At 48.2% G+C, this 286,885-nt stretch overlaps 2 protein-coding genes and 1 long non-coding RNA gene across 6 annotated transcripts; 2 read left to right on the top strand and 1 right to left on the bottom strand.

Annotated features, from left to right (window-relative positions):
- Positions 1-2,556: 2,556 nt before the first annotated feature.
- Positions 2,557-47,006, top strand: CDC42 (cell division cycle 42). Of its 2 annotated transcripts, none has more exons than XM_006188307.2 (6): positions 2,557-2,680; positions 27,626-27,780; positions 30,253-30,325; positions 40,015-40,124; positions 40,249-40,446; positions 43,999-44,183. In XM_006188307.2, the coding sequence occupies exons 2-6, from the start codon at positions 27,676-27,678 to the stop codon at positions 44,086-44,088; spliced, it is 576 nt and encodes a 191-aa protein (XP_006188369.1). In that variant the 5' UTR covers positions 2,557-2,680; positions 27,626-27,675; the 3' UTR covers positions 44,089-44,183. The 2 variants fall into 2 exon arrangements, with proteins under 2 accessions (XP_006188369.1, XP_006188368.1); XM_006188306.3 differs by lacking the exon at positions 43,999-44,183 and adding an exon at positions 45,488-47,006 and having other exon boundaries at positions 2,560-2,680.
- An 18,669-nt stretch (positions 47,007-65,675) lies between these two features.
- Positions 65,676-93,275, bottom strand: WNT4 (Wnt family member 4). Of its 3 annotated transcripts, none has more exons than XM_032495403.1 (5): positions 92,549-93,275; positions 78,286-78,521; positions 69,430-69,561; positions 69,192-69,334; positions 65,676-68,395 (listed from the first exon to the last, which is right to left on the bottom strand). In XM_032495403.1, the coding sequence occupies exons 1-5, from the start codon at positions 92,623-92,625 to the stop codon at positions 68,027-68,029; spliced, it is 957 nt and encodes a 318-aa protein (XP_032351294.1). In that variant the 5' UTR covers positions 92,626-93,275; the 3' UTR covers positions 65,676-68,026. The 3 variants fall into 3 exon arrangements, with proteins under 3 accessions (XP_032351294.1, XP_032351293.1, XP_032351292.1); XM_032495402.1 differs by having other exon boundaries at positions 65,676-68,494; positions 69,430-69,519; positions 92,549-93,267; XM_032495401.1 differs by having other exon boundaries at positions 65,676-68,494; positions 92,549-93,261.
- A 20,981-nt stretch (positions 93,276-114,256) lies between these two features.
- Positions 114,257-203,875, top strand: LOC116668160. The gene is made up of 4 exons (XR_004325228.1): positions 114,257-114,586; positions 116,451-116,633; positions 202,951-203,126; positions 203,576-203,875. It is a non-coding gene; the product is annotated as an uncharacterized LOC116668160 (long non-coding RNA).
- The last annotated feature ends 83,010 nt before the right edge of the window (positions 203,876-286,885 follow it).

Genomic DNA, 286,885 nt, shown 5'->3' on the forward strand with positions numbered 1-286,885 from the left:
CTGAAAATTGAGGCAAGACTGGATCCAAGGGCTCAAACAATGCCATTGGGACTTGGTTTCACGGTCCCATCTCTCAGCTCTGTTCTCCCTCTCTGTTTTGGTCTCATTCTCAGGTGGTCTCTCTCCTTACAGCAGGAAGATGGCTGCCAGCAATGCCGTGATCACATCCTGCCCTCAGCAGATTGATTCATTCAACCAGACAGTTCTGACCAAAAGCCTTGAATTGAATCTTACTGGTTCTCATTGCGTCATATGCCCATTGCTGGGATGCTGTGGCAAGAGTGCTCTCTAAAATGATCTGATTGGCCAAGCATAGGTCATGTGGCTATTCCTGCCAGTGTTGGTAGAGTCATCTCCTCCAGAACCACATGGATTGAGAACTGGGAGACGGGCTGCTCCCGGAGAAATGGAAGTGTTGTTACTAGAGGAAGAAGGAATGGACACTGGGCTGGTCACCACAGGGGAAGGAGACCTGGAGACTCACAGGCTGCCTCTTCTGCCAATATGAAGCAGCTGCAGCCAGTGATGCAGTGGGGAGGGGGCACCAGGGGGCCAGGGTCTGGCAGGCTGCAAGAAAAGGGGTAGAATGGGGTCAGATAGTAACACTGTCGCCTTTGGAACTGTGAAAAGGTTGGAGAGGGTCCTTCTGACAAAAAACATGACAGTATAATAGACAAAGTGCTGAGTGAGTCCTTGTCCTCAGAATAAAGGCAGGAAAAGCCAAGTGGTTGGGTGACACCCCATCAAGATTTTGCTGCTGATGAAAAGGGCAGACACTGTCTGGGGACGTTGTGAGATGGGATGATGGAAAGGTCACTGCCAACCAGTCTTGCAGGGGAAGAAAACAACCAGTTTTCCCTCAAGTTTAAGATACTAAGCTCATGCATTTTTACAGTAGTCCAAAATTTATGGTAGTGCAAAATAACCTAAATTCCAATAGGAGATAGATTGGAGAAATATTGTAATGCCCATTTAGTAAAATGCAGCCTTTAAAAATGGTGCTTTATTTGACATGAAAATATGTTCATGACATAGCTTTGAGAGAGAAAAGTAGACAGTCTGCTTTTGTGCAATAAATGTGTATACATATATGTACATATATCTGGAAATGTATACACCCAAGTGATAATGGTTGGTGTCATTGGGGGTAGGACTACAGCTGAAGCTTAATCTTCTTTTCTTTTTTGGTGTGTGTTCTTTTTTTTTTTTAATTGAAGTATGGTCAGTTTATAATGTGTCAATTTCTGGTGTACAGTGTAATGTTTCAGTCGTACATATACATACATGTATTCCTTTTCATATTCTTTTTTCATTTTAGGTTATGACAATATATTGGCTATAGTTCCCTATGCTATACAGCAGAAACTTGTTTGAAGCTTATCTTCTGATTTCACTGTATAAACTTGCTGGGTAGTATGTTGGTTAACTAGAACCAGCCTCTTGGGTCTAAGTCCCACTTCTGCCACTGGCTGGCTTGGTGATCTTGGGCAAGTCCCTTAGCACCTCTGAGCCTCAGTTCATGCATCGATAAGTGGGGTAATAGTTCTTAATTCATAAGGTGGTTGTGAATTTTACATTAGCTACTATTTTATGCAAATCTGTTAGCACCATACCTATAGTAAACAGTCAAAAATGCAGTTATTCTTCTCATGTAATTAAAAATGGAGAGAGGAAACTCAGCTGCTGCCCTTTTCTATCCTTCTCAACTCAGTGGTGTGTTTGTAAAGACTTTTATGTATTTTTTTCCAACTATTTCACTGTCTGAAAACATCCCAATGAAAGATTCATTTGGCTTAAAAAAAGTCCAAAAGAAAATATGACTATTAAATCATATACATTGGAAATAGGTGTCTTTCTTGGCCAAATAACTGTGGTAGTCATCAATAAATGAACTATTATTAAGATGAGTTTTTTCCTCTAACCCTGGGAAACATCTGAGAAAAGGCAGAGGAGGTTCCTACTCCCTCCAAGTTTGCACACTAGCAGGGAAGACAGATAATAAACAGGTGCTGTGAGGACAGGATGATCAGGAAGGCAGTGACTTTGAGGGCTGAGAGCCAACGGAAGGGCTGGTGAAGAGGAAGCAGCCAGGGGAAACAGCGAGTGCGAGGCCTTGTGGTGGGGAGGAAGTCTCTAAACCAAATGGTGACCAACGTGGCTGGAGAGAGGGACAGTGGGGTGTAGGTAGAGATGAGAAGTGAGCACTAGCTCTCATGCCAAGGCAGGCTAAATACAGGCCGGGGGAGTCAGGAGGCCATCCACTACGCCGTGTGGCAAGCCACTGCCCCTCTTTGAGTAGCCACTGTCTTCTCTGCAAAATCGGGATGATAATACTTTGCAAAGTTGCAAAGATCAAAAGAGATGTTAGTGGAGGCGCTTTGTAAGCGACCGTTTATAGCCTTATTACAAATACAGTACAGCCTTAGGAGAAAGAGGTGCAGAGCCCCAGCGGAGCTAGTCGTGCTGGCAGGCGCATGCGCGTTAGGCGGTCGGAGCCAGAGCAGGGGATGAATTCAGGCCCCTCCCGGAACCTCTCGTCCCCTTTTCGCTTCTCGGTCCCTCCCACTTCCGCGGGCACCCAACTGTGCGTTGCCTGCGTGGTGACGTCAGGCGCGTGCCCCTGTCCGGCAGCCGAGGAGACCCCGTGCAGTGCTGCCAACGCCCCGGCGGAGGAGCTGAGGTGAGTGCGGGGCCCGAGGCTCCCTGCGGGAGTGGATCCCGCACAGTCCCGTCCCCCTTGTGACGCCCCCCGCCCCCCTCATCCGCGGGGACACTCCGTCTCTGGGATCTCGGGAAGCCTGGGAGCGCGGGGCGCGGCGGGGAAGCGCCCGGCTCGCGCGGCGCCGTCCGGGCGAGCGCGGGTCCGGGTTCTGTCGGGGGACGGCGGGGAGGGGGTCTCGGCGGGCAAGGCGGGGGCGCACGTCTGGCGAGAGGTGCGCGGCCGGGGAGCGGGGTGCCGGGCCGAGGGCGCGGCCGGAGCTGGGCTGTCACCGGGCAGCGGCGGAAGGAAGGGGTCACACCCATCCCGCCGCCCGGCTTCCCTTCCCCCCGGCCCCGCGGACCCCTAAGGACAGGCGGCGGGCCGGGGCGCCGTGGGCCGCGGAGTCACTCGCGGGCGCCTGGGGTTTGCGGGGGTGCTGGTGGCCTGGGCTCCCATGCCGGGTCTGGCCTCCGCGTCCCGTCTTCGACTTCCTGCTTCGCCCGGCGCCGCCGCGGACATTTTGCGGCGGACGGGGGGAGGGGAGCGGATTGCGAGCGCGGCGGGGAAGTGGTGGCCGGGGAGTCGGCAGCTTGCAGACCGCTCCGGCCTTTGCCTGCGACGCGCCTTCCTCCGCGGCCCCCTGCCGGACGCCTCGTCCGGCGATGTGGGCCTGGTCCCGGCTTCTCCGGTCTCCTTTATTCCTGCCTTAGGTCGAGTTCCTAATACCATTTCCGTTTGCTTCTCCAGCTCTCTCCCTGCCTATTCAGCTGAAGCTTCCCTTTCAGGGAGTTACCTAACCACCTCCCGAAATCATCCCTCTGCCGTTTGCCTAATTCCTCTCCTTAGGAGGAGATTTTCTTTGTTCGTTTGTTTTTTTCCTCCCCTTTAAGTCCAAGAGAAAAGCAGTGTAGAAGATTACGTCATCGCAGTATAAGGGGTGAGAGTTTTTAACTCCTACAAGTCAGGGACTCACCAAATTAAGATAGTATTTTGTAGCCTTGGTTGGGTCATCCAGTGCCATATCCTGCCTGTTCCCAACGTTTCGTATTCAGAGAGGATCTTTTGAAATCCTGGCCATCTTGTATGCCGCTAAAAGCCAGGAAGGTTTAAAATCTCAAGATCAGCTTGTGCCAGGGAATAAAGCGTAAGACAACACCTTCTACAGCCACTTGCGTAGGCAGTAACTTTAAAGATCCCTTTGACTGTACTCGAATGAAACGAATTTATTTGTGGAAGCATTTCTTTGGTCCAAAATGACATTCCCAGGCTGTTTAATTTCTCCCTTGACTTACTGATTTAGAGTACGTACCTAAGTCGACTAACGTGCACTTTTTGTGGCAAGGGTTTGGTGAAAAAAGAGAATCAGTTCATTTTACACCTAACCTTTGCTTACTAGCCACTTCTACTTTTTGTAATTAAAAATGAGTTTTGGATTTTTAACCAAAAAGACTTAAGTGAGTAACATTTTCAGATTGTGGGGATGACAGTATTCATTTTCCAAAATGTTAGGTACATCCTAGATTGTGTATCCTTCATTGACTACAGGGTACAGTAGCACAGAAAAATGTTAGCATTGTAAAGCAAATGAGCTCCAATTGTGTAATGCATTGTTACTAGGATAGTTCATGTTGGAACAAGTACATTCCTATTGTTTTTCATTTGTATAGAGAGAACTGATTGCTTGTTAAGAAACACTTAAACGAAGTGTTAGGTTTAAATCAGCTTTCTGTAGCGTGTAGGTGTTGGTAGATGATTGGATAGGGATGGAGCTTGGATCTTCTGAAATACTGTTGTTTGCCATAATGCACCTCTTTTTAAGAATATAAAAATGGAGCACTTAACCCTGCTGCCATATTTCTTGAATCTTCTGTACTTAAGAAGTTTAAATATACATGTATCAATTTTCATCTTCCCTTTTAAAGTATGGCAGAATAGTTTGAATTTACAGTTTTTAGTTTTAGACTGAGGCAAGGAGATAAGAGATTGGTAATTAACGGAGTATTAAAAATGAGCTCTTTCCCAGTAATTTCTTCAAGACCCAAAAGGTAGCACATTCTCTTAAAAATGTTTTCACTTAATAACCCAATACTTGTACTCAGTTAAACTTAATTTTTTGGGAATCTGAGGCAGATGTTACAGCCTAGGGTAGTCAGGGGCTTAAATGTCAGTGAGATTCATAAAGCCCACCAAAGCCTAAATCTTGATTTTTTTTATAACTTTAAGATTTGTTTTATTTGGATACTTTCCCCACTTACAATTTTATAGTTTATTAAAGAAGCATTTCTAGTTATTTTTAAAATGTTTACATTAATAAAATGTTTTGATCCGAGAGGTGTTGCATTAGGAAAACTTCGAAGTATAGTTTACTGTGCGTGTCTGGGAGTAGTATTTATAGCTATTCTTGGAAGTAGAAGTCAAATTGTACTTTTGTAGATACACTTTAAATGCATTTATTGTTTTGGGGTCTTTTTTGAGAGGACAAGGACTGCTTGATGAGGAACGCTTCAGGCTACAGGGCTTCCTCTGCAGGGGAAGAAGGGGTTAATATTTTGTTACTTTATGTCCCATAAATAGATCTATATATTCTGTATTAAAGGGCTTCATTCCAGGCTTTCGGTATTCCGTATTCTCTTCCAGTATTTCAGTATTCAGTTTCCCCCACTAGAATGTAAATCTATGAAGGCAGGGTTTTTGACCTGGTGTGGTTACCCCTGTATCCCTAAGCACCTAGAAGAGTGCCAAACCCATGGTGTGTCTTGAGAAATGTTTGTCAAATAAATGAATGTGATGATGTCTGAGGGTTAACAGTGTCTCTTTCTGTATATTCTGTAGGCTTGTGTACTGTGTTTCCTGAGACTTTTGTGCTTGGTCAGGTATATTCACATTTGGGCTCATTGAAGTGATGATTGCTAACTCACTTTTGCTTGATCATATCCATCTGTTTAGTCCTGTATCTTCTGCAGCTGTGCTATCTGGACAATTAACCATTGCTTAGAAAATCTTTTCTGATGACCAGTTCTTAGACTTTCCTAAAAATTATTTAGGGTTTAATGTTTGTTTGCTTCCTCTATTTCTTTGTTTGAAGTAGCAGCTTAATTTTGCTACTACTTCCCCTCAACAGTATCAAATTACTGGTCATGTTATGCTTTGTCCCTTACATTTCTACCTTTAGTTACTCATCCTTTCAGTCCAAAATATTTTTGCTACAGCAATTTTCATTCCTTGTCATTTCAGCTATGTCTGCCACTGCTGCTATTATATGTCCTGGATGTCAAAACTCTTCACTAGTCGCCCCAGGGACATTGATCTCAAACTGCTTATTCCATGAAGTGAAACCCCGTTTTTGCCACCAGAATGGTGTTCCATGAAAACAAATTGAGACTTTTTTTTTCCTTCAAATATTTAGCTATTTTGCTGAAGTCCAAAACAGTTTCTAAGATAGCAAAAAACTACATATTGTTAAGTAATGGTATTCACTAAGACTTGGTGGTCAGTCACCTGAAAAGAACTCTGTTGCTCATTGTGCTCTTTTTAATGCTTTACACTTTAACACTTGCATCATTTTCTCCAAGAGTAGGCCATTTCTATTTGCTATTTTAATTCTGTTGCTGTGTGTTCTTGAGAGAGACACTGCTAGTGTACTGATCAAAAGTGTAGACTCTGGAACCAGACTGCTTGGATTCAAATCATGGCTCTGGCATTTATTAGCTCTATGCAATCTGAGAAATGTCTTTGTGACTCCATTTATCTTCTGTAGAGTAGCGCTAGTGATAGTCTCAGCCGCACATTGTTGTTAGGAGAATCAGTTAATCTATGTGAAGTACTTAAGACAATTCACTGGCACATAAGTGCTCTGTAGGTGTTTGCTTTTATCATTACAACCTCTCTTATATCCTTACCTTTGAGAAGTTACCTGCATTTGTCTCAAACATCAACATTTTAATAACCATCCCTCTCCCAGATTAATCTCATGAAACCATGAAAATTAAAGTGGGATTGTTGTCTTCTTTAAATTTTTATACATTATCTTATCCAGTATCATAGAAGTAAGGGTGCAAGTTCTCAAGTATGCAGTATGTGGTCTGTGGACGAGCAGTATAAACAGTACCTTGGAGCTCATTAGAAATCTCAGGCTCCATCCCAGTCCTACTGTATCTGAATCTGCATTTTAACAGGATCTCTGAGTGATTTTTATGCATGTTAAAGTTTGAAGCACCCTCTTTAGGACTGCTAGATTTCAGAAAAAGTATTGAGTGCTTTATTTTTATTTTTCCCCCCTATTTAAGTATAACTTGGTCTCTTTTAGGCAGTGTATCAGACTTTACTGCAGGGGTTGTAACCTGAAAGTGAATTTGAAACCATATGGCATTCAAAGGAATGAGTTATAGTTTCTTGCCTATTGTCAAGAATTGCCTCTTGTCTGTGCTCATTATCAGGAACTAATGTGTTGTTTAGTTGCTATAAAGAGTCATTGCCCACTTAGTAGTAACTAAATAATCTTAAATTCTAGTTTAGAACCGCTTGAACTTGAGTTCAGTGACACATTTGAACTCAGTGACATTTTATGGAAAAGTAATTGTTATGAAGAGCATATGATTAGGATTATTCACGTAATTGTTGGTTATGAAAACAGATGAAATACAAAGTTGGCATTTGGCTGGTCGAATGTAAAAAATATTTTCTTTTTTTTTTTTTTACTAAAATAAACCATATTTCCAATTTCAAGGGAAATGTTAATTACTAAACTCTAGTCTTATGTAGCTACCATCCTGAAAAAATTATTGCTATTTTAAAAACGATTGAATTTCTTTAATTTTTCTTTTGTCTTATACTGTTTGATGTAGGAGAGATTAACCAGCAATATCCCTGTGTGATGTATGCTCTAGGGCAGTTTCCTAACCCTTTTCAAATCAAGGGAAACAGAAGAATATTGTATGCTACAGTGGAGTAAATGGATAAGGCAGCTCTTGGCTGGCTGGAGGTGCTGTAGCCCCAGGAGAGCTGGGGGATCAATGTCTTAGGCACGTCTGTGTCTCTGTGTCCCAAGTGGCAATATGAAGCCATCTACTGTCAAATGTTAAGCCACAGCCTTCGTTTTCAGCTAAAAAGATGATCACTTTTTGTTACTACTTGTGAAAACAGAAGAGATTGAGAATAACAGCAAATGAAGAGCAGATGAAACCAGAGGGAGAGATGAGGTAGAATAAAAGAATACTGTGTTGATTAGTGTTAAGGAGTATGAGAAGACGATAAATTTTGTAGAAGAAAGTATAAAAAGATTTCAGCTACAGTCCATTTGCTTTGATGGTAGACAATTTAAGGATTTTTGTTTGTTTGCTTTTAAATCTTTAAAAGTAGATGAAGAGGAGAGTAGGAAGTGAAAGAATAAATCTTCTTAAAGAATCATTGTGTGGTTTCAAGGATTTTCATTCTAATGCAACTTCACTATATTTATGTCAGCAGCTGAATGCTGTTTGAGAGGAGCTTAATTTTAGAATCTTCTGAAGTTGAATTAAACCATCTATATCACTTTATTACTTTTCCAGAAAACCATATTTTTATTGTGAAGTTTAACAGTAAGATTTAAAAATAATCTTAGATTTTAAAATGTAATTTTTCATTTATCAGATAACTAGGAAAGAATGGATAGTTCCTGTGAATGTTAGGGTGTTAGGGGTCTAAATCAATGCCTAATACCCTTATTTGTTTCGGAAAGTATGCAAATAGTGTACATACTACAAATACAAGCTATGAGAACGTTTGAATTATTTTAGGTCTTATTATTTATTTGTTCTGCTCATCATAGAGCCAAAGGGAATGTTAGTTCATCCTAAGAGTTTATAAACCAGTGAAAATGGGAATAAGAGGTAATTTAAATTTTACGAGTAATGCATGTGTTGTTTCTTTAGTGTGTTTTAGAATACCTGGAAGATGATTTCATAGGGGTGGATGTCAGATAAATTGTAAACCCTACTTAATATTTCCCCATCTTGGAAATTCATAATGTATAAGTTTATTAAATTTTTTAAGAGTCTGTGATAGTAATCTGTAAGTTCTTTGTAATTTATAATTTGACATATTTCTTTTGCCTTTTCCTGTCATACTTACTGCTGAATCCAATCTTCTCTCCTCATCAAAACCAAAACAAAAACCCACCTCAGGTCCCATCTTTTAGGTTAATTTTTTTTCCTGGTTGCGTGGAAATGATGGTATATTCTCCTAAAAACTTGTCCTTGGTTCTAGTTAAATCAGAGCCAGGAACAGAAAATTTATTTCACTTATCTGTGTTACCAGTTATCTGAGAGAGGTGGGAGAGTGAGGAAAGGCATCATAATGTGTATCAGGATTGGGGTTAGTGGCTTAGGTTGGGCTGTCTTGGTTCTTTTAAAAAAATTACTATTTTTTGGTAATTGAATAACTTTTCTTTAGGATCAAGATTAATTCATATCTTGGATGTGACATGTTAAAGATACAAAAGTTTGTTTTCTGTTGACACCAAATTCTTTACCTCTGCCTCTTTCAATTGGAGAAATTGATATCATTTCTGTTCTTGTAAAACATAAATCTGTCTCTCTTGCTTTCAGTCTCTCTTTAATATATGAAGATGAGGTGATTCTTTACAAATATTAAAACATTAAAAAAAGGAAAAGGCGTAGAAGCAGCTTTTAAAATAGAGCTAATCAGTGGCAAAGATTTTTGTGAAGACCTAAATTCTGGAGCCAATTCTTTGACAATGATGTGATTCCTCAAGTTTATTATACACTATTTTATTTTGGGGGGGGCATAACTAGGTTTATTTGTTTATTTATTTTAATGGAGGTACTGGGGATTTAACTTATGATCTTATGCATGCTAAGCATGCAACCACTTGAGCTATACCCTCCCCGCTAGAAGGGTATTTTAATTGTAAAACGACTGAGTGTAAGATTGGTTATGTTAACTATTTCACTCTGATACAGTTGAGTACACAATGGGATACACTTTGTAGGGATCCTGCTTTTTCTGGGAAGATACCTTTTTGTGTGTTAGTTTAAAAGTCTTTAGAATTGTGCTTTCCCAGAACAGAATAAAGTTGCTCATGATGATACAAAGTATTTATTCCTGCAAATGATACTGTGTGGCCTTTAAACTTGGTGTTAACTACTTTAGCTAGTTCAGGCTGTGGACTTACTTAGGTGTTAGGAATTGGATTCTTACATTACAGAGGGTATCAAAAAAAATTTTTTTTTAATCCAAATAGTAGTAGATGAGGGTTTAGGTGCTTCAAGGACCCACTAAAGCATATATTTTGAGTCCAAAGCACACTTTTTTTTTTCCTTCTGACTTACTGCATTTCCAACCAGTACTATCTTGTCAATTCAACAACTCTTTGAGTGTGTGCCCTGTGACAGTCACTGGGTATATAGCAGTGAATACAATAGACCAAAACAAATCTCTCCCCATGAAACTGACATACTAGTGTGTGAGTTGGAGATAAATGTTTGGCTAAAAATGAAGAAGAGGAGGCAAGGTACAGTGGAGTGCTTCAGGGTTTGGTAGAACTTTAGTTCCAATTTAAATAAGTAGTGGGGAGGAGGGTATGGCTCAAGTGGTAGAGTGCATGGTTAGCATGCACAAGGTCCTGGGTTCGTACCTCCTCTAAAAGTAAATAAATAATTTACCCCCCCCCCCAAAAAAAAAGGGTAGTCAGAGGAGTTCTCACAGCAGAATGACATTTGAGCAAAGATTTTTAGGGGATGAGACTGAATGAGTCATCCAGGCAAGAGCATTCTAGGTAGGGGGAACAACTGTGGTCAGCCATAATCAGTGACAAGTACTGTTACGCTTAATTTTTTATGATGTCTTTAAAAATAGACATTAAATAAATTACACTGCAATGCCTCTGGAGCTTAGCTCTCCAAAATATGTTGTATATATATAATTTCCATGGAAACAATTGATAGTCAAAGTAGAAGTTTGTGCTTTGATGGTGTGGCCCTTGATGTCAAAGTGCTTTAAAAGGCAGATTTGTTGCCAGCACATACTGGTTGTTTTGTTTTCCAGAGTCTTTGCAACTCTTACCTTTATTATTTCTGATTCTTTTCTATCTGTTTTAGTGAATAGAAATATGCTGTTACTCTGCTGTGCGGCCAAGCTGAAACATCAGCAGTCATGCCAGCTGTACTGCATTGACATAGAATTTGGTGCAAATGTTATAGCATCTCTTATTCTTTATCAAATTATTCAAGCGCACAGTTGAATGCTTCTGTAGAAATTCACCTCATTAACAATAGATTTTACATCAAAATTGGTAGACTGCTTTGATTCAGAATCTTGGAATCTTTACAAAATAGGTTGTATGAGAATCTCAATGTAGGTACCTCTGCTTCATTAGTTATAACCAAAGTCTAAATGGTCATAGTTTTGTAGTTGACATCTCAACTGGTTCAAAGAAAGATTCTCAGTTTGTCACTCATTTTACAGTGTATGTGCTGTCTAGGTAAGTATAGTAACTTACTTTTTTGCTGCAAATGTATGCTTTTATGTAGGATTTCTGATACAGGCTGGCACATGATTTCATCCTTGACGTACCAAATTATTATGTACTGATTCTGAAAAGTCTGTTCTTTTCCATGTTTTCTTACATGAGTGCTTTAAGAACATAATAGCTTAACCTTAAGCTTTCTTCTTCCAACTTCTCCATTTTATCTGTGGTACAAACCTATCCTGTAATTTTCCAAACTAAAAAAAAACTTCTTCATAATTTACCACCTCCTTAAACAAAACCACCTTCCACCCCCAAACTAGTCGGCTGTTACTTCTCTATTGCCATGTTAACTACTACCTAGTGCAAGTCCTTCATTTAAATCTTGGATTTTTTTTTTAACATTTTTTATTGATTTATAATCATTTTACAATGTTGTGTCAAGTTCCAGTGTTCAGCACAATTTTTCAGTCATACGTGGACATATACACACTCATTGTCACATTTTTTTCTCTGTGAGCTACCATAACGTTTTGTGTATATTTCCCTGTGCTATACAGTATAATCTTGTTTATCTATTCTACAGTTTTGAAATCCCAGTCTATCCCTTCCCACCCTCCGCCCCCCTGGCAACCGCAAGTCTGTATTCTCTATGAGTCTATTTCTGTCCTGTATTTACGCTTTGTTTTTGTTTGTTTGTTTGTTTTTTAGATTCCACATATGAGTGATCTCATATGGTATTTTTCTTTCTCTTTCTGGCTTACTTTGCTTAGAATGACATTCTCCAGGAGCATCCATGTTGCTGCAAATGGCGTTACGTTGTCGGTTTTTATGGCTGATTAGTATTCCATTGTATAAATATACCACATCTTCTTTATCCAGTCACCTGTTGATGGACATTTAGGCTGTTTCCATGTTTTGGCTATTGTAAATAGTGCTGCTATGAACATTGGGGTGCAGGTGTCATCCTGAAGTAGGGTTCCTTCTGGATACAAGCCCAGGAGTGGGATTCCTGGGTCATACGGTAAGTCTATTCCTAGTCTTTTGAGGAATCTCCACACTGTTTTCCATAGTGGCTGCACCAAACTGCATTCCCACCAGCAGTGTAGGAAATCTTGGATTATTAAAGTAGTTTCTTAGCTGAGTTCTTTTACTTTATCTGGTTACCTTTGATAGTTCACCTTGGAATATAGGTGCAAGAGTGATAAACACAAAAAGCAAAGCTGTTCATGGATCAGAAAGAAATGATAGCCTCCTGTTCCCACACCTATGTTAAATGAAAGTTCCTTGCTTTCAGAGTCTGTGGCTTGGTCCTTTGTGTGTGTGTGTGTGTGTGTGTGTTGTGTTTCACTTCGCAGGCTGGTACTACTAGTGCCCTTTCTCCTGGTGTTCCATCTAACTGGAGGCTTGTTCTCATTTTTCTAGACCATAGCCGTATTTTATTACTTTTTGAAAATCTATGGCACTTGTAGTTTATAATGTAATTTTGTAACAATCAGACTACTACAACTGTGTTAGTGTCTTCTGCTTATAATCAGTGAAATATACTAGGTGACGTATGTCAAGCTGTCTAGCATGGTGTTTGACATAGAGTAGGCATTCAGTAAATTGTTGAAATGTTTCACAGTCAGGGTTTCTGCCTTACCCAATGTAATGCTGTAATAGGCACTTAAATATCTTGCTGACTTTTATAATACATGTAGTTGTTTCTTGGAAGAACAGAAGCCTATTGTAACACATTCTAGGTTCTAACTTGTGTTCTGATGCAGTGAAGATTGGATAAGATCTGTTAGGCACTTGGTTCTTTCTCTTTAACTGACACACACCCACTCACCCTTTCACTCCAGCCCAGCAGTTATTCTTTCTGCATTTGTTTTTAACATTGTTTACTATGTAGGTAGTCTTCACAACTGTTTTTAATATGTAACATTTCATCCTCTGGTGTATTGTTACTTAATCACTTTCTATTGTAATGTTATAACATTTTATTGTTTGATAAAGTATCTTCATTTTGGATAAATTATTTGAAGTGGAATTGTTTTTTAAAGAGGAATAAAAATGTTTTAATTGTTGAAAGACGTTGGTTACTTATATTATGAAGAATTGGAATTATTGAGATAAATAATGTGTGAATATTATGGCTTTTAGAATACAAGTGCAGGGTATTAAAAAAAAACAAACTACCCATGCACATGAACTAGATCAAGGATTTTGGTGAGTTTTGTTTATTAGGACTTGATAACTTTTAGACGAGTTTAGCTGATGGTGTTTTTCTTAATTATTGAATATGTCTTGGTGTTCTTTTCATTTTAGTAGATAAGTTTTAAAATTAAGTACTACATGCATATGGTGAGAACTTAAATACAAAAGAGAATATGGTGAAAAATAAGTCTGCCCATCCCAGACACACCCATATCCTCTTCCCAGAAGCGTCACTGTTGTCTAGCAGATATGTTTTTGTAGATAGTGTCTGTACCTGTAAGTGTCTTTGCAGATAGTCTCTGCACCAGTGAGTATATTTAAAAAACCTCATATGTTGGCATGTTATACACACTGTTCTGCACTTTGCTTTTTAAAAACTCAGTATATCTTGGAGATCTTCCATGTTGGCACTGTATTGGCACTGTTTTCTTGGGCTGCCATAATAAAGTACCATAGACTAGGTGACTTTTAACAACAGAAATTTATTTCCTTACAGTTTTGAAGGCTGGAAGTTTAAAGCTGGAAGTTCAAAGTCAAGGTGTTGGCAGGGTTAGTTTCTTCTGGGAGCCTTTCTCCTTGGTTTATGGATAGTCAACTTCTGGTGTCTTCAGTTGGTCTTCTCTCTTTCTGTGCTAGTCTTCTGATAAAAACCAAGTTATACTGGATTTAGGGCCCACCAATATGATCTCATTTTACCTTAATTACTTCTTTAAAAACCCTGTTTCTAAATACAGTCAGTTATATTCTGAGGTACTGGGGGTTAGGACTGCAACACATCAATTTGGTGGGGGTGGTGGAGGGACACAGCTTAGTCCTTAACAGGCATTGTAGCACATTCTTTTTAGTAGTTGCATGATATTACTTTATATTATAATCTATTACCATTCCCTTGTTGGTGTGCATGTTAAGTAGTCTTCTGTCTTTTGCTCCTGCAAACAAGGCACAAGTAAATATCCTTGCACCTACCTCTTTACATACTTGGAGATAATCTTATAAATGGAATTGCCAGGTCAAAGAAAGTACATGTTAAATTTTGGTAGGTAGTGGCCTAGACATGGAAGCCTTATTTCTTATTATTTCTTATATTTTTTGAAAGCAAAAATTTGCCTTGAGTATTATGTCCTAAACTAAAACCACATTTTGCTTTCAGGGGTACATGATTGACTTTTACTTTATACCTAGTATAAATACAACCCCCTATAGAAGGTTGCTTAGATAATCAGATTCTGAATTGGCTGCTTATCTGGGTCTCTTTACAATGATAAAAAGCTCATATTTGAGTGTTAGTGCTGTACAGAGGAATGACTCTGTTAATTCTTACAACCTGTGGTGTTAATACTATTTCTGTTTTACAAATGGAGAATCAAAGTCTTGGAAAGAGGTTATTTAAGTAGCTTGCCCAGAGTCAGACAAGAATGGGGATATGAGCTTAGGGCTACTAACTTGAGAGATTCTGTCTGTGCTTGACTACCACTCTATATTGTCTTCTTTGGACATGTTAGAGCCTTGATAAGTATTTGTTGTATGATTAATGTTATTTTATCTCTTAAAGATGGATTACAACCCTTTCTGTAACATTCTGAATCCTCTTGCTACAAATAAGACATTTAAACTGTTCTTTGAGATTAAAGTGAGGGGATTTCAGAAAGGATTGATCAAGTTAGCAAATAACCAAGTCAAGTGGAAGCAAAGATTTTTCTCAGTTTTCTCTGGTTTATAGTATTTAGATGCTTTCATTTAACAATGGTGGTTCCAGTCTGTCATAGGGCTGTTTTGTTTTTTTTGCAAATTTTAGTTGGGGATAAGAATAAGGTGCCAAATTAGGTGTTTACTCTGTGTCAGGTGATGTATTAGTTGTTTTATATATATTATCTCGTTTCTCTTTATAGCAGTTATGTGAGTTAGGTGTTACTGTGTAGGTGAGAAAATTAAGACATAGAAGTGAAATAACTTACTAGGATCACATACATTGATGTGGAGCTAAGATTGGAACCCATATTTGCCTTTTTAAAAATTTATTTAAAAATTTTATTTTTTGGAAGGTGAGGTAATTCATGTTTGCTTATCTTTAAAAATTCCAAGGGTTTTTCATGTTATTACTTCAGTCAACAAGGTATTTAAAAAAGTAAAAAATGTTTTTTTCTCACCCTTAATATATACTCAATAGTGTATTAAGTGCCTTGAGAGGGAGATAAAAAGTAGAAGCCTAGTTTTTCTCCCAAAGAGCTTAAAATCTGTTGAAATGAACACAAGCCTACATGAATAAGAACAACATGATTAAGTACTCAGCTGTGTTTTTCATTTGTTCAGTAAGCACCTACTGTGTCCAGTATTGATCTATGTTCTGGGAATACAGCAGAGTCCCTGCCTTAACAAAGATTTCCTTTTTTTTTCTGTTTTCCTTTACTGTAATATAACATAAACAGGATAATTACAGATTATGATCATACTATAAAGGAAATTAACAGAGTGATATGATAGAAGTAAGGAGGGTGGGGGCTGGATGGTACTCTGGATATTGTGCTTAGGGGAGGGTTTTCTGAGGAGGTGATGATTTGAGGTGAGATCTGAAGGATGAGAAGTCAGCAGCTTTAAGAGCAGAGGAATGATACTTGTCAACTGTAAAGACCTGCAGGTAGGACAGCACCTGGCATGTTTGAGGAATATAATGAGATTGTGTAGCTAAAGCATGGGGAGTAAAGGGGATAAGAGTATGAAAAATGAGATTTAAGAGCTGAAGGCCTTCTCATGGGAGTTCAGAGAATTTGGGCAGTTTTTGATAGCTGAAATAATTAGGGAAGGTGTCTTGGATTTTGGGGTAGAATGTTAGAATAGAAATTGGATGAGTTGTAAGGCTAGACATGCAAGGTTTGGAGAGATGTGAATAAAGGCATAGACATTGAAATTAGCACCAAACCATATTGAATGATTTAAATAGTATCAGGCAATTTGCAATTGATTAGATGGGCAGAGTAAGATGCATAGAAATTGGCTGAGACTTTTCCCCAGGTTGTGTAGACCTCAGAGCTGTGGCCAATTCAGATTTGAGATTTGGGATAAGTGAAATGCTCTGTCTGTTGTTTTTGGTCTTTTGCGTGATGCTAAGGGGAGGTGTGAGTGTTTTAATATCTTCTTGCCCTTTCTTAATTAAGAGAACAGAATTGTGTTGCCCTTAATTAAGAGATCAGAATGGGAAAATTACATATGAGGATATCAGTATCAGTAATGTTATGAATATGGGAAACTGGGGGGAATTTTGCTTATTTGCTTATTTGCTTATTTTCCGTATATGCCATTTAGGATTGTTGCCCCAAGAGGACACGAACTTTGTTCCAGGCATGGAGGGATATGACTATGTATAGGACAGTGCTTGACACATATTAGGTGCTTAATAAAGGTTTGAATGAATGAGTAAATCTACAAGTCTTGAATATTTTGAGGGAAATTCTTATTATAATTTCCATTGTCTTCCAATCAAATACTTAATACTCATACATTATTGCATACTCTTCAATTTTTCCAAATTACTTTGAAATGTTACATTTAAAAATTATAAAGTTTTTGTGTTTACTAACTGGATTAAAAATTTTTTTTTGATCACAAATATAGTATAAAATGATGGCTTTGGCTAGCGTCCCTTAGTTTTTGCCAGTTTGAGGAAGGAAAATTCAACATGGTAGCAAAAATAAGGACTTGTTTTCTCATTGGATCAGACATTTTGGAATGAAGTCATTTTCAGAAATGAAGCTGACATAACAAACTTGTAGCACTACTGAAAACATCTTTTACCACATGGAATCATACTCTTTGATTTTGAGTGCTGCTGTCAGCACTTTTTCCCCTGACAGTTGCTTCATTTTTGTCATCTCAAGGACCAGTAGAACCTTTATTTGACACCCACTTCTCTATTTTTCTCATGGAGGTTGTAATTTCACAGTGTCTTACCAATTTCTTTCACAAGTGGCAGAAAATGGAGGAATTGAGTATTTGTGTTAATGAATGCCTGTTTGCCACCCACCACTTTGCGTATATTAATGTATTTAATTGGCAGCTGGAGATTTTAGGGGTTTTGCAACCATTTTGTGGGAGAGAGATACATGAAGAATTTGAGATGTCAAAAACCCAAAGATACTTTTGTTTTATGCAACATCTGGAAAGTACATTTAAGGGAGGGGGAAAAACCCCAGTATCTTTTCCAACAATCAAAAGCTGTAGTAGTATTATCATTTAGATTTTGCCCAAGTCTACTTCTCTGATTTCTTTGACTAGTATTTGGTGAAACATCTACCAGTTTTGCATCTATTCACCAGTCTCACATCAGAAATCAACAAGAGAAAAACACCAACAGGGCTCTCAGACATGTACCATGGAGACTTTGTCCTGTAGCTCTCTATGATGACCTAATTCTAGATGTGAATAAGTGGAACTTAAGAGAAAATAAGGTTACTCACAGCTGTTTAAGGATAGGAGAGAACAAAATAAGGTTTGTTTTTAATTTTTTTTTTAAATTGGCATACAGTCAGTTACAGTGTGTCAGTTTTGGTATACAGTACAGTGTCCCAGTCATGCATATACATACATATATTCGTTTTCGTATCCTTTTTCAGGTTGTTTATTTTTTGAAAAATTAAAAATTTTATTAGCTTTATTGAAAGCAAGTTCATACATTTCTCCCATTTTTATTTTACCACCTTTCTTAATGATAGGATTCTTGCCTTTGCTAATTTCTTCCTGTTAGAATAGACACTTAGAAGATGGAACATAAACAGTTGAAACAACCAGTCAGCTCCAAGGGAACATGTGCTGGTTGGTTTGGGTGAGGAGGAGAAGATGGAAAAAATGTCAGTTATATCAGGAGGATTTTCTTTTTTCTTCTTTAAATGAAAAAAATTTTTGAGGTTCTTTTTTCAATGCACTTTTTTTGAAGGGGCTGGGGAGGTAATTAGGTTTGTTTGTTTGTTTGTTTATTTATTTTTTATTTATATTTTTTAAGAAAGGTACTGGGAATTGAACCCAGGACCTTGTGCATGCTAAGCACTTAACTCTACCACTGAACTATACCTTCCCCCTCAGAAGGATTTTCTATAAAGAAAAAATTTGGATAATGAATAAAATATTTAAGACCTGGTGTTCCTACCTGACCTCTACTCTAATAATTATTCTAAAAAACTGTTTAATTGACACGACTTAAGTTCACAACAAAATCATTCTCTCACAAAGCTCAATCAATTAAGTAAGCAGGGTTGGAGATTTTATTTTACTCTCCTTACAAGCTAACATGTTGTATTGTTTTATGGAAGCCAGCAGAAGACATGAGACTCCTGGGTCATAGGCAAAGAATTTGATTACTTAAACCACAGTCAGCAGCATTAGATCAGTGCGTTGTGTGGTTCTTTCCCTTACCTCTAAGACTGCCATGTGGGCGATGCAGTGAGTTTGTCTCACAGCTGAGGAACACTGAGCTTGGGGAACGTACTGTTTAATAGCAAGCAGGAGGCAAGCCTGTTCTTTGTCCCAGAGGGAGACATTACCGTATCCTTCAAGGTTGTTTGCTGCAAACACTACCGTATGGCATGGCCTGGGTAGAGTGGCCAGGGCCTTGGATTCTTAGCATACTTAGCAAGCTTTGTAGGAGCACGAGAGACCCATGGGGGACTGTCTCTCCCAACACAGGGTTGTCTTCTTTTTACTAACTGAAAATCATTTTATAGAATTCCAATTTTATTTTAAAATTATTTTAAAATTGGAATGCATAAATTTATTATTGAAAACTGAGGTAAACGGCTGATCATACTGACTTGATTTTTTATTAGGGCAAGTAAGGTTGAGCAGTAGCTGAATTGCTTTGACTTTCTGAGTGAGTGTCAAAGTTTTCTAAGATTATTTCCTGTTTACTGAGGACTCTGAAGGCAAATTATAAAGTTCAAAAAGAACTGTCTTTATGTGGCTTGTTTTGTATTTGCCTCAAGTCTGAAGAGTTGGGAAAGAATGTCAGGATACATAGGTGTTAACTGTCTGGCATTGGGACAAGTCCTTTGCATTTAGGAAATGATGGGGTTCAGTTAATGCATTAAGAGGTATTCTAATTCTGAAAAAAATTTCTTATTCTTTATTTTGGTTCTTTTAAGCAATATTGGGTAAACTTAAGTTCTCTTAAATTTTGTTTGAAGCTAAATGTTTATTTCAGGGTTTAAAAACATTCGTTTTAAAATGTTTGTTTAGGGGGAGGAAGATAACATGGAGGATTTTTGGTAGGACTACAAACAGTTATATAAATCATTCTTGCTAAAGTGATTGGATTTGATAGGAGAGACAAGTGGTGCTGATTTTATTTATTCTAATCCTGTAACCAGACTAGCTTTTACACTGGATTGCTAAGGAAGGCTTGTAAAATTCAGGGTTGTTATTCTCTTGATTTCTAGTGTCTCTTTCCTGTATCCTAAGAATGAAAATGGATTACTTTAGGGGGAAATGTATTTCAAATGAAGAGAGCATTACTTTTAGTGTATTTTGTGTTAGTGTGAATATGATGTCTTTTTTCTGACATCACTTCTGTCAGTTTCATTCTGACACTAATTCCCAGAGTTAGTTCAGACCCCACAGTTTAAGGGCTCAGTCCCACAAGATTGCCTCCACTTTGGCAGCAGTTGCAAATGGGGTACCCAGGCTCTCTACTCTTCTGCCTGGCTAACTACAAATTTGGGGCTTGGGGCACAGAGCTTCCATGCCCTCCCTAGGCAGGTGCCCTCCAGCACAATGTGTTCAGCAACTTGGAAGCTCTCTAAAACTTAAGCAGTTTTCACAGAGCTCAGTCTCTAGTATCGCACCCCTCCCCTCACTTCCTGAGCTTGGTAGGTAGGGTTGAAAGTTATAACCCTCTCATCTTTCTAATGAGCAGTCCCATCCCAAGGTTATCTAGGACCCCCATCCTAAGTCATTATTAGGAAAGTGCTCATTATTAATTAAGAAAGATAATTCCTATCATTTAGAGGAATCCCAAGGGTTTTAGGAGCTCTGTGACAGGAAGCTCCTGGACAAAGAGCAAACACTTACGTTTTACAACAGTGAATTACCAAAAATTTGACATGGCTTTCACTCATGCTGTTTACTGTTAATATTTTACATCATTTCCAAAAATGCTTATTAACAAATACTTAATCTCAAAAATTTTCATATGCTTTTTGTGTTTTGTGCCTAGAATGAACCATGGGGCATGGGAAGATAGGGCAGCTGTATCTGGGAGTGTCCCCTTTCTCCTACAGGTTCTTTCCTCAGGGGATGGATTGTCTGGTGGAGTTTAGTTGACAACCAGCCAATAATAATGATTCTAAAGAAAGAGTTCCATAGCCTCTGTAAATCTAGAGCTCAGGAACCCCAGGAAAAAACTAAAGGGGCTTTAGTTTTGAGATTCTCAAAGAGATCTCAGATTTGGACCCCCAAAGCATTTAAGAACCTAGTAGACAAGGGTTTTGGTGTGACTGCCTGATGGAGTGATAGGTATTGCAAAGGAATGTAGAAGATCCACCTTATTTCACAGTTTATTTTCCTCATGATTGGTGGAATCATTTTTTATGCCTTAAGTTGCCCAACACTAATTCTGAGTTCTGGTACAAATGAACTTCATTATTAAAAAGGGATAGTGTCTAGTTAATGGTGGAAAATAACTTTTCTAGCCACTCTGGATAGCAGAATGGTAATTGGTAATACATAACCTCTTTGCTGTTAAGGGATTTGATGTTGTATATCCTATGTTAACTTCCTATTTAAACAAACATGTCTGGCCTAGTTTCCTCCATGTTTTTGAAGCTGGCATTATATATATTGCAAAAGACAAAATCTCTGCACTGGTCCCCTACTCCCTCTCCATTGTGGGTCATCTGGTGACATTTTAATACATGAAACTATTAATTAATAATACACATCAGATATTTTGCAGAATAATCTTAATAAAATTGGAACTCGATTCTGAAATTACCACCATTGTAATGATAGTTCTAAATTTGACTGCATTTGTTGTAAAGACAAATGAGTACTATTATAAAAAAAATTTATGTGCTCCTTTCTTAAGTAGGTTGGAATTGTTACTATTTTAAAACTTACATTGACTTAAAAGTGTCTTTAGTCATTCAAAAGTAGGTGCTAACATTCACTAAACATTTACTGGATGTCAGGCTCTGTTTTAAGTTCTTTACACATATTGTCTAATTTTATTAACTTACCCTTTGAGGAAGGTATTACTATTTTCATTTTTAGATAAGGGAAAACTGAGTTACAGAGAAGTAAAATAACTTGCCTAAGGTCACATAGCTAGAATGGTAGAGCCAGTCTGATTCTTGAACCATGATCTTAACTGGGGACCCACAACTAGTTTTTAATAGACTGCTGTCAGGTCAGGAAGCCTAAGAAATGGAGGACCTGTGGGTATATAGGTAGAAAGGGGAAGAGCAAACACTATCTTACTAATTCTTCTTGCTTCCCTTCTCCCCAATAAAAATGAGTGGTTGTCTGCAGGGTGAAGAAACAGGAAATGAACTTAACTCCTGTTTCTCACTTCCTCCTCTGCCTTCCTCTTCCCAGTGCTGGCAACTGTCATAGGTACATACTTGTCACTCCATTTGCAGTGATCATGTTTGTTTTTATTAATGTCACTTCTCAGGAGGAGGTGGTACAGTATAGAGTTTTAGAACAGGGGCTTGACAGACTACTTGGGTTCAAATTCCAGTTCTGTCATTTACTGGCTCAGTAGCCTTGGCCTAGTTACTTAACTTCACTGAGCCCTGCTTTTCTTACCTGTAAAATGGGGGTAATATAGTACATATCTCATAAGGTTGTTGGGAGGATAAAATGTATGAATATGTGTAATACATTTAGAAGAGTATGTGGCACATAGTTAAGTGCTATGTAAATGTTTGCCACTATCACTATTTGCAAACACTTTTAGGTTGAACTAGTAATTGAAGCACCTCTGAAGTATCTTGGTTCATGATTCTCCATATCCAACTTGAGTTTTTTTATTACTAAGTATGTAAAATGCCTGATAGATACAGATAATTCACAATGATAATTTGGATTCTACTTTAAGAAATTGACTTCTAGGTGATCTAAAATGCCATTAATGTTTACCTTAGTTTATTCTTGTGTTACTGTTTTGTTATCATATAGGACAGTAGTTCTCAAACTTCATTGTGCATTAGAATTAAATAGGGAGTGTTGAGTTCTGATTTATTAGATTTGGGATGAGGGCCCAGGAATCAAAATTGTTAACAAATTCATTCCAGGTAATTCTGAATCTGGTTGTCCGAGGTGATAGCTGTAGAATTGCTGATTTAGAAGCTGAATTCAAGCATAACAGGAAAAAGAGATTATAAAGGTACTAACAATGTTAAGCAGAATCCTCATTTAAGATGGAGTTGGGGCCAGAAGGGGGAGGTCTCACACCCTTCAGTTGTAGTTCCAACAAGATGAGAAATACCTTTGTATCTCCAACAGGAAGAAGATAAAATAACTGGCTGTTTGAAACAGACTCATAGACATAGAATACAAACTTGTGGTTGCTAGCCAAGAGAGGGGTGGAAAGGGATAGCCTGGGAGTTCGAAATTTGTAGATACTGATAGGTATATATAGAATAGATAAGCAAGATTATACTGTATAGCACAGGGTAATATATATAAGATCTTGTGGTAGCTCACAGTGAAAAAGAATGCAACAGTGACTATATGGATGGTCATGTATAACTGAAAAATTGTGCTCTGCACTGGAAATTGACACAACACTGTAAACTGACTATAACTCAAAAAAAAAACAACTGGCTGTTTTATTGTTTCAGGTTAACAGCTGTCGGATTTTCATTAATTTGCATGTGGGCAGCGATGATTTATAAACTGAAAAGGCATTTAATTTGCTGTTTAAAGATAGTGGTAGGGTCCATTCTTATTTCTAAATTATTTTGTTAACACCTGTTAAGTAACTTGGTTTTAGAGACTGCTTTGTAAATACAGAAATAATGCAGGAAATACAGAAAGAATTAATATAGGAGTCTTCAGTTGAAGAAGAAATATTTGAGTGGATTTCTTGATTTTTGTGTCACTAGCTAAATAGCTGCAAATGTATTTAGTTCATTTTAGCTTATGTTTTTGGTATGGCTGTTTTGTGCGAAGTGTGAAAAATTTTGATTAGGTAACAATCCACCAAAGAGAGAAGAAAGTGAGTTTTGATCCACTGGACAAAAATAGGTGTGGTGGGATTGACTTAACTAGCACACTTGGTAGAGGAATTCATGTATATTGAGTATGTGCTAGAGCCAGGTCCTTTTATATTACTTAGTTTTTATTACTTTGCAAGGTGTTAATATAAACCATGATTAGTTCTATTTATTTACAAATGAGAAAATTTAGGCAAAAAGCGATTAATAAGCTTGCCCAGGTCACTAGCAAGTGTTGAGCAGTGATTAAAACCTAGGACTTTCCTAACTTCAAAGTTAGGAAAATTATAATTATATATTAAGTTTATGTAGTTTGGAAATTCTTTCAGGCTTATTAAGCAGGATACACAAGCAGGGCCTGATTGGCTTGGGGGCTGTTTTTCCTGCTCAGAAAAGAGCAGTTCTAAAAGTTCTCAAAATAGTAATGTTGTTTTGTGATTTAGCCAAACTGTTTGCAGAGCACGTTTCTCTCACACAAGTTCTATTCACTCATTATCTTTCATTGGAAGAGCTTAAAGATCTCCCTCAGAAAATTTGGCATTTAATTGTAGTGATTTTGTTCTTAAGAATGCTGAGATATTTAAAAAAATTACACATTCAAAGGATAAAATTTAGTAGCCAATTTGAAATATTATTACCCTGGTCCTAAACTTACATTGTAGACTTCTCTTAATACAAATTGTGTTGTATCTATGTTTTACTCAATAGTTGGAAGTTTCTTGGTGGGCAGAATGATCTCATCTTTAACATTTTCTTATGCTTGTATCAGAGAGAGAGGTACTACAGTTAAGATTTCTGCTGTATAAAGAACCAGTATCTAAAGCTGTTGTTTGTGAATGGTCTCCTGAAGACAGTTCATTTTGATGGAATTTCCAAATATACCTATAATATAAAAAATGAGTTCAGCTTGAATCAGATTTAAATTATTCTCTTTTAATACAGTTATTAATGATAGCTTTTCTTTTCTTTGGAATGTTTTAGACCAGCTCTAACCTTCTCCATCACAGCTTGTGATAGTTTTTCATTTAGCCATGTGGCAGTCATATTCATTCATGTCTTTAATCATGGAAACTTTCTGTGTTCAACTTCTTCTTTCTTATTTCCTAGAGAATTCAAGAAATGGTAGTTCTTCCTTATTGGAAGTTTCAAGTTTATAAATGGCCTGATGATTTAAGACTTAAAACCTGACGAGTTATAAGTCTTAAAAGTGAATAATACCATATATAGAATGAAGAATAAGGAACTTCGTATTTAGGGGTGACAATTAATTTGATTTTATCTACAGTTAAATTTTACCAGTAGCATTTATCTTAGATGTTTTAAAGACAAAGTCTCATAAGTGGTCAAGTTTGTAAAGTCACTTGATAAATCCAAATATTTCTATAATTTTATTCTAAGATGTTTATATATATATATTTTTTATTGAAGTAGTCAGCTTATAGTATTGTCAATTTCTGGTGTACAGCAATTTCTGGTGTTCAGTCATACATGAACATACATATATTTGTTTTCATATTCTTTTTCATCGTAGGTTAGATTCTAAGATGTTTTTCTCGTACATTTATAAACACCTCTAAATTTAGGATGTATTTTAAAATCATTGACTTCTTTGAGTCTGTGAAATGTAGTAATTAGGATTTTAGTTCTGCTGCTGTAACAGAGATGTCCAAAATACTAGGGGCTTAATGAAAGAGAAGTTTCTTTCTCATGTAAAAGTCCTGGCAGGCAGTCCAGGACTGGCTCCTCCTATCGTGTTACTCATCCTTAGCATGTAATTTCTGTCTTATGTTTCACTGTGACTGCTTCAGCCCCCATTATCATGTCTGCATTACAGCCTAAAGGCCTGGACAGGAGAGACTATTCGCCTTTGCTTTTAAGGCTAGTCATGAAAGTTTCATCCATCGCTTTCACTCCGATTTGTCAGAACTTGGTCACAGTGGTCACATCAAGCTGCAAAAGAATTTAGGAAATGTAATCTTTACTAGGGGCCATGTACTTCAGTAAAATGCTGTTACAAAAGGAGAGAGGAAGAATTGGCAGACTGCTAGCGGTCTCTGCTACAGTGATCAAACCTTACTTTCTGTCCAGTGTTTGTGATTAAACTCTTATGTAAAAAAATTGCCCCATAATAATGGTCATAGGAAATAGAAGATATAAACTGAATTGAAATCGATTTTTAGGCAGCTGGAAAATAGACTGTAGGAAGATCAGAACTCTCTTTGCTTACCTTTCTTTTTCTTCACTCTGAATTGGAAAAAAATTGTACAGAAAACCTTGTTTTTTAGCAGAATGTTAATCCTGTTTTTCAGAGGTGGACCAAGGAACCATAAGACTGCTATTCCCATTTCCTCTTCTTGCTTTTAAGTAAAAAGATACTTTTTTTTAAAATTCTATCTCATTTTATTTTATTTTATTTTTTTAGTTTAAGTATAGTCAGTTACAGTGTATCAGTTTCTGGTGTACAGCATAATGTCCCAGTCATGCATGTGTATACATACATTCGTTTTCATATTCTTTTTCATTAAAAGTTGTTAGAAGATATTGAATATAGTTCCCTGTGCTATACAGAAGAAGTTTGTTTTTTTACATTTTTATACATAGTGGTTAACATATGCAAATCTCAAACTCCCAAATTTATCACTTCTCACCCCCTTCCCCCTGGTAACCATAAGATTGTTTACTATGTAAAAGACATTCTTCGAGAATAATTCTCTAGAGTTAATTTAGTACTCAGTTTAGTGTGGTTATTTTGATAAGTAATTTGATTTAGTTTAGGGATCAAGATCCTTAACCTAGTATAAATATGCTAGTATGAGTCGTTCTTTAGTGCATCACAGGGAAAAGAGAAGGGAAAAGATAAAAAGAGGTTAAATAAAGAGAAATGTAGTCAAGATGGTTTTGATGAGGAATGGGAGAGTGTGTATTTCCTGTAGTTTACTCACTCTTAATGTATATACAGAGATGTTAATAGACTTTATAAATCACGATTAAGAGCTGTGAAGGTTACTCATAAGAGCATATAGGCCTGGCATCCACAGTTAGATGGTTCTATGACATTTTTATGTTTAATGAGGTGGCAGCTCTAGCTAACAAGAAAATGTAACCCTTTCAGGATTATAAGCAAAATAGGACTTTATCTTAAAATACAGGTATTCAGAGGGTGGTGTTTCTTCTTTATTTCAGAAAAACTGTTTAAATTTTTTTTTATTGTCTCTAAGCTGTCACATATCCCAATTTCATATATTTCAAAATGTAGGGGGGAAATCGCTGGTAACAAGGGACTATTTTTATAAATGTTTAAATGTAAAAACAAGTATCTCAGAATTGATGTAATATAATAAATTTTTGGTGCATTTGTAATCGATTTCTCCTTAGGATGGAGGACTACAGTAAGAGAAGCTAAAGTAATTGTATCTGTTTTTAAGTCAGAATGCTTTAGAGTGATTTGACTTTTTCATTATAAAAATGTAGGTTTTGGCCTCTTCATGTCGTGAATATTGAGTTAGTAACTAGGCAGCTTGATGCTAAAACAGCTGCTGAGACCGGGGATCACCCCACTCTTTGTCTGGTTCCTCATGTTGCTCATCTGTTGCGCGAGGCGCGGAAGTGGTGGTGGTCTGCTGCTTACTGGTTATGGCCTGAGTAACTGTAGCTCTGTGGTTGGGTAAATGGACCATTCTTTGAAACAGTGGCCTTTGTAGTGCAGTCTAGTACATAAAAATATGTGTACACATGTGGGGGCACATTCAACTGAAGGAAGAGTTGCAGAAAATAACACTTGACACACTACATGGGATTCATTCTGAAATAGCTTCTTTTTCATTATACAAAGAAATATGCTGCTCCTTACATACACTACTTTTGATTTTTTTTAAAAAACACTTAAGTTGAAAACAACCAGGCATCAGAAACGTAGAAAATTGACTCTTATTTGCAAGTCATTATTTCTCTTTTTAGGTTCTTGCACTGAATGAGTGAGCCTGTTGCTAGTTGAAGGAAAAAAAGTACATATATAAGTACAAATAATTAAGAGGAATATCTTTAATCTTTTTGTAGGTCATCATCAAATTTGAAATATTTAAAGTGGATACAAAACTGTTTCAGCAATGCAGACAATTAAGTGCGTTGTTGTGGGTGACGGTGCCGTTGGTAAAACATGTCTCCTGATATCCTACACAACAAACAAATTTCCATCTGAGTATGTACCGACTGTAAGTATAAAGCTTTCATCTGTTAATGAAATGTATTATAAGTTGATATCCTTTTGAAAACTTTCTCTGTGTGTACTGAATTTTTTCTGTTGTCTGCCTTTGTTTCCTGTTTTTAAAGATCTTGACTTCTCATGGGTAAATTATATACACTTTAAAATTAAACAGCTGAAAAATCAGTGGAAAGTCAGAAGGGGTGACACAAGGGTTTGCAAGAAGTGCTTGGAGGCAAAACTCCAATAGACAAGATTCTAAAGAGTGGTGGTCTCAGTTTGGAGAAGTATGCCCTACATCTTGGAATGAGGTGACTTTTTTTTGATATCTTAGCCAATGATTAATCAGTGCTTGGAGGTCTTTTGGGATGCTTTTGGGGGTCTTTAACTTCAGGGAAAGTAGTTATATGCCTCTAGTTACTCTCTGTAGGGAGTAGAAGGAAGCTTATGTTGTTGTTCTAGCAGTAATGGAGCTCCATAGTGGTTTTCAGGGACAGAGAAGACCTGTTTTTGTTATGAGAACATCAACAGAAGCCTTTGGGGGTTCTCCCCTACAAATGCTTTTTATCACCCCCTTGAAAGAGTAGTGGGAGAATGGGAATAACAGAGATACTGAGGTGAGAGAGAGTTATTTAGAGTAACAGTCATTTGTGAAATAATGTGTTTGGGGATCTAGTGTTTATCCCAGGTTGGTTGACCAATGCAGTGGTATGATTATATTAAACATAGATGTTCAGTGGTGAGAGGGAAGCTAGGGTTGGCCTGACCTGACAACATCCACCTCTGTTAAGTGAGCTGTTTTAGGGGTTAGAAGCACCTATGTATGATTAATATGGGACTAGCATTGTTTGTAAGTAACAAGGAAGAAAATGTATGCATACTTTAGGTTAATCTTCAGAGATGAGAGCATCTTTAAGAGGGTAGCAGGTTAAAGGCTTGGTAATTAAGTTTAATTGTAATTGACAGTCTGTAATGTCCCAGGGCGGATAAGGTGATTGAAGTAGGCCCAGGCTGTAGGAAGAAAGATTAGGCTTCTTGGAGGGGAAGAATTTGAAGATAAAATTGAATACAAAGTCATATTTTTGAGTTGGCCCATTTGGTGAAAGAAGTTCTCAGGTTGAAAGGGACATTTAGGGGACTCACAGAAGTATACCAGTCTTGTAGATCTTGAGTGAGGGCAGCTATCAGAATGTGTCGGTGTCACCATTAAAATTATTTTCTTGTAAACATGATTTCTGAGTCTATTTTATGAGTTTGGTCTTTAGGTGTTCTATTTATAGTGGGCTTATGGGCGTTTTATATATGTTATTTGTATGTGGATCTTTGGGAGAGGGTTAGATATGACTTAAGAAAATAACCTGAATGGTTTGAGAGCTTAACCACATTCTTTACGTATCCTTGTTCTTATTATTAAGGACTGACTTTCATTTAACTATCACCTCCCCCAAGCCCTTGCTTCCATTCCATTCTTGTTTACATTTAAACAAGCTTCCAACAACCGGGTAAAACATGAACCAGAAAATTAGTGTTAGATATCTAAAAGGTTAAGCAGGGCTGATCTTAAAATGTACATCCTTCTTCTGGTTGGAAAGCATTGCTTTTAAATTGTAAATTAATTCAGAGGAATCCATGAATTAGTGTTGTATCTTTTTTTCATTTAGCACCATCACCTCCCATTTTCACAAGTAACTTATTACAACGAGTATTAGTATATACTGAGTTTCTGATAGGTTTTACAGTCTATTTACAAATAGTATACCCCCTTCACTATCCTTAAAAGAAATATATATGTGTGTGTGTATATATATATATACACACATTATATATATTCCCCCCATATACTATCCTTAAGTATACCCAGTTCAAAGAAGTTATCTTAGGTCATGTGGTTTATATCTCAAAACAGGAATTTTTTTCATGAAATCCCAACAAATAATCTGTCAGCCTTTTCTTGGATACTTTCCTTGAGTACCTTGAGGGAACCTTTATTTCTCTCTAGTGGGCATGTTTGCAACAAGCTGCTCTTGTCTTGAACCCTGAAAAGAAAAAGATTATTGTGGACCTAGGAGATTTTAATTCTAGATTAAAAGGAAGTGATCTATGAAGAAGTAATTTCTTGGAAGTCAGATCGAACACTCAAGCTAAGATAAACTTTAAGCTACTGTCTCAAAAGTTTTCAAACTTAAACAGGGTCATTTTGTATAGCCAGGGGACTTTGCTTCTCTGACACCTGTAACCCTTCTGTGGCTTTTTGTCCAGGCTGCTGGGGTAGAGCAGACTTTCCAGAATGCATCCCTCGTCACTTTTTCCAAGAACCTAATAGGTCATGCAAGGGCTTAGTTTGCAAGGTTGGTGATATGAGAAAGATGGACTAAGGGAGTATTGAGTCTTAGGAAGGAAACATTGTCTTAGCTTAAGAGTTGTCCTTTCCCATTTTGACCATCCCCCTGCACGCTAACAATGTCGTATTTTTGTGTTTCAGGTTTTTGACAACTATGCAGTCACAGTTATGATTGGTGGAGAGCCATATACTCTTGGACTTTTTGATACTGCAGGTGAAAACTTGATGTCTTTTATAATGTTTTGATCTGTAACTATAACACTTGCTGGTGTCTTTTTTGGGACATTTTGGGAAACTAGGATATTAGCAAACCACTTGCCTTTTGTTAATAGTTAGCAAGATTGAATATCTTGATGGTCAATGCTTGACCAAGAGACAGTCTCAAACCTGGAGTGGCAGATAGGCATCTGGAATACGCTGGGTAGATGGAGTGAAAGGAGATCAAGTAGACTGAGAGCAGAGTGTGTTGCCAAGCTGTACTATCACGCTGAAATTTGAAGACTTACTTAGTATGTGTGTCTGTATATTACATGTAGAAGTAGCTTCTTATATTACAGCTTGTTATTGTATACTACATTTGAAAATATTTTGAGGGCAAACCAATTATCTAGCTCACAGTATTGACATTTGTGGTTGACTTTTCAAATTTAAGGAACAAATTATTTTCTTCCTTAAGTATTCCCAATTCCTCACTGTTATTTCCTTCTTGTTTTAACAATGACTGCACATCTTAATTTCTGACTTCCCTCTCTATTGTTTCTGTTATTACCAGCTCAGTTAGCCAAAGAAAATTTTGGAAAGTTATCCTTTTAGTATATTGGAATTCTAACCTTTTCGCTTTTTGTGGATTATCCTCACTGTCTGCCAGCTGACATATTGCTCTTATGGAGCATATTACACTGCCCACTTTGAGGAACTGTCTAGATTTAATTGGGTGGGTGAAATCAAGAGACAGTAGTAAACAGGTTTAGAGTTCAGTGGCTTTCTAGCGGTATTTTAGGCTTTTATAATTTTTAGGAATTAAAAATTATTAAGTGTAATGATGTATTAGAGTAAACTTGGAAAACAGACAAAATAAAATAAGAACCTGCATTTCATGGTAGGTGAGGGATTTTTCTGTGTTTCTATGTACCCTTGGAGGCAGTCTATGCAGAGAGAAGACGATTTATGTCTACTTGGGGTTGAAAATTAATTTTAAATTTTATTTTCAAATTTCACCATTTATTTTTAATAAGACTATGTTTTTTTTTAACATTTTTTATTGAGTTATAGTCATTTTACAATGTTGTGTCAAATTCCATTGTAGAGCATAATTTTTCAGTTATACATGAACATACATATATTCATTGTCGCATTTTTTTCGCTACCATAAGATCTTGTATATAGTTCCTTGTGCTATACAGTATAATCTTGTTTATCTGTTCTACATTTTGAAATCCCAGTCTCTCCCTTCCCACCCGCTGCCCCCTTGGCAACCACAAGTTTGTATTCTATGTCTGTGAGTCTGTTTCTGTTATAAGCCTTTAAATTTTAATCAGTATTTAATTTTTTAGCTTTATTGAAGTATAATACATTCATTTCAAGTGTTCAGCTTGATTATTTTTGCTGACTGTATAGTTGACAATAGTCAAGATACATTACCCAAAAAAGTTCCCTTGTGCCCTTTACAGTCAGTCCCTTCCATTCGCCCGGCCTTAGGCAGCCACAGATGTGTTTTCTGTTGCTGTGCTTTTGCTTTTCTAGGGTTTCATATCAGTGGAACCATACAATCTGTAGCCTTTTTTTGTGTGTTTGACTTCTTTCACTTAGCGTAATGTTTTTGAGATTCATCTGTGTTGTATGTATCAATAGTTTTTATTGCCGAGTAGTACTCCATTCTGTGAGTACAACATAATTTGTTTACCCATTTACGAGTTGGTTGTTTGAGTTCCAGTTTTAAGCTGCTAAGGATAATGGTACTATGAACGTTTGTATACAAATCTTTGTGTGGTCATATTTTATTTATCTTCAGTAAATAGCTTGGGAGTGGGCAAGCCTTTACATTTAGTTGCACAACTTATTAAAGTTTTTATTAAAACAGTCACTTTTAACAAATCATTCTCAAGCTAGCTAAGGGGCCTTTGATTAATACTGGTTTATGTAACTTGGGTTGGTAAGACTTTAATCCCAGTCAGTTTCATTTACAACTGTTAATTTCTTCTAGCACTTTAGACTGCATTTATAAATTTAATGTGTTCAGTTTTTTCTTTTAAGCAATTCAATTTGCTTGACCTGACAAGTGAAACATTCCCAAGTTTTTACATATATAACTTGATAGCTTATGCTTTTCTGTGATTGTTTTATCTTAAACAGTATTATTTACAACTTTCATAAAATTCTTAACATTTTCAACAAAAAGACTGAAGATCAGTTATTCAATTAAACATAAATTGGAATCAGAAAACTAATTTATCATGTTCTTTAAACTTCAAAATGGTGATTGTTTTAAATATAGACACTAAGTATTAAGTAAGAATAGGTTATTCCTAAATGTAACTGAAAATTAACAATAATAATATTTGATTTATTTCATCTCTGTGAATCTCATTAGATTCTGAATATTTCTAAGGATTAAAAGACATTCACTAAGGAAACTTTTTTTTTTTTAAATATCCCAGGCAACTTTGGGGGTTTCCATCTCAACTGGTTGAGAGGTGGAAGAAGATAAGCCAGAGATCTTTTTTTTGACAGGCACTGGAGACCTGGGGCTGTAGGCATCCAGATTGAATCTCTTGTCCTTAACACACCTAACAGGAAACTCTGTATCTTTCTCCAAAAGCCTTAATCTCAGAATCCTGGTTCAAGTCATGCCATTAACTCAATTTTCCTTCTTCTAAAGCTTACATTCACACTGAGATAGCCTCTGACTTCCTTTAACCTGTTGACCATGTTTCGTTGCTTTTATCCTGTTAACAATGTTGCTTTGTTTTGAATTCTTTTTATACTGTTCCTCTCTTTGGCTACAACTCTTATAGATATATTTAAATAATATCATATAAGATCAGAGATAGGGCTCTTCTTCTGTCTCATAGCTTTATTTCTGCCTCTGTGGTCACAACATTAAATTCTTGCTAATGAATTTCCATAGTAACCTTGGTCGTTTTCTGCACATGTTTTTCTCTTGTAGATATAGTTCTAGATTTAGTTTTTTTCACTTAACATGTTTATCATAGGCTCTTTTCTATATTGAATACTTGTTATCCCACCACTAATTCCTTTTTATGTCAATTTTAAGTGTTATTTTTTGTTACAGAGATACAGTTTTACTTACTACAGGAGAAAAATCAAAATATAAATAAACAAAAGGAGAAAATGAAAAAGCCTTTATATTCAGAGATAATCATATCTTCGTGTATGTCCTAAACAGAGCCTTTCTTATACAGTCATTGTATTTATACATAGGGAAAAAAGGATATTATTCTCCTCCAACCCTCATGTACCCGCCTTTATCTCTTAAAAGAAAAACATGGTGATATCTCTTAATGTTGTACTGTGTGTCATAGTCTTCATGGTTACACAGTAGTCTGTTGTGTGGCAGATCACACCACAGTTTGTTTAACTTCTTTTGTTAACATATGTGATCCAGTTTCAGTTTTCTTTCATATTATGATCTTTCCCTGTAGAAACATCTTAATATTTTGACACACATACTTTTTTGTCACTTTTTATCTTGATTTAATTTCAGACTTGCAGAAAAGTTGCTAGTACAAAGAACTCCTTTCTGGATTTACCAGTTCTTAACCTTTTTTGACATTCTCCAGCTGTGTGTGTGTGTGTGTGTGTGTGTATTTTTTTTTTTTTTGGGACAGGGTAGATGTAATCAGGTTTTTTTTTGTATTGAAATGTAGTTGATTTACAATGTTAGTTTCAGGTGTACATCAAAGTGATTAAGTTATACGTATACATACATATATATGTATTTTCTTCTCAGATTCTTTTCCATTATATGTCATTACAAGAAATTGAATATAGTTCCCTGTAATATACAGTAGGTTCTTGTTGTTTATCTATTTTATATATAGCAATGTGTGTCTGTTAATCCCCAACCCCTAATTTATCCCTCCCCACCCTTTCTCTTTTGGTAACCATAGTTTGTTTTCTATGTCTGTGAGTCTGTTTTTGGTTTATAAATAGAATTTGTATCACTTTTTTTTTAGATTCCACATATAAGTTATATCATATGATATTTGTCTTTTTAAATTTTTATTATTTTTTAACGCAGGTACTGGCAATTGAACCCAGGACCTTGTGCTTGCTAAGCACGTACTCTACCACTGAGCTATATCCTCCCCTCTGCATATTGTTTTTATTTCTAACCCATTTGAGAGTAGGTTGCATACATCATGCCCTTTTATTTCTTAATGCTTTTGCATAGCTCTCTCTCGTGTTTTTTTTTTTTTTTTTCTTTTCTTTTTGTTAGTGGAGAGCTGGGGATTGAACCCAGGACCTTATGTGTACTAAGCATGTCCTCTACCACTGAGCTATACATCCCCCTTCCCCTTCAGTGTATATTTCTTAAGAGCAAGGATATTCTCTTATAGTGTATTTACCAAATTCAGGAACTTTAACATTATTTATATATAACATTTTAAACTTTAACCCCTAGTCAACTTTCTCATTTTGTCAGTTGTCCTAATACGGTTCCTTATAGGAATTTTTCTTACAGGTTCTAACCTAGAATCACACATTGCATGTAGTTGTCACTCTCTTTGGTTAGTATCCTTTAGTGTGGAACCTCAGCCTTTCATGCCACTGGCATTTTTTAAGGAAACAGGCCACTTATAGAATGTTTCTTGGTTTGAGTTTGTCCATTGCCTCATGAATAGCTTCAGGATATGCAGTTTGGTTAGAATGCCAAATTAGTAATATTGTGTCCACCTCAGGGTATCCTTTTGGTAAAAGTAATTTTGATCATTTGATTAAGTTGTTGTCCAGTTTTCCTACTGTATGTTTAGAATTTTTCCTTTTATAGCTAATAATTTGTGAGGAGATACTTTAAAACGGTGTAAGTATTCTATTGTCATTAAATAACACCCCCTCTAGATTTAATAACCACGGACAATTCTTGCCCAAATCAATTTTTCCTACAATGGTTGCAAAATGGGAATCCAGGTGGTAAATATGTTTATTACTACAGAGGTCTCGACAGAGAGAAGACAGCAGAACAGCTGTAAACACACAGTAACAGCACTTGTTCTGCACCACAGTGACTTGTCCTGAATATTGTTCATCTACTAGCGAAGAAAATAACATTAGTCTGGTTAATCTGGATAGTGAGTTTTTGTTGATACCTCCAATTCAGTTCAACTCCGGTAGTCTTCTTTGCCTTCTCCAATTCCATATTTTCATTTCCATTTCTTCTGTAGTTAGAATCTAGGTCCCCTTAAAGATCAGTATATTTACTCACTTTCAGTAGTACACATAAGATAATTTTGGAATTGCTATACCATCCCACTAGGAAAAACAAATATTTAGTAAGAGTTTAAAATTGGTTTGCAGTTCTTTTTTAACTTTGGTCTAATAGCATACAGAGTTCCTTGTTCAAAAGTTACTTGGATTTGTCATCACCCTCCTCCATCCTCCCATTCAATGTGGCTGTGTTAATTTGGAATATGGCTGGGTTCATATATGTTTGCAATTAAATTTGTTTTCCCCCATTCCTCATTTTATTTATATATATACTCTTAATTGTTAGGTTCGGTTTTCAGAAAAATCTTCATTTTTGAATTTTAATCATTGTAATCACAATCACGTCAGGCATTACCATGCTAACAGGCAAGAGGAAGGTTAGACTGGGATGCTAGGTAGACCAGTTATCTAGGTAGCTCACAAGTTACTTAGCTGTGTGGAGTTTAATGACCTTGCTATGTAAAATGTTTAAAATACTTTCCTCTCAGAGGTGCTGTGAAGATTCAATGATAGTCACTTTTAAAAAGTATGTATTTATGATTCATACACTTTACTAGCTATTAAAAAACCCAGCACAGTGACTGGGAATGTGTTTGGTGCACAACTAATATTATTCTCTTCCTTAGCAGATGAATAATGTTCAGAACAAGTGATAGTGGTACAGTTTGACCTGATATAGTGGATTCTGGTTTTTTGTTTCTTTGTTTTTTTAAAAAACTCCTTTCTTTCATTGAGGTTTTTTCTAGTATCTGCCAATCTTCTGCAGTTATTGATCAATTACATTATCAGGGATGACAGTGCTCTCCAGAGAGATATTTATAGCCACCTTGGTCTATAGTGCTGCTATAGAATCTTCCAGACGTGTTTGAACTTAAGATTTGAGTCTTCGGTAAATTCTGCATTAACATGCAATAGTCTAGATTCTTAAAGATGTTATACAGAAAATGGTAGGAATCTCAAGTTCCACAATGTCCCTGTTTGTTTTTGGATTTTTTTTCATGATATAAAAGGTATTATGAAGTTATTTAGGAGTAAGCTTCATAGCACAGATGAAGCAGGGATCACTGAGTGCCATTAAATTTTGAGTAATTGTAGAAAAAAATGTTTAAGTTGTAATCTGTAGTGGTAAATTCTGTGAAACATTTGTTTTCTTCCTGTGTTTATCATGTCTTATCAGAATTCTCTAGAAGTGTTGCTTTTTGGCAGTATTTTTATTTTTTGTACCATGAGATCATTTCAGATTTTTCATATTCACCAGAGTCTTCAGTCCAAACTGACCTTAGTTCCTCTTGAGTTTGAATTTTAAATATGAGATTGTGAGCAAGGGAAAAAACCAGCAACCATGAGATGTGTTCTTGCTTTTTGACAAGTGTTAGAAGTTAAGTGGTGAGCTGGTACACTGATAGAGAAGATGCAATTTAAGACTTGTAGTCAAAACCTGTCTTACACAAGTAGAGTGAAATTTTCTTGATCATGTTGTGTACTGTAAAGGATGCTAAATGCTAGTGCTGCCTCTGCTTTGAGTGAATAATGGCTATTTGTGACATACTTAGAGGATACATTTTAGCTGGATAAATTAAGTTTGGATATTGAAGAATCTTGCACATCTGAGGGGTTATAATCATCCTGTTTCCTTAAATGTAGCACTTGTAGCAGATGTAGATATAAGGTAGCCTACTTTTTGTTTAAAGAACAATTTTCTAATTTTTTTTTTCTCCTTGGGAAAGGAAAAGAAAGATTTTATAGCTTTGAGGGCTTGTTCATTGCAAGTAAATGGGCAGACCAATACTGCTTTGAATCTGGTTTTAAAAAAGAATGACTATATTTTGTTTTCTGTCACCAATCCATCTGAATAGAAGGTAGGTTGCATGTAAAACATTAGATATTCATTTAGATGCCCCTAGTGGTGCTCAAGAATACAGACTTGGATCTGTTTTTGATGCGGGGGCTGAATCACTAAAAAATGGAGCTTTTTCTAGTCTATGCCAGGCTTAATTTTTGTGAAATATATTCCATTTGAATAGGGACTGGGGCTAAGAAAAGATATGTGAACATCCATACTTTTTACATGGCTTGGTTAACTGTTTCGTCTTATTTTAAAAATTTTTTGTCTTATTGGGGCTTTGGTTGTGATGCCTCAAAGCTTCAACTGTTATTAGAGCTCAGGCAGTTTAGATTGAGAGAATTGTTAAGGAGTTTTGCTGATTTCGTTTTCCTGTAGTCCATTCTATCCTTTTTAATCCATTCTGTGTCTATAATTGTACATTATAATTTAAGAAGTCAGAGTTATACATCTTAGTGCATACCTTTAAATCCTTTGATTCTAACCCTAGCATATCGCTATCGTAAATTTTGGTAAACGCTGGAGGTAATGATGGTGATTTTATTGTTTTGTAACCTCCTTTATTTTTTGTTTGCCTTTTTTTTTTTTTTTTAAGTTTGCAGGGGGAAGGAGGTAATTAATTAGGTTTCCTTTTTTTAGAGGAGGTACTGGGGATTGAACCCAGGACCTCATGCATGCTAAGCATGCACTCTACCACTGTGAGCTATACCCTCTCCCATGTAGCATCCTTTATTTTGACTTCTCCTTTAACCTTCACTTTCTGTAGAGTATTATCCTGACAATGCCTTTATTGTCTACTTATGATGTATTATTTAAATGGCAATAATAGTAACATCTTTATCATATTTTGATAGCTACCCTAAATTCTTATATTCTCTCTCAAGCCTGGCAAAAAAAAAATTCACCAGCATACAAAATATTTAACTTTCCTTTTAAAATTTTTTTTATTGAGGTAAAATATATATAATAAAATTTACCATTTTAACCATGTTTAAGTATACAGTTCCGTGTCATTAAGTACTTAACTGTTCTTTTAATATAAAGGATTTTTGTAGCTCAGTTTAAAAAAAAATCGATTATTGTATTTAATTATTTTTTATTTTGACAGGATGGTGGGGGAGGTAATTAGGTTTATTTATTTTTGGAGGAGGTACTGGGGATTGAACCCAGGACTTGAGCTATACCCTTGAGCTATACCCTTCCCCCGTAGCTCAGTTTTGAAATTGGAATGTTAAATCCTTCATCTGTGACTCCTCCCTTCCCTTCACAGTTTTGGAAATGTTTGAATATTTTTAAACACTTTTTATCTGGAAATAATTTCAAGCCTACAGAACAGTTTCAAAAATAGTACCAGGAGCCCACATGTATCCTTTAACCAGATTTACCGAATTGTTAACATTTTACCCTATTTGCTTTATTTTTCTCTTTCAACATATATGAACATATTTCCCCCCTCCCCTCCGAACTATTTGAGAGTGAGTTGCTATTTAGCCTTGAATAAATATGTATTTCCTAAGAAAAGAGACGCTTGTATAATGTGGTAGTCAACTTCAGGAAATTTAGCATTGATACCATACTCTAATCTAACATCTATATTCCAGTTTTTTCCATTGATCCAAGTCCATTTTTTTCTCTGCTTTTAGTACAGGACTATGCATTGCATTTAATTGTCATGTCTCTTTAGTCTCTTGTAATTTGGATCAGTTCTTCAACCACTTTGTTTTGGTGGGGGAAGGGGGTGTCTTTCATGACATTTTAATAAAATATAAGCCCAGGAATCCTCTTTTCCTCCTCCCCTTATAAAAATGTTCCTCATTTTGGATTTTTGTCTGTTTCTTCGATTAGATACAAGCTATGCTAGCTTGGTTGGAATACTGCCTTAGTGATGTCTTTTCTCAGGGTGTAAATCTACTAGAGGTACATGGTACTCCTCTGCCACTCATTGATGATGGATGGTAACCCTGATCGCTGAGTCAAGGTGATGTCGTTTCTTCACAGTGTAGTTATGTTCTTTCCCTTGCAGTTTATAAGTAATTGTTAAGACCATACAAATAGTCTGTTTTTCATTAAAGTTTCCCCTATATTGATTTAGCACCCATTGATTCTTGTTGAATTATTTTTTTCTATGCATTTTCAGTTTCAGGTACTGGTCTTAACATGTACACATTAACTAAACATGTGAACTTGCTTTGGTAGTCATGATGGGCATTGGATTTTATCAGCTGGGTTTTACTGAGATTTGTTTCCTTAGATGGTTTCACTGTGATTTTTTTCTTAATCAGATCTGAGAAGAATTGATTTTTAGTCATTTCTGTAGCAACAGTTTATTGTTTTTGTTACATTATTCTTGGGTTGCTAATTGGATGCAAAGATTGAAAACTACAAACTAGTAATAAAACAAATAATTACTAATTATTCATTGCTGTTCTAAGGGTCTGAAATATTTTAGCTGAGTGAGAATGTTGTTCAAATTTTTCTGTTACAAAACCATACATTTTATTAGTTGCTTTCTCATTAATGATGCATGCTTAATCTGCTGACTGACTTGTGATTTTAATGCTTTGAGGGCACCAAGATTCAGTTGCTAATTTCTCCAATATTTTCCCCCTTAGGGCAGGAGGATTATGACAGATTACGACCGCTGAGTTATCCACAAACAGATGTATTTCTAGTCTGTTTTTCAGTGGTCTCTCCATCCTCGTTTGAAAATGTGAAAGAAAAGGTGAGTTGATAATATATTCTTGCCCTGAAAAAAAGGTTGTCATTGAACTTCTGTTGGACTTGTAAATAGCTTTGGAGGCTTGTGGATTAATGCAGGCGTATTTTTTAAAATCTCTCTTCTCTAGTGGGTGCCTGAGATAACTCACCACTGTCCAAAGACTCCTTTCTTGCTTGTTGGGACCCAAATTGATCTCAGAGATGACCCCTCTACTATTGAGAAACTTGCCAAGAATAAACAGAAGCCTATCACTCCAGAGACTGCTGAAAAGCTGGCCCGTGACCTGAAGGCTGTCAAGTATGTGGAGTGTTCTGCACTCACACAGGTGAGGACTGTGTGGAGCCCAGTATATATTTACAGTTGAATAATTTCTTAGAGCATATGATTCAGGGGTTATTTCTGACAGTGGTCTGCAGTGCTCAAGAAAGCTGCCCAGGAAGACACTGACCAGCTTCATACTGTATATCCTTCTAGAGGTCTCTGTGTTTATAGAGAAAATTACTCGTCTCTGAGTAAAGCTCTTATGTTCGTGAGCTCCCATGTTGTACTAAATCATTTGTAGTGGTCAAGGACTGTGTTAAAAAAAAAAATACAGGAAAGGTCCAGATTAGCACAAATTTATGAGAGTATATGAATGATTCCCCTCCCTACCTGCTGACTTAAATTTTCATCTAAATATATCTGATCTTTTATTATCAATACTGACAACTGATGCTATACTATTTCTGGGGTAATTCAACTGGGATAGGAAATTAGTCATAATAATTGAGGCTTTCATATCAGAGAAAGCTGCCTTGGCCATTTCTCAAGTGTGCCTTTATATAGTGCCTCTATTTTTATGTTTTTGGAGGCATTCCTTCCTCATGTGGTTCTCTTCTGTTTCTTCCTGAGTGACTTAATTGGAACTCTTTTCTCAGTTTTTGGGTTTTAAAAAAAAATTTTTTTTAATGGAGGGAAGTAATTAGGTTTATTTATTCATTTTTAATAGAGATACGGGGAACTGAACCCAGGACCTCATTTCTCATAATTTGATGGCAGACTTCAGATTCCGAGGACAGGGAGCAGTGTTAAGAGTATTTGGAGTGAGAGTTGTAACTGACCTATGTGGTTTCATCCTCTCTTCCTGCTTGGTATCATCGACCAGTTTTCCCCTCTGAGTACTGTTCTGGGGGCAAAAGAAGGGATTATGGAAGTGATTAGTATAGGACTCTTTTATTCTGCTGGTATTGGTGCTTTGATGTTTGAACAGTGAGCAAACATGCCTACTTAAAATAAGGCAGGGCTGAAGGGTAGAGATTTCTTATAATTACATCAGATCCACTTATATTTCTGCTGCTAATTTTTCAGGTAATTTTTTTAAGTTAAAAAAACACTATTGGATTCTTGATAATATGTATGCTAAGGTAAATGGTGTATATAGTTACATATTATAAATGTACTAGGTATTTAGTATGTAAGACCTAGACATAATTTAATAATCTCCAGTTTAGCCCTGGGTTGGATATGTAAAGATAACGTTTCTGTTCATAGCTGGATATTTCACAGGATAACTTCAAGGCCTAATTTTATTCTCTCAAATGCAGTTTTCCTTGGCAGTTTAGTTCTGTTGTGAAAGCAGACATTTAAAAGTTGAGATGATTTTACATCTTCTCACACATGGCACTGACTGAGATTTTTAAAAATACCTGATGCTTCTATGTTTTGATACCATCCCAGAACAGAGTGTGTGTATGTGTGGATTGAGAAGGATCTTGTGGAACATTTGTGTCTGATAACTGTTGCATTTTCTCATTCTCTAAATGTGGGTTGCTTTTGGGCGAAATGGAGGCGAGTAGGCCACGGGGACCTAATTTTTGATCACTAATGAAGCTCATTTTAGAAACTTGGATGCTTCCATATAAGATTTTTTACAGTATGGATGGTTTTATATAGTGAGTCACTTTGCAGAGAATAGGAATTTGAAAAGGTCTTAGTGACTACATTTTTTTTTTTAACATTTTTTATTGATTTATAATCATTTTACAATGTGTCAAATTCCAGTGTTCACAATTTTTCAGTTATTCATGGACATATACACACTCATTGTCACATTTTTTTCTCTGTGAGTTATCATAACATTTTGCGTATATTTCCCTGTGCTATGCAGTGTAGTCTATTCTACAATTTTGAAATCCCAGTCTATCCCTTCCCACCCTCCACCCCCCTGGTAACCACAAGTCTGTATTCTCTGTCTGTGAGTCTATTTCTGTGACTACATTTTTTTTTAAAACCAGCTTTTGAAGTTTGGAGAAATCACACGAGGAGAGGATAGAACATAGGGTCTCTCGTACCATATTGGGAGCTAGAGCTTTTTAGGACTCCAGATTCTGTTCGTTGGTTCCTCTAAAACTGAACTCTGTATAATCAGATACTGTGATTAAAGCAAAGATTAGTTTAGTCTTGTAGGGGATTAGTTTATCTTTGTCAATAAATAAGCAAGAAAGGATTTGCTTCTTATTAAGGGATGCCCTAGTTTCTAATTGTCATTCTGCACTTTTTCCCTTACACAATTTATTTTCCTTTCTACCTTCCCTCTTTCCACCTTCCCTCTCTCCTTTTATGTTCAATGACCAGAGTTTGTTCCTAGGTGTGTAGAAAGAATTTCAGAGGAACTTTAACTTTCGTTTAGCATTCTACTTTGTAAAGGACACAGAAAGAAGAAAACTTTAACCACTTTGCTTCTTAATTTAAAGTGTTTATTGTTATTTCTCATTTATTTTGTACCTAATGGAATGTGTGGGTGCCAGTCCTCTAAGGTATTATAATGGGGGAGGCTGATAGGGTGGGGACACCTGGGGTAGCCTGGGGCTGGCACTTGTTGCCGAAGCTGTGTTCTGGGACTTGGGGGAAAATCTTTACTTGGGATCCAACTGACCTGAAGAATGTGTGAAACTTCTTTGGGTGGTAAACCTGTGGCTTCAGATTTAGATGAGTTTAGGTGAGTCTGTAGACCTGGTACCAGTACTACTGAGTCACACTGTCACGCTGGAGTTCTGGCTGAGGTGTAAGTGTATTTCTGCATCTTAATCCCTGTAGATCTGAAAATATTCTTTGTTTTCACTCCATGCTTTATGCTCTGATATCCATGCGAACATCTAAAAGCATTGGACTGCTTGCTAAAACTCATTCTCGGACCCCATTCTTTGTTTTCCTATTGGGTGGTGGTTACTTGCTCTAACATTACTGAATAACTGAAGTGTATGCTGTTTCTAGAGTCTGTTCTTTGAACTTTTTCCAGGACAATTAACACTTTTTCTAAATGTCTGAACCTTTTGTTCTGGGAAACTTTTTTACTCTGAAATCCTGATTAATCCTATCCAGATATGTCATTGAATCTAGAAACATGTAGCATGCCTGTTAGTCTGCCATTTGTGTCCTTCAGTTATTCAGGGGGTGAATTCACAGAAGCCTGACATTGCAATAGATTTTGTTCCAAAATGTGTGCGCCTTTCTTATCATTAGAAATAATAGGGAATTCTACAAGGCCTAATTTTTCAGTGCATGTATTTTGTGTTTACATATCCATTTTTCTTTCCTGGCATTTTCATTAAAATGTTGTGATATTAGATTTCAAGGTGGGATTGTTATAGAAGTCAACATGTAACATTTTCATAAAAATTGATTTATGGCTCAGTTAACCTTTTTTGAGGTAAGAAGTTGGTTCATTTATCTACTTTACTGATAATGGGCTTAAGAGCTAGCTTTCTAGCAGTTATTTTTCTTGAGGCACATTGCTTCTGTGAATTCAGCCCATTTAATCCAGACTGCTGTTGTATCTGCTAGTCTTTCTAATCCTCTAACCTGGCTGCTATTCTCTCTCCTCCCCTCTGTCTTGTAGAGAGGTCTGAAGAATGTGTTTGATGAGGCTATCCTAGCTGCCCTCGAGCCTCCGGAAACTCAACCCAAAAGGAAGTGCTGTATATTCTAAACTGTTTTCTCCTTCCCCTCTTTGCTGCTGCTTCTTGTCCCACTACTGTAGAAAGATCGTTTAAATACAAAGGAATAAAACCATCCTGTTTGAAAGCCTCTGCGTCTTTTTACTCACCACCTTAGAGCAACCTCTGTATTAGTTTTTGATCAAGAATGCAATATCTTATAGAATATTTTTTGTGATCAGTAGTCAAGTTGGACTTATTTAACTTTCTGCTGCTTGAGTTGCCTGATGCTCAGAGCTTTTTGGTTTGGATTACTATTGCAAAAGGGAACTTGGTCTGGCATTAAGAATGTCCTCTTGGAGAAAATAAGAAGAGTCTTAAAACACTTCTAGATCCCAGTTCTAGATGGAGAAAATAACATAAACATCATTTTACTCTTATGATCAATTGTTAATTGTAATTGCATGACAAAATTTATGGAAAAAGGGTGACCTGCTAGTAGAGTGTAATGGGGAAGGGAGGATTCTTTTCTGGTTTTCCTTTGTGCAGTGAAACTTTGTGTTGCTGTTGCTTTGGCTGTCTGTGCTGTAGTGGAGTATTTGTCAGTCTGGGGGTGGGAAAGATACTGTACCTGCTACTGCTTTATGAGATCATTTGTTACATTATCTTTTAAGAATAGCATCCATTTTACCAGTTGACTTAAGGTTTGTTAACGTTGAGATGTAAAGCTACCATCTTTATATTTTCCTGCTTCTAATTTTATTGTTGTGAGGGAAACATACAATTGTGGTTACCTTCAAATTTTGAAATTAAAAATATACATTTGTTTGTATAAATGCCTGATGAAGCTTTATTCCTGTTTCACTGACTGGCTGTAGTTTTTCATATGTATCAGGTACCCACATTTTTGCTTCCTTAAATCCCCTTGGTTCTCATTGGTGGGATAAAGGGAGTTCAGAATGAATGTCTTTGCAGCCACTGTAATCGCTCTCTCCATCTTTGCCTGCGCCTTCCATGTAATAAGGATGCCACCGCCCGGTGCCCGACCTCTCAGTCCTGTTCCATATCCGGCTGTTTCATTTGAATGCAGAGCTGCTTACTTGTTTTTATGTAAAATGTTTCAGCAGCACATTACAAAACTCATACTGAATGAGCAAGTGACACATGTGCTTGTTTGCTTCTTGTGACATACATTGGTCTGCAAAAAGCTTTCTCAAAGGACCACTGTCTCGCTCATGAATATCTGCTCCTCCGCTCCTGAATTGCTGGGTCCTTCCAGCGCCCTGCCTGGATGAAACTTGGTGAATTGAAATGATTATGTTGAGACTCAGAGTTGTCTTTAATGTTTCGTTCTTTGCCAACTCCTGGGAGTTTGAATGTTTTAAATTTGATCTTCAACTTTATTATACTGAATATCAGACTGGCCGTTTTTTTCTTTCTACCCCTTTTCAGAAAGGCCTAAAGAATGTATTTGACGAAGCAATATTGGCTGCCCTGGAACCTCCGGAACCGAAGAAGAGCCGCAGGTGTGTGCTGCTATGAACGTCTCTCCAGAGCCCTTTCTGCACAGCTGGTGTCGGCATCATACTAAAAGCAATGTTTAAATCAAACTAAAGATTAAAAATTAAAATTCGTTTTTGCAATAATGACAAATGCCCTGCACCACCCACATGCACTCGTGTGAGACAAGGCACATAGGTATGGCCCCCTTCCCCCTCTGAATACTAGTTAATTTTGAGTAATTGTGTATTGTCAGAAAAGTGATCAGTACTAGTTTTTGTTTTGTCGTTTCAAAAAAAATTATTATTTTTTGTTTAAAAGCAAGGCATGCTTGTAATGACTCTGTAACAGACTAATTTGGGTTGTTGAAGCTGTTCCCAGGTTCCACTCTGGAGAGTAATCTGGGATATCTTAAGTTTTTTTGTTTTTTGTTTTTTTTCCTTTTTGGGCAGGGGAGTGTGTGTGGGGTTTGTTTTTATTAAGTCATGGTTTTTTAATTCATTAACCATTGGACAGCCCTTAAGGGGAGGAGGACGGATTGATTCCACATTCCACTTCCTAGATCTAGTTTAGAAAACATGTTCCCCACCTGGTGCTCTTAGGAAGGAGTATAGTAAACGCCTCATTTAATAATATACTCCTTTTTGAAAGTTGCCTTTTCTCTCCACCCTTGAGTAGGTCCAGTATTTGATGAAACTCGTGAAAGTGGGTGGAACCTGTCTTGCCCCTCCTCTTTTCTAGGATGCACTATATATGTGACTGTGACTTTCAAGGAAATTTGTTTGCCATTTGCTCATTTTTTTTTTTTTTTGAAGTTAATTTCTAACTTCTTTCACTGATAAATGAAGAAAAGTATTGCACCTTTTGAAATACACCAAATGGATTGAGTACGTAATTAAAAAACATTTTTTTCCCTGTCAGTCATTGTCTTAATATGCTTAGCATAGATGTGCAGCTTAATAGTGTATGATATGGTGTTCCTAGAACACAGCTGAAGACCTGGTATATAGAGGAAATCCAAGGGGTGGTGCTAGAAGACAGATGTCTGGGATGATTCACATCCTCTTTCAAGTTACGAGGATGGAGACCTGCTTCATTAAGAAGCTGAGGGTGGGGTGGGGGTGGGGAGAACATTTAACAACTTGGGGACCAGTCAGGGGAATCCCCTTACTTCTGTGTTGCATATGAGGAACCCTAGAGCAGCCAGTTGAGGCTCTCTAGTTTAATAAAAATCCTGGGGAGAGTCTTATGAAGACTCTTCGTAAGTGTTAATAGGGATTTTACCAGCTTATTTTGGTTGCAGTTTCCAATTTTTAAAAATATTAGGTAATCTTCTCTACCCTCCCCAAATCCTAATTCTTGTAGATTTCATTAGTGTTGAACCAATGCTTTCTCATGTCTCAAGTCTTTGTATATGCCTTCTTTTCAGATGTATTAAACAAAAAACAAACAAAAAACCCTTCACAAGCCAGCCTGGGGGTTGTTATTTTCCCTCCGCCTTTTACTTTTGAGATGTTTAGGGTTGGGAACTTGACTCTTAATTAGCATCAATTTCTAACAAATTTCAGGATAGATTTAAAGCATAAAGGTTTAATGTACTTTATTTCTTTTCTGGAATTCATTTTGAGGTTTTTTTTGCCCCTCCTCATATTCAGGTTTGTGCCTTCTCCCCTCAGTTTGGCAGGTAGCCTGCAAGCTCCTTCTCTTTAGTACCAAGTGGGTTCCTAACAGTTCTTACTGAAGAAATGTTCTGGAAGGTGACTGCTCACATGGTTGGAAGGAAATGGCAGCATACCTCCAATCCATTGATTAGTTGGAAAACAGCTAGTTTTTTCCCAAGTTTTCTGAATCAGTGGTTTTCAGACTTTGTTGCTTAGTAGATTTCAGCTTAAGCAATGATGTATTTAAAAGCTTTCCAGATATTTCCAAAATGCAGCCAAGTTTGAGAACCACTGCTCCTAGGTTAACCTCAAACTGCTTCTATTAGATTTCAGATTCTGTGCTGTGAATTTGAATATGGGACGTATTTTCTTTAGGTGACAAGAATGATTCATTTACCTTAAGGGCACTAAAATAATTTGAGAATCTTAGAAACTAAGAACAGGTAATCCAGTTAATAAGATTGATGACAGTGTAGCCTCTTTTTGGTAGTTCTCTGCATGGAGCTATGTTTGGCGTGATTCCACATTGTATTGGAACTGAGCTGGGCTGGTTGGGAAGGGGTTAGGAAGAGGCAAATTTAAGCTATACTCTTTTAACCAGTTATCTTACTTAATTCTTATTGACCATGCTAGGGAGAGAACCTGGATCATGCTGTGAGCAAGGACTGTGTATCCTTAGTTCTTACTACAGTGGCATATAGGTCCGTCCTGATTAGTGCTGTATTCCTGGCCTAGAGCAGTATTTGACACAATAAGCAGTGGCTCTAAAAATAGTAATTGGATGGGAACTTGGTTTCAAGAATGAATAAATGAAATAAAGGTCACATGATTGTGTCAGTGAATTCTCCATATATCAGAAGAACAATGGTGACAAGAGGACTGATTGAAGCTAACGTTTTTTAATTAAATATTTCCAATTTGACCTCCACATATTAGAAGAACGTGGGTGGCAGATGGATGAAGCTAACATTGTTTTCTGTTTAAACATTGTTTTCTATTTGAGTTAACAAACTTGTCTGTCATCCTTGGCTCAGTGAGTGATACTGCGCAGGGAGTGCGATCTAGAGGCTGGAAAGGGTTATTAAAACAGTCCTTAGCAGACTTAGCTTGTGGCAAAATTTATAATCTTTAGACTGATACAACACTAATCACTATTTTTCTAAAATACCAGTGTTTTACTGAAGGTCTTGGAAATAGTTTCCGTAGTTTGTTAAAGTTGGCGTACTTTGAGCTGGATTTTGTGGCAGTACGGGGAGTATATTCTAAGGGGAAGGAAGGGTTGTAGAATCTAAGGAATGTCTATAATATTTCCTTTACTATAAGATATATTTTTCCTTACATTTTCATATTATAATAAGAATACCTCCTAAAATTCGTATATTGCTTTTTTCCCTGAAAAGTGGTCGTTAAATCGATGGTGTTTTATAATTGTTATCTTTATAATGTTTTCATAGAATAGATAAAGTATTTATTTTTCTTCATTGTTAGGTTTGGACTATTTCTTTTTTTCCTCCCATTTTGATGTTATTAGTGATTATGTGGGTGCTGAGTGCTAGGAAACTGGTGTACAAGGACCCTGCTTAATCCCTGCTTGGGTACAGCTAGCACATTGGAAATGTTGTGTATAACAGTGTGGGGAAGGGACAGCATTTCACCAAGAAGTAGCATCTCCATTGTCTTTCAGAACGGGCTTAGCTCTTTCATAGTTAGGGTATCTGAATGATACTATAAAGAAATTAGCTTTAAATCACATTCCTAATTTAGCTGTCCTTGTTTTCTGTAAGCCTTGTTCCAGGTTCCCCCAACTTCAGAGCATGGTGATTTAACTACATAAATCAACATATCTCACCTTAATATTTTCTTTCCAGGGCTGTTATAATACTAAAAGTATGTTTATGTATTACTTTGAGTTTTTCTAAAAAGCTCCTCCTTTTTAAAAAAAGCTATTTTATTAGCTATTGCTACAATAATGTTGCATTGCAAACCACCCTAACACTCAGTGGCTTACTCCAACAAGCATTTATCTTGCTCACTGTGGGTCAATTGGGTGTTGCCTCCAGGCTTCAGATTGGGCTCAGGTTGGCTTAATTTTTCTCATTTTGGAGCCTGGCTCCAGAGAGCAGTGCCTTTCTGAGAGGACTTCCTGTGGTGAGTCTGGTGAGTCAAACAAAGGGAATACAAAGTCAAGCACATTTAACATTTCTCCCGTTCCATTGCCCGGAGGATTCTGCACAGCCAAGGCCAAAGTCTACCTGCCCCTCATATATTCATTCATTCATATTTAGTAAATTCAAAAAAAATTTTTTAAGCACTTAATAAGGCTCTGAGGATACAGCAGAGAATAAAATAGATGTGAGTTCCTGACTTCTGGTTGGAATTTTCTTTCCTTTACAGTTTTGGTAGCTGCTGCTTCTTGAATAACCGTGTGGTCTCATCCGATTTAGATTGGCTCTCAAGAGAGTAAAATCTTATCTGTACGTGCATGTTCATGACACACATTCATTTGTCAGAGCTTGGGAAACATTGGAGAAAGACAGCCCTAACTTGGTGTGCAGCTTCTCTCTCCTGGCCTTTATATATAAAATAATTATGTACTTAGTTATTATCAAAGTTTCAAATGCAAGTCTCTGTAGGTATGTGGTAAGACCTGAGGGTCAGTCTAGTTTTTAAACGTTCCCAAGATAGACTAGCTGTGTGTGGAAACAGTGCACACCTCAGTGGTTCTTAACACTGGCTGTGTGAATGACGCCCAGGGAGCTCATTTTAAAAAAAGAAAATAATGCCTGGGGCAATTTTAGGCAATCCCTGGAAATAGGATCTGGGCATCACAATTTATTTTCCAATTATTTTGGCGGTTGTTGGGGGGAGCATCACTTGAAAGCTCACCAGATTATTTTAATATGCCACCAGGTTTGAGAACTGTGGTACAAGATGATCTCTTAAGGTTTTATTTATATCTGACATGAATTTTAGAGTAATTTTGGGCTGCAAGTCTTCACAGTTTTATCTCCTTTGAGGAAGAGGTTTTCCAAACTTGAGGTCCCAGACCAGCATTCAGTTCTTAATCCTTAATCAGAAAGAGGATTTACGGAGTTCCTAGTCATGTAGTCTTACTGGTGGACCGGCACGGAGACTGCTTGGGAGTCTCCTAAGTGATTTATTGAGGCAGCAGTTTGAGAGGAGGGCAGGTGTTTGAGTTGTAGAGCTCAGTTAAGGTTTTCGAAGTCAAAGCTAGAATGTAGAGATAGGCTATATTTCCCTGATAACTTCTAGACAAGTGTACTACTGTACAGATTTCACTGGAGATGGTTATCCTTTCCACTCTTCTCAGGAATATTCTAATTCATCTGCAGAGAGTACACAGGCCCAAATTCCAAAGTGTAAGTTAGTGCTAAAAATGTATATGAAATTGAAGTTACTCCAACATTAAATTGGACTTCTAGGAGATGAAATCTCTTGCTAAATTAAAAACAAGGTCACTTTGTTTCTCTGCTGTAGATCCCCCCTCCCCCCATCATTTGTGAGACCTTTGGGCAGAGGGTGGGGCAGTGTTGTATGGCTTTACTTCCCCCTCTCTTGTCGGTGAATATAGTTCCAGCTGGATAGATTTTTCTTTCTTTAAGACTGGTTAAATAGTCTTCCTCTGTATTAGCCTCATACTGATGCATTAATATCTGATTGGATAGGGTCTTAGTTTCTGTAGCTTGGTTTGTGATTTAGCTGTAGGTTGATGCAGTCATGTGGCCAGTCCTCTCAGAGGCAGGAACTGGAATGGGGAACCTGTGAGGGTTTGCAAATGTTCCATGCTTTTGAGCCATATGGCCTGAACTGAAAATTCTTTCTTAACTTTCTGATCATGGGCTACTGAGTGTTGGGGCATAGCCTCACAAAGGTGGGAAAGCTTGTGCCAGTACTCTACTATTTCTTTTTTCTTTTAAACCATTTATTGAGCTATTTTATATTTTAACTCTGGCCCCTCTGTGCTCTTTCCCAAAGACCTAGCCTGTAAGCTTTAGATTGTTGAGATTAGCTCCACCTAGTGGTGAATTTAAGTTAAAACTGGCAGTTGATTCCAGGGTGCTCACTCTACCTACTGTCAGAAACTACTCTTTATGTGGGGTCTTGATGGCAGAGGATAGGGAGAAGGTGGTGAGGCAGGAATAGTGGCTGAGCCAATACACTGGTGGGCTGGGGAGATTTCTGAATTATCTAGGAGATGTTGTTAAGAGAGAATTTGTAGTCAATCAAAATGTAGAAATCCATGATGGTATGTGCTATAGAGAAATAATTGCCCTGAGTCTTGACTCTTGCCTTACTAGCTGCATGATCTCTGAATGATCTCTGGTAAGTCAGTGAATATGCCTAAACTCTATTTACTTCGTCTGTAAACAGGAATAATGATAATTTCAACATCTCAGGGTTTGAGTGTGAGGATTAAATGGCATTGTATATGTGAATGTGTTCTGTAAACACAGAAGTACAACGCACATATTAACAGCTACCAGATCTGCATTGCAGTGGAAAGTAGGTTTGTGTGAGGAAGTGCTTACTGATGATACTGTGCTACTGAGTATATATATTGGAGATTTTGTGTTTTAGTAATTACAGGAGTACACATGCAATATTTATACAGCTCGGATGGCGGAGCTCAAGGTAGTTTAAAGCTTTCTTTGAGAAGAACCTAAGGCCCAGAGATGGGGTTTCTCCCATTTTAATTTCGTAGAAGTACTTTATGTACACAGTGCGTTGTATCCAAAGAGTTTTAGGTGCTTCATCTCTGAAATTGCTTCCTTTCTAGGACCCCTGGGAGGCAGGGAAACAAAACAACCTCTGAAGATCAGGTCAGCTGTGCAGTTTCCTCTCTGTCCCAGGATGAACCAGGATTGGTTGTCTCAGGGTGGCCAAATTCCTGAAGCTAGCATGAGGGTCTTACTGGTCCAAGTCAGTTTGTGAACATCAAGGGATAAATGTTCAGAAAACATTATTGTATTAAGAACTACAGATCTCCCCAATGCTTTTGTTTTATGTAATATCAGTTTTACATGCTTGCTTAGTACTAAGAGGCCCTCTATTAGATAGCAAGGTGGATGAGGATGGTTCTAGTAAGAATGAAAGTAAGGGAGGGTAACTGAATATACCAGGAAGAAGAGAAATCACATTTAGTTGTGTATGTATGTTGTTGGAGGGGAGGAAGGGAAGGTGGTGAAAATAAATCAGGAAAGGCTTCTTGAAAAGGGTGAAAAACGGGTCTGATTTGGACATGCAGAGACATGTAGGGTTAGGGATGGGATCAGGTGGGTGAGTATGGATTTCTGGGTGTAAGGAATGTGAACGAAGATGAGAGATACCTGTTATATTTGGAGAGAAACCAGGAGCCCTGTTTAGGGATAGGTGTAGTATGAATAAAGGTAGCTCTTAGGGGTCCCCATAAACAGATGAGTGAGTTAAAGAGGGAATATTAGTCACACTTAGGAAGGGCTCTGCTCTAATTATTGAGGATCATAAAAGAAATGGAACCTGTTCTTTGGTGAATGAATAGCTACGTTTATTGCACTGTGTTGAGCCCACAGTATTATCACATTTAGTAATCAGAACAGTCCTGTGAGGTTTATACTACAAATATCTTCATTTTATAGGTAAGGACTCTGAGACTACATAATTGCTTAACATCTCCAACCAGAATTGAAACTCAGATCTGTCTGATTCTGGGACCTGTGTGCTTAACCATACATATCTTGTGAAAATAAAAATGTGTGTGACTAATTACAAAGCTGAAAATTGCAGTTTAAAAATCATGTGATGCTGAGGGCAAGCATAACAGTCTGAAAGGCTTCATCTGCAAAGGCAGTTTAATTGGGTAGGACCTTTGTGGGGAAGGTGACTTCAGGAACAACTGTAGCGTGAGAGAGTGATACCCTTTTCCTTTGCGTAGATTTAGAGGATCTTGAGGTGCCTTTGAATTTGGGTTGTCTGTCTAGAGTTTCTGCTCAATTGCTTGCAGACTGTTGTTTTCATCATAGCAGGCCTTTGGGGTGGCAGAGCAGGTTTGTTAGTGAGAAAGCTGGGCTGCAGTATCCAGGGCCAGGGGAATGGGAGTGCCAGTTCTGAAACCTGGCACCGTTTTTCTTTTCTCTTGACCTACTCAAAGAATGGCCTTTAGAATAACACCATTATTCTCCATTTATCTAATACGGGCTTATCAGGAGAAAGGAACCCTGGTACTAGGTAAGAAAATCTCATTAGCTTGACCCAAATAAAGGGAGGTGATTGGGGTTCGGGAGCTACATCTTCTCCCTAGAGGTCAGGAGTCCTCACACTGTTTTGATTTTAGGTAGTAAACTTGTAATAAACTTCAGTTCATGTTGGTGTTAGTGATTTCACTTGATCTTCAATACATCCCTGTAAGGGAGGCAGGATAGTTGGTGTCATTTGTCAGATGGCAAGACTGAGGTTAAACAATTTTGGCTCTGGTACAAACCTGATCTTTGACCTTAGGCAAGTAACTTAAACCTTCTGAGCTTTGCATTCTCCTCTGTGAAATAAGAGTAACTTTACTTACTTTACCTGAGAGTTGTGAGGATTAAATGGAGTGCTGTATGTAAAGCACTTCGCACAGTGCTTGGCAAGCAGTAGATACTCAGCAGTAAATGGGATGGATGGAGGCTATCATGGCTCGTCACCACTGGCTCACTTTGAACCAGGGCCAGAGAACCCTGTTGGCTTCTGGGTCTTAGGCTGCTATTTGAGGGGTGGGGGCTCAGAATAGGAAGGGCTTTCAGGGAGCTTGAGAGAGTGTATCATATTATTCCTCACATCTCATCTCTAACCAGCTCTAGGATAGGGCTGGATATTTGTCTGGAGTGCCAGACCCACAGTGGAGCCTCAGTACCAGCTTCCTGGACCTCCTTTGTAAAGCTTTATAAGATCTGCACTGATCTAATGAGAGAGGGGATTTTGGCTTGATTCTGAATCTCTTACTCTCTTAGGAACTGCTCCCTTTTCTCCGTAACTTGAGTGCTTCACAGTAGTATTGGTGTGAGGGAGTTTGGTGCATCCCTTGGCGACTTGTGAAGGGTAGACAGGCACCTTGAATTCTTCACTTGCCTCATATGAGAATGACTTCACCCCCAGGATGCTGAATTTAGTTATCTCATTTGCTTCGATAGAATTCCTGTCTTAGATGCTAGTTTTTTTTAAGACCAGTCTTTCCTAACCCACAGGGATCTTGAACACTGGTAAATGTAGTGTGACTATGTGGAGTCCTGTTTTTGCTTTCAGCTTGCATTATGGTGTTTGGCTTATGGAATGTTATCCTCAAATGGTACACATGCTACTTCCATAACGGTAGTGGGAATTTATTCATAACCATCTCACAGGAAATTTAGTCTCAAAGTAGCTAAGTAAGTTGCTCAAGATGAAGCTTCAAAATAAGGAAACCATGATTCAGCTCCAGATCTGATCCGTACAAAATGTGCTGCGCCCCTCGAAGTGCAAATGAATATTCTCAGAAGGGTAGAGATCAGGCTGGAGCCACACTTTCGGAGGAGGAGCTCTGTAAAAAGCGAAAGGACCAGAGCTGGAGGTGGGCTGCATCTGCCCTGTTTCTTTCCTAGAGTCAGAGGGTGTGTAGATGTCTGCAGTTTGGGTTCCTTAAGGTAGGAAGAAGGTCATCCACCATATGGAAGCAGAAGTTGCTCAGGGCTTAGGGGGAGGGCATGGAGCAAAGTTAATTCAGGTGGCCTTTGATGGGACTGGTCTTATTACCAAATTGAGTCCATTCAGGCCAAGTTACCACTGCTAGAACTGATGACAGATGGTTCTGTCCCCTTAAAGACAACTGGAAGGACCTTCAGAGTTTATCTAGACCAGCCTTCTCACTCTGAGGGGTGTGTGTACATACAAAAATTGAGATACAGTTCACACACAATTTACTTAAAGTGTACAATTCAGTAGGTTTTTTCTCTTCCAGTTTTGAGGTATAATTGACAGGCAGCACTGTATAAATTTACAGTGTGTAGCATGATGATTTGACTTATATACATCATGAATTGATTATCACAATAAGTTTAGTGAGCATCATCTCGTATAGGTACAAAATTGAATTGAAAAGGGTTTCCTTGTGATGAGAACTCTCAGGATATACTCTCTTAGTAACTTTCATATATAACATGCTAATTATATTTTACATTTCTAGTACTTACCATCTTATAACTGGAAGTTTCAGTGGTTTATATATTCACAGTTGTGCAGCTGTGACCATGATGCATTGTAGAACATTTCCTTCACCTCAGGAAGAAACCCTGTGTCCTTTAGCTGTCACCTCCTAAACCCTCCTTCCCCTGCCTCCAGTCCCTCCATCCCTAAGCAACCACTAATTCTACTTTCTATTGCTATAGATTTGCCTATTCTGGACATTTCATAGAAATGGAATCACAATGTGTGGTCTTTTATGATTGACTTCTTTCACTTAATGTTTTCACGGTTCATCCATATTCTAGCATATGTCAAATTCATTCCTTTTTATGGCTACTGTTCCATTGTGTGGATAACATTTTGTCTAATTCATCCATCCATCACTTGATAGACTCTTGAGTTGTTTCTGCCTTTTGGCTATTGTGCATAATGATCCTGTGAACATTTGTGGAGATGTTTTTGTGTGGCCTCTCAATTTTCAGATGGAGAAACAGAGTGGGATGATTTACCCAATTCTCAGTGCTGTACCCAGTGTATCTTGGGGCTAGGGGAGACTATGTCATCTACTCGGCCAGGATGGTAACTGACTGTGAGGAACTTGGAGCATGTAGGGATTATGGAAAAATTTAGATTATCTTTAATTTTGGGGCCTTCTGTTCCTCCAGAAGGAGTGATACAATGACATGAAGGTGGACTTATTTCTTAGATTTTCCACTGACCCTCAGTGTAACCCTGGACAAGTGACTTCTGTAAGTCTGGGTTTTCCTGTTTGAACAGTGGGATTAATACCCACATTGCAGTTTTATGAAGACAAAGCATCAGCATAATTCCTGGCTGTTTAAATGGCACTGTTAGGAATAGGAAGGTACTGGAGGGGCTGAGGGAAATGGCCACGAGGTGGACTGTAATGCTCCAGAGGAGCCACTAGATGGCAGAGAAATAGCGAGAAAAGTCTGGTTGGTTGTGCACCTGCGACTTGGCAAGGTTTCTTGAGTTTTTGCCTTTCTTATTACCCCTGGGAAGAGAGTCCACTGCCCCGACAGTGTCTTGTCACTCATACCTGAAGCCCGTACTTCATTTCTGAGAACCATTACTACCCTGCAGAGCCAATGTTTTTGCTTCTCATTTCTCAAATAACTGAGTATCTTTCAGTTAACCTTCAGCCAAGCATCAATCTTCATTTTCCCTAATTTTTCTTTTCTTTAAATTGGATCGTGAACAGAAGTCTTTGTGTAGATTCTGTCTTTAGGGAGCTTGCAGACCAAGACATTCTCTTTATAGACACACATGTTCTGTCCCTACAAGCAGCAGCATCAAATTTGGGCTGCCAGGGAAGAGTGAAATGTCCAAGTGTCAGATGGGAGTTGGAGGGAATTGGTTTATTTCAAGGCTGTTGGGGTTGGTGGGATATGTGTAAGCAGAGAACTCCTTGAAGGCATACACTGGCACCATTAGGCCAGATGACCTCCACATCCTCTTAGGGCTCTGAGCATAGATGGCCGGAATGGGTGGGTGAGGGGAATTTTCTGCTTTTCCCTGGGTCATTCAGAAAGATTTCCTACTGCTTGGTTTCTCCTAGTGCCCTTTTGCTCCCAAGGTGGGAAGTTTATATCTAATAGAGTTGAAGCTCCCCAGTTTGGCAAGGCCCATGGGTAGAGGGTGGAAAAAATGAGGGAGTTAGGGACAGATGGGTGGGATGCTGGGGCTGGAGGTAGCTTTGAGAGATCATATGTCCATATCCTTGCCTATGGACAAATGAACATCTGAATTAGGGAGAAGCTAAACTTCTAATCCTAGGGCCCCACAGCCAGGCTGAGAAGGCCTTGGGCAGCCTGAGGCTTAACCAGACCCTGGCCGTTCCTCAGCAGACCTGGCTCTTCAGTTCACTGGGAGCCGGTTGGCTCTGATCTTATGTCTGATCTTATGTCCCTGTCATCTTTTCTTAACCTGTGTGTGAGCCTCTCCTTGTATCCAGCATGGTGTTGAACACATAGTGAGTTTAGATGTTTGAACAGAAGAAAGGCAGGGAGAAGAAGGGGGAGCCAGGAATGCAAAAGAAATCAACAGAGGAAGAAACATGCATGGGTCAGAATACTATCTATTTGTAAAGCTGTTGATAAAATGCTTTCATGTTCATCTTCAGAAAAGCCTGTGAGGCAAGCTGAACGGGTGTTTATTTTACAAATGAGAAAACTGGCTTAGAGTGAGCTTCTATAAGATTCCACAGATTGAATCACAGCCTTCTGGTTCTGAGTCCAGTACTCCCTCTACTCGAGCACGCACTTCTGTGTGGATGACGCCCTTTTTCATTTTTTTTTTTAATGGAGGTGCTGGGGATTGAACCCAGGACCTCATGCATGCTAAGTACACGCTCTACCACTGAGCTATACCCTCCCCCTGTGACACCCCTTCTCCACTCAGTGGGTCCTGTAGTTTGGAAAGCTGGGACTGGCATTCCACTAATTTACAAAGTGGGGGAGATTCACCCTCAACACCTTTTGTGTCCCGTTTTCCCCTGTGAAGCCACCCTCCTTTATTATCACTTGGTCAGATTGAGGTAGAAATGACTCGAGAAACCAGGCTGGCAACTGCTGTTTTGGCTTCCGGATTTAGGAGTCTGGGTTTTGCTTCCCTCGTGAGATTTTTCCTTTCAAAGTTAGAGGGTAAACCTTCTTGCTTTGGAATTGAGAAGCTGGGCATTAGGGAAAAGGGAGTATTAAAAGAAAGCCGGGGATTGGGTGGGAGTTTTAGAGTTAATGTGGAGGCTACAGGTTTTGGAATAAAATGGACCTAGGTTTTAAACCACCTGCTGTTGGATACCTGTGACTTTGGACAAGTCCGTTAACCCCTCTCAGCTTCAGTTCTTCATCCCTAATATCGAACAGCTCCTGTGTCATAGGGCCGGTGAGAACTGGCGCTGTATGCACAGAGAATGGCTTGTTTCCCGTGAGTGCTCTCCACCCCACTTAGTAGCAGTTTCTTGTATGTGCTGCCGCGGAATGGACCCTTGGTTGCCTTCTGCGCTGGTGCGCTGAGAGCAGGCATCCCAGGCCCGGTTCTTGGGAAGCTCACCCCAGGGGCTATAGAATCTGATGCATTTGTACTTTCCCAGGAGAAGGGGGAGGATGTCTTTAAACTTCTTGCTGGCTGCTGGGCCCTGGGACAAAGGGGAGACAAGCCCCAGGGCTGAGACAATCATGTCTTTATTATCTCAGATGTCTCAAGCCTGTCCCTCGGCTGGAGATATATGGCCGAGAAGGCTAGCTCCATGGCCTCGGCGCGATTCCAGGTCCTAGGAATGTCTGGCTGTTTTATAGCAAACAGGATCACGCACAACAGCCCAGCATCCAGGCATCTCCGCCACAGCAAGTTTTTTCTCTCCGCCAGCTTGTAAAACAGTGGGACCTACAGCAGTGTGACACAGGCCCCATGCCTGTCGGGGTCCCAGCAGCCTGGTACAGGGCAGCAGTCCTGGGCAAGGGCGAACCCATCCAGGGCTCTGGGCATAGGGCCAGTAGCACAGGCCTAGCTGTGCCCAGGGACTGTCTTTTAGACCAGGCTGTGACCGGCTCAGTTCTCACTTGTAAGCCGTGGGCCGCCCTGATTGTAGCCTGCTTCTCTCCCTTTTGACCCCTGGGGAGCAGCTGCAGGGAGCCACCGAGAAGGCTTGTTTACAGATGCGTTTGGCACGGGTAGGGAGACCAGCAGTGTTGAGTCCTTGAGTTCCAGCTTCCAGCTGCTCGCAGGTGCTGCAGAGCCTTCCCTTCTGGGCCATGAAGAGACGAGTCCTCACTGTTGTCTTTGGCTGAGGCTTCAGGAACTTGGAGATGAGGAGACTAGGAGACAGTGGGTCAGATGGCTGTCAGGGCATCGTTTATAACAGAGCCACGTGGGCTGGCCCTCCAAGGGGGCCTTGCATAGGGACCAGGGCTTGAGGGCCCAGGCCAGGGCTTTTCTCTGGGGCCTTGACAGGGGAGTGGGGTCCTGCTGTCCAGGGGTAGTAGTGGATAGAGATGGTTTAATCTACTCCCTGGACTCCTTTGTTCTGGAGAAGGAATCCAGAGTAACAGCCGTAGAGCTATAACGTTTTGAGGCTTTCAAGGATTCTAACCCACTCCTCTGCTGCCCATTATGAGGCCGGCAGCCCACGGTGTGCCAGCCTAGTGCTCAGCAGATGGTTGGGTTGCGTTTTTTTCTGGAATGCATGCCTTGGGGCATTTGACATTTATTCAGTGCTTCCTGACACCCCTGCCATGTAAAATAGAAGGTCCAGATCCCATCCTGAAGGAGCTGCAGTCTGAGGGGGTGGATATAAACATAGAAGCAACAGTGTGTGGGGCACAATGTGACAGGTGCTTCAGGCGAGCACAGTCTGTAAAAGGGGCACCTGCTCACTTTTCTGTGAAGTGTGTCCTCTGCCCAGCTGAAGTCTGGGGAGTGCACCCTGACACACCTGGCTCAGCGCGTCTCAGGATCCAGGACGAGGAGGTGATGTTTAAGGGTGACAGGCAATGTGCTTTATCTTCACAGTAACTCAGTTTATCACCGAGGAAACCCAAGTGACTTACCCGAGGTGTGCAGCTAGGACATGGTAGAGCTAGGAGTTTTTGACTCCAGAGCTTTTAACTGCTAGACACCCCTTGTGGAGAAGTATCAGAAGAGCCAGTGGACAAATGGTGTATGTAATGTGAAATGCTTATTTTAGTCACAAGATTTATTTTGAAATGGCAGATAGAACTAACAAAGCAAGGGTTTTGTCTCTCAAAGGCTGGGAGCATAGGTTAAAGGTTGAGAATTTCTTTCTGATGCCTCTGCTGGGTGAGCTGGACAGAGCTCTTATCCTTGAGGGCAAGTTGCAGGGGAGTAACCTGCCTTTCCCCTCACCGTGCTGGGGTCCTCCTGTCATACTGAAGCTTGCAGATGGGTGCCTGAGCAGCTTGGAATCATAGGCCATATTGAGTGTCCCCTGGTGCTGAGAGGAGAGGGCTGGGGCATATGTGTGTAGGGTGCTGTCATCAGACGTGTGACTTTGGGACTTGGCCAGGTGGGAAGGGGAGAACACATGTCCCAGGATGGAAGGGAAGCGAGTGGGACAGGGAACTATTTACTGGACACCCACCTACATTGTGGTCCAGTTCCCACAGTAACTTCTGAGCTAGCATCGATGGGGGCGCTGAGACTCACAAGGGTTACCTTATCTAAGGTCACTCAGCCTGGGAGAGGTCTAGGAGAGAGTCAGTCCCAGATCTGTGAGACTGCAGCTCTCAGGCTTTCTCCACACCCTGTGCCTGTTCTTTTTGAAGGATGAGTCTAAAGTCCCCTTTCATTTTTCCTTTCTGATTTGAATGAGCTGCCCTCTGTCTCAGCCTCCCTCTTTCTGGACTGAAGCAGTCTGAATTCATAGCAGCAGCCTTGCATTCTCCTGGTCACTTTTCTGGACCCGCTCCAGCTCCGTGATGAATCAGGGGCAGCAACTCGCCCTGTCCTGACTGCGATAACCATCAGCTATTCCTGAAGCTTCCCAGGTGGCTCCAGCCGAAGCCCAAGAAGGGGATGAGAGGAGGCCCAGGCTGCAGGAGGTGTTGAACGGAGGGAGGAGGAGGGATGGGAAGACTCCCAGGAGAAGGGAGACCCAGCAAATTCTCATGTCACCTAAACCTGATGGGACTGGGAACCTACAGTGCCAGTCCCACACCCCCAGTGAACACTTCCCCTCATTCTTAAAGAAAGAGCCAGGGTGCTGGCTGACGATGACCATCACTGACCCTTACAGCCCCTCCCAGTCCACAGAGCATGTCTCCATTTAGTGTTTCATGGTCTTCCAAAAGCTGCAATGGCGGGGCGGGGGAGAGGCTGTATAGAGTAGTGGCTTTGGAGTTAGAAGTGAGTCCTGACTTGGCTCTGCCATTGTCTTCATCTCTCTTTTACGGAGGAGAGTTAGCACTTACTCACTTGCCTCAGATTCCGCAGGCTGCGGACCATGGGGCTGGAATGAGGCCCCGCATCCTGGTGTCTAGAGTGGGGCTGCATGAGGAGAGGAGGGAGGAGCAGCATCTATAGGGCTTTGGTTCGCTGCTGGTTAAAGTCCTGCTTAGGAATCTGCTTGTTTCTGTGTGCTTACAATCTGTTTGTTTGCCTTCAGTTTCCTAGTAAAAGATGTTTTTGAAAACTACTTCCCTTTTTGGCTGAACTGAAGGGGAAAAGGATTCATCTCTTCATCGATACGGTGGTTCAGGCTTGATGCTCCAGGTGTGGGAGAAGCCCAGAGTTCAGACTGTGGATGTCAGCCCTGTCCTGTGGTGGGCAGGGACCTACAGCCTCTCTGGCAGGCTTGGAAGTGGACTTGAAGTCTTCTGCCACCCCTGCCAGGGACAGGGGCTGGTAGGCAGGGCTGCTGTTCCCAGCTGTGGTTTTGTCAGCCCTAGCAGTGTGACTGTAGCCTTCCTCACCCTCTGCCCTAGAGAAAGCTGCCTACAGAGCAACGTGTAGGTTCCCAGGAGAGTGAAGTGGAGCTTAGCCCGGCCGGAGACAGATAATGTTGTTTTGTGGGGAGGGAGTGGGCTCAAGACTCTGAGGCTCTTTGGCCCAGGAAGCATCAAAGGTGGGTCAGGCCAGCAATGGGGTGAGGACAAATGAAGAGGCTTGTGGTGGGCCTGGTAACAAACTACATCCTGACCAGGAGCCTGGAGACCTGGGCTCTGGCTGTAGGCAAGTCTTCCCTTCTGTGGGCCTCAGTGTCCTTATTTGTAAAGTGAGGATAAATCATGCAGCTGCCTCTCAGCTGGCTTTTCCAACAGGAAGTATTCCTGGTCTGTTACTTGCTTGTGACCATGACACGGGACAGTGCTGGTAGGCGGCGTTAGTGTGGGAGCCAATTGCTGCTCAGTAAATGGTGGTGCTGTTGGATATTGATGATCAGCACAGCATCCTGAGGGGCCTGGCCACGCAGGAGGCCGTATCACTTTCCCTAGTAGAAGCTCCATGGAGGCTGTGGTTCCTGATGTGGCTGCAAAGTCCACAGGTACCTGGGTGGGTGAGGAACTGAACAGGATGGGGGTTTGGCTCAGAAAAGAGATACTCCCAGAGATGCTCACTCTCTCCTCCTACTAGGAAACTGCTGGACTCCTCTGCCCAGATGCCCTCTGGTCCCTTAGTGCCTTCCTCTCTTTCTTCTGGTGTCTTTCTGTCTTTCTGTTCCTGTGTCTGTCCCGCAGGCTGATGAAGGTAAAACTGGGCTGGAATCAAGAAGCGGGGATGCAGGAGCAGGACCTTGTCTTTGGGCTCTCCCAGTGGTTGCTGGCTTGAACCAGGACCAGTCTGTGCCAGAGTTTGTTCTGGATCCCTCATGCCTCCTTTGGCACCATCTCCCCATTTGTCAATCTCTGGGCCTCTGTTTTTTCTCCTGGGTCCCCCTTTGCCTTCTCAGTTGTGCGGGTGCTACTATAGTCTTTCCAAGTTGGGCGATTTCCTCTGGGGCTAGAGACTGGCCCTGCTCCAAGGTCATACACAGTCTGTTCTCTCACTAGACCATGAGCCCCTTGAGGGAAGGGCCCAGGTCTGAATTGCCTCCGGGCTCCCATGTCCAGCATGCAGCCTGTGACCCCCAAGTCCTGACCAGAGGGCCCAGCCCCTACTGGCCTCAGTCGTTGGGCTGGCTGAGGTAGCACAAGCCTGAGTTGGCCAGTCTCCCTCACAGGTGGCATGGGTTGGGGTTGGGGAGGGCACTGAATCAGAGTACATGGCTCCTTGTGTCCAGCTTCCTCTTCCTGGCTGGCCAAAGTCTTGGGAACAGTGGCTGCCTTTCTGGGGCAGCCAGGGCACCTGGCCAGAGTATGCTCTGTCGGGTACTGTCAGCTCTTCAGCAAGCCCTGGTCCTCCTCTTAACCTAGAGAAGGCCCCGGGTTATTGGTGTTGTTCTTGGCGGACCACTGGGCCCCTCAGCAAACAGGGAGGCGAGTGTGCACCCGGCCTGGGCCTGTTTGTGTTGGCCTCGCCAGGCCGGGGATTAGCTCAGCTGGGCTGCTAATTGCCTCCGAAGTGCCGGCCGGGATGCTGACAAGGGCTGGGCCTCTAGGCCCCTCCTCCCCAGCAGGCACTATGCCAAGCTTGGGGGCCTGGCCCAGAAGGGCCCCTTCTCTCCCCTGTCAGCGCCTGCTTGGCCTAGACCCTTGAGATGCGGGCAGGGGGTCAGCAGGCCTGGCGGCTCAGGAAGGAATGGGGGGAGATGCCTATGAAGTCATCGCCTGGGCCAGGCTAGGCCACACTCCACCCCTCCCCCACATCCCTGAGACCTTCTTAAGTCAGATGCCTTCTCTTGAAGCTCAGCACTCTCTCCTCTTACTAGGAAACTGCTGGACCCCTCTGCCCCGAAGCCCTCTGGTCCCTTGGCACCTTCCTCTCTTCTGGTGTCTTTCCGTCTTTCTGGACCTGTGTCTGTCCTCCCACCTGCTGCCCTTTCCTCCCTCTATTTCTCAGCCTTCCTTAACCCCTCTCCGCTGCCCTGTGCTTCCTTCTACCCTCCATTTTCCTGTGTTCTCCGGTCCTTCCTTGGCCGAAGATCCACTTTAAACCCTGCCTCTGGTCTCTTCCCTGAGACCACTGGCTGTCAAGAAGGAACTGAGAAGGAGGTCCCTTTTATCATGTGGTTTTACAACCTTCCCAGAAACCTTCAGGCCTTAGTCTGAGGGCTCTGTCAAGGATGGATCTAGACACAGCCTCTCTGCAAGCTGATCTGCCTGAAGTCCTTAAAGCCTTCCATCCCCACAGGCGGAGCCCCTGGGCCCGACAACCTAAGCTTCCTACAGCTCTGACATGCCCACCTCCACTCCTAACTGTGCCCTTCTTCACCCCCGCTCCCTGTCCTAGCCCTGCTTCTCACCCATATTGGGACCTTGGTTCAGCCTCCTACTGGTGCCTGGAGCAGCTTTGCCATTGCCTTGCTGCTCCCTGGATGTCCTGATCCTTGGATTCTCCCTTCCCTGCCTGGGGATCTCTGCCCTGAGACATCCCCCTGCTTCTGATCTCTGGGATGGGGCCACAGTAGGACCACAGTCTTGGGGCACCTACTTTCAGCTCCTACCCTACCCTACACTGTCTCTGCTTCCTCATCTCATCTTCCCTTTGACCTCCTCAACCTCAGTGCTACCTTAATTGCCTCCTACATTCATGAAAAGGGAATTATTATATTTATGATAATAGCTGCCATTTGTGGAACTTGACATATTTTATTTAACATCCCCAAGAAATAGGTTCTATTACTATTTAGCCCCATATTATGAATGAAGTTGGGGCAGCACGAGCAGCCCCATATTATGAATGAAGAAAATGAGTCCTCAAGAGGGACAATGAGTTGTCCAAGGATCCATATAGTGAAGCAGTGGTAGCACTGGGGTTCCAAGCCAGGTCTGTTTGATGGCAAAGCCTGGGTCCTGTTCCCAGTTCTAGAAAGTGGTTGGGTGTGGGCATCACCTCTTTGCTCCGCCTTGGACCCTCTGTATCAACAGTCCCTTCCTGTCTGTTTTTGACCTTGATTTGAAGATGTGTCCTTTTCTATCCACCCATACTCTAGACCTCCTCCCCAATCCTTTACAAATCTGTGTGTACCCCTGCTATCCTAAAAGCATTTTGCTTTGGCCCTTTTATATCCCAATGAACTTTTGGAGAGCGAAGCACATAGCAGCCTAACCATTCCCAGGCTAGTGTGGATTTGTTGCAGTGGGCGGGGGAGTGGTGCATGGCCCCCTTGCTAAGGATGAGGACTTCACTCCCCTAGGCTCAGGTTCCTGACAAGCCACCTCGGGTACCCCTGGCAGCTGTGACTTGAGTTATATGGAGTTTTCCATCCAGACTTCTCATCCCAACTGGGCTCCAATCCTGGAGTTTGCTTCTAGCCACAGGCTTTGAATCCTTGTGTCCTTGGCAGGAACTAAATTCTTTTCCATTTGTCCCCCACCTCCTCAAATCAATACCCACTTTGCCAGCCCCTCCTCTGTCATTGTCTCTGTCCCTTCTCTCCACATCAGTGCTTTAGAATGATTCTGAGACCTTGGATCAGGCCAAGGTTTGAATAGCTGGATCAGAGAAATGCAGATACAGCCTCTGGGTGTCAAAGGTGAATCCCAGACAGCATGTGGGTGGGTTCCTTGAGGCCATCAAACCAGTTACTCAGAAGGTGAAAGGGCAAAGAGGGTCCCCATGGCTAGAGTTTGCTACTGTTTCTCTGCTTTCCCCATGCCCTTCCCCAGGTCTCTCTTCTCCCTCTTCTACAAAAAGAGTCACTGCCACAGTTGCAAGATAAAGAAATAATCATTTTATCGCGCATCGGACTATTTCATGGGGATGTCACAAAGGCAAGGAGCCTAGTATAAAAATTGGGGATGGCGCAGGGACAGCAGAGGGGGTAGCAGCAGCCAGAGGCGGGGCTTGTCCAGCCCTAGGCCTCAGAGGACACCTTTGCCTTGTGGTAAGACTAGTGGAGAGGGTTTCGGGCAGGGCTTGGACCCTCTGGCCAGCTTCCAGGGTGGGTGGGCTCTGTCAGGCCTGTGCTGGTTCCTCCTCTTTATTTGGGACAGTTTGGAGCTGGGTGTGTCCAAGGAAGTGCCATTTTCCTGCGTCTGTGGATCCCTTTGGCCTTTGGGGTGCTGGTGGCAGCGGTGGTCGGGCTGGGCAGAGGTTGCAAGAATCTTGGTTGCTTCACCGAGGTGACACCCTTCAGAACCCAGGAGGATCTGCTTTGAGGAGCCTCCTGGTAGGTGGAAAGGTGAAGCCTATGAACGGGCACAGGCATTCTCACTTCTTCCTGGGGTAGTGCCCATCTTACCAGCATCCAGCCTGGATCTGCTAGTCCCCAGGCTCTGGGGACAGGACTTGGGGTGGGGGAGGGGTCTCCACTGCTTCCTTTGTGTGGGCCTGGCCTCTGCAGTGAGGGGTAGTATTTTCCCTGGCGCTGAGCAGACAGCTGAGCAGAGCCCGCCAAAGGAGCAGTGAGCCCAGCTGGGCTGCTGTGGGGACACTCGGTCAGCTCAGCTTTCATCCACATCAGAGCCTGCCTGCCCCACGATTATCCCTGCATTTGAATGTGGGTCCAGCATCTCACTTGGTTTTGGCCTTCTTGGGTGGACATTGAGCAGAGAGCTTGGCTGGGGGCCAAGGGTGTTGACCCTCTCTTCGTGAGGGAGCCAACACCAGGAGGCACAAAACACAGGCCTGGAGTAGAGCGTCTACAGGCTGGAGCCCGTGTTCTGGATCTGAGACTTTGAATTTAGACACAGAACCCTGGAGCCAAGAACTTGGGGGTCTTCTGAGATCCTCTGAAGGGGATCCCAGAGCTTAAGACATCAAACCAGGAGCTTGAAGCCCCAGTGTGGGGGCAGCTTGGAGACTGGGCTGAGAGCAAGGCCCTCTGGGGGTTGGGAGCCCATCTGAGAAGCAGTTGGGTCAGGCCAGGGCTCTCTATGTGCAGGTCCTGCTCACAGAAATTTGGGCTGGGCTCCTGCTGGTTTGGCCCTGCACAGGGCCGGGCCCGGGCTGCTGGTGCTGGCTCTGCGGGGCTCCTCAGAGCCCGAGGTGCCTGGGGGCGGGAGGGCCTCTGCTGCTGAGACCTTACCTCGTCAGCTTTCCAGCTGTCCTCCTGTTCCCTCAGAGCCTGCTCTGTCTTGGCTGGAGGGCTCTTCTGGCTCTGCCTCTGCACCTACTGGCTGTGGGACCTGGCTGCGCCTTGCCCTTTCTCCTGCAGAATGGGCACAAGCATCCCTGTCTTGTCCTCACGAGATTGCTGTGGTCGTCCAGTGAGACAGCCCAGGACAGGGCCCAGAACAGTATCTGCTCGATAGATTTGGTTAAGGGAGTGAAATAAAGGTTGGGAGAGGGCTTTGCTCCTGTGTGTGTGTGTGTGTGACGTTTCCACTCTTAGCTTCAGCAAGGAGCAGCACCATGAAGAGACGCACACTGGGGTGTTGCTGTGAAGGCCCTGCTGGGGTCTCTGACTTGGGACGCAGCCGTATTCCTGCCTGGGAGGGACCAGGGGGTAGAGGTCTCCCTCTGTGAGGGGTAGCTTGGCTGCTGGGCTGTGGGGTCTCACAGAGGTTGAACCTCAGCTGCCCTTGGCTGCCTGAAATTAACCCTTTGCCCTGGACCTGGTATCTGCCCATCTCCTTTGCAGAGGGCTTGAGAGACGAGGCCACCGAGCTGAAGCAGCCAGGGATCTGTGTATGTCTGGGGGTGCCACTGCCATGGAGATGGCGCCCATACCCCTGCCATAGGGTCACCCCTTTCCCTGGAGGGCAGAGTCAGTAGGCATGTGGCTGTAACACTCTTTGTTACCCACCTTAAGTCTACAAGTAGAAAAACAGATACAGATAACTGAGTGGTCAGCAGCAGCCACATGTGGACAGCCAGAGGCATGAGCAAGGTCCCTTTGGTCAGTGGCAGCCACAAGGGTCCAGGCTGCAGGGAGGCCCCGGTTGGTGCTCTTGGGGTCGCCCGCCTGGTTTCGGCAATAAATAACATGAGGACCCAAAAACCAAACCAAAACAAAAAATACAACCAGTATCTTTTGGGGTGGGTGGTGAGGGACTGTTTAAATTATTGGCCTTCCCCGGGCCACGGGGTGGTTGCTGGGCGCAGAGCCGGGCGGCAGTCACCGGCACGTGTGCAGCTCGACGAGGCGCTGGCACTGCCGGCACTTGACGAAGCAGCACCAGTGGAATTTGCAGCTGCAGCGCTCAGCTAGCTCTACCTGTGCTGTGTGGAAGCCACGGCCGCAGCACAGCAGCTCACAGCCGTCGATGGCCTTGGATGTCTTGTTGCACGTGCGGCCCCTCGTGCCCAGCACGCCGCTGCGCATGTCCTGCTCACAGAAGTCTGGGCTGGGCTCCAAGTACACCAGGTCCTCATCTGTGTGTGGCTTGAACTGCGCGTTACGCGGCACCAGTGCCCTGGAGGAGCCCACACGGCGTGGCTCCACCTCGGTGGCTCCATCAAACTTCTCCTTGAGTGCATGGCCCACCTGGCGGAAGGGCGGCACGGCTCGCCAGCACGTCTTTACCTCGCAGGAGCCCGACACCCCGTGGCACTTGCACTCCACCCGCATGTGTGTCAGGATAGCCTGCGGGGGACGGGGAGGGGAGAGGGGCCATCAGGAGATGTCAGGGGAGGCCAGGGAGGGGCCGCTAGGGGGTGGGCAAGGCGGGGGCAAGGATGCGGGGAGGCCCGCAGGAGAGGAGGAAGTTTGACTGTTGTGCTCCCTCTGTATTAAGCTCCTGCTGTGTGCCATGGTAGGCTGGTAAACTGTTGGGAACAGTTGAAGACACTGGCCCAGCCCTTGGGGCACTCGGAGTTGATAGAGGAGAGACATTAAAGGGCTGTGTCATACAAAAACAGTGACGTGATGGAGAAGAACACGGCTGCACTGGACCTGCACAGGAACCTTGCAGTCGGGATCAAGGTGGCAGATGGTGTCACAGTTAAGCACATGACCTTTGCAGCGACACAGAGAAAGTGTCCAGCTCTGCTGTTTATTATGTGATGTGTGTGACAAAGCGGGATGGAGACCATACCTGTGTAGTTATGTGTGTATGGGGCACGTTGGGGGCACACGTGCTGTGCTGCGGGCCACACACATGGTTCTGTAACACCTGGTCACCTGTCTGCTTCCCTCTCCCACCACCCTGCACCCCACTGACCTGCAGGAGGTGCCTGGTGCTAGTGAGAGCCTGTTTCCCGAGTGGCACATGGGTGGAGAGTGGGGACCTCACCGAGCCCGCCCTCTCCCAGATGAGGGGTGGCGGGGCTGTGCACGCTACCTTCCTGCCGGCCTCGTTGTTGTGCAGGTTCATGAGGGCCCGGCTGGACGAGGCCCCCTTGTTTCTCTCCCGCACGTCCACGAACGACTGTGAGAAGGCCACACCGTAGGCAATGTTGTCCGAGCATCCTGACCACTGGAAGCCTGGGGTGCGGTGGGCATGGGGAGCCGAGGGTGAGTGAGGGCCAGGGCCCAGGCCCCTGCCCTCCGCCCGCGCCCTCCCCACTGCCTGCACTCACCCTGTGGGCTGACCCCATGTACCGTCCGGTCACAGCCGCACTTTTCAAGCTCCCCGCTGCTGCATGCCCGCGTCACCGCGAAGGCCACACCTGCCGAAGAGATGGCGTACACGAAGGCCGCCTCCCGAGTCCCTGTGGGAGGCAGAGGGAGGGCAGGGCTGGGTCCCAGTGCTCCTCCCTGCACCCTCCTTTTCAGAGGGGAGGGGTAGATGGGGCCTCCATCTTGGAGAGAGCAAGGCAGGCTGACTCCCGTGGGCCAGGACTCAAACGCTGTGCCGGTGCTTGTCCTTACCAGACCAATGGCTAAACACACTTGCACACGCCGATCACTGCTCCGCGGTCTGCACGTGTGCTGACCCCTTATCCTCACAGCACCCATCAGTTAAGTACTGTTATCATCCCCGTTTTCAGAGAGATTAGCCAACTTGTCCCAGGTCACACAGCCCATGGCTGAGCAGGCAGACAGCCCAGCTTCAGTGCTCTGAGCTACCGTCATGTCCTGTTCTCACAGCCTCGCCACAGGTTTAGTCATTTTATGAGACAAGAAGGGCTCAGAGAGGTGAATTAATTTAGCAAGACTACAGAAGTAGCAGAGCTGGCCTGTCCACCCAGCCCTTTTTGTACCTGTTCCCCAGCTGGCCCCTCTAGGCTGAGGGGTCCCCCACTCTATGAACCTGCCCCAGCCCCCCTGCTGAGACTGGGCCCATTTCTGAGACTATCTTGCTTCCTTACACCTTTAAGAGCAGATCATAGTGACAATGGCCCCTACTGCTTACCACAGCCATTGCTGATGAGGGGATGCCCTCTGCCGCTGGGAGTTTTATCCGTGCCCATTTCACAGATGGCACTGTGCAGGTTTGGGGAGGGGAAGGGGGTCCCAGTCTCCCAGGCAGGAAGGGATAGGACCAAGGCTCAAACACAGGTCTGTCCGCCTCTGCTGCCTGTCTTCCCTTCTGCCCCGTGGCTTCTTGGCGGTTCTATTTCAGTGCCTGCCCCATCTCCTGCCTGAATGGGTGTTTTTATCCTCCTAGGAACTGTGCCTCAGGGGGTGTAGCTGCTGTGTAGCCTCTTTCTGGGGGTGTGGGTGGTGGGAGGGAGTGTATTTGTGCGTGCGTGTGTGTGTGTGTGTGTGTGTGTAGTGCATGTGCACACGGCTAGCTGGGTGTGTGACCAGACGGGCTCTGCTCCTGTCCTGGGCCCTGTGAGGGCCTCTGTGTGCCCGTGACTGTCCTTCTGTCTCTTGCTGGAGTGTCTGTGTCCGCAGGAGCGGAGGGGGCAGGCTTTGGCCTCGTGGTTGGCAATTACCTCTGCGACACCCAGGTCTGTGCTCTCGGCTGCCCCGGGGAGCAGTCGCCGTGGTCAGGCGGAAACAATCACCTCCTGTGTGCCCGCGTCTGTGGACAGGCAGCGGAGGCCGAGTGCTGGGGCCGGGGGCAGCGCAGCCCCGACGGCTCAGGACGCCCTGTTCTCGGCTCGGCCCTTGAGCCGGGGATACTGCCCACCACCCACTCTCCACAGCCCACCCTCTGCCCTGGCCTGGCCATTTGGGGCCAGCATGAGGGGGCTTGGCTGGAGCCACAGGGGCCTTGACAGCCCGAGAAGGAATCCTCTCCAAGTTAATCGAGGTTAATAGCAGGATCATGTTGGTTGGTTTTGTGCTGTGGCCGCCCAAAGAGAGACGACTTTAGTTTCTGGTATTTCTGGTATTTCCAGGCCTGAACCAGCACAAATCTCTGCCCCAAAGACCAGGGGGGAAGGGAAGGCGGGAGGTAGGGTGGATGGGACTGGCAGGGTGGCCCCAGCTCCTGGCCTGGCATGTCCTTTCTCCTCTGCTTCTCTGGGCCCTCAGGCAGCCCCTGGCCCAACCCCAGCTCTGGGCCCACCTCCTCTCCCGAGTGCTAGCAGTCCTGGCTGCAGAGCTCCCTGTCAGGTGGCTCAGGGAGACCCCTGCCCCATCCCCAACCAACATCCATCTCCAGGACTCCAGGCCCCCTTACCCTGGCCTTGGGAGCAACTGGCTACGGTTCTCTCCATGGGGGCCTGGAAGGAAGGTGATAACAAGAGCTGAAGCTTGGGGAAGTGGCCTGTGCTGGGCGCTGTCTCAACCCCTGATGGAGTTTATGTACTCTGCACAACAACCCTGGGAAGTAGAGACTTTTCCTCCTCATTTTCCAGAAAAGGAAACTGAGGCACTGAGTGGTGAAGCAACTGGTCCAAGAACACCCAGCCAGGAAGTGGCGGAACCAGAATTCGGACTCAGGCAGTCTTGACATGATTCGGCCTCGCAGAGCCTGGAGGCAAGCCCACAGGAACCTCCCTGCTCCCCGACAGTACATCTCTTCCCATCTCCCACGTGTGAAGCCATGAGCTGTGGGACGTGTCTAGTTCCTTCTGTGGGTTCTTTCCTGGGGGTGGTGAGCAGCTGGCCTGTGCTCAGCACAGGAGGCCCCAGAGGCCTGGAGAATGTAGATGAGCAACTGTGCCCTGAGAGCCGATGGCAGCGGCTCCTCCAGCCTCTTGACTCCAGCGCTGTGCCCCTCTGGGCTCGTCCCCTCTGCCCAGCTGGAGCTTCACTCCCCGGTGGGGCACCTGGCAGAGACCACCGAGACACAGGAGAAGGATTGTGGTGCGACTACGAGGGCAGCAGAGGGGAGCTCCCCGGTGACCGGCTAGATGAATGGGCCCTGGTCCGGGCGTTGGCCGGTTCCAGCTGCAGCGGGGAGACAGTCCTGGCTCTGTCCTCCTGGGACAGCAGAGCCGGCTCTTGAAGGTGCTAGCAGCTGCCCTGGGACCTTCTGCCTTTTCCATAAATCCATTTTCCCCCTCCCACAGCCAACACCTCTCTTCCTGCTCTCCCTTCTTCCAGGGCACCTCCTTCCCTGGCTCCACCAGCTTAAATCCTGAGTGTCCTCTGGATCCTGCCTGACTGCCATCTTTTCCAAGGTGTTAAGGCTGCCGGGGGCTGGGAATTCAGAGTTATCCTGAGGGGATAGCTCCACTCTCTGAGGGCTTACGAGGGCTTTTCCATCTGCTGTCTAACATCTGCTCATGGCCACCTGAGCGATTGGCTCTCTCCGGCTCTGCCTGATGGAGGAAAAAGTGAGGCTCAGTGGCTTGTCTGGGGTTCCCTGGCCAAGTGGGAACTGGAACCAAGGCCCGCCTGACTCGAGGCCTGTGCTCTTCCGTGAACATCATGTGCACTGTCTCCCCAGATGTCAGAAGAAAGAATGTTTGAGCAGGAAGGAGTGTTTGGAAGAGAAACAGATGAGGCTGAGTTGGGCTGGAAAGGAAGCTACGGACATGGTGATCCTTGGGGCACCGGGCAGGTGTCCTGGTGGCAGTGTCATTCCGAGCATAACTCATGTGTTTCCAAAGCAGACCCAGTGGAAGTTCTGGGGAGGTGGGGCAGGACAGGCCCGGGTCTCTGAGAAAGTCACTGTCCTCGTCCTCTCCACATCCCTGCCCCCAGCCTGCTTTCCAGTTTCCTTTGCTTTCTTCTCTGCAAAGTTCATCTCTTCTTGAAACCGCCTCCAGGAAGCCTCTTTAGATTTAAGAGGCAATGAAAGACAGGGGAAAGGGGAAAGGCTTTGGAGCTGGACAAAGCCATGTTAAGACTGTTACTGGTGATGTGACTTTCCCCAGTTCTAACGTGAGGAAAATGCTGCTGCCTGGCAGGCAAGACCCCAGCAGTTCTGCACATCCCTCCCCCCATCATGGACTCCCAGGACTCCGGGCGCTCTCACTGGCCTACCCGCCCCACGCAGAATCGGACAGACTATTTCATCTTCTAAGTGCCTCTGCAGCCAGATTGGAAGGTCCAGGGGCCAGGCTGTCCCTCACCTTCTCTGCCCCACCTTGAACCCAGCACAGGGTTGGGCACAAAGCAGGCCCTTCACAGCTACCTGGAGACAGAGGTGGGTACTGGGGAGGAGCGAGGATGCTCAGCCGGGCAGGCCTGAGATCTAGTCCTAGCTCTGCCCCTTCCTAGATGTGTGATTTCAGTTTTCTTGTTCATAGAAATGGGGCTGATCATAGTTCTGATCTCTTCAGATGGGTATGGAAATCTCATGAAGTGACAGACAGGAAGTGCTCAGCCCAGTCCCTCGCTCAGAGTAGGTACCTGGGACATAGTAGCTACTGTGAATGTTGAGTTGGGCACTTAAACCCTGAGGGCCTGTTGTCCACATATTTGCATTGGGGTAAAACCTTCCTTAGGGCAGAGACACTTCCTTTCTCATCAGACATCTGTTAGCCACATGCTGTGAGCCGGGCTCTATAATGGCACCAAGGATGCCAAGGATGGGAAGCCAAGGTGAGTCTGTCTTCAAGGAAGCCCCAGTGCAGAATGTCTCTGGGGTACCCCCTCCTCAGACCTCCTGTGCCTTATCTGCTGGCACCACAGGCTGGCCTGAGAGGTCCCCAGAAGGAAAGAACGTTCTCACCCTCACTGGGTCCAATGTGATGCCAATATTGAGGACAAAGGTGAGAACACAGGTGTTAGTCACTGCCCAGGCCTGAAAAGCATCTGCTCAGCTCCAGCCTGATGGTGCCGTCAGTGAGGTGTCCTGGATGTTAGACGCATGGGGAGTGGAAAGACAGTCTGGGCTGAACCGTCACTTTGCTACAACCAGTGCACCACATCACCTCCCGGTGAGGCAGCTGGAGCCCAAAGGGGCCTCAAGGCTCATCGAGTCCTCTCTCGGGACAGGAATGTGATCAAGGTCACAGAGAAAGATGTGAAGAGGCAGGGGGAGGCCCCGCATTGTCTACAGAGGGAGGGAAGCAGGAGAAGAGGGGTTGGCATCGCCTTCCCATATGCCTGCCCTGCTCTGGCCAGCCCGCTCTGAGACCCAGCACACCTGCTGCTCACGGCCACACCGAACCTTCGCCAGACTCCACCGCCTCTCCCTCCCATCCTCAAACTCTTGTCGTTCATTCCACAAATATGTATCAATTACCTCCCACGTGCAGGCGCTACTCTAGGCACTGGGATCAAGCAAGGACCAAACCACAGAAAGGCCATCCCACACCTGGCCCTGAACGCCTGCTCAGCCAAAAACCACCCTCTGCCCCATCCAGCTTCACCACATGTCTGGCAGATTTTCAGCCAGAGGACACAGTTTGGCCCTGACTTATACACAATCGTCACTGGTCACCATTATGTCACCATCTGTCTTGCCTCTGTAGGCCAGTAGCAGGGGGCCTACACTGCCTGGGAGTGGAGGGAGGGTGGGGTTGGAGCCTGTGTAACCTCGGGCAATGCTGGCAGTATGATAGCTGCCCCTGTCCCCTGAGGGGTGCCGTGGAATCAATCGGCCCTTTGGAAATATCATCTCTGACTCCTGCCGGAAGCCTGGGAGCTGGGTCCTGGGATTGCCCCAACTTTCTAGGGAGGAAGGCGCAGAGACAAGGACAGGGGATGGACCCTGCCCAGGATCTCATGCCAAGAGCTGGCAGGTGCCGGATCTGGGTGCACTACACCCTCTGCCTGCTGTCACGTGGGAGCATTCCACACTCAGGATTGTCGTGAGGGGGGTCTGATGCAAGACAGCGCCCAGGAGGCCCTCAACAAATGGGGCTCCTTTTCTCCAAGCACGCCCTGGCTCTGGGAGGGATCTGTTTTCTTTTGCACAGCAAAGAAAACTACAAAGAAAACAAAAAGACAACCTACGGAATGGGAGAAAATATTTGCAAACGATATGACTAATAAGGGCTTAATTTCTAGAATATATGAACAGCTCATACAACTCAGTAACAAAAAACAACCCAATCCAAAAATGGGCAGAAGACCTAAACAAACATTTCTCCAGTGAAGACACACAAATGGCCAACAGGCACATGAGAAAATGCTCAATATTGCTAATTATCAGAGAAACAGAAATCAAAACTACAAGGAGGTACCACTTCACACCAGTCAGAATGGCCTCATTAAAAAAGTCCATGAATGATAAATGCTGGAGAAGGTGTGGAGAAAGTGAAACCCTCCTACACTGTTGGTGGGAACGTAGTTTGGTGCAGCCACTATGGAAAACAGTACTGAGATTCCTCAGAAGACTAAAAATAGACTTACCATATGATCCAGCAATCCTACTCCTGGGCATATACCCAGAGAGAACTTTAATTAAAAAATATACATGCACCCCAATGTTCATAGCAGCACTATTTACAATAGCCAAGACATGGAAACAGCCTAAATGTCCACTGACAGATGATTAGATAAAGAAGTTGTGGTGTATTTATACAATGGAATACTACTCAGCCATAAAAAATAAAATAATGTCATGTGCAGCAACATGGATGGACCTGGAGATTGTCATACTAACTGAAGTTAAGCAAGAAAGATAAACAAAAATTCCATATGATATCACTTATACGTGGAATCTAAAAAAACTACACAAATGAACTTATTTACAACACAGGAACAGACTCACTGACATAGAAAACAAACTTATGGTTATGGGGGGAGAGGATGGGGAGGGAAAGATTGGGAGTTCAGGATTTACAGATACTAACTACTATATATAAAATAGATATGAGAGGGTATAACCCAGTGGTTAGAGTACATGCTTTGCATGCACGAGGTCCTGGGTTCAGTCCCCAGTAGTTCCTGTTAAAATAACTGACGAAATAAACCTAATCAACAACCCGCCCACCCCCCCCAAAAATGGATAAACAACAAGGTCCTACTGTATAGCACTGGGAACTATATTCAATGACCTATAATGAGAAAGAATATGAAAAGGAATATACATGTATATATGTATATAGCTGAACCACTATGCTGTACACGAAAAAGTAATACAACATTGTAAACCGACTATACTTCAGTTAAAAAAAAAAAAAAAAGAAAGTAGATCTTAAAAGTTCTCACCACAAGACAAACATTTTTGTAACTGTGTGTGGTGATGGATGTTAATTAGACTTGCTGTGGTGATCACTTCATAATATATACATACTATGGAATTATTACATTATACATCTGAAACTAATATATGTCAATTATACCTCGATTTAAAAAAGAAGAAAACGAAAGTAGGTAGCTGAATAAATACATCACACAGAGATTTAAAAAAAGAGTATCTGGGAATTCCTTGTACTATTTTTGCTATTTTTTTGTTAGGTTTGAAATGACATCAAAAACAAGCCCCCCCCCCCCCAAAGAGAAAAAAACACCAGCATGAACAAAGAGCTTTACAGCACAGAGGTAAAAACAACCACCTGTTTGCAGGAGCTGGGAAGACTGTGGAGGAGGAAGCTGCTGAGCTGGTGGAGAAAGAGGGCTGGGTATTTGGAGTAGAGGAAATAGCATGTGCAAAGGCACGGGGGTGTGAAGGGGCCTGGCATGTGAAACCCTGCCAATCTATCCACCAATCCACCTACAATATGGAACACCTACTGTGCATGAGGGGCTTCCCATGCTTGGGGTCTGCTGTTTGAGCCTAGTACCTGGGCCTCATCAGGCGGGCAGCCCTGGGTGCTCGGCAGGGGAACCTTCACCCTGGGAGGTCCTCTGCTACCAGGCCGCTGACTGGGTCTCCGCTTCTTTTCTGGAGCAGCAACGTTCAGTCATGCCAAGCATGATCGTGCCTTTTTGGTCCCTGCCAGCTCCCAGGAGAATGGCTTCCAAATTTCTATCACAGTTGGTTTCCAACAGCATCCAAATGGTTTGCCACAAGCCCAGCAGCCCTAGCCGTCCAGGACCACAGGTGCCAAGACAAAGGTTGGCCCAAGCAGTGCCTTCCTGCTGCCTGAGCAAGTCAAGGGGCCTGTTGACTGGAGGTGGCTCAGGAGTGTCAGTTTCACACTCAGGAAGTAGAAGAGGCCACTGACTTATAACGCTCCCTCGAGGGCAGCGGCTTGACCTGGTGACCTCTCAAGGAGCCTTCCAGTTGCATGGAACATTCTCTCTGCCCTGGCCCACCTTCCTCTGGCTTAATGCCTTCTCATATTTCTGGTGTCAGCTGAGGGCCCACCTCCTCAGGAAAGGTTTCCCTGAGCATCCTGTCCTGGCCAGAGGAGGGGTCCAGTCTTGTGCTCCCGAGGCTCCCACATCCCCTCCATCACAGCATTCTCTCATCGTGGGTAAGAGCAAGACCCTGGAGCTGGACTGCCTGGGCTCAAGTCCTGGCTTGGCTATTTTTTGGTTCTGTGACTTTGGGTGAGTTGACCTCTCTGTGCCTCAGTTTCCTCATGTGCAATAAGGAGGCCTATCTCAAAGGGCCAGATGAGTTAATACTACTGAAAACACTTAAAGCAGCATCTAGTCCCTAGCTGGTGCTCCTGGTTTGTACGCTGCTGCCCCTGCTGAGCTGTAGTCGCTGCTCTGACTGTGAGTCCGGGAGGACAGGATCCGGGTGCTGTTATTCCCAGGGTCTCCAGGCTGGGCACGGTGATGCTCTCTGCACGGTTCGTCAAAGGTACAGACGAACAAGATGGGCTTGCTTACGAGAGGCCGTTGCTAAGGTAAAAACAGCATGGGGCTGGGGGTCTGGAGTTCCAGGTCTGAATTCTGATTCTGCCGTTTACCCTCTGAGGAGCCCTGGGCAACTCTATCCTTTTTCCCTTGCCTGAGCCTCAGTGTCTGACTGTACAACGGGATGGGAGCTCAAGGACTGACAAGATGGCACACTGTCTTGTGCTGCACAGCCAGAGAACAGCATCCCCCTCCAATAGCCCTCCAACCCAGACTCCTGCCTGCCAGGTCCTGATGCTCCTGGTGCCTCCATCTGCATCGTATGTGGCTTTAACTTGGTAAGTGATGGAAAGGTCAGGTCACTCATGGGCATGTGGTTCCCTACCCAAGGACACGATGGTCTCTTCCAGGGTCCGCAGCACCCCCGCCAGCCCCTGCCTCACCTTGCGTCACCACCTTGCCAAAGACAGGCAGCGAGTCGAGCGTGGAGCAGTTCCAGCGCCGGTTCCGGAACTGGTACTGGCACTCCTCGATGGCGAGCTGGGCGCCGCGGCGCACCGAGTCCATCACCTCCAGGTTCCGCTTGCACATCTGCACCTGCCTCTGGATCAGTCCCTTGAGCTTCTCGCATGTCTCCTCCTCGGAGATGCTCCCCACCGAGGACAGCTTGGCCAGGTACCTGGGGAGAGGGTGGTGGGGGGTGGGACGCGACGCAGAGCCCCTGCCCTCCTCCTTCCATGCCCAGGCTGAGGCCATGCCTCGCCCAGGTGTCTGGGGGCCGACTAGTCCCAGCGATGGGTCCTGGAGGTCGATTTCTCTCTGGATCCAGTGATAGCCCTCCTGCCCAGCTCCTGGGGTGGGAAGGGGGCAATGCTGTCTTGTACAAGGCCTCTGTCTCCAGTTAGACAAAGAAGGGGGAGCTCTGGGAGGGAAGCTGACAGAGCCTCTGTGGGATCTCTCCCTGATGGGGTAGCAGCCCCTGCTCCAAACTCTGTGCCCTGATGTTACCTCAGACCTGGCCTATGGGCTCCAACCGCTCCATATCGAGATACCCTCTAGGTGGGAGGCTGCAGCCACTGTCTGCCCTGGCTCTCTCTTTCCCGCCCCCAGGCAGGGACCCCCATGACCTAAGCCCACCTTCAGGATACAAGGCCATGATCCTCACTGCCAGCCACATCCCAGGGCCACCAGGTAGAGACCAGCATCAGTGCTGCAGCACCTGGGACGAGGGCAGTAGGGGGCTGGGGAATTGGAGACGGTGGTGGTGGTGGGGGCTTTAAAAACAAAGCATGCCATGCTCTCCTCTCAGCCTCTGGAGTTTTTATAGCCTGAGGATGGGGCACCAATATTTGCCCCACCTCACAGGGTTACAGTGAGGACTGCAGTCCAAATGAGATCATTTATGTCAGGGCACTCTGGGATGAGGCACCTGTGGGAAAGGCTTCTACTGCATCCATTTCAGCAAGGACAGAGAGAGCACTACTGTTGATTTGAACACCTACTATGTGCTATGCACTGCGGCCAGCACTTCTTTCTGTTGCTTCCTCACTCCATATCAATGAGGTGACAATTATGTTCATTTTGTGGCTTCTAAAATAAAGGCTAAGAGGGTGACATGCCCAAGATGACCCAGGTAACAAGTGCCAGAGCCAAGCTTCAAACTCCTGCAAACCCCATGGGCATGCCTCTTGCCTGTTGCCCTGCATGAGGGCCCTGGAAGGCTCTGCCCCATCTAACGATGGCCACTTTGTGATCTGGGCCAGGAGCTCACGGGGGTGGGGCAGAGCTGGGGAAAGACCCTGTGAGGAAGAAAGTGGTTTCTCTCTCAAGGGAAGGGAGTGCATTAACTGAGCACCTACTAAGCGCCAGGTATGTCTCAGAGCAGTGAGATGACTGTCAAGGTCACCTGACTTGTAAAGGCAGACATGGATTGGAGTCCAGGTCCGGATGACCCTGAGGCTTGTGCTCCAAACACTGCCCCTCAGCCTGTCCCCTCTCATCACCCCAGCATCCCTAGCCAGGGCCCAGTGCACATAGTAGGTGCACAAGTGGCAGCCTGATGGTGGGAAGAGAGCTGAGTGGTGACTCTGGAAGTGCTCCTCTCCTTCCCCTGCCTCCCTGTCCCACTTCTTCAGTGGGAGATGCATCCTCCCAGGGCAGGGTTCCCTGGTGCTGCCTCCCAGGTTCTTGGAGGCAAAGCAGAGTGCACAGGATCACAGACTTAAGGAATGTTCCCTGCCAGGTGGTCTGGTCCAGACTCCTTATTTTACAGGTCAGCTCAGAGAAGAAAAGGGGCCTTTCCATCACCTGCCCGCAGGAAACTCAGACCCTGGTTCTACCTTCAGCCTCAGCCCCACAGATCAAGGGCTCTGAGCAAAAGAAAGCAAATGTCCCACTGCCCCTGACTCCACAGGGAACCAGCCCAGCAACCCCAGTCTTCTGAGCAGCAGGGGGCGATGACCCTCTTAGGGGTGGAGGTGAAGATGCTGGTGCATCTTACAAGGGAAGCTGCACAGATCTCTTGTCTAAGGAAGGATAAATGGGGAAGCCCATCACTCTCCGGGACTCAGTTTTTCCATCTGTAATGTGAAGGAGAGACCATGCTTGCGGCCAAGTCAGGGGACTGTTGTCAGGAGCAAGAGCGATCCTGCATATGAAAGATGGTCTGACCGGGGTCTGAGGCAACGAGGCAGAAACTCGACGTCTGTTTGCTGAGCAAGGGAATGAATAAGTGAGTGGCCCCAGACAGAAAAGCACACAGAAAGCCTAGTAAGATAGGGGAGATTTTTATGACGATGACAATAAGACACTTTTATGGCCCTTCATCAGCAAAGCCTAAATACTTTACTTACATTATTACATTTAATCCTCACAGCAAGCCAAAGAACCCCCATTTTGTAGAGGAGGAAACTGAGGCACAGACAGGTTACGCACTTTGCCTTGGGTGCAAGGCCTCAGAGCTAGTAAGAGGCAGAGCCAGGACTCGAACCTGGTTTTGTCCGGCTTCAAAGCCTTTGGTAGAGACAATATTCTTTTATGTAGCTCAAGGAGATGAAGGACACCAGTGGGCAGAGGCTGCTGGGAGCTGGGTTTGTTCAACCCAAGGTGCAGTTGGTGGGCTGCCTGCAGGCTGCCAAGCTCTCCAGCCCCACGGGTGCACAATCAGCAGCTGGATTCTATATGTCAGGCACCTGGGCTGGACCAGAGCGATGGTTCTCAAATCCGGCTGTGCATCGACACATTCGTGGGGTTTGTTGAAAGCACAGGTGTCTGGGCCCCACTCCAGGCAGGGCCTGCTGGGCATCTGGGCTTTTAACAGGTTCCCAGCAGCAGCTGTGAAGCCAGGCTGGCACTAGCGTGGAGGACACTTTATGGGAAGCCCTTGGGGAACCACTGGTGAGGCTTCCTTTTAAGCCCAAGGGAATCTGATTCTGGGACCCGCTCTCTTCCTCACTGCCGCACCAGCCCCCTGGCTGTGTGGCCTGAGTCTGGCTTTCTTTGTCTGGAAATGGAGGTCGTGGTTCCTCTTCTGCAGGCGGCTGTGAGAAGTTAACGTGATTAGACGCGGCTGCTGCATCCGGCTTTCACCCCGGCACATCATGAGTGCGCCGTAACTGTGATGGTCTCTCCCTTCCCTGGCAGCATGGGCTGGTGGAGGTGGGCGGTCTCGGGCTGAGGCTGTCTAAGCTGCCTTCACTTTCCCCACGTTCCTTGCCTCCTGGGACTCTCCCAGTCTTCTCTACCAGGTCCTGCCCAGAGGATGCAGACTAGCAGTGTCCTGAGGCGCAGGCAAAAGCCTGACTTTCTCAGACAGGAGACAAGGGTGGCTGAGGGTCAGGGGTAGGGTGCGTCTGTAAGGGAAGGGGGCCGATTTGGCACCTCAGCCCTGCCTGGCTGCTCCCTCTGCCTCTGCCAGCTGAGGGAAGGGGTCCCCCGTGGAGCTAGTCCCACCTGGTGCTCTTGGCCTGCAGGGGGCGCCAAGAGCCTGACTACTGGCCATGGGCCAGGTCCACGTTTGGGAGGCCACAGGTGAGGGGACAAGGCGTTGGGCCTAAAGCTGGATCCTTTCCTGCTCAGATGCTAGGGTTGGACTCTAGAAGAAGGGGGCGCCCTATTCCCTCTGTGACGTGGGGGCATAGAGCTGGCATGTCCCCATCTCAGCCTCTGCTCTTGCGTCCGGCCAAGGGGCCAGGTTGGGCTGTGCTGGGCCCTGGCTTCTGTGTGCAAGGCAGGGGTTCTCTGGGCAGGGGAAGCAGGCTGGGGAGGCCTGGCTGAGCCACCAACCCACTTTGTGACCTTAGGCAAGTCCCCACCCAACTCGGAGCCCATCTCCTCACGGTACCGTAAACGAATGGGTCTATGTCAGAGTTGGCTGGGATGATGGGGGCAGGGGGTGGGTCCAAGCCTCAAAGGCCTCCTGGCCCCATGCCAGGCTGATAGATTGAGCCCCTGCCACTGAATGAGGAGGGAGATGGACCGGAGGAACTACTCATCCCCTCTGCCAGGCTCAGGACTCAGTGAGGGGACACAGGCTAAAATAACAGTAGTAGGATTTAGGGGTGAGCTGCTGGCCTGCCATGGCTGTGAGTCACTGGGACAGCTTCCAGGAAGCTGAGGGACCTCTTCTGCTGAGGAGTGTCCCTGTCCCCAAGGCTGGCACCAGTGCCCACCACCCCCAGCCCCTGCCTTCTTCTGGCCCCACAGCTGTCCCCTTCCATGCCATAGGAGGTACAGCCCCACCCCCCAACCCGGCTCTCTCCAAACCCAGAATCTTGCTTGGGAAGGACTGGGTGTCAGAGTTGGAAATGGAGCTGGGAATGGGGTGGGGACAGTTTGTATCCCAGGCATCACAGGCCCTTGTCCATGCTGCTTACTTGTCTGGCATCCAGTTAGGGTACCTGGCCTCATTTTACAGACGAGCAAACTTAGGCCCAGAGAGGTGGAGTGATTTGCCCAAAGTCACACAGCTAGTGAGTGGCAAAGCTGGAATGCACACTCAGCTCGAACTGGGAACTCTCTTTCCCCTGTACCCTGGTTGTGGCTCTGCTTTGTTTGACAGCCATGGGGGGCTGACGCCACCCTCAATGTCACGTCGTGTCTGTGGCCTCCTTGATGCCTAGCCCAGGGCGTGGCGGGTAGAAGGTGTTCAATAAATGCTTGCAGTATGAGTGGAGGCTCTGTCCTGACTAGGTCCCCTCTGCTCCCCTCCTGGTAGAGTGCTCGGGGGTGAGGGAGGAAAGAGGGGCTCCTTTGCTTTTCAGTCTGCTGAGGACTTGGAGACCCTTAGGGGCAGGCGCAGTTGGTCCCTGGGGCCTTAGGAGCCCCCTCCCCACACCTTAAGGTGGCTCAACCTTTCCCCTAGAGACACGCTTGCCACTCGCTAACCTGGAGTGGGGTGGGGCTCAAATGTCAGCCGCACAAGCCGTTCCTGGGGGAGACAGAGCCTGGGCGTGATTGGCGCTGGCTACCACTGGGCTGGGCCAGCCGGTGCAGGGTCTTGGCCATCCCTGCTTCTTCTCTCTTTCTGGTTGTTGCCCCAGTTTAGGCTTCTTCCTGCCACTGCTGAGCACAAGCTTAGCAATTTGCTACCTGCTGCCCCGGCCACCCAGGGCTCCAGCCACAGCCGTGCCATCGATCGGGTTACCCCCCGGCCCAGGCCGCCCCACGACCGCTGCCAGCCAGCTCATGCCCAATCTTCTCCAACGGGGGCTCCGGTCCTTCAGGCTCCTCCCAGGAGGCCCTCCCCGCGCCCGGCCCGTGCCTGCAGCCTGCAAGGCTGGAGGGCCCTGGCCCTGCCAGGGAGATCAGATCCTCTCAGCCACCTGCTGTTTTCATTAGAAACTAAAATTAGCTGGGCTTGTCCCAAGCTTTTCCAGGTTTGCTTGCTTTTTAAAAAAAATATACAAATTCTTAGAGGAAAATCCGCACCTCTCTGACTCCTGCCCGGCTCTTGCTCTGGGCGTCAAGAGGACAGGGGACGGGAAATAGCTGGAGCGTTTGGGAGGCCAGGCAGATCAGTGTCGTGGGTCCTGGCCCCACGAGTGTCCAGGTGGGGGCTGGGACGCCAGCCCAGGCCTCTCTGCCCCCTCCCTCTGGCCTCCCGGCCTGCCCGGGCCACATTTAGAGCCTTCAGGAGCAGTCGTGCCTGTGACACCAGAGAGAAAGGAGGCCAAGCGGGCGGGAGGAGGAGTCTTCCGGAAGGAAACGGGTGCTTGCTGAACAGAGCCGCCTTGGGAGACGCAGCCGGGTGAAGGCTAGATGGACACAGACCCCATCCAGGACCGTGTTCTCATGGCGGGTGGGGAGGACCTAGTTCCCCAAGATGCTTTCACACCTCCAATTGTTTTCAGACCTTTGAAGGTTTCTGTATCCGCTCTTAATTTCCTGCCATCCTTCCCCTGACAGTGTCCCTGTCCTGGAGGCTTATCCCTTTGCATGGCAGGCAGTGTGGTGCACTGTGCAAGAGAGATGGACGGATGGGTCAGAATCCCATCTCTGTGTTACCTGAGGCCAGTGAGGGAACATCTTTGGGCCTCAGTGTCTTCACCTCCAGAATGGGGAGCAGAATAGTTCTGATCTCAGGAGGCTTAAATGAATTAAATATTCAATAGTAGGCACTCCTTCTCTGTTGGTGACATCATTACATCATTATCATTAAGATGTTCATCGTCATCATCACTGTCATCTCAAAGCCTCTTCAGAGTCCCTCGAGCTGGACCTTCTTCTGGACCACAGACTGGTTCTTCTCATTTGTCTTATTTGGCTTGGCTCCATCAGCTCTCTTTGATCTGGGTTCCCAGCCTTTTTTTTCAGCTGAGCACCCCTGATGGGAGGACACACGTCCATTGGGAACAGTGGATCATACCAGCCTCGATCGCAGCTGTAGATTTCTGTCAGAATCTCCTGATGGAGTATGCAGAGTTAGAGAACATGTTTCCAGTGATTCTGGCTCATCACATGGATCCTCCAAAGACCAGGAGTATAAGAGATGGGATGAAGTGGGGATGGTGCTGTTAGATTAGGAGCTGGGATGCTGGGGTGAGGACAGCAGGGGTCCAGGACAAGTTCCGGTGTGCCCAAAAGACTTGGAAACCATTCGGGGGACTAGATGACTGGAAGAGAGAGACTTTACATCTGTTGTCACTTGTGCTTTTTAAAGAATTGTCACTTGCGCTTTTTAAAGAATTGTCACTTGCTTTACTATATCCTTATTGAAACCATGTAGGGTTGTCCAGGTGGGTATCAATCCCTCCCTTTTACAGATGAGGAAACTGAGGTTCAGAGGGGCATGTGTTCAAGGCCATGCAGCCAGGAGTGGTCAGGATTTGAAAACAGGCCATTCTGGCTCCGAAGCCTGGGCTGGCTCATCAGACTGCAGAGATGGCCCAGGGTACCGAGGGCATGATGATTTGGCATCTGTGGGCAATGATCTGAGGAAGGTGGTCTCATTCTTTCACTGATGAGTCTTTCTAGAGCCCTGTGTCTTTTCTGGACTATAGTGAAGGCATCTCTCAGGGTTGCGTTCAGGAGTGAGGAATGCCAAGGGGGGAGCCATCTCAGTGGTTATGTGACTGCCTGGACAGTGTCTGGGCCTGGGGTCCCTGCAGTTTCTTGGGCCATGGAAGGAGTTGCTGCCATCAGCCTGTACCCCCTGGAGGGGCAGCCAGCGCGGAGGGGCTGGCCTTGGAGACACTCACAGTGGGTGTGGGGTTGGGGGTGCTGCCTGCCTGCCACCTTCTTTCCAGATGTGGTGTAACTCCAGAGTTCTCAATGCCCAGGTCAAGTTCTCTTTGCCCCCAGTGCCCTTCCTCAGTCGGGGGAAATGATGGCCTCCTCGGAGTCCAAGGCCCCACCCCTGTACCTCAGGGTGTGATTCCCCCTCTGCCTGTCTCCTGGGATCCCCAGCTCCTTCTCTCCATTCTTAGAAGCTAGAACCCCCATTTTCTGTCTCTCTGCGTCCCAGTTTCCATTATTTTCAGCACCCTGGTGCCCCAGCTCCCTACAGTTCCTCCCTGTCCTCCATTTCCTACTAGGGAGCCCCCATGTTCCATCTCATTGTATTTGTTCCCAGGAGCTGGTGGCTGGCTCAGGGCCAGAAAGTAGCCACTCAGACCTGAACCTGGATGGTTTCAGAGCTGGGCCAGGGGTGAGGATTTTTCTTCTCTCTCTGGGGCACTTGTGGGGTGGAGGCGAGTAGGTGTCAAATTTAAGGCACTTACTGACCTTGCCTCGCCTCCTTGTTTTCCAGTAGAGAGCTTCTCCCCTACAAAGACCCATCCAACCCTTGTCCCCAGAGTGCCTTTCTTGCCCTTGGAGTAAGGTTCAGGCTCTGGTGGTTCCAGGTTTCTAGTGGGTTCCATGGCCTTGGCGCACCCCTTCTAAAGGCCCGATCCTGGGAGAGCCTGTGGCTGAGCGCCTCCCCCGCCTCACTCCCCCACAACAGGGTAGGGCAGATGGGAAAACCTTGGTTCCTCCCTTGTCTCTCATCACCTCCAGCAGAGATGCCTGGCTAGGGGGATGGGCTGCAGGCCTGCTTTCATCTGCTGCAGGGAAAGTTCTGGGAAGACAGTCGGGAGACTGGGGTGGAGTTCCAGCTCTACCACTAATATGCTCTGTGACCCCAAATGCCTAGCACAGTGCCTGATGGTCTTGACAAGTGAGTGCTTCACAAGATTAAATGAGGCTTACCAGGCAGTCACTCTCCTGCTTGGAGGTTCAGTGTCCCAGAACGGGGGTGAACTCATCATCTCTGAGAACCCCTCTGACTCTGATGGCTGTGATTCGGTCCTCTTTGCCTGGGGTACTGGGGCAGATGGACATTCCTGCCTCAAGAGGAACACTCTGCTTGGGAAAGAGTTCCTGAGACCCAATCCTGTGATGATATGACTTGTGTGTGAACAGGGTGAGAAACCGGGTCTGGAAGGACCATTCAGAGTCACAGAAGGAAAGAGGCCCCTCTAGTCTCATCAGCAATTTCATGCTGCTTCGAATGGGCCTCTCCAAAGTTCCTTCGTAAGCTGCGAGCTGTCGGGAAGTTCCTTCCCTCCCCGGACACATCCCTCTCTCCATCTACCCACCTCTCCCCGCCTCTCTTCTCAGACCAGGTCCCCTCCACTGCGGGGGTTCTGACTTGGCCAGGGAACTTTGAAAACAGAGTTTGATTTCAAGTTTGCCAGGAGATGGGGGAGGTGGAGAGGGGTTTGGAGTGGGGAAGGAGGAGCTGGGGAGGGTCACGGCAGGGAGCGAGCCTTCTCCCTGGTTTGGCTGAATCACAGAAGATGCAGTTCAGGACTCAGAGATAAAACCTGGCAACTCCTGCGGAAATCTGGACAGCAACCATGGGGTCGCAGCTTCGCCTCCCAGCTGAGTTTAACTGAGTGGCTCTTGCAAGCTCGTTTGGAGTGGGGGTAACTGGGGAGGCAATGGTGGGCAGCTGTCACCCCTGTATGTGGCTCCCTGGCCAACTCGGTGCCCGGCTGGCTCAGGCCAAGCCCTTCTTCCCAGAGGGAGGAACAAGAGGAGGAAGCTTCGTGCAAATGCTCAGCTTTCCAAATGCACCCACAGGGACCAAGTTGGGCAAGTTTCAACAGGTTTGGGGAGCACTGTCTTGTCAGATGCTTGCTGAGTTGCTCAATTGCTAATCCAGGGTTGAGGGAAGAAAGTCAAGCCATAGCAGACAGCTGGGTCGTGACTGCTGCCTGAGCAAACCCCTGGGGCAGAGCCTGGTCCCGGGGCCCTGGGAGGAGGGTGAGGGGAGAAAGCACTTAGCCTGGCTCTGGGGGGTGCCCTGGCCGGGAGCTGCCAGGTGACAGGCACACTTTCTGATACTCACTTTGGCACATCTTAGCATCACCTGAGACACAGGGCAGTAGAGCAGAGCCTCCCTCCTACTCGAGGTCTTTGAAGGTGGGCCATGATATGACAGCAACTTAAAACCCTCTGGAGTGAACAGGCCCTTCCTTCCTTTGTTCACCAAATGTTGACTAAGCACCTACTACGTGCCAGACATGTGCCAGGCACCGAGGCTGCTGGGAGGTGTTTATGTCACAGCCTCGGCCTCCAGAGGTTTATAACCTTGTAGAAGAGGTAAGAAGCCATACTCTTAGACTACAGTTAGATATTCTCAGAACAGTTCTATAGTTGGGAATGAAAACCATGAGATCTGGACACATGAGAGCAAGTCAAGTTCAAGTCCTGCTTCTGATGTGCAGAATGCCCTTGGGGAAGTCACTGCACCTCTGGGCCTCTGAAGTGGGGCTGAAAAGAATGCAGACTCCCTCCTGTGAAGGGGGAGGGGGACAGTTTATGTGGTTCTCATAGGTTCTAATAGATGCTTTTTAAGACACTGATTCTCAGTCGGGTGATTTTGCCCTCCAGGGGACATTTGGCAATGTCTACAGACATTTTTGGTGGCCACCTCGTTGAGGCATAAGTGGCATGTAGTGGGTAGAGGCCAGGAATGCTGCCAAACATCCTATGATGCTCAGGACAGGTCTCAAATGTCAATGGTAGGATCTGAGAAATACTGATGTGAACATGTGAACTATAAAGGGCCGTGGGTGTGTTAGTGATTGTGATTCAATGCCCACAGCCATGGGAGGTGCTCCAGGTGGATGGTTTTTTTCTATTTAGAAGGGAGGGTTTTTTTTTATTTTAGCTGGAGATGAGGGGGACCCTTCCTGGGGGAGACAGACCACACCTTTACCTGTGGGGTTGGCACTGCACATCTAGGCTGGCTCTGCCCACACCTGGCCCAGCAAGTTGTGCTCAGGGAGTTACACACCCCTGCCAGGTAAGCAGGCACACAGGAGCTTGGCCAGGAGACGGAGATGCATACCTGCCGGGAGTCAGATCCAGTGGGGACTGAGATGCCTCCCGCAGTGGCATGGAAGGGGCTCCAGAAACCGCTCCTCGGGCCGGCAGGATCTGCCCGGGAGCCAGGCTGGCCTCTCTGCCTTTGTGAGGCACTTCCAGGGGCCCTGGTTGAAGAGCAGGTAGGCAGCAGCCTAGGAGCCTATCTGTGTGACTTGTGTAAGATCACAGGATCTGGACAGAACAGTTTTGGGTAAACAAGGCTTGGGAGCAGCACCCCGAGCAGCAGGCCCGTTCTCTCCAACACCTCTGTAACCAGGGGCACGTCTTCCCCAGTGCAGTGACAGCCACCCTCAGCTTCCCGCAGTGGCCATGCTGCTGTTTCCATGGCTGTGGCGGGCACTGTGCTCAGCATGCTATGAGCACAGGCTCACTCTGCCCTCATCACCCCCAAGGACGGGTACCATTTAACAGATGAGGACTGAGCCTCAGAGAGGCTGAGTAACCTGTCCAAGGTCACTCTTCTGGTCAGGGGCAGACCTGGGGGTGGAACTGCGTACTGTCTGTCCTGGAGACACAGTTCCTAGCCACTCTGCTGGACCACCTTTGAGTGCAGCACAGGCTCCCTGCCCTGGCCTAACAGGCCTCCGTTGGGGCCCCAGCTGCATGCATTACTGCCTGTCTTCAGTGTCCACAATGATGAAACCTTAGTTTATCTGTTCTCTAACTCTTCCAGTACTTGCACTTGGGGTTCAGAACCACCTGCTGAGGATTGTAGCCCAGAGGGGAACAGAGGCCCATCCAAGGTTGCTGAGCACTGGGGGCCAAGCTGGGATTGGAACCCTGGTCTCCCGACTTCCAGCCTAGCCCCAGTGCCGGGGGGAACATTCAGAGACAGAGCCCAGGTCTGTGGCAGAGTCCAGGTCTTCCACTGATGGACTGTTTTCATCCATTCATCCCTCCCTCTGTGGTGGGAGCTGCCACAAGCTGTCAACTAGCTCCTGGTGCCAGACACAAGTCTAATCAACGGCTTCCAGCTTCTCTGGGCTTGCCCAGGCCTCAGGCGGCAGAGCCCTCCCAGCTCCAAGCTCCACCCTGCCCAACAGCTGCACGCAGCGGGACACCTGGCCTCCCCGCCAGGCCACCCGCCCTTCTGAGACAACGGACAGCACTGGCTCTTGAACCGGCTAGCCAACTGACCCTGGATGGAATCCTGACTCCAGGTACTGGAAGGGGAGTGGACACTCAGGCCTCGCTCCTCTGAGAGCACTGCCAGCCATCCTCTTGGGGCCAGACCTCCAGCGTGGCCTACACTTGAAAAGACACAGTGCCAGCCACCGTGCCTGGAGGGACATCTGCCCGCCAGAAGCTTTTCCTTCTAGAGGCAGCTTTTGGGTCAGATGCCTCTGACATTTACTGGCTAGGTGACTTGGGGCAATTACCTCTGTGATCCCCCAACTTTCTCATCTGTAAATTGGGATTCAGATGTCGTCAGTATTTAGATAGCACGGGGGGAGCTATTCTAATTATTGTGGTCCAGATTCTACGATCTCCAGGACAAGTCCCCTCCATAACTGCTCCAGCTCATTCAGCTCATCCCTCTCAGAGCAACAGCATGCACACTGTCTCACCCATTCGTGGTTTTGCTCTTATCTTGTCTTCCTCCAAGCTCCTTGGGGGCCAGGCTGTGACATCTATTTCCCCCAGAGCTGGCCCAGTCCCTGGCCTGGGGTTGGACCCAGTATTGGAATGTGTCCAGAGCTCCCTTCTCCATCACAGCCTCTCTGGTTCGGTAGGATCCTGGGAAGCCTCTTGTTCCTCCTGCCTTGGGCTGAACAGAGAGACCCTTGGCTCAAAGCCCGGGGTGGAGCAGGAGTGAGCTGGGTCATCCAGAGACCTGCTTCATGGCAACCTGAACCATCACTGCTGCAGAGAACAGGTTTGCCAACCTCTCTTCTCCCTCTCGGCCTCCCCTCCTCACCTCACCCCCTACGGCGCAAGCACGAGAACTGTGTTGGAATTCCCCATGGTTTGCGTGACCCAAAGCTGGGGCTGCCTCCCTAGCTGGGATTTCAGGCTTGGACATGGCTGAGGACGGGTAGTGACACTATCTGGACCACACTGGCTTAACTTTGGGACGGCTTCAGGGAAGGGGGTATGTCACTGCCCGGGAGTCAGGGCACCTGGGTTCAGTTCTCATCTCTGAGTTTAAGCAAGTAGCTCCCCCTCCTGGGGCCTCAGTTTCCTCATCTATAAAATGAGGCAAGACACTAGATGCTCTTGAAGGATGTCTCTCTCTTCCCTGAAAGCCTGAGTCAGACCCGTGAATTGCCACCTTTCCCTTTTTCGTAGCCCTCAGTCCTGAGCTGGTCAGACCCAGTTCTTGCTCTTCCTGCCGCTCATGCTGACTTTGGAGACCCCATGCTCGGAACCTATGCTTCCGAGACTCAGCTCCAGGGGTCCCAGACTCCCCCATGTCCAAATCAGCTCCCCTCTTCGGCTCTGTGACCCAGGCCCCACTCAAGGAGACGGCCTGCCGAAGGTAGTGGGAGGAGGCGGTGGGCCTCGGTTTCTGTACACTTTGCCACTGCCCCTGAAGTGTTAATCAAATTAAGTCTCCAAGAAAAACAAAAGCTCTGCAGCCACTTCGGGCTGCCTTGGAGTCACTCACTCTCGCTCTCGGAACAGCTGGGAGAATTCCACATCACCTCCGTCCCCCAAGCCCTGGGTGGCTCTGACCCCAACGAACACACTTCTTCCAGCCTGCAGGGCCCGGGCGGCCGCAATGACCTCATAGCAACAGCCATTGGACACTCAGGGCAATTTCATGGGAGATATTTGTTCTTTGGTCTTGATGCAGAGAGAATTTTTTCCTCTCCCGCTGTCTCCATGGAAACCCCAGCTACACTGTTGGCTATCCCCCTTCCCACCTCATGCTTTTCAGATCAATATTGGAGCTTGGCTCCCCACTGGCTGCCCACAGCAGATGGGGGCAGAGCTCTGGGCAGAAGGAATTGGGACCAGGGTTAAGCCTGGGGCCAGGGGAATGGTCACTGAGGGGGATGAAAAAGGTGTCCAGCGTCCTCTTGCTTCTCTGTTCCCCCACTCATGAAAGCTCATCCCTTTAGAATCCCTCCACCCGCCCCAGTGAACCTTCTGTCCCTTCGCAGGGAGTCCCCTGAGCCAGGCCCAGTCAAGGAGAAACAGACAGACAGGTCACCAGCGGTCACCACCCCTTCCTCCTTAGGCGAGACACAGGGAGGTAGGGGGCTGTTGTCCTCTTTAAGGTCTGGACGGAGTTTCTTCCTGCCCCAGCCGGCCAGCGCCAGCCTCGGGCTTTTGGAGGCCGGTGGTCCCGGTTCCGTCCCTCCTTCTATCCGGGATCCCGCCCCCTAAGTAGAAACAGGTCCCTGCACACCTCCAGCCCAGCCCGCAGTGCAGCGCGGGGCAGGTCGGCGAGGGCAGCTAGCTCCTGGACTTCTCGGGACTAACCTGCTATTTATTAGGAGTCAAGGTCCCTCCCGGTAGTGGGCTTCCTCGGCGACCTGTCAGCTCAGTCCGGGCTGTGCTCCGCGCCCGACGACCCACTCCAGCCGCCGCCCCGCGCTCGCACCCCTTGCGCTCTAGGGATCCCCAGGACGCCGCCGCCACCCCTGCCTTCTCGGTGCTGGGAGCAGGACCCGGGCAGAGGGGTGTCCAGAGGGAAGCCCAGGTGGTGGTGGCGGCGGCAGCGCAGAGGGCGAATGAACCTCGCGTCCCGCGGCCGAGACACCTGCCGGGCGCCCCCGCGCCTGCTGCCCCGCGCCGCCTGGCACCGGCCGCTGCCCCCAGGGCCTGCCCCGCCCCGCCCCACCCGGCCCCAGCCCGGCCCAGCCGGGTCCCGGCCCGACTTACAGCCAGTTGCTCGCGGCGGCCGAGAAGACGGCGAAGACCAGCAGGCGCAGCGAACGCAGGCACGAGCGGGGACTCATGGTGCCGCCGCGGGCGCCCGGCCCTGGGCAGCGGCAGCGGCCGCGGGGTCCTCCCGTCGGGGCAGCAGGTGGGCGCCCCGCGGGTGGGCTGGGGCGCGGCGCCGGGCGCGGGCCGGGGCGCGCGCGGCGGGGCTCTGCCTCCGTGCCTGCCGGCAGCCCTGCCCGCTGCTGCGCCCGCTGCCCGGCGCGGACCAGACTGTCAGCGCCGCCCCAGAGCCGGGATGCGGCGGCGGCGGCGGCGGCGGAGGCGGGCGGGCGGGCGGCCGGGGGGGCGGGCTGGGGGCGGGCCGAGGATGGGGTTACCTGGGCGGGCCCAGCGGCCCGGGACACCCCCCAGGGGCGGGCCGGAGCGGCGGCGGCCGCGGCCGCCCTGGCCCACGGGACTGGCTTCTCCGGGGGCCTCCCCGGCCGGGCGCCCGGGAGAACCTGGAGCCCAAGCCCGCTCCAGGCACGCCTGGCTGCGCGTCGTCTAGCTCGGTCGGGCTAGAGGCGCGGCGACCCAGCTGCCCGGTCCCCGCCTGAGCCTGGGGGACAGGCGGGCACAGCTCCCCCAGCCCGCCGCTGCGGGCACTGCAGCGTCGCCCTCGCCGCCCCGCCTCGCCCCCCGCCGGCGCCTCGGAGCCCGACCCCGGCCCGACCGTGGCTGACCGGCCCGAGCGCGGCTGCCGCTCGCGCGCGCCCAGCCGCTTGCGCTCCGGGCGCCTGGGGCTGCGCACCCGGGCGTTCGGTGCCCCCTGCCCGGACGCCCCGCGCCAAGCCCCTCCCTGCCTCCCAGCCGGCGCGTCCTCTGGTCCGGCCCCTCCCTGGCGCTCACCTCCCTCCAGCCTTCCGGGAGCTGGACGGGGCCTCCCCAGCTTCGGGCAGCTTGGGACAGTGGCCGGAGACTGCCGGAATCCGAAACCTCGCTTCTGGCTGGCCACAAGATCTGGGCGCGACCTAAGCAACAGGGTCTTGACCAAGTCCCTTATCTTGCTGGTCCTCTGTTTTTCTCATCCGAGAATTGGACATAAGACCTGGGGTTTGTGAGGTTGGAAGGAAATGAAGAAAGGTCTCAAGCACACTTGCCAAGTCTTGCTTTGCGTTTTGGTTTTCTGTGTGCTTGCTTTATTTATCCTTCTAGATCCGGCAGATCAGCCCCTAGCTGGCACAGCGTAGGTGGCTGCAATGTTTGTGGAATGAATGAATGAAGAGAAAAGGGCCGCAGCCTGTGCCTGGCTGGTGCAGAGTGATCAGTTCCACACCTTAGTGACTGGTGGGAGCTATTTGCCCATCGCCGGGTCACGCCCCCTCCAGGTCCCTGATCTGATTGTATTCTTCCTCACCCTGCCTCAGCCCGCATTATACAGCCTCCCATGGCTGGAAAGCTCTCTTGTGTAAATGGGGAAACCAAGGCCCAGAGAGGGCCAGGGAGCTGCCCCACCTCACCAGGGTTGGGGACAGAGCCATAGAGCAGGCTCACACTCCCACCCGCGACCCTGTGCTCTTCACTGTTCCGGGAGCATGAGGTTTGCTCCCATGTAGATGGTCACATTTGGGTGCTAGAAGGGTACTCTTCACTCCATGGAGTCCTCTGGGCTCAGCACAGAGGAGGGGCTCAGTAAACATTTGGTGTTGAGAGTGGGCAGGAGGTGGCAGGGATTTGTGGGGCCGAGCTAGAGTACAGATGGAGGCTCACATACCATATGTCTAAATATTTGCAAGTTATAAATCAAGCTAACAAAATGTGAAATAAAATATGTTCTATTCTCCTACTTTGACAAGCACACTTTCATAACAACCCGGAAGGCCAGCTCTGAAGGTAGAATTTTCAGACTCCTCAGACCCCGCACTAGAGCATGGGGGCACAGGGAGAGGAGACCCCCTCCTTTTCCACCTCTGCCTCTGGCCTGCCCTTTAAGGAGCCTTGTGCACACACGTGTGAACATCTCAGCCTGTACACACAAGCTTGGTCCACGCCATCCCCCCCTCCCCCAAGAGCTGCTCCTTGGCTACCCCTTGGCCACAGGGCTGGGCACATCAGTGGTGTCACCCAACCTCAGGGGGTGGGTCTGCAGAAGAGATCTGCCCGGATCCTGGAAGTGGGCTTAGGGCCATATGGGCAGATAATCCCAGGGCCCTGAGTACCAAGGGGGTGGTGTCTAGAGGGGGCACAGGCTCCAGGTGACATGTCCCCTGGCCCCATGGTCTCCTCTCCCTGTGGGGAGAGCTTAGCTGGAGAAAGACCAGAGTTCGGGGTCCCAAGGGCAGGGGCCACTCTCATCTAAGAGTGGTACTGAATTACTGACTATTTTGAACCAATATATTAGCTTCTTAGAGTCTCAGTGTGGTATGATGGAAAATAATGATAGTAATAATAATAATAATTTAAACAGCAGCAGGCAATTATTTTAGGGTGGCCACATAGCTTCTTTCCAAACCAGGACATCTTTGAGAGTGACTGGGGACTCTAACTGGAATATTTACTGGGGTATCAGGCAAAAAGCAGGACTGTGCCAGGCAAATTAGGATGTCTCATTTTGCTAAAATATTGAGCCCGAGCCCTCGTATGCCAGGCGTTGTTTTAACTGCTTTACATGCTGTCATTCATTCAATTCTCACAAGAAATCTGGGAAGTAGGTACTGTTCTCTTCTCCATTTTACAGATGAGGAAATAAGGGTTAGAGCAGTGATTTGCCCAAGGAAAGTGGTGGCCCTGAGACTCCAGAGCCACATCCCCAGCCCCTAGGCTGGCCGGTGCCTGTGGCTCTGATACTTGGGCTTGAGCCCCTGTCCCGCAGCACATGCTCCAGACATTTGGGGAGCTGCTGGACCTCCGATGTCTGTACCGTCAGGTGTGGACAATGCTACCTGACTCCCCTTCTCCTGGGGCTGCTGGGAGACGCACATGAAGCAGTGGGTGTGAGTCCTGGGAGCTGGAAGGAGCAGAGAGTAGAGGAGAGGGAGGGAGCTGAGGTCCCCGGCCAGAAAGGCCCGCCCTGATCGTGATAAGGGAGAGGAGGAGTCCTTTGGTCTGAGTCAGTGGAAAGTCTTAATGTGAAAGTCTCTTTGAGGAAATGCTCTTCCAGCTTTCAAGAGCACTTCAGTCGTGAAGTTATAAGTACAAATTAATTAAAAAGTTCAGCCATCAATAGCTCTTTCATAGTGATTGCATATGATAACAGCAAACGTGTATCTAGTACATTCAATGTGCCAGCTGCTGTTCCAGATGCTTTGCTTATATTAACTGATTTAATCCTGGCCACAGCCCTCGGAAGTAGATGCCGTTGTTATTCCCACGTACGGGTGGTGAAACCCAGGTGCTGCTCTAACGTGCTTTAAGATATTATCAATGACCCTATGACATTGGCACTATTATTGTTACTCCCACTTTACATACAGAGAAACTGAGGCACAGGGGGTAAAATGACTTGCCTATGGTCACATGGCTAGTAAGTGGCACAGCCAAGGTTTGGACAGAGGTGTTCCGGATGCTGAATCACCCACTACACTCTTTAAAAGACAAGAATCTTCCGTATGTCAAGATTAATGTCTGGGTCCAGAAGGTGCGGCCATGGGGTTTTTCTAGGCTTCTCCTGGCAGTTACTATAAACCCTCCAGGACTGAGGTGGGGTCTCCACCCTCTGAATCTCCTCTCTGCCCAGTGCATTGAGCACCCCACACAAACGGGAATCTGAACTTGTGTTAGTTGTTTTCTGTTACTTGGTTGAAGGAAACAGTTCCTTAACTTTTGGAGTGGCCCATTTTTGGAGTGAGTTCTCCTCCTTTACTGGTAAAACTATGAAAATTCACCAAGGAAGGGAAACCTGGCCAAGTTTTTAATCAGAAAGAATCATATACTGCGTGTCTAAATTATTGCCAGCTCTCAGTGACTGAGTCCAAAGCAACATGGTTGGCTGTGTTTCCAGCCCGATCTTAGAAGCACCCGGTAATGGAGCATCTGGTCAGCTGGTGGCTGGGATTTCCAGTCCAACTTCCTAGAGTTTTGAGATGAGAAACTGAGGGCCTAGGCTTGGTGTCTAGAACATTCTTAAGTCTATATATGCATTGTTCAAGGAGATAAAAAGTAGAGAGTGCCTTTCCTGCCACTGTGGTCTGCACCATCTCAGGATTAGCTGGACAGATCTGCACAGTTGTCTTCTCCAGAGCTGTCCACCCTGGGGCCTCGTTCCCAAAGAGCACCGGAAACCTGATCAGTTTCAGCCAGCCATGTGTGCTTGTGTGGCCCTGGGCAGCTAGCTCCCTGCCCCTCTCTGGGCCTGGCATTTGCTCCCTAAAGACCCTTCTAGGAATCTAGAGAGAGGATAAAGTGCAACTTCGAGTTCTCAGGAAGACCTATATTTGTTTCCAACCCTGCCAGATCACTTTGCCAATTTGAGCCTCAGTTTCATCACCTGTGCAATGGGGGTCATAGGGATATTGCGAGGAATCAGTGTGATAATGTGTGTAAAGCCTTCGAAGCACAGGGCCCAGCTTCCATGAATGTTAGCTCTTCATCTTGTTGTATGGTTTAAACCAGAAGTCACACTCCAGTGGTCTGCAGGTGTGTTTTACTTGGCCCGCCCAATGTTTTTAAATGTATGAATTTGTTGACAACATTTCATGATTGGGAGATTTCACATAAGAAGCGAGACCCCCAGCTTCTCTTGAAAAATGGGGAGATTTGGCAATAGGGCACCCACTTTCTTGTGTGAAGAAAGCCATCTCTGCACATCTTTAATGGCTCACACGTGTCCCTGCAACCCTCTACAGAGCCCTCTGGGAAGGAAGGAAGCCAGTGTTTCCTGAACATCCTACTGTGTGTCAGGAGCTGTGCCTGACATTGCAATTTAATTCTCACCATAAGTTATTAATGTCTTTATTTTGCCAAAGAGGAAATAGGGGCTCAGAAAGTTGGGATAACTTGCCCAAGATCACTCTGTTAGCAGATAGCACAACCCAGGACTTCCAATCAAGACCCGTGTCGCTTTTCTCTTTTGGGGGCCCTCTGCCTAGTACCGGGTCCATGGAGACACCTTGGTTATGACCTGTTGATGGATTGATAAATGGGTTTAGGCATGTGATGTCAATGCCTGTGGTTCCCATTCTTTATCTTCAGACCCCTGGGGGCCTGTGGAGTTAGGGTAGGGGTCCAGGAATCAGTGCGCACACCTAGAAGTCTTGGAATAAAACTCTCTTGCCTGTCTATGATGATTGTAGTTTTAAATGCTTTATTATGAAAAAGTTCAAATATGCACAATAGAAGAAAGCCGAACTGTAATAAATCCCTGTGTCTGCATCACCCAGATTTAGCAGTTTAGCAATATTTTGTCCCATCTGCTTCATCTACTCATTTTTGTTGTTCTTGTTTCTCTTTTTCTTTAGGGCAATATTTCAAAACACATTCCAGATATCTTGTTGTGTCTCCTGCACATATTTCAGTGTAGATCTCTAAAACCAGTGGAGGGTTGAAGCCAGCTGGTTTCTGGCTGCTGAGAGCCAACTGTGTGGTCTCTTCTCAACTCCTTGTTCAGTGATGTCATGTTGGTAGCTTGAAATCAGCTGTGGTGGGAGTATTTACACCACGGAAATTGGCAAATGCTACAAACCAGGGCGCCCTCCATCCCCCACCGCAGAGAGCCGGTTGTTAAAACATTTACAGGCACACTACTGTCCAAAACCCATGGACATGACTGCCATGCTGTCATCTCCTCTAATGAAATTAACACTAACATCCTAATCAAATGTCCCCAGTAGTTTCAAAAGTCATCTGTTTACAGATGATTTGTCCAATCAGGACTCAGACAAGGTCCACTTAGAACATTTGGTGGTGACATCTCAATTTTTCTTAATTTGGAGCATGTTCCTCTATCCCCTACCTGCTTTTTTTTTTTTTTTAATGGACTTGATTGTTGCAGACATCACCTTCGTGGATCTGTAGAGGGTCTCCATCCTGAGTTGGCTGTAAGTTCTGTCAGTTAATGTATTCTTCCGTCCCTGTATTTCCTGTCTTTAAAGGCTGAATAGATTCAGCTCAACTTTTTTTGGTGTTGTTGTTTGTTTGTTTGTTTTTGGAGGAAGGCCAGAAGATTTCATAGATGATGCTGGGCTGTACCATTAATTTTTCAATGGTCATAGAGAACTTTGTGATGAATGTAATGCAAAGTCATGGAAAAGCGTTAAAACATTTATGGTCTCTTTTTGCTATTTTACCATCAACGTAGATGACAACCTGCTATGGAATCTTTTGCTCTGAAGGAGGGGTCCTCAGACTTAGGAAAGCTGGACCCCTCTGATTGGGCCTCACCAGTCTGGGCAGGTCTTTCTGCATTCCGGTCTCAGGGATGGAGAACTGCCATCGGAAACTCATCTGACGATGTTCAGGAATCTCATGTCTATCTCATGTCTAACTCTGTAGTCTTTCCTGCTTTAGGTCAAGCCCATTTTCTCTGCCTGGAACCCTGGGATTTCTTAACCTGTCCTCTGTCAAGTCTCTTCTAGAGCTGAGGAGAAAAACAAACCCAAAATAGCCTGTGATTCTGGGACTCTAAATCCTGATCTTGAAGTGGTAGTCATCTCCCTCTAGAGTGGTTCTAACTTTGCTATGCCCTCAGTTGCTGCCCAGGAGAAGTGATGCCTACCTTCTCCACCCATCTGAAGGAGGGGTTCCTCACAGATCAGCACAGAGGTCATTCTCCTTTGCCTGTCATCACAGGGTCCCTGTGCACCCCTGGCTGTCAGACCTGGGGTCTTATCCACCAACACATCCTTAAGTCGTGGTTCTGGTCCCTGACAGGGCTCTTGTCCTGGTCCGCTCTTGCCATCTGGATCGCATCCTGGAAGCTGACTTCTCTCCGCCTTCATCCTTTGGTCTGCTCCTTTGGGCCCTGACCCCACCTCACTGAGTCAGCTGGGAGCTTGCTCTTTCCTTCCAGAAACAGGGCTGGGATGAAAACACTTCTCGTGGCTGAGCCTTCTGCTTAACTCTTGAAAGTGACTTGAGCTAGAATTGATGCTGATTCCTTTGGGAAGCCAAGTGTCATCTGGGGGACATGGAAGCCTCGTTAGCGCTATGCCTTGTGCCAGAAGTTTGAATCTGAGCCTGCGTTGAAGCTGCTGTTAGGATTCAACCCAGAAAACAAACTCTTCAGGGGTGGGAAAGCCCCATTAGACCCGTCCCTGGCACACTGGGGAACCCCAAAACAGCTCACTGGTCTGATAGGAACTTGGGGGTGGGCAGTATGAACTTGACTGTTTCTCAGTTCACATTACCTACAAGTCCTTGGACATCTGTAATCCTGGAGTCTCAGAAAAAAGGTCTGACTTGTAAAGAACTATTCAAGGTAAGTAACAAGAGATTCTGTTAAGGTCATGGGAATAGGGAATGTAACTGACAGCTAAGGATTACTGCATGTGGTGCCAAGTAGCTCTTGAATGTTTATTTTCTTGACTTGTTTTTATTCAGACTTAAAGAAATGGATTGCTGAGATGTCTTAAGGAGGACTTAATTTTCTTAAACATTCTCTAGTAGAATGAGTGATGTTAATTTCTTTGTCACACTTATATCTGAAATCCAACTTTCTGGACAAGGAGGCAGTAATGGAGATCGCTCCCAGTGCTGTTTTCCTTCGGCAGCAATCTGCCCTCATACTGGGGAGGCATTAGCAAAGGCCCTGGGGTCACCTAGCCTTGGGCTCTGACCCAGGTCTGTCCACGCTGGCTGTGTGGCTTTCACCAAACCATCTATTCCTTCTCCCTTCCAGGCTTTTGCATGTGCTGTTTCCCCTGCTGGAATGCTCCTCAACTCATCTTTTACTGGGCTAATTCCTTTCAGGTCTTGACTTACATGTCATGTCCAAGAAAGTTTCTTGGTCTCCTAGTTACATATTTTCTCTCAGCCCCCTGAATTTTTCCTTAAAGCACTATCAACCTAATCAAAATGGTTATTAAATAGTTATACGTAAAATTCTTTGTGTCATATGCCTGTCCCAGTGGATTATGATCTCCAGGAGGGTAAGGACCATGCCTGCCTTGCTCACTGCTGTGTCCCTAGTGCCACCGTGTACCTGGCACATAGTGAGGGCTCAATAGATAACTGCTGAATAAAGGAAGTGCAATTCTCTAAGGCTCAGTTTCTTCATCCAGAAAATGGGCTGATGAGTATCTTCTTTTTAAATGGGAATAGATACACCTGACAAACATTAGTTTTTTCCTATCCTCATACTTGGCAAAAAAAAAGAAATCAGAAGAAATAAATTGTCTTTTGAATTGTTTGCCTGAAAAATCCATAGTTCAAGGAGTTTCATAAAGTTAGAAGTGTAATTCTGGAATGATTGAGAATTCTGGAATGTCCCTGGTTTCTGCCACAGGGGGATGGACTAAATGACTCTCTCAGATCCTGAGGTGAGGGAGCATTTCCTCCTGGGGATGAGAGAGCTGGCTTTCCTGGATGTACTCCCCTACGTTGGTCAGGGGAGACCTCCTGGCCGAGGTGATATCTAAGTTCAGGCCTGAGGAGTTAGTAAGGCTAGCTCAGCAAATGGTGAGAGGAAAAGTATTCTAGGCTAAGGGAATAGCATGTGCTAAGGTCTGGAGGTGAGATGGCATGAGGTGTCTGAGGAATGAAAAGTTCAGAGTGGTGGGTGGGCAGAGACGGAGGAGGGTGTGGTCCTATGATGAAGACGTCAGCAGGGGTCAGGGAAAGAGCAGAGAGGGGCCACCCAACATGTGAGGGAAGCCCTGGAGGAGACTGAAGCTTGTGGGACACTGTGTGCACATGTGAGTGTGTGCGTGTGGCTGCATGTGCATGTGTGTATGTGTGTGTCCGTGTGTGTGTGTGTGTGTGTGTGTGTGTGTGTGTGTGAGGGGACAGTTGGGGGTACAGGGGCAGCATCCTTGGCCTCCAGCCAGGAACCACACACACAGATGCCCAGCCGGCATCCCCACAAATGCAGACACCCCGGCACTGGAGTGTCAGAAACCCGCCGGGGCAGGAGCAGCTGCTTCTAAATCAAGGCCAAAGGCAGCCGAGGGGCCGGGTTGGGTTTGGTGGCTCTGCCCTATGGGCTGATGTGGGGGCTGGGGCTGAAGGGGGCTCTCCATTAAGGATTCTGGGCCAGAATGAGTCCGGCTGGTTTGGGGAAGTTTATTTTGGAAACTGGGATGATGCAAAATTAAGTGGGGAGGAAAAAATAGATGAGGCGGCGGTGAGGGTCTGTCTGTGGCCGGCGGGGCTGAACGTGTCCAGCTAGAAGAGCGTTGTTGGGTAAACAGATGGGGGTGGCAGCTTTCTGCATGTCCGCTATAAATACCCAGCAGCTCGGCCGCCCTGCTGGGGTTTCCTGGCATCGTGGGTGTGGAGATCAAGGTGCAGACACAGGGCACTTCCGGGAGCAGCAGGGGGTGGCCAGGGCACTGCTCAGATCATAGTCCCCTGGGGAGTGGGATGGGCACTGAGGGCTGAGGCTGAGGCCCTGGGCAGGGTGGGAGGTGCTCCTTTGCTATAATCGGCTATGGATCTTCGGCAAGCCCCATGATCCCTGCGAGTCGCAGTTTCCTCACCTGGAAGATGGGGTTGATAAAATAAGGCAAAGGAAGTGTCACTCTTGGCACAGTGACAGGTATACTGCAGACACTCAGGAAATGCTCTCTCCCATGGTCACACCACTTAAGTGCTGTGTGACCTGGGTGAATTCTCATCAGTCTGAACCTTAGTTTGCTCATGGAAAATATGAGAAGAACCGTTGTCTGCAGGGGGGACTTGTAGGTGTGGCAGTGGATTGCAACGTAAGTGGTATTTCAGGGCTGACTGTGGGCAGGGCTGGAGCTCCCCTGGCCCCCAGCCCTCCGAGCCCTGGAGAGATGGCTCTCATCTCTACAACAGCACTTAGTAACAGTGATAACGATGATGATAACAGTCATGCCCACTGCAGACCCGTGATGATCCAGGTACTTGGCAAACTAAGTTATCTAAGTCCTTTGTTGTCTCAGTGTATTTTCCCAACCTCTCATCTTACAGATAAGAAAACTGAGGTGCAAGAGAAGGGACTGCCGGGGGGGGAAACAAAGCTGAGATCCACAAGATCCTCTATCCAGTCAATAAATACTCAGTGAAGATGAGCCATGTGCCAGGGAATTTAGAGGGTCCCTGTGTGCATGGAGCTCACAGCCTGGTGGGAGAGATGGGCTGCAAATCAGTGAGCAAGTGATACACAGACAAGCATCTAGCATCCAGCATGTCCTGGGACCTCCTGTTCTCTTACATCTTTAAGTGGATGTGTTTGATGTCCTCCTAGGACCAAGGGACTTTCTTATCCAGTCACCTGCAGTGTTGGCCCTGGAGTTGGCAGGTACCTGCTGAAATGAATCAAGAACAAATCAATTCAGTTCATCAAAACATTGCTAAACACTACTCTGTGCAGGACTCGTGCTGGTCATTGGGGATCCAGGCCTGGCTGGGCTGTTTGGAGAGAAGGGAAAGAAGGCAATGCCTCGTACACATCTGTGTGACATGTCATGATGAAAGAAACATTTCCATACTCTCTAGAGCCCAGTGAGTTAGGCAGGGCTGCTGATCTTTGTCCCCATTTTACAGATTAGGAAACTAAGATTCAGGGGGGTGAACTGACTCACCCAACGACATTCAGCTGGGATATGGCAGGACAGGGCCTGGAACACAGGACTGTCCAACTTCAAATCCAGTGTTCCTTCCCTGTAGATGGGAAGGGGACCCTGGGCCCGTGGGAGAGGCTCCAAGGGCCTCCCAGCTGCCCCGAGGCCCATGTTTGCATGTCACTCTCAGCAGTGGGACTCTGGCCAGAGGAAGGGCAGGCATTTCACTCCTGCCACTTGCATCTCATTATGAAGGTGCCTGCCTGCAGTTGGAGGGTGGAAGGACACCCTCTGGACTGAGTTTCTGGAGGCCCAGCTCTGCCCTTTACGAGCTTGGCCATGAGAATCCGGCTCCCCCTCCTTCAGCCTGGATGCTCCACATTTCTCCCACAGGGTGCCCCATGACCTGTCTTTGGGCACAGTTGGGAGCAAGGGTCCTTCTAAGACTGGACCAGGACAGGATTTATGCTCCAGGACTTATGCTAAAGCAGACTTGCGCTCATGTCTGATTCTGAAATCTCCACCCACAGCTAGCAGGGCCCAGGAGCTGGGAGTGAAGATGCCTCCTCAGGCCTCTGGATGCCTTAACTGAGGAGATGGGCCAGGGTCTTTGTTCTCTGTTTCCCCTGCCCCACCCAGTCTCCATCCCACTGACTCTGTAGACAGTGGTTCCAGGCAGCTGAAGTGGGGCACAGCATTCCCTAATATCCAGGTTCCCCTCTTTCTGGGTCCGTGGTGGGAATGCACTGTCCATTCCCTTAAAGTTAGGGATGACAATGTGACAGCTACCAGCTACTAGCAGGATGGTGGTGGCTTGGGTCCTGAGTGAGGACCACATGGAGTGGAGCCCCCACTAACCCACAAGCATGGAGTATGAACAGGAACTAAACCAGCACTGTTTGGAGCCATTGAGGTTTTGCAGTTGTTTGATACTGTGACATAATCTTGTGTATCAGTGATGGGTTCTGAGGGGTGGGGAAGCACATGGGACAGCAGGAGAGACTGCAGCCTTGGGATTAATGAACTTATCCTTCTTTCTTCCTTCTTTTATTTATCTATCCATCCATCTGTCCATACATCTCCCCATTCATTCACCTACCCATCTATCCACTCATCTGTCTGTCCAACTGTGTGCATCCATCTTTCCTTTCATCCATCCATCCATCCATCCACCCACCCACTCATCTGTCCATCTAAGGAGTCACACCCAGGTCACCTCGGCCATGAAGACTGACCTTCTCCCTTGTGCAAGGAGGCCTCTTTGGAGAAAACATGCCCTTCTCTCTACATGCCCAAATCCTCTCTGTCCACCAGGGCCGGCTCAACCCTTCTCCAAGAAGCCTTCAACAACCTGCTCTCAGCCCCAGCCAGGGTCTCCAGGGGGCTGGAGAGACCATAGAGCCCTGATCATCACAGCTGGCCCACATATGTGTCAACTGAGTCACAGCCTGGAGGCACACCTGCGTTTTCCCAGAGAGAGCTAAGGCATCACAGGAATTCGGCTGCAGTAACTTCTGGACCCTGATTGCTAGAATGGCCCCAAATGCACATATCTGGAGATTCTTGTCCTTGGCAGGCCTCATGTGCCCACTTTGGGCTTGGCACACATGATTACCCTAGAAATGTGCCCCCAGCATCACAGCTCCATTCTTGGCCCCTCCAAGGTTTAGAGCAGCCTTGGGGTCCACCTTGAAACACAGGTCTTAAAAAAAGGGGGGAGGAAGTCCTTCGTGTAGGGAAATTGAGTTTTAGTGAAACTGTCGCATGCTGGTTGGTTAGGGGAGCCACTCAGCCTTCACTGTTTCCTCCAGGGTCTCCGTAACAGCCCTTGCTGAAGCACTGAGAGAGAGGAGGCCTCCCTCCACCTTGGGAGGCAGGATAGCTTAGTGGTAAATGCACGGGCTTTGCAGGCAGACTGTGGGGCTTGAGTACCTTTCCACTTCCATGTGGTCCCTGATCAGGAACATCACATCTCTGAGCCTCAGTTTTCACATCTGTAAAATGGGGTTTTCCTCATTGTTATGAGAAGGTGATAGGATAGGGACAGAAATGCCCAGCACACAGTAGGTGTGCAATAAATGATAGTTACTATCAATGGTCGTGGCACTGTGCACCAGACAGGACCTCACTCGGTGACAAATGTGCAGAGATTTGAGGGAAGAGTGGGAGTGATGGCAGTGATTTATTTTTGTATTAAGTCCAGTTTTTCTTGTGAAAGACGCTTAGTCACTAGACTTAAATATTAGGACCAGGATCAAGGGCACAATTCAATTTACACATTTATGGGGGGGAAGGGAATTTTTCTTTTCTAAAACTACTGGCTGCCAGGTGCCAAGGTAAGCAGAGTAGGTGCATGATTTCTTGGGAGCTTCGTGTGGGCTCTAAAGGGATCATTAGCCCCATTCTACAGATGGGGCAGCTGAAGCTCAGAGGCCAAGAGAGTGGTCAAGGGCACAGGGTGAACAGAAAATGGAGTGAAGATTCTGGCCCAACTCCTGTGCTGTTTCTTGCACAAACGGTACTCAGGCCTCTGTGCTGGTCACTCTCTTCACTGCCAGTCAAGGTCATGGGATGGCTTGGGCAGCTGTGCCAAAGCCTCTCCTCACTCCCGCAGGAGGCCGCCCTGCCCTGGAGCTTGGCTTTGGCTGCCACCCCAACCGGAGTGTGGGCTCAGGTCTACTCTAGGTCAAGCTCCCTTGGGACGCAAGGGCAGGAAGGAGGCAGGAAGTGGGCCGCCGAGCAGCAGGTGGAGATGACAAGGAGGAGCCAGCGGGTTGCTTCCCAACGCCTCATCCTGACTCCCAGGGTCCTTTCCCCGACTCAGGGCCGCCACCACCTTCATTCTGGAGCCCACATCCCTCCTTCTGGTCAGGGAAGATTATTAGCCTGGGGCTCCTGCCTTTGATTTAGGCCACAGTGCCCACTATCAGGAAACCGAGGCCCAGGGACAGGAAGGGAGACCAGCCCAAGTGGCAGAGCCAGAACCGAGAACCTGGGCTCCAGACTCCCTGTCAAACCCCCAGGGTGATCCTATTTCCTGACAGGTCACTGGCTATTTCCCACAGGAGGTGGGAACAAATGATCTGAAATCAGAACAGTCAAGGAAAGTTCGGAACACACAGTCAGCACAACTAAACCCCACAGAGCCTCTCCTGTCTCAGGGCCTAAAGACATCGCTTCTTCTGGGAGTGAGGATGCAGGGCAGCGCTTAACCCAGATCCCCCGTTCTCACGGTGATGTTTCAGCACCTGGGCAGGGTAGAGGTTTTGGAGCTTAGGGACATTTCTAGCTTCCCTCCTTCCTCCTCCACGATGGCCTTTGGGAAGGCTGACCGGAGCCCTTGCACCAGGCCGGGCCTCCTCAGAAGACTGTTTCTGTGCCTTCCTGTTGCGGTTTTGACTTTGGAGAAATGCTCTGGCCTTGAACTCATCGAGGGCCAGCCCCATGTGAAGCTCGAAGTTTGTTCAGCCGTTTTGGGCTCCCGGTGGCAGGGAGCTCGGCCTTAAGCAAAGTCCAAACTGACCGCAGGTTTCCAGGGTGACTCTGGAGCGGACGGGCCTATTTATATGTGGTGGGCATTATATCACCACTTCCCTCCACGCTGAGTTGGTGAAGGTTTTTCTCTAGGGGAGGAGTGTGCACATCTTCCCACCATCATCCTTGCCTTCCCTGGCTTCTCTGCATTAGAAGGCCGAGCAGCCAAGGGAGGCAGTGCTGCAGAGTGGTTAGGGTGGGGATGCAGACATACCTGGCTCTGAATCCTTCATGTCTGTCACCTCCTCCAGGAGGCCTTCCCTGTCTGCTCTGCCCCCGTTTTGTTGTCCTCAAAGGATTTACCATGATCCGGATGACCTCATCATGTACTGATTTGTCTCACTGCTCCCCCACTAGGATGTCAGCTCCAAGGTCAGGAGCTGTGCCTGTTCACACACAGATGTATTCTCGGTGCCTAGGACGGTTTCAGGTACACAGTAGGTGCTCAGTCAAAGGATGCTGAATAAATGCACGAATGGGGCATATTCCTTCCAACAGTGGTTCTCAAATTTCAAGGAGCATCAGAGCCCCAGGGTGCTTATTAACTGACTTGGGTCCTGCCCCAGAGAATCTGATTCAGTGGGTCTGGGGTGGGCAGCAATCTGCAGCTGGTATGGGGGCCATCCTTTGGGAAGCACTGGCCCAGGGCCCCTGGGCAACACAGGGTCCCAGAGCATGGCAGGACTAGTGCTGCGCTGTGGGTGTGACTCCTGGCACATCCTGCCTTCAGGGTCTCGGGAAGGGACCGTGCAGCAGGAGGGGCCTTGGGCACCGCAGTAGGGGAGCAGAGTGTGGACCCCACCCAGGTGAAGCTGGGCTCTTTCTCCCCTCAGGCATCTGTATCATAGATCCCACTTTCTTATAATTCCTTGTTTAACATCTATTCTCTCTGCTAGGCTCTCATTGTCCCAAGAACAGGGATCTAGTCAGTTCTTAATTGCCCTTAGACCTAGGCAAACGAGATCCTGATCTTGACCCTAGACCCTGCTCTGGCCCTCCATTTTCTTCACTCTATCCCACAGAATGAGGGGCCAAGGGGATGCCCACCCAGAGCTCATACCACGTCCTCCCTGTAGACCACCCTCCAGTTGCTGGAACACCTGCCACACTCAGAGGCCTGAGCCGGCTTCCAGGGCCTGTGTGGGCCCCGGCCCCAGCCCGTTCTCCCGAGGGTGGACTGTGCTGCAGCTGTGAGCATAGCCAGGCCAAGGTGGCCGTGGAGCAGACGTCTGGGGCGCATGGACAGAGTTTGGACTTGCCGGCTGGGATGTCTGCACGCTGAACCCAGGGTGGGAAGAGAAGGGGCCAGGCTCGGGGCCTGATGCCTGCCTCACCCTCTTCTTACTTCTCTCCCTGCTTCTGTGCTTCAAGCTGGCACCCTCCCTTGACAGCAAGCAAGGGAAGGGTGAGGGGATGCAAATGTGTCACTTCCTTGCCATGTATGCTCATCATTTATGTAGGGCCTGCAGTGCCCAGAGCTTCCTTAAGTTTCCATGTTTAATCCTCACAGGGTCCAGGAGGTTAGGTAATGTTTTCTCTGTCCTATGATGCTCAGAGAGGCGAGGTGACTTGTCCGAGGCCACACAGCCAGTAGAACCCCCTCGCTTGCTGACTCCAAAGTCAGTGTTCACAGGTTGGGGAACTGATTTTTTAGGAAAGAGCAAAACTCTGGGGAAACTGGGTGTGTGCTTGTGCTGTGTTTTCTGGAGCGGTGATAGGGTGAGGGGAAGGGGTGTGTATGTTTCTGAAGATCCTGAAGAGGGCAAAGACGGGACCACCAGGGCATCAGCAGTGTCCAGAGACAACTTGGGAGCTCTTTAGATCCCCAAGCCACCATCAGACATCCCAGAGCCTCCCCTGAAATGAACACAAGTCAAGTTAATACAGGGTACTGGAACCTGAATGTGGCATCAGCTCAACCCCCCTGGCTCACTTCCAGCCAGGTGGCTGCCCCCAAAAGCAGGACTCTCTCAGCACAGGGCTCACCTAGGAGAGGGCTGAGCCCTCAGTGTCCCCCCAGGAAAGGGCTGAGCCCCTGGACCAGGGCTCCTCCAGCCAGCCAGTGTTTAATCACATGTCAGGCACTATGCCAATTTCGTAGTCACAACAGCCCAAAGGGGGTGGTTACAGTTATTATCGTCATGCTACATATGGAGAAAGGAGGCTGAGAGACATGAAATGCTTGGCTTGAGGTCACAGAGCAGCAGGTGGAGAGGGGGACTTGGACCCAGGTCTTTCTGACTCCAGAGCCCGAGAAGTTTTGCTGATGCCTTGGGAAGTGTGGCTGGAGGAGCAAGAAAAAGTGAGTTCTGACTCCCTCTCCCCTTGGCTCCCAGACAGACCAGAAAGTGAGTGTGTGGTGCACTGGGGCTGTGGGGAGCTAGGGTGGCAGGAGCAGTGGGGGGTTATGCATGGATAGGAAACCCAGCCTGGCGATGCCAATCCCAGCAGGAAACACCTTTGCTTGTTCGGCCAGGCTGTGGGCAGAGGGCAGCTGTGTTGGGTGCCTACTGCCACAAGCTGGAGATGGTTTCTAAGGCATAGAGTAAACAGTTGCCTTGGCTACTTGGGTGTGCACCTGGGTGATAGGTCAGCTCTGGAATATTCCAGGAAGTGAAGGAGGGATCTGAGAGTGAGGTGGAGGGCACGAGCGGGAGGACCCAAGAGAAGTCTGCTGTCACAGAAGCTGGCCCCAGCTGGAGGGCTGGCTTGGTCTCCTCCTGAGGGAGGAGGGTCCTGGAGTCAGGACATCAAGGAGGCTCTGTTCTGGTCAAGCTGACAGCATCTGTGTGATGGGAGAAAAAGAGGACATCCTCTTTGTTACTAATTATTGCTCCTTTCGGTCCCACACTATGGGCTGCCTACTTGCCGTCATCCAACAAACAGGAGTGGAGCAGACTCTGAGCTTGGGGTACAGCCTGGAAGAAGTCAGACTTACCGTCCTCACCTCCACGGAGCTTTGGCCTCCTCTCATCTATTGTTTGCAAGGTGAAACCAGCTTAACAAAACAAAACACAAGGGGTGGGGGGCATCACATGATTGTGAGACTTTCAGATGCTGCTGGCTCCAGGGCAAAAGAACATTTCAGGCTTAGCTGCTCTGTCTCTTGTTTGTACCTTCTCCGCCTGGGGCTTCATTCTCATCTGGGCATTCTCCATGGGGCCTGAAGATATCTGCCCCAACCAGTGTCCCTACCATGGTTCTTCCTATGTCAACATCCACGTATCCAATCTAATTCTAGAGCAACCTCTGAGACCACTGGTGGGGGGCATTCTTTTGAGGAAGAGGCAAAAACAATGCATCCATGATTGAGAAGACAGATATTCAAGGACTAATTCAGCCAATACTTATATAATTATAATTGTAATCGGTGCCATAAAGAAGTACAGAGTGAGATCAATAAATGAGGGAACCTGATCTGATCTGAGAAATCAAGGAAGGCTTCCTGGAGGAATTAGCCTTTGAATAGGGATTTGACACATAAATAGGAGTTAACTGGCCTAGAATGGGGAACAGATTTCCAGGCAGAGGGAACAGAATGGTGTGATGCTGGGTGCAGAGAGCCCTGGGGAGAGGACAAGAGATGAGTAGGTAGGTTGGCAGAGTCAGCCCCTCTGGGCTTCTGTGGAGGCAGCAGTAGGAATTTTGGAGTTTCCTTGAGAGCAGTAAGAAGCCATTGGAGAGCTGTAACCAGCCACGGCATCATCAAATATATGTTCTTAAAAGATCTCTCTGGCTACACTATGGAGAATGGATTGAAGGAGGCAAGCAGGCCTTGAGAGGAGGTTGGCTTACAGTGTCCAGGTGGGAGATGATGGTGGCTTGAATGAGGGAAGGGATATAAAAGACAGGATGAATTTGAAATACACTTTTTGAGATAAAATGAATAGAATTTGGGACCTGATGTGATGGGGGAGGGGTGGGAAGAGATACCACACTTGAAGGCTGGCTTCTAGGTCTCCAGCGGCTTACACAGAAACCTATAGCACGCAGATAATTGGCTCTCATTTAACTACTCTGGAAACTGAGGCTCAGAGACAGGAGATGACTTGCTCAAGGTCACACAGCATGTGAATGGCTAAGTCTGGATGCAAGTCTACCTGTCTTCAAAACCTTTGTTCTCCATGGTTCTTTCTCTGCAATGATCTCTTCCATGAAGGCTTTGAGAAATGAGTGGTAGATTTAGGGAGGCTTGGGGATCCCAGCTCCCCACTGAGGGAATATCTGCAGTGAGTTTCCTGAGGCTTCTAGAAAGTCCACAGCCAGAAGCCCAAGTCAGAGGGCTAGTCAGAGAGGAGCCTAGGGGAGGGTGACTGAGGATGAACACAGCCTCTTCCACCCCTGACAGCCAGGATATGTACAGCCCGGGGAACTTCGGTGTCTCAGGACGAGCAAGAACCCTGGAGTCAGGCCTGGGGGTGGCATTCTGGCCCAATGACTTCTGAGCTCTGTCTGTAGGATTCAATTAGCTTGCTTGTAAAATGAGGTTTACATCCCTACATTGCAGGGTGATCACAGACAGATGAAGACTTGGCACCAAGAAGGGGTGTAAATTGGCGCCATTAAAATTCTCTTGTGCTAACCTTGGGGGTTGAGCGTTATCGAGAGAGTGAAGCAGGTTTTCCTGTTTGGGGTTCTGGGATGGGAATTCCCGGAGGTGGGAATATTGCAAAGACAAATCCCCAGAGCAAGTGGTCGGCACCAGTGCCAGCCCAGGCACCTTGAATTTTTTACCCTCCTCTCCACAGCTCAGCAAAACCTGTCCTTCTCCAGTTCACCCCAATCCACAGTGCACCTCCACTCCTCCAGGACTTGAACTCTTAGTGAACTTGTACCTTATGTAGCTGTCTTCTTGCTGATCTGACCTTTGCAAGCGGCCCATCAGCTTCCAGAAAGTGAGACCAAGTAGAGTTGCCCAGTCAGCTGAGTGATCTGGAGTGACGTAACCTCACCGTCTCCCTGTTAACTCAGGAATCCAGAAGGGATAAGACCATCCTCCCCAGTGTATATTTAAGGATTTAGTGAGATAATGTACATGACGTACCCAGCACAGCAATAAACAGCGCTTCTCATTGTGGTGTCATTATGGGTTTGTGCCTGTCTCCTTGTCTAGACCAGGAACCTGAGAAGGTAGGGATTGCACCTCACTGACCTCTGAGTACTCAGAGCCTGGCAGGTTGCCTGACACATAGTAGGTGCTCAGTTAAGCCCTGTTCAATAAGTGTGCTCCCTTTCTGGAGTCCCCAGCAGTGCCTTGCATATTATTAAGAGTCAGGCTAGGGTACAGATTAGAAGAATGGATTTTGGGAGCAGACAGACTTTGGGGTTCACATCCTGTTTCTGACTTGTAACAGCTATGATGCTTCAAGTCACTTCACTAAACTTGCTTTCTTCTCTGAAAAACAGTATTGAAAAGCTACCTCCCAGGGTTCTGTGATGATTCATTAAATCACAAAACTTATGCATGTGAAATGCTTAATGCGCTTCATGATAGGAGCTGCAATTATGATAATTAATCAACTAACTCCCATGTATGTGGCTTCCCAATGCAGTGGGCTCCTTGTGGGTGGCTTTCTCAGCACCCCTCTGCCCTCCCAGAGAGCCTTGATTTTGGTTTGGGGAGCCGTGTAATTCCAGGGACTGACTCCACCTCTGTTGCCAGCCAGGAGTGAGGCTAAGTCAGTAAGTGCATTTCATTTCTGGCTCGGTGACTGGCTTAGTGTTGGGCATGTGATCTAGACCCATCACATCAGAGTGAACGTTGGACTTTTGCTGGGAATTCTGGAACAAAGATTCTTCTCTGATACCCTACTAGCCTTCAGTGACATGATCTTTTTCTTGGGAACTGCTGGGAGGTGTCTTGGGACTGTAAGGGAAGCCAGCCTTGAAAAAGGCAAGTTGAATAAGAGAAAGAAACAGGGTCCTCGCTAGCACTGTTAAGCTGCTGGATCAAGCCTTTCCTGAAGGACTTTTCAAAAAATGTGAGCCAATAAATTGCCTTTATTATTTACGGCTGTTTGAATTGGGTTTTCTGTTCCTAGTAACCAAAGTCACCCTTACGGATACAACACATACATTTCTCCACCTTGTGTAGCTGTCACTTCCTTTCTGTGGGTGTGGTGACATCGGCTCAGGCCACATTTCCTCCATGAGCACATGGACTCTGTGAGAACCAGCTGACGCTGCTGCCTGTCGGAAACCAGACCACCCAGGAGCCGAAAGATTATGGAAACATAAAGAAAACCAGAGCAGGGAAAAATCCAAATGAATGCTTCCAGAATAACCAGAAAGAAAGAAAAAAAAGTGGTGGCAACTCTAATAGCAAAATAATTGACTACCACACTCCTGATTGAGGAGGGTGTATCCTGAGCTAAACCACCTGAAGGGTGTGTCATCCTTGCAAGGAATATTCCTTGCTTCTGGCTGTCAGTATCTCCTCCCCTGCAGGCCAGCACTCTGGTTTCCTTTACTGGAATGATGGCTGGGGTCCCACCTTCCCTAGTCAAAGGTGGGCTAAACAGAAGCTCCCTTTCTGAGACTGAATCTTGAGCTGAAGAGCCTGGTGCATCCATCTCTGTGTCAAGATCCTCACCATACAATTGCAGTCGTGAATGCAATGTACCATTTGCTATCTAACTTCAGCAGCATTCTTGGTTCCCAAGCCGGGTGCTCCAGCTCCCTTTGGATCCTGTGAACTCCCAGTAGCAGCCTTCCAATATTTTTCCTTTTACTGAAGCTAGCAAGATTCATTTCCATTGTTTACACCCAAAGAATCCTCAGTGACACACCTGCTGAAGGGGTTGCAACAAGGTGGGAGAGGAGTCTATCACTCATTGAGAAGCCTTCTCAAACGCAGGCTGAGTGATTTCCCATAAGGCTGTGGCGATGCACTCTATGGGTCCATTCTTAGGAAGGCAGACTGGTTAATCGTGAAGGGTGTCCTCAAATTCATAGAGCACTGTCAGGCATCAGGCATTGTCTGCAGGCTGAATACATACATATATAATGATGCTGAAGAGATGAATAAAATGCAAGTTAATTTCAAGGAATTTCTGAATCCATATTTAAAAAAACCATTAGGTAGTGTGTCATATAACCAATACTAAATGTAAAATATGGGAAAGTGTTCACATGGAAAAGGAGTGCTCCTCTTGAAAATGTCAGAATCACTGCTGTGGGGAGTGTGATGAGCAGAGGGTGTGTATTGCTGGACCACAGCGGTCACCTGTCCTTCCTGCCTCCAAGGACCCACTTTTTCTCCCCCAAGGACTTCACCCTGAGAGAGCTCCGGGGGATTGGTTTCTCCCACTGGCTCCAGAGGTGGCGGGTGACTCAGATCTGGCCAATCAGAGCATTGAATTTCCCTGGCCACAACTGATTGGCTCAAGGATGGGGACGTGACCCAACCAGAGCCAATGAGAAGCCAAGGGAGTTTCGCTGGAGCTTCTGGGAAGGAGGTGCACACCGTGGCTTAAAGAGTTTAAACCTGAAGTGGCACAGAGGTCGGCCGTCGCCGAAGGTGACGGATTCTGAGGGGAAATTTGTCTGTGAACAGAGTGGGCACGCAGGAGAGGCAAGCTGAGCTGGAGAGTGGACCTGGGTCCTCGAGGGTGGTTTGGGCCTCTGCTCAGGCCTCTCAACCAGCCCACCTCTGGACTCCTCAGTGACAGCAACCGAAGAACCCCCTTTCTCTTAAGTCGCTAAAGGACACATCAGAGAGGTGGTGCTAGAATTCTGAGTCTCATCCGATTCTCATCACCCCAGAGAGACCCCTTCTTGGAAAATGCACATTCAGTGTAATTCAACAGAGGTGTATCAAGGGACCTGCTTTCCTGGTGAGGTGAGAATTCCACCGAGTTGGGGGGGTGGCTCACTGAAGGGACTCATTTTAGAGTTGCCAGATTTAGCACATAAAAATACAGGACATCTCCTTAAATTTGAATTTCAGATAAACAAGTAGTTTTTTTTAGTATGTCTCATGCAATATTTGGGACATATTTATAGTAAATAATTATTCATTGTGCATCTAAACTTGAAATTTAACTGAGAATCCCATATTTTATCTGGAAAACCTACCCCAGACTTCCTCTACATCGCCCTAGACAGGTTCGTTCACAAGGCGAGGAGGAGGAGGAGGAGGAGACAGACAAGGGGCACGGTGAGCATTCACTGGATGGAGAGGGAGCCTGGAGATGTGAGGTGACAGGGGAGGAGCTGAAGAGGGGGAGAGGGAAGAGAGCAGAGAGGAGTGGGGTCATTGAGGGTGTCAGCAAATGAGGGCCCTGAGGCCCTGCAGGGGAAGTGTACTTGGCATGGCCATCACTGTGCCTGCAGTGGCCATGACCCCCTAGAAGAGGAAGCTCTCCCGTCCTCACACCTGCTCAAGGAGTCCACATTTGCACCTCATGACCCCCTCCCCGGCTCCAGCCACAGTTAATTAGACTAGAATGGGCTCTGATCCAAAGATAGCCAATCCAGACCCAGACTTTCACTGTGACTCAGTGAGGAGAGCTAAACTGGCCTGAGCAGATCCCATACCTGAGCTTAGAGATGAGGAGAGGCTGAGGCAGCTGGCAGTGGGAACTGAAGCTCTATGGAATTATGGGGAGAGGCTGAGAGGCCATGAGGGGTCTGTGCTAAGGGGAGTCATGAGGGAGAGAAGATGGGTGAATGAAGATCCCGTGAGGTCAGGAAACTAGATCCTAAACTAGGTCTTGGGGCTCCATCTGTGACCTCATTCTTGAGAAGGCCCCAATCTAGTGGGATCAGTGTACAGACAGGGAGATGCACAGAATACTTCTGGGACATAGAGGAGGAAGACTTCAGCTCTGCCTGGCAAATTGAGGAGGGCTTTCTGGAGGAGGTGGCCCTTGAGCAGGGCAATGGAAGATGAATAGAAGTTCACCGGGAAGGAAGGCAGGAAAGGCATTGGAGGTGAAGGCACTGAAAAGCAAGAGTTCCTGATATGATGAGGTTGGATTAGAGATGAGAACTTGAAGTTGCCTGTCTGGAGGTGACATGTGGGATGAGGCTGGTCAAGGAGAGGGCAGAGACCAGAGTCACAGGCTACTGCTTTGTGGGGCCAGGTGGGCACATGAATGAGCTAAGTCAGTCAGGTGTGAGAGAGATCCTATGGCTTCGTAGGTCTGTTTCTATTTCCCATTTTTGAAAGGGTAGGGACCCAATAATTAAAATAATACTTATTGGGCAATAATGGCAGGGATCTCTATGATTAAAACAAACCACAATGAAATGATAAAGAGCCAGTGTCCCCATGGGCAATTGGAAAGTCCACAGTCTGCCTAAAACAGAGACCCTTGACTCTGGCTACCCACTAGAATCACCAGGGGGCACTTTTCAGTGTAGGATTCCTGGACCCCACACCTGGAGAATCTGACTTAATTGGTCTAGCAAAATATTTTAATAGCTGTCCTGGTGATTCTAATTTGATTCTAAGGTATAGCCAGAGCCGAGAACCACTGGTCCAATAGGAAAGCCAGTTGGTACCTTCCAGGAGGGTGTCTTTCTAAATTTTTGATTTTTCAAGAAAAGCGTGAAATCTAGATTTTTCTGTTAAATCTCATTTTAAAATATTGGCTCAACTTAAAAAAAAAAAAGGCAGAATTGGGGAGTTCTTCCTATGGGCTGTTCTGAGCTCCTTTTCCTTACAACAACTCTATGAGATATTTATCTCTGTTTTGCAGAGGAGGAGACAGAGTCACGGGAAGCTATGTAACTCGCCCAAGGACAACATAGCTAGAAAGTGCTAGAGCGAGGTGCATACCCAGCCAGGCCTGGTTCCAGAGCCCATTCTTTTATCCACAGAACGCATCTTGGAACGCAGCTCGGATCTGGCCCCTGGCCCAGCAGTTTGTTTCCTCTGGTGGGTGAGTAGGAGAAGAAGGCCGGGGGCAATCCTGGCCATGATGAGAAAGAAGGCAGGAGTGGCAGAAGTTGAGTGAGTGGCACGGCTGCTGCCACCAGATACTCTTTGAATGAGCAGGAGGATGTACCCGTTTGCCATCTGTAATGGCCTCCAGCATCTCTGAAACCCCATGTGGCCCTGCCCAGGGAGTGGACCCCAGCGGCTCTGCTTCCTACGAGGTCTGGCAGGTTCAGACTTAGGTCTTGATCAAGTGCCCTGTGGGCCCTGGCAGCGCTGGCTCTGCCAAGATGCTGCTGACAAATGGGCTCACCTGGTGGGGCCGTTGCCAGGGGAAGCTGCAGGCTTTGTTTGTTGCTTTGACTCAGGGTAGGTCATCACCTGGCGACAGACATCACACCTCGTGCTGTAGGCTCCAGGCTAGGGCCCTGCACACATATCCATCTGAGGCTGGTTGGCCCCACCCAGTGAGCCCGACTTTGGCAGTCAGCTTATAAGGGGATATTATCTTCCAGCAGGCTTTGAGGATGGGCCCTGGGGCAGGGGTTGGGTGGGCACTCTGAGTAAAGCAAAAGAAAGGATTCAGTCAATTGGTGGGATTGATTAAGAAGTGGAAAGTGGCCATTTTCTGTGGCTCTATTATTATGTGTGCTGCATCTTGCCAGCTGTCTTTGCATCCAATTTCTTAATATTTACAACAATTCCAAGGGGTCTGTGTTGTTATCTCCATTTTACAGATGAAGTTGAGGCTCAGAAAGGTGAAGTGACTTGGCCAAGTTTTCATGGCTTGTAAATGGGGCTGTGATTTAAGTCCAGGTTGTTCCCTGGCCATGCACCTTCTGTAGACATGTCCTGAGGGCTTTTCTTGAAGCCTGCCCAAATCCCACTCACTCCAGACCCCAAGACTTGATTGTCTTGCCCTAATAGGTCAGAGCTGTGTACGCTTCAGTAGCACATGCACAGGTCACAGGCATCTGGGACAGACCAAGAGATGACAAATCTGAAGAATCATGTGGGCATCTGTATAGATCAATTGCAGAGAAATCTGGGGCTAGTGATTGTTAACACATTGATCAAATCATACAGTGATCTGTGGTTCCTAGGCTGGGAATCATCTTAGTTGAGTTAAAAATAAGAACAACACTGTACCTCTGTCTAAATAGTAGTGACTGTTTTGTTTTCCAGCTCATTTTTAGTTCATAAAAGTAGTTTGAAAATCAACAAACTTGTTGTCTTCTCAACTTTGCTCAGCACCTGCCTTCCTGCTCTTCTGCAGACTGGCTCGCCAAGTGGCATCTGGGCTGGGGTCTTTTGTTGCTCATCTCTCCTTGCTTGCTTGTTCAGTCCCGCTGAACATTGGCATAGGCTGCGTCCAGATGAAGGCTTCACTAGGTGGAGGGTCTGAGCTTGGGTCATGGGGATTTCCCTGGAAGAGCCTCCACCGTGGCCTAGGCAGGAGCACTTCCTAGGAGGGTCTCATTTTGTGAGGTGGGCTCGGTAGTAGGTGGCTGGAGCCTGGGCCCCACTGGGAGAGAGGAGACCACACTGAGCGCAAGTGGCTGCCCAGTCTTTAGCGAGAGGCCAGCTTTTCGGCCTGGTATTCCAGGCCCTGGTTCACCCCTCCAGCTTCCTCCCCGCCCTACCTCCGTTGCCTCCAGACCTGAGCCAGCCAGCAGTCTCACTGTGTCACACCTCCACACCTTTGCACAGGCTGTTTGCTCCCCTGGGATCACCTTCCCTTACTTTCAGGGATAATCTGTGTGAAAGAGGCCAACACTGGGTTAAACGCATAATCAGTGCTTAAAAAGTGCACTTTCCACCGTCCCTCCTCCTCTCTTCCTCCTTCAGCGTGGAAACATGGTCCTTCCTCCTCTAGGGGAGCTCTTAGAATGATGCGAGAGGCACAGTACCAAGCCCGAGAAGCCTCGAGTCTTCGTGGATGGAAGAAACAATGTCTGAAGCCTGTCATAGAGGCAGTTGGTTGGGTTTTGACTCAACCAGTACCCAGGACCCAGGATCCCTAGGGATCATCCCCTGCCCACTCTTAGTCCAAGTTTTAGGGATGGAACATGTGAGCTGCCTGAGCCGGCCTGGTCATTGTGGTCCCTCAGCCACAGGGATTGGTTCCGTCAGAGCCAGTGGGACATGATGAGATGTTCCTGGGCTGCTGAACAGATCCAGGCCCTTCTTCTTCTGGACTTGAGTCTGGACCTGGTTCTCCAGCCTGTGCTCCACTCTGTGAGCTTGCCACAGCCCCCCAGGAAACACCCTCCAAGCTTAAGGAAGCCAAATTGAAGCCTGTGGCTGGTGATCTAGGGAGACACCCTTCTATCTACCAACTCCTGGGATACAGGGCCCCAGTGGGTAGATGCGGGTATCTGGAAGGAAGGAAATCCCCTCTTGGCCCTGGATGGGACCACAGGGATCAGCTGTTCAGTACCTGAGTGGTGCCCAATATCCAGCTCCAGGGGCCTCCTGGGCCAGGCAGCCAGGACTTTACCCTGAGGGGCCTCCTAGCCCCAAACCCAGTCCTTTCTGCTGAGACCTGGGAGTGGGATGGTGGGCACAGGGAAGGGAAGGAGAGACTGTCCCTTCTAGGCTGGCACCATGACCATAACCACATTCCAGGTGCTCAGAAGTGAATCCACAAATGGGGAAAAAAAGAGGCTCTAAAGCTGGTGGGAGACAGAGAGGCAGGCACAGGCCTCTGTGCCCACACCTGTCCTTCCCCAGCAGAAAGGGGGTGGTGAGGGCCCTGGGGGAAGGGGAGTGGAAAGAACATTGGCTCAGAGCCAGATGGATCTAGATTTGAATGTACCTCTCCCACTACTCACTGTGAGAGCTTGGGCAGATCACCTCACCCCTCTCGGTTTCCTCATTTGTAAAGTGGGAATAATCCTACATGTCTCCTGGGGTTATTGTGACAATTAAACAAGAATGAATCATGTAAAATATTCATAACAGTGTTTGGCACAATCAAGGAGTCCACCAATGTTTGCTTTTATTGTTATAAAGAATAAGAACCTTGCTTCAGACCAAGCTCACTTAACTCCCTAAAGAGTTGGCCTTGGTTTAACTCCAGTTCTGAGCTGGCAGACTGACTGTGGGCTTCCTCTTCAGGTGTCAGTTTGTTCATCTGTAAAATGGGGATAATAGTTCCTATTTCAAGAGTCAATGTGAGAATTAAATGACATAACACACAGAAATTGCTTAGCATCATGCCTGGCACATAGTAAGTGCTCAGTAAACGTCAGTTCCCTCCTCCCCGCCTCCCCTCTTTGTACTGGATGTGGAGGAGCAGGTGATGTGGGGAGAGAAGCCTCCGACCTGGAGGCAGAGGACTAGGCTCTGCCCCAGGCTTGGTCCTAAATTGCTGGGCTTTCTTCAGGTGAGATCCTGATCCCTGGGTCTCCATCAACCTCTCACCTGTTAAATGATGACCTTGGACTTGATGGTCCTGCTTGTGACTCTAAAATTCCATCTTGTGAAAACAAAAACATTGCTACTTAAATCGAGGGCTGAGGGCTGCTGCTCCTTGTTTGAGATGAGGCTGTAACCGGAGGCTGCACTTTCGCTTCAGAAAACCCCTTGAGAGGCCCTTTTTGGTTATGAAAGGGCAAAATCTCCCCACTCCACCCCCATCTGGCCTGGTCCAGCAGGGGAAGGTCCCGCAAAGTGAAGGATGTGGGTCTGTGTAATGAGGAGCAGGAGTTTGGGAGTTATCCCTGGGCTGCTGGAGAGAGCATTTGGGAGGCCCAGGGCTCAGAGCAGAGTGGGGATGAGCAGTGGGTTCCTTGGTAGAGAGGGGCTTGGGAACACGCAGGCAGCCAGAGCCAGGGAGTGGGCTGGCAGGGAGGGCCCTGGAATGTTCCAAACAGTAAGTGAACCAGTCACTTTGATGTTGCTGCTGGTTAAGTCCAGAAATCTCTCTCCTTTCCCTCACCCTTCAGTAAGGTCTGTTGCACACACACAGCCTTGTGTCTGTGGGACTTTGGGGCTGAGGGGGTCGGGACAGAGGCTGCACAGGTGCAGAGGGGCGGCAGACAGCAGGATGCAGTGGAGACATGGCTCGGGCCAGGAGCAGAATTAGGAGTGAAAGAGACAGGAACCATACCTTCTTACAAAGTCTCAGAAGTATCAAGAAGGGCTTTGAACTTTCCAAAGTATGGGGCATCGAGTTTGAATGATTCTACTTTGAAATTAAGGCCACGGTGAACCTAGAGGACATGGTGACATTGGGGCTATGGTTTTAATATTTGTATGATTTGGACTGGCAGAGGGGAAGAGCCATTTCCTTTTGGATGGGGGTGGGGCTGGGGGAATGGCATGTTCCAGGCCTGGAGCTGAGAAGCATGAGGTTGGAGTGGAGGACTCTCGGATGGTGTTGCTGCAGAGAGCAGTAGGTTTGGGTCACGAAGGGCCTGGCATGATAGATAAGAACTTGATTTTTTATATAGGCAGTGGGGAGCCATGGAAGACTATAGAGCAGGAGAGGGACAAGAAGCAAGCTGGCTGTGGGAAGACGGCTCCAGAGGCATGTAGAGGAACTGGGGTGGGATGGAGACAGGAGGGAAGAGGGGAATAAGCATTTGGTGTGGAGGACAATTCACTGTACAGAGTGTGTTGTGGACAGATCAACACAGGCAGGTTAGCAGGGGCAGATGTGATGCAGCCTCTTATGAAAGGGGGCACCTGTGTAGGGGTCCTGAGGCAGCCTGATTTCACTTGCATCAATCACCAGCTTCCTCCTAGTCTCCACCTTTCTTGTGACTCAATTCCCCTGAGGACCCAGCACAGAGTTGGTGGGGTTTTTAAAGTTCTGTTATTTTGGAGGTGACTCAGTTAAAAGGGCAGGGCTGGGAAACGGGATCTCTCACCCCAAGGACTTTTTGTAGCCCCCAAGCCTTCATGGGTTGCAGCTAAGGTCCAGCTACCACACCAGCTGATCTCATTTGATGAATGGGAAAACTGAGGCCTAGAGACGGGAAGGGACCTGTGCAGGCTTGAGTGGCTGGAGCAAACGCCTGAGTCCAGTTCAAGTTCAGACACGTTCTGTGTGACCCTGGGTGAATCTCTTCTCTCTGGGCCTCTTTTCTCCTCTGTAAAGTCGGATGACGCAGTCTCACCTGCCCACTTTCTTGCCTGCCTTCCCTTCACCATAGACACTGTCCTTGCCTCAGCCTTTTGCCCCATGTGCCGGTCATGGATGTCTTTACAGCTCACAGGTGCTCCGCCATGTCCTCAGCCTGGCACTGGCTCCCCTCCCCTCCTGGGACCCTTCTTCCTTTGGGGACACTCCCTCTTCACCCTGCTGTGCTCTAGCAGGCTAGGATCCTCCTCATTGCTGTCCACCTGACCTTCCTGCGACCCTCCACATTCTCTGAAGATTTAACTCACACCCTTCCCTCCACCCCATCCCAGGGTGAGATGACTTCAGTGACTTTGTGGATGGCCCGTCTGGCACCTGGTCACTGACTTCCTGGACCTTCTCATCTCCAGTGACTCCAGTCACTCCTCACTGCCCACTGCCATGGCCATTCTGGGCCTTGACATCCCCTAGGACAGCGTCCTCTGAGTCCCTAACTCTGAGCCCCACTCCCTGATGGTGCAGCTCCTGTCCTCGATCCTCCTGCTCTGACACCTGCACTGAGCTAGTTGCCTCCCGAGGATCCCCCTTCCCCTCTCAGGGCTCCATCTGCCCCCAGAATCCCCAGTCCTGATCACCCCACCTTGCTCTTTCTGCTGCTTGCTCACTTGGGTGATGCTGAAGAAAACCACTGCCTGGTGGGTCACAGCCGCACAGGTGTATGATTTCCAGTCTCAGCTGGGCCCTCAGCACCTCGTTTTCAAGCACTTCTCTTGGGCAGATGTCCCCTATCCAGGCCCTCATCACCTCGCCTGGCCTTCACCACCCTCCTCAGGGCTCCTGGCTGTTTCCCACCCCCTCACATGGAAGAGATGATCTTGCCTGTTGTTTCATCAAGACCCCCAGACCTTGGTGGGAACGTCCTTGATTCCCCCCATGCTCCATGCCATCTTCACCTTCTGTCCTCTGGCCCCTGAGCTGAGGCTTTCTGCCTGGTGACAGCTGCTCCCTCTGCTCTCTTCTGGACCCTTGTTTTCTCCCATCTCCCCTGAGGTCTTGTGTCTTCAAGAATTCCCCTTCCCTCCGACCCCTTCACCCCCCATCTCTGGCTCAACCCTTGTAGCCTATTATTATGTTAAAGTCCTCATATCTCAAAATAAAGGACCCTAAACCTTCTTTGATCCGGTGTTTTGTCTTTAGGTACCAAGTGCATCCCTTTGTCTGGAACCTCCCAGCTGAGTCAGCTCACATGCCTGCATTTCCCCCTTTCATGCTTCAGGACATTGCCATCTGCCCTCCTCCCTCATCCCACAGAAGGATGCCAATAACCTCATTGCTAAATCCAGTGGTTAATCCTCTATGCCTTAGCTGTGCATGCTACCATTTTTCCCCCTTTCTGGAAAATTCTCCCTTCTGTGTTAGAGCCTGCCAGTGGCTTCCCCTGTAGCCATTCTCACCTGGTTCCTTACTAATAGAACCCAGATTTTCTTTGAGAAAGCAGTGTGCTCTGCTAAAAGGCCACACTTTCCAACCTCCTTTGCACCTGGGGGTAGCCAGTAATGTGTAAGTGAAAGCTATGGGTGGTGGTGGGAAGGGACTTCCGGGAAATCTCTTTAAAAGGGTCTGAGCAGTCTCAGCAAGGACATAAATGTTTCACTCGTGCTTCTTACTCTTTCTTGCTCCTGGAATATGAACATGGCGGGTAGAGCTGCAGCAGCATTCTTGTGACCATGACGTGAAACTTAAATGTGGAAATTGGGCTAAAAATAGGAGAGCAATAGACAGAAAGAGTCTGAGTCTCTGATAATGGTGGGCTGCCTCCTTTCAAGCTTCTTTTATGTAGGAGAAAATAGAACCTGTATCTTGATTAAGCCACTGATTGGGTTTTCTGTTGCTTACAGCAGAATCGAATCCAAGGCTATGCAACTTCAGGACAGGGTTTGGCTTTCCCCCTATCTTCCAGGTTATTACCCCCGTCTCCATTTGTGATTGCCTTCATTGTCCTGCTCCTAAAATGTGGGGACCCCCAGGCTTCTGGGACTCCCTTTTTCCATCCCATACTTCCTGAGTAATCTTGTTCTTGCTTGTTACTTCACATCATATGCTTGTGACTTGCAATCTGCAGCACAGACCTCCAGACTCCCAGTATGCAACCAGAACCCTCAAGTTCAATGGCTCCCAAGTTCTTCCTCATGCCAATTTCTTCTCCCAGGGGCCGCAGCTCAGCTGGTGAATCTTCATTCACTTAGCTGGCCAAGTTGCAAACCCAGGAGTCATTCTCCTCTTTTGCCTTACCTCCTACTGCCTCAACTCCTCACATGCGATCATTCATCAAGATCCAGTAATTTACCACTTCATACCCATTAGGATGGCTGTTATCAAAAAACCAGAAATAACAAGTGTTGGCAAGCTTGTGGAGAATTTGGAACCCTTGTGCATTGCTAGGTGGGAATGTGAAATGGTGCAGCTCCTGTGGAAGATGGTATGGTGATTTCTCAAAAACCTGAGCACAGAATTACCATATAATCCAGTGATTCCACTTCTGAGTGTATACTGCAAAGAATTAAAGCAGAGTCTTGAAGAGATACTTGTACACCCATGTTCATAGCAGCATTATTCACAATAACATGAATGTGGAAGCAACCCAAATGACCATTGATGGATGAATGGCTAAACAAAATGTGTAGTCATACTACTGCACAGCCTGAAGAAGGGAGGGAATTCTGACACCTGCTGCAACATGGATGAACCTTGAAGACATCATGCTAAGTGAAATCAGCCAGTCACAAAAAGACAAGTGGAAGCCTATGGTTCCACTTAAATGAGGTACCTAGTGTAATCAAATTCATAGAGACAGAAAGTAGAATGGTGGTTGCCAGGGGCTTGGAGGAGGGGCAATGGGAAGTCAGCATTCAATGGGTACAAGTTTCAGTTGTGGAAGAAGAAAACGTTCTGGAGATGGATGGTGGTGATGGTTATGCAACAATACAAATATACTCAATACCACAGAACTGTACACTTAAAAATGGTTAAAATGTAAATTTTATCTTATCTATATTTTACTATAAAAAACCTAGCAATTTTACTTTCTAAATTGTTTTAAATCCATCCTCTTTCACCTTCATTCTTTTGATTCTCAGTGGGACCACTGCAGAACCTTCTCTCTGTTTCCTTGCCTCTAATTTCACTCTCAGTGTCCACAGTCTAACTCCCTCTTAATCAGAGTGTTTTTTTTAAACCTCAAATCTGTTCATGTCAGTTCCTCCCATAGAATCCTCCTGGGTCCCCACTAATTCTGAGCCCCTTAGCTTGACCTTCAACAATCCCCCTGATCTGCCTCTTGTCTCTCTTTCTAGCCAATTCCTACCTCTTTTTGGTCCAGTAATTCCTCAACTGCCCTGGGCTGCTTCATACCTCTGTGCTTTTGCAGGTGCTGCTCCCCCTGCGTACTCACGATGACACCTCCGCCTCCCCTCCTGTGTACAGCCCATCCGTCCTTTAAAATGCTGCTCTGGAGTCTCCTCCCTCGTGATGCCTTCACTGAACTCTCTCTTCTGGCCTCCATACTCCTTTGCCGTCTACATCACTTACCAGACATGTCATGCTGCGCTGTGACTATTTGCTTATATGCCTGTCTTCAGTTCATCCTTCAGCTTCCCTCCTCTTCCTCCAGAAAGTCCTTTTTGACTCCTCCAGTCCACAGTGCCATCCACCTTCTCTGTGCTCACAGTCTCTCACAACCCATTGGACATATCATTTCAGTATATGATTGGACCCTGTCTAGTCTTCAATTCTCTCATGAGGGTTGGTCTTGCCTCTGATGAACTGGTAAAAAATCTCCTGGGTTGCAGGGACCGTGGCCTCAGTTTTCCTGTTCCCCAGCCCCCAGTACGGGGCTGGCTGCCTGGAAGAAAGGCAGGAGTGGACATTGAGGGAGCAACTTGGTGCTAGGTACTCTGGCACCTGCCATGTCATTTCATCCTCCCGAGGACTCTGAGATGAGCATCTTCATTTCCATTTTACAGATGAGGAAGCTGCAGCTCAGAGGGTCAAGGGGCTGGGATCACGCAGTGTGGCAGTGTGGGAACGAGGATTTGAACCCAGGCTGACTGATCAGTCTCCCCAGCTTGGGCTTTGCTCCTGGCCGAAGGTTGGGTGCTAGAAAGACTTGCTGGGATGGACTGGGCTGAGTGGGCACACGCCCAGAGCATGTCCCCCGCACACGTGGCAGTGTTTGATTTTTCCAGCAAACTCAAGTACATGCAAGTTGGAGGCAGCATCAGGGGAAACGTGTGTTGGTCCTGGCTCCTGGTGTGGGGAAGTGTCCAGGGCTGTTGGGGCTAGGTGGGGAGTTGGGTAGCATGAGGGCAGTAGGTGAGTCTCCCTCGTGTCTCAGGAAGTCCTCAGGCTGTGGCAGCTGTCCCAAGGGCATGGCCACCCTCTACAGTAACAACAACTTTCACATTTCAGGATTTTTTTTTTTTTTTTTTTTTTTTTTGCTAACATCTTGGGCAGCTCTCGTCACCTCCCTGGCTCTCATTTTACTCATCTAAATAACTGAGAATTAAAATAGTATCTCTCTTTCAGACTTCTGGGGACAGATCCTTTGCAAGGGAGGCTGTGGCAATGTCTTGATCACAAAAAAAGTCTCATGTGCCTTGAGAGACTGCATCCTGGCAGGGAGCCTGTGGCATCGAGATGGGGGAATGCTCGCTAGTCCCATTTTACAGATAAGAAAGGCAGGGCCTCTGGCCATGGATGGATTTGCTCTTTTCCCAAAGCTGGTGAGAGGAGGAGCTGGGACCTCTCAGGTTTTTGAACCAACCCCAGCAGCCTTTCTATTTGACTTTACCCTGTAGATGGGAGCCAGCAGATAAGAGGCTAAATACTTGGAACTTAGGGCTAAGGGATGGGATGGAGAGTTTAATGCTGAGGGAATGAGCACGGGGGAACGATCACTACATTACTAATTTAGAGGGCCAAAGAGGGAAAGTCAGTTGCCCAAAATCACAGAGCAGGTTGGCAGAGCTGTCTAAAATTTAGCTACAATGACAGGGCAATGATGAAAAACAAACAAACAAAAACAAAAACAAAAGTCCAACTATCACTATTTTTTTCCATATCTGGTAAGGTAATAGGCGCTCAGTAAGTATTAATGCAGTTAATCCTCCCAACAGCCTGCAGGGTTAAGTGCCTCTCTAATTGTTTTCAGATGTAGAATTGGAAGCTCGGGGGTTGGTCTTAGTTGTCCAGCACTTACTCTTGGTTTATGGGAAGCCAACATTTGAACCCAGCTCTGACACCAAAGCTAGTGTTCTCAGCTGCTCTGTCCCACCTCCACACTTGCACGTGACTGTGAATGTGTAAACGTAGCATATTGACTAGAGGCTCTGAGGCCCCAGAGAGCTGGGGCAGGGCAGACGGCCAGGTTGGTTGCTGGGTGCCAGCTGTCAGGCCATCAGCTCATGGGCAGCCAGGTGTGCAAAGACTCCATTAAAAGAAGTGTAGGGTCAGGGGAGCACACCGGCCAGGGGGTCAGGAGGCACATGCTCCCCTCCCCAGACCTTGGTTTCCCCATCATGAAGCGTAGATGTTAAGTGATTTCTAAGGGACTTCCCAGCCCCACATTCCTGGCCTCCCTGCTCAAGGAGATTCTGGGTTGAGGTTTGGTGGGGGGAGCCAGCCAGGCCCCTCCTCCTCCTCCAAGGTGTGAGCCACCCGGGGAACGTGGGGCCAGCTGTCATGGCAACCCTGTGTTGCGAAGTGACGTAATTGGAGTTCCAAACGTGTGAAATCAAATACAACATCCGCAAACACAGCCTGGGGGTCGGCATGGCAACCGTGGGGCACCAGGATGGGCAGGCGCTCTCACCCTCAGCAGCCAGCCTGGCTGTGCCACCGGGTGAGAGGGCACACTGCCCCCTCTCCTCACAGGCCCTGCCACCTCCCTCTCCTGGGGCCTCTGCAAGACGCTCTGCTGCTGCCCCTGCTCTCCTCTTCCCTTTTCCTCTTTTGGCTTCTCTGGAAGGCAGTGTTGCCAGCTGGTTAGGGAGTCAATGCTAGCATCAGACAGACCTAGGTTCACATCCTGACACATAGTGGCTTGGAGGTCTTGGGCAATGGGCTTTACCTCTTGAAACTTACTTGTCCTAGATGTGAGCTATTATCCTGTACTCTCCTTTCTTTCTTTCCCTCTGTTGTTCTTTGCCTTGCCTTTTGCCCTCAGGGCACCTGCAGGTCCCAGGAGTGACAGTGGCCTGGAGCCTGGACACCTAGGCTGTCAGTCAGGCCATAAATGGCTTTGCCTGTGACCTCATTCTTAAGTCTTCCCTTCCTTGGACCTGGGTCCTCTCCTCTGTAGAGTAAGATCGTGGCCCATCTCTTTCAAAGTGTGGCCCACAGGCCATCAGCATCCGCATCACCTGGGCACCAGGTTAGAAGGCAGATTCCTCGACTGTTCCCTTGATATTTTGATTCAGTAGGTCTAGGGTAAGATCCAGGAATCTGTTTTAACAGCTCACCAGGTGAACTGAGAGACATCCCAATGTGAGAATCCCCGGACTAGATGGTTCCCGTAGCTTCTTTGCCTTGCTCTGATTGGCCTCCCCCAGACCCGAATGCCTGGCTCTGATTGGCTGCCTTCCAGGATCCTCTTCTTTTGTAGCACTGTTGCTCCCAGGCTGAGGCAGCCTTCCTCTGGTTTTTATCTTGTTCTCTCCCATTCATTCAGTCAACAGATGTTTCTTGTGCCAGATACTTACCTGTCCCACCTCAGTGAAGAGCTGGGACTGCCATGTGTGTTCAGGAGCAGAACTGAGAAAGTAGAGACTGACAAGCCACTGGTCTTTCTGTGACTTAGTTTCTTCATATGTAAGCTGGATAGAGGCTCAGGCATGGGATGATAAAGACATGGTCTCTGGGTACCTGCGGCATGCCAGGCACCATGCTGATGTTTGTGTGGTTAGCTTACTCAGTGCTCCCAAACACTTGTGAGGTGGGGGTTCTTTCCCTCCATTTTACAGTTGAGGAAACTGAGGCTCAGAGGGGTAACTTGACTCAACTGAGGTCACTCAGCAAGTAACCAGTTTGGGATTTAAATGCTCTCTTGGCTTCACACTCTCCTCCAGCTATTGTTCTTTCCCTCTCTTTCTCTCCTCCCCTTCCCTCCCCCTTCACCCTCTTCCTCCTCTATTTTCCATCAGAAGTTCTAGAGAGAGCTTCCTGCACTCATGGTCAGTCTCCATGTCTTCACTTGCCAGTCACTCTTTGCCCGCTGCAATCTGCTTCCGCACCTCCCAATCCCACCAAGCGTACCAAGGGCCATCCTGGGACAAAACCCCATGGTCTCGATGTCTCAGCAGCACTGAAGCTGAAGGTTGCTCCTTCCTCCTGGAAGTCCACTCTCCTCCGGGACTTTACATTCCCCTACTTCTCCTGGGTTTCCTTAATCTCTTAATTTAAAGGATTTAGGAATAACCCCAATATTTGCTGGGCAACTACTGTGTGTCCTCTCTGCTGCATTGGGGGGACATATGGGAAACAGACTCTTAAGGTCCTTGTTCTCCTAAGCATGGGGAGCACATTGGGGAGCATAGCCCTGGTCTGCACCTCCTCTTCCTGTTCTCAGCTGGTGGATGCTTGGCTGGTTCTCCAACCTCCTTCCTCTGCCAGCTGCTCCTCTCTGTACACTCTTTCTTGACAGTTTTGTCTATTCCCATGGCTTTGGCCCCCCATTGCAGCCTGAGAAGTCCCCAGCTCCCAGTCCAGAATGTTCTGTAATGAGCTCCAACCTGGGATGCCCATAGGCCACTTGGATCCTGTCACCTACCCCTAACTGTTCTCTGGACTCCAGATGTCCCCTCTAGTCCTTCCTCTACTGAGTTACCATGGTTCTTTCTCTGTCACACTAGTCCAGCTGTGACTGTGCAGTACCGCAAGGTGGAATCCTCTTTCACCTGCCCAACTCCTACTCATCCTGTGAGACACAGCCCAGACACCACCTCCTCCAGGAGGTCCTCCAGGATTGATCAAGTGACTGCTTTGTGTGCCCCAGCACAGGGGCTCCCCTCCGGCATTGTGGGATCCTTGAGCTCAGGGCCTGGCACAGAGTAAGGCACCAGTGACTATGCCTTGAATAGAGGCCAAGTGGCTCTAAGAGCTCACAGACACTTAGTTCAAACCTCTTGTTTCACCAATGGAGACATGAAGGTCCAAGTCTCAGATGGAATTAGCAACAAAGCCAAGACTCAGCTCCAAGTGCCTGGATCCCATTTCAGAGTCTGTCCCATGAAAGCACAAGGCCAGGAGGGTGAGAGGCCACTAATGGGACAGAGCTTGGCATGATGGATTTTTCTGTGACCCCATCACACTGTGGGCTTATTTTCCTCTGGACGGTTACAGTCAATTCTTTGTACTTGTTTAGCGAGGGGTTCCTCACCGTAAATAGATGAATATTAACAAAGTGCCTACTGAGTGCCGAGCACTTGGCCTGGTGCTCTCACACACGTTATCTAGCTTCTGTTGTCTTGGGGGAGAAGCCAGGAGGGATGTGGAAGACAGAGGGTTTCCTCAAAGGTGGCATCACATATGCAGCACCTTTACCTCTTCCCCGGGTGCTGGGTGCATAGTGGGTGTTTCTCGAGGTTGGCACTGCATGGAGGACAATCTAGTTGGGCCCAGAGCTGAGCCTGGCTAGAGAGTAATTGGAGCCCCATGAGGGTGCAGAGCTGAGTAATTGGAGCACCAAATGCACTTGACCCCAGACCCCAGGCCTGGCCTCTTCTGAGTCCCATGTGGGTGAGCACCTCTAGGATGGAGTCTGAGGCAGTGAGGAGCTCCCATACCTGGCAGAGCCCAGGCTTTCAGGAGGCCCTCTTGCATGGATGTTGAGTGGCTTTAACTATCTGTGGGACTTCAGAGGTGGCCACATCACTCAGGCCTCAGTCTGCTATTGTCAAAATGGAAGTTCTTACTCTTTCCAGGGGACATGGCTTAAAGACCTTAAGGGTGAGCACTTCCTGTGTGTCAGGCCCTCCTCTAACACTTCCCATGTGCGAGCTCATTTGGTCTTCACAACTACCCTTTGAGTTTGGTAATATTTCAGGCCTCATTTACAGATGAGGAAATTGAGGTCCAGGGAGGTTTGGTGGCTCACCCAAGGTCCTGCAGCTGGTGAGTGACAGAGCTGGGATTCAGACCCAGGCTCTCAGGATCCAGAGCCTCTGCTCCCAAGCACTAGGCTCTGTGGCATTTTTGATCAGATTCCGTTGCCGTGGGATAAAATCCAGCTGCCTGACTGTGGCCCGTGGGTGCTGCGTGCTGTGTGGTCTGACCCTGTCTGAACTGGGCTTCCCAGGTCTGCCCCCTGCACCGTCTCTGCAAGTGCTGCTATCGGAGGCTACTTGTTGGGTGAATTAATGAAGTGAACAAATGATTTGAAGAAATTAGTTTCAAAGAGCATTTAGGATTTTTCCCACATCTACTTCCAGAAGCTTCTGGGATTGCTTATAAAACAGAACATCGTGACAGCAGACAATTAAAGAGGAAGACGTGGCAAAATCCACTGAAGTCAGCCGAGGCCCAGCGTATGGGGCTGTGTCACCCAGGCTGCTCGGCAGGCAGAGGCTGAGCTAACAGAAAGCACCAAAGAAGTCAGAGTGGCTTTGTATTTTCGCTGGTGTGTCTCAGTTTCCTTACCTGTAAAGTGGGGATATAATAATGTTTACCTCCTAGAATGATTGAGAGGATTAGCTGTGTTATAATTTGTGAAGTGTTTGTTTAGAAGAGCACCTGGCATGGCGCTGACGCAGTACAGGAACCTCTGTGGTTACTGTTATTCCTGAAGGGTAGATCCCCATGCCAGGGTGGAGCTAGAACCTCACTTCTGGGACTTGATTCAAGGAAGGATGTAAAAAGTGGTCATAGGATATATCTTTAGTTTGACCAAGGATTTGCAAAGGGCAAATACATTTAAGATGTGAATCTCATCCAAATGTGATATTTATTCCTGTCTTGTACTTTGATTGACATTGGGTTCAATTCCTCTCTTCCACTCTTCTATGGGAGCAGTGGGAGCCAGCTCACTCTCCAGGGCAGCAGAGACCTGCCCTTCCAAGGGGGCTGGCCTTGTTCAGACTGGGGAGCTTGGGAACCCCTCACCTGTCCAGACAGAGCTCACAGCAACCCCCTTCCCCAGCCTTGGCAGCTGGTCCTGTGTGGGACAGGTTGGGGGCGGGAGCGCGGCAGTGGAGAAGTTGCCAAGGCTGACCCGTGGTGACTGCTCCTGTCAGTCTCCAGCCTGCTTGTTTGGGCAGGAGACGTGTTGGGCATCTGGGCAGTTGGAGGGCATGCCGTTTCTCATCTGGCAGAGTCTCCTGTAGGCTCTCCTGGTTTCTGGGAGGTGCTGAGTCCTGGGCAACAGCAGAGACTAGTGGGCTGGGCTGGGGATAGGGAGAGAGGAGGGTGGGATCCTGGAAGCAGGAAGAGGCTGGCCTGGCCAAAGCTGTGGACTTGGGAGTCAGGTTCTTGCTCTGCTCCTGACTGACCTTAGGAAAGTCACTTCCTGCCCAGGGCCTCATTTCTTTGTCTCTAAAATGGCGATCATAATCTTGTCCTGCAGGATCCTTGTGAAAATGAAATGGAACCACAGATGTAGGACTGAGTGAAAGGGACTGAGTGAAAGGTCTGGACCTTTCAAAGCCGGGAGTAAATGGTAGCTGCCATTTTTATAATTCATACCAGAGGCTCTCACCACCACTCTGGCTCTACATCTCCAAGGAGTGGACACATGACCAGACCTGGCCAATTAGACAGTTTCATCCCTTGGACCACAGAGGTTGGTTTAGGGATAGACCCAAGCTTGGCCAATGAAACCAAGATCTGGGACTTTTGTTGGAACCGTTGGGAAACAGGCCTTCTTTCTGCTGGGTTAATGAGAGGGTAGGAAGCCAGCCTAGAGCTGCTGGTGGTCATTAAGCCTCCGTGAGGAGATGGATTATTCACCTGAGGATTAGGCTGGTTCAGAGATGGGGAGAGGGAAACTGAAAGCTGATGTAATGGCTTAATGCTGTGCAGCCAGCCTTGCCTGAAGCCAAAGCAGACTCGTGTGTGTGAGTCAATAATCTTTCTTTTTCATGCTAGTTCCCATCACTTGTAATCAAAATGTTCCTGAGTAACGAAGGTCAATTCAAGGCCATGACAAGCCTGGTAGATTTTGTTCTGAAATGCATGGTTTTGGGGGAGTGAAATAGACACAGTCAGGAGATGAGCCAAAAAATACCTTCCCTAGAAGTTACTTTGGCAAAGGGGGAGGCTTCATGAGGGTCACATGATTGAGAAAACAGTGATAACTGTGGACATAGCCATGTAGGTCATTGATTCGTTGGTTCATTTGACCATTCTAAGGTCCTTATCAAGTATCTGTTATGTGCATGACACAGTCCCTGTCCTCATGGAGCTTAGTGGGAAGACGCCTGAACATCAAGTGATGACAGGTGCCCTGGGTGACATTAGGGGGGAAAGGCAGGTAGCTCTGGGTGGGTGTAATGGGGGTTGAGAAAGCCCTTTCTGATGAAATGATAATAAGCTGAATCTGAAGGAGGGGCAGGGTTGACTAGAGAAGGGGTCTGGTGGGGGCATGGAAGGAGGGTGTGCCAAGCAGATGTGCTGAAGCGTTTAAGGGATTGGAAGAATGTGCAGAATGTGCAGTGGGGAGCATGGGTGTTTGGGAGACCACTGGGAGGCTTTAAAGAGGGTGGTGGCAAAGGTGGAGAGCAGTGGGGCAGTGCTAGGCTGGGACATTCAGGAAATGGAGGTAGGGGGTTGGGGGATGGGATGGGGTGTGGAGGAACCAGGAAAGGGGACAAGGTGAGGGCACTGCTAAGGGTCATGAGGGTCACAGGAGTGTTTGAGGTGGCCTTCAGCTGGAGAAAGGTGTCTCAGAACCTTGATGTGGAGTCTGGAGGCTGGGTTGGAATGTTCCAGAAAGACAGCTGCCCAGGGAGAGGGCTCTGGCTTACAGATGGGGAGGAGAATGGGGAAGGAGACCAGGTGAGAGTGAGCATTGTCTCCTGAACACCCAGCATCCAGGTCAAGGACATCACCTGCACCCCCAGGACACCCTCACCCCCGTGTGCCCTGTTCCATTCTCTAGCCTTCTCTCAAAGGAAATCACTATCCTGACTTCTCTCAGTGTAGATTAGTTTTGCCTGTTTTCGTACTTTATATAAATGCAGTCACAGAGCCTGCACTTGTTTTGTGTTTGGCTTCTTTTTCTCAACCTCCTGTACGTGAGAGTCATCTGCATTGTTATGTTCCTTCGTAGACAGCTCATTCTCATTGCCCAGTAGAATGCATTGCACGACCATACCACAGGTTGTTTGTCTATTCTACAGTTAATGGATGTGCAGGCTCTTTCCTGCTTTTGGCTGTTATTGCTGCTGAGAACATTCTTGTATGTGCCTTTTGGGCCACATGGCCACTCACTTCTGTTGGGTTTATACCTACAGATGAGTGGGTCTAGAGTATGTATAGTTGTTCCTTGGTATCCCAGGGGGATTGGTTCCAGTATGCTCTGTGGATACCAAACACCATGGATGCTCAGAGCTCATTGTAGGCCTACCATATCTGTGGATTCTGCATCCTTGGATTCAGTCAACCACTGATTGTAAACATGGTACGCAATCAGATCTGATCCAATGTTGGTTGAATCGACGGATGCGGAACCTGCAGATCAGGAGGGCCAGGTGTATATGTTCACTTTAGTGGATTTTGCCAAACAGTTTAACAAGGTGGGTACTCCACCAGCAGTGAATAAGAGTTCTAGTTGCTCCACATCCTTGCCAACACTTTGTCAGTCTTTTCATTTTAGTGTTAATATGGGCTTGAAACAACATCCCACTGCAATTTTAATATGGCCATTGGAGAGCCTCTGTGAAGGGTTTGTCCTTTTTCCTGTCCATTTTTATGTTGGGTCGTTTTCCTTTTCTTGATGGCTTTTAGAGTTCTTTATGTAAGTTCTTTGTCAGATTTATGTATTGCAAGTATTCCCCCCCCCCTTAGCTTATCTTTCCACTCTTTTAGTGGTATCTTTTGATGAGCAGAAGATCTTAATCTTAACGTACCCAGATTTATAAATTATTTTCCTTTATGTTTAGTGCTTTCTGTGTCTTGTTTAAGAAAGTTTTACCAGCCTGAAGATCATGAAAATATGCTCTTATGTTAAGAAGCTTTGTTATTTTATCTTTTATATCTATATCTATACTTTATCTGGAATAATTTTGTGCATGTTGTTTCAGTGGGGTCAAGATTTTCTCCTTGTATGGATATCCAGTTGATCCATTTATTGAAAAGACCTCCCTTTCCCCACCACACTACAGGGTCATCAAGTACCACATGTGTGTGTCTGTTCCTGGACTCTCTAGTCTATCCTACTGGTCCATCTGTCCTGGCGCCAGTACCCCCCTGTCTTAATCGCTACAGCTTTTACAACAGGCATGGTATGTAGCAATGTCCTTTCAGGCTACTTTAATAAAAATATCATAGACTGGACAGTTTATAAACAACTGAAATTTATCACAGTTCTGGAGGCTGGGAAGTCTAAGATTGAGGTGCTGGCAGATTGAGTGTCTGGTGAGAGCCTGCTTCCCGTTCACAGATGGCTGTGTTCTCACTGTGTCCTCTCCTGGTGGAAGAGATGCGGAAGCTCCCCGGGGTCTCCTTTGTAGGGGCACTAATCCCATCTGAGGGCTCCACTCTCATGACCTAATCACCTCCCAAAGGCCCCACCTCTTAATACCATCACATTGGGGGTTAGGATGTCAACATGTGAATTTTGGGGGGACACAAACATTCAGTCTATCACAAGTAGAATAAATCCTCTAGCTTCTTCACATTTGACTTTGGCCATTTTCAGTTCTTTGTATTTTCAAACTAATTTTAGAGTCAATTTGTTACTTTTCACATATATATGTACACACACACAAGGCCTGCTAACACTTTTATTGTGGTTTCGTTGAATTTCCACACTAATTTGAAGAGAATGGACATCTTTATGATATTGAATCATCTGATCCATCATGTTTTGTTTTAAAAATAAAGTTGATTTTGTATTTTCTTTATGTTCATGACAAAGCAGAAAAGCTGGAAATGACATGTAGACAGAAGTCATTTTATTTTATTTAATTCCCATACCCATCAATGCTAACATGGTGTGTCTCTGGTCTTTTTTTCTATACATTTTATTTTATATAGCTGGGATTATACTTAGTGGACAATTATGTATTCCATTTTATACTTAACATTAGAATATAAATTTTCATGTTATTTCAAAATCTTTACAGACACAAATTTCAATTACTAGAAATGATGAGTTGATATTCCATAATCTAACCATCTAATCCATAATCCAGAAATGGAATATTGGGTCAAAAGTATGACAGCTTTAAGACTCTTGATCCTTATCATGGAGCAGCTAGTGGCAGAGCCAAGACTATAAGCCATAACCCCAAACTTTCCTTCAAAGGCCAAGTCCACTGGCCTTAGGGCCTCCAGACAGTGGAGGAGACACAGCCTCCTTCCTTCTGGCCCAGGGTCATTCTCAGGGGCCCCACCTCAGGTTTGCCTGGGGCATTCTGCTGTGGGTAACCATGACCCAGGGTGTTGAATGAAACCACCCTTCCTCACTGATTGAGGTTATGGTGGGAAGAGACAGCCATATGCTGCGCCCCTGCAGGAGTGAGGCCGAAGGACATTCCTTTTGGTGAGACTCTGCCAAGGTTTCCCGTACACTTTCTGTGTGCTTGGCAAGGTGGGGGTAGTGGAAGAGATAGGGTGTAGGGTCAGAAGGTCTGATGAGGAGTTCTGGTCATTAATTCTTGTGTGACTGTGAGCATGAGGTGATTTCAGTTCTCTTAGCTTCCATTGCCTCATCTGTCAAATGGGGACATATACACCCACCTCCCAGGGCTATTGAGAGTCTAAACAAGATTATGTGGGAAAAATGCCTTTGTAAATGGCTCAGGCCAGGAACTCAAGCATAGGTATTCAGGGTGAAAAACCTTCTTATAGCCAAAGAAGAGTCTTTTATCATGTTCTCAGTCTCCTCTGTTTCTTTCCCCAGCCAAAAGGTCCTCCCTTGGGATAGCCCAAGGGTCTGTGGTGGTTGTTCTTCCTGCCTGGCAGGCTGCCCTGTGGTTCTCTGACCAGAGATCAGGTAGACGTGTTTCTCTGCCCTCTAATGGCTCTCAGAGCAAGAATCTTAAGACCTGTCTTAGTTCAGCTGCTATAACAAAAGTACCATATACAGGGTGGCTTAACAATAGAAATTTATTTATCACTGTTCTGGAGGACAGGAAGTCTGAGACCGGGTGCCTGGATGGTCAAATTCGGGTGAGGGCCCCTTTCCTGGTTTACAGATGGCCTTCTTGTTGTGTCCTCACGTGGACACTAGGCCTTTCCCACTTGTCTGAGATTTGCTTCACAGTCTGCACTCAGGGCGACTGCCCTCCACTCCACTCCTGATTCCCATCCAAGGGTGGTCTTGGCAATTCTCATGGCATACGTCCTCTCCATGAACTGGGGCCCTTTCAGTCCTGGTTGGGGTGGAAGGTGATTGTTGGACCTGATGCCATTGGAAGTCCCTTCCAATCATAAGCTTCCTGTGCTGGAAGAAGTGGTGGTGGCAGCACAGATTCACACTCACATCTTGTATTTCTAGTCTATTTGGTACCTTAGCAACCAGGCAAAGGTCTAGTTTCTACTTAAGCTGCCTTTCTGTTCTGCACATCAATTCACCTCTTGATACTTAACCAACTTGATGAGGAATAGACTTTTGCAGACACCTCCTGGGTCTCCTGTATATAGAAAATGAAGAATGGTGAGTAGGAAGAGCCCAATGATGACTGCACATGTAGCAGGCTTAGTATGTAGGCTGCAGATTCCTGCTTTGATCCACCAGAAGGTCCTTGAATGTAGGGATGTGGGCAGGAGGTAGCTGAGCAAAAACTCAAATGTCTGTGTCTATTCCAAGTACCGGTAGGTTCTGGGCATCACACCCTGGGGGGTTTCTGGCCACCTGTCCACTAATCAAAGCTTAGGCCTGCCCCTTACCAGCTGTGTGACCTTGAATGCTGCATGCAACTTCCTTAAACTTTAATGTCCTCTTCTGTAAAAGAGGGTAAATAAAATATTCCTCATTAAAATGAAGATGCTAATAATCTTTCCAAAATAGGAGTAATAATAATCTGCCCATATAGGGATTTTCTTTTAAACGAAATGACTGTTTTAGATATTCAGAAAAAATGAGCAATAGTACAGAGACTTCCCACATACAGCTCCCAACAGACAGTTCCCTTTTTAGTAACATCTTGCTTTAGTGTGGTATACTTGTTGTAATTGATATGTCATCGTTATATTATTATTAACTAACGTGCATAGTTTACATTAGGGTTCTCTCTTTGTGTTGAGAGTTCTATGGGTTTTGACAAATGCATAACATCATGTGTCCATCATTACAGTATCAAATGGAATAGTTTCACTGCCCTAAAAATTCTCTGTGTTCCACCTGTTCCTCCCCCTTCCTCCCCACTCTCCGGGCAAAAGAACTCCTGGCAACCACTGATCTTTTCACTGTCTGTACAATATTTGCCTTTTTTCAGAATGCCATATAGTTGGAGCTATAAAGTTTGTTGCCTTTTCAGACTGGCTGCTTTCACTTAGCAATATACATTTAAATTTCCTCCATGTCTTTTCATGGCTTGATGCCCATTTCAGTTTATTGTTGAGTAACATTCCATTATATGGATGTACCACAGTTCATCCATTCATCTTTGAAGAACTTCTTGGTTGCTCCCAGTTTGGGAAAAGGGTGAATAAAGCTGCTGTAAACATCTGTGTGTAGGTTTTTGTGTGGACAAAGTTGTCAGCTCATTTGGGTAAACACCTAGGAGCATAATTGCTGGAGTGTATGATAGATCATGTTTAGCTTTGTAAGAAAATGCCAGACTGTCTTCCAAAGTGGCTGAACCATTCTACATTGCCATGAACCATGGATGAGAATTCCTTTTGTTCCACATCCTCACCAGAATTTGGTGGTGTTGATTTTTTGGACTTTAGCCGTGCTAATAGTTGTGTGGTGGCATCTCGTTGTTTTAATTTGCAATTCCCTAATGACATGTGACGTTGAGTATCTTTTTATATCCATATTTGCCATCTGTATATCTTCTTCAATGAAGTGTGTTCAGATCTTTTGCCCATCTTTTAAATTTGATTTTTTTTCTTACTATTGAGGTTGAAGAGTTCTTTGTATGTTTGGATACAAGTCCTTTATCAGATACGTTTTTGCAAATATTCTTTCCTGTCTGTGGCTTGTCTTTTCTTTCTCTTAACTGTGTCTTTCACACAGCAGAAGTTTTTAATTTTAATGATGTCCAACTTACCAAGTTTTTCATTTAGGGGTCTTGCTTTTGGTGTTATACCTAAAAACTCATTGCCAAGCAAGGTCACCTAGATTTTCTCCTGTGTTATCTTCTGGAAGTACTTTAGTTTTGCATTTTACATTTAGGTCTATGATCCATTTTGAGTTGATTTTTTAAAAAAAAGTGTAAAGTGTGTGTCTAGATTCCTCCCCCACCCCCCGCCCTGCCATGTGGATGTCCAGTTGTTCCAGCACCATTTGTTGAAAGATTATCCTTTCTCCATTGAATTGCCTTTGCTCCTTTGTCAAAGATCCTATATGTGGGCCCATTTGGGGGGCTCTCTATTCTGTTCCATTCATATATTTGCTTATTGTTTTGCCAATATCACACTGTTTTGATTATGGTAGCTTAATAGTAAGTCTTGAAAGTCAGTTAGTGTCAATCTTCTGATTTTGTTCTTCTTATTCAGTATTGTGTCAGATATTCTGGATTTTCTGCCTTTCCATGTAAATTTTAGAATCAGTTTGTTGATATCCACAACAACTTGCTCAGATTTTAATTGGAATTTCATTGAATCTATAAAGTTGGAAAAATTTGACATTTTAATAACATCGAGTATTCCCATTCATGAACATACACTGTCTCTCCAATTATTTAGACCTTCTTTGATTTCTTTCAGCAGAGTTTTGTAGTTTTCCTCATAAAGATCTTGTGTATTTTTTGTTAGATTTATACCTAAGTATTTCAATTTTTGTGCTAATATAAATAGTGTTGTGTTTTTAATTTCAAATTCCAATTTTTCGTTGCTGGTGTGTAGGAGAGCGGTTGACTTTTGTTTATTACCCTTGAATCCTGAAGCCTTGCTATAATCCCTTGATGTAATAGTTCCTGGAAGGTTTTTGTTGTTGTTGCTGACTTTTTGAGACTTTCAGCATACACAGCCAGGTCATCTGTGAAGAAAGACAGTTTTATTTCTTCTTTCCCAATCTGCATACCATCTATTTCCTTTACTTATCTTATTCCTGGACTTCCCGTATAATGTTGAGTAGGAGTTGTGAGAGGAACATCCTTCCTCTGTTCCCAGTCTTAGGGGGAAAGCATCTAGTTCCTCACCATTAAGTGTGGTATTAGCTGTAGGTTTTTGGTAGTTCTTTATCAAGCTGAGGAAGTTTCCCTCTAGTCCCAGTCTGCTGAGAGGTGTTTTCTTTTTCCTTCTTTCTTTTTTTTTAAATCACGAATAGGTGTTGGATTCTGTCAAATGCTTTTTCTGCCTTTATAGGCTTTTGAGAAGATTAAATGAGCTAGTGCAACACAGGGCTGGCATATGGCAGTTGCTCAATAGACACTGTAACTGAAAGGTGATACTGTGTATCGAACATGTTAGCTGCTGATGTACAGGATGACAGTTGACTTTTGTATATTAACTTTGTATCCTGAAACGTTGCTCTAATCCCAGGAGGTTTATTTTTTTTTCCTGATTCCTTGAGATTTTCAACAGACTCCAGAGCCAAATTACCTGGGTTCAAATCCTGACTCTGCCACTTACAATCTGTGTGACCTTGAGTAATTTACTTAACCTCTCTGTGGCTCAGCTTCCTCATGTAGTGTCTCTTCATAGAACTGCTTAAGGATTAAATCAATGAGTATTTGTAAAATGCTTTTTATAAAAGCACCTGCTATCTATACAAGTAATATCATACAAGTGATATTGACCAACATGGTCCTCTCCTTTTTATTGCTGCCAGATTTCTATGCATTAGAGAAGCTGTTGAGAACAGATAATCAGATTGTCTGGATTTGAGTCCCACATTTGTCACTTGCTAGCTGCATGACATTGGGAAAGTGACTTAAACTCTTTATACCTTGATTTTTTTTTCATAAATAACAACAGTAAAATAATAACAGTACTTACTTCATGGAGTTACTATATAGATTAAATGTGTTATATATAAAGTGCTTTGAGAAATACATGGCCAAAACCTGTTAGCTATTACCATTCTTTTTGGAGGCCAGTCTTTCAAGGCCTGGTCTCTAGTTGGGTCAGTCAGAGACTATGGAGGAAGAGACACAGACCCAGGATGCATGGCCCAGGGATGCAGACTGCAGCTGGTGGATAGTCTAACCATTAGGGTTACCTTAGGGGCTGCCAAGGAGGTAGTGAGTTCTCCATCACTGGAGGTGTTCAAGCAGGGGTTGGGGGTTTGGATGGATGATCTGAAAGCTTCTGTCTAGGCCAAGAGTCTGGGAAGCCTTAGTCTGGCTGAGAGAGGCTGGAGTACAAGGTTCTGAGAAGATGCCTCAGGATATTGGTTGGGGTCGGGGTCGGCTCTGACACCTTTTTCCAGCTTTAATTAGAGACATTCCACTTGCATCTCTTTTATATTTTGAGACTCCAGAGATATTGTTTAGGGGGGAACGTCCAACCCCCTCTTTTTCTTTCACAGCATGGGGAAGCTGGGACTCTGAGAGAGGAAATTATTTACCAAGGTCATGCACTGAGTCCCAGAATCCGAGGCTCCTGACTCCTAGTCCCATGCTCACTTTATCCTGTCCTCCTGACTTTTCCTGTTACTGCCACTCCCAGCCCCTGATGGGCACTCTGCCCTTCAGCTCCTATGTTCATTGATGACATTGGCCCTGGCTTTGCTTGGGCTCAGCTCCCTGGAGTGAAATCTGCCCACGCTGATTCTACAACTTTAAACTAAGTCTCACACCCTGGATCTGGGTGGGCTCTGGGTTGCTGCAGTGTTCCCAAAGTATTGAGAATAGCCTACCCTATCTGTGAAGATTATATTCATTCATTTATTATTCATCTAACCAACAAATGGATATTGAGTTCCTACTATATGCAGGGCATAGTGCTAAGTTCTGGAGATGTGACATCATGTGAAACACACAAGTTCCTGCTTTTATGCATCTTACGGTCTATTGAGGAAGGCAGACAAATAACAGTTAATTCCATTTGAGTATTGGTTTAGTCAAGGTAGGCTAACCATTGAAATAAAGAATCCTAAAATATCAGTGGCTTAATACAGCATGGGATTTCCAGTCTGGTGGCTCTCTTCAGCTGCTCTCATCCAAGCAGTGACTCAGGGACCCAGGCTTGTGGCTCTTACCCTCCTGTATGTCCTCAGCATCCTCTCCATTCAGCTGGAAGAGGGGGAAAGAGAGGAAGCCTGCAGGTTCATGTGGGCAGTCAAGGCCAGACCTGGAATGGCCTTGTCACTTCTGCCCTTCTTCCATTGGCCAGAACTCAGTCATATGGCTCCACTTAACTCCAAAGGAGGCTGGGAAATGTAGTCTAGCTCTGTGCCTAGGAAGAACGGGAAATGGGGCTTGTTGAACATATGGCAGTCTGTGCCACAGTGTGATCATTTCTGTGTTAGGGGAAAGCTGGAGTACCTCAGGTAGGCTTCTTAGGGGAAGTGACATCTGACTTGAGACCTGGAGGATGAATAGGAGTTGGCCAGGGGAAGCAGAGGGAGAAGACTTTTCCTTGCAGTGGGAAAGATTAGCATGATGTGTTTGGAGAACTAAAAGATAATCAGTCTGGTTAGAGCTGAAAATGGGAGTTGAGGAGGGCAGTGAGCAATGAGGCTGAGCAGTGGGACCCAGAGCATGAATGACTTGCGGTCAGGACAGTGGGAGCCAGGAGAGGGAAATGACATGGTCAGATTGGTGACTTAGATGTATCTCTCAGTAGAAGATGGGCTGGAGGGGTAAGAGGCTGAAGGTGGGGAGCTGTTAGAGTGTCTAGGTGGTGGGTGATGGGCCTGGAGCAGGGCAGTGGCTGTGGTTTGGGAAGTAGGGGCTGATATTTAGAAGGAATAATGGACAGGACCTAGCGACCCATCAGATGAAGGGGTCATGAGGAAGAATCAAGGACACTGCTGAGGTTACATAGTAACTGTTTGGCTAGTTTAGCCAGAAGGGTTGGCCAAATTTGGCCCACTATCTGTTTTGTAAATAAAGTTTTATTGGAACACAGCTATACTCATTCATTTATGTATTTTCTGTGGCTGGCTTTACACCACAATGGCAGTTGAGTAGTTGTGACAGAAACTGGTATGGCCCTTAAAGCCTAAAATATTTATTATCCAGCCCTTTATAGATAAGTTTGCAGACCCCTGAGCCAAACAGTTACTCAATTCAGTAAATTAAAAAAAAAAAACAGTTAAGCTAAATATGAGTTCGGCATCCTTTTCCATCCATCCATCCATCCATCCATCCAGCCAGCCAGCTTCTTTTCCTGGCCCTTCTTCGATAGTGCTTGGCTTACCCTCCTGTGTCCACATACCTGGCTTGCAATGTTGGTCTGGTTGCTGTGCCCAGCAGTCTTGGAGGCAGGTGTCTGCTTTCCCACATCAGGACATGAAGACTGTGGTGGAATCTTCAGCACATCTGGCTGCTGCTGCAGTCGCCCAGATGTGGGGCCTGCCTGAGCCAAGCTGGCCTCTGGAGCTGGGCCGTTCAGGCTGATGGGTCTTCTGGGGTAGTCACATTTACATGAAGCTTTCTCAGACATGGTGTCATTTACTCCAAAGGGCAGTCCCTTGAGCTTAGCATTAGCATACCTCATTGTGTGGATCAAGAAACCAAGACCTAGAGAAGTGATTAGCTCAAGGCAAAGGGAAGAAGCAGGCAGATCTCTTCTTGGTCAGAGCTGAAGATCCAGTGGCCTCAATTCCTTCTCCCCTGAAGACCCAGGGAGCAGGGCAGGAGTGTCCACTGGGCTACAGCCCTTGGACCTCCCAGCCATCTGGCACCTCCTCTGCTTTAGTCCCAACCAGGGGTTACAGATGTGAGCTGGACAGTGTGGGAATGCAGCTTCGCAGCAGTAATTAGTTTATTCCTGAGGTCAGCAGTATAAATAGTAGAAAAATGTATTTCCTGTTCCAAGCCAAATAAGCAAGTGGCAGCCAGTTGGCCGGGTGCCATTGATGGGATTTCAGCCATGCGTGTGCCTTGCCTTTGGCCACGAGTTTGGGCGGGAGAGCAGAGGAGGAATGTTCCTCCACAGGCCCAGTCCTGCCCTTGACTGGGGACTTACTGGGATGACTGCGACAGCCTGACATCCACCCAGGTATTTCTAAATTCCTGCTGTGATCATGGAGACCAGCACAGGTGGGTGGACATATCAAGCAGGCACCACTAAATTTGGCTTTTACCATCGGTGATTACTCCGTGTGCCTGGCATGTGGCTGATAATAAGAGATGTTGGTGGATGGGCAAATAAATGGGTTGGTGCCCAGCCTTTGAGTGGAAGGGAACTGGATGTGGGAGCAAAGGCCACATCAGTGGATGAGGGGATAGTACCATTTTCTCCTTCCTTGGGTTTGTTGGAAAAATTGGAAGTCAGAGTCCTGGGCCATTCCATTTGGTGCTGATAACCAGATGGCTCTACCTTAAGGAAAGTGCTCAATGTCCTCAAGGATTTTTTTTTTTTTTTTTTTTTTTGGTTTTTGGTTGCTTTTTCTGTAATATGTATGTCTGTATCCCCTCCACTTTTTGTTTATTTACTTGTTTATTTATTTATTCATTCATTTTTTGTGGAGGATTGCATGGTGGTCAAGAAATGTGGGAGGTAAGGAAAAAGATGCCCCGTGCCTTTGTAAATGTCAGGCCCCCACTTCTATCCCTCTGACCACCCTCACTTCTATTTGCTGCCTCTTCTTCATCTTTCAAGCTGTAGCTTAGAGGTCACTTTCACAAGTCTCCTCGATGGTCCAGACTTCTCCCCTTTCCTGTGCTTCCCAGCCCCCGGTGTGGCCTCTGGCAGAACCTCCATCACCATGTAGGCCTTCTTCTGGCTCGTGGAGGGAGGGCCTGGTTCTGGTTCTCCTCTGTGTCCCTGGAGTGAGGTGTGACTTAAAGTAGGAGCTCAGTAAATAGCTGTTATATAAATGGATGAAGGACAGGTCTCACATTCCCAGTCCACAGCTTTCATTCCTTCTTAAGACTCTTTCCAGTGAAATAAATGCCACCCTTTCTTCATTACAGGGATAGACTCTTCGTCCTGAATATGGCTCACCAAGATCTTTTCCAGAGGGCATTCACCCTCCACAGGGCAGGAGACCCCTTCTTGATCCTCCTCCTCCTTCACCTTGTTCACTCAGTGAACTGAAAGCACAGAGAGGGTGAGCCACTCAGCTAGGCTCACACAGCCGGATTGGAGTGTGGTTGGAAGCTAGGTGAAGCCCTGATGATCATTCTCGATGTGAGAGCTGGCAACGCAGGGAGCCCTGGCAAAGGAGAGGTTGGACACTCTGAATGCTGTCTCCGGGGACCCCTCCAGGGACTTTTGGATATGGTGACATGGTCCCTCTCCTGCTGGGGCACATGCTGCCACTAACTTCCTGGGGTCCCACTTCCTGCTTATGAGCAGAGTTGGACATTTGCAGCTGAAGCCAAAGATGTGACTCAGGCCCAAGCAAAGATGTCCTGAAAAGTTTGTGGGGCCAACTGGGCCCACGGGTGGGGGGTCCTTCCCCGCCTTGCTCATCTATCACACGGGCAGGACGTACCTCTCCCTACCTGAGCCAGGCCTCCCCTCTTTCTCAGCCTCTCCTAGAATTCCACCCGGAACTTCCTACAGTCTATATCATGGCACATGATAGTGTTCCCTTCTAGAATCTTCTCCCTGGCATCTACCCAGCATTCTGTTCTGGGCCTGAGAACCCACAAACTTTCATTCCAGCATCTTTGGGCTAATCCATGGTGGTTTAGCGAGGGCTCACTCCTGGTCCCATGTGTGGGATCCCGGTCAGGCTTTCTCCTATGACTGGTAAAATGAGGGTGAACACCAGTTTGCTTCCTCTGTTTCTTTTATTCACAAGATATATGGTTCTTTTTGCACCTGAGTAGGTCTGTGGTGACTGAAATGTAGAATAATTGAGACCACCCTCAATTTTGTCTCCCTGCTGTCTCCTTCCCATCTCTGTCTGGTTTGGAACCACGTGCTGCTGAGGAATTGAGATGTTGTAAATTATGGTTGGGTCTGGATGGAGGCAAAAGCAAACAGGGACCACAGGCAGTGCTGGCTGAAGGCCTCCCGGCCCCAGGCCTGTCCAGTCTGGTAATGAGGACTTTGCTAAGGAAGCAGCTGTCCAGAGCCAGACTTGTGGGGTGGGGGGATTGGGATCCTGGGTTCTCCTTTCCCACCTCGCTCTCCTTTGTAGCAGCAGCAGCAGCAAACCCAGGGTGCGTGGCTCTGAGCCAGGCATGGGGCCTGGCCAGGTGTGCCTGTCCGCTGGCTTTGGGCATCCTGGAGCCAGTACTTTCACCATGTCCATCTCAGTCTCTCGTCAACTGCAGCAACAGACCCATCTCCCCAATCTCCCAGCCCCCAGACTCCTCCCTGTGCCAGGGGGCCCCTCACTTTCAGACCATGGAGAAATGCCGAGCTGAGCCCGTGGCCAGGGGGCGGCGGCACAGACACGGTCCCCGCTGTCTGGCATCTCCTGATCCGGGAGGAATTCGCCTGGAGTACAGGGCTCGGGCAGCTGGTGTGCTGTGTTCTTAGCTGTAACCGAGACGCAGCTGGTTGGCACAGGCTGGGGCCTTCTGATTGGGCCTCTGTGTTTGGAAGCTCCAAATCCTCGGCTCTCCTTGAACAACGAGGAATTCAGGATGCTGATCCCGCTGAGGATGAAAAGGCCATGGGCTCCCAGACAAGCCTCCTCCAGCCTCCCGCTGCCCCGCCAAGGGGTGTTTGGCTGAAACTGTCATGGGACCTGGAGACACAGTGGCTGGGGGCAGGAGGGACAGATCTCCAGTCTGTGCAGCCAGCACTACCTGGGGGCAGATTTGGGAGAGAGGCTGAGACAGGAGAGGGCACTAATTACAGAGCGCCAACTACTGGCCAGGCGGCAATTGTTGGATGTTAGTTCTTCATAATCTCATTTAATCCGTACAGGCTCCTTTCGAAGTCGGTCTTATTAATTTTCTTCCCGTTGAGGAAACTGAGGCCAGGAGGGGCTGTGGCTTAGCTGAAAGCCCTAGAGTGGGAGGGAACTGTCTAGGGTCCAGGCCAGTCTCTCTGCAAAGATTTCCTTTGACACAGGTTTGTTATGAATCCCACCCTCCCCCTCACCACCTCCCCAGGATCTCCAAGGATTGTGACAAATTGAAAATCCTATTAGTGTTAAATTAATGGGCTTTTCTTGTGGGGCAGTGGGCTGGAACGGCGGCAGAGGGCTGAGAGCATTCACTGGCAGAGGGTGTGGGCAGGGAGCGGTGGTGGGCCTGCCTGTCCAGAGCCCCCCTCCCATCCTTTATTAACCAGCTCATCTCTCCGGCTGAGCGGCCTTTCATCTGGGAAGGGGCAAAGGCTCTTTGAACCTTGGAATTAAATTCTCCTGGGGCCTGGGACAAAGGACGGAGCCCAGAGGCCACCATTCCCTCCTCCTTTGCCCAGACCTGGAAACATCTGAGGGCTTTGGGGTCAGGGGTGGTCGTCTCAGGTCCATGACCCCAAGGGCAGGGGGCATGTGCCCAACAGGGATGGAGGAGAGCTTTGTGCTTTTCCAGGCTATGAGAAGACTCAGCAGGCAAGTCCCAGAGTACTGTGGCAGCCAGGAGCTGGCATCAAGGGGGTTCTGGAGACTTCTTTTCCCCCCACCCCACCCACACCACTTCTCCAGACCTGCAGGTGTATCCTAGTCCTCAACTGCAAATTGAGTGCTGACCATGGCCAGGCACTGTAGGATCTGGGGGTACAGCTGTAAAGCAAACAGACACCCTCCTGTCCCATGGAGTTGACATTCCAGCGAGTTGGGAGGAAATGTTGACAAGTCAACAATTGTATACAACATACCAGGTGGTGATAAGTGCTACAGAGAAAAATAAAGCAGGTTAAGGAGAAAGCCAGAGATGAGGGTGGTCAGGAAAGGCCCCTCTGAAGAGGGGACATTGGTGTAACAGCCTCAACGGAGTGGTAGAGGGGGCCGTGTGGTTATGGGAGGCAGGCAGGAGTAGATTTCTGGGCAGAGGGAGCAGCAAATGCAAGTTTCGAGACCAGAGCATGGCTGGGGAGGAAGAGCAAGGAGGCCGATGTGGCTGAAGTGAAGGGAGCAAGGGGGAGGGCCGAGGCGGAAAGGGATCCTGAGGGCCTGCCTGACCTTCACATCTTAGGGATCTGGGCAGGAAGGAAACTTCTTCTTAATTAAGTGCCCGTTTCATAGTTCTGGAAACAGTGCCAGGGTGAGGGAGGGAATCACTTAGGGTTACACAGCCAGGTAGTGGCAAGACTGGGATCAGAAACAGGTCTTTTAACATTTAGTCCAATGTTCCTGCTGCTATTCCACAGCCAAAATGGAATAACAATAAAAAACTATAAGTCTGATTTATTGAACACACACTCCAAGCCAGACCCTTTGCTAAGCCACTTGTATACACATTGGCTCACATATTGTATATGTCACACTGATTAACCTCAGGGGAATTCTGAAACACCCATTATACAGATACTGAAGCAGAGAAGGAGAAGGGCTTGTCAAGGCCCGCTGAGTGGACTGAGCCCAGCCTTCCTGATTTCAGAGCACCTGGCATGTCCTTCTGGGCTCCGGTAATCCCCCATGAGAGATGGCGATTCAGGGCCTGTGGGAAGCAGTAGATCAGCCCTACTGCAGCATGGGCCACGCAGTTTCCTGTGGATGAGTTTATCTGCTCATCTCTCTGTCTAGGCCATGAGCCCTGGAGGGCAGGGGGCGAGCTGTTCTCATCTCTGACCCTGGTCCGCAGCACCAGCCCCTTTGCTGGATGTTAGAATGAAGTGTTGGGGCTCAGATGTGATTGGCGCCCCTCAGAGCCCAGCATGCACCTTTCCTACATCTTTGATCTTTCTTCTAACACTGCTGTTGGCCCATGCTGCCCACCTTGTCTGCTCGAGGGTGAGCAGCAGGGAGGAACGAGGGGGCCAGAGCTGCACTCTCATTTCCACCTCTGTGACCCTCAGCCCCAAGCCTGGGGCCTGGCTCACATTCGCTGCCCAGTGTTGGCTCAGACAAATAAATCAAGAGTTGCATGGGTTCTTGGGAAGCGATTAGGTACAGATGAGAAAGGAGAGGTGGAGAGGGACACACACAGAGAAGAACAAAGAGAGGGACTCCAGGCTGACCTGAGACTCACACCGAGATGGAGGGAATGCAGAGGACCTCCCAGATGCTGATGGAGGCAGGAAGGGATAGGTGGACAGAGACCTGCAGAGAGGCAAGGAGACAGAGGGAGGTGACATGAGGCATTGCCAGCTTCCTGGCAGTGGGGGCCTCCAAACTGGGCTTTGCAGTAAGACCTGGGCTTGGATAAGAAATGGGCAAGGATGGGCTGGTTAGGAAGAATATGGAGGAATCCACAAAGGGGGCTTGTTTCGGGGGAGAGGTGTGTGGAAGAGGGGAGTGGGTATTGTAGATGGGTGTGCAGGGAAGGCCAGAGAGCCTGGAGTTTGGATTTTATGTCCCTATGTCTCATCTCCCTGGGTTGTGAGGGTCTCTGGTGGAGAGTCACCCCACAGACCTAGAGCCAGGCTGAACACAGGGTGATAGTGACAGGGTCAAGGTCACAAATGGCCTGGGGCCCATTCTGATTTCTTGTCTGACCGTGCACCTCAATGGACAGTATAGCCTCTAGAGTCAGAGGAATTGTGTCACCACTGTCTCATGCCCCTGTTCTGCCTCTCCTCTCTACCCTCATTGTTACTGCTCAGGTTCCAAACTCCATTTCTCACCTGGGCCCTTAAAAGCATCCCCAACTATTCTTTGCTCCTAGCAGCTTCCCTCAAGCCAATCTCTACTCTGCAGCCAGAAGGATCTTCCAAATGCACAGTCTGACCATGTCACCTCCCTGTCTAAAACCTTCAATGACTCCCTAGTACCCACAGGTCCTAGACTTGGCCTGCCTAACCCTCCAGCCCCATTAGACCACCTCCCCATCTCCAGCCTTTGCTCTGGCCACAAGGAATCACAGTTCAACTCTGTCCTAGCACGTCATTGCCATTCCTTCTACAGAATGTCCTTGTCCACTGGGGAACTTCTAGCTGTACTTTAAGACAGAATTCTAAGGTCTCCCCTTCTAGGAAGGCTTCTCCCACACCTTCATCCCCCAGGCTGTCCTTGGGACCCACCTCTGCTCTGCGACCACTTACTCCTCCACCCCACGTGGTACTGGGGAGCCCGCATAGTGATCACTGGGGTAATTGCTGTACTTGCTTCTTCCCTTTTAGATGCTAAGTCCGGGGTGCAGGGCCCTGTGTTATTCACTTGTGTATCTGCAAAACCTAGTACAAGGCCTGCTGTAAACTGTACTCTCAGGAGATGTTTGAATGAATTGAGACTGGTGGGCTGTGGGAGTCTGGCCGGGATCACTGGGCCAGGCTGGGGGAAGCAGGGTCCTAGAGCTCCGTGCTGGGCACTGGGGTGGGATGAGACAGGAACTCAGCCTGCCCCTGGGGAGGTTATTTTGGTCGTGGCAAATAAACCCCTTTGGAAAATGTGACCAGCTTTTGATCCCCGTGTCTTCACTCCTGACGCCCTCCTTTCAGCGTGTAACGAAGGCAGCAGCCTCCGTTAATAAAGAATAATTATGGGGTTGGATTAGGGAGATTATCGGGAACAGGTGGAGCCCCTTGCCCCACCCGTTCTGCCCGGCGGGCGGGCGGCAAGGATGAGCTCACACTTTCCCCCTCTCTGGGGAGGATGTGCCATGGGGGCCTCCCAGCCATGGCTGCTAATCCTTTGGGGAGGGGAGAGAATTCTCCTGCCGGTTACTTCCCACCAAGTCCCAGGTGAGATTCCAGGGGATCAGTAGAAAAGAGTGTCCCCAACACAGCAGGAGGCCCTGACGCTCCTTCCTACCCCACCTTCTAGAAAGCAGGAAGACAGAAGGTGAGACTGGGTTGGAGGGGAAGCCCCTGCCAGGGTGGCAGCCGGCATGGGTTCTTGTGTGGGCTTAGTCCCTGGCACAGGCTTGGGTGACCTGGGCCAGTGCTCCTATTTCAGCCTCAACTTCCTCGTCAGTATGACAGGGCAGTTAGACTACACCAGCCCTTCCCAAGTGGGGCTCTTTAGAAATCAATCCTGGTTTTTAAATATATAAAAACTCAGGGAATAAAAGTCCCATGATCCCTTCCTGAAGATGAACTTGGAAAGGAGAAACTATGGCAAAAGGACTAAGGGCTGATGGAGAATTGAATACAATTATTTTTCTAAGGTTAAAAGCAAGATGGGGGTCATGATTATGGAACAGAATGAAATGTGTAGAAACTATATAACTAACAAATATTGGGAGGGAAAGGGGAAAGAAGTTACAAAGTAATGTAAATACACAGATTTCCTCATCTTTTATAGCCAGAGGACAAAAGATATAATTTAAATATGAAAAATAAAGTAATAGATATAATTATATTGTAGATAGGAAGGTAAAGATTAAGAAGTATAAAATAATAAATTTGGGTCATGAAGGGGAAAATGGAAGGAAGAAGGAATAAACTAATTCTATCATTACTCCTAATAACAGTTACTGTTCGTGACTCAGTACAACAAGAAATTAATAGCAAAAGATAAATTTTACCACTTTCTCCCTTAAACGTCTCTGGCATCAAAAAGGAAACCAAAACAGATTGCAGAAATCCAGAGAATTGGATAACAATCCATATAAGAACTATGGAATACTGCTAAAGCAGAACTCAGAGAAAAGTTCATAGCTCTAGATACTTTTATTAATAAATAATAAAGATTGAAAATTTATAAATTAGGTATCCAATCCAAGAAGTTAGAAACATGGCAACAAAATAAACCTAAAGAAATCATAAGAAAAAATTTATAAAGATCAAGTGGATAGTAATGAATTAGAAATCAGAAAAATACTAGAACTAATAAAAATTATTTTTTAAAAACCAAGTAAAATAGATATGATGTTAGGTAATGTAATCCAGAAAAAATGGGATATCACACATTCATAAAATAAGAAATGGTTATGGGGAAATAGCCCCAGATTCAGAATAAATCAGAAGAATATACAAATATTCTTGAGAAATTAGATAAAATGGATAATTTTTGAAAATATAACTTATAAAAATGTACCTAGAAGTGTATCTAGGTACTAAAATCTAAACAGATCAATAACCACAGAAAAAAAAGAAATAGTTACTCCTAAAAAAAAGTAACCAGGGTCAGATCACTTCACAAAGGAATTCTACCAAACATTTAAAGAACTGTTTAAGTAATTTAAATTGGTTCAGGGCTAATTTCCTTCATATAGAAAGATCTCCTGTAAATCAATAATAAAGGGCTGACAGCTCAATAGAAAAACAGATGAAGTATATGAACAGACCACTCACAGAGAAGGAGAACAATGAAAAGATAAATCAACTCTACTCAACTTAAGAAAGCTACATATTAAAACTACAGTGTATACCACTTTTCACCAATCAGATAAAAATTATGAAATTGGATAAATCACAGGGTTGTGAGTACATAGGGAAAAAGGAATGTCCATAAAATGCTGGTAGAAATTCAAATTGCTACAACCTTTCAGGAAAGCAACTTGTCAATATCTTTGCCTTTGACTTAACAACCTTACTTCTAGGAGTTTTTTTGCAGAAATAAGCTCACACATATGTGAAATGACATTTCAGTGACATATTGTTTGTGATAGCAAGAGATGGGAAATAGCCTGTCTATCAAGAGAAGAGGGGTTATATATATTCTAATCCAGTGGAACACTATACAGCCACTAACAAGAAAGGAGGCAATTCTAAATGTACCAAGACAAACAACTGCCGAGATATATTGTTAGCTGAAAAAAATGAAGTGTGATATGCTATTACCTGTGTAAAAAAGAAAGTATATGTATTTAGTAGTATACACCTAGAATAAATCTTGGTGCCCACGCTGAAAAGTAGTAGTGGGGGCTTTGTTTGGAGCAATGAACTGGATGGATGGGGACAGCATTTGGAGCTGAACTGACCTTCCAATGTCTGCCTTTTTATACCTTTTGAATTTTGTACCATGTACATGTAGTACCTTTTAAAAACTGGACTATAAGAAACTTAACGATGAGTAGGAGACATACAGATGGCCAATAAGCACATGAAAAAAAATGCTTGATATCACTATTAGAGAAATGCAAATCAAAACTACAATGAGGTATCACCTCACACCAGTCAGAATAGCTATCATTAAAAGTCCATAAACAATAAATGCTGGAGACGGTGTGGAGAAAAGAGAACCCTCCTATGCTGTTTGTGGGAATATAGTTTGGTGTAGTCATTATAGAAAATAGTATGGAGATTCCTTAAAAAACTAAAAATAGACTTACCATGTGATCCAACAATCCCACTCCTAGGCATATATCTGGTGGAAACTAATTCGAAAATATACATGCACCCCAATATTCATAGCAGCAATATTTACAATACCCAAGACGTGGAAGCCACATAAATGTCCATGGACAAATGACTGGATAAAGAAGATGTGAGACACACACACACACACACACACACGCACACGCACACGCACACGCGCGCACACACACACACACACACACACACACACGAATACTACTCAGCCATAAAAAAGAATAAAATAATGCCATTTGTAACAACATGGATGGACTCGGTGATTGTCATACTAAGTGAAGGAAACCAGAAAGACAAAGAAAAATACCATATGGTATCACTTGTATGTGGAATCTAAAAAAATGAGAAAATGAACTTATTTATAAAACAGATCAACAGGCATAGAAAACAAACTTAGGGTTACCACGTGGTGGGGGGTTGGAGGGATCAACTGGGAGTTTGGGATTTGCAGATTCTAAGTACTATATATAAAATAGATAAACTGCAAGGTCCTACTGTGTAGCACAGGGAAATATATTCAATACCTTGTAATAGCCAATAAGGAAAAAAATATGAAAAAGAATATATATATGTATAACTGAATCCCTGCTATACACCAGAAATGAACACAACATTGTAAACTGACTATACTTCAATAAAAAGTTTTTAAAAAATTTTAAATAAAAAAAGAAAGATGAATATGTGACTTCTAAAAAAAACGATGAGTAGGAATTAGCTGGGTAAGAAGGGAGTAGGGGAATAAACATATGCAAAACTGCTCAAATTTACTAGTATCAGGGAAATAAAATAAAAGATTTTTTTGCTAAAAGTGAAAATGATTCTTAATTTTCAGAGTAGAGTATAGACTTTACCTCAAGAACAATAGGCGCCTTGGGTAGGCTGTGAGCAGGGGAGTGGTGGTTGAATTACAGGACGGAGGCTGGAGGCAGGGATACTGGGAGGAGGCTGTGTGGTCATCCAGGCAAGACTCAGGCACTGGACCGTAGGCAGGGGCAGTAGGAAAGAGGTGACTGAGAAGATTCTGGAGGTGGAGTTGACAGCCATGGAGCTGAGTAGATAAGGGGGCTGGGGAGGGGAAGCTGGCCAGGGTGAGACCCAGGCTTCTCCCATGGGTGCCCTGGTGTTGGTTGAGGTTGGCCAGCAGAGACTGAATGTTTATTCTGAAGACAGGCCACCACCTCTCCTGCTGCTGGACAGCTCTTCCAATACACCAAAATGCTTTTGCACTATCTGTTTGTTCAGTCAAGCTACCCTTGTGATGAACGTGGTGCTGGGGCTGGTATCCCATTGTTCAGATGAGCAAACTGAGGTTCAAAGCCGATAAATGACTTGCTAGAATCCCTCCAGCAGATCTCAGCCAGACTCTCCCAGGGTACCTCTTAGCCTGTTCTTGGCCTCAACCTTTTGTGCCCTCTGTCCATGACAGCTTTGGACTGGAGACTAGAGCAGGTAACTGCCAGAACCCAAAGCAGGCATGTGTGTGTCACTGTGAGTTACCAGGGCCTCTGGGAGTCTCTCCGGATGCCCCCAAAGCTGGCAAAATCCTACCAGTGGCACCTTGACCTGAGCAGGCAGAGGTCTGGACGAGTGTGGCTGGCTTCTCTGCTCAAGTCTCATAAGGCTGAAATCAAGGTGTCAACTGAACTTAGCATCTGCCTAGAGGTTCTTGGGAGAATCTGCTTTCAAGGTTATTCAGGTTGTTGACTGAATTCAGTTCCTTGCAGCTGTAGGACTGAGACCCCCATCTTCTTGCTGTCTATTGGCAGGGGTCACTCTTAACTCCTAGGCACCACTCATGTGTGGCTTCCTCCAACTCAGCAACAAGGTTTGCTCCCATGTGTCTGTCCCCCTTATGCTTCAAATTGCTCTGACTTCTGCCCAGCAGCTGGAGAAAACTGCTTTTAAAGGGCTCATGTGGTTAGATTTGGCCACTTGGATAATCTTCCTTTTGCTTCATGATGGAACATAATCATGGGCGTGGTATCTCATCACACTCTAAGGTGGGTGGATTATACAAAGGTTATTAGGGGTCATTCTTAGAATTCTGCCTATCACTCAGTTGTATACATGTATTCATGTGTAATAGGATTAAGAACATAATATGTTCATTAAACGTGTGAAGTTCCAGGCACTTTTATGTGAATAGTATCACTAGATTCCCATGAGCGTATGTAGTAGTTGCTACAACTGTTATTATCCTCAGTTTACAGATGAAAAATAGACACTCATGGAAGTTAAGTGACTTGCCCAGGGTGACCCAGGTCGAGAGAGATGGGGCCTGAACTTGGACCCAGGTCTGTCTGATTCTGAAACCAGTGCTCTGGCCTGTCTCACATGTGTGCATGGAGGACCATGGTCACACACGTGTGCATCAATACATCTGTACCCTTGCACTCAAGCATGCTCAGGAGGGTCCACGCACAGATACATACGCACCCCCATACCAGCCTGGTTCCCTGGGGCCTGGAGTTAATGAAGATGCACAGAGAGCCCACGCAGAGCTGCCATGGGCAGAGATGAAAGGCGGGGTGTGCCTAACCTCTCTCCAGGGATCCTGTTACCCATGGCTGCGGCTCCTCACCCGGGTGATTAATTGCCCGGTGCTGCCTCAGCCCAGTCAGCTCCCAAGGCCTCCTGCCCTCTTATTAAAAACATCCCTTGATGTCATCCGGCCAGGGAGATCACTGGCAGCTGAGGGAAGGGGGCTCCAGGGATGAGGATCTCAGTGCCACTTGGCTCCCTTGGTGCTCAGCTTCCTGGGAGCTGGCTGGGGCTGATGTTCCCAAAGAGACCTCCTGAGGCTGGGTCCTACCTGGCTGGGAGTCATGGTCAGTGTGACTGGGCAGCTGGACTGGTAACCAAAGTTGGAGGGGGCCAGAAGAAGCTAAGAAGAAGGGTCTGGAGTCCTTCACGCTCCAGTCTTCTTCTGGGTGTCCTGGCCTCAGACTCTCTTGGGTTTGAATCTGGACTAGCAATGTGACACTGAGCTCCCGGAGCCTCTGACTTCTCCTGCGTAGAGTGGAAAGAAGGGACCTCTCTTGCAGGTCCTGGAAGTCGTTTGTTCCTCAAAACTCCTTCTCTTCTTGGCTTGGGGGACCCTGCACTCTCCCGTTTCCCTCCTACCTCTCCGGCTATGCCTTTTCTGTCTTCCTTACTCACTTCTAGCCAGCACAGCTATGAGCGTGACCTTGGGGGCTTAGGACTCAGCGCTACCATTTATAGCAAAGTGACCCTGTCAGTTTGGTTGGACAGTGCTCAGTGTTGACAGAAGATCATGGCAATTTTCATGTTTATGAGTTAAAGATTTTTTTTTTCTTGGCAGTTGTTTTTATTTTTGGAGATTTTCACAAATAGTTCTTGGGATAAAAAGTGATCCATCCCTTGGAGTTTTGCAAAACTGGTCTCCATTAAGCTTCTTCAATCTGCCGCTTTCTCCCTTTTCCCTGAATCTGTTTGCTAACCTTGTGTGCCTGTCCTGTGCAATTTTGGAGATACTTTGGGGCACACAGGCATGCACACACAGACATACTCATGTGAAGGACATCAGCACACGTGGAATCCTGGTAGATAGGGATGGACTCTCTTCTTCGGTGATGTGCTGGTAAATGTTTAACAATAGGCTTTCTGCAAAAAGAAAGGCCTGATTTGTCATTTGCCAATTTCCAGGGTGTAAATACTCCCACCATGGTCAGTTTCAAGCTACCAACCTGAAGTTGCAGAATATGGGGTTGGGAGGAGATGTGCGAACAGCTCCTGAGGGCGGAGTGGTGTCCCCAGGGACTCCAGGACACCACGCCCTTATTCATCACTGCACCCTAGTGCCTGACACAGTGGCCAGCATGCAGTTAGTGGTCAATCTACGTCTGATGAAGTGCACTGTGTGCATCTGGGAGGGGCACCGACTCCTGCTGACTTACCCCAGACCTGACCACTGCCTTCCCCACACTTATGCACATTCAGAATCAGACCCTTGCCAGCTCCCAGTCATGCTCCAGCAAATGCACTCTTGCATGCGTCTTGTGCACAACGTGTGTGCTCAGAAGTCACACCTACCCCTAAAGTGTGGCACTCACAGCTTTCCTCATGGGCACAGTTACAGTTTTTCCTGCACACACACTCTCGAATGGGTATGTGTACACCTATGTTCACCCTTGACAGACGCTCATGCACACAGAGATGCACACTTTCAATCACAAACACACACACAGGTGTCCGAGGCACTGGTGTGCATGTCCTGGAGCACACTTACACTGATGCACTTCTCTGAGCAGCAGACCTGGGGATGTGAACCCAGATGTTCCGCTCCTAGAACCAGCGATGCTGAAACTCAGCCGTTCTCACCTTCATGCATGCACATCATGGCACACCCACGGCTCACTCATCACCCCGCCCTTCCTCGTCCCCCCACATCCCCTACAGGCATCTCCCCCACCCCATCATAACCAGGGAAGCTGGCCGGGCTGGGTTGGTGGGTGTGGTGTTTGGGAGTTAGAGAGGAATTCCAGGCGGGCCCCTTCTGCTCCCCTGGCCAACATTAAGTGCCTTCAGACTGAAAAGAACCGTCCAGAGAGGCTTTTCCGGCTAGAGATTAATGTCACTGAAAAATGTGGGTCCCGGGCGATTAATGCAGCCTTCTTTGCCACACATTATGTGAGTGCACTAAAGCGAGAGGGGGCTCATTTTTGGCATGTTTTTAACCTGCTTGGCTCAGAGTGAAAGAAGAAAAGAAGAAGAGCCTGGGGCCCGGGAACCTGAGGGTGGGGGCCTCATGGGCAGAGAGAGCCCCAGAGGCCAGATAGGGTAAGGCTAGGACATCCAACTCCAGGGCCTTGGGGGTCCCAGCCCAGTCACCACAAGACATGGAGGGGAGACAATGGTGGGCCTACTGGCGGTCTCCGAGCTCCAGGTGGCGTAGCTGTGGAGCTGTGTGAAGGCTCCTCACTGTGTGGTGTGGCTGAGTCTCCTAGCACATTCAGAAGGACCTGAATTCAAAGACCAGCTCTACCCAGTGCCCTTGGGCACGTGATCCACCTCACAGGGCCTCATTTTCTCCATTTGCAAAATGGCAGTGACGCAGTGTCTTCCTTACAGGGTTGTGGTGAGGCTTGACTGAGATCAGCACATAGTGTTTGATTATATAGCAACCTATTGAAGTGATGGTGACAGTGAGGCATGTGGCTGCTTAAATGAGTGTGAGTGTGTGTGTGTGTGTGTGTGTGTTAGATCGATACTTTGAAGTGGACGAACCTGGGCTTGAGTCCCATTATGTGACCTTGAGAAAATGATTTTTCTCCTTGAATCTTGGTTTCTTCACCTGAAAGATGGGGTTAAATAATATCCCCATCTTCAAGATACTGTGAGGACTAAAGGTGATTGTGTGTGTGTGCGCATATATATATATGTATGTGTGTGTATATATATATGTATATGTGTCTACACACACACGCACACAATGCCTGGCACAGTGCCCAGCACCAACTAGGGGCCCTAAAACATGATGGCAGTAGAAAGTGGGCCAGAGAGTGAGCCAGGGTGAGGTTCTGTTTCCGGTAATGACCTTTCTCCACCACCTGGCAGATGTGAATGGAGTCAGACTGGCTGGCATTCACATTCTACCCTCCCACAGTCAGTCCCCGAGAGTTGGGTGAAGAGGTGAGTGACACAGGAGGAGCAAATAAGGTGGGCACAGGAGCCCCCTTGCCAAGGCACTGGCATGGTGGAGAAAGACTAACCCCTTACGATGCCCTGGGAACCTCTGAGGATGGGGCAGGGGAGACAGGCTGGGATGAGACCACTGCTGAGAATAGTCCCCTATTTGCCAGGCGCCGAAGTGGGTGCTCAGCATTCTTCCCTCATTAATTTCACCCTGAAACCCTGAGAGGTTGATCTTATCCACTGGAAAAATGAAGACACAGAGCGGGTAAGCAATCTGGCTCAGGTCACACAGCCAGGAGATGGCAAAGAAACAGGTTCCTTTGGAGCAGTCGGCTCCTTGGCTGGGCAGGAATGGCCAGGATGCTGAGGGCAACCAGGAACACACTGAAGAATGTGTTCTTCACCTTAAAAACACAAAACAGAGCATGTTATTTCTTGACTTAAAACTCACCAGCAGCCTCAGCTACCGTCAGGATAGAGCATGGGTGCCCAGCCTGATGGCTGTGGGGTCTGGGCCCTGTCACCCCTCCAACTCCAGTTGGGACAACAGTGGCTCTTGTGTCTGAATTCCAGCTGTGAGGCCTCTTCTCGGTGCCAGGTTCCTTGCCCCCATCTCTGGGCTTCACCCCTCAGAGCCAGCCCCGGGGAACCCCTATCTCCCCATGCTGGTGCTCACAGCCCTTGCAGCAGTTCTCACAACACAGGGTAATAACAGTTGTTTGCAGTTTGCCTTCTCTGCCAGTAGGTAAGCTCTGTGAGGATGGAAGCCATGTTGGTGCTTTCGCACAGCTGGTGGCATCTATATAGTGCCTGACGCAGATGGTGGAGAGGATGAACTGAGCGGCGGACAGACAGGCTGGCATCTGGGCATGAGCTGGATCCCCAGGGGAGTTTTGGTCCCCGCAGATCTGAAGTCTTGGCTCCACAGCAGGCCAGTTGACAGGAAGCACCATAATGGGTGGGGGTCATCGAGCATCTTAGTTTGCATCCCTGCTGCCGGGGAGGAAGGGAGGACAACGGGGTTTCTGTAAGATTTGCCTGACTTAACGCTGAACCTTCTAAAAGGCTTTGGCGTAATTTCACACCAAGAATTAAAAAATAAGTGCCAAGAGGGAATGGAATTCAGGGATAAGGGACTTCTCTGGATGGAATTCGGTCCTCAGAGCAGTCCCAAAGTGGGCACCGTCATCTCTGTTTTTCACAAGAGGAACCTTGGGGCTCAGAGAGGCTCTTGACCAAGCTGGGCCCAGAACCTGGACCTGACTGTTTGTCCTCAGTGCTGACTGAGCAGAGAGAGGTTGGCAGGGAATAGGGAGTGGAACTATCGGCTTCATTCCCCAGGACCAGGGAGGCTGAACTTGATGCAAAAAGGAATTGTTCTGTTGTAGTGGTTTTAAAATATACTCATAAGTTCTTGGCTATTCCTCCTGTCAAGAGTTGGTTTAATTGTCCTCTCCTTGAGTGTGGGCAGAGTGACTCACTTCCAATGAGTCAAACGTGGCAGGAGTGTGTGACTTCCACGATTAGGACATAAAGGGTATTGCAGCTTCCTCCTCACCCCCTTCTACATCACTCTCTCTGGAAGCCAGCTGCCATGTGGTGAGGACACTCAAGCAGTCCTATGGAGATTGAGGCCTGGCACCTGGCAAGGAACTGGGGCCTCCTGCTGACAGCCATATGCATGAGTTGTCTTAGAAGCAGATCTCCCAGCCCCAGTCAAGCCATCAAATAATGTCTAGACTGCAACCTAGTGATAGACCCTGAACCTAAACCACTCAGCTAAGCTGCTTTCGAATTCCTGACCCACAGACATTGTGAGATAATAAGTGATTATTGCTGTTTTGAGCCACTAAGTTTTGGAATAATTTGTTATGCAGCAATGGGTAACTAATATACTCACTTTGGTGGAAACAGCTCCAGCGCCCATCGACAGTAGATTATGGTATATTTACACAATGGAATACTGCAGAGCAATGAGAAGGAATGAACTGTCACCAGAGGCAACAACATGGGTGAGTCTCACAGACATGTTGAGTGAAAGAAGCCAGACCAAAGAGAGCACACACCGTGTGACCTCTATTCCTGTAAAGTACAAAAGCAGGCAGAACTAGTGTACTGTGACAGAAGTCAAGAAGATGGTTACCCTTGGCAGAGGAGGGTAGAGTGATCCGGAGAGAGTCTGGGGGGTTTCCGGGGTGCTGCTTAAATTTCTCCATCTGGGATATATTCAGACTGTGAAACCTCACTGAGCTGTACATTTGTGACTTGTATACATTTTTGTATATTAGACCTCAAGAAGAAGTAAAGCAACAACAAAAAATGTTCCCAGCTGGAATAGGACACTGCAGAGTGAACTGGGCACATCGAGAATCACACATAAGATGTGCACTGATTTAGAGGCTACAGGCCCAGATACCTCCAAGCAGCTGGAGCAGCGAGGGCCAGCATTCAGTGCACGGAGAGAGGGGTGGGGTAACCGTGTCGGGACCTCTGCCTCCCCAGGGCTTTGGACTAGAGTCTCACTTCCACAAGCCCTTGTGCTAATGGACAGGAAGGGACAAAGGCTCGGTCCTCGACCAGGTTGGGGTCAGCTGAGGGGGCTTTCAGGGGTGGTGGCGAGGGCAGGGGAGCCCTGCCTGGCTTTGTGCCTGACGGATTTGCCATAATCCTAGCCCTTCCCTGTAGCCTGTCTAATCCCCACCCATAGGGCTGAGCCTTTTCAAGATCTGACTTTGGCCTGAAAGGCTCCCAGAGGGAGCCTGCATTCCTGCTCACAGCATCTCTGCTCCTAGGAGGGAACTCATCAGGATCTCACCCTCCCCAGATGGTGCTTCTCATCCTTGGATGAAAAAGACTTGACAGCTTTCGTAAGTTCAGGAAAAGTTAAAATGACCATGTGAGAATCTGTGTCTGGCCCACTTCCTCAAAGGAGACGGTGGTCTCTGCCCACTGGGTACTGGGCCTTGTTGTGTCAATAATGAGATGGGTTAAAGGATGCTGGAATGAATGGAGACCTGCTTGGGAGTTTAACGACTTCCAAGGCCCAACGTGAAGTTCCTCTATAACCTAATCACTCACTCTACAAGCTCCAGCTACCTGGACCTTTATGTTCATAAAACTTAGCAAGCTCATCCTGTCTCAGGGCCTTTGCACAGATTTTCCCTCTGCTTGGAATGTTTTTCCCCTGGTCCTTGCATGGCTGCTCTTTCTTGTAACTCAGGTCTCAGTTCAAATATCTCCTTCCCCAAGAGACCTCCCTAGGGGCCTATAGTCACACTCAGTCATATTACCCTGTGTCTCAGTCTTATTTGTTGCCTTTCCTTGGTCTGTCTCCTCCTACTAGAACATGAGACCCTTGAGAGTAGGGGCCTTGCCTTCTGCATTCCTGGTGATTTCCCCCCTCTCAGAATAACGCCCAGTGCATAAGGGGTTCTCAGTGCATGTGTGCTGAGTGAGTGAAGGAATGAAGGTAAAAGGGCAGAGTTACTTGAGGAAGTGGGAGAGAAAAAAAAAAACTGGGGTTGGGGTGAGCCTGCTGAATTCAAGCATCATAGATATATCTCCCTTAACACTTAAAACTACGCTGGAAGATTACCCCAGAAAAGGAGACCAGAGGTGTAGAGATTAATAACTTGACCAAGGCCATGCAGCCCCTGAGTGTTCACTCCATCTAGTGATGATGGCTTTTGTGATAGAGGATAAGCATGCAGGAAAAGAATCCTTGCTGGCCTTGGATTTCATTGTTAGTCATACACTGAAATTCTTAGCACCTGAAATTTTACTCTTAGATATGCATTCCTTTTGCTTAAACATTGACTTCTGAAGGACTCTTTTCTTTTTACTTTTTCTCCTAGTAGTGAGAGAATTTTGCATGAATAGCCATAGAAGGATTATCAGAAGCTGTGTTCTAATCTACCAGTTTTACAAGTGGAGATATTGAGACACAGAAAGCAGGAATAGCTTCTTCAGAGTCACCCAGTAGGTGCTCACTAAGTGCTTCTTGACTGAATCAGCATAAATAGATATCTTCTAGACAGAGGGGGCATGGCTTGTTTGCTAAATCCCAGGTAATACTGTTTTGACTGCCAGCATGTGCATACTACTTCCTGGTATCCAAAGGCATGTTCCTTTATATGATTGCAGGTAAGTACTTTTATTACTCCCCATTTTATAAGTGGGGTAAGTGAGGCCTAGAGAGGTGAAGTGTCTTGTCCAAGGGCACACAGCAAGTTAAGAAGCAGTATCTGGATTATAATTTAGCTCTTGTATAACTGCTATACAAGAGGTTTTCTGGAGCCCTGGCAGTGGATTTGGCCGCTTTTCCTTTGCCCCTCCACAGTGGTCCCTGGGCTTGTCCATGGGGACATTGACCCAGGAACCAGAGCTGGCCCTGAGCTTGTTCAGCCAGGGGTCTGTGTGTGCACATACGTGTAGGAAAGGGCGGTGGCCTCACCCCTACTGCTCTGGAGAAGTTTTTTAGCGGCTGCAGCTTGTGATTTGTGTGGGGCACAGGCTGCCCAAGGAGTGCCTGGGATTCCCACTCGCCCAGATGCCACCTATCCTCCCCTCCCTGTCCCGGGCAGGCGGGCAGATCCTATGCCAGGACTTGCCGGAGCGTCCGCACCAGGCGAGGCTGCAGTTACGTTCCTCCTCCCTGGAATCCTCCTATGTCACCCGGGAGGCCAAGCACTGACTAATTCTATACAAATTGGCTAATATTCCAAAGAATGCCATTCTGTAAGAAAGCAAATATTGAAATTCTCAAGGCTGGGCCCTCTCCGCCCCAGCACTCCGGCCTTGCCACCTGCCACACTGTGGCAGAGCCTCTGGGAGGCGTCTTGGGGCGGCACACCTGGCAGCCTCTTGTGGAGCTCTTCAGCCCCCTAGGCTGGGGGAGGGGCTGATATGCCTTCTGAAGCAAGACCCCAAAGGGGGCTGCACTGATGATGACCAGGCAGGTGTTGTCCAGAAGGGGTGGGGGGCACAGGACTAGGGAAGAGGAACCCTAGTCTGAGCACTTTGCTGTGTCACCTTGAGCCCCACATCTCAGCAGTTTGGATCTCAGTTGCCCCATGTACACTGGAGGGTGTGCAGCCAGGTCAGTGGTTCCCCAACTTGGCTGTGCTCCACCTCAGTCCTACTGAAGCAGAAGCTGAAGGGCCAGGGCCCAGAAACCTGTGTTTTCACCAAGCCCCTCAGGGAGCATGCACAGCCAGTGCAGCGCCCTCTGCCTGTTCCTGGATCACCCTGGGCCAGACTCATGGAGGCTTCTTTCAGCTCCACGTGGAGGGAAGGGCCCACTTGGGGAGGGAAGGGCATGAGCAAGGCCAGGGAACACAAGTGGAGGTTTGGGAAAGTGGAGGGAACATGGGTTGTGGGGTGGGCGGCTGGGAAGGAAACAGGACAGGTGCACATGGGGAAGGCCCCCACCCTGTTGCCCTCTGGGCTCAGGAAGCCCTCTTGCTCTTCCAGCTCCAGCCAGAGAGATTTTTCCTGTTTCCACTTCATTCCTGGGCTACCCGATTCCTTCTTTGACTCCAGGGCACCAACCCTCTCCCTCTGTTTTACCACTAAACTGTCAGTTACAATCTTACATTCTGCACTGCTTTCTTCATTTCTCTTGTAATGATGACAAGGACCTGCTTTCTGTTTGTTGAGTGCCATGTCAGGCCCCGTGCTGAAAGAAAGGTCTCTTGCATGATCTTACTTTCTTTCCATAAGAGCCCCGTGAAATGGGTTCTATTATTATTGCCTCCTGACAGAAAGGTAAACTGAGGCATGGAGTGATTCTGTAGCTTGCCAGGAGCAGGCAGCGAGGGCATGTAGAGCCAGGGTTCGATTCTGGGTCTTCTGACTCCATGGCCTGGACTCAGACCCACCATCTGCACTGTCTTTGGTGAGTTCCTCCAGAGAGGGATTGTGGCTGCTCCGCACCGAGGATGAGGTGGGGCACAGGTAGACCCTGCCCCATGCCAACCACATGGGTCTGTCATGAACGTTAAACAATTATCCTCCTACTACAGATAAGGAAACAGAGGCAGAAACAGAGGCACAGGAAATCCCATGGCTTGTCCAAGGCCCTAGAGCAGGCAAACAGCAGAGGTGGTCGTCCTATGTTGTGTCCCCCAAAAGCAGGACATAAGTCAAGGACTATAGTGCAAACAGTTTACCTGGGAGGTGACTTCTGGAAGTACAGGTAGACAAGTTGGAAGTGAGAGGGGAAAAGAATGGAGGGTGTGTCAAAAAGCAGGTGGGCATGGTGGGCAATTGGGGCTCAGTCCCACTGGGGACCTCTGGGAGGGTGTAGAAGATACCTCAGGGTTGTCCCTCCAAGAGGTGAGTGGTGAGGGGCTGGAGCATCTGTCCTCCCCTCCTGTCTGTCTGGCTGAAGGCTGTTCCAGGCCCTTTTGGTCCAGGGTGTTCCTGTGGCTGGGGAGGCAGAGTCACAGATGTTTTTATGAGAAACTCATGGGCTGGGAGCACAGGCACAGCACTGGCAGCATCTTCTGCAGAAGTGCTCATAACTTGGCTTTTCAGAATCTAAATCAACTTTCTGTCTCTCTGTCCACGCATGATGCATGCATCCATCCTCCATCCATCCATCCTCTATCCATCCTCCATCCATCCCCCATCCATCCATCCTCCATCCATCCATCCTCCATCCTCCCTCCATCCATCCTCCATCCTCCATCCATCCATCCTCCATCCATCATCCATCCTCCACCCATCCTCCATCCATCCTCCACCCATCCTCCATCCATCATCCACCCATCCTCCATCCAGCATCCACCCATCCTCCATCCATCATCCATCCTCCATCCATCCTCCATCCATCCATCCTCCATCCTCCCTCCATCCATCCTCCATCCTCCATCCATCCATCCTCCATCCATCATCCATCCTCCACCCATCCTCCATCCATCCTCCACCCATCCTCCATCCATCATCCACCCATCCTCCATCCATCATCCACCCATCCTCCATCCATCCTCCATCCTCCATCCATCCATCCATCCATCCTCCATCCATCCTCCATCCATCCTCCATCCATCCTCCACCCATCCTCCATCCATCCTCCATCCTCCATCCATCCATCCATCCATCCTCCATCCATCCTCCATCCATCCATCCTCCATCCTCCCTCCATCCATCCTCCATCCATCCTCCATCCATCCTCCACCCATCCTCCATCCATCCTCCATCCTCCATCCATCCATCCATCCATCCTCCATCCATCCTCCATCCATCCTCCATCCATCCATCCTCCATCCTCCCTCCATCCATCCTCCACCCATCCTCCACCCATCCTCCATCCATCATCCACCCATCCTCCATCCATCATCCACCCATCCTCCATCCATCTATCCATCCTCCATCCATCCACCCATCATCCTCTGAGCTCTCCTGGGTGCTAGGCACAGTCCCAGGCCCTGGGGATCCAGAGACAACTGCCCAGGCAGATTCTAGTCATTCCCTCTCTCCAGAGGGGCTGCATTTCTGGCAGTTGCTGTGAGGTGACCAGACACAGCTGGAGTGGGCAGGCTGGCTCCCGTGGCCAGCAATGCATACCCCTCCTCCAACATGTCTGGGATATGGCCCTCCAGCTCCTTGGAGGCTCCCAGAGATAGCCAGTGTTACTCTGTTTCCAGGAAGAGCCTCAGAAGAAACAGCTCCCATTCACAGATTGACTGCCTGTAACCCTAGAACCCCTTCTGTCCTGTCCCAGGGGTGGAGTGGGCTTTGTGCTTGGCTCCCCTGCCAGGCCAGCTGGTGGGGACGTGGGCCTAGTCCAGGCTGAGGACATCTACTGGGTCTTTACTGGGTAGCCCTGAGGAACTCAGCAGGGCCACAGATGCTACTGGCACCAGGGTTCATTTCCATTGTCTTGGTGCCCAGAGAGGCCACTGGCTTAGATAAGGGTTGTCCTGGACTCACATCTTGGAGAAGCAGGGACAGAGAGCCATCACTGAGCACCTAATGGGTGTCAGGCCCTCTGCATGGTGGGTCTCCCTGAACCCTTGTGTCAATGCTAAGGGGTGAGCATTCTCACCTGCACTGTAGACTTGAGGAAACTGAGGCTCAGAGAGGGAAGTGTCCTGCTCGAGGCCACACAGCTGGTGAGTGTCAGTACAGGAATAAGCCCAGGTTCCCTTGACATAGGTCCTCGTTACAGCTTACCTGGAACAGCTGTTCTGGGCCCTGGCTTCACTGAGAACTCCCACCCCTACCCCTTCATCACCACCATCCCCATCACCCAGGGGCCGTGGTTTTAGAGCCAATGCCATGTGCACTAGACGGAGGGTGCAAGGTGCACATGCAACCTTCAGAGGCCACAGACTGTCACCTGGTAGATGGAGCACAGGTTTGGAACAGGGCAGACCCAGGTTCTGGTCTTGGCTTTGCTCCTTTCTCATTGTGTGACCCCAGGTAAGTTACCTCACCTTTCTGAGCTGTTCAGTTTCCTCATCAGTAGATGGAGAGAAATATACACCTGTTCTGCAGGGAGGACAAGAATGGGATGAAATGTGCCAAGTGTCACCTTCTTTGTGCCTAGCTCATAGAATTACAGAAGGGGAAGCTGAGGCTGAGAGGTGCCATGCTCAATGTCATAGATGCTCCAAGAATAAGTGCAGAGGAATAAAATGACTCAAATTCTGTGTGCATTTTAAGGTGTGGAGGTGCTAATTATGAGCCAGTGTTACTAAACCATTAAAGTGGACTTTTTCCTGCCCAGAGAGACTCTTAGAGCCTGGCCTGGTGGCTTTCACAGAGTTTGGGGCACAGATTTCTTTCTCCAAATGAAACCACACCTCAGACTTCAATATAGAAAGCATGTAACAGTGGACTTTGTCCCATAAGAGCTGGAAAGCTGTTCTATCTCTTGGGTCCCCCTTGCCCCTCTTTGGTAGCCCTTAATATATTTGTGAGGCCCCCCAAGAACCCAAGAAGCAGAGTGTGAGGGCTCCTGGGGTCCCAGGCCTTGGAAGGGAGTATGGAAAGGAGTGGCTGTCTTGGTGGACTTTGGAAAGACCTCCCCAGGCTTGACTCTGAGTGAGTGAGAGTGTGTGTGTTTTGTGCACGTAGGGCTGGGGCCTGGTGGCAAAGAGGGCAGCTTTGTAACTCCCGGCTCTTTGCAGTCCTTTCCTGCGCCTCCAGTGGGCTGTCTTTACTCAGCCAGCTTCCTGCTGTCCCCCAAGGGCTAAGGTGGGGAGGGCACACTCCTGGGTCATCTCTGGGTTTTGTAATGATGATTTAGAAACTGCCAGGTCATGGTGGGGAGTGACACATCTCTCAGGCCCGAGTCTTTACCAGGCAGAAAGTCCCTTCACCTGACTCTGACTCTTCCTCCAGCTGCCTGGGGCTCCTACCCTGTCTGAGTTCCCCACCCCATCACCCACTGGCAAGGCCCAGAGAGGGATGAGACTGGCCCAAGGTTGCACAACAGCTGGACACCGGGCTGGGTTTGGGGGCAAAAGGCTGGGTCTGTGTTGGCCAAGGGAGACCCGGCAGCTGGGTTGGGAGTCTCACACTAATTCAGTCCCAAGTCTTGGGGATCACTGGGGCAGGGGCCTAATAGTGTGGGGCCCCAAGGGTCACACTTGGTGGGTCCAGCTGTTCATTCCACAGTCACTGAGCCCTGTCTGCCAGTCCCTGTGCTCGGGGTTGAGGACTTAGAAACAGGCACATCTCTGTCCTTGGGGAGCCTGCGTGTAGAGGAGGCCCAGAGCATAGGTCAGGGCCAGACTTCCAGCTACTCAGCTGCTGGCCCTGTGACCCTGGGCCCACCACCTAAGCTCTGAGCCCGCCTTCTCTCCTGCCTAATGCAGTTATGGGTATCCTGCCTCCTGGGGTCACGGTGAGGCTTCCTGCATGGTGCCGTGCCCAGGGAAGCTCTCTATTGATGCTGGCTGCGTGATTACTGTTGTGGTTGCTGTTGTCATCTGCCAGGGGACAGACACTTTGCATGTTACCTGCGTGTTTCACCGTGACTTCGAGAGGTAGAATTACAGAAGGAGAAGCTGAGGCTTAGAGGTGCCATGCTCAAGGTCACGCATCCAGGAAGTGATTGCGCTGGGTTTGAACCCAGTTCTGTCTGCCACACCTCACTGGCATTCTCGTGCCACTTCCCCCCTCAGCAGGGCCTGGGGAGGGCAGATTTAACTTTGCTGGGCAGCCCAGGGCCCACTGGGTGCGCCTTCTCCCCTCGGGGCCTGCCAGGGCTCCCAGCCCCCATGATGGATGGGTCTGGGATGTTTTTTTCCAGGGTGGCCGCCAAGGCCAAGGCCCTACTAGGGTCTTCTCTGGTTTTTATTCCCCCTCCCCCACCAGTTTCCCCAGGGGGCCATGCTAGGACTGCCTGGGCCTGCCTGCCCCCTCCTCCCTCATAGTTTACATTCCTCTAGAAGCTTCTCCCCCAGGCTGGCGGGCAGGTCAGCACCTCCCTGTGCACAGCCTTCCCCTCCCGCTCTTCTCCCAGGTCTTGGCAGTGGGTCCCAGGGCTCCACTAGCTCCTTTGGTCCCATCCAGCCTCTGCCTGGCTTTCCTCGTCTATCCAGGGGCCTCTCCTAGCTTCCTGTGGCCCAGATGCCCATGCAGGACTTTGCCTGGACAGGGCCACGCTTAACCCAGAGGAATGGAGGCCCAAAACTTGAGTCAAAGGTGTAAGAGGAGAAAATGTGAGTGGGCAAGTGGAACATTCTTCAAACTGTGCCAGGGAGGCACTGCCCACCTGTTCTCTAGGGAAGACAATTCCTGGACACGGTCTGTTCCCATATGGGAAGGTCAGCTTTCAACTGGCAGTCCTGGCTAGGCCTCGGTTTCCTCATCTGAAAGATGGGTCTACGAACATCTAGCTCACAGTGTCCTGAGGATTCAGTGAGATTCTAATAAACCTGATATGGTGTCTTCACAGAGAAAGGATTTTTAAAGCTCTATTATCTAGATGATTGAGTTTGCCAGAAAGAAAGGGATGCTGGAAAGGACATTCCAAGCAGAGGGAATGTCTTTTACAAAGGCAAAGGGCTATGGCACAACAGGATGAAGAGCACAACCAGTGGCAAGCTGGAGGGGGCTTGCCTCGGCTCCCAAGCACTGAGGGTTAAGTTTTCAGGAATTTGCAAACTGGTTGTTGGCCTTGCCATCACTGGAAATTAAATTCTATAAACTTACAATTAAACAAATCACATGGCAAATAAAAGTAGTACGGCTCACTTTCTTCCTAATTATTTTACTACTCTCTATTATCTTATACTTCAATCCGTAGGTGAAAACGCTCCATAACAAGGTGTCATTTCCCATCTCATCTGAGCTTCCTGTTCTGGGTGTCCAACTGGAATTGGTCTTGGTGAGAGTATTTACACCGTGGAAATCGGTCAGTGCTTCGAAGCAGGGCCTCCTGCCTAGAGCCTGTTGTTGGGCATTTACCAGGACTCCACTGGCCAACAGTAAGAGCTTGCTGTGCACCAGGTGTACTGTTGTCGGCTGAACACACATTACGTCATCTCATCCTCACAACAACTCTATATGAGATTGGTGCTATTATGATCCCATTTTACAGTTGTGGAAACTGAGGCTAAGGGAGTTAAGATTTTTGCTCCATCATATAGCAAGCAGCAGAACCAGAAGGGCTCCTGGCCTAAGGAGTGTCAGGTGAGGGTTGGTTGGGGATATTCTAAGTCCTGACCTTTCCCTTGTCCACTTCTCCCCGCCGAGGAGGCTGGACTCGACATTTGAAGAGGTAGAGGCAGAAAGAGCCTCAAAGTTGGCCTAAAGGGTTCCCTCTGACCCAGCACTGCCTCTGGTCTCACAGCTGAGAGGCTAGGGGCCCAGGAGCCTGAGTGTACAGGCTGGCTCTTCCTAGCCCTAGCTCTGCGCCTGTCCTCTGAGTGTCGCCTGTCTGCAGTGGCGCTGCTCAGTCTTTGGCCCCCATGGCTTAGATGGTGCCAGTCTGGACTCCAGTGCCGGCCCGGGAGCTGCCTCCGAGGCCCGCCTGCCAGGCTATGTTTTACAACCACCCTGGGCTGCAGCTTGGCTGGGTAGCGGCTGGTTTGTAAATACACGTGTTTTTGGCACCTTCTCCCTGTTAGGCTGTGTAATTGCTTTGTACCACGAGCGGCCCACATGGCCCTAATGAGGCTCTGCTGACTTGGTGCCCAACCCAGTGGCTCCCAGGCTGGGGCCTGAGCCCCTTTGGGGCCAGTGCCCCTCTTCCTGGGGTTCTGGGGCCTGGGGACCTAGAAGTCTCCAGCCCTTAGGGAGCCCCGACTGTGTGCAGGAGACTTCCCATTCTGAGAGGTGGTGTAGGGTATGGAGTTGTAGGGTCATGGGCTGTGAGTTCACTCGGACCAGGAGCTGTGTGGCCTGGGCGAGTGACTTCACCTCTCTGAGCTTCAGTTTCCTCATCTGTGAAAAATGGGCACAGTAACAGTTCCTTCCTTTGTTTCAGGGAGGATGGAATAAGGATCATCTGCAAAGTTTGGGAAAGAAAGTGAATGCATCTAGAGAGTGCTCTCCTTCCCATTTTGCAGATGAGGAAACTGAAGCCCAGAGAGGGGAAGCCACAGCCCAAGGTCATGTGGCCCCTTAGCTGGGGCTCTTTCCATGCTTAATTTTGGACACCTTCACAGTTGCAGGTCTGAGAATTGTTTTGGAGGAGAAATGGAGGGAGGGGATCTTAATGCTTAAAATCAATGAGCATTTAAACAAGCCCTTCTCTAAGCTCATTAAACGGCTTCCTTTCCTTGTGGAAGCCAGCTTAGAGCAGGGGCTCAGAGAGATTAAGAGACACGCCCCTGGTCACACAGTGGGAGAAGGGATAGTCCTGCAGGTGAAGGGTGGTACAGCCCCAAATGAAGTCTCCAGAGACCCAGATCCTGGCCTTGCTGAAGGATTTAGGGCAGGTAACATTCCCTCTCCGGGCCCTGGTTTCCCTTGGAGCTGGCAGTGTGCCAGGCAGAGACTAGAAAGAAGGTCTGCTAGAAGGGATGGTAGGAGAGAGCACGAGGGATTTGGAGGCCTGGTCGAGTTAGGGCATGTGCCTTGACCCTCCTGGCCAACAGACACTATCATGCACATATGCACCTTCGTGCAGCTCGGGGCAGGCCCTCCCATACACAGATGTACATGCTTGTGGTTGTACAGCTGCTTAAGTGCACATACACACATACACACAGCACAGTCACATGTGCCAGTTCCACGGGGCCCCCTGTGCACACATGCTCATATGAATGACCATACATGTACCTGAGCATACACACATCCTTCCCTGACCCCAGCAAAATATTCTACCAGGTGACAGTTGATTTGCCTCCTTCTTCACCCCCTTATTCCCAAATAGATTTCCAGGGAAACAAAGTAAAAGAGAAAGGAGACATTAGAGAGGATGTGAAAAGAGAAGAGGCATCTGGGATGTCTTTGTATTGCAAACAAGTACTCAGTTTCTCCTTTGAGTTTCCTAGTGGCCAAGGTGAAAAGGGACAAGTGGGCTTTTTATCCCACTCCATCATAGGATGGCTACAAGGACCAAGATCCTGGATCTGAAAGCACTTTGCAAATCATGAGGTCTCTGTTAAGATGGGGCGAGAGTGACAGTTATTAACAGTGTCTGATTTCATGGCTATGACCCAACCTCAGGTCTTAACTCCATATGCCAGACTTGAAGTCCCTTCCAGTCTCATCTCCTGTCATTCCTCACCCTGTGACAAATGCTCAGGGGGTACCATGCCTCTGTTCAGGCTGTTCCCTCAGTCTGGACCACCTGGCTCACTGCTACTCAGGAGTCTTGTGTCGTCCAGGAGCCCTTCCCTGGGCCACCCCAGGCTGGGGCTGGACCCTCCTCTAGGCCTCTGCCCACCCCATCACACACCCCACTGGATTAAACCCTCCATTTTCATGTACCTTCCCTCACCAGACCCCTTAAGGGCAGGGGTGGAGGCCCTGTTGGTTTTGGCATCCCCAGTGCCCAGCACAGGTGCTGGCGCAGAGTTTGTGCCTAGGAGGGGTTTGCTGAATGAATACACACTGGTAATGAGACATGCTTGGTCCTCTGATCTCTACCTGCCATCGCCAAGAAAGAGCCCCTGGGGTTCTGGGCTTTGCTTCACGGGGCCTGCTCTTGCTCGCCCAGGAGGGCGGGTCCTGGCCCCAGATGTCACCTGCCTCCCTGAGCTGCCTGTGCAGGGAGAAGCCTGGAGCCCCATACTTTCTGGGGCTTTGGCTGGAGGTGGGTGGCCAGGGCAAACTCAGGGCAGGGAGAGGGCTCCCGAGCAGCCCCTCTGTTCTGGCCGACTTCTTTACCTGCATTGTGCTACATGCCCTTGTGCTGTCTCCCTGCAACCTCCCGGGGAAGGACCTATTGTGTCCCCATTGCATAGTTGTGTAAACTGAGGCTCAAGCACTCTCCCACAGTCTGTAAGAGGCAGCCAGTGGCCTGGAGGGGCATTTCTGTCCTCTGAATGCTCATGGCCTGAGGGCCAGTCAAGAGATAAACAAGTGGAGGGGGCAGCTGGGCAGATCTGGAGGGTGACAGCCACTTGAGGAGGAGGGGACACTAGTGAGTGTGCAGGCATCCAGGAGGCACACCTCACTCACACACCCTCCACACATGTGGTCACACCCGCTCTCATGCCCATGTGTCTCTGTGCCACTGTCACCCTGGGGCTCAGGGCCCCTCAGGCCTCCCAGGCACACTGTGGTCTCACACTCCTCACCCATTCTCACACTTGGTGTCCCCACACTCACACCTTACACACCCGTGGGCACTCCCTTTCTTCCCCTTCTCTCCTTTTCTCAAGGAGCAGGACACACCCAGATGCACTCCTACCCTCAAGCTGGCACACCCATCCTCACCCACGTGTTCACACACACTCCTGTGACCACACCCTGAGTGACATGGGGAAACTTTTGTACAAACACACTCCTGGCATTCACAGACACAGCCGGTGTCCCTCCTCTTGGGTCACACAGCCGGTACCCTTCTCACTGATGGCCACCTACCCAGTGATGCGCAGGGTGCCTCGGGCCACCAGGCTGGTTCCTGTCAGGTGGGGCAGTGTCTCCAGCTGCTTGGGCTTGCCCCAGGGTGGGGACACGGCCCTGGCCTGGGGTGCAGGGCTGGGCAGCAGCTGTGTGGGCCAGGCTGCGATGCCCACACCTGTGTTAATCTGCCTGGGACTGGTGCCAGCTCGGTGGCCGCTCCCTCTACCCTCCGGCCTTGTGGAGGGCAGCCCATGCCAGGCTGGGATGTCATGCTCACATTCCTGGAGTGTCGGGGAAGCCCAAGGAGGGGCAAGGTGGGCAGGCCTGGGCTGGGCCTGTCTCTAATTTCAAATCCCAGTTTCCCAGCTGTGTGATCTCGAGTGGTCCGTTCTGAACCTCAGCTTTCCTCTCTGTAAAATGGGTATGATGACTGTCCTTGCAATGGTGGAGGTGCATGTGGGAAAACAAAGTAAGATACTGTGAAATCCAGGGCTTGGCTTTCCTGCTGAGTCCCTACCATGTCCTTTTCTCCCCCAGCTGGAGGCTGACTCCCTCATCTGTCTTCACCTGTTCTTTTTAAAAGCCGCTTTATTGAGCTATGATTCACATGCTATACAATTACTCATTTAAAGTATACAATTTGATGACCTTTAGTGTATTCACAGGTAGTGCAACCATCACCACGGTCATTTGATCACAGTTTAATCACCACAAAGAAACCCCATATCCTTTCACTCCCCTGTCATATCCTCCCATCCTAAGCAACTACTAATTTACTTTCTGTCTCTACAGATTTGTCTATTCTGGACATTTTGGGTAAGTGGAATTATATGATATGTGGTCTTATGTGACTGGCTTCTTTCATGGAAGATAACATATTCTAGGTTCACCCATGTTGCAGCCCATGTCAATGTCTCCTTCCTTTTTTATGGCCAAAGTATGGATAGTCCATATTTTTTGATCTGCTCATCTGTTGATGGACATCTGGGTTGCTTCCATGTTTTGGCTCCTGTGAATTCTGCTGCTGTGAACGTTCATGCCATATCTTCTTTCTACCTGATTCTGCCTGACTTGGTCATTTTAGCCTCTGACCTCTCCACCAAGTCGGAGGCAGGAAGGCCAGTGTTAGAGGACAGTTAGACAAGCGGGGACTTGATATCTGAATGGGATTCTGGAGGCTGGTGGGAAGAGGTGGCTGGCCTTAGGGGGATGGGGACCACCCTGTCTTCCTCACCTGTTATCATTTGCATACAGACCTCCCTTCCCTTGAGTCCTCCCATCCCCCCACCCACTTTATAGTGACAGTCAGAGGTGACATTATACCGAGACTTTTGCACATAGAATGTCATTGGATCCCAAAACAAAAAACCAAACAGTGAAGTGGACACTATGTACATGCCCAGTTTAAGATGAGGAAACTGAGGCTCAGGGAGTTGAAGTGACTTTGCCAAATCACACAACTGCTGGGGCAGGATTTGAATCCACACCTGTCTAGTCCTTGGAGGAAATGGACATGACCTCCTCCTTTGTGCCTCTCCTGCCACTTTGGGTCTGAGTTTTGCCCCATTGCCACATTGCTGATTTAATTCGATTCCATCCAGTTTCTCTGATCCCAGGTGTGTTCCAGGCCCGAGCTGAGGAGGGCACAGGAGCTGCGGTGGCAGGACCTGGCTGAGATTTATTACGTGCCAACCCTGGCTGGGGCCCTAGGGTCCAGATCTGAATAAGACACTGTCCCTGGAAGCTGGAAGGCAAGGTTGGGGAGGGGTGTGGACCAGGGCAGTGTTGGCACAGAAGGCCTGGTGAGGGGGGCCTGGGGGAGGGGGAACTTGACCTAGTCAGGGTGAGAGAGTCCAAGACAGGCTTCCTGGGACAGCAGTTCTTCAGCCGGATCTGGAGAGCTCCTGGGGTGGGGGGGGGGGGTTCCTGACAGAGGGAACAGCATGAGCAGAGGCAGGGAAAAGAGAAGGAGGTAGAGAGAACACAGTGGCTTTGCCACCTGGAGTGGTTCTGTGGGCAGGAGCCCAGAGTATGATGGGAGACGCTGGTGGCTGAGATTTAGGGATGAAGACAGGCTGGATCCTGAAGGCCTAGAATGACAGACTTAGAAGCTCAGACCGTCTTCTGCGGGCGATGGGGAGACATTGAGGAGTCTAGAAGGAGAGTGACATCCATTTGGAGAGCTGCTCTGGAGTGGAGGTGGAGAGGACCCTGTTGGGGGTGGGGCTGGCCAGAGGTGGCTCTGTCAGGAGGAGGGGCTGACACGAGACTGGGATGGGGCCAGGAAGGGGGTCGGGAATTTGAAAAAATTCAGGACGTGAATCCACAGGATTAGACCTGTATAAGCCCAGAATCCTTAGGCCTGGGAAGATTCTGGGATTTGCAGACTGAATTTAGCCAGGGAACCCTCTGCTCGGGTGAACTCTTCCATAGAAACCGGTATCTCCTGTGATCACGTGGGTGAATCTACAGATTCCGCTGAGCACAGACAGCAGAGCACAGACTGCGGGGGTTGAAGAGAAGCTCCTATCTGGGGAGACAGAAAGCAGATCAGCGGGTCGGGGGATTGACAGGGAGGAGGGATGAAAATGTTGTATATCTCTATGATGATTTGCCTGGTGCAAACCCCTCGTCTCCTGTAGCCCAGGAAGCCACAGCTCTGCAGGGAAGGCCGGAAGTCAGTCTGCCCTTCTCCATGGTGTCCCGCAGCCGGCACCCACTTGCCCTGCTCAGGCTGCCACCTGCAGGGGGATCTCCGGGCAGCCCTCCTGCAAATCCCGAATTAATGAATCCCAGGAATCTGCTGCCTGTGAACAGCCTCTTTTTTGGGGTTTTGGTGAGAAGGACAGGGATTAGGGCCTGGCAGGCGGGGCGCCTCCTCCCGGCGGGCTCAGTTTTCATCCCAGGAGAAATCTGAACTGGCCCCCCAACCCCCAGTCTCATTTCCCATTTGCAACAATCCCTTGTTCTTACAAGAAGCATTATCTGTCTAATCCCTGCCTGCCCGGCTGGCTCCTGGGGGGCAGGAGTGAGGGGGCCCACACAGACCCCCTCCTGGCTGCTCCGTGCCCTGGGTGCCCAGGGGTGTTCTTCTGACCAAAGGGGCTGGATCATGCGGAGAGGTGGGAATGGTAGACCATGTCCAAGTCCCAGGCCTGGCCAGCACCTCTCTGAGCACACACATGTACTCACACTCACATTCACTCTTACACATGCACACACTTCTTGGGATTCTTGGAGTTGGCTGGTGTGAATAGAATGGAAGGGTGACTAGGACCTCTGAACCCACCCCCCTCCCCACCCATACTTAGTTCCAAAAGGGTCAGCAGTGCAGAGGGCAGGACTGATGACAGTATGGATCAGATGGACTGGTTGTCAAACACTTTGTATATCCTTGCAGGGTTGGGGGTCAGATTTGACTTTGAATCCAAACTCCACCACTCAGTGGCTGTGTGAACATGGGCACTTTCCTTTTCTCTAAAACAGGAATAATGAGAATATTTTCTCCCAAAGGACAGGAGGCTTAAATGCAAAATAGATAGTTCTTGGAGTAAATGCTCAATAATTGGTGGTGGTTTATTTTCATTCATTAAACAATTATCCCAGACATAGGCCTGCCTCTATATACACCCACTGATGCTCACATCTCAAGCAGACACCCATCTGGGTGTCCTCCTGTGCGCATGGTGGCTCTGCACCAGCCCCGGAAGATCTCCTAACATTGAACCATGGGGGAGGGGTCCATTCCCTGGTCTCTTGAAGGCTGTGGTGTCTCCCTGGACTCCCTCCGAGCCTTTGCTGGCTGTGATCACCTGTGCGTGGGGTCCCTGACAGCCTGAGGGGAATGTGAGTCTGTGTGTTGAGGAGTTAGAAAGGTGAGGCAGACAGGGGCAGGACCCTGGCTTACATCAGCGCCACAATTTTGCCCAGGGGTAACGGGAGAAGACCTCTTGGGATAAGGCCAAAGTCCGGGTGGCTCTGGTCTCTGCATGTGAAGCCACTCAGGTGGCCAGGGTGGCTGAGGTTGGCAGATTGGGGGAAGATGCTGGGTTAGGCCTTGCAGGGACTTCTTAGCTTCTGGAAATTCAGAAAGGATGACACAAGGATTGTCCTCACTGAAAGCTCGCAGTCAGCCCTCTGCTGCTGTTGGGGCGGGCAGGCCCATCCTGCAGCTCTGGAAGCCCCTGGAAGCTCTCCTACCCCTGCAGGCCCTTGACTTCAGCCACAGGAGGAGTCTCTCCTCTCTCACTGTCTTCTTCAGCCGCAGTAACCCGATGCTGATGCCTGGAGCCTGGCTCACCCTGCTTCTGTGCTCAGGACAAGCGGGCCACTCCCTGCAGAGAGGTCGTGCTGCATCAGGAGACCTGGAGTTTGGTCCCAGGCGTTCCTGCTCCCTGCTGTGTGGCTTCAGGCAAATGAAACCTCTTTGGGCTTCACGTTCTGTCCCCCAGTGGGTGGGTGGTGCTCAGTTCCTTGGGTCCCCTTTAGCTCGGCTGTGCGGAGGTGTCCCTGATCCCAGTTCTGGATTGGCCATCTGGGCCCCTTGCTCTGGGGCGTGGAGCCCACGTGCTGGGCAGGGAGTCAGGAGGCCTGGGTTCAGGCTCTGCCTCTTTGGGCCTCAGTTTCTTGCCGGTGAAAAGAGGAGGCTGGGCTCTCTTAGCCAGGGTGCTTGGGCCATCAGGAGTTGGGGTGCATGGGAAGGGAGGGAAGGGAAAGCAGTGGCTGGGCGGGGTAGCTCAGGAGTAGCCCTCGCCCTCCCGGGACTCACAAAAGGGCCATGTGTCCTCTCTGGGCAGCGCGGGCGGGCCGGGCGTCCGCTCTAGGAATGGGGATTTGGCTTTAGAGTGAGGCTTTATTATGTTTCCTTTTTAATTACGATGGTCCTGGCTCCTACAAGGGCAGCTTTTGTTGGGGCAGCTTAGGAGAGGGAGGGAAGCAGGGCTGGCCAGTCTGGGCTGGAGGGGCTCCCTGGGGCCCTGGGGAGGGGCAGCCCCCCTCAGACCCCCCTCTCAGATCCCTGGGATGGGAGGTGCAGGGGCATGAGGGGGAGGGCAGCTTTGGCAGTTGTGGTGGTGGGGCTGGGGTGGGGAAGGGAAGGCAGCAGAGTTTGAGCCAAACAGACACTTCTCCCTGCTCCATTTCTGTGCCAAGCTCCAGATTTTGACACACAACCCTGTGAGTACCTGACCGGCCCCCTCCCTCGGGTGGCCCTTGCGGGGAACCTCAAGTTCAATATCCACTCCCCTTCAACTGGCACCACACTCTGGGTTCTCCATCTTTGTGAATTCATTCGGTCAACAAATATTTACTGAGCACCTACTATGTGGCAAGTCCTCCTCTAGGTGCAGGGGTACATCAGGGAACAAACGGACCCAAATTTCCTGTCCTTCTGGAGCTGACCAGCTTGCGCTTATCCATTCATGCCTTTGTCCCCACTGCTTCCAGGAAGGTGGGAATTTCCTGTGAGCCTGCCCAGTGCTAGTGACAAAGCCTGGCACCCAGTAGGCTCTGAGGGAATGTTTCCTGACCGAAGAAGGAAAGAACCATCTGGAAAGCAGTGGTGCCTGAGGGTTAGGAGGGTGCTGGAGCCTGGAGAAAGGTGTGGAAGGAGATGCACAGGCTGCTAACACCAGGGGTGGGAGTGGGATGACTGACTGGCCTTCGCGCATCTTGCCTGACACTGGGTCACTTGTTTCAAAACGCATCTGTTATTTTGTGTTTTGGAAAAGGAAATAAGAGACTCTTCAAATAAAAAAGAGGTTAAATAAGCAACTACTTTAACAACAAAAACAACAAATCCCAAGTATGAGATTTTTTCAAAAATTGCATTCATCTCCCCCACCACCCTAAAAAAGTAAAGCATGTAGGTTGTGGACTCAGCCACCTCTACCATTTCCCCAATGTTTTGACCTTGGGCAGGTTGCTCAGCTGCCTGAGTCAGCTACCCCATCTTTAACTTTGCAGCGTCCCTGAGAGCATTGAATGCGGTAATGCCCATGGAGTTCCAAGTGTTATTACTGCTCTCAAGGTCCTGGAATAGTGGGGGCATGGCCTGTAGTAGACAAGAGCCCTTCACTGTGGGTTCTTCACAGCCCCCACCCACCCCAGATGCCAGCATCCCAGAAGCTCCAGGGTCCCAATCCTGTAATGCAGAGTTGGCCATGAGGCTGGTGGTCTTCTTGGCAAGGCCTCCTGCTCACTCACCAGGCAACTACTTCCTGTTGCCTTAGGGCTGGAGTTGGGTCTCCTGGGCTGTCCAGGGTCTTGGACCTTTGGCCTCTCCAGCCCCCTTTTAGCTGAGCCCTTAGAATTTCAGGGGCCAGGAACTGCTGAGTTTCAGGGAACTGGGAGCTGTCAAGTCTGGGTCCCACTTGGAGCTTGCAGCATAAAACTCAGTTCTACTCCAAGAGCCCTGGTTTAGGGGAGAAGGTGTGGTTCCTCTGGTCCCAAACATAATCCCTACCTCTCTGGTTCAGGGTGGGGCTCTCTGCCCAGATCCTCAGAGAGTCTTTCTTGGATCACCCTAAATAAAATGGCACGACCCCTTCTCCTGGCTCCCCAGTACCCACTGGCATATAGCACATGGGCTACAAACATAGGACCTGGAACCTGGCTGCCTGGGCCAGGGTTTGCTGGCCAGGAACTGTGGAGTCTTTGAAGACAGGGACTTCTGTCTGTTCACTGCCATATCACAGCCCTTGGATGGCCTGAGCAGTTTCCCCATTTTACAGAAGGGAAAACTGAGGTCCAGGGAGGGCAACTGACTCTCCCAAGACCACACAGCAAATCCATGGCAGCAAAAGAGCTCCCAAATCACTCTTCCCTCTGGATGCCCCCCTCTTATTTCTTCCATTACTAATAGTCAAACACCCCTCCCTATTCCTCCCCTGCCCCAGGCTCTGCTCCCATTGCCCCTGTCCTCACAGCCTCCAGAAAAGGCTGCATCCTCCAGAGGGAGGCTGTGATTTAAGGCTCAGCCCAAGCGCTGACGTGCGAGGGGGGAGCAGGTGGAGGCAGTGCGAGGGGAAAGCGCTTCCTGCCCTGCCAGGCGCCCCATCTGGACAGGGAGGCTGCAACCTGATCTCTGGGCCAGAGAGCTGGGCTATTTCGGGGGTGGCACTGGAGGCCCAGGCACCCTGACTGGGGGAAGGGGTGTCTCCTGCCCCTGCTGCAGGCTTGGGATGTAAGCCCTGGCCCATGGACCATTCCTGAGGGTTGCAGCAAGGGCAGAGGGTGGGGAACCTCCTTGTGGGACTTGGTGGGAAGCTTTGGCAGGCAGGGCCCAGGTCCCAGAGGAAGTCTTCCTGGCTCAAGGGGCGGGATGCTCCAGGGCCACAGACATGGATAGAGGAACTGCACACCTGGGTCCTTCTCTCAACTCTGCCACCATCTCACTGTGTGACTTTGGGCAAGTCAGTCTCCCTTTCTGGGCCTCAGTTTCCTCATTCATGTCATTTGGAGACCTCAGGTCCTATCCATTTGTGGGCTTCCATCATCTTGGAAACAAAGGAAGAAAACCTCATACTGTAAGCTTCTAGGGACAAAGGGGATGGTTTAAATATTCTAAGATTAAAAGAATAATTCTAACTTTAGGACTTTAAGAATAAAAAGAATGATCCACATGTTCTAGGTTTTAGGGGGGGATGGTTAGGTAACTAAGATTTGAAAAGGAAGCTCCCTGGGTCCCTGGCAGTAGCGACGTTGGGATTATTGCGATCACTAGGATGATCCAGAAGGCATATTTGCCTCCAGGGCACAGCCCAGAGGCGGGCTTTGCGGGGAGGGAGGCTAGGAGTGTCAGCAGAGGTCCCTAGAGGTCACGACTGGCACAGGTGGGCCTAAGGGCGGCCCCATTCTGGTCCTGAGCCGAGGCCATGGGGGCAGCTGATACCCTTGTCTGGCCTGGCTTTTCTGCCAGGACCCACCCAGCTGCTGTGGGGCTGCTGTTTTCGGGTAGTGCCTGCTGGAGGTGCAGAGTGAGAGGGTTAGCGTATGCGTGGGAGCCCTTGAGGACGGCTGGGCTCCTGTCTCTCCTGGCAGCCTCCTGGGCAGGTGCTGGCTGCCTTCCTGGCATGGCCTGAGCCCCAGGCAAAGCTCCTCTGGGCACATGGTCTCACTGAGCCCTGTTGAGCCAGGGCTTCTGGGAAGAAGACGAGACAGAATCTAGCCTGGGCAAGGCTTGGGGTGGGGGCAGTGGGAGAGTACCCAGGCTGTCCACCCCACCCTGTCCCATGTTCCAGACAGGTGGCGAAACCCTTCTGGAGTCCCTGCTTCCTCATCTGTGAACTGGGGATGATGCTCCCGCATTCAGTGAGACAAACGGCAGACAGCCAGCGCTTTTCAGACCCCACATTCATGAGGGTCGGCAGGGTACAGATGGGAGCAGCTCAAAGGGAGAAGGACACATGCTCACGGGAGGAAGGGGCTTCCTAGCGGAGGTGTCTGACAACTGAGATCCCAGCGCCTCCTGCCGCAGCAGGGCCGGAGCTCAGGCCTCTTGCCTGGTAGCCTGGGACTCGGTCCAGAGGCCCCACAGCTGCCTTTCCCTCTGCTCCAGAGGTTTTAAAAATGAAAAAGCTCCAATTACCAGTCAGTGAAGAGCTGGCTCTGGGGCTGAGTGCAAGAAGGAAGCTGAAGATACATTTCTAGGTCCAGAGGTGTGGGGAAGATGGTGTCAGGGGAAGAACTTTTCTTTGCTCAAGTGATACTGAGACCCCAGGAAGGGAGGTGATGCAGGGGGCTGGTGTGCTCCCCGGATGTCTCTGGACCACATTATTTCAGGTGTGTGTGTGTGTGTGTGTGTGTGCAAAAGTGCTTATTGTAACTGAATCCATATCAATCCTAGTCTATCATCTATCTATAGTTTCTTTATATCTAATCCTCTTCACTTCACAAAAGGTTTAATGTAGGTATAAGAAATATTCCTAATTCAAAAGAACAATGTAAAAAATTTTTTTTTGTTTCTGTTGTGCATGTGAGTTTTTGAAACATCTGAATTGGGCCTCCTGGCACATTGGGAAATGCATGAACTGTAAGTAAGTCACACCACCATTCTGTGCCTCAGTATCCACATCTGGGAGTTGAGGAGAATAATTCTGGCCTCATGGTTGAGATGTGGGGACGTGGGGCTAAAGGGTGTAGAGTACAAAGGGCCTGGCCTGGTACTGGGCATGTGGACGATGCCCCAGCTGAGGGCAAGGTCCATGGGGATGCTTCTTGAAGTTCCTGCTTGATTTGTATTGGAAATGAGTCATCCAGACAGGTTTCCTGGAGGAGGTGTGGCTTTTGAAGGTGTTCTAAGTTAGAGTCTAGGTGGGAGTCTATGGAAACAGGATCAGGAGGAGGAGCCTGGGGCAATGGGCTCCTGGGGGTGGGGGTTCTAGAAAGCTCTAGGAGTTGCTGGCAGAGCCCTGGGGATGAGAGGGAGAGAGGTAATGTGGAGCCGGGAGGATGGGCTTACTCGGTCTGTCTAAAACCAGGGAGCAGGATGGAGGGGAAAGGTGAAGAGGAAGGGAACATGCAGGCTTAGAACAAGACACATGCGTGATCCCCACTTGTGAAAACTGAGGCCCACAGAGGGCTCTCGGGCAGCTATTCATCCTGGGCACACCCCGTGAAGGTGAGGACGGAGGTGGGTCAGGTTGTCCTGTACAGTTTTAGCTTGTGGTGCGCTGGACTTCCTTACAAGCAAATACGGAGATTTGAACTACCAATCAAACAAAGATAAAAACCAATAATTTTAAAAAGAAGGAAATGCAACCCAGAAAGTGCAAGTGACCAGCCTGAGCTGGTGTGGCCAGGACCAGGGTTGGATGGCTCTGGAGGTGGGATGCGCTGGTTGGCATCTCTGCACCCATGCTCCTTCTCCAGGCTCGGCTGGGGCGGGGGGCTCCTTCTTAGGGTGCCACCCACCCAGCAGCCCCCTCCCTGGCCTTCACAGAGTTTATTGGGTCCTTAATGGGCTCTCAGAGACCTGGCACCTGCTGCCTTTTCTGTTCTAATAAAAGGCGGATGCTCTAGGGGGTGGATGGGGGGTGGCGTGTTGGGGGCTCTGGCTCGTGGCCACTCTGGGCGACACATTCCTGGCTCCTGACTCACAGGGAACCGTCTTCGTGTCTCCTCAGCACTTTTGGACCCTGCAGCTGTGGTCGCATTCCTCCTCGCCTCCTCCCCCCTCTAGCCAGAGCTGCAGCGAGTGGCACCGACCCATCCTGAGCTGTGGAGACTGAGGCCACCGGGGGCCGGGTGCAGGTTTCCCAGCTGTGCCGCAGCAGAGCAAGGGGAGGACAACATTCTCACGTAGGGGCCCCATTGACGCGCGGGTTGGCTTGGGCGGTGATTCTCAACCGGGGTTGAGGGGGCGATTTTGCCTCCCAGGGACATTTTTGGTTGTTAAAACTGGTGGGGTGTGTGTGTATGTGGGGTGGGGGGGGGCACTAATCTATTGGCATCTGGAAGGTAGAGGCCAGGGATGTTGCTGAACATCCTTCAGTGAGCCGGGCAGGCTCCACCACAGAGAATTATCAGCCCCAGAATGTCAGAAACCTCAAAGCTGAGAAACCCAGGCCTAGGGCTGGAATAGGGGTTTGGTGACCCCATTCTGTATTTTTGCCCCAAACCCCTCACTATGGGGGACCCTGGACCAGACACTGAAGACCCTAAGGTGGCCCAGGGTCCAATCCTGGTGCTCAGGGAACCCCAGGTTCCATGCAGGAGACAGACAAGGACCCAGTGCCATCCTGGCCCCCAGAGCAAGGGAACTGAGTCTGGAGATCGACTCGAAGATGTTGAGGAAGGAGCCAGGAGCGCAGATTCTGAGCAACTAAGGAAACCTGGACAGGCTGTGTCCCCATTTTGGGCCTCAGTCTCATCCTCTGGCTAGTGCCAAGCTGAGATGTCTAACTCCCAGGCCCTCTGAGCTCTCACAAGCTAGCATTCTAGACTAGATTTCTGCGCCGTGTGGTGGTGGAGGGGCCTGGTGCACCAGGGCAGGGGTGGGCGACCCACGGCCAATCTGGCCTGGTGCCTGTTTGTAAAGAAACATGTCTCTGGCACACACCCACCCCCGTGCATTTACGTCTTGTCTGTGGCTACAGAGATGAGTTGAGTCTTTGCGACGCTGTCTGGACCTCAACGCCTAAAATATTTTCTATCTGGCCCTTTACAGGAAAAGTTTGCTCTAATGGATGGATTTCAGGCATAAGCCATTGGCCAGTGGGGCAGATGGCAGGGCGTTCATTTGGGGGAGGGGGAGGGGTGGGAAGGGCTTGTCTTAAAGGAGCTTCTTTCTAGAGCACAGGTCAGGGTCTCAAGCTCACATTCCGCCCACGGCCTCAGTTTCCCCGTGTGTAAGTGGAAATCGCTGTACCTGCCGCGCAGGGCTGTGCTGAGGCCCAGCGTAAGGGTGAGCGAGGAGAGAAAGTCTCGTGCCCGGGCCAGGCAGCCTGAGCCGGGTTATTTATGGGTTTCCGCCGGGAGGGGGGCTGCGGGCCGCGGGCCGTGTCTGACCTGAATTCTTACACTTACAGGAAATTAGAGCCCTTGGAAGCAGGTGCGCTGGTGATCCCAACACTCGGGTGGCCGAGAGGGTGATGTGGCTGAGGCAACAAGGAGGGGGTGCTGGACGGGGCCGAGGGCTGGAGGAGGGGCCGGTCCAGAGGACAGGGTTCCCGCCCCACCTTCCTGCAGTCTCAGGGGAAAAGAGAATGACCACTACCATGCTCTGGGTTCTCTCTGTGCCTTGCATGTGTCTGCTCAGTTAATCCTCACAACATGTCTATCAGGTAGGATTATTACCTCCATTTTACAGATGGGGAAACTGAGTCTCTGGGAGGATGTCTCACTTGCCCGAGAGCATAGAACAGATGTTAGAGTCAGGATTCGAACCCAGGAAGGACTGCATACAATTCCTATTTTCATGTCCTCTTATTAAAGCCAGTCACCTTTAGGCAATGAGATCTTTGAGGCAATTCCAGAATGTTCCGTGGGTTTTGAAAGTTTCTTGTTGAGGTGGTAGTGGGGTGTGTAGCATCCTGGAGGCCTACCGTGGGACAGAATCAGGGTATTTGGGTGGTCCAGTTCAAGGGTCGGAGTGCGGGAGGTCAGTGGCTGGCTTCTCACGGGGTAGCTGTGTGGTTTTGCAGTGCTGGGTGGGCCAGGAGTGCCAAGTGTCCCCAGGCAGCAGAGCAGGAGCCTGAGAGTGATGGAGTGACAGGGTCTGCCCTGAGGCCAGAGGCTGGAGGTGCCCAGGTTGCCTGCCCATCTGAAGTGAGGAGGGGAGAGCTGATGTGAGATTGCGTGTCCCAGGCGTGTGCAACACTGTCTTTGACTTGTAGGAGTAACTGGGGACTTGAACGCATGTGCAACAGTGTAGTGTGAGAAAGGGTCGGTGTAACTGTTTGACGGCACCTTTGGGTGTTTGCAGGGCAGGTTCAGGTTTGGTAACATTGAAAATGAATTCAATTTGGGGGACCTTCTTTATGAAACAGAATACAAAATGACCCATACTGAAGGGTCTTTGAAGTGAGAAAAGAAACAACAAACGACAATTTGTGTAAATGTCAGTGCAGGACATGTGCCTGTGTGTTTAAGCATGTGTGCGCACACATGTGAATGCATCAGTATGCGGTAGTGTCTGAGGACAGACTGTGTGTGTGTGAATCTGTGTGAGTTCCCTTGGGTGTCTTCTTTGGCATTCCGCTTTTGGGGGCTCTCTTTCTGCCTGTACCTCTACCCCATCCCAGAGGCAGGTGGGCACAGACACGCTGTGGCATTCAATCTGGGCCTTGCGGGGATGGACTTGGTGTGCGGAATTCCTTGCCCCACCTTCCTTCCTCCTGCCGATGAAATGTTGGTAATTCAGTCCACGGAGAAGCTCAGAGTCCTGGCGAAAGCCTTCTCTGTGTGCGTGTGCATGTGTGAGAAAGAGTTACAAAGTGTCCAGGCACCCAGAAGAGCACGTGTTCATACCCTTCGGTGTACAAACGGAGAGACTGAGGCTCAGGGTAGGGATGTGTGATCAAATTAGTGGGACCAGATTGGAAGCAGAGCTCATATCACCCAGGTCAGTGGTTCTGACTCAGTGAACAATTGTTGAGCACTTGCTGTTGGTCAGGCATTGGGTCAGGTGAAGGGGTGGAGGGTGGTCGGATGGATAGAACCATCTCTCACCTGAGGTGCTTCTAGAAAAGTAGGAGACCAGATGAAGACATCCTGGAAAGGGGGAGGTATGTGTGTGTTGTTGGGGGACAGCCGTGAGATGCAGATGGGGCCACATCGTGGGGATCCACAGGGCCAGAGTAGGGAGCGTGGTGTGCTCCTGAAGAGGCAGGGAGGAGTTAGAGGGTTTGGGGCAGGTGCAGATTTGTGCTTTTTTTTTTTTAATTGAAGTATAGTTAGTTTACAATGTTGTGTTAATTTCTGACGTACAGCATAGTGATTCAGTTATATATGTGTGTATATATATATCTCCTGGTATTTTTTTATGGGAGGGAAGTACTTAGGTTTATTTATTTATTTAATGGAGGTACTGGGAATTGAACCCAGGACCTCATGCATGCTAGGCATTCACTCTACCAATAAGCTATACTCATATATATATATATATATTCCTTTTCATATTCTTTTTCATTATAGGCTATTACAACATATTGAATATATTTCCCTGTGCTATACAGTAGGACCTTGTTTATCTATTTTATATATATAGTAGTTAATATCTGCAAATTCCGAACTCCCAATTTATCCCTCCACCCCCACCTCTTTCCCCACTAGTAACCATAAGGTTGTTTTCTATGTCTGTGAGTCTGTTTCTGTTTTAGATTTGTATTTCAGAAGGAAAACCTGGCTTCTGTGGGGTGGTGGTTGGTCTGGCCACCATGGAGTATAGTGCTCCATCTGGGCAGAAGTAGTGGGCCTGATGGGATGGGAGACAGGGTTGCCAGGTAGAGGTGACCCCAATTCTGGCCTTTTCCATCACCCCCTCCACCTTTCCCCATCAGTTTTCCCCTAACAAACGAATCTTAACCATATACAAGAGAGGCCCTGTGCTTGAGCCTGGAGGGAGAGAGGTGATGCTCAGTTGGCATGACCTCAGGTAGCTCCCTTCCTGTGTAGTGGGGAGATGGGCACCGCAGAGCAGACCTGAAAGGGAGGCAGGGCTGGTTTGAGTTCAAATGCTGATCCAAGTGGCTATGTTACTTAACCTCTCTGGGCCCCAGATTCCTTCTCAATGAGAATGACCTTAGAGAGCGGTTATGAAGATTGAATGGATTCAAGCTCGGGTGCCCAGCATAAGACGACTCCAAGTGTGATAGCTGTTCTAATTATAAGAATCACATCCAGAATGGAGCATTTCTTCTCACTTGAGCAATCTAGGAAGGCCTCCTAGAGAAGGGCAGCTTTGGGGTGAGCCCAGGACTGGGATCCCAGCTTGGTCCCTTGTCCTGTGTGTCCTGGGGAGTCACGGCCCCTCTCTGAGCCTCAGTTTCTTCCCTGTGAGGAAGACGAGTGCAAGAGGCAGTTGATCCTGAGCCTTCCTGTGCTGCCAACCCAAGGCCAGTGTGCAGGGCCTTCTTTAGTCCTCACATCCCCCCTGCCCCCCAGGGAGCAGGGCTATTTCAGATAAAGAAATGGAGACTCTGGAGGAGAGGTGACTTGCCTGAACCCACACAGTGGAAGGGCAGAGCCCAGACTGACTTCCAGTGATCTTAGCCATTAAGCTTGGTCCTGGCACATACTGTCTGTGAGTGAATAGCTGTTATTATCCATGAATAGTGATGGTATCGGGTCTGTGTCTCACCAGAGGCATGGGATTTCCACAGGGAGCACAGGGGAGAGGGGAAACCTGGTGGAGGGCAGGCCTGAGCAAAAGCAGGGAGGCAGGAAGGGTCTTCTTCCCTCCTGTGCTTTTTATCTGCTGCAAGGGAAGCTCTTGGAGCCCTTTACTTACCCCCCGGGGGAACAGAGCTACGTGTGGACAGGAGTCTTTGGAAGGCCTGGGACTTTGGTCTAAGGCTGAGTAGAAATTTCACTCCCCTGGTGGCCCTGCTCACCCTACAGAGAGAGAAGACCTAGGGTTTGAGAGCTTCTCTCCCCTCCACCCTTCCTACCTCCCCACTGACTCTGTCTCCACCCTAGACCTGCTCGGGCTCTGGGACCCGACAGCTCCACTCTCCATCACCTGGCTCCTTGCTCTCCAGCTTCCAGTTGTGTCCATCCAATGGGCGGGGAGGGGCAGGCGCTGGCTCCATCTGCATCTCTCTCTGTAGCCCTCTGCCCAAGTTCCAGTAACTGCTGCCTCCCTTTGCCCTGCGGGAACAGGTGGTAACGGCTCCCTGCTGTTGCCGGTCTCTGGGTGCCAAAGCATCCTTTTGTCACTTTCCCTGAATCCCACCCACTCCTCTGAAAATGCCTGTTTTGTCATCCCCGTGGCATGAGTGTCTTTCCTGCTGGGACCCTGCTGCATCTCCCCCACTCTGTCCCCAGCTGTCCTTCCCTTCGCTCTCTCCTGACGTGGGCTCCTGCTCCCCTCTTAGCTGGGCTGAGGAATGTCGCTTTCCTGTTCTCAGTGGGGCCTGGTGCTCGTAGAGGAGAACCCGGAGTCATTTCAACAAACACCAAACTCAACAACCTCAACATTAAATAAATAAGATCTGACAGGAGGGCAGCAGTTCCCCCGGGAGCTTTGGGAAAGCCTTTGCTCCCGTCCCACCAGTCTGGTCTGGTCACACTGTCAGCTTGCCCATGTTCCAGTGTTCATAATTCTCTGGGATTTTCTGGCCCCACCCTCTGCCTCGGCCCCACTGAGAGGCTAAATAAGGCCCCCACAGCAGGACTGGAAACTCGGCCCCTCTGCAGCTTCTCCCAGGAATGCTTTGAAGAAGCATCTTTCCTATAGTTGGGAAGTTCTTCTCACATCCAACCACCTTCCCTCCTGCTTCGTGTCCATTTCTCCTAGTTCAGTCCTTTCACGGGCTTCCTCTTAGCCAACCCCAGCTTCCTCCAACACTTTCAAGGGGCAAGAACACACAGGCTGCTGTGAGAAGACTGCAGGGGGCAAGGACGGAGGCAGGGGGACCAGCCAGGATAGTCCAGAATAGCCCAGGCAGGGGAGGATGGTGGCCTGGACCAGGGTGGTAGTGGTGAAGGTGGAGAGAACCAGTGGGATTCCGGAAATTCCCCCATTTCAGCAACCAGACCCCATGCAGGAAGCACTGTACAATGCTTTGGTCAAACTAAGGCTCTTGAATTTAGGTTCTGAAAATTTGCATCCTGCCCCTGTGAGGGGGCCCATCCATTATTCTCCTTAGGTAGGTGGGCCAACAAAAGCCAGGTGAGGGCTGTGTGTCTAGTCATTTGGTGCATCTTTACTGATTTTTAAAACCTCTGTGCAGATCGTGTGGTAAATGGCCCTGTCCCCCTTGTGCAGGGTCACCATGTGAGACCCTTCTCTCCCAACCCCCTTTTTCCCAAGAAAAACACCTGCTTCTTGTTTGCCTTCTTCCCTGCAGGATCTTTAGAGCATGGACAGTTCTGAGCATAGAGTCAGGGATAACAGAACACCTACCCTAGCTCAGGCACACATCACCACATTGAAACTTCCATCCACCCTGAGAGGTTGCAGTGTTCTTAGCGCCATGTTTCCTAAGAGCAGGCCCAGAGGCTTGAGGACCTGTGCTCAGGGTCACAACGCTGGTGGTGGCAGAGCTGGGATTTGAACCCAGGCTTGCGTGACTCCCAGCTCTGCCTCTGTCCATGCGCTGTCTCTCCACACCCCTTGCCTCCTTCCCCTTCCCCCTTGGTCCCTTCCTTCCAAGCAGGGCTGAGCCAGATATGAGACTGGGGTTCCAAAGACCTTCCTCCTTCATGGTCCAGAGATAAATATTTGTTTCTCCCAGTGTAAATACCCCTCCGTGTTTAATGAGGCAATCCCAGGGCCATTTCCTGGCACTGATCAGTGCCTGGAAGTCTCTTTCACTCTGGGAGGAGCAGGCTTAGTAGGAGAGCTGCTACTGCGGGACTTGGGACCTCTCAGCAATTCCTACCACGCACGGATGAGGAAACTGCTGCTCAGAGAGGGGAACTGACCTGCCTGGAGACACACAGCCAGAATTCAAACCTGCACAGCTCAGCTCTCATCTCCAGGCTATGCTGTCTCTGGGTAGTATCCACCTCGACTCCTGGACAATTCCCTGGTGCTCCAGCTGCTGCACCCTGAGCTGTGACCAGCAGGCCAGTGAGCACTGAGACCGCTCTTCCCCTTGGCGTCTCTGGTCAATATGGCACTCACGGCCCCCTGGGCATGGACCCCCTCCTGCCATCCCTACTTAAAGTGATACTTTAATAAATTATGCTTTTATGTTATTACACGTGGAGCTATAAAAGCAGAGAGTGTGCAGTGGGGCTGAGGTAAGGCGCCCGAAACTTTGCAATTTCCTGGTCTGGCCTGGCTCTGCTCCGCGCCGTGAATTTTTCATTAATGTGCGCAGGTGACACCACGGGGGCAGATGCAGGCCAGGTAGGCTCCCATGGTGGCGTGGCCCTCTCCTGGACTTTGGCGTGTTGGACTGGTGATGGTGTGGGGTTCACATCAACAGTGATTGGACATAACCTCACCCTGGGGCTCAAGATAAGCTCTGGATTCCCAAAGCAAGTGATAAGAAGCATGCTGCGTCCGGGTGGAAGGAAACCAGGAGCCAAGCACCTGGCTCATGCCAGACCCCAGGCCCAGCGTTTGACACACATTACCTCATTTCACCCTCTGAGAGCCGTGAGCTCAGCATTACAAGCCCCATTGGACAGACGAGGAAAGTGGGGCTCTGCTGAGGAGGGACTGCCAGGCCTGCACCCAGGCAGTCTGATTCCAGAGCCTGCATTCATAGCCGCTACGCTTTCCTCATTTATTTCTTGCTCTCACCTTCCTCTCCTGCCCCACATCTGTGGGCCTTTTCCTTCTAGTTATAGTTAGCCACAGAGGCAATGGGCACACTGAACAGAGGAAAAACCAAACAAAAAAAACCCCCGTTTAGATGCTGCAGGGAAGGAGTCTTGTAGACTCCACACCTGTGCCCACATTGTTTCCTTTCTGGCATTCCTTTCCTTCCTCCCACCAGACCTAAGAACTCGGGTCTCCGGCGTCACAGCCCCCAGCTCACCTCTCTCTACCCTGCTCTTCTGTTCACTGATCAATGTGTTGCTCAAGGAAATGTGAGTCCTGGGTCCCAGCGCATGGGAGCTGTGTCAATCTTCCCATTTGTGAAATGGGGCCAGGCACCAGTGGAACACAGTGGTAAACACATCCCAGGAAACCCACTGAAGCTTGCGTGATTCTCGAACCATTCCAGAGGCTTCCAGAATGAGAGAGGCAATAGGAAAGCAGGCATCTTGTCCCTGGACAGACTGAGTGTCTTCTTCTGTAAAATGGGTAGAGGAATCTGCTTCGGGGGCAAAGGAGAACAGCTCTGCCTCCAAGAGCACAGGCCCTGCTGAGGCCAGATTTCTCCAGCTCTTCTGGGAAATCATTCCAGAAGCTGAAGACAAACCAGACTTGAGATAAACACTCTGGGTCCAAACACCCCGCGATTCTAAGCCACTGACTCTTTTCTGAAGCCGCCGGCTTCCACGCCAGGCTCAAGTGCAAACAAGAAGCAGCAGGGGAGGCTGGGCCCCTCTCTCAGAATTAGTGAGATTAGCTGAGGCCCAGAGTCTAGCAGATGTCCCCTCTCTGGACTTGGTGACTCACTTGCCTCCCTGGTTGAGAAAGGGATCCAGCCGGGCCTGAGCCGTCCTGGCTGGTGGGGAACAAGATGCAGGGCAGAGGTCACGGTAAACACCCGCGGTCAAGGCGGGAGGTCGGGATGAGGGTGGGGACCAGAAGGAGGACAGAACATTTCCGCTCAGCAGAAGGAAGAGTTCTCGAAGGCTGGAGCTGCTCTAGGGCAGGAAGGGCTGCCTGGAGAGGTGGGGAGGGCCCAGGCCCAGAGGTGTGCAAGTGGGGTCCCGAGGACCCTCTGGAGGCCGGAGGGTTCCAGTCAGCATTGGGAGGGTCCCAGGCAGGATGCCAGTTAGGTTCCCTTAGCAAGTGGTGCTCGTAGAGAGATGGCTAACTTTTCCTGTGAAGGAACATGTAGAAAATATTTTAGACTTTGCGGGTCATATGGTCACAGTTCCGACTACTCAACTCTGATGCCGTCGTAGTGTGAGAGAGCAGCCACAGACAACACAGAAACATGTGAGTGTAGCTGTGTGCCAATAAAACTATACTGACAAAGGCTCACTTTGTGGCCTTTGAGCCGTGGTTTGCCAACCCTGTAGAGCCTGTGGTTCGGGGGTCTGTGGGTGGGGGTTGGGCTTGTGGATTGGAAACTGCTGACCTGCTCTCATGCACTTGACTCTGCTGGAGGTGCCCCTCCACCTGGCTGGGTTTGTTCTTTCATTTTCTCTTCCTTCCTTCCTATCCATTCACTCATTTATCTGTCTTTTCACCCATTTACTTCATTGTTTCAACAAATCTCTAATTCACGTTCTAGCTCACTGACTTGTTTGCTCACTAACTCACTTAATTCTCACTTAGGAATTTCATCTAGTGACATATTCACTCATTTATTCCTCTACAAGGAGCTCAGGGTTCTTAGTGTTCTAATACGGACATGCTACAGGAATGGAGATTGTTTTATCTGGGGAGAGTCTGGAAAAAGTCTGGGGCTTAATTATTGTCTTTTAGGCTTTGTCAAGTTGACATGAATAAGATTCTGAGCAATTATTCCTTTATTAATAAGTCCTGGATTGTTTCTGTGTGCAAAGCCTCCTCTATTCGTGTCCTGTGCTAGGAAGTTATCAGCAAAGACCTCACCCTTGTCCCTCAAGAGCCCACGTTCTAGTCTGCACACAGACTGCAAAAGATGGGTTATTTCAGGTGGAGAGAAGAGTGTGGCAAAGACCAAGAGGTGAGACAGGGAAGTATGCCCCAGAAGTGCAGCCCACGTGGAATGGAGCCAAGCGTGTGCGTGTGTGTGGGTGTGTGCGCGCATGTGTGTCTGTGTGTGGGTCCCCCCTCTGGGCCTCCGTTTCCTCATTCCTATTAAGGTTCTGGCCTCGAAGTTCTGTCACAAAGATTACAGAGCATTTGGCTCAGTGCTGGGCTCAGGCTAATACATAGCTAATCAAGGGCTAATAAATAATAGTCACTAATAACTGTTGTTCATAATAATTACTAAGTGAATAAAAAAATGAACCAATGGATGAAGATGGGGCTGGTGGCCTGGCAGGGTGGAGGCAGGGACCAGTCAGGGCCATCATGAGCTCAGCCACAATGTAATAGGAGGGCAATGGCAGTATTAGCAGCCACTGGCCGCTTAGAAGCTGTGCCGTTGGGGCAGTTTCCTCACCTTTTGGAACGTCAGTGTTTTCTTCTGCAAAAGGTGAATAATGCTTGGCCCACTTCTCAGTTGCCATGTGGACTGAAGGAGAGTAACACTTGGAGGGCTTGTCCTCAGTAAGTGGTAACTAGCATCTTTAGTACCACAACCAAGCACCCACTAGTGTGCTTCGGGCCTTGCACGATTGGATCTTCACAACCATTGCTTTCATTCCCACTTGGCGGCAGAGCAGACCAAGGCTCAGAGAAGTGGAATTCTGTGCCCTGGGTCACACAGCCGCCTGGGCCCGGGCAGGATGAGGGACAGTGGACAGAGAACCAAAAGGACGAACCACTGACCCCTCTTGCCTGTCTCCAGTCTCAGGCCTCATTCCTGGCAAGTTTTAAGTCCTTCCCACCACTGTCAGGGAGTGTCTGTTCCCACGCCTTCTGGCCTGTCCCTCCCACCCCACTGGGCTCCTGGTGCCCTGATTCTGGAAATTTCCCGGGCCTGGGAGAGATAAGGGGTGTGTTGCCCAGGACCCTGGGCAGCGCCCTCCTACAACCCCTTTGATCGTAGACCAGATGGTTCTGCTAGTCCAGCTGCTGGAGAAGCAGCTGCAGCGATAGGAGCAGGCCCAGGGAGGGACTGGGCCTGGTATCAGCCACCTGGAGGGGGCCTCCTCCTGCTGTCGCCATAGCAATGGCCGCCCATCCCTGCAAACAGGAAGCTGCTCAGGCACTGACAGTGGGATAGGCAGGCGTGCGGGAGACCCAACCCTTCTAATCTGCTAGAGGAAGTGGTCCAGGGGGTGGAGCCTGGCTTGGGTCACCAACCTCCAGTCTCCCTGATAAGTGTAGGGGTGGGGCACAGCAGGGATGATCCCCCCAAACTATAAGCTACCTGCACCCTGACTGAAGATGGATGTTGGAAAGGGGTTCCCTCAGCAGCCCAGGCCCACAAACCCAAGGAACTGTGCAGACCCCTTTCCTAGGAGGCATCCAAGCTGGATACTTTCGGGCTCTGGTCCCCTGCTGACCAGGTGAGTGGGGCCTTGGGCCCACGCACCCAGTCTCATCTGGTGCTCAGGGCTTCAGAACACCCCTTTGAGCCCCAGCCCTGCTGAGGGGGCCATGGAAGCCAATTGTCTTGAGGTCTTTGCTGTTGGCTGGGTAACCTTGGGTGAGGCCCCATTTCCTTATCTGTAAAATGGGGATACAGACTCTTCCTCATGGAGCTGGAGTGAGGGGCCAATGAGATAATCTCGGGAACATGTCTAGGTCCAGAGAAAGGCAGTTTGAGGTTTAGTGCCCCGCACTGTGATGCCCTAACTCTGGAGAAACCCTCCCCCTCAACCCCACAGCCAGCAGCCAAGCAGCTGGGGGTGAAGGGCTGGCAGGTTTGAGGGGATGCCCCCTGCCAGACCCCGTGCTGGCCGCCTCTCCTGCTGTCCCCTGCTTCATCCTTCCAACAGTCCTACAAGGCAGCTCATGATCCCCACTTTACAGACAGGGAAACTGAGGCTTCAGTTCCAGCGAGTGAGGGGGCTTCATTTTGATTTCTCACTGTGACGTCGGCTTTCTGACATGCTCTGAGCCCTGGGAATTCAGGCTGGAGGTTCAGCACATCTCCCATAGAACAACATGGGGGCTCAGGGAGAAATCAGTCATTTGGTGGCCCTGCTGGTCCTGAGCAGACCAGGCAGCAGGCAGTGACACAGGGAGGTCACTGGGAGCATTCCAGACCTTGAGCCCATGCTGTTCCAGCTTTCTCTATTGGCTGCACCAGCTTGAGTAAGTGGGACCAAACCGCGGGGCCACACTGTCATGCACTGAGCCCTTCCTTCCTTCAGTTCACAACATGGAGCTTCTAGAACTAGCCAGGTTCTCTGCTGGGTGATGGGGTCTGGAGTGGAACCAGATACCGCTCTGCTTGGGAGGAGAACAAAATTCTGTGCGTGTGTGTGTGTGCATTAAGTATGATATAAAAGTTTGTGCAGGTGATGGGAGGATGGCAGTGTTGATGACCATGACTGTGGGGCTGGAACAGTGATGGGGGTACAGCCCTGTTTGTGAGGATAGTGGTCTTAGAGATGGTGATGATGGTTTTGGTGCTTGTGACAGAGTAAAGATGTGTGCCAGGCAGCACCAGCCCTTACATTCTCCCTTCTGCTTCTCTCTGGCCACTGCCTCAACCCTGTGGGCAGCACCTGGCCCGCAGCTGACCCTGACAACTCCCTCCATGCACCAACCTCTCCCTTGGGGGTCAGGGTCACCCCACAGCCCTTCACAGGCCACAGTGAGCCCAGGCTCTCAGGAATGGCCAACCAGAGAGGATGCGTGACTTGTTCGAAGTCACAAGCATAGTAGTGCGTGATCCAGGACTTCTGGCACCCAGCCCAGGCCTCTGCCTGCCCTCCCTGTCCCCTTCTTACATCCACAAGCACACTCCCTGGGCCTGTGCTCTGTGCCAGGCCCTGTGCTGGGATCTGCAGTGGGTCTGGATGCATCATTGCACTTTCTGCCCACAAAGACCTCCGTCCAGTTGGGAAGGCAGACGCCTAAACAGACAAGGATAACAGAGAGATGAGGACAGGGAGAGGATGGTGGGAGCCCCCACCAGGAGGTGTCTGGGATATCTGACCGAGGCCTTAAAGGATGTGGAGGAGTTTACTACTTGGGGAAATGAGGGGAGGGCACTGGAGGCAGGAGGCATTGCTGGTGCAATAGCCTAGAGGTTTGAGAATTTGCAGTGTTTTCAGGGGTTGGGGGCAGGTGGAGCAGGGCTGGGACTCTTGGTTGCAAAATAAGCAATTTAGAGGCTGCCCCACCCTGAAGGGGGTCCCCTGTCTCCCTCCCAAGAGTCACAGTATCACCCTTGCCCCCAGATAACTAGAATTGTTTAAAAATGCTCAGCAAGAATTCTGCTCAGCAGGTTATACTGGTCAGGGGAAGAGTCACAGCTGAGCGGGGGCCTGGGGGGTGGGGTGGACTCAGTGGGACTTCCTGGGAGAAGGTGAGAGGTCCTGACCTCAGGCTGGGGCCAGCGCCTCTGTGAGCACTGATCCGGGAGCAGATTACAAGGGAGACTGGAGCCAAATCAGCTTTGAAAAAGAGCTGGTGGAGTTTCCCTCCCTGTTCAGGGAGGTCACCTGGAAAAGTTCCTCTCCCTGCCCAGGACGGGGTGTGGAGCCGGGGGTGCAGGGCTGGAACAGAGTGCTGGTGATGGGCTCTGTGTGCGTGTGCACGTGTGCAAGGGCGTATATGCATGTGTATGTATATTTAGGGGTACCTTTGTGTGTGAGCCTGTGTGTGTGACATTGGGCTTCAACACAAGTGTGAGTCTGTGCCTGTGTGTATGTGGTCTGATATACCCACCCGTCTCTGTCTACTTCTTGTCTCTTCCTATGAGTATTCCTTTCCTCCTCTTTTCCCTTCCTCTCCCACCCTACTCTCCTAAACCTCAACTCTACCACTATGTTAGCCTCCCTCTCTCCCTCCCTCCCTCCTTCCCTTCCTTCCTTTCTCCTTTCCTTCCTCCCTCCCTTCCTTCCTTCCACAAATATTTACTGAGGGTTTCCCACATGCCAGGCACTGTTCTGGGCTCCGAGCATGAACAGGAGATGAATAAAACAGAGGATATTCCTGATCTCACAGGAGTACATACCCCCCTGGGATGAGACAGATATTACACAAATTAGTAACATGCCAGATGATGACAAGTGCTAGGAAAAAAGTTCAACAGGGTGAAGGGAAAGGGACTGTCGGGCCAGGAGGGTTATTTTAGATGACTGGTCAGGGAGGGACTCGCTGATAGAATATTTGAGCAGAGACCTGAGGGACAAGAAGCAGGGAGACATAAGACTATATGAGAGAAGGATGTCCCAGGCTGAGGGCGCAGCAAGTGCAAAGGCCCTGAGGTGCGAGCATGCTTGGGGTGTTCTAGGGACGCAGAGAGGCCAGCATGGCTGGAGTAGAGCGAACGCGGGAGAGCTGGAGGAGAGGAATCAGCAAAACCATGGGGCGTGGCATGGGGGCCACGGATCATGCAGGGCGAGCTTTGGCTTTTGCTCTGAGTGACAGGAGACCCGTTGCAGGATGTTGAGCAGGATCACTGGGGAGTAAAGGGGAGGCAGGGAAACCAGTGAGGAGGCTGATGTAAGAATCCATTGAGAGGTGACAGTGGCTTGGGGAGGGGAGAGCAGGGAAGGTGGGGGAGCATCTTCAGAGATGTTGAGTTTGATGTAATTGTTGGACCTCAGGGCATTTGATAACCCAAGCCTGGAGCTGGAGATGTAGATTTAACGTTCAGAGAGCGTTTAGAGCTAGGCTCACCTGCAGCCACATCGTGCATTTCTCGGGTGTGTTCATGTGTGTACACACCCTGATGTGGCCCAACAACTGAAGCCAGGGGCCCCAGTGAGACCAGACCTCCAGGGAGGCATAAAAGGTGAGTGAAAGCTGGAAGACTTGAGCTAAGGGGGCACTTCTAGGGGTTGATTGAGGGCACGTGGGCACTGGTGTCAGACAGCTCAGCCTGCATCTTGGTGTGACCATGGACAACTAAGGTCAACCTCAACAGCTCTGAGCTGTATCATCTCACCTGCAAAGTGAAGATAGTGACAGTACTTCCCTCGAAGGGTCGCTGCAGGGACTGAATGAGACGATGCATGTACAGAACCGGGACTCAGCACCGTCCCTGCTGTTTTCATTCTGATTAACCGCGAGATGTGGCCTGAGCCCTTTCGTATGATTCTGTTTCTTCCTCTGGGTAGGGTTTAGGAAAGTGTGGTATTTGTCGGTACTCCTCTGCAATTGATAAACGAGGAACCTGAGGTTCAGAGAGATCAAGTGACTGATCAAGTCCACACAAAAATGGTGAGGCTAGCATTGGAACCGACTCCCGAATGTGTTCCCTGCACGTCTGCAGGCTGCCGCTGCACAGGAAGCGCGAGGCAGGTAGAAGGGGTTGAGGGCTGGAGACTGACCCCCGTGCCCAGGACGTTCTGCCCACAGGTGCAAAGACTGCCTGTAGCCCCATGACCTCTCCCCATGCCCCTTCAGCAGGGCCCTGGTTGTTCATTCCACTCTGATTTCCCTAGAACAAATGTTGGCTTCTGGGGGGAAGGTGTGGAGAGACAGTCTGGTGGAGCACAAGGCCCTAGGCACCCATCCTCTGAGATGGCCTTAGCTTGGACAGGGATGCTGGAGGCGGTCAAAGCTGGACTCCCACCCCACAGTGGGTGTGGGCGGCCCCTTGCTCCGTGGCATGGCGTGTGCATGTGTGTGTGTTGTTGGGGTGGCAGGGGTAGTTTTTGTGCAGACAAAAGCCTGAGTCAGGCAGAGGGGGCTGGGCCGTGGCTGCAAGGAGCCAGGCTGGGAAGGGATATCCCAGGGGTCCTTGAACCACATCGGAGCTGCTGTGGGAAGGCTCCTTGGTGCGTGGAGAGCAGAAAGGGAGGCACATGCTGGTGATTTATCTGCTTCTTCTCCTTTTGATCTCCTTGCTTCCCTGGAGAGACTCCCTCCTCCACACTGGGGGCTGTAGCGGGAGGCCTGGCCAAGGGGCTTCCAGCTGGGCCAGGGCTACAGGGTTAGGTAACGCTGGGATGCGTAGGAAGCTTCTTTTCTCTCTTGCATGGCCTCGCTGGCCCTGCTTCCTGGTCCATGTCTAACTGCCTGGCTCCCCTGTGCCCAGGTGCCATAAGGGTCTCTGTCCTGTTGGGCAGCATCCAGGGCACACTGCGGCCTCCCTGCTCCTGCTTCTGCCTCAGTTCTCCTGGGTCACCTCTCCTGTTTCTCTGTCCTTTTTCTGCCTCGACCCACAGGCTCCTTCCTCCTTCCTCCCTGCCCAACATGCCTAGACCCGCTCCAGGTGTTTTAAGGATGTGGGAACCCCAACAATTTCACCTTGTTCTCTGGTTCCATGGGGTGAAGAAGCCCAGCTTTCAGGCAGGGTCTGGGCACAGCTTGTAGGCTAGTGCCAATGTGCAGGTGCAGAGGCAAAAAGAGGGTACAGCCAGCCAGAGCTGGGTTCGAATCCTAGCTCTGCCAGCTCCCAGCTGTGTGGCCACAGGTGAGCGAGCTCTGAGGCTGTGGAAGGCCCCTTGGCAGGCCCTGGAAGAACACCCAAGTGTGAGGCCCCAGTCGGGCTAGCTGTGTCTGTGAGGGGGTAGTGGCTCTGGGGCAGGGGTGGGCAACCCCTAAGACATCCAGGTGTGACAGGGGGCCTGGGAACCAGTCAGCACAGTGAGCAAGGCCTGGGCTGACTTGGGTCAGGGCAGGGACAGGTGCCTTCTTCAGGGCCCAAGTGCTGAGTGTACCTCCTCTCTAAGTGTTTGCCCCCACCAGGCCAAGGGTGGCCAGAACACAGAGTCCCCTGACTGGGCTAGTGGGACTGAGAAAGGGGCTGGCGGCCTCAGCCACTGACCCTGGGATGCTTCTGGGGCCTGGACAGGGGCAGGAACAGGACATGTTGTACAGGGGAGGCAGGAGTGGCAGGACAGGGATGGAGTGAGAGTGGTGTGATGGAGTGTGGCTGTGTGCAGGGCCCCTGTCCCTCCACCCCTGTCCAGGGGCTTCACGGGCTCAAGGACCCCAGCTGACTGTGGTCCTGGTGGCCGTGGCTTCACTCCTCCATGCCCTTTGCCCCTTGTCCTGCTCAAGTCTCCTCAAGGCTTAATGTTTATGTATTTAAATTCAGTTTTCTTCTTTATGGTTTGTAACTTGCTGAGGAAGGGCTTCCCTATGCAAGATCATGAAAATATTGCTTCTTGGTGCCTTGTTCTCGTCTCTAGGCTTGGTTACTCCTCATTCTGTCCATTGAGCTTCTTTGTTCCTGACCCAATATCCCAAGGTTATTTCAGGTTTACCTGCTGTCCATCACCTCCCACTAGAACAGAAGCTCCTTGAGGACAGGGATTCTTGTCTGTTCTGTTCCAAGCTGTGACCCCAGCACTTCACACGTGCCTGACGTGTGTGAGGTTTGCACCATGTGTACGTTAAATGCAGCACCAGGACACGTGCCCAGAACTCCTAGACCCAAGACTGAGACAGTGTTTAGCTGAAAATCTCTTCACCTTCTCTGCCCCAACCCCATCTCCTGCTCCCTCCTGACCTGGGCTCCCTCCTGCCAGGAATCCCTTCTCCCCCACCTCTTCTCACAGCCCACACACGCCCTTGGCGCTCCACGAATCTCTCTCCTTCCTAACCAGGGATGGCTGAAAAACTGCTGACGGAATCCACTCTGCGGCAGCGCGCACTGGTCAGGAACCCGCAGGGCTCAGAGCTGAGTGTAGGGATGGGGGCTGGAAGGAAAACATACTCCACTCTCCCTCTGGAACTGCCATCCGCTCTGTCTGAAGAGATACAGTGCCTTCCTCATGACTCACATGTAATTGGCTACAAAATGATTGCTAGTGGGCTCCATCATATGTAAGCAGCCATTAATTTCCATTATAATTGCTGGAGAGGAGCAGCAGGGTTTCTATTAAGGGATAAGAAAGATCCAGCCTCAAGCTGCTAATCAATAAAATGAGCACATAATTATACACCTGAGCTCCACACACTCACTCATCACGTAATAAAGTGGCACAGCTCCTGAAGCGGCACCGGGGTCATGGCCTCACCTGTCGTTCTGTGGCTGTGCAGGTGGAGGCCGGTAACAGTCACCCCCGCACGCGTGCGCTGTGTGTGAGGCACAGTGGGGTGGATGAGGTGTGGCATGCGGGGAGGCAGACCCCACGGGACTCAGGGACTGTTTGGATGGAGGGGCTTGATGGGGAGGGAGGCATAAAGGACACTCCCAAGCGTCTGGCCTGCACATCCGGGCATCGGGGACCACCACGGCCATGGCCATCACAGATCAGAACAGGCTCAGCTTGGCACCAAGAGGTGAAGATGACATCAGCGGGGTGCCTTTACGCCGATCCTGTCCCCTCTCTAAGCCTCCGTTTCCTCAAATGGCATTCAGAATCTTTGCCTTGACAGCACCTTTGCGAGCATGAGCAGGTGTTGAAAAGATCAGAACACCGACGGCTTAAAACACATGGCTTGATCAATTCTGTCTGACTTAAATGAAAGTGCACTGACTCTTAAGTGCTGGGCACAGGGTGGGCACTGAGTCACGTGGCTGTTGCCGTGTGACCTTGCTTTTCTAAGAATGCTACGAAAACTTCTTGGTGATTCGGTCAAGGTCCCAAGAGGGCCTAGATCCTCGCTGTTGGGAACAGAGACCCCCCCACTGGACTGGTGCACACCAGATGCCTTTAGACCAGCACCACTGTGTTCCCTTCTAACCAGCCTGGGAGGAGCAGCCCTCACAAAGGGCAGCCGTGATGCCCAGGGTTGATATCAGTGTAAGGAGTGGAAAACTGGTCCAGCCTCCAGGACCTCACTCATTCATTCACTCATTCACGTATGTATTCACTCATTCATTTACTCACTTATTCATTCACTCATTCATTTATTTATTCACTCTAGTTGGGGAAGACCAGCAAAAAACAAGAACACAGATGAATAAAACTAGAATAAACTGCCTAAGTGTTATGAAGAAAACTAAAAAGGAGCCGAGATGGCAAGTAACAGGGTCCCTAATTTGGATGAGGTCATCAGGAAAGCCTTTCTGAGGAGGTGACAATCCAGCTGAGATCTGGACGGTAAGCAGGAGGGTGCCCTGGGCAGAGTGGAGGGGCTGGAATTCCGGGAAGAGGGAAAAGCACCAGCCAAGGCCCTGAGGTGGGAAAAGCTTGGTGTATTTGAGAAATGACGTGTCTGGAGCGAAGTGATGGGGGGCAGAGTGGTGAGATGAGTCTGGGGAGGGGGCCTGGGCCAGATCTGCAGGAAGGGGGAGACTGGGGGTGGGGGTTGGGGCAGGGTCAAGGTGAGCCAGACTGGTCACCTCCTTCTGCACAAGTCGGGGAGGCCCCAGAGCCAGCCTCTTCCTTGGGTCCTGGGTAGAACAGGATGAGTTCACCTGGGAATTCAGGAACCTCTGTCCGGGCCCCCAGGCCTCCAGACAGGAACCTCCAGCTGGCCCAGCCGCAGGACCTGCAGGGCCTGGGTGAGGTGAGACATGCCAGTGCCAGCTCTGACCTGCCCTTCACAGGTGCCAGTCCCGGTCGGCGCGGTGAAAGCAGAACCACGAACCCGCCGGGGCAGCTGGAGGTAAGCACCGCAGTAGGCTTTGGACCACCTGGAGACGGCTCGTGCGCCAGGAGGCCAGCGCTCCTGCTCTCCCCGGCAAAGGCCCAGCCGGGGAGACTAAGAAAGAAATCCCACCTCAAACGTACAACCAAAATATTTCACAAGAACCCTCCCCTGACCCCCACCCCCCTTTTTGTCAAGTAAAGGATATGCACGGCCTTTCTACTTGTAACCTGGCCAAGAATAATTTGTGGCAGGAAAGTTTGAGCATTTGTAAAAATAAAATAAAAACGTAAAAAAAGAGAGAGAGAGAGCACTTGAGTGTACATTCGTGTGAAACTAAACAGAGGGAAAGTTATTTAGGTGGTAAAATGTCTCCGCGTTTCCCTCCTGCCCCCTGCGCCCTGACACTTGGCCCCCCTCCCCAAGTGTTGAAATCGAGATTGCTCGGGTGTTTGTTTTGTTAATCTCCTGCCAGGGCCAAGGGGCTGCAGGCTGGGTTTCTTCTTGTTCACGCGGGGCTTGGCTGCCAAGTGAGTTCCCCCCTCACCTAGCCCAGGGCTGGGGATCTGTGCACCTGTTCCCTGCCCGTCTGGCACAGTGGTGGGGCTGGGAGGCTATGTTTGCCCTCCTGAGAGAGCGCAGCTTTGCCTCACCTGAGACTCCCAGCTCTTGAGGGCACCAAATATGAGGACTCGCGGCCCATAACCTCCTGGAGGCATGGAGATCTGGCCTGCGCCCCTGGCCTCATGGGAGTGCCAGATTCCAGGTGGGCTCTGGTCCAGGGAGAGGAGTTACCACGACCTAAGTTTGATTTCTACCTGGCTCAGCCATTTACTGAGAAGATGAATGACTTTACCTCTCTGTACCTTGGTGTCTCATCTGTAAAATGGGGACAGTGATCTAGGACCTCGTAGCATCACTGGGAGAACTGAAGGGGCCAACACAAGGCGAGGGGTTAGAACACTGCCTGGCACACAGTAACTACTCAGTGCATGTGCGTCCTTACTCTTAGTGGGCTTTAAACAACATCAGAAGCTTCAAGAAGATGGCATTTTGCTTCTATGTGGCTCACTTTCCCTCTCTGTAAAATGGGCATCATATCTCTGTCCACTGCGTAGTGCTGTTTATGAGGATTGAGTTAAGTAAGCAAAGTCCTTAGGCTAGCGTCAGGCACATGGTCAGTGCTCATTAAAATTAGCTGTAGCACTATTGTGTATTTGCTCTGCTGTCATAAAACTTCATTTTGGGTCAACAAAGAAGGAAGGGAATGGTGCTCATCGGGCACTTCCGTCGGCCACCCCCTATACCAAGCACTCTTTCCCGGGTGACCTTGCTGCATGCCCGTGATACTTTTCCTCACGAAGCTTATTTGCCCCATTTTGCAGGTGAAGAAACTGAGGCTTGGGTGACTCAACAGGTTAATACAGACAAAACTGACGGTAGAGCCCAGGCTTTTCTGATACCAAGTCAGGAGCTTTCTTCAAAAGCTGAGCCCTGCAGGGGCTGGACCAGACCAGGAGGAGGGGTTTGAGGATAATGGGGACGACGATGACAACACTTTTGAGTGCTTGTGTGATGGGTGCTGTGAAGCACATTAGATACATTATCACAATGGGTTCTCCCTACCCATGAGGTAGGTTTACTGTCCCCACTAGACATATCAGGAAACTGAGGCACAGGAGTTGGAGGAAGCAGTGTCCATTGACTCCGAGCTTCCTGGGCAACATCTGACTTTGGCTGCTCTGTGTCACCAGCAGAGAAGCAGGCTGGCACTTTGTCGAGGCCCCAGCCATGGTCATTCCCTTTCCCTTATGTTGATCTCACCCTCGCTCGTTTTCCCAGGAGGTCAGACCATGAGAGCTGAAAAGGTGAACTCAAAGCTTAACTCACTCACTCTGTTGATGGGGAAATGGAGTCTGAGATGGGGGAAGGAAACTTGCCTAAGGGCAGGCAGAGAGAAGCAGATCTGATGGTCAGTGGAGGCCCAGATAGCTCTCTGAGGGGCTCAGTCGGGGAGGGGAGGGAGGGAGAGAGAAGTAGTCTGGTCCAGGACAGAGTTCGGCTGCTGCTTTGAAAGAGATTGGAGGTGGGGTGTGGGCGAGAACTGCCCAGGAAGACTAGACGTACTGTAAGCACCCCGCGCACACTTCACAGCTTGGCTGCCCCACCCCTCCCTAAATCTCAGCCATCCCAGCCCCTCACCTCCATTCATGCCTCTCCACAGGGAATTCTAGGCTGGCAGCTGGGACCTGGTCCCAACATTCTAGGAACTGGGGTAAACCCCTTCCTCTTCAAGCATCAGTAAAAGGAGGGCCACTGGCACCCCACCCCCCCACCCCCAGCAGGTGTGAGGACACATGAGGTAATGCAGTCTGAAAACTGGAAAGAAATGGGAGTTGTTGTTATTTATATTATTACTCCATCAGATAACTGGTTGGACTGCATTTTTCTCCAGTTGCCCTCTGGGGCCCTGGAGAAACAGCTTCCAACTGTGCTGGAGATGGCTGAGGATGCAAACCAGGAAATCTAAGTTCCACCCCAGTTCCCGCCTGACCTGTGGGGTGCTTGGGACCAGATCCTGTTCGTGATCCTCTCTTGGTCTTCCCTTCTGTCTTGGTCTCTGAGGCTTTGTAGCTGGTAACTGTCAGCCTTGTGGGGTGTGGAGAGGCCCCCCGGTGCATCAGGGAAGGGAAAACCAGGCAGGGATGGGTTCCTGGCAGCTCCCTGGATGCCTGAGCCAGTGGGCTTCCTGGGTCTGACTGCGGACGTGAGTGAATGAGCCCTGCCCTTCCCTCCACAACACTTTGGGGAAGGAGAATTGGCCCGTCCTGAGGCCCCAGAGTGGTGATTAGTAGCAGCGAGATGGGACCCCAGTCAGTGGGACAGAGGTTGAACTGGTCCAAGAGACTGGTAGGCAGGAGAAGCTGGGAGAGGGAGAGAGAAAAGCCTTTCCAGGAGCTGAAGGTGGACGCCTGCAGGGGCTAGAGGGACAGAGTGTGAACATCGCCACCTAGGCCCCGAGGAGGGCAGTGCAGCCCCAGCCGGGCTCTGTCCATGCCCGCCTGCCCACCCAGAGTACCCACTGTGAGCCCTGCCTGTGCCGGGGCTGAGGATGGAGTGTGATGCCCACATGACCCACCACCCCTGTCTTCTGGGTGCCCACAGCATGGACAACAGCCGACCCTGGAGTGGAGCTTGGTTTCCCATCTCTGCTTTTCCACTTACCAGCTGACTGTGTGACCCTGGGAGAGAGACAGCTTCCCTGGGTCCATTTCCTCATCTGTTAAAAGGTGACTGTTTCCTCCTTTGCAGAGTCTCTGAGAGCCTGAAGCTGGACATTGCCTGTGAATTATCCAGCCCAGGCTCTGGTATCTGGTGGTTTTTTTCACTGGTCAGTTGTTTTGTTCTTTCTTCTACAAGTAGTCCTGGGATGTTAGGAGAGCACTGGAAAAGGAGCAACTTACTGCTTGAGGGAGTCAGGGAAGGCTTCATGTTGAAGAGAGGGTATTGGAGTAGGGTTTTGAGGAATGAACAGAAATTTCCTGGGCAAACCAGAGATCTGGGAAAGTCGGAACCATGTCTGCTTTAAATTATCCTTGTTTACCCAATGCCTGGTATATAACAGGAACTCAGTAAATATCTGGGGAAGGGTGGGTGGCATTCTAGGAGGCAGGGGCAGCATAGGCACAGGCATGGAGGCATGCCCGAGTCCAGCATCACGGGTGGATGAGCCAGCTTGTCTATGAAAGGCCATCATACGCGTGAGTTCACTTGTCTGCATCCCCGGAGGACTGTGGGTGCCCCGAGGGCAGGTGCTTGTTGTCTTTGCCTCTCTGTCCCCATGGCCCAGTCACAGACTGACCCAGAGGATCAGGCCTTGGATTCCACGCCCAAATGGATTGAAGGCTGCCCCTTTGAATGACTTTCAGAACCCTTGTTTGAGGTAAGGTATGTGTGTGTGTATTGTGGGGCTGCCTTCCCATTATCCTCCCCTCTCTTCCAGGGACCCAAGGATAAAGTCCAAAGATTTTATCCTATCTGACTGGGCCCTTCCCAGGTGGCCTCTATCCATGTCTCTGGCCCCATAAGTTCAGATGATGCTCCAGACTATGAGGAAAGTAAGGCCAGGCAACGGTGGGTGGGGGGAGGCTGGGGGTCAGAGATTGCCATTTTAGGTGAATGGTCAGCAAGAAGGCCTCCCTGAGAAGGTGACACTGGAGCAGAGGGTTCCTCCTTCATCAACAACCCCTTCAGGCTCTGGGAGCAAACCTGTCTGACCCTGCAGGCTGGGCGGGCCACCCGCCTCGTGCCCCATGGCCTTTGAGTGCCCCTGCTTCTTGGCTCCAGGCTGCCTGGCCCAGCCACCTTTTAACCATGTGAACTCGAACAATTTGATTAGCCTTTCTTTGCCTCGGTTTCCTCATCTATTCAATGGGGATAAAATGGTGCCTGCTTCCATGGTGGCTGCGGGTACTCCCTCTGTTCTCGCTGGTGGAGGCTTGGGATAGCTCCTGGAAAGTCCTCGTGGAGCCAGAAATGGGTCTGTATTAGTGATCAGCGTGATCGCATTTATTCCATTTTTATCTTTGTCCCTCTCGGTGCACTAGCTGTTGGGTCTTGTCCAGTCCTCTGGAAATGGAAATGGGGGGAACTTCCCAGGGAAGCTTGGGCAAGACTCAGAGTGAGGACAGTGCTCTGCAGTCTTTCCAGTTGCTGACCGGGAATGGTGACTAAGCAAGCCCTCGGTTACGGGCCAGGACGGTGCTGAGTCTTTTACAAGCATCATTATCTCATGCAGTCCTCCCAACACCCCTGAAATAGCCCCACCCTGCAGATAAGGAAACCCCCGACTCAGGAGCCCGTAACCTGGTTCTGACTCCCCAGGGGCCGAGCTGGGATCTGAACCGAGGTCAGCCTGACTCTACGCTGAACTGGAGAAATACCTTCCAGCGCACGTCAGTGTAACACTGGCCGAGAGCTCCATCCACTGAGGAAGCCAAAGTTTTATTCAGGGATTGGAGTTGGAGCATCTCTGAGGGAGATTGTGTATGGGCAGCCCTGGCGTTTCCCAAGAGAAGGACACACATCAGTTTTACAGTTCATGTGCCTAAATTTAACTGACCTCCTTTAGGATGCATAAGATAGATAGATAGATAGATAGATAGATAGATAGATAGATAGATAGATAGATAGACAGACAGACAGACAGACGATAGGGGTAATTCTGCATGGAGGACCACTCTGCTGCGGATCTGCAGTCAGCTTTGTGTACAGTTGGGCCTGTGAGCATCAGTAGGTCTGCAGGCAGCCTTGGTCCCACAAGGCCTTCACGAGCCTGTCACCAAGCTGAAGTGGTTCTGTGGTGTGAAGACACTGGATTTTCATACTGCCCAGCCTCCAAACAAGCCAACCAGTGCCTCTGGTTGCCAAAGAAAGAACAGACCATGTGGAAGGGGAAACCCACTGGAGATGACAATGTTGCCTCCCACGCAGATCAGCCACCTGTGATTGTCACCATGTGGGCCCCCACCTCGGCTTGGGAGTCTTCCAGGTGAGAGATGTGGGGCAAGGAGCACCAGGATGAGGTCAGGAAACTGGAAACTGACCCTGGCTTGGGCCTCGTGTAACCTTGGTCAAGTCCCTTCCCTTTTCTGGGCCTAGTGATGAGTAACTAATCTCCCTTCCAGGTCTGACATCGTATGCGACCAGCGTTCATTCAGTAGACAGATGTTTACTGAGACCTGAAGGGTGGGAATCATCACATAAGGATGGAGGAGAAGAGCTTGCGAGGCAGAAGGGATGGCAAGTGCAAAAGCCCTGTGGTGAGCCTGAATGAAGAACAGAAAGAAGAGCAGCATGGCTGGGGTGGTGGGTAAGGGGGAGCTGTGTATGAGACGAGGCAGGGAGGAGAACAGGGCTGATGGTTCTCAGTCGGAGTGGGGGTACCACCCACCCCAGTGAGCGGTTTTCAGTGGATTGGGAGACATGCCACTGGTATTTAGTGCCAGGAGAGAGAATAAATGCCCTGTAACACAGGAGTCCCTCATCACACTGATATTTCCTCCATTAAGGTGCAACAGACCCCACTTCACACCTATTGGCAGGGCTACTATCAAAAAAGCAGAAATCAACAGGAGTTGGTGAGGATGTGGCGAATTGGAACTCTCACGCACTTTGGTGGAAATGTAAAATGGTATAGCTGCTGTGGAATACAGTATGGCAATTCCTCAAAAAATTAAAGATAGAATTAACATGTGACCCAGCAATTCTATTTCTGGTTATCTATCCTAAAGAATTGAAAACAAGAACTCAAAGAGATACTTGCACACCTATATTCATAACATCATTATTCACAATAGCCAAAAGGTGGAAGCAACCCAAGTGTCCATCGATGGATGAGCAGGTAAACAAAGTGTGGTACTTCCACACAATGGCATATTTCAGCCTTTAAAACGAAAGAAATTCAGACACATGCTACAACATGGATGAATCTTGAAGACATTATGCTAAGCCAAATAAGCCAGTCACAAAAAGGTAAATACTGTGTTATTCCACTTATACGAGGCATCTAGAATAGTTAAATTCACAGAGCCAAAGAAAGGTTGCCATGGTCTGGGGGTGGGCGGAATGGGGAATTGTGGCTTAATGGGTATGGAGTTTCCGTTGTTAAAGATGAAAATGTTCTGAAGGTTGGATACACAGCAGTCTGAAGGCACTTAGCATGACTGTGCTGTAAGCTTAAAAATGGATAAGGTGGTAAATTTTATGTGATGTGTATTATACCACAATTAGAAAACCCAAAATATTAGATCATCTTTTCTCCTCGGTCAAGAGTTTGGATATTTTTCTAAGAGTAATGGGAAGCCATTGGAAGGGATTATTATAATTATTATATATGCAGTTTGTTTTGTTGAATCGCCCTGGCTGCTCTGTGCAGAAAGGGTGCTAAGGCAGTAGGAATGGATGCAGGCAGACCAGAGGAGGCTGGACAGTCATCTAGGGGAGAAAGGGTGGCTTGGACCAGGCTGGTAGCCATGGGTGTGGTGAGAAGTGGGCGGAGCCAAGAACGATAGTGGAGGAGAGTCAACAAGACCAGCTGATAGATTGGACGGGAAGGCAAGAGGAAGTGTCACTGGTGACCTTTGGCTCCCTGGGCACAAGTTTTCTGCACTCATTAGACACTCAGCACATGCTGGGGAGATGACAAGGGGCTGGGGACCAGTCCCATGGGAAGTTAAATTCTGGGCTGGGCCCAGACAGCTGAAGGCTTGGAAGGATTTCGAGACATCATCTTGTCCATCCTCCTGCCTCCAGACCAGGCACAGACTCACCCCTCTCCCCAAACCTCATCTCCAAGAGACAGTTTGTTAGGAAATCCCAAACCTCCCCAGGTGTCCACGTAGGGAGTCAGTATACTTCACCTCGGTTAGAGCCTTTATGGTTTCTGAAGCCTGGTCACAGCTCCAGTCCTTTTGATCATCTCAGCATCCCTGAGGGGCTGGCAGAGAAGGTCTCACCCACCTCGCACAGTTGAGGAAACCAAGTCTCAGACAAGCACTGAGTCTCAGCCACAAAGAGATGTGCGGCTTTCTTGATGATGTGTCCTTTCTTGGCTTTAAAGATGAGAGGATCAGGGGACACAGGGAGTTATGGGGGCGTGCTGGGCTGTGGGAAGCCAGGCTGGGGGAACTGTGTGACATGGAGGTGAGGCAGGGTAGTCCCTGTAAAGTACAAGGACACTGGCAGTCTTAAAGTGACAGGAGAGCATTTTCCTGTTTTTCTCCAAGCAGAGGGCAAGGAGTTTCTGAGCCTCCCATCTGCAGCCTCCCCCTGAGAGTCGTGGCCCTGGGATGTTGCCTTCTTCCGGCAGTCCGGAAGCCGCTGGCTCCCTCCGACAAACCCAGGCATCCTGGGCAGGTTGGGCTGTGCTTTTTTCTGCGCTCGCAGGGTTGGAGTTGGGAGCGTGCAGTTTGGAGCACACAGATGTGGGAATCAGAGGTGCTTCTAGATGCCTGACTCTCATCTCCGCTCTTTCAGCGAAGTCCAGGAATGTGTCTGGCTGCAGACAACTGGCGTCATGGCTACAAACCAGAGACTTACAGGGCTGGGAGTAACCTAGGGGTCCTCCCATCCATCCTCTTGCCTTCGGTGGGGATGTCCCCCCTCCTCCAAAGACCAACTCAGCCAAGGGGAATGCTGTCTTTTCCCTACAGAGCTTCTCTCCTCTCCCTCAGCTTCCTTCCTGTGGGGAACAGTTTCCAGCCAAAGACCTCTTCCCAGGATCTGTGGACATATGACTTCTGCCTGCCGAGCATGTGTACCCCCACCCCAACAGCAACACCTCTGGGTGTCTCTCTGCCCCTGGCTTTCGGGTCATTGGTGTGGGTAGGGTTTACTGCAAGGGTGGACATGAGTTGCAGGCCTGGACACTGAGAGCTCCACATTCCCCTTGTCTGAGGATTGCCTGAGGTGTGGGCATGAGACTGAAACAAGGCCAGTCCAATTAAATTCTGGGATTTCTGCTGCAACGATGGGGAGAGAGGTACTCTCTTTCAGCTGAGGTTGCTTTTAGGATGGAAGAGCAAAGCTGCCATCATTTGAGGAGAGCTGCCTGAGAATGAATCCAACCAGAGGAGAGTAGAGAGGAGAGCTGGAGGACGAATTCCTGACAGCAGCTGCTGGGCACCTGGATCCAGCCATGCCTGAAGTCAGAGACTCATGGACATTTTAGTTATGCGAGCTAATGAATTCCCCTTTCTGCTTAGTAAGTCAGTTCCAGTTGATTTTCAGTCATTTGCAGTGAAAGTGTACCAAGATCACCCTAGGTCCTTCCTTCTGCTGCAAAGCCTTGTCCTTCAGCCCTGCCCATGGCGGGGCTGGAGGCTCTCTGCTATGCCCTAGCAGGAGATCCCTTCATCTACCTGAGTCAGCTGGCCAATAGCTGCACAAAATCTGTGTCTTCACTTGGACCCACCCTGTTCCTCTCCCTGTTTTCTCCTTGGTTTCATGTGATTCCAAATTCTTTCCATTACAAATGAGAAAAGCCCACATCCCATCAGCGTGAGTGAAAAAGGGAACCTGATGGCTTAGGAAGTGGCTGGAGGAGAGGCTGGGGGTGCTGAAACCAGGGCTTAGGGCCACCAGGATTCTGTGTGTCCATCACTCACCTCTGCCTGTCGCTGCTTCCCTCGGGAGTTGGCCTCATTCTCTCCCTTCTATGGGGTAAGGGACTTGGCCAGCAGCAACACAGCTTGACAATCCCAGTCCAAAGCAAGAGCACTGCCTTTCCTGGGATCCATGTCAGTCCCCAGGAAGCACTTCGACTGGCCTTGTTTGAGTTATGTGCTCATTCTTGGACCAATCACTGCTGCCAGGGAAATAGGGTACAGTCATTGACCCAGTCTGGGTCATGTAGTTTTAGTGGTTGGTGAAGTCACGTTATGGAGGAAGGGCAGTTTCCCAGAGGAGTTGGGGTGGCTGATGTTGGACAAAGGATGGGATATGAGGGCTGCAGGACAGAAAAGAGCAAGAGATACCCACCTCTGCCACCACTACCGTCACCACCATTGCCATCTGCCAGCATTTACTGAATCCCAGTATGGGACAGGTTCCCTGAGGAATCCATTCACTCACTCACTCACTCATTCATTCATCAAGCATCAGTTCTGCACCAGGCCCTGAGCTAAAGACACAGTGATGAGACAAGTGCCTCATGTCGCACTTACAGATGGGGACCTGAGTCCTAGTTCAGTCTAGAGGGCAAGAGCATTAAAAGAGCCCTGACATTCCCCCAGGGTCAGAGCACTAGTAGGGGAGATTAGAGTATTCAGAGCAGAGCCAGCTAATGCAGTTTTGGTCGAGTGGTCAGGGAGAGCTTCCAGGAAGAAGTGATAGCTAAACAGAGACCTAAAGAAAGAATAGGAGGTATCCAGGTAGGGAATAAGATGTTCTAGGAAAAGTGATACTGGGAGGAGTAGAGTTTCTGCCCCATAGAGTTCATGTGATATAGGAAGACAGGGCAGGATCCCATTCATTCAACTCTTCCTTCCCTCACTCAGCTGGTGCCAAATGAGTGCCAGGGATGGTCTCGGTACCAGGCTGGGCCACAGGATTTGGAGGTGAACAGTCTCGGCCTCTTCCCACAGGAGCTCCCATTGTACTGGGGAGGCAGGTGTAGGGTGTGGGAGGTGGGTGACAGGACAGGGAGCAGCCTGCTTGGTTGGGAGGACACAGCAGCGGTCCAGGACGCAGTGCAGTCAGTCCTGAGTCTTGACGTGATGAACTCACAGATGGAAATGAAACCACAGGTCCCCTGTCCTCAGAGCTGGTACCTCTAACCATCATCTCCAGAACTGCCAGTGTGTGGGGGTCCACAACAGCATCCTCTTGACGGCCTCTAACCCTTACAGAAGGCTCGCACCAACACTCCTCAGTTGGAGAATGTCTTGTTTCTCTCCTGTGCTCACCAGAGGTGTAGGGGGAAAGGTGCTGATGGGGAGGATGGTAGGTAGAACAGCTTGAGAAGTGAGGGTAGGACATGGGGCTGGGTCTGGATCTGAAGTCAGGGGATGGGATTCAGGTCCTATTTCAGCCACAAACTCACCGCGAGTCCTTAGCCTTGTGACCCCGTCCCTCCCCAGACCTCAGAGGACTTTTCCATGTACATGGGAGGAGCACACAGGTCTGGATATGGTGCCATCCAGTTCTGCAATGTTGGGTTCCTGGGCCTCTAGCCCCTGCAGCACTGGCGATGTCTTCATGGACCGGGGAGGGGAGACGGATGGTGGAGGTGAAGCTGCGTCGGGGCTCCTGGCTCTGGGCCGCACCGCCTGCAGCCTTCAGGTCCTGAGTCATCTTCCAGGCAGCGACTGACCTCTCCGTACCCCTGTCTCCCCCCAGCCCTGTGACCCTGGGCGGCGTGCTGGACCAGGCTGTCCCAGGCGGGCGGCACGGTGGAAATCACAATATTGACCCAGCACGCAGGAAGTGGGGAGGACAGGCCGCCGGGGTTCCGGGCCTGGGGGAGACAGCTTGCTGAGTGATGAGCTCGGAGCCAAGCGCTCCCTCCCTCCTAGGTCACCGTTGCTGCCTGCCCGCCAAGGCTGTTCCTCCCGGCTCCAGGGCCCCCTCCCCGGACCTCCCTCCTACACATTCCCAGGGCCCAGGCCCGGGAAGGGAGCTGCTGGTGAGCGCTGCAGCCTCAGGCCCTTTCGGGTCCAGCCTTCCTCCAGACCAAGTCAGGCACCTCTGGGCTTCCTAGCTTCTGCAGAGCCAAACTGGGCCTGCACCTTCACAGGTGGCTGGCCTTTGGAATAGTCCCGCCTCCCACTTAATGGATGGGGGAACAGGCTTGGAAAGTTACTTGGCCAGTCACATCAGAGCCAGGATTCAAGCTCAGATCAGTCCAGCTCCAGCACTCCACCCTGCACCCAGGAGTCAGCCACCCTTGGTAGTGATGGTGGCGCGAATGATAAACTGCTAACTTTGTGAAGCATTTGAATTCACTCAGAGCTCAAGACAACTCCATGAGGGGTTCAGTTATTAACCTGATGGGGAGAATAAGGCTCAGAGGAGGTGAAATAACTTTCCCAAGGACACAGCTAGCAAGCCGTGGGGCGGGGATTTAAACTGAGGTTTGCCTGATCTCAAAGCTCATGTTTTGTCCATTCCTCCAAGCTATGAGACAGGAGGGGCCCATTCTCCACAGTCTGCTCAAATGCTACCCTTCACCCTACCCTCTGCATTCGGGATCTGTGTTCCCCTGGGTACCTGGATTTGCAAAGGGGTTCAGTGGGGCAGCCTAGCCCAAAGCCTTGCCCTCCAGTGGTGGAACGGGAACTCTAGGTGGGTGTTGCTTGGAGGAGGTGGGCCCATGGGACTTAGAGGTGACCACCCAGCCTGCTGATGGATCAGGCTGGACCAGAAGTCCTGTCGTGCGGTAAGCAATCTCAAGGGGGACAGCGGGGGAACGGAAATACTCCTGGGCTTGAAGGTGGGAACTTGGGGCTCTTTCGCGCCTCTCAAAGTCTCCACCTCCTCATCTAGAGAAGGGCTCGGGGGCCACTGGAAGGTCTGCTCCCCAATACCAGAAAGTGTGGAGGAGGTTTGGCTCCTGTTACTCCCAGCACCCTTCCCCTGAGCTGGGTGTGAGTGGGGACACACTTATACGTGCTTTCACTGGACTCAGCTAGGATTTTATTTCCTGGGCTTGCTCTGTATGGAGTCATCCATCAGAATTGCCAATGTGCTTCTTCCAGGCTGCTGTTGAGGATATTGTCTGATTTATTGTACGCCCCGCTTTGAGGAACTACAGAAAAGATCACTCGGCATCCAGTGTGGGCAATTTGCATGACATCTGAGACACTGGTCGTGCGCGTGTACATGGTGTGTGCCTGCCTGACTATTCACTTCTTTGTTTTGCCTGCCATGAAGCTCAGGGCTAAAACCGTAACACACAACAGTGCTGGACTCCCTGATCCAGTTTACTGCTTCTCTTCCCCTCCACTGGCTCTGAATTATAATAATTATCATTTATTGAGCACCTACGGTGTAGCAGGTAGGACACAACCCTGTTCTAACCAATTTTCTGGTTTCCTTTGTACCAAGATGACTTCCAGAACACGGACAATGCACATCATGGATTGCATTGTTTAGTGATGTCTGCTGTAGGCACAGGAAGGGAAGTACTGAGGCCTATGCCTCATATTTGCCTTCCCTCATTCATTCAGTGTATACAATTGTATGTATGCAGACATTCTGTTTAACCATATGCAATTTCATAATCTGCCTTTGTGGAACAAGACTATATAAATAAAAATGATAACTCATTGCAAACAATTTTTAGGTGTGTTCACCTGGGTTATATGACTATGTCCTCACCATATCCCTGTAGGAGAAAGTGGGTGGGTCATTACAAAGCAGAAACTCAAGTTCAGGGTCAGGACCTCTCCTAGCTCATAGAGCACCTTTGTGTGTATCAGAAAAATGTGCCCCTCTGGGTGATCGCTGCTTGCTAAAGCAGAGCACACCATGGGTTCACCTCATCACCCCAGGTGTCCTTGTTCAGTGCACAATGTGAATGACCATACACTGCAGCCTTGTTCAGTGTCTTGTCAAATCCTGCAGTTGTATCCCCCATTCTAAATCCAGTGCTCATTTGACAGCACACAACTCAGAGACCACATTCTGGGTCTTGGACACTCATTTAGGCTCCAGGACAGATGGTATTTGGTCTGAGGCTGAGTGAGGGGGTGGAAGGAAGAGCAGCGTTAACAGCTCAGCCTGTGTTTGTGCCACAAACAAGCAAGATCACTTCTGGTGCCCGCCCCCGCCTGCTAGGTTCCGGCAGGGATCCTGGGCTATGAATAGTCCCAGTGAGGCCCTCTCAGAGGACCAGCTGGACTCCCCCAAGGCCCCGTCTTTGGCCTCCACCCGAAGCTCGCTGCTGGAAAATCAGGAGTGAAGCCTTCTCCTTGGCGCCTCCCTCCCGCACGTTCCTTCCCGCTCGCTTTCCGCCCGGGATTACCGCTGGGGCTGGGCTTCTGCACGGTGCTGTCGCTCCTGCTCCCACACGGGAAGCTTGAAAAACATCTCTCTGAAAGCAGAGAAAGTGTGAGCCTTCGAGAAGGAGGGTGTGGAAGGAGCGAGGTCCTCGGAGGAGGGGAAATTTACAGCATTCATTTGGCCGGTTCTGAAGATATCGTGAAGCCGGCGTGGAATGCCTTCCGGAGCTGAGCACCGGTATTTTGCTGCTTAAAATCGGGTGTCAACACTTTGGTGCCTTTGGAGGTTGCCTCCACCACCCCCTACTTTGACAGAGGAGGAAACTGAGGCCCAGGCCAGAAAGCGGCTTGCAGTGAGAGAGCCCAGGCACTGACCGTGCAGGCAGTGAACACAGGCTAAGTTCTCTGGGTCCCATATCAGGGGGCTGAGGACAGGGAGCAAGGTCAGAGGTCTGCCTGGCTGGGCTTCACCAACCAGCAGCCCATGATGTGCCAGGCTCTTCCCTCAATACTTCACAACCATCTTGGGAAGACAGAGTTACTATCCACACCTTACGAATGAGAAGACTGAGGGTCAGAGAGCCTGAATCACTTGCTGAAGGTCACACAGCATCATGGTGCAAGAGAAAGCGTATGTCGTTGTGGTTGGGAACATGGCTTTGGAATCCATCAGTCCTGAGTTCTGTTACAGTGCCCACTGGCCGTGTGACCTTAGCCAAGTTACTGGTCTCTGAGCCTCAGTCTCCTCATCTGTAAAATGGGGGTAATAACTATAAGGCTGTTATGAAGACTCGGTAGGATAACGTATGGGAGGTGCTCCGCACCATCTTGGGGTATATTATGTCCAATAAATAGTGCCGATGTCAGTGTGATTATCACCAGCAACATTGTTAGGCAGCTATAGCAGACATTTGTTGGGTTGTTGCCAGCATCCAGCCTCTGCATCCTTGGCGTGAGCAGCTCCTGCCCTTTGTGAGTCATCTTGGTGGTAAAGGTGGCAGTGGGGGCTAATTCTAGGTGCTCTCCCTCCACCAAAATAGAGGGAGCCACCTCCATCATCTCCCTCCGCTAGTGTAGCCCACGACCCCACGATGACCAGGTGACTGCTCTGCTGAGTCTTTGGTCCTTGACTGGTGATTCAGGACAGTCAACAACAGTTGGGGACTTTTTTCTTTTGTGTCACAGTTGTCCTCATCAGCCTTTTCCTGCTCCCAGATGCTCATTTATTTATTCTCTCAGTGGCCATCCTGGGAGCACCACCCTTGGCCAGGCTCTAGACTGGGGGCCTCGGGCACAGTGACACACACCACAGAGTCCCTGCTCCCTCATTCCCAGCCTTCCTGAGCCCCCAGAGATCTACCACTCCTGAGCTCACGTCTCCAGCCTCCTGGAGCAGCTCAGAGCATCCTGGCCTCCTAGTCTCCCCTCTGCTTCTATCAGCCAGAGCTGCTGAGCCAGAGCCTGGCTAATTGCGGGCAGTGGGTGGGTAGTACCTCAAGCTTCCCTGTTTTCCGAGTCTGGGCGCTTCTCTGGTCATCACCTTGCTTCCTGGTTACCGTGGTGTCCGAGACTTGGGGGCCCTCAGAGTGCCCTGGGGAGGACCAAGCAGGTCACAGGATTCATCTGAGAGGGACAGGGTATGGTCAGGCCTTTGAGAGGCCCCCAAGCTGTCCAACAACAATGGTTTTCAAACTATGTCCCTGAGAGCTACAGTACCTCAAGGATTGTTGGGATTTGGGAGTGGCTGGGGGACATTGAGAACAAGGCTTCACCTCCCTTCCCTGCCATGACACCTGTTTTGACCAGAGTGGCTTTATTTAGTGTCATATTTGAGAAGCATGAGCTCTGGAACAACGCTGCCTGGGTTTTAGTCCTGTCTCCAAGACTTCTGAGCTGACTTCGAACTGGTCATTTAATCCCCTGGGCCTCAGTTTCCCCAACTGTAAAGTGGGGATGAGATACTTCAGACCCTGGCTGTGAGGACTGAAGAAAGGTGTGCTATGAAATGCTTGGTTGTGCACTGGCCTGTGGTGAATGGTACGTGTAATAACATACTAGCTACTGTTACTACCTACTTTACATATTGGGTTCCCCTGGAATATTCCATAAGGAAAGAAGAGGTCCTTTTTGCTGCTTAAGAAATGGTTGGAAATGTCTGTCCCACATGCTCACCTGGGCATGACCCACTTGCCTGGCTCTGTAGTCTTCCCCAGCACAGTTCTCCTCCATGGAACTTTCCAGCTCTCAAATCTGCTCTGGATTTTGTACAAGGATACACAGTCCAGACGTCATCAGCTCCTCGCTGATCTTCTTATTCTGGGCTGTTTCAGGGCATCTGGCCATGTGGCCACGTGCAGAAGCAGGTGGCAGCTGCCTTGCCACGGGACTGAGCTCTCTGGGCAGCTGGGTTCTGGTCTTTTCTGCAAGATGGACCTTCAGTGCCAGTGTTTGGGCAGCTTGGGCAGTCCAGGCAGAGTGAGCACAGAGGCTTGGAGTTGCGTGGGGTGTGGGGACCAGTAATATGTTCAGGGGGCCTGATAGGTCAAATGGGAGCTGGGGCAGGGTGCATCTGGAGGTCAGACCTGGGAGGATTGCAGGGCCTCATCTTGTAGCGCCTTGAGGCTGAGTTGAATTTATCCGGAGGGCAGCAGGGGTCCATGGAAGGATTTGAGCAGGGGAGTGACCTGCTCAGCTTTAAGCTACAGAAAGACAGCTCAGCTCCCTCGTGGAGAGTGGGCAGGATGGGAGACCCTGGAACCCGCTGCTGTTGTCCAGGTGATGAGGCCGAGAAGAGGGAGACGTCCCGTCAGCAGTGCCCTCCGACCCAGGCCCAGCAGTCTTCGCTTTGGTCCCATCTGGTCGGGGTGGCCAAGCTGACCTCCACCTCCCAGCTCGAGGCCACCACTCTGAAGGCCTGCCGAGCTGGCTGGAGAGGAGGCTGACTCCAGTCTGAAAAGGGGAAGCAGAAATATTTGCTCAGCTGCAGAGACAAGCTCATGAGTCTTTCCTTCCACGCGAAGGGGGAAGACACTGGCCTGGCGTGGGTGGGGGTCCACCATGGTCCTCCCCCAGCTCTCCAGAGTTCGCCCCTCCCCCACTGATACCCCTGAGCCATCCAGAAAAAGTGTCCTTCCTCCCCAAAACAAGCCCTCTGAGCTCTGAAGTCAGCGACCATGACCCTTTTCCCTTTTCTTCTCTAATCAAACACACCCAATTCTTTCATGTTTCCTCATGTGACAGGGGCTGACCTTTGTTTTTATTTTTAGAGGAAAGTCCAGATTCAGCAGTCATTGATTCCAGTCTTTTTTCAACTGGCTGACACAGACAAGGCACCATCAGGGTTTAGAGCCAGAACTTTGATGTGAGGAGGCCTGAGCTTGAATCTCAGTTTGGCCACTGCTCTGCTGTGTGACCTCGGCCAAGTCACTTAATCTCTCTGAATCTCACTGGGCCTCTAAATAGGTAATCAGAACCCCTTCTTCAAAAGGTTGTTTCAAAGATTAATGAGCAAATATTTCTAAAGCACTAGGACAGAGCCCGCTGCGTAGTAGATGCTCAATAAATGGTAACTATTATCTTCAATATTGCTTCAGCCTCCTCTAACACTGTGGTACCAGGCAGCTGTCCTTTCATTGATTGTCGTGACCTTGACTTCTGGTTGGGAAAACACCAAGAAGGCCTCAGGGATCCTTGCCTCCTGCTCTCATGCCTTGTATAATCCTCTCCCCTCAAATGTCACTTGCTTTAGCAGAGGCAATGAGATGTCATTACAGTACATGAAATCCTGACTTGCTTCTTACTAGACTTGGATGGAGCAAGTGGCCATGTGGTGAGCTGTCCAAGGAGAGGCCTGTGTAGTGAGAATCAGGCCAGCAAGCCAGCCCGGATGGAGCTGAATCCTGCCAACAACCATGTGAGCTTGGAAGTGGAGGAGCCCCCTGGCCCAGTCAACACCTTGACTGCAGCCCTGTAGAGGACCCAGCTAAGCTGTGCCCAGACTCCTGAGTCACAGAAACTCTGAGATAATAAGTGTGTCTCGTTTTAAGGGCACTAAGTTTGTGGTACTATTGTTATGCAGCAACAGATAACCGATACAACTTCTGAAGGTGCATTAGAACAAAACCACAGTGGGCTGGCAGAATTATAAATTCTTTAAAACAGCTGATGTGGCCACAGGGGGTGCAGGAAGGTGGCCCCATTAACAACAATAACTAGCTATTATTGCATGTTAGCTATGTTCCTTGCTCTGTGCCAAACCCTCTGTAAGTTCTGTTCCATCTTGTCTTCCCCACAACCTTATGAACAACAACCATAACCCCATTAAACGGAATGCAAAGCCGAGGTTCAGAGAGGTTTGGCCACTTGCCCAAGGCTGAGAGGTAGAAGTCTCAGATGCTGGGAGACCCAGGATGGCTGAGATACAGGAAGCCCCCTGCACCCGACTCCAGCCCTGGAGTGGGGTCTGAATTCTACGCCGAGGCAGCAGGGCGCAGCAGCCAGCCAGACCTGGGTTTGCGTTCCAGCTCTGCAGCTTCCTAGCTGTGAAAGCTTGGGCCAGTCACCACCCCTCTGTGAGCCCTTTCCTTCCAGAATGTGAGATTGACAATGCTATCTCTGTGATTAGATTTGTGCCAGAGACAACTAGCTGTCCCTTACCTTTTTCCCCCTTTTTTAATAGACTCCCCCATTTGGCCGAGCACATGTACACACATATAGAGTCTCCGTTTCCCTATCTTCTTTGCAGCAAATGAGGCCACTGGAATGTGCAGGGAAGTGAGGTGTGCAACCTCCGATCACAGCCATCTGGCCGCCACACTCTTTCCCCTTCCTGCAGGCTGAAGCCAGACCCCTGCAGGCTGGATGCTGATGACGCGGCTTCTACCCTGTCGATAAGGGCGACTCTCCCCCAGGAAATTGAGGAGCAACAAGACAGAAAGCGTCTGGAAACCTAGACAACTGTGGGGGAGCTGGGCCACACCCTCTGGACCTGCTGTCTACCTCTGGGCACCAGAGAGAAGCGAGCCCGCTTCCTGCGGGGCCACTGCATTTCAGGGCCTCTTTGTGTTGGCGCCACAGCCTATGCCCAGACTGTTAGGAATGACAAGTGCGAAGCCCTTTGTAAGTAGCCATGGCTGCTGCCCTGCATCCTGTGGGTGGGGGTGGGGTGAAGGTCAGGGATGAGGGCAGCGGGGCTTCTGCTGATCTGTGACCCTCTGGCACCTTGGAGGGTGGGCAGTTGGGGTTCTCTTACTCAGAGCCACACACACCCATGTCCCCAAATCAGGTCCATGAGGAGCTCAGGGGGAGTTCGAGCAGCAGTTTTCCCAAATTGTTTGAGCCTCACTCCAAAGTGGTGCAGAAGCAGAGGCCTGGCTTTCACAGCATGGGAAGTGGGGAGGGCGCAAGGCCCCGCAGCTCAGGCCTTCAAGGGTGTTTCATGTGAACAACCCCCCATCTCCCCAACTCTCTCTGTTTCTTCTCCAAACCTATTTAATTCTCTCCTGCTGGACAGCTTAAACAGCAGTCATTTATCGTCTCAGTTCTGGAGGCTGAAAGTCCAAGATCAAGGTGTTGGCAGGGTTGGTTCCTTCTGAGGGATGGGAGGGAGAATGTCTTTGTGCCTGTCTCCTGGCTTCCAGAGGTTTGCTGGTCATCTTTGGTGTTCCTTGCTTATTGAGCATCGCCCATATCTCTGTCTTCATCTTCACATGATGTTCTCCCTGCATATGTGTGTCTCTGTGTCCAAATTCCCCCTTTTCATAATGACACCCATCGTATTGGATTAGGGCCCAGCCAGCTTCAGCAGGATCTCATCTTAACCAATTACATCTGCAACGACCCTATTTCCAAATAAGGAAACGCTGAGGTACTGGGGGTTAGGACGTCAACGGACACTATCTGTGGCTTCTTCCTCTGGCTTGGACTTCTCATGGCATGGCAGCTGAATTCCGAGAGGGGGCATCCCCAAAGCAAGTGTTCAGAGAGACACAGGTGGAAGCTGCAAGGCTTCTTTTGACCCACTCTCCAAAAATCACAAAGCATCACTTCTGCTGTATTCTGTGGGTCACAAGCGAGTCACAGAGCCAGCATAGATTCAGAGGAGGGGACCACTCCCGGATGCAGATACGACGAGATATGCTGGGAGCTCCTTTTGGAAACACGCCATCCCAGTTCCATGGCCAGCTCGCACATCTCCTGCACCCTAGATGAAAGCACTTTCTATTTCCTGTTTGTGTCCACCCCAAGACACTCACAGGTTTCGGCACAGGGGTGGTAGCTTAATAATTTTTGTTGTACTGAATTATCTTGTGATGGGATCTGCTCCATCAGCAGGCAAGTGACAGGACCAGCCTCTTCCCCGTGGCGCTTTGTTTCCCACAGGCTCCTTTTCCTTGGGAACTGGGGACTGGTGGGGGCCGGGTCCTGGGACCTGAAGGACTCGAAGCTGGAGCAAAGCAGGCCACTTTTTCCTGCCCATACAGCTGGGCTTTGCACTAAGGGGGAAAAGCTCCCCAGGCAAGGTGGGTTTGCCAAGCCCAGAAAGAGGGAGACCTAATTTGAAATGTTTTCTAAATCCTTCATCTAGAGGTTGTGCAGCTCCCCACCCCCCCGCCACTGCCCCCACCTCTGCCCTAGGGAGAGAGGAAAGGCAGCAAGAGGAAGAGAAGGAGTGGGTTTCCAGTCTGTTTATATTTCAGGCTATTTTGAAACCCCCTTAAGGCACCCACACACAGGGGCGCCTTTAAATGCACCAGGAAGTGCCCCCAGAATGGAAACTGGAGTCGGAGGAATGCAGGGGCACTGGGTTGCCTGTTCTGGTGCTCTGTCCTTCCAACAACCACCAATTCAGCCCTTTCAATGCCTAAGTCAGAGACTCTCTGGCCGGAAGGGCTCTTAAAGGTCAGCCCATTCCTTCTTTTTCCTTCCTCCCCAGCAAACTGAGTATCTTAGCATCTTCGTCATGTCGATTATAGGACTCTTTTGGCCACAAGGAATGGAAGAAAGTACCTAAGCTGATCTAGATGAGGAATCAAGGGAGGTTTTATGGCTCAGTTCACTTTAAAGCTTAAGGAGAGTTTGGCTTCAGGTATGGCTGGATCCAGCCATTTTCAACCATGGTGTCAAGGCCTGGTCTCCGACTATCCATTGGCTTTGCTTCCTCCTTGGTGGCCACATTATCAGCATTATAAAGAGGCTAGATGACTGCAAGCAGCTCCAGACCCTTATCTTCAAGTCCCACAGAAGATCTTAGGATGTAAAGTTACAATTGGCCATGCTCAGTCACAGGTACTGCCCTCCTGCCCCTGGGAGTAGTTCAGAGGCACAATTTTTTTTAACATTTTTTTAATTGATTTATAATCATTTTACAATGTTGTGTCAAATTCCAGTGTACAGCACAATTTTTCAGTTATACATGAACATGTATATATTCATTGTCACATTTTTTTCTCCGTGAGCTACCATAAGATCTTGAATATATTTCCCTGTGCTATACAGTATAATCTTGTTTATCTATTCTACAATTTTGAAATCCTGTCTATCCCTTCCCACCCCCCACCCCCTTGGCAACCACAAGTTTATATTCTATGTCTGTGAGTCTATTTCTGTTTTGTATTTATGCTTTGTTTGTTTGTTTTTTAAGATTCCACATATGAGTGATCTCATATGGTATTTTTGTTTCTCTTTCTGGCTTACTTCACTTAGAATGACACTCTCCAGGAGCAACCATGTTGCTGCAAATGGCGTTATGTTGCTGGTTTTTATGGCTGAGTAGTATTCCATTGTATAAATATACCACTTCTTCTTTATCCAGTCATCTGTTGATGGACATTTAGGCTGTTTCCATGTCTTGGCTATTGTAAATAGTGCTGCTATGAACATTGGAGTGCAGGTGTCATCCTGAAGTAGGGTTCCTTCTGGATATATGCCCAGGAGCGGGATTCTTGGGTCATATGGTAAGTCTATTCCTAGTCTTTTGAGGAATCTCCATACTGTTTTCCACAGTGGCTGCACCAAACTGCATTCCCACCAGCAGTGAAGGAGGGTTCCCTTTTCTCCACAGCCTCTCCAGCATTTGTCATTTGTGGATTTTTGAATGATGGCCATTCTGACTGGAGTGAGGTGATGCCTCATTGTAGTTTTGATTTGCATTTCTCTGATAATTAGTGATATTGAGCATTTTTTCATGTGCCTATTGATCATTTGTGTGTCTTCCTTGGAGAACTGCTTGTTTAGGTCTTCTGCCCATTTTTGGATTGGGTTGTTTATTTTTTTCTTATTGAATCGTATGAGCTGCTTATATATCCTGGAGACCAAGCCTTTGTCGGTTTCATTTGCAAAGATTTTCTCCCATTCCATAGGTTGTCTTTTGGTTTTTCTTACGGTTTCCTTTGCTGTGCAGAAGTGTGTAAGTTTCATTAGGTCCCATTTGTTTATTCTTGCTTTTATTTCTTCTAGGAGAAAATTTTTGAGATGTATATCAGATAATGTTTTGCCTATATTTTCCTCTAGGAGGTTTATTGTATCTTGTCTTATGTTTAAGTCTTTGATCCATTTTGAGTTTATTTTTGTGTATGGTGTAAGGGAGTGTTCTAGCTTCATTGTTTTACATGCTGCTGTCCAGTTTTCCCAACACCATTTGCTGAAGAGACTGTCTTTATTCCATTGTATATTCTTGCCTCCTTTGTCGAAGATTAGTTGACCAAAAGTTTGTGGGTTCATTTCTGGGCTCTCTATTCTGTTCCATTGGTCTATATGTCTGTTTTTGTACCAATACCATGCTGTCTTGATGACTATAGCTCTATAGTATTGTCTGAAGTCTGGGAGAGTTATTCTTCCAGCCTCTTTCTTTCTCGTCAGTAATGCTTTGGCAATTCTAGGTCTTTGATGGTTCCATATAAATTTTATTATGATTTGTTCTAGTTCTGTGAAATATGCCCTGGGTAATTTGATAAGGATTGCATTAAATCTGTAGATTGCCTTGGGGAGTGTGACCATTTTAACAATATTGATTCTTCCAATCCAAGAGCATGGGATATCTTTCCATTTTTTAAAGTCTTCTTAATTTCCTTCATCAATGGTTTATAGTTTTCTGTGTATAATTCTTTCACCTCCATGGTTACATTTATTCCTAGGTATTTTATTACTTTGGGTGCTATTTTAAAGGGGGTTGTTTCTTTACTTTCTTTTTCTGTTGATTCATCGTTAGTGTAAAGAAATGCCACTTATTTTTGAACATTAATCTTGTAACCTGCTACCTTGCTGAATTCTTTGATCAGCTCTAGTAGTTTTTGTGTGGACCTTTTAGGGTTTTCTATATATAGTAACATGTCGTCGGCATATAGTGACACTTTTACCTCTTCTTTTCCAATTTGGATCCCTTTTATTTCTCTCTCTTGTCTTATTGCTGTGGCCAGGACTTCCAAAACTATGCTGAATAGGAGTGGTGATAGTGGGCATCCTTGTCTTGTCCCAGATTTTAGTGGGAAGCTTTTGAGTTTTTCACCATTGAGTACTATGCTGGCTGTAGGTTTGTCATATATAGCTTTTATTATGTTGAGATATGTTCTCTCTATACCCACTTTGGTGAGAGTTTTTATCATAAATGGGTGTTGAATTTTATCAAATGCTTTTTCTGCATCTATTGAGATGATCATGTGGTTTTTGTCCTTTTTCTTGTTGATGTGATGTATTACATTGATTGACTTGCGTATGTTGAACCACCCTTGTGTCCCTGGGATGAACCCCACTTGGTCATGATGTATAATCTTTGTTATGTGTTGTTGGATTCTATTTACTAATATTTTGGTGAGGATTTTGGCATCTATGTTCATCAGTGATATTGGCCTATAATTCTCTTTTTTGGTAATGTCTTTGCCTGGTTTTGGTATCAGGGTGATGGTGGCTTCATAGAATGAGTTTGGGAGTATTCCCTCCTTTTCAATCTTCTGGAAGAGTTTGAGAAGGACTGGTATGAGTTCTTCTTTGTATGTTTGGTAAAATTCCCCAGTGAAGCCATCCGGTCCTGGACTTTTATTTGTAGGGAGGTTTTTTATTGCAATTTCGGTTTCATTTCTAGTGATCGGCTTGTTCAAGTGGTCAGTTCCTTCTTGATTCAGTCTTGGTGGACTGTATGTTTCCAGAAACTTGTCCATCTCCTCTAGGTTATCCAGTTTGGTTCCCTATAGTTTTTCATAATATTCTCATATGATATTCTGTATTTCTATTTTATTTGTTGTAATTTCTTTATTCTCCTTTCTTATTTTGCTAATTTGCAGAGGCACAATTTTTACCCAATCCTCATCCCCAAACACCAGACCATAAATGTGTTCTCCTCCCAATAAAATGGTGCCCATGTTCTCCATCTATACTCCTCCAGTGATAGAGAGTTTACCAGCATGGAGGCTGCCCTGTCCTTTGATAGTTTTATTCAGACTTCTATAATATCTCTTATTATGCTTTAGTGTAGTTTATTTGTTTACCCCTCTCCCTTACTGAACACCTCCCTTTCTGGATCTCCAGCACCTAGCACAGGGCCTGGCACAAAGTAGGTGCTCAATAAATGTTTATCAATGAAGAAATAATATCTTCATTATTTCTAATAATAAGCACATACTCTGTGCCAGGTGTTTTAAAACATGTTATCTCATTTGATCCTCATGACCATTGTCTTAGGTGAATTTCATTGTCCCTCTTTTATGTGTGAAGACACTGAGGTTCTGAGATGTTAAGAAATCACCTTAACCAAGGTCACCCAACAAGAAGATATGGAGCCAGGACTTGAGCCCAGGTCTCAGACTTCTACCTGAGATGGGAGTGGGAGAAGCAGGGAGAGAAGGGCAAGGAGTAAGACAGGAGAGCAGAGAATATAAGGAGAAATAAGAACAGAAGGAAGGGGGAGCAGGGGGGCTTTGAGTGTTAAAAACTCTTTCCTCTGATGATTGCTCTTACCTTTCTTTCTGATCACTGGCCCCGTAAAGAATCTGATGACAGTCATTACATTTTAATGTGGCAATGCATTAAAGCACTATGTACATGAAATAGAACTAAATAGAACTAAATACTATCAATATCAGTATAGCACATTATGAGTATAAAACTGGACAAATGAAGAAAAAAGTTGATATGATTTTGTTTGGAGTACAGGGTATGGTTTCAAAAGAATTGATTGTGGGGCAAATTGCTTCTCTCTGCCATGCCAGGGGTGAGTCATACTCCATTTCTGGTTGACAAAAATAAATTTTTGTTACACTATATGGGTTTCTCATCTAAATAAATGATTTTCTGTTAAGTTTGATGATGGTATTCATAGAATAATAAGGGAGATGTAAGAGTGCGTTGAGTCACTAAGGACAACACCTGGCTGTTCTACAGTGGCCCTGATTCATGTCATTATCATTAGATTTGCTTTTAAAATTCAGAATAGATGCCAGATAAGAGAGAGGGGTCTTGGTCTTTGCTGTTGAGGTGTTGGGAGTATGAGCAACCATGGAAAGTAGGATGGAGGCCCTAGATGACAAGTATACATGCATGGATCTTTCTGTGTGTAATTTCAGGCCTTGAAGAACTTCTAAGTTGCACAAGCATATGCATGTGAGGAAATTACACAAGACTAGGGAAAAAAAACCACCCAAAAGCTAATGATTTCCTCTAATGAGGGAATAGTGCTCAGAACTCACATAGAGTCTGGAGCAGTGCCTATTCCCAACTATCACACTGAGAAACCTTATAATTCACAGGGCATTGGGTAGGATATTCAGAAGGGTCTTGCCTCAGTAGTGGGAATAATTATTCCTATACTGAATGCTGCTTTGGTCTCTCTGAACAAATCTGCAAAGCAAGAACTGAAAAGATCAAACTGTTTCCAAACAATTTAATTGTATCCCAGAACAAAGGTGAAGAATTTTTTATAGAAATACAAAACTATCCAGTTCCCAATGAGGCAAAATTCACAATGTCTGGCATCTAATAAAAAATTACCATTCTTGCAAAGAAGCAAGAAAATAAAACCCATAATGAAGATAAAAATCAATCAAAACGAATTCAGAACTGATACTAGATACTGATACTGATACAGATGTGAAAACGATCAGATAAGGACATTAAAACAGTGATTATAACTGTATTCCATATGTTTAGAATACTAGAGGAAAGACTGAGCATCTTAAGTAGAGTGTTAGAAAATATAAAAAAGGGACACAAATCAAACATTTAGATACTAAAATTACAATGTATGTGATAAAAAAATACACTGGATGGGATTAAAGCAGACTAGAAGGAAAGACCAGTGAACTTGAGCACATACCATTAAAAACTATTTTAAGTAAAATCAAAGAGAAACAGGACCAAAAAGTGAACAAAGCATCAGTGATCTGCAGGACACCCTCAAGCACCCAAATACGTGAGTAAATGGAATCCGTAAAAGGCAAGAGAGAAAAGGGATGAGGGAAAGATAAATATTAGAAAGAAAAACATTAAATTGACTATAACTCCATAAAAAAAAATAATTCAATGAATTTCCAAAGGAAAAAAAAAAAAGAAAAATACTAGAAGAAATAATAACTGACATTTTTCCAAATTGAGCCAAGAATCTCAATGAACCCCAAGCGCAAGAAACAGAAAGCTATGCCATCACATTATAATCAAATTGCTTAAATTCCATGTAAAAAGAAAATCGTAAAAGTAGCCAAAGAAAGTAGATACACAAAGTACAAAGGAACAAAGATAAAGAGGACAGCAGATTTCTTGGGAGAGGCAATGCAAGTGAGAAGTCAGTGAAACCACATCTTTAAAGTACTAGAAAAAAACCAAATCCCCAAAATTGCCTATCTAGAATTCTATTCTGAGAAAAAAATGTTTTTCAAAATGAAGCTGAAATAAAGATTTTTTAAGATATACAAATACACAGAACCAAAATAATTTATTACCAACAGATCCACATATTAGGAAATTTTTTTAAGATATCCTTTAGGAAGAAGAAAAATGATACTAGATAGAATATGGATTTACACAAAGGAATGAAGAACACTCGAAATGAAAATCATGAAGATTAAAATTCAAGGTTTTTTTCTGGCTGTTTAAAATTCTTTGAAGGATAATTGACCAAACAAAAAAATATAACAAAGCAATGTAGAATTTATAGCATATACAGATGTAAAATATATGAAAACTATACATTTACACTTGTAAATACATGTGGCATGCTGCTAATGCAGTACTTAGATGGAAATTTATAGCACTGAGTATCTGCATCAGAAAGGGAAACAGATCTGAAATTCATGACCTCAGCTTTCACCTAAAGACACTAGAAGAAAACAAAGAAAGAAAGAAACTAGAAGAATATCAAATTAAAACCAAAGTAAGCAGAAGAAAGAAAATAATAAAAACAACAGAAGAAGAAGAGAGGAGAAATGGAGGTATATTATTTTTCAGTTCTTCTACTATTCATGAAAGGATATAATATTGAAGATAGAATGATAAGTTAAATATGTACACTATAAACTCTAAAATAACTGAAAATAACAAAATAGAGTTGTAGCTAATAAGCAAAGAAGATAAAATGAAATCAGTTAATCTAAGAAGAAGGCAGAAGTAGAGGAGGTGACAACAAAAAACAGATGGGACAATTAGAAAGCAAATAGTATGATAGACTTAAACCACATCAGCAATCACATTAAATATTAATAATCTGAATATATCAACAAAAAGACAGAGTTGTGAGACTGAACAAAAAAGCAAGACCTAATCATGTACTGCCTATAAGAAACCTACTTTAAATATCAGGACACAGATAGGTCAAGAGGAAAATTACAGAAAATGATAAACCATGTAACACCCATCAAAGAAAATTGGAGTGGCTATATTATTACCAGACAAAGTAGATTTCAAAGCAAAGAATCTGACCAGGGATAAAGAAGTTTATTTCATTCATTCAAAAGGGGCCAGTTTATCAAGATGATGTTTATTCACCTAATAAAAGAAGTCCAAAATATAAGAAACAAAGATTGATAGAACTGCAAGGAGAAATAGACAAATCTACAATTACAATCAGAGATTTCAATACCTCTCTTTTGATAATTGATAGAACAAGTAGACAAAAAATTAGTAAGGACATAGCAGACTTGGACATTATCAGCCAAATCGACTTTAGTGACATTGATAGACCATTGCACCCCAAACGGATTCTTCTCAAGTGCATAAGGAATGGCTACACGATAGTATAGATAGTACACAAGAGTATATTCTGGGCCATAAAGCAAGTTCAAAGAATTTTAAAGGGCTTAAGTCATCCAAATTATGCTCACTGGCCACAATGGCATTAAACTGGAAATCAGGAAGAGAAAGATCTCTGGAAAACCCCTCCAGTATTTGGAACCTAAATCACAAACTTCTCAATAACCCAGAGCTCAAAGGACTGAAAAGGACCTTGTTTTTTAACAGAATGAAAGTGAAAACACAACATATCAAAACTTGTAGGACGCTCCTAATGCAGTACTTAGGTGTAAATCTGTAGCACAATTATCTGTATCAGAAAAGGAAGCAGGTCTGAAATGCGTGACCTCAGCTTTCACCTAAAGAAATTAGAAAAAGAAGATGAAATTAAAACCAAATTAAGCAGAAAAAAATGATAAAAACAAGAGAGGAAATACATGAAATAGAAAACAGAGAAGCAAGAGAAACATTAGTAGAACCAAAAGCTGGTTATTAAGAAGATCAATACAATTAATAAGCTTCTAGTCATAGTGGTCAGGAAGGAGAGAAGACACAAATTACCAGTAACAATGAGAGAGGTGGTATCCGAATTCTACAGATATGTAAATACTAATAAGATAATATTATTAATAACTTTGTGCCAGTGAATAGAATGACTTAGATGAAATGGACAAGTTCCTTGAAAGACCCAAGCTACCAAAGGGGTCTCAAAGATAAGTAGATAAGAAATAAATGTGGCCTTACAGCTATTAAAGAAACCGCAGGATAGTTAGAAACCTTCACAAAAAGAAAACCTCAGCCTTCACCAGTGAATTCTACCAAACATTTAAGGAAGAAGAATGTCAGTTCTACACAAACTCTTCGAGAAAATTGAACAGGAGGGAACACTCCCTTACATGTGCTCTGAGGCCAGCATTACTTTTACACCAAAACCAGAAAATGACATTGCAAGAAAAGAAAACTACAACTAATATCCTTTATGAACAGAGATGCAAAAATTAACAAAAATTTATCAAATCGGATCCAACTGTATGTAAAAAGGCTAATATATCACAACTAAGTGGGGCTTATCCCAGGAATGCAAAGTTGGCAGTTTCTTGTAAAGTTAAAATACACCTACCATAGAATCTGGTCATTTTAATCTCTTGAGGTACTCACTCAAGAGAAAAGAAGTCCAAAATCTCATGTATCCATACAAAGACTTGTCCATAAATGTTCATAGCAGCCTTATTTGTAATAGTCCCAAACTGGGAAAAACCAAATGCCCATTAACAGATGAACTGATAAACAAATTAGGATATATCCATTCAATGGAACACTACTCAACAATAAACAGATAGAAACTCTGACATATGAGACGACATGAATCAATCGCAATGTAATTATGCTGAGTGGAAAAGCGAGAGGTACATACTCTACGATTCCATTTATATAAAATTAGAAAATACAAAGAAATCGTTGGTGACAGAAGGCAGATCTGTGGTTTCCTGGGATGTTGGGGGAAGGTGGAATCACAAGGCGACTGTCTTGTTTGTAGTGCTGGTTTCACAGGGGCACACATACATCAGTTTATCAAACTGCACACTTTACATGTGTGCTGCTTACTGTAGCTCTATAAAGCTGTTTTAAGAAGCCATATTCACTTATGGCCTACCTGCCTATTACCTACTATTTACAAAGCATTTTTGGAATGCAGGAGATACACTCATTTATTCATTCAATGATCCTTTTTTGAGCATCTACTATGATGTTGTATACTCTCTATGTGTAAAGTATATGCATATATACTTCAGTCAACAAAATGGGCAAAAAATGTTCTAACTTCTTAGAGATCATGTTCTTGGTGGGGGGAGTAATGGGTGGGCAGACAAATGCTAACAAATAATTTAAATATTTAATAAATCAGATGATGATAAGTACTATGGAGAAAAAGGAAGCGAGGTTAGAAAAGAAAGCGTGGCAGGGTGGGTGGGCTTGCAATTTTAAACAGAGTGGTTAGGGAAAACCTAAACAAAATTTGAGCAGGAACTTGAAGGAGATGAAGAAGTAAGGCATGCTGGTATCTGGGAGGACTTCTAGACAGAAGAAAGGGCATGTGCAAAGGTCCTGAGGTGAGAATATGGTTGGTGGATCAGGAAGTAGCAAGGATCCCAGTGTGTCTGGAACAGAGTGAGCAAGGAAGCAAGTAGCAGAGGTGAAGTCATGGCTGGGGCAGGTCAAGTTCAGCCATCTGGAAGCACTTTGGCTTTTACCGAAGTGCGGGGGACCCTGCCCCTATGAGGAGGAACAGGCTATTGATTAGCATTTTCTCTGGGCCTACCATGTGCCTCCTACTTCAGAAGTCAGACAGGCCAGGGTCTGGCCCAGCCCACACCGATGGGTTAATACCTGGATGACATCTAGCACCACGTGCTGCAAATAGCTGACTTCATGAAATGTTAACTGTGATAATTGAATTGAAAAAGTAGATTAGGACAGGTTTCCTTGAGAGAGGCTCTGAGCTGGAATCCTGGAAGGATTCATAGAATCTGAAACTCTACAGTTGGAAACCATAGTTTCTGGAGGAAGCCAGGGGAACCTTAGGCTGTGGGTTCCCTGAGGGCGTGGAACCTGGAGCCTCTAGTCTGCAGCTGGCCCTCAATACATGTTTGTTAAATGAATAAATGAAGGGAGGAAGAAAGGAAGGAAGGAAACAGGGGTACGTCTGGGGCAGAGCCAGACATAGACCTTCCTTTTCTATCCAAGGACTGCCCAGAGCCTTGCCAGACCCCAGGTCCGGGAGTCAGAGAACCCAGGATTTAAATGGTAGATCCACCCCTTTTTCTGTGAGACTGTGGGGGAGAGGTCACTTGACTCCTCGAATCTGTTTTGTCCTCAGTAAAATGAGGACAGTGATAATATCTACTTCACGAGGTGCTTATGAGGATCAGATGAGATAATCCATGTGACATCACAGTCTTGCACGATACGGGCCACATAGAGAGCACTCAGCAGGGAATGAACTTGGCTTTTATTGAGTGCTACCAGGCGGCAGCCCCTGGGCTGAGGGCTTTCCATGGGTTAACTCTAACTTTTAGTATTACAGCAACCCTAGGAAGTAGGTGTCTATTTTCAACCCATCTAATATGAAGATACAGAAGCTCAGAGAGGTGCAACGGCTCGCCTGAAGCTACACAGCTAGTGAGTGAGGCAGCTGGGACCTGATCAAGAGAGTTCGTGCTGGTAGATGCTGTTCGGTGTCTCTCTCCCTCTGCCTCTAACCAGAATGGGAACTGGGGCTTTGTTCACTGAGCCATCATGGCTCTGGAGGAAACGCATGAAGACCTGATTTTCCCCACCTTTTGCCTAAGGCTGGAAGCACACGAGGAAACTGGGGTGGCGAGGATGGGCATTTGTGCAAATGAACTCATGGCCGTCCCTCCTCCATGCTCTCTCAGCTGGGCTTGCTATAACCTTGAAGGAAATTGGGGAAATTGTTCCCCAGAGCCGAGTCACCCGTGTGCTTGGACAAGAGTCAGCTGGGAGTGTTTGCAGAATTCCTGGGCGAACCTTGGGGTCCACAGCCCGCCCGACAGGAGGTACTCTTGCTTGCAGTGACCTGACTGGGCCAGGAGGAGACCAAAGAGGTGCCTTGGGCTGGTCGTCTGGGCGGGTCTCACGGCAGTCGTAATTGCTGGGCACCAGAGCCCAGGCCAGGCCCTTTTATGGAGACATTTATAGCCAGCCCGTCTGGGGGACAATTCAAGTGGTTTTCTCTCTTTTGTGTCCCTTTAATAAACGAGAAGAAGAGACATCAAATTAAAGCTGATTCTGAAGAAACTTGGCTTTGTTGTGAGGCTCTGGGGAGGTCAGGGGAAGGTTATTCTGCTGTCTGACCCTGAGGCCTGGATTTCTTACCACATGCTTTTAAAATGTACAGACTCAGATGTCAGGGCTAGTCGGGCCTTTGAGGTCACCCAAACCAACTCTCAGCTTTGTGCAGCAATCTCTGCTGGCACAGCTGCAGCCTTCCAGGGATGGGGAGCTCACTACCTCAACTGTGCTTCTGTTGACAGGCAGCTCTGCATAGTCTGTCTTCTCGGGGGCTGTGGAAACAGGCAGATGAGGGGTAAAGTCCCAGCTCTGTGCTCACCAGCATCGCCTCAGCCCCTGATCATGGGCTCTCATCCCTGTGAATGTCCTCTGCTGTCAAATATCATTCATTCATTCATTCAACAAGTATTTTATCTTAGCCTGTGCTTCTCCAGATGCAGACTCAAGACAAGAGTTTGAATGCAAGTATTCAAGAAGTGATCCAGGAAGAACCACAGGGAAGGGGTTGGGGAGATCAAGACAGGGAAAATGCTATGGATTGAATTGTGTCCCCTGGTCCCCCCCGCCCAAAAATGATATTCAAGTCCTTAACCCCTGGTACCTGTGAATGTGACCATATTTGGAAATAAGGTCTTTGCTGCCGTAATGAAGTGAAGATGAGGTTATGTTAGATTAGGGCAGACTCTAATTTAATGATTGGTGCCCTTATAAAATAAAACCAATGTGGGCACATGGTCACACAGAGGGAAGATGGGCATCTGAGGACACAGAAGCACATACACGGAAAAGGCATGTGATAATGGAGGCAGAGATTGGAGTCATGCTGCGACACGCCAAGGAACACCAAGAACTGGCAGCAACTCCCTGAAGCTAAGAGAGGGGTATGGAATGGCTTCCCCTTCTGAGCCTCCAAGAAGGAATCAACCCTGCTGACATCTTGATCTTGGACTTCTGGCCTCCTGAACTGTGAAACAATACATTTCTGTTGTTTTAAGCCACCCAGTGTGTGATATCTTGCTCTGTGGCCCTAGAAACTAAAATAAATAGACAGGGAGGAAACAATAAGCAAAAAGCCACGTGCTGTTTAGCAGATTGCCGCTGTGGGAAACTGAGGCTGGGTCCCTCTGCAGAGCTCAGGGATACAGTGGATAACATGCCCAGAGTGATCCCAGCCAAGGGGAGGACAGGTATGTCCACCAACTTCCATCTGTCCTTGCTTGAAGGACACTCTTGGGGACATTGACCCCCAACCCTACCCCGACACTCCGGCCTGACCAGCATGTGGACAGGAAAGACTCAGGTATCCAGAAAAGACCACAGATGAGAATTGCAGGTGGTGGAAGTTGGAAGTATTGGGAGTTGGAATTCACAGGAAGGGGAGGCCAAGAGGATACGGGTAGGGCACCGACAGTGGCTGCCAGATCTTTATTGAGTGCATACTGTGTGCATAGAGCACCATTCCAAGTACCTAAATGGAGCTCACTAGCCAACAAGCCAGGTCCAGCCCTCCAGACACAGACAACCTAGTAAACCAGGAGGCAGCCTTATGCCCAATAAAGCAGAAAAGGAGACCCAGTGATAGGGCATTGGCCAAGGTCATGGTGTGACGTTTGTCACCATGGTGACTGGAGGGCCACAGCAGGCCTCACTGAGGAGCCCTGAATCTTGAGAAATCCAAAGTTCAGACATGTGGTGGAACAGCATTCCAGGCAGAGGGAACAGCCAGTGTTCATGCCCTGAGGAGATAGAGCTCTGCTGTGAGGATTAAATGAGCAGAAGGACTCAGCTCAGGCCTGGAGCAGAGGAGGCTGGCAATAACCGAGTCTCACTTCCCACATTTCATGCCTTTGTTCCTAGATCTGCCCTCCAGTCACCCATAGTGGAAAATTCACCCCTGTTCCAGGAGAAGCCCTTGAGAGGCTCCAGGCCAAAGGTCAAGTGGAGGGACCAGGGCAGCACCAGCCCCACTGCTCGAAAGCTCTTTAACCTTGGACGAGACCGTCAGCTCTGAACCTCACTTTCCTTCTCTGTAAAATGTCAAAGGGGTGTCCACCTTATAGGGTTGATGTGAAGTTTAAAAGCCACTTTTCCCAGGTGGAGAAAAGGGGACCCCCAGATACACCACACTCAGTCCTTCAAGGGCCAGATGGCGGTCAGCAAACTTTCCCTGTGGTGAAGGAGAGTTGTCAGTTGTCCAATTAATTGAAAGAGAATTTTTATATATCTTTATACATCTTTAAGTCATCAGTTGAAAAAAAAGAAAAAAGAAAAAAGAAAAACCTAGGAACGCACAAAAGCCCTGACAGAAAGAATGAATGGGAGTGAGGGATGGGTAGACCCTGGGCTGGGCCTCCCCTATACATTTGCCCTTTTAATCCTCACAGCAAGAATGAAAGGGGGTCAGCGGATTTTTAAATTTTCAATTTATCTCTTACACAATTAATACATGCTTATTGGTTTAAGCTTTTAAAAAAATTTAGGAGAGTATGAGATGAAAATCGTCCACATCTCCCCCTTCCAGTGCCCCTTCTGCTACCTGTTTGGGTGTTTCCTTCCAAACTTGTCTCTGCATAGCAAACATAAATGCAGACCTTGGAGTTTTGTGTTTAACAACATGGAAACATACTTGCCTTTTTAACATCATGTGCTGTGGACATCTTCCCCTATCAATAACCCCAAGGTAGGAATGATCACCCAATTTTATTGACGAAAGAACTAGGCTTGGAGAGGTGAAATATTTTGCTCAAGGTCTTGAACTGGTGAGTGGCAGAGCCAGGAATGAGACCTGGGTCCGTCTGAATCTGGACCAGCAGGCCTCTCCACTGTGCTGAAATATTGTCATCAGCAATTCTTAGCATCTCAGCAGGACCTGGTAAGAGGAGCTTCCTTCTGGAGGCAGAGGGCTGAGAGGGCAACCGAGGGGAGCAGAAATTACAGGGGCAGGAGGTGAGCAGATAGAGTGCTTGTGGGGCTTGTTCAGGGAGGAGGGGACCAGCCAGGGGAGGCATAAGCCGCCTTCAGATCTGGACAGGCAGGTGCAAATGTGCCAGGAGGGAGAGGGCTGGGTACAAGGGTCCCCTGCCTAGAGGGACCCAGCTGCCCCGCTGTCTCTGCCAGGCCCCCACCAGGCACACTCACCTTCTTGATGACATCCTTGCTTTCCCCTCTGTCTGAGCCAGCCTGAAGCTCTGAGCCCTCCTCAGCTGGTCTGGCTGGCACACAGCTTCTCTCGCATCCCGTCCATCCCGTCCATGGCTGAGTGGTCAGCGTTGCCTTCCTCCATCCTGTGTCATCAGCTCTGCCCTCTCCTGTGAAGCACCACAGCAAGGAGATGTTCAACTTTTGCTTGCATGACTCCAGAGATGGGCAGATCATTACCTTCTAAGGAAGCTGGTTCCGTCTTGGATAGCTATCTTGGATGGTTGGGTAGTGGAACGAGTTTGGGTCTTGGAGGCAGATCCAGGTGCTTCTGGGAGAGAAGATGACCGTAAAGTCTGCTCCAGCTTTATGTGGGGAGGGAAGGTGGAGGGATCCTCAGTTTCTCCTTCTGGCTTCCTTTGGCTCAGTGTCTACCTACTTGCCAGTCATGAACCATGAGTGAATTAGGACATGAATTTAGCAGGTTTGACCATCATTTTACAAAAGGACTAGAACAGGATGGAAAATATCAGCATGCATCTCTAGCAGTTAAGGATAAGACTTGTTTTTTGCAGGTTTTGCTGTCAGCATGGGAGCAGCATGCTGGTTAGGTGGGCAGAGAGGGGCCGGTGCACGCCTGGAGGGGGCAGGGGCCTCCCGCAGCACTGAGGGTGGCCTGGAGGGGCTCCCAGGCTCAGGCGCCTCTTCCTGTCCGACAAGCACCAAGCGGGGCCCCAGGGGCGGTGGGAACAGGGAGATCCTCTCCTCTCTCCCCAGTGCATCCAGTGGGCTCTGAGCAGCCCCATAAATCGTCTGCCCGGAGTCAGGGGCATAGAACTCCCTGATTTATGCCCCGCCGGGCCCACCTCCTCTGCTTCCCTCCCCGGCTTTGTGGGGCCAAGGCCTGGCAGGCTGCTGGCTCCAGACAGGCCCTGCGGTTGCCGTGGCGACCGGTTCAGGCTGGGCCATTATCCGTGCTCCTGCCCTCCCCTCCCCATGCTCACATCAGGGCTGCCTTTTTTTTTTTTTTAATTGAGGTATAGTCAGTTTACAATGTTGTGTCAATTTCTGGTGTACAGCACAATGCTTCAGTCATACATAAATATACATATATTCATTTTCTTACTCTTTTCACCATGAGCTACTACAAGGTATTGAATATATTTCCCTGTGCTATACAGTATAAACTTATTTAGGGCTGGCTTTTTAACAGCACCGAGGCTTCTCTACCACTAGCCTGGCCCTTCCCAAAGGGTGTCCCCACGTCCAGTGGGCTCACTGCATCAGCGTCACAGTGCAGGGCAGATGTAGAGCGTGCTAAGATGGAGCAAAATGGGGTGCTGGGTGACAGCCTGGCCACAGAATCCTGTCGACCTGGGCCCTTTGTAAGTCTCCATTGCCTCATCTGTGCAGTGGGTATAATAACCTCTCCGTACACTGCTCTCTCCCAGGGCCACCAGCATCTGAAGGTACGTGCTCTTTAAATGTGAGTGAATAAACAAATCTCAGAAGTTGTACAGATCCTTAATTAAGAGCACACATGTGGTGGGTTAAAGATGGCCACAAACCCTCTGACCCAGCTCCCACTGAGATGTGGGGGCTCAATCCTCCTCCCCCGCAATCTGGACTGGCCTTAGTGGTTAGTGCGACAGAACATGGCAGGAGTGATGCTGCCAGCCTTCCCAGGCAGTTCTGCTTGGCTTTGGTCTCATGGAGCCCCTGGTCACTCTGTAAGAAATCTGGCCGCCCTGAGAGAGCTGTGCCGGAGAGACCGTGTGGGGAGGCCCTGAGCCTCCATGAAGAGAGAGAGGGAGACACCTGGCCACTCCCAACCCTTCCTGCCCCAAGGGTTGCAGACATCCCAGCTGAGACAGAGGTGAGGTGTCCCCACTGAGCCCCACCCAAATGGCAGATTCATGAGCAAAAGAAATAACTGCCATTGTTTTAAGCCACCAAGTTTGGAGTTGATTGGTTCTGCAGCATGGATTTTTTGAGAACAAGATATAAAGCCCTGGCCTCCTGAATAATAATAAGCACATGGCAAGTGCTCAATGAGGTCGTGGTAATAATAGCAAGTCGTGGTCAGAGTGACTGTTGTTGCCAGGGAGCAAACTAGCCTAATGATTCAGAATTGTTTTGGAGGCAGACTGCCTGGGCCTGGATCCCAGTGGCCTACTCTGCGACCCTGGACAATGGCTTTCCCTCTCCAGGCCTCAGTTTCCTCATCTGTCTAACAGCAATAATGACAGTCGATGACTCTGTAGGCTGGCACAAGACAGCTACCACCATCACCACCACCATTGGCATCATTTTCTTCAATCTGACATTTAAAGCGCATGCTCTCATTGTACAAGAACTTAAAAGACCTGGAGGGAGAAAGTCCACTGTGTGTAACCCTCCATCATAAGATGGGTTTGGGTTGCTGATGGGAGCTTTGAGTTACGATATTTTTATCTTTATAAAGAACTCTGGGTGGCCCATCTAAACGTCAAATAAATATTAACGATGACAATGAAGGTGGAGGAGGCGGAGGAGAATTTGCCTGGTGGGGCTCATCTGCATCACTGCTCCTAGAGACAGCCCAAGGGATTTGTTCCTCTCCAACTGCTAAATTCTGTGAGCTTCTGGGGGTCGGAGGCAGGGTGGGGAAGCTTCTCATGGTTGTTTCTTTTGTGGGGGGGGGGGTTGGTCATCCCTGCCTAATTTGTTGGACACCGTCAAGATCTTCTGGATTGGCTGGCTCATCCTCTCATTGTACATACGGGGATCCAGAGAGGGACAGTGACTTGTCCAAGGTCACACAGCACATCAGGAACAATGCTGGGACCAGAACCCAGGGCTCCTGCCTCCCAGCTTGTAGCTTTCTAGGCTGCTCCCAGCCTCAAAACAACACATTTTGGAGAGGGATTTACTCACAAAGCTTTCAGGGGTGGGTTTTGCCCTCTCCCTGCCTGCCTACCATGGACTTCCTTGCATTAAAATTCTCATTGTGGGAGTCTTAGCTATTAATTCATTTCTTTCCAAATGGAATGTTCGCATCTGACAAGGAGCCTCTGGGGAAGACGGCGAATGTTATCTATAAGCTCATCTCTGGCCCCAGCTTGAGCAGAACAGGGCTGGTTTTCTCATTCCCTTTCAGCAGATGGGGAAAGAAAGGCCCAGAACAGGGAAATGAGCCTCTGTTCTTCTCAGACACCACCATGGACTCTCCTTACAAAACAACTAGCGGACACCCATCTACATGGTCCACTTTAGAAGGGCCCTAAGAATGCAGGATGCTTCCTTGCTCACAAATGGTGTCCTCACTCATTTTCTACCATGCCTGAACCTTTGGCATGTTCTGCTTTTGAGTCAGGAAGTCATTAATGGAGATGCTCCTGGTCGCCATTGTGCTGACAGTTATGTGGTAGAATGGGAAAAGACAGAGTTTGAACTCATTGAATCACTACTCATGACCTACGTGACGTTGAGCAAGCCATTTTACCGTTCTGAGCCTTGGTTTCTTCATCTCCGAAATGGGGGTCATAATTTAACCCACCCCACCCCACGAAGGCAAGATGTCATGGTCTAGTTGCCCAAGGCTGCACAACCAACCACTCTGCAACTTAATGGCTTGAAAGGCAAAAACAATCTTTTGTTTTGCTTGTGATTCTGCAATTTCACAATTGCAGCTGGGAGACAGCTGGTCTCTGCTCCACATGGCGTCAGCTGGGGCGAGCTGACTGGGTCTGGGGGACCCCCATGCACGTGACCTGTAGTCGGTTTCTCCCTGTGTGGACCGCTCCACGGGGGCAGCTCAGGCTTCCTCGTACCACGGTGGCTGGGTTCCAAGAGGCAGGAAGTTGGTTTGGGCCTGGAAAGATTTACAGTGACACTTCTATCATATTCTACTGACCAAGCAGTCACAGAGCCTAGATTCGGAGAAGGGACATAGGGAATAGTGTTTACCACAATTGCAATGAAATAGTTGTTTGTTGTTATTTGTTGACACTTGTTTTCCTTCTCTTCCCCTCACCACAGTGCCTAGTTCGTTGCTGTATCCCCAGGGCCTAGAGCAGTGCCTGGAAGACAGGTCTTCAACTAATATTAATAAATACGTGGATAAATGAATAAACTAATGCTTCTTCCCCGACCCTCCAATCCTGGATCCTGCTTACTCAGGCTCAGGCTGGGGCCGGGAGACAGGGCTTATGGAAGGAGCCCTGGCTCCAGCATCTAAGGCCTGGGTTTGGTCCCTGACTCTGGCCCCAGGGTGCTAGGTGACCTTGGGCAAGTCACAGACTTCTCTGTGGGTGTCAGCAAAAGCCAGTAAAACCAGACCCTGACTTTTCAACTTGTGTCATCAAAACCCCTGCATAAGACTTGCTTTAATTAAGATAAGAGCACAGGGGAATGTTTGGACTTGCTGTTTGCTCTTTGATGTTCGGCCTTTTCTGTTGTTGTTTTTGATGTCCAGGGGCTTGAAGGACTAGACTTGGGTTCCTGGCCCTCGCTGGCGGGCTGCCTGCTGTCTGCTGTTTGCCTTGTTTAAAGCACTTATGATCTAATAAAGTGAGATGGATGTGGCCTCCCTGGGGATGAAACACTTTCTATTCCCCATATTTATTGCACTTCTCAGCTGCACTCATGGCTGATGTTTTTTGAGCATAAACTAAATACTAAGCCCTGGGCTGAGTTTCACTTAATCCTCAAAACAACTCAGTGAGTCAGGTGCTGCTGGAGTCCCCATTCTAGACAGGAGGAGACAGAGGCACTGAGAGGCTCGGGGACTTGCCTAAAGTCACTGGGAAATCAGCTGGTAGGTGCCAGGATATGGGCCCAGTATGGCCTCCGTGGGTGGCTTGATGGGAAGCTGACAGGGAACCGAGCCCTGTGTGGGATGGGGAGTGGCTGGAACTTGCCTGAGTTTGCTTAGTGCCCGTGTTAGGCATTGGAAAGAGACAGCAGGCCTATGAGGTGTTGTTTCTCTGACCCCCATTTTACAGATGGGAAAAGTGGGGCTCAGAGAGTTTGCACAGAGAGGATAGGCTCCAGGGAAGGATGGGGGAGGGAGTGGCCTCTGGGACCCTCTGTCCCTCTGCCTGTCTCATTGCCCAAGGTTAAGTCAAGCCAAGACCTGAGTCTTTGCTGGTCACTTGTGTGAGGCAGTAGCTGAACTGACTTTGGCATCTTACTGTCCAGTGAAGACAGTGGAGGGATGCGGCTCAGAGGGTTCTGAATGGAGTGGTCCTCAAAAGGACGAAATGATGTGGGAAGGCATCCCACATCCCAGGTTCTCAAAGTAGAACCAGGAGACACTGATGGGGAGCTATGGCGGTCGAGAAAGTTGGTTCTCTTCCCTGGTGCTCAGCTGGAGCTGTGTGGGCCCCAGGAGTGCAAATAGCCAGCAGTGTCCCCACCCTTAGTCTGTTGCATTGCCAGAAACTACCCCTGTTAACAGCCTCTCTGGGGAGAAGCACACGCTGCAGAGGGTGGGGGGTCTTCGTTTTCCTCATCTGGGAAATGGGACAAACGCCAGCTTCACTGGGTCTGAAAGCTCCCAGCACAGTGCCAGACACCTGAGAGGGCAAAAGAGGCTTGTGCATTCTGAACTGAGGGTCGGCCCAGCAGACCCTGAGCACCTGGGCCCGCCGTAGAGCAAAGGATGTCATTCACTGGAACCCAAATGTTTCCAGGCCTCACGGGCCTGCAGGTACCCAGGAGGTCACACTGACATGAATGCCCAGATGAAGAAGGTTCTTAAGCCTCATCTCCCTGCCAGACCCCCTCCCCACCCCCAACCAATAGGTTGAGTATTTACAGCTCCTCCAGTGCCCTGCCCATCATATCCAGTAACGACTCTGCTCAGACTCTTAACATCTTGGTGAGGGGCCCTCCTACTGCCCCAGCTACAGGTACTTCCATGAAAAAGCCTCGCTAGGTGTGCCCACCCTCTGCCTCAGTCACCCTGAATCTCCAGGTGCCAGAGTGGCCATGGGGCTCACAGTGAAGTGGTCACGGGGTGGGCCTAGGACAAGGCTAGTTCAGGGTTTGTCACAGGGTCATGCAGCAGCCACCCCTGGGCCCTGGGTCTTCTGTGGTCTCCGTGACAATGGCCTGGCAGCTTCTTCTCTCGCCTTTTTCTCCATCAAGGCTTAAAACCAGTGCGAGGGCAGAAGACACACCTTTACCCCAGTGCTCCTTCCTTGACCCCGCATACCTAAGTCCTAGCCCCTCTACGAGTCCCTGCCTGGAGAGGACCCTCCAGGGCCGCCATCAACCAGACCCTGAATCCAGGTGTTAGCTCAAGCCGCCCAGCCTGCTACAGACAAAGGGAGCCCGTCCCGCCGTCCTGCTGAGCGTGGGGAACAGCACTGCCAGAGGTCAGGCCCTCCACGCCTGTGCCCTGGGCCAGTCCCTTCCCTTGCTGAGCCCCTGTTTCCCCATCTCTGGGGGAGAGAATGCCCAAGGCCCATCCAGCTCAGATAGTCTGGGGCCTGGACCCCATGTTTACGGCAGCCAGTGACGCCAGGGCCACCCGGAGCCCAGTCCCTCTGTTCTGTTCAGGCCAGGCCGCCAGAGCAGCCCTGAGGCCCTTATCATGCACAGCAATCTTCATTGTTTGCATAGCACTCATTTCCCCTCGGCTAAGAAAACATGTTTGCAAAATCAGATTTCTCTGGAAAGCCGGCAGGTTAAAAGGAAAGGAAACGGTTTGAATTCTGTGAAGCAGAGATCTGCAGGCAAGGATCGACCTCTGGCATTGGCCTCACTTCTCTGGGTCCCCTCGATCAGACAAAGCAGGGCCTGATCCCAAATTTCAGCCCCAAGGAGCCCCTTCACCTCCCCCAAGTCTATTCCAGACCCACAGGCAATGAGGCCTAGAGAGGCTTAGAGCTTTGCTCAGGGTCATACAGCGTGGAGACTCCCCCTCACCAGAACCTTCAGTGGCTCCCCATTGCTGGCAGGGGAAGCCCATATGCAGTCTGGTGTTCAAGGTCTTCCTTTTCCCTTTTGTGGCCCTTTAGTTCTAAACAGCCTAATTCCTCACCATCCCAAATAGGCTCATCTCTGCCACAAGTGCACCTCCCCCACCTCCATCTGTATCTGCCAGAGATCTCTATCGAACTCCCTCTTACTCCTCAATGCCTCCTCCAGGAAGCTTTCTCTGACTAGCTCTACCCACAGGGTACCCCTCTCTGGGGGCCCTAGCCATACCACAAGCATTGTGGGGGGGGCACTTATCTATACACCTTCTCTCACAACCACCACCACCACCGGGGCCAAATTCTGTTTGGGCCCAGCTGCTTTCTTGGTCAGAGCCTGGTTCCTACTCCTCAGAGCTAGCCTGCTGTGCTCAGGGCCACTGTGGGCCACCAAGCACTTTGTGTGCATTAACTCACTCAGTCCTGTGCAGTAGATACCACGGTTGACCCATTTTACAGATGAGCAAACTGAGGTTAGGAAGTGGGATTCAAGTTCAGGCAGCAAATGAGGTCAACCCCTCCCCTGTGCAGCCTGCTTTTGTTCTCTTCGTGGTTCTGTGTTTGCATACATACACAACCAAAGATACCAGCAAGCTGGGAAGGGTATTCCTCTAGACCTCCAGTAGAATAGGGTTTGAAGGGAAAGGAATGGGAAGACCTTTATTTCCTCTTCTTATATTCTGCATTGTTTGGTTCTCACAAATAATATAATGTAAAATGAATTTTAAAAATAGAAGAAGCAGCACATACTTATTGTAGAAAACTCAGAAAAGAGAAGAGAAGATCCAAGAAATCAGAATCAGCTTGGCTTCTTGGAGCTGCAGGTGAGCACACTCAGGGCCGTGGGATTTTGAAAGGATCACCACAGAGATGGGTGAGTAACAGGGATTATTCCAGGCCAGTGGCATCAGCACTGGGAGTAGACTTCTGCTCAGTGTGAGAGGAAGTGTACAACCAATCAGAGCTATTCCACCACAGAGCATGGCAGCCTCGTTCAGTAGTGAGCTGCCTGTCAGTGGAGGCAAGCAAGTTGGTATCAGATGCTAGATCAACACTGTGCTGTTTTCTAAATAGCTCATGTGAGTTAATCTGATTTCCAACCCCTGTCTCACCCCCCACATTTAACCCAAGCTGGGCAGTAAGAGAACGTACCTACAAGGATGGAGCACAGTACTGATGGCTAAAAAAATGACACATAACTATAAAATGAAGATTAAGAACCTTGCACAGATATAGCAGTTTGCAGCTCACAGAAGCCCTCCGCCTGGTTTCATGTGATTTCAGGGCCTCCCAACATTATAGGCAGAAACTCTTCACAGAGGAGGGAAACAGAGGCTCAGAGGGGTACAGACTTGCCCAGGGTCACCCAAGGTCACCCAGCTGGTCCAGAGGCCCCGACTCTGGCCTGGTGTGCCATCCCCTACCCAGGCGTTTCTCACAGCAATTGTTCATCTCCCTTATGGTGTCCAGAATCCACTAGGTGCTCAAGTCCTAAGTTCTAGTCCAGCTCTGGTCCCATGTGCTGAGTGATGCTGAGCAAGTCCCTACCCCTCTGGTGCTGGATTTGATTTGTCCAGTTCCCCCAGTTCCAATCTGTCTGCCACCCACCTGGTTCCTCAGTTTTCTCAGCTTGTCCCTGGAGACAGGCCTCAAGGAGTGGGATGGGGGAGGAGAGGGCCCGTCGGGTGTCGGACACCCCAATGCTTGGACCCTTCCCTGATTCTGCACAGATTTATAGGGGTGCGTTCCTGAACTTTCACTCACTGTCCACAGCCCAACACATAGTCTAAAAACAACAGATCCAATGAAAGAGATCTCACCCACAGATGAAAGCGGGAAGGAGACTGGCCTCCCACAGCCCTGGCCTGGCCCTGGGCCCACCGCACACTCTGGTCAAGGCCAAGTCAGGGCTGCACAGTCTGGAGAGGCCCGGAGAAGGCGGCTGCCTATCCAGGGGTCTGGATCTTCATGGCAGCTGGGGAACCCTGGGTGCTAAGCCTCGGACAATGTACTGGGGGAGGCAAAAGGAAACAGAGACCCAAGCCCTGTCCAGGGACAAATGGATTCTCGTGCTAGGAAGAGGGATTTGGTGGAGCATAATCAGACATCAGCCAGCTATCAGCCAGACGGGGATGTGTGACCCCCAGCTGCCGCCCTACCCCGTCACCCCCCAGCACTGTCTGGCCACTCAGCTCCAGCTATTCTGGCCTGATTTCTGTTCCTTTAAACTCAGCAAGTGCATGCACACACACACACACACACACACACACACACACACACACACACACACCCCACCTCAGGGCCTTTGCACATGCTGCTCCAAAACACACTTCTCCCCACCCTTCACAAGACGTCTCATTTTTCGAGTCTCTAATCATCTCCTCCAGGAGGCCTCCAACTGGTAACCCTGTCTGTTCTCCAGTTCAGTCCTCTGTTCTCCTAATGGAACTCAGCACAATTTATGATCATGCGTTTCAATGATTTATCTGTAAGCTTCATGAGGATGTGCCCTTTATGTTGTTCCCCTGGGTAAGGGGTCCAGCTCTGCCATCAGCTCACTGCCTTGGGTTCAGGCATCAGCTCCCCTGAAAATAACAGCAAACAAGGTTTACCTCTTGCCACATGTAGAGCGCTTTCCATATGTGACCTTATTTAGTCCTCATAGCATCCCAAACAGGCTGGCGCGAGCACCATCCCCATTTCACAGACGAGGAGACCAAGGCTGAGCGAGGTTATGTAGCCTTGGCTACAGCCTCTAACACAGTCTCGCTGCCGGTCATCAGGCCTGACGTCTGTTCACTGCTGAGCAGATTTTCCTCTGGATGGGAGGGGAGGGAATCCGGAGCAGGCTGTGGGGCTGGTGTGAGTGGGGAAAGGGATGCTACGAGAGGACCTCTCCAACCTGCAGAGCAGGACCTCTGGGGTTTCCGAGGGGAGGGGACGGGACTCTCTCCGGTGGTGTGGGTGGAAGGCAGGTGGTGGGCGGTTGATCTTGCTCTGGGAGGGAGGATGCAGCCTTGCATGAGGAATGGGATCTTCCATAACCTTGTGCTCCCTTGGCCTAGAAGATTCTCTGGGAAAATGATCCGGGGCAAGGACAGCAACTTCTAGACAAGCTGCTCACCCAGACTTACTCCCCAAGCCTCGTGCCCAGCACCCATGTGTTGGGGGTTCCTTGCGCTATTCTCTCTACTTTCATATATGTTGAATTTTTTCATAATAAAAAGTAAATAGAAAGAAAGGAAAGAGAGAGGGTAGGAGAGAAGGAAGCAGTATACATAAAACAATTTCATTTTTTAATGTTTCTTTTATTGAAGTATAGTTGATTTACAATGTGTTAGTTTCAGGTGTACAGCAAAGTGATTCAGTTATACATATATATATCTCCAATTTTAGGATTATTTTCCATTATAGGTTGTTACAAGATATTTGTAATACAGTTCCCTATGCTCTACAGTAAGTCCTTGTTTATTTTATATATAGTAGTGTGTAGATGTTAATCCCAAACTCCTAATTTATCCTCTTTCCTTTCCCCTTTGGTAACCGTAAGTTTGTTTTCTATGTCTGTCTACAATTTCGTTTTATAATTAAACAACTTCTACATGTGTGTATACATGTGTGAAGAAAGTTTGGGAAGATATACACAAAATGTTCACAATGGTTCTCTCCCGTGGAACTGAGGATTATTTTATTTTTCTCCATTATACATAAAACGTTTTATGTATAATGGAGAAAACCCCCACAGCTATTAAGGAAAGAAAAAAAGGAATGCCTTGGGTTCTCAACTCCCTTCCATCTACTCAGCTGCTTTCTGACTCTCAAGTCACCGCACTGAATCTCACCTCTCCTGGCAGAAGGGCGGCAACAAGGGATAAGGTGAGGCCAGAGGGAGCTGGTATCAGGGGACGCACCTGGTTGTGCTCAGTCCTATGTGTACCTGCCTCCACCCCGACACACTCAGGTCCCCAGAGAGGACACACGAAAGGCCTCACATACCCCCATACCTGCTCAGGGGACACGCAGATCCCAGAGGGACAGCCAGGCTTCCTGGCCCCACACACACTCCCCAATACACCAATAGCCTGGTGCCCATGCACATGCACACATACACGCTCACACACACACAGTGTGCCCGTGAACACAGGCGCTGTAAACTGTGTGGGGCAGCCCATCAGCCCCCCGCGGGGGTGAGAGGAGAGAGCCCCATCTCTCTCCAGAATAAACACAGGAAGTGAGGATCCCACAGTGTCAGGGTGAGGTTGGGAGCCATCCATAAACTCTGGGCGGAGGTGGGGGGCGGGTAGGAGGAGGCAGAGGGGCCGGGAGAAGGGAGGGAGGATGTGGGAGTCTGGGCAGGGGCCTGAGTTTGACATCGGCTGTCTTGGGTTCAAATGTGAAAAGTTGAAACGGTGACTAAGCGTGGGGGCCATCTCGGCTTTGTCTGTCTGTCTGTGCATCTGTCTGGGACAACACTGCCCAACCCCACCCCACCTCTTATTCCCCAGCCCTGGGCTCAGTGAATGCTGTGTTTTGGCCAGTTGGAGGCCTGAGGGCCCCCGGCTGGGCCCCCCCACCACTTCGGGAAGCCAGAACCTGTGCTCAGCAGAAGTGTTTTGATGAATGAGTGCATGGAAAGAAACAGTCATGACAGATGCCGGGATGCCCCCGCGCCAGCACACGCCTCACAGCCCAGCTTGTATCCGACAGATCATCCCAGGGCAGCTGCCAGGGCCCCCACGCCCCCAGCCTTCTCTGCTGGGGCTGCTGTTCCTGCTTTTCCCAAAGCCCACGGGTCCCAGGGGAAAGGTGGGATGGGGTCTATGGTTGGGCCACAGGGGCAGGGGCACAGGGCCGGCCACTGAGGGGCTGCTCCGAGAGTGGTTTTGGATGAACGAGTACTCACTGTGTGCCAGGTACTTTACATCAGCCTTGAATACTTTTCTGGAACAAAGTGAGGACAGACATCAGGGAGAGAAGGGATGTCTTCTTAATTCACTTTCAAACACCCAACCATTGTCAATTTGCTGTGAGGTTGCCAGCCCATTCAAAGTCTCATGGCCAGGCAGCTGGGTCTGATCCGAGTCCTGAACAACTCCACCTGCACGCTCCCGGACAGAGGATGCATGTGAAGAGGGGTGCCAGGCTAGTGGCTCCCCACTGCCTGGGCAGAGGGGCAGATGGAAACGTCTTTTAAAACATCCTGTTATGAAATTTGCCATTTGATCCGCTGGGGAAGCGGGTTTGGATCGACCCCTTCTGCACGTAACTGCCAGCTCACCATGTGCTGTCCTAGGCCTCCAACCCCACAGCTGGACCCCCACCCCAGCCCCGCTCCAGCTGCTCCAGGCCCACCTGGATTTCTTCTGCTTCCAGCAACCAAACCTTTGCACAGCTCTTCACTGGCATTACTTCCTTTGCTCCCCGAGCAATCCAGGAGATAGAAAGATGATGGCCAATGAGGCCCAGGGAGGTCACGTGGGCAATGAGCAGCGGAGCCTGATCTAGACTCAGGCTTGCTTCTTCCACTGAAATCTCTTTTTCCAGTGCCAGCTTCTGCCTCTGCCAAGGCTGCTGGTCACTGGTAGTGGTGGCACCAGGGCTGAGACAGGGGGACCCCAAGGTCTGGGGTTCCTGCTGTCCTCCTCACCTCCACCTCACTATCAGCGACTCAGGCCCCAAACTCACACCTGTTGTTGCCTGTAGGGACCAGGGGGAGTGGCCCAGCCTAGTTCCTCAGGTGTCTCTTTCTTTTTACCTTTTTATTCACCACCGTCAGCAACGTGGTTCTTCTTTCATATCCTCAGACTCCCTATTCTTTTCCCCCGGGAAATCTTATGGCTACGTCTATTCTTCTCTTTTTAAAAATGTATTCATTGGATAGATGGATGGGTGGGTGGTTGGATGGGTGGATGAGTGGATGGATAGATGGGTGGATGAATGGATAGGTGATGGGGCAGGGGCTGGATGGGTGGGTGGGCAGGGGCTGTGTGGGTGGATAGATGGAAAAGTGGGTGGGTAGATGAATGGATCTGATGGATAGGCAGGTGAATGGATGGATGGACAGACAGGATGGAGGGATGAGATGGAAGGATGCAGTTTTGGTTCTGCTGAGATTTGGTCCTCCCTGCACCACCCAAGGCATCTAGTTTTCACTCCCAGTACCGACTTGCCCTGCGCCACAGGATAGGGGGACACAGGAGCCTGCAGCAGCCCTTTCCTTTGGTCCCAGTCTCCATTCTCCTCAAAGGTGTCCTGACCGCTCCCTTTAGGAATGCAATGGGCCCCCAGACCAGGCTCTGGGAGGGGCAGGGGTCAGCCTCTGTCCTCTGTCCCAGCAGCTCCTGCTTTGGGGGTGGAGAGGGGTGCTTTTTACGTCTTCAGTTGTCCTGAAACAAAACTGAGGATGAACACACTCATATTCGCATTTTAGGGGGTCCCAGAAAGAGAAGAGTGAGAGAAAGGACCTGAAAAAGTTTTTGGAGAGATAATCACTGAAAACTTCCCCAACTTGGGAAAGGAAACAGTCACCCAAGTCTAGGAAGCACAGAGAATACCACACAGAATCAACCCAAAGAGGAACACACCAAGGCACATAGTCATCAAACTGACAACAATTAAGGAGAAGGAGAACATATTAAAATCAACAAGAGAAAAGCAACAAATAACATACAAGGGAACTCCCATGAGGTTATCAAAACTGAGGATGTATCACAAATGACAATGTGATTTACATTTAATTAACTAAAATTACATTTTGGTGACTAGATCTTAAATTTTAAAAAACTAGAAGCATTGTCTTGAAGAGCTCCAAAGTCATTTATTTTCAAAGGATGCCCACCCCAGCTGAAACACCATGTAGTTAAGAGATACTTGTTAATCAACCCCAAATTCAGCCAGAATATCTTTAGACTAATTAGCTAAACAATCATCAATATATGAAGAATAAAATGGAGCAAGACAACATAAGACACACTGAAGAGAGTAGGATGCGGGTGAACAGGTCATTGGATCAATAGGACTTCAGGGGAATGTACCGGATCCCACCAGCCCCTCCTTTGCCCTGACTCAGAGATGGGAGCAAGACCCTGTACCCTGAGCCCCCGCCCAGGGACTGTGCTCTGCTGACTCTGGGAGCCCCTGTGCTTGCTTGTCCGTGAAGAGGCAATGAGCACACTCACACAGTCTCCTGTCTTTCCCACCAGTGCCTCACTCTGTCCTCACACACTGAGGGGACATTATGGGATTCCCCATTTTCCAGATGCAGAAACTGAGGTTTAAAGGCAGAAAGCGGCAGATCCAGGATCAGAATCTGCTTTACAGAGGATCTGTGTCATGTTCCCATGAAGTAGAGAAATGACTGCAGTTCAGAGTGGCCCAGGCCACACAGCCAGCAAGGGCAGAGACGGGCTTCAGTTGTACAAACACTAGTGCAAGTGTCAAGTAAATGGGATGGACAGTGAATGCTGGGGCCTTCAATGCGGGGTCAGTTCCTATGGGGGCAGATGGGGGTGACTAGAGGAAAAAGATCAAAGAGACTGGTCAGGGAGGGCTTCATGGAAGAGGGGGAAATTAACCAACACAGAAGACCTGGCAGACCAGTGTTCTGAATTGCTATGGAGGTAGAGAGAAAGCAAGGGCTCCCCTTCTCTCTCCCTCTGAGTTTTCTTGTGAAGCTGGGTCACTGGAGTAGCCCCTGGCCCCCCAACTTTGGGAAAAACTCCCAAAAGCAGGGCCAAGGCAGCAGAAGCAGCCAGCAGCCTCTCATCAAGCCTTGACAGGAGTTGTCACCAGTACAGAGCCAGCGGGTGGTGGGGCTAGGGGGCTGTCTGGCCCCAGCCCCACTGTTTACCTGTCTGGGCTGTTGCTGGAACCATCCATCTGGATGAAGGATCACACAGCCTCCCTCCTCCCTCCTCCCCCTCGGCTCCCCCATCAGGCATCCACGTCCGCAGATCTTCTCACCCTGCCAGGCCCCTTGGAGGCTGCCTCCCTGCACGCCCCACTCCTTCCTGGCTGCCCCTGGGCAGCTTCCGGTCAGCCAGCCCCTGCCCCACCCTCTCAGGCCCTCTCCCCTGCCCCGGTCCATGCTTCCTCCTGTTCTCACCCAGCCACCGAGTTCCACTCAGTGAAAATGTACTGAGTGCCCATCAACAACACCAACAGCAATAGTAGTTTTTGCAGTCCTACTGTGGGCCAGGCTCTGTGTGAAGTAAGCACTTAACATCCATTATTTATTGACCCCTCACCTACATCGTATCCATGAAGAAAGAGAGAGAGAGAGCATCACACTGCTGATTGATCAGTGAAGCTGTAGTCATCAGACCTCAGGTGGCGGAGCCACTAGTTCTGCCCAGGCAGTGGGGAGGGATGGGGGAAGCTATGGCAAAGGGCCCTCTCTGACGCCCTTGGGGAGAGGTAGGAGTTCCCAGGTAGACCGAGGGGAAAGCATCAAGGCAGGCCAGAGGACCGTGAGCACACACGTGTGAGAGCCTCATGAGGGATACGCGGTCAGGAATGCCCAGGCTGTCCGTGTGCAGGAAGAGACTAAGATTCTTTAAGGCCTTTCTTAAGCACAGGAGACCCTGATCCCTGGGCCCTCAACCCCTTCCAGCAGATTACTTATAAGACACTTAACAGAATTCCCCTTCTGCTGTGACTTCCTGAGCACATGCTGCCTCTGCCCGAGGGTCACAGGCGCCTTGACGGCAGGCATCGTGCCTTGGACTTCCCGACACTTACTGTTCCCCACCTGCCCACCCCAGCCCCCCGTGTTTAATATGATTGTGAAGGTATAGTGGACGCGCAATAAAGATCCATTCTTGCGTTGATGTTGGTGGTGCGTGAATGGTGTCTCTGCGGGTGTGAGGACAGCATGGGCTCAGGTGCAGCGGGTGCTCAGGGTACAGTAGGTGCTCAGAAAGTGGTGGCTCAGGCTGCTGCGCTCCCTCCCGTCCCATTTGTGTGAGCCCTCAGGGCCCAGCCTGCCCCCAGAGCTCACAAGGGACAGAGGTTGGTGGGCTGGGGGACCCCAATCCCTCCACCTTCCCAGTGGTGATGTGAGTAATGAGCACCCCTTCCAGCTTGGACAGACTTGGGGTCTCGTGTCCTCCGTCTCCCATGCTGCCGCTAAGATTTAGGAACCCTGTGGGGTGGTGATGGATGCAGGGACTCTGAGAATGGCCAGCCTGAGTTTGAATCCCAGCTCTGACCTCACCCACAGTGAATGAGCCTCAGTGTTCCCATCCGTAGTCAGAGACTCTGGAAGTACTTGGCTCGTGAACTTGCTACGTGGAACAAAGGAGATCAGTGTGTGTATCAGGCTCTGCACAGCGCCCTCTCAGTGAATGAGTAACATTTCATAGCATCTTTTGTTATCTTAAAAATATCCCCTCCTCCAGGAAGCCTCCTCTGACTGAGCCTAAGGGAAATGAGTATTTCCTCCTTTCACCTTTGCTTAGCAGCCTCCAGCTCATTGTCCTTAATCCCTCAGTTCAGGACAGAATAGCAAAGCTGCCTTGGGGTCCAGAGAGATCTGGCTTGTACTGTTTAATTCCTATAGTTGGAGGGTCATTTCTAGGCCTCAGTGGACTCAGTTTGGATGGGATACCCCGAAGGATGGGGACCATGTTGTGTAAATTCACCCCCAGGGCTCCAGGAAGTCCCCTCAAGATGTGGGATGTGCATGTGGTCCGCTGCCCCACAGCTGGAGTCCTCAGCTCTGGTCCTGACTGTGCCAGACGCCCACACTCAGGACCCCAGGCTGCCCTGCCCGGTCACCTGTGCACATGGAGGCCTCACCATGTTCACAGGCCATGACACCCTCTGTCCTCAGGCCCCAGGCAATTCTATCTGTGGCACCCTCTGTGTGAACTTTACCCTGTGACCCGGGTTAGAGTTGGGGAGGCCCTCTCCAGGGGCCTTGCCTTGGTGGCCATATTGGACCAGAGGTCCTGGCTGATACCTCAGGTGAGTAGGGGCTGGGGCAGGAGTGATGAGTCCCCAGAGGACAGGCCAAGTGCCCCAGGGAGGGACGAGAGGACCCCGAAGGAGGGCGCTTTATCTGCAGCCTCTTTGCCTGGAGGCCTGGTCAGGGCACTTGTGAGCACAGAGGCAGAGCAGCCCAGGAGGGCAGTGCCTGGAGGAGGTCTGTGCCTATCACAGACTGTTAAGTCAGTTCCTGGAAGGCAGACACTTTATCTCGTTCATCACCATGTCCTCAGTGTCCAGGGTGCTGCCTGGCATGTGGTAAGTGCTCAATAAACATCACTGATTAATGGTCCCAGGACTGTCACCTCATTTAATCTTTATAACCACCTTCACAGTAGGTAGAATCAGTCCCATTTTGGAAATGGGAAACTGGGGCTCCAAGCAGTGAGGGGAGGGTGTTAATTTACACCCAATGTATACCCTAATCCAAACCTAGGCCTCTCAACTTGTGACCACAGGCCTGGCTGGATGCATGATGATACCAACTGGTCAGTTCAATATAAGGAAAAGAAACAGACTAAGACTTTGGTTCGTTGGTTTCTGCTGCCCCCTCCATCCCCAGGCAGGTTTGTGCAGGCTTTTGGGGGGGGGGAGGAGGAGCACAGGGAGAGATTGGGAAGAGGGTGGGTAAAGGATTTTATTCAATAAATCAAGTCTATTAGTGGGCCAAACCCTGATGTTACAGCCTCGGGCTCCTGCCTCACCTCTTAAAAGGACAGGTGTTACATTGCCACCAGAGACCAGTAGTGAGCGCCAAGGAGCAGGGAGGGGCAGGACACACGGGCTGGCCTGAGGCTCCTGGAACACTGTGCTTTAATCACGGCCTCGCACTTACTGGATGCAGACCGTGTGTACCAGGTGCTGCTCTCAGCACTCACCAGGCGTCATCTCAGTTAATCCTCAGAGTCATCCTAGCGGGTATTCATGATCATCCCCCAGTGTATGGATGAGGGAGCTGAGCTCAGGAGAGATCGAGCCACTTGCCCAAAGTCATATAGCTGGAAAGTGGGGAAGCCAGCAGTGGGCCCCGGGCCCACCCACCAACTGCTCTTCCACACTTGGAGGACAAACTCGACCTTTGGAGCCGGATTCCAATCCCAGCCCCACTATCTATGTGCTGTGTGACCTTGGGCCAGCTGCTTGGCCTCTCCGAGCCGCAGCTTCCTCAGCTGTGAGATGTGGGCTACAATTCCTGCCTTGCAGGGTTGCTGGGGGCGCTCGATGAAGCAGTGGGCAGAAAGAACGTGGCCCGTGCCTGGCACAAGGTGGGGGTGCCGCACATGGTAGTTCGCACGCCTGGCTTGTAGCAAGTGTGCCCTAACTGATATTTCCACTCCCGTTTCATTTTCAAGAAAAACAGAGTCAGCCACAAGCCAGAGAAACCACCCCACCTCAGTCTCTAGCTCTTTCTCCACATCTTGGATGGTGCTGGAAGTCCTCCTGGGACAGCTTTCTCTGCTGCTGGGGAAAACGCAGCTCCCCAAAGGCAGAACTGGGGGCAGGGAGAGGGCTGCGCAGGCGTAGCTGTGCAAAACCGCTTTCTCCTTCATGTGAATGAAGGTTCCAGAACTGGCTGCCTGGGTCAAGGGGTTCCCCAGGAAACAGGCCAAAAGGGGATACTTGCCAACTTACAGTTTTCTGCCCATCAAAAATCAGCCTTGGATTATATCTCAAGCCTTGCTTGGATACCTTCTTTTGCAGGGCCAAGTTTAGGCTCCTGGGTACTTTCTCTTCTACCCTGGATGCTATGAATATTATTTTTAATTAATATTAATTGTAGTACTTAACACTGTGTGGCACTCTACAGTTTACATGATTTTCACCTCGTTTATCCTGTGTAAGCATTACATCCCATTTCACAGATGAGGAAACTGAGGGCCAGAGAGAAGTCGCTGGCCCAGGGCAGTGCCAGAGCCTGGGCGGGGAGCCAGGTCTGGGGCTGTCTCTAGGGCTCAGGCCTGGCAGGCCTCTCGAGGGACCACCCCTGTCTCCCTGCCATATTCCCTCCCATCAGAAAGGCCCAGACCCTGGGCCAGGCTGGGAATGTTCTGGGGGGAGGCCTGCCCGCGTCAGGGCCGTGTGTAAGTGTTTTATTGTTTGCCCGAAGAGGTGTGAATGAAGTAATGGGCCTTCTCCGGCACTCCATCCGTCTCAGGCTGACAGCCGTGCTCCGAGCCCCGGGCTGCTCTGTATAAACGCTGTCACCCTGCCATCCCCGAGCAGGCAGCTTCCTCCGGGAAACTGTAATCAGGGCCTCCCGCACCCGCAGCTGGCCCTGTCCGCAGCTCATAAATCACAGCTGCCTTCCCGGAAAACAGAGGGAGAGACAGACAGGGTGACGGGGAGACAGACGAGGCCGGGCGAGGAAGAGACAACCGGGACTGCAGGCGGGGAGAGAGAGAGGCAGTGCGATGGGGCACTGTGGATGGACAGGCAGAAAGGGATAGACAGACAAACCAGGGAGAAAGGCTGAAAAAAGAAAAGAAAGGGAGAGAGGCGGGCAGGGGACGTGAGAGGTGTGAGAAAGGAGGTGGGAGGACAGAAACAAAGGAGGCTCGGGGACGGGACACAGAGAGAGAAGAGATAGAGAGAGAGATGGAGGCAAGAGAAAGGCTGAAACTGAGACTAGAAGAAAAGTGAGGAAACAGCAGGGAGAAAAGTAGAGCAAAAAAGATGAGGGAAAGAAGGGGGAGCAGCACAGACACAAAGAATGAAGGAAGAGAGATGGAAAGAGGGGTGTGCGTCAGGTGCTCTGTCAGGAACCAGGGCGGAGGCCCAAGCACTGGGTAGCTGGTCCGGACCACTGACTCCCAGGGTTCCCAGCTTCCCCTGCAGGGCTGGGCCCTACCAGCACTCAGGCTCTTCTCCCCTCACACTTCACCTGCTGGACCTCGCAGCCAGCCAGAGGGAGGGCTGAGGTGGCTGGGAGAGAAGGGGAGGGAGGAGGCTGCAGCCTCCTGGACTCCAAATCCACAGGCCTCCATCGCAGATCTGCTCTTACCCCAGGATGTCACAGCAATCCTTAAGAGCAGACAAATGGCTCACCCTGTAGCACGAGGATACCTGGGCCCTGCAGCCCCCATTATGAGCCAAGATCTCACGCACCCAGTGCACGTGCAAACACACAGGCCACGTGCACATGAGTGAGCGCCCATGCCCAGCTGCAGGGTGATTCACATGGATGGACAGGCAGATGCTAGAGCTCAAAGTCCAGCTGGCCAGGCTACCTCAGCCCTGCTGGCCACAGGAAAGTCCTTCTAGAAACTGCAAAGATAGTTTCAGGCAGCATTCAACCCAGTAGGGGATTCTTTTTCCAGCTTAAGTCATGATAGTTGATTAAAACAAACAAACAAACATACAAAAAAACTCCCACTCACCAGGTTCTGTCCCAGGGATCTAGCAGAAAACAAAATTGAGTTTGTCTTCTGGACTTGATGTCTGGTCAGAGAGACAGACAGTCAACAATAAACATGCAGACATAGTACATCACATGATGGTGGGAGCTCCAGAGAAGTCTAAACTGGGGGAGAAGATGAGGATTTTACTATTTTATGTAAGGTGGTCAGTGAAGGCCTCACTAAGAATGGAACCTCTGAGCAGAGACTTGAAGAAAGTGAGGAGGTAGAATATTCCAGGCAGAGGGAGCAGCATGTGCAAAGGCCCTGAGGCAGTAGCATGCCTAACACAGTTGAACGACAGAAAGAAGGCCAGTGTGTCTAGAGCGGAGTGGGCACGGGGAAGAGTGAGGGCCGAGACATGGGAGACCAGGTCATGCAGGACCACAATGATCATTGTAAGGACAGACTCTTTATGAAATGGGAGGGTTTGAACCTGAGGTTGACCTGATCTGGCTTAATTTCAAAGGATCCTCTGGCTGCTGTTGTAAGAATAATCAGAAGGGAGACAAGGGCAGAGCAGGGAGACCAGGGAGGGGGTTCTTTGATTCATTCAGGTGAGAGGTGATGCGTCTTGGATTGGGGGAGGAGGAGGCAGCAGTGGATGTGTTGTGAAGAGAGGCAGGATTTACTGATAGACTGGATATGTGAGAAAGAGAAGTCGAGGGCAAATTCAAGGCTTGGGGCCAGAGCAACTGGAAGGATGGAGATGCCATTTACATTGATGGCAGAGATGAGTGGGGAGCAGGTGTGAGTGGGGCGGGGTTCAAGGTCAGGTTTGGGAGCAGTTCAGTGTGAGAGGCCTATCACACATCTCGAGAGGAGGTGATGAGTGGGCAGCTGGGGAGCACGGTCTGAGCTGAGACTGTGGACTTAGGAGCTGTCAGCGAGTAGGTGGTATTTAAAGTCATGGAGCTGGATGAGGCCACCTGGGGAGTGAGTGAAGACAGTCCAAAGACCCAGAGACTGACCGTGTCTGGGGCTGCAGGCCACACTTAGAGGTTTGAGAGAGGAGGGAAATGCAGCGAAGGTGATGGGGAAGGAAGAACCCGAGAGGTGAGATGTGAAATGAGAAATAGCAGCGTCTCTAAGCCCCATCGGGGAAGTGGTCCAAGAAGGAAGGCCTGGTCAGCATCCCGCCAAGAGGCCAGGGAAGGTGAGGGTGAAGAATTGGAGGCTGGATTCAGCAACAGGGAGGCCACTGGAGACCTTGACCGAGCAGTTTGGGCAAAGTGTTGGGGTGGCGGCAGAGGGGAGAGGGGCTCTGCATGAGCCCACAGAAGAATGAGAGGAGGGGAACAGTAGATAGCCAGTAAGATTGTTCTTCTGGGGAGTTTTGAAGCAAAATATGGGACGGGGTGTGGAAATCAAGAGAGGTGTTTTTTTGTGTGTGTGTGTTTTTGTTTGTTTGTTTTTTGGAGGAGATTATATTTTTTTAACATTTTTTATTGATTTATAATCATTTTACAATGTTGTGTCAAATTCCTAGTGTAGAGCACAATTTTTCAGTTATACATGAACATATATATATATATATTCATTGTCACATTTTTTTCTCTGTGAGCTACCATAAGATCTTGTGTATATTTCCCTGTGCTATACAGTATAATCTTGTTTATCTGTTCTACAATTTTGAAATCCCATCTGTCCCTTGCCACCCTCCACCCCCCTTGGCAACCACAAGTTTGTATTCTATGTCTATGAGTCTATTTCTGTTTTGTATTTATGCTTTTTGTTTTTGTTTTTGTTTTTTTAGATTCCACATACGAGCGATCTTATATGGTATTTTTCTTTCTCTTTCTGGCTTACTTCACTTAGAATGACATTCTCCAGGAGCATCCATGTTGCTGCAAATGACCACTTGAACAAGCCGATCACTAGAAATGAAACCGAAATTGCAATAAAAAACCTCCCTACAAATAAAAGTCCAGGACCGGATGGCTTCACTGGGGAATTCTACCAAACGTACAAAGAAGAACTCATACCAGTCCTTCTCAAACTCTTCCAGAAGATTGAAAAGGAGGGAATACTCCCAAACTCATTCTATGAAGTTTTTTTTTAAGTAATCTTTTTTATTCTGGCATAATTTTAGATTTATAGCAAAGTTGCAAAGATGTTACAGAGCATTCCCATAGGCCCTTCCTACTACTTGCTCTAACGCTCATGTTATCCGCAACCATGCTTCCTCTGCCAAGACTAGGACACTGACATTGGTACAAGACTGTTAACCAGACTACAGATTTTATTCAGACTCACCAGGCTTTCCATAAATGTCTTTTTTCTCTTCCTGGATCCAGTCCAATCCAGGATACCAAGTCGCATTTGGTAGAGAGGGTCTTTTTCACTTTTTCTTTTTTAAAAATGTGGGGGCATTGTTGCCTGTGTGAGTGCTGCTGGGAACGGTCCAGGAGAGGGGAGGGAGCCAGCGATGCAAGTGAGTCAGGAGGGGATGGTCGCTGAAGGGATATCCTCAAACAGTGCAAGAGGATGACAACTAGGGCACCAGTGGTCCTGCTGGCTCCTGGCTGCCGCCACGCTGGACCGAGGCCACATGAAAGAAATAAGTACAACCACTCACGTGTAAATGATGCTCCCTGCTTGCAACTGCCCCCATATAATCTCACTCTGAAACCTCATCCCCCAAGAGAAAAACACCAGAGGTATGTAGGGTGGCTGAGGAGAGTGGCTCAGAAAGGAGCAAAGACTTCCCTGAGGCCATATGGTGTCAGTAGTGGAGCCAAGATTCCAGCACATAGGTCTTGACTTCAGAACCAGAGCTGTCAGTCTGTCTCTCCACTGCAGCCAGTGTGTTCTGGGTATTTCAGATGGCCAGCCGGAAAGGGCAGAGCAGGGAACAAACACAGAAAAAGAAACTAAAAGCACTCCACCCCTGGTACACCAACTCTGTCCACCCCTGGTACACCAGCCCTGCCACCCTAGTACACCAGCCCTGTCCACCCTGGTACACCAGCCCTGTCCACCCCTGGTACACCAGCCCTGTCCACCCTGGTACACCAGCCCTGCCACCCTGGTACACCAGCCCTGTTCACCCCTGGTACACCAGCCCTGTCTAACCCTGGTACATCAGCTCTGTCTGCCCTGATACATCAGCTCTGGGACTTGGAAGGTGTCAGTTGGTTGACATGGAGCACAGTCCAGCAGGAAACAAGCAAGCGGAAGGGGCAGGTCAAGGGCATAGAGCCAGGAAGGGCAAGCAGGAGACCTGGCAGAATGTGGCTGAGATGACACTCCAGGCCTCACCCTGTCCTAGTGATTGGCGGTTGACCCCAGCTCTTCCTCTGTTCCTACTTCCTCATGAGTTACATATAATTTGCTTATAGAGTGAGTTTGCTGTTTTCAACCAACCGTATAGATGCTCCAAAACAAAAATGAATGCTATTTAGGAGTGAAACCTAAAGCCAACATCACACACACAAACACACACACACACACTCACTGCAACTTGTTCCCCTCATTCCTCTTCTGGAAACTACGACTTCACCCTAATACAAGCCCACAGTCCCTTCTCTGAAACCCAGGGGGCCACGTGTGTTTCAGACCTCAGAACGTTTCAGATTCTAGAAGGGTAATTCGGTGCACATACCACAGAGCTTATAACAGCCCCCGTGGGGCCTGCGCAGCACTCTGTACGCAAACACATTAATATTTCTGCAGTGAAATGTATGAATATTCACAGTAAGTGGGAAAAATAAAGACCATAAATAGCCTCGTGACAGTTCAAGTTGTATTTTACAGACTCACGAGTTAAGTGAAAACTTGGCTTTCGGAGCTTCTTGGGTTTCAGGACTGCCGGTAAGCGACAGATGACCTCTCAGGAGGCCCCCCAGCCGGGTGGGCTACTCAGCCCTCACACACACGGACCTACACATGTGTTTGTTTGTGATGGATGTCGGGAGCGCTGGTCTCCTGGTGGGCGCAGGCAGGATGGGTGCGAGTGTGTGCGCACATGCGTGTGCACGCACACAGCAGGGGCGTGCACGTCTTGCTCCTCTGGATCCTTATGTCTCTCTCAGGCTTGGAAGGGACCTCAGAGGCATCTTCTGAATCCTCTCGACAACATCCCCACCAAGTGGTCACCCAGCTCCTGCTTCCACGGCCTCTCGGACCCCCCTTCACCGACGCCCCTCCTCCCTCTAACTAGCGTCACCTTCCCACACGTTCCCACACGTTCCCACACCTTCCCACACCTCTGGACTGTCACCCTCCTTCCTCTCCTCCCCCTCCTCTTCCTCTTCTTCCTATTCCTCCCCCTCACCCCACTCCCATCCTTGGGAGGTTCAGGATGGTGTAGCCCTAAAGCACTTGTTCATCAGCAAAATTCCTCGGCGGGACCTGCTAGCATGTCATGAACTTTGACCACTTCAGGTCCCGACAGAAGGATCCAAGTCTCAGCTTCGGTGCATCCCAAATTCTGGCCAGTGAGGTTCCTTAGTGTGGGGCAGGGGGCTCCCTGCCTCTGTCCCCTTAGGAAGGGATGAATCTGATCAGGCTTGTAGATACACATATTCTCTTCTTCCCTTAGAGCCCTTTCTTTCCTATTTTTTTTACAAGGTATTTTTAATGTCTTTTACCAAGCATTCTATAAAAGACTGATGATTTTTAAAATTTTTCTTATTTTGAGATCATTTGAACCTACAGAACAGTTTCAAGAATAGTACAAATAGCTCCCGTATCTTTCATCCATGTTCATCACTTTTAACATTTTGCCGTATTTGCTTTATCATTCTCTCACACGCATATATTCCTACTTTTCCTGAACCATTTGAAAGTAGGCTGTGTGACGCTGCTCTTTGCCTTCATATTTCCGTGTATATTTCTAAGAATAAAGATCTTCTCTTTCATAACCACAGAACACACAGTTACACAATCCAGGAAATTTAACATTGATACAACGCTTTAATCTAATCCATAGCACTCCCTGGGGGGTTTAAAAGTCACTTTCCTCCCAGTTTCTTGGACAGATCGACTGTGTTTGGGGTAAATTCCTGTGTGTCCAGCAATGTGAGTCCCAGGCACGGCTCCCCTGGGTTAGTCTGGACTTCAGACGCGAACAATGCTGGCAATTCTCAGATCATGTGCCCCAGGGGTTCCACTGAGGGAGAGAAAGCTTTGGAGTGGGATTTGTCTGAAGAGAAAATTCTACTTTGAAGAAAAAAGGTGGAAAACCACTGAGAGGCCCGTCTTTTCATCTTGCATTTGAGAATGGGAGCTTTAAGAGCGGTTAAGCGGGCTGCTCTGTGCCACACTGAGATTTAGTGGTCAGTCAAGCAGGGATCTAAAACCAAGTCAATTATTCATTTAACTGACATTTCTCAAACACAGTGATGAGAGGGGGATGTGCTACATGCCAGAATCTTGGCGATGACAAACGTCTGGCTGGTCCTCTGGAGGCTGCCTGACTGGCATGTCCCCAGTGTGGTTCTGCCGAGGTTGGTTCTGAGCTCCCATTCTGCTCCAAGGACCCCAGAGAAGGGAAAGTAGGCTGTGAATCAGCAGGAGCTTTTCCAAGAACAATAGTGGTTTTTTTAACAAACATTTGTTCTATCAGCAAACTTTTGAACATTCAACAAACATTGGTCCATTCAACAAATATTTGTTCGCTTGCCGGTGTTGACTCAGTCCCTGCCTGTTGCCTGCTGCTGGGCGGGGATCGCAGACGTGATGTTAGCGACAGGGAGACAGAGCACCAGGTCGGTCCTTGGCAAAGGACTCAGGGTGGTAGAATCTCTTCTTCGATCTCCCCCACCTCCCCTCATCACAGCAGAAGGGACAGGATGACCCCAGCTCCCTGCTCCCAAGGGCTTACTCCCAAACGCCTCCTTTACAAGCAAAACCCTACACAGTGTCAGGTGGCCCTGCCCGGCCCTGCCCAACATGAGCAGATCTTGCTTTCTCAAGAGAAGTCCAGCAAGAGTTCCTGGAAATCTCTCCAATGGGCACAACCTTTGAGCCACCAATTCTGCTTCTAGGAATTTAATCTAAGGAACCCATCATGGATGTGCTGAGGTTTTGCCTTAAGGATTGTTTAGAGGAGTGAAAAATAGTAATCAACCTGAATGTCTGCTGGGGGAGGAAAGTCATGGCCCATCTTGGGCCATACAAGGTGAGCACTCCTGTGACCACAGTGGGAAGGAGAATGTGAAATGGCAGATGAGAAAGTTCCCAGTATATTAAGAAAAAAAGTTTTCAAGGTAGGATTCATTGGATGATCCTATTCTTTAAGAAATGTCTGCATATGTAGAAAAAAAGTCTGGTAAGATAAATTTTGGAAAAGTTAAAAATTGTTTATCTCATTTTTTGTCTTAAAAATGCACTTATGATTTTCTAAATTTCCTGCACTGAATATGAATTAGTAGTATAATTAGAAAATAATGCACAGATGTACAACCTTTCCATTCAATTCAATGGAATACCCATTATTAATCCTTCCCCTACCCTCAGCTGCAAACCTTTATTACAGACATGACACCATTTCTAGACATTCAACCAAGGAAAACATACGACCCTCAACCTCAAGTGGCAATCCTGACGATCACATCAGCCTTGCTGGGTCCTGGCTTCATACCCTTGTGTCGTACGTGTATGTGCACATGTGTGTACAGACAGATGTGTACACAGATGTGCTCCTTGGCACTGGGCATGCCAGTGGATGGCAAAATCAGGGATGGGACATTCATCTCAAACCCAGAGACCAGAATGATCTTTGACTATTGGAGTTGGTTCGTAAAGCTGCTTTGATCATTTCTAGGACATTGGGTTCACTGAGCCTCCCTGCCTATCCTTCCCCCATCCCACCCCAAATGCACACTCACACAGCCGAGACACACAAGCCGATACACAACCTAACAGCAAGGCATGGCTTCTCTTTGCTGGGAGAAAATCAGAGACAGAAGGATTAAGAGGGATCTGTGGGGACCTCGTGTGTTTGCAGAACCCTTGTTGGGAGCGTTCCAGCATCTGCTCATAAACACGGTGTGCTTCTAAGTACGTGGCGTCTGTGTGCACAGCACCTACGCGCCCATGTGCTCTCAGCGGTCCATATATGCACCCACACGTATGGGCAGCATAGGACCGTGAAAAGAGCCAGACAGCCAGCTTCCAAGTCCAGCTTCCTTGTTCTTTAACCTTGTGAATTCGGGTAAGTCATGGCCTCTCCAAGCCATTGTTTTTTCTGGGATGTGGGAAGGATGGGTGTGGACATGATTTATAAATTGCAAAATGCTCTCCACATTGAAGAGTTCATGATTATTATGTATGCACATGCTCGTATTTATTAGAATCATAGTAAATCCTATTCAGAGACTCTGCCTGTCTTCTGCGTCTGCCTGGGACCCAGCTACAGCAGACTACCTCTGCTCTGCTGGCCTCCTCCCCTGTGCCTGCGACATGCTAATTGCAAAGTCTTAGCATTTTCAAATCTAGCTCAGGAAAGGCTCCTAGAAGTTACCTAGGCAAAGAGCACAAACGATTTCTATCCCAGAGAAGGGCCCAGACTCAGCAGAGAAGGGTGCACTCCAACAGAACCTTCTTTGACCATGGCTTTGACCACGCGGCTCAGGCAGCTCAGGGAGGGCACCAGCCTTTAGCTGCCAGCCAGGGCAGGAGCCTCCAGCAGAGGGAATCAGCAGACCCAGGAACTCCCACCAGCTCACCCCAGCAAGGGGAGGGGCCAGGCCCAGGGGCCCTGCTGGCTGAGCTGGCCAGGCTGGGATTTATGGGCCCCTCTTGGACACGTTAAAGATCACATTAAGTGCAATAAATGTAGATCACGCTCCTAAATAAGCCGAGATTTATCCCCGGATCCTCTCCGCAGGGGCTAGCCCCGTAAATCCTGCCCAAGCCTGTCCCTGGCCAAGGGATGGGGGAGGGGAGGGAAGAGGGGGGAGGGGAGGAGTGGGGGAGCAGGTACTGAATGATTTGGAGCTGCAGGGAGCTCTTGACAGGGCCAAGAGAAGGGGTGGGGCACAGATGGGACCTGAGCAGCTTGCCCCAGCTCCGTTCCCTGTCATTCCCCTCCCTCACCCACCCTCCCTGCCCCAGCTCCAGCCCCCTCCCCTGCCCCTATCCACCCCACCCTCCTCTGGTCCCCGCCATATAATCTTGTTATAAACACAAAAATAATAATGACTCTTCTAAATGGGACTCTCAACCCCAGCTAAAATTGCCTTTGTCCACGGTGTGGGAGGGCCCTCCATTAAGAAAAATGTATTGTAGAAAAATGCAAATTTACAGACCAATAAATTAGGGGATGATTAGTCACGTTGCAATCTTTCTTCAAAGGATTCTTTAAAGGCTGCACTCATTCATTTAAGTGTCTGTTTATAGCTCAGTAACATCCAGCCTGAGAGGCTGGGAGGCCCCATAGAGGGCAAGGGAAACTGGGAGGATGCGGAGAAAAAGGGAGAGCGCCCCTCCTGAACCAGCCTAGGGGGAACCACCCCTGAAGGGGCATCAGAGTTATTTGGATTGTGTTGATTCAACAGTTTGCCCAGCACCTACTCAACACCAGGTACAGTCACAACACTGAGGAGGCAACCAGACAGGACCCTTTGGACCCTCGCCAAGTTCCCCATGTTGGGGTGGGGTGGGAAGATTAACATTGATCATATTCCAAATTGACTAGATGCAGTTTACAGGCAACGGTTTCTGAGCACATCTATTGCCAAATGTCAGGGACTGTCCATGTGCATGGTGACGGAAGGAAGGGTGAATCAATTGATGGAATTTTTAAAAGGAAAAACAAATATAAATGCCATGGTTTCTCTTGCTCTTCCCAAAGAACAAATACAAAGTTTAGCCTTCATTGAACTAATTGCCCCAGAGTCCTTTGCTCTGTGCCCTGGATCAAATCCCTCAGCCACTCAGCACCTCAAGCGCCATTGACCACAGGCAGACAGGAAGGGATGAGCTCATGCCCTGGCCGCTGGGATCACTGAGGAATCCCTTCCAAGGGTGAGGAGAGCCTGCTGGATTCCCTCCACTCACCATTTGGAGCCACACAGACTTTACACTGTTTCTCAGGCTCTTCCTGCCCCCAAGTCTCTGATCCTAGCATCCCCTTTGCCATAATGCTTTCTTCTCTATCTAGCAAACTCCTATTCATCCTGCAATACCCAACTTTTGTCAAGGACTTATTGCATTCTATTGGGATTTAGCCATTTGTGTGTCTGCTGTCCCCACTGGATTATAAACTCCTTGAGGGCAAGGGTTAAGTTTTGTTGGCACAATTCTTAGAGCCAAGCACCATGGCTGGCACATAAGTGCTATTCCATAATTGTTTGCAGAATGAATGGCTCAAACTAATTTGATGTATAAATGACCTTGATCATCACAGTTACAGTTACTAAATGTTGAATGCTCACTGGGGGCTGAGTGCCTCACCCACCACAACCCTACGAGATTATAAGAGAAAGAATTGAGTCTGGAAAGGCTGAAGGCTAGTGCAAGATCAAAGGGCTGGAAAACGATAGGACCCAGGTCCACATGATGATCTATTCCACCCCCATCAGTTCTCTTCTCTAAATGACAGTCTTTCAGGGCAGGCACTGTGTTATCCTCACCTCTGGATTCACCTTCAGGACCAGCATAATATGTGCACAAAATTGAATGTCATTGAATGAATCTGAAACCATTGTTATTTTGTTGACAAAATGACATTTGATTTTCAAATCATTGGTTTCAACAACCAATGGGCTAAATTCCAGTGCTGTGCCAAGCCACAGTGGAACTCAAAACAAAAGGAAAGAAAATGTGCACCCTATATATATTTTATATAGGTTTAATTAGTTAATTTTTCTAGATTATTAGTTGAGGAATATTAAAAATGAAAAGCAGGCTATTAAAACCCATAATGCTTTAAATTTAGATATTTTATTTATACCCAAGCCAGAACTTATTGTAATATTGCCTTCCCAGTTTGAATGGAAGCAAACTCATCAATACAAAACAAAATTCAAAATCTACTTCTTCGCTTGTTTTGTATTCCATTGAGAGCCATAAGCTGCAACTAACAAAATCTTTTGAAAGTATGTTTGATGAATGTAAAACCTTATCAAAATATGTGAATATAGTTCCCAAATACTTAAACTTAATATTGTGAGTTTTAAGACATCTACTTTTCCATTTTTTTCATATTTTTTTCAACTACTTTAAACATTCTGAAAAAGATACTTCAAAAAAAAATACATAGACCTAGGTAAATGGAGCACATGTTTTTATTTAGGCTCATGGCGGTGTGTTTTTATTTTGAATGTTGATAGTTTGCTCATCATGGACACTTTTTGCATTAATTTTGATTTTTGAAGCAGTGCATTAAAATACTATTTATCTTGATTACTGAGTGTTTTTTGGTGCCTCCTTAAATTTGTGCCTGAGGCAAGTGCCTCCCTCACCTCACCCAGTCCTGCAAGAGGCTCTCTCTATGGGTAGAGATACAAACTAATACAGCATCTCTGCAGGGTAAACTGCGATTAAAACATTTAAATATTCCTTTCCTTCGGCCTACCAAAATTCCACCCCTGGAGATTTAGCTAAAGAAATCAAGAGACACAAAGTGGTCTTTTTGTGTGTGCAAGGATGTTCATCTCCTTGTTATTTATAACAGCATAATGTAGGAAATAACTTGACTGCCCAACAAGAGGAGATTTGTTTTTTAAATTCTGTTTATCTATGTGACAAAATATAGCGCAGTTGTTTTGAATCATGTTTTCTCAAAATAATATTTGTGAAGAGTATTTAATGACATGGGAAAATATTCAAGATGCCTTTCGTGAAAGTGCATGATGAGAACTGTGTATTCCATGCTATTTCACTTTTTAAAAACATATTTGTCTTGAAAAAACCAAAATACATGAAAATGTTAATGGTGGTTGCCCCTAGATGTTGGAATTATGAGTGAATTTTTTTCTTCCTTCTACTTTTTCTGCATGTCTTCTTCCTACTCTTTCTTAAAAAAATATTTCCAATGATTTTATATTAGTTATACAACCAGGAATTGTAAATAATTTTTCTCTTTTTTATTGAAATATAACTTACATATAAAAATAATGTTTTAGAAACTCAAAATGGCTTAAAGACTTAAACATGACAAGACACTATAAACCTCCTAGAAGAAAACATATGCAAAACATTCTCTGACATAAATCTTAGCAATGTTTTCCTAGGGCAGTCCACCCAGGCAATAGAAATAAAAGTAAAAATTAACAAATGGGAACTAATTAATCTTTTGCATAGCAAAGGAAACTATAAACAAAACGAAAAGACAACCTATGGAATGGGAGAAAATATTTGCAAACGATGAGACTGACAATGGCTTAATTTCCAGAATATACAAACAGTTCACACAACTTAATAACAAAAAAACAAACAACTCAATTCAAGAATGGGCAGAAGACATAAACAAACATTTCTCCAATGAAGACATACAAATGGCCAATATGCACATGGAGAAATGTCAGTATCACTAATTATCAGAGAAACACAAATCAAAACTACAATGAAGTATCACCTCACACTGATCAGAATGGCCATCATTAAAAAGTTAACAAATGATAAATGCTGGACAAAGTGTGGGAAAAAGGGAACCCTCTTACAGTGTTGGTGGGAATGTAGTTTGGTGCATCCATTATGGAAAACAGTATGCAAGTTCCTTTAAAAACTAACAATAGACTTACCATGTGATCCAGCAATCCCAATCCTGGGCATATATCTGGAGGGAACTCTAATTCAAAAAGGTACATGCACCCCAATGTTCATAGCAGCACTATTTACAATAGCTAAGACATGGAAGCAACCTAAATATCCAATGACAAATGACTGGATAAAGAAGTTTGGTATATTTAATTAATGGAATACTACTCAGCCATAAAAAGAATAAAATAATGCCATTTGCAGCAACATGAATGGACCTAGAGATCGTCATTCTAAGTAAAGTAAGCCAGAAAGAAAGAAAAATACCATATGATACCACTTATACGTGGAATCTAAAAAAGAAAGAAAGAAAGGAAAATGAACTTATTTGCAAAACAGAAACAGACTCACAGACATAGAAAACAAACTTACAGTTACCAGCAGGGAAAGGGCGGGGTGGCAGGATAAATTGGGAGTTCAGGACGTGCAGATAATAACTAATATATATATAATAGATAAACACTGAGGTCCTACTGATAGCACAGGGAACTAAATTCAATACCTTGTAATACCCTACAATGAAAAAGAATATGAAAAGGAATATATATGTATATATACACATATAACTGAATCACTATGCTGTACACCAGAATTAACACAACATTGTAAACTGATGTTCAATTTTAAAAATAAAAAAAAAATAATATTTTAAGTCAATTCATCCAATAAGTCTAGACTTTAGACAAGCTTAGAAGAACAGGGAATACACCTGCTTTGTTCTATGTTACATCTCTAGTACTCACAGCAGGGCCTGGAACATAGGAGGTGCTCAGTAACCATTTGTTGAATAACTGCTTATGAATAAGTGGTTCAAACACTCCTTTTGTTAATCAAGACTCTTGTTTAAAGAGATAGAAACATAACTCAGTTTAAGGGGAAAAGGGAATGTGTTGACTCAGAGGTGAAGCTGCCCGGCTTTGAAGGCCTAGTTTTGGGGGTCAGGGCCATCTGCATCTGTCTTCATCCCTACTTGGCTCCCCTGGTTTCAGCAGGAAGATGACCACTGACTGCTCCTGAACTACCTCCTCCCAGCTCCACTTGACCCACTAAGGATAGCTTCTGGGTAGGCCCCCAGTACTTACCCTCTTAGCCAGCCCTGTGTTATGCAAAACTTCAGTGTTGCCAAATACAGCATCCTTAAAAAAGTTTTTTTCTTTTTTGCACAATCTATACTCATAAGGCAGGATTTACAAAGTTGTGACACTTAAAGTTTTAGTAACTTAAGGATTTCTAAAGTTAAAGGTCAGATGGTCCCAAGGATAATTAGACGGCAATGACGACTGGACAAAGCAATTCTTGGCTAACGTGACCTCTCTCCCTCCCCAAATACATGCACCCCAACCTGTTGGCCAGAACCATTTGACATTGACATTTACCATTCCTGAAGCTCCCAGTGACATAGGCGGGAAGCATCAGCTATCTGGATGAAAGCCTTAATGCATCTGACGTAAGTAAGCCATCAAGTTCCCTAGGCTATCAGGTTTCTGTACCTGGGGAATTCGGTGTGTGGGCAATATTTGTATCCTTTAATAATTATGCTGCACGAACTAAACTAAATAGTCAGAGAAGAACTCATTCTTTAAGGCCCTCTGTCAGATGACTTCATATACACAACTCATTAACAAGGTAAAAATAAAGTATGTAAGGCAGTAATTATAATGATCCCATTGTACAGATGAGGAAGCTGAGGCTCAAAATAGAGTTCACACAGGTGCCAAATGGCAGAGCTGGGCTCCAAACCTGAATGTTCTGACCCAAAATTTCCATGCCTCAAGTGTTTTCCATGAGACATTCAGAGATACCAGATGGTAGGCCAAAAAGAACTTTTGGTGCAAAGTATTTCGGGAAATGTTGCCAACTATTTCTCCCTGTTGGAAAGTCACAATATTCCCTAGCATATTAAAGGCTCTGAGAAGTCCTGCAAGAAAGAACCTGGATTGATTTTGTTTAATCCAGTTTTTACCTGAATTTATTTGACCATGTAACTCTTTTTTCCTTTCCATGATAACTATTTTGTGGGGCACACTATGGGAATCACTGTATTCTTCCCCAAACTACTGTATTTATTCATTGTAACAACAGCTTTATAGTGTTTGCACTGGTGTTTTCTGATCTGTGGGAGGTGCCTCAACTAAATTTATAGTTTCAGTGGTGTAAATATCAAAGTCACTGAGACTCAAAGTGGATTCAAAATAATCATGGCTCTCAGGGAGGGGAGGGTATAGCTCAGTGGTAGAGTGTGTACTTAGCATGCACAAGCTCCTGGGTTCAATCTGCCGTACCTCCACTTAAAAAAAATAAATAAATAAAACAAAAAAAATAACATGGTTCTCATACACTTTTAGACAGTTTCTTGAGTGATAGAGGAAGGTGTGGAGTTACAACATTAGCCCTGGAAATTGTCCATGACTCAGGGCCTCTCTGTGCCTTAGCAAGGAAATGTCACTAGCATCATGACCTGTGTGAAAACAATGACAGTACTTAAGTATGGTGATTTTCATAGTAATTGCTGTTTCCTTCTCAATTTGAACCAAGGATAACTTTGGCGGGGAAAGGTCTGAAGGACAATTCTTTCTATTTTCTTTCCCAGGTTTCCTTCCCATGTGGTTCCTACAGGAACATCAATTACAGTACTTCCTACTGTGCCTACCACCTTGCCGATCATGGTATCCATTCCCCTGTACACAGCAACTGGCCCAGGGGATAGGTAGTTGATCCAAATATAGCCAATCAGATTCCTACCAAGAGGTCAGATCTGTGGACTCTGGGAGAAAACAGCCTATTAGATCATAAGCTTTGTGGACATAAGCTTGGCAGAGCCATCTTTCTCACCCTGTGGAGAAAAGCTTCTCTGAGATTTAAGCCAACACACAGATGGAAGCAGAGCTGAAACTATAGAGAGAGGGATAGAAAAAGCCAGCCAGGGTGTTGGTAACATGACTTGTGTCCCTGGATTGAGCTATACCTGACACTGTCCCACTCCCAGTATTCTAAATTATGTGAGCCAATGCAGTCCCTTTTTATTGCTTAAGCTCACTGGGGTTGAATTTCTAGTCATCAGCAATATCTAAGAAAATGTTGATGTATTCAGAAATTAGTACCCAAAAGTGGAGTATTATAAATGTGGAATTAGCTGAGCTGAGGTGGGTTGCAGGTAGGATTGTGCTAAATGAGGAGGAGGATTGTAAGAAATTAGGTCAATGAGGTAGGGAGAGTTCAGATCACTCTGAACCTTGTCGGGGTTTGGGGTGTTATTACAAGTGCAGTGGACAGCTTCTGGAGGGTTTTCGAAGTAGGACAGTGACCTAATATGATTTATGTTTTTAAAAGATTATTCTGGCAGTTAGATGAGGAATGACTGGTGAAGGCAAAAGTGGAAACCAGGAGACCAGCTGGGAAGGGGGCTCTGGGGCTGGTCTAGGCAGTAGATAGTGGTGGCATGGACTAAGATGAAGGGGCGTGGCTGGTGACAACCGGTCATAATGGGATACCCTGGGGAGGTGGGGCTGATCATACCTGCTGACATGAAGGTGGTGGAGCGGGGAGCAAAGGATGACTTGTGTAGTGGACATTGTTGGTGTCTCACCCACCTCTCCAGCGCTGCTGGGGCACCCATCCCCCAGCTTCTCTGAGGGTAGATGACCTCCTCATCTGGGAAATTGCCCTTAGCCAAAGATCTGACTCATCAGTTGTCCACACACCTCCCAGCCAATGACTGCCTGACAGGAGGTTACAAAAGGCAGATCTCCTTGACATTCCAAGGTGTGTCACAATTCGCCCTCCAGAGCTTCCCAGGTCTCCCGCTGAGAACACTGCTTGGCTCAGCTGCCTTAACCTGCTCCCTCACTCCCTTCCTGCTAGGAAGAGCTCCCAGGAGGGTACCATAATGAATCATGGCACAAGGACCCTCAGGCCCTGCTTCCAGGGAACCCAATCTAAGACAGCATCTGTGCCTTCAGCCTGAGCACCTGGGAGGATGGTGATGCCATTTGAGATGAGGATGATGAGGGTGGAAAACAGAGACTTTGATCCGGGGCATGTTAAGTTTGAGATGCTTGCTAAAAGATGTCAAGAAGCTATTTGGTTGGAATGAGAAAATGGGAAGGCTCTATTTAATATGAATCCTGACACTGTGGTATCACCGGAAGGATGGTATAAGGCAGAGGGTGATGAGTGGGGTGAGGAGCTTGAATAGGGTAGGATCTTAGATGGACAATGGAGCTTGTGCTTGGTGATCATGGGAGAAAATTCTGCCCTTGGCACAAACTGAGGGCCATTTTGGACAATTCATCTTCTGCCTATAAAGCCTATTTTCTCTACCTGTGAGAATTGGAGGGATTCTTCTAGCTCTGACATCTTCCCCTAGCTCTGCTTTCTCTTTTAGGATTTCTTTCCCACCAGTTCTGATCTGGTTCCCAAACAGTTTGGCTTGGGCTTCTCCCGACTCCCTGAGTTAGTGGGTCTACACACTAATTCACACTAAAGTGTTAACGACTAATTAAAAGTGGGTTTATATTTAAACGTGCACCTGGAACTTGTTCAATAACTCTATATGGCGCTTCAGTCAGTGGTTTAAGACTTATGCCAGGTGCTATTAAGGAAGATTCCAAAAGAAGGAAGATAAAGCCCTTGCCCTCAATCCTGGAACCCAAACAAGAGAGACCTCATTGAGCTTCCCGGTGAGCCAGGAGTTTCCCAGATAGTCTTTCTAGCCCTTCTTATTACACGACAGATATTTTTCTCCCTGTTTGCAGAGAAGGAAGTAAAAGAGGAGGGGAGTGAGATTACAACCCAGGACTGTGCAGGTCTGCAGTGTAAATGCTTTCCTCTGTGTGGCAGGACCCTCACGTCGGTCTTGGTGCTCGTCCATGCCTCTCGCAGGCAGCACACCCTGCTTCCGGGTGTGCCTGGTCTGTGATGGGGCTCTCACTATGCATGTAGGCACATTCAGTAGTTCTAGGGTAGACCTGGGCATCTGTATTTTAAAGATGAATCTATAGGCCGATGGGTATAGAAACCACTAGAAATGTCCGCCTCCTTTCTCCTGGATCCTGGACCAATCCTGCAGTGAGACACGTTTGGAGTTCAGCAGTCCTGGGAGTGAACCTGGCTCTGCCAGATACTAGCTGTGTGGCCTTGGGCAAGTCACTTCACCTCTCTGAGCCTTTTTTTTTGCATCTGAAAAATACAGACAAGAATACTTGCCCATTTGAAAAAAGGGAAAACTAAATGAGAACGATGCACAGTGCCTGGTGCGAGCAGGCACTCGGCAAGTCGTCGCAGGCACCAATGCGTGTTACTGCATGAATGTGGCCGTCTGGTCCTGAGAACACGGGCCTCTCCTGCCTCCCATGTTCAAGGTAGTCTCACCCTAGCATTTAGGACGTTCATATCACCAGCCCCGGCTTCCCACATCAGCAGTGAACTCCCCTGCCCTCTTGCCAATGCCTCCTGAATACTCACTTCTTCCATGGGGCCTCCCAGCACTGACCTCAGCCCGGGCCCTATCAGCTGAGCCCAGGGCAGTATCTCTCCCACTAGCTCAGCTCCCCACACCCAGCAGGGCCTGGGCGGGGCAGGCAGGGATTGGGCCCTTGCGTCTGCAGCCCAGGCAGCTGAGCTGTGCTGACTGGGCACCGGGGGAGGAGCACACAGTTTGCTGGCTGTGGGATGAGTGGGCCATCTCCCCACTCTGTGAGCGGGGATAGCAGCTCTCCCCTCCCAGGGCTGTTGAGAGAAATCAGTGGAGTAGTGGGTGGGAAGCACTTGGTCACCCGGAGTGTCCTTACCAGTTCCAGAAGCCTGATGTCTCCCAGGCCAAGGCAACAGAGGGAACCTTTTCAAGGTGTAACTCAGGGCGAAGAAGAGGACACACTCTTCACACGCACAGCAGAGGAGGTGTGATGGCAGGAGACTCTTCCTAGGGCAGAAGATTCTATCGCGTCCGTCTGTCTGTCTGTCTGTCTGTTTTCAATACCCCAGTTGGACCTCAGATCGAACCTTGAAGATCCTGCCCAACCTTGTACACCCAGGATCCGAATCTGTGGGAAAGAATGAAGGGGATAAAGAAAGGGTGGAGGGGTGGGGGGCAGTGTCAGAAAGGGAAGGGGTTGAAAGGATCAAAGGGGAGAGAAGTCAGGAGGGACAGCACTCAGGAAGGTTGTTCTCCCAGACCAGGTGCGGTTGCTCTGACCAGAGCCTGGGGGTGAGGGGCAGGGAAACATCTCTCAAACCTCCACTCCAGGGTTAGCCATCCACCTGAACCCATGTCTGCTCAGCCTGGTGACAACGAGGTCATCCTGTGTCGGCCTCTCTGACTCTGCCTTCTATGATAATGGAATAATAATAATAATAATAATTGCTAATACATACAGCACTTACTATTTCTTTGTCAGGCGTGGTTCCAGGAACAACACGTATAACTCAATTACCCCTCAAAACAACCCCAAGAGGTGGGTATTGTTATTACTTCCATCTTAGAGATGAGGAAGCTAAGGCACAGAGAGGTTAAGAAACTCGCCAAAGGTCACACAGCCACTACATGGTGTAGCTGGAATAGACTCTGAGTTGTGCCAGGGTTTCATCCTTTCTTCCCTCTCCCCTCCCCCTCTTCTTCACTGCTGGGATGTTCCTACATGTCTCTCTCCATCTTCTTGTCACTCCTTGCTCCATCCCCTGGCTTGCAAAGAGTGGCAGTTTTGGGTGGTGGGGGTGGTTGTGTATAGCTCAGCGGTAGAGAGCATGCTTAGCATGCACAAGGTCCTGGATTCAATCTCCAGTACGTCCATTAAAAAAAAAAAGAGTGGCAGTTTCCTTCTACATTATTAATCCCCTGCCAGACTTGTCACCAAGAGGCCAGTGTTTAAGTGCCAAAGTAGCCACAGGCCTGCCCCCTCCAGGACATGACCCTGGTCTGTCTCTCTGGCTCAGCCTTGCCTCATGCCTACCCTCAGCCAGGCAGAATTTATGGCTACTTCCCTATCGTGCCTGGCTGTTTCCTGCTGACTCCTCAGCCTGGAACACCCCTGATCTGTCTATCTGGGGGACATTTACTCATCTTTCAGTGATCAGAGTAAGCAGTGTGTTTTCACAGCTGCAAGAAATTGGAAACTTCTTAAGTGCCCAGCCATTAGGGATTTATTGAACTCATGGGGGAAAGTTTTTACATCAGAATAATATGCAGCCATGAAAAATGCTCCTGGAGAAGCACAAGCTCCTGGAATGTGCCAAACATTGTGTTAGGTGCCCTCACCCCATTTGCACAACCACTCTGTGAGGGAGGCCCTGCTTTTCTTTCCTTGTACAGATGCAGAAAGTGAGGCTCAGAGAAGACCATCTGACACAAGTGATGGGGCCTCGTTTGGGCCCAAGTCTTCACTGCCCATGCTCAGGACCTCTAAGCTAAGCTTCCGGTGCCGGAAATGTTCATGAACATTTTATTGCGTGAGCATCAAAGCAAGTTGCCAAAGAAATAGATAATGTGATTCCAATTTGATTTGCAAAAATACACCTCCACTTGGACAGAAAAGTAATCACCAGCATTTTATCTCTATTTTTGGATGGCAGATGGATTTGGAGTTCATTTTTATTCACTTCCTTCTGTTTGTCTGCTTTCTTCATTCTGTGCAGTGAGCATGCACCTCTTATATGAGATAGTTCTCACCTACCCAGCTCACTACACACTTTAGACGGTCACCAGGCCTCTGCTAGGCCACCTTTCCTGCCTCTCTGCCCATTCAGGCAGTTCTGCCCTGTGCGCCCCCACCTGCCCGTGGGTCCTGCGAAACCTTGTTCTCACATCCATTACAGCCCACGATGTCTTAAGACACTCACTGTTTATCACTTCTTGCCCAGCACTGGACTGAGGAATCTAGCTAGGAGGCCTTCCCCCATGCCTGCCTCGCCCACCACCCATCGCTCATCTCCCATCTCGTCTCTCCGGCGCCCCAGCACGGGGCCTGGCCTGTGGGAAGAGCCCCAGAGAGTGACTGCCTGGCTGAAGGGTGAGGAGATGGGTGGCTCCAAGGCCAGCCCTACATGGGAGTCCTGGTTCTCCACCAACGGCTTCCCAGGAGGCACTCCCAGAGCAAGAGACGTCCTGGCCCAGTGAAGACCTGTGATTTGAAAACAGACTTATGGTTACCAGCAGGGAGAGGGAACAGGAAGGGATAAATTGGGAGTTTGAGATCTGCAGATAGTAACTACTGTATATAAAATAAACATGTTTATACTGTATAGCACAGGGAACTACATTCAGTATCTTGCAGTGACCTATAATGAAAAAGAATATGAAAAGGAGTATATGTATGTACATGTATGACTGAAACATTAGCCATGTGCTAGCACTAAGGGGGCACTTCCCACCACCCGGGGCTGCAGGCATGCTCCCTGCTCCCCACGCAGAGGTGACAGTCCGGCCGAGGGCTCTGCCTTGTGGTCAGCATCCTACTCTGCACAAGACATTCACAAATGTACGTGTCCCCTGAGACGTGCACATGCACGGATGGAAGTACACACCCGTGGGGACATGTGTACACACTCAGACACATACATACAAGAGGCAGGCATACACGTAGAAAAATATGTGCAGGCATGTACAAACACACACCTGTGTACAAAGACCTGTGTGCAAGCACAGAACGGTGGACACACACAGACACATGCACACACGCACACAGACCCATCCCTCCGAAAAGCCCACGCTCGTCAGGAAACTACAAGGACCCGGAGAACAGAGCACTTGAAATCCAGCCCTGACACTGCTGCCAATTTGTGGTGTGACCTTAAGCAAGATGCTTTCCGTGCTAGACCTCAAACCCCATAATTTTAAAATGTAGTCATTGCAATGAACTTAATAAGCAAGCATCTGCAGATCCAGGAGCTGGGTAAACCAAAGCATTTTCTATCTGGAAGTTTCCTCAGTGGTCTTGTCCAATGCCCTCCTTACGGAAGGGGAGGAATCAGGTGTAGTGACTTTTTCAAGGTCCCATGAAGAGATCATGCGGATTAGAACTAGAATGCAGGTCTCCCAACCCCAGGCAGGATTTTGTCTGATTCGCCACATCATTTAGGGAGTGACGGATTGTTATCTACTCTGAGGTTCTTTGTATCTATTAATACCTTATCTTTCCTTTTGCTTTTAAAACAAATTCATTACTATAGACAAAATATACAGATTCTGCTGGAGTTGTGGAGAGAAGACCTCAGGATGATTGCATGAATCAAGCACTTCTGGGAACTCAGTGGTTACTCCAAGCAATGGGCTGCCGCTCCCACTGGCGTGGGCGGAAGTTGAGAGGTCTGGGTGCCTGAACCAGAGCTGCCCTCCTGTCCTGGCAAAGCGCATTGGATGCTTAGTACTTTGCACTCCCTTTGACAGAATAATTCCTCTCTTAGCAATTGTTTTGGGAAATAATTGAGGATGTGGGAAAAGGTTTATACACAAGAATGTTCATCCCCATGTCATCTACACAACAGCTAAAATATAGATACAATTAAAATATGTAAAACTTCAGATAAATCTATTGGGGATAAATTATCCCACAGTCAGAATACCATGAAATTTTTTTACAATCAATTTTTCCTGAGGAATACTTAACTGCACGTGGAAATGACCATGGTGTCTTGTGAAGTGAAAAGCCCCTATTACAAAGCACTGCTAGTGAACGAGGTGCCACAGCACAGAGGTGAGAGGCATGGATTCTAGAATTAAATGGAAGTGGAGTAAAACAAATTCACCAACATTTTAACTCTGACGATTTCTGGATGGTGGGTGGGTTTGAAGTTCATTTTTATTCCTTTCTTTGTGTTTAGCTGCTTTTCTTCATCCTGTGCAGAGAGCGTGCTTCACTTCTATGAGACAGCACTACCCACCCACCGCGCTACATGCTTCAAATAGACTCCAGGCCTGCGTCCCCTCGTCTGTGCAACTTGCTCTGCCCTCCCTGCCCACCCAGGGAGCCCTGCCCTGCTGCCTCTGCATGCCTGCAGGGACCTCTACCACTTAGCAGCTGTGTGACCTCAGGCAAGCTCTTCATCTCTCTGAGCCACAGCTTCCCCATCCAGAAAAGGAGCAAGGTCATAGTACATACATCAGAAGGCCAGCAGAAGGATTAAGGAATATGATGTATTTAATTCGCTTAGGGCAAAGCCTGGCACACTGCAAGCATATGGAAAAGCAAAACACGTATCAGTATAAAAATGTGTGCATGCACACACTCATGCACACCCATATATCAAACTGGTAGGATGTACATAAAATACTGGAAGTGCACTGCTTGAGATTTCTACTGTCTCATTCTTATTTCTTTGGAAATCAAGGGAGACAAAAGGTTATCGAAAAAAGAAAGGGAAACGTTGCCCCCAGTACCGTGTGTGACACAGCCTGACCCTGGCAGCAAAGGGGGACCAGGACTGAAACCCAGCCCCCTGCCTGCCTAGCCCAGTGCTCCTTCCTATGGACCACGGGCGGGAGGGTGGATGCTGAGGGATGTCAGGGCCCAAGGATGATCACTGTGGGTCAGAAGAACCTGTAATTGCATGTATAGAGTGAATAGAGGAACCTGATTGTAGGGAGAACAAGGAGGGAGAAAGTAAGTCAGGTGTAATCTCTCCATTTTACAGAGGAGGAAACTGAGGCTCAGCGTGGTGAAGTGACTTGCCCGAGGTCCCCTGGCAGTCATTGCCTGAGCCAGGATTTGAACCAAGGTCCACTGATTCCAAAGTGTATACTGCTGACACCATTCCTCTTTAACAGATGGACTCCCACAGAAAGGTACAGAAAAGTGCAGAGCCTCCAAGTCTGGTTGGGTCTGGCTGCCTGGAAGGTCCAACTGGGTGGCAGGAATTCAGAGGGTGGTTGGGTGAGGCGTCCTTGATTTCCAGAGTCCTTCGGCCTCCGGAGCTATTGGCTCTGACTGCAGATAAAGGCGTGGAAAGTGCCATCCCAGTGTGACCGGGCTCCTTGTTACCCTTCCAGTGAGGGAAAGCCAAGTTCTCACAGCCCCTGCAGCTCCCAGCTTCTTCTAATGGATTCATTGTCTGCCCCATTTTGTCATCCCAAGTTCAGGCCACCCTGCTTCTGCCTGGTGAGTGGCCTCTTTCACAGGTGAGCTGGACTTTCTCTGTCTGTGACAATCGGTCCATTCAAAGGCAGGCCAGTGTTGTCACATGGGCAGATCTCCACCCCAGCCAGCAAACGGGTGGGCACATAGGTGTCCATGCGCCCTGATACCTAGGCGTGCCCTTACTTCAGGAGGCAGGGCCGGGGTGAGAAGGGACAGCTCAAGAGCCCGGGGTTGGTGGGGGTGTGTCAAAGACCACGCTTTGGAACAGACAAGGTTAAGTGCAGCTCCACCAAAAATGCTCTCTTCAAATAAGCTTGAGAAATGCCAAAAATGATATCGATTTCTCTAAATTTCTCTATATTTCTTAGAGTGGTAAAGGCTCTGAGAAATCCTGCAGAAAGCAAATTTTGTTGACTTTTAATTGAGACTTTCCATGGTTTCCTTTCTTCCTTCCTTCCTTCCTCCCTCCCTCCCTCCCTCTCATCCTTTCTTCAACAAATGCTTAATAAGTTCCTAATATCCACCAGGGACTGTCCTAAGTATTGGTGATACAGCAGTGAACACAGCAAACCAAGGCTCCTTGCCCCCGTGGGGGCTGACATTCCAGCGGAAGGAGGCAGACAATAAACACAAGTAGAGCAGGGATTATGTCAGATGGAGGTAAGTGCAAGAAAAAGCAGGCAAGGAGAGTGGGGAGTGGCGTGGAGTATGTTCGTGGGGGAGCCCTAATTGAGAAGGCGAGATTTAATCTAAGACCTACAGAAGGCAAGGAAGCCTGAGGGGGTGGGGAGGGCATTTCAGGCAGAGGGAATTGTAAGTGCCAAGGCCCTGAGGCAGAGGAAGACCACCCACCCTCCCCCACCCCGGACTCAGGACACATTTCAGCATCTACCAGAGCAGTTTGAGAAACTCATAGAGCGGTTAAGAACAAGTCTTTAGCCCAGCATCACCTCTTCTGCTAGTCTATGCGAATCTAGGCCAATTATGTCACCTCTCAGAGTCTCAGTTTCCTCATCAGGAAAACAGGGGGAACAACATGCTCCTACCTCCTAGAGCCAGGGTGAGGTGCAAATGACGTGTGCAGGTGTCTTCACTCTGCCTGGCCTCATAAATGTTAGCGCTCATTGTCATTATTAACATTATATCATCTGCATGAGGAATCCTCTCACCCTGCTGGACCCATCGTGTTCTGAGCCCCCTGCTGAATCCTCCAGGAGTGAGGCAGCAAAGGATGGAGGCTGTTCTCAGAGAGGCCAGGATCCCAGAGGGAGGGAGCATGCCTGCAGCCAGCTGCTCCTGCAGCAAGTAATCCCTGGATGGTAAGGAGAAATGGATCCGAGAGAGGGCAGGAGAAATCCAAGATGGATGGTCAAGCCCACTAGGTCAAAGCTAACCGGCACATGAACTTACAGACTGTCTTTTGCAGCCCTGTTATCCTTCCCTGCTCCCACTCTGGGCAGTGGGGTTAGACCTCCTAAAACACCAGGACCATTAGGAATTTTGAGTACGCTCTCTCACACCCTCACCTCAAACACGTAACTTTTCCTCCTTCCCCTACCAGATAATTTTTCATTGTAAACCCCCTATGAGTTGTCGGGAAGCTGAGATTTTAGGTGGTTTATTTGAGAAGTATTTATGAGTACCGACGATATGCAGCCACTATGACAGGCACTCAGGACATGAGACCATCTCTCTCCCTCCTCTCGTGGAGCATCTGGACCAGTGGTTCTCAAAGTGTAACCCTCGGACCAGCAGAACCAGCATCACCTGAAAACGTGTGAGAAATGCAATTCTCCCACCCCAGGCCTATTGAGTCAGAAATTCTGGCATTGGGCCCAGCAATCTGTGCCAAGTTTTCCAGGTGATTCTGACACACGCTAAAATGTAGGACCCAATGGTCTAGAAAAGTGGTACTCAACCAAGCGTAGTTTCGCATACACACACACACACACACACACCTGTCCCAAGATATCTGGCAATGTCTACAGATATTGCTGGTTATCCCAGTGTGCAGAGCATGCTACTGGCATCTCGTGGACAGAGACTAGGGATGTTGCTAAACATTCTACAATACACGAGGTGCTCCTGTCCTGGACAAAGACTGATCTGGCTCATAGTGTCAATAGTGCCAAGATTAGGAAACCCTGGTCTAGAGGGAGGGAGACAGGGAGACAATGAACATTTACATAAATAACTGAATAAGATCATTTCACATGGAGATAAGTGTTCTTGAAGCAACTGATTTCAGTTAATTAGAAAGTGGTTAATGGTGATGGTGACATTGGGTGACCAGAGGGGGCCTCTCTCAGGAGGTGACTTTTGAGATCTGGATGACAAGAAGGACCTGGTCATGGGAAACATGGGGAGAAGAAGATTTCAGGCAAAGCAACAGCCAGTGCAAAGACCTAACGTGGGCAGGAGCTTGATGGGTTTGAGGTTTGGGGCGAAGGCTTGATGATGACCCTGTCGGAGGAAACCCTTCCTCCCTTCCTCCCTCCTTCCCACCCTCCCTGCCTCCTTCTTTCTTTCTCTCTTCCGCAAGTATTTATTAAGCATCTACTTGGTGCCACACCCTGTAGTAAACAATTGACCTGCAAAGCCCCTGGATGAGTTGAACTGAATCATCAGTCAACGGAGAGGAAATTGAAGAGCAGAGAGTCCTTGAAACCAAAGTGGGAGAGATGGATGGGGTGCCGGGAGTGACAGTCCAAGGATGAGACCTCCCAATATTCACACCCTGCTGTCCCCACCCACGGACCCTGCACTGGACCCTTGTGACTTGTTTTTGACCAAACAGGTCACGAGGGTCTTGCATGGTCAAACAAGACCCTTTGTTGTTGCCAAAGTGATGCCTGTAACGTCCAGGCCGGGTCAGAAGCCCTGTAGCTCTTACTTGGGTCTTGCAGAATGCTTGCTCTTGGGATGTGCTCTCTTGGAACCTAAAGGAAAAAGCTGCTCCTGTTTCCTCTACACACGACACTTCCAGCGCCAGATGTGGGGGTTTCTCCACACCAAGCAGTTCTCCCATTCTTGGAGGACACCAACTGGGTGTCTTACAATTTAACTGAGTTCTGACACTAACTGCCCAGAGTTTGCACAGACCCCACAGCTTAGAACTCAATCCCTAAAGACTGTCCCCAACTTCAGATACTGATCTCGAGTCCCAGGTTGTCACTGGTAATTCTGACCACCTGGCTATAAATCAGGGATCCCATAACCCCCTCCTCAGTTTTAATAATTTGCTATAATGGCTCACAAAACGCAGGGAACCATTTATGTACCTCTACTGGTTTATTACAAAGGATATTACAAAGGCTACAGATGAGCAGCCAGATGAAGAGGCATGAAGTACGGGGAAGGCATGTGGAGATCCCACGCCCTCTCCAGGTGTGCCACCCTCCCAGCATCTCCACATGTTCACTAATCTGGACATTTTCCAAACCCCTTCAGGGAGAATTTTTATGGAGGCTCCATTACCTAGATATGATTAATTAAATCATTGGCTATTGGTGATCGACTCAATCTTCAGCCCCCTCTCCCTTGCTGAGAAACTAGAGGGTGGTGCTGAAAGTTCCCAGCCTCTAATCACACATTGGTTTCCCTGGCAACCAGCCCCCATCCTTAGAGGCTTTCCAAAAAATCACCTCATTAACATAAGCTCAGGTGTGATTGAAAGGGGCTTATTACGAATGACAAAAGATGTTTCAGGAGCTGGGGACAAAACCCAATTACAACAAAAGATGTTCCCTTCACTCTAATCACTTAGGAAATCACAAGGGTTTTAGGAACTCTGGCCAGGATCCAGGGATGAAGATCAAAATACATAGTTTAATCAGATCACAGAACCCAACTGCTATGCTCCAAGAAGCCTATGCCCCATAGGGGGCCAGAAGTAGGCTCTGTGTTTCACACCTCCAGATCAGTCCACCACCAGCCATGTGAGGGCACCATCTTGGATATTCCAGCCCAGCTGAGCCCCCAGATGACTGCAGCCTCGGACATGTGGAGCAGAACAGCCACCAGCTGAGCCCAGTCAATTCACAGGCACAGGAAAGATCATAAAACTCTCGTTTTAAAAGCCACTAAGTTTGGGGAGGGTTTGTTATGAAGTAATAGACAGGTGAGACAGGCAGGATTCTGACACTTGTAGGTGTCACTTGGGAATGTCCTGTAAATAGAAATTAAAACATATCAGGGCACTGGGTGAGAAAAGCTTGGGGCAGCTGGAAAAGCAGTGGAGAGACGAGCCACTTGGGTCCTGGCCCTTGTTTTTCCACAAGGTGCTTTACGGTTTGGGGCCTAAACCCGTCTGGACTTCAGTGTCTTCTTGACACGCAAGGGCTCTGGTGCCCTGGTCTTGGAGTCCTATTTCAGCTCTCCCATCCTTGGCTGGCTGGGTTCTTTGCTGATCTTGAATCAACCTGCAGATTTCTGCTTCCACACAGTTGCTCATGCTGATCCACCACTGGAATGACCCAGTGGAATATTCCAGGGGGTCCTGGTGCATCCTCCCTGACGGTGCCAACCAACTGCCCATCCCCAGTAATACCCCCGGAGCATGGGCTCTCTGGGTCCCTGAATTCCAGCTCAGCCACCTCCTGGGTATGGCCTTGGATGAGTCTCCTCACCTCTCTGTGCCTGAGTTTCCCCATCAATAAAATAAGAGTACTTCTCCTGTGGAAGGGGTTGTGCAGACTTAATGAGATAATTCGTGTAAATATTTAGGCTTCTGCCTGACCCAAGTCAGCTGCTGCTCTTAATTCCCCTCATTTCCTGTCTCACACATTTGTGCTCCGTTGAGCATATTTAATTTGAGTCTTGTCTCCTAACCGTAAACTCTCTCTCCTGTTAGGTTTCAGGCTTCTGGAAGGACTGACTCAGGCTGAAACCCAAACCACAAGATTTAGCACCAAGCAAGAGAGCAGACACTGCCCTGGGAGCCAGACGTCTGCATCGCTTTCACTGGCTGTGGGGTCTGGGCACAAGGCTTTGCTCTTCTGAGATGATGACTGTCCCCGTCCCACCCCCTCCTGAGGCAAGGTAAAGAGGGACGGAGATACTGGGTGCGAAAGTGCTGTGTAAACAGCCGTGTGTGGGACATGTATGTGTAAAGGACACAGCAGCCCAGAATCAGACCACAGGCTCGGAAGGCAGAAGAGCTCGTTCTCAGTCTGGCTGTGTGACCTCGGGCACATTACCTCCCTTCTCTGGGCCTCAGTATTCCCCACGGTAAAGTCAGCTGGGGTCACAAAACCTAGAGACACGTTGGTTTAGCCTACATAGTGACCTCTAAAAATTCAAAGCTATTTTTTAAAGACTGGAGGCATGCATATAATCGATTTCTGGGTTCTCTCTGAAATATCAGAACACAGGCCCCACATGTCTACCTGGCAGGTGACCAGTGGCAGTGTCCCCTTTAGAGGAGGGGGGTTCTGCTCTTCCATTCCCAATACCACGTTCCCCAACACCATTTACACCAATAG

Source organism: Camelus ferus, chromosome 13 (assembly GCF_009834535.1).
Source record: "Camelus ferus isolate YT-003-E chromosome 13, BCGSAC_Cfer_1.0, whole genome shotgun sequence".
In the NCBI taxonomy this organism is placed as follows: domain Eukaryota; kingdom Metazoa; phylum Chordata; class Mammalia; order Artiodactyla; family Camelidae; genus Camelus; species Camelus ferus.

Excerpts from the sequence above, each read along its gene's own strand:
- CDC42 (XM_006188307.2), top strand. The coding sequence starts at position 27,676 with ATGCAGACAATTAAGTGCGTTGTTGTGGGTGACGGTGCCGTTGGTAAA. Across the intron at positions 40,125-40,248 it reads TTGAAAATGTGAAAGAAAAG|TGGGTGCCTGAGATAACTCA; the intron begins GTGAGTTGATAA and ends TCTCTTCTCTAG. Across the intron at positions 40,447-43,998 it reads AGTGTTCTGCACTCACACAG|AGAGGTCTGAAGAATGTGTT; the intron begins GTGAGGACTGTG and ends TCTGTCTTGTAG.
- WNT4 (XM_032495401.1), bottom strand. The coding sequence starts at position 92,625 with ATGAGTCCCCGCTCGTGCCTGCGTTCGCTGCGCCTGCTGGTCTTCGCC. Across the intron at positions 69,335-69,429 it reads ACATGGGGTCAGCCCACAGG|GCTTCCAGTGGTCAGGATGC; the intron begins GTGAGTGCAGGC and ends ACCGCACCCCAG. Across the intron at positions 68,495-69,191 it reads ACAACGAGGCCGGCAGGAAG|GCTATCCTGACACACATGCG; the intron begins GTAGCGTGCACA and ends CGTCCCCCGCAG.